Genomic DNA, 288,358 nt, shown 5'->3' with positions numbered 1-288,358 from the left:
GGTGGATATTTGGATATCCTGGTTGGGGTCCTGGGAAGAGGAAGGAATTTAAGAGACAGATTTGGAAATTTATTCTCAGGGGGGATTCAGGAGGCCTCAAGCGTAATGTAAATCGAGTTGAAAGTGAAAGGGGATGGCCAAAGAAGAGGAAAGGAGTTGAAGTTCTTTCCTACTTAAAAACCTCTCTCCAGACATACACCTCCTTTACAGTGTGAAGCAAGAGCGCATTGGCTGTCAGGAAGGAAGCAGATACAGGGAGTCAGTCTGCACCCAGCCTCAAGGCAAGTACCAGGGCGTTCTTTATTCAGTGAAGGTGCTGCAACTGAGCACCACCACGCAAGGATTCCGAACCACCTGATGGCTGTGATGATGGACGATACTGAGCATGACTTCTTTCCTTCTCCCTCAACCCTGGCGGTAGGGTCATCACGTGGGATTAAAATTAAAAAAAAAATAAATAAAGTCCCTTTCATGACTTTAAAATGCTCAGGTGGGCCGGGCACGGTGGCTCACACCTGTAATCCCAGCAGTTTGGGAGGCTGAGGTGGGCAAATCACTTGAGCTCAGGAGTTCAAGACAGCCTGGACGACATGGTGAAACCCCTTCTCTACTAAAAATACAAAAATAGCTGAGCGTGGTGGCACACGTCTGTATTCCCAGCTACTCGGGAGGCTGAGGCAGGAGAATCGCTTGAACCGGGGAGGCGGAGGTTGTGGTGAGCAGAGATCACACCACTGCACTCCAGCCTGGGTAACAGAGCAAGACTGTCTCAAAATAAATAAATAAATAAATTAAATAAATAAATAAATAAATAAATAAAACGTTCAGGTGTATGTTTGTTCTACTTACGTATCTGTCCAACAAAGAAAATTAATAAAATTAAAGAACATATAGTAAAAATTATTCATAATCCCACCCCACAAAATAATTAACTACAACTAAAATTTTTATACGTGAATACATACATCTATTAGCATAGATATAATAGATGTACATCTATTATATCTACTCGTGAGTGCAAATAGATATAATAGATATACACTGTTAGAAAATTAGAAATGAGAATTACATGGAAAAATTTTTAAAGTCACCTAGATAGACTCCCGGAGACTTTTTTACACCTATGCTTGCATATCTTTTTTTTTTTTTGACCAGAAAATGGAATCATACCATACACAATGTTCAATAACTCTCCTTAAAAATATGCTATCATTAATCATTGTTATCACCATTATTAGAGTTATTAATTATTGAGACATATAATTTCAGGGAGTTATCATTACTCCCATTTTACAGCTAAAAAATTGAGGATGACAGGTGTTAAGTAAATTGCGATCTGGAGCAATTTTAACCAAGTCTTAGAGACTCCAAACCCATGCACTTAATCTATGTCAATAAATACTCATTTAGAATGTTGGTTTAAAATTAATTATTCAGTTAATTAAAGCTACAAATGCAAAAACTGCAGTTCAATTTAAAATATTAATCATGCTCTTATTCTTATACATCTAGAGAAATTTAATAATTGCTTATAAGGAGCTTGGATTAATTGTGGTCCCATTTACAAATTTAATTAAATGCTTTATTTCAAACTGAATTTTAAAATTTAATATAATAAATTTCTTTTTTATGCATTTCAATTATCTCATTAACAAAGAGATCCTTCCAGTGTCTTTAAGTAATACTTCAAATTTAATAAGTTAAATATAAATTGATGAGTCTTAAATGCCTTTAATTATTCCTCTATTGTTTATAAAATAAGTGAGATTTAAACATTAATAACAAGTTTAAACCAAACTCATTTACACATTGTAAGTTAGAATCTCAAATCTAGTATGCTAAATGCTATTAAACATTACCAATATCTAAAGAACCAAGCAGAAACAAATTCATTAGCACATAAATATTAATAGTGCTTGTTTAATTTACTTCTTCATCTTTAGACTTAATTTCAAGTGTCTTGACTCAAAACATTTATCCAGTTCCAGTTCATGTTTTAAAGGAGTAGCCTGTATTGAACTAATTCTTCTACCAGTAACAATGACAAATTCTGAACAAAACATAAAAAGACAACTGTGTGAAGGCACTGGAGGGCAGCTGAAGTTAGGAAGAGATGAGAATGAATATTATTCTTGAAGAAGGAAAGCTCACTGGGTGAGATCCACGTTTAAATCAGCTTGTCCCCTACTGCAGTGTCTGGAGAAATTGAGCTGAAGCAGAGAGTGGCACCTTTAGTAGGCTGGTGAGACAGACAGAAATCAGAGTTTGAGAAATGATCCGGAGGCATTGGAAATTGAGGGCGAGAATCCTAGAAAGGAGAAAGCCACAAAGGAAACATTCATAATGTTCACATAAGTTTTCCTCAAATCCTTGACTGATTCGTAAATTGTGTATCCACAGGACAAGACTCCAAGAAACCTAGGAAAAAGAAGGAGGCTAAAGAACTGAGATGAGATTTTAGCAGCTGTCTAGGAGATAAAATTTGGCATTTAAATCAAACGAAAATATTGGAATTAGGCTGAGTGTGGTGGCTCATGCCTGTAATCCTAGCACTTTTGGAGGCCGAGACAGGAGGATCACTTGAGGTCAGGAGTTCGAGACGAGCCTGGCCAATATGGTGAAACCCCAATTCTACTAAAAATACAAAAATTAGCTGGGCATAGTGATGCACACCTGTAATTCCAGCTACTCGGGAGGCTGAGGCAAGAGAATCGCTTGAACCTGGGAGGCAGGGGTTGCAGTGAGCTGAGATCATGCCACTGCACTCCAGCCTAGATAACAGAGCAAGACTCCATCTCAAAAATAAATAAATTTAAATTTAAATTTAAAATAAAATTTAAAAATAAAGGAATTGGATAAATATGTTGGGCTTTCCATTGAAATGTCAAAAGGACTGCACCTTACCACAGCTTAGGGATAAAGATCACATCCTGGAACCAAGGGCAAAATGAATATATCTACCCTGACAAAGCCTAAAACTAAGCCCCACAGGATCAAGTTGATTTGCCAGCAATTTAATCACTGCCATAACAAAATGTAATGCTCTTTGGAGGAAGATACCATAACCCAGAGTTTCCACAACAGATTATTCTAACCAATCGGCTGGGCACAGTGGCTCAAGCCTGTAATCCCAGCACTTTGGGAGGCCAAGGCAGGCGGATCACAAGGTCAGGAGATTGAGACCATCCTGGGTAACACGGTGAAACCCCATCTCTACTAAAAACACACACACAGAAAAATTAGCCGGGTATGGTGGTGGGCGCCTGTAGTCCCAGCTACTTGGGAGGCTGAGGCAGGAGAATGGTGTGAACCCGGGAGGTGGAGCTGGCAGTGAGCTGAGATCGTGCCACTGCACTCCAGCCTGGGCGACAGAGCAAGACTCTATCTCAAGAAAAAAAAAAAAAAAAAAAAACCAATACATAATTTTAAAAATTACTAGACATGCATAGAAGCAAAAAGTGTGACCTGTAATCAAGAGATCAGTAGAAGCAGACTTACGAATAACTCAGATGTTGAAATTAGCTGAGAAAGGCCTTAAAACAAATATTAATATATTCTTTTAACTTCCTGTTTTTAGAGACAGGGTCTCACTCTGTCACCCAGGCTGGAGTGCAGTGTCATGATCATAGCTCACTGCAGCCTCAAACTCCTGGGTGCAAGCAATTCTCTTGCTCCAGCCTCCTGAGTAGCTGGGTTTACAGATATAAGCCACCATGCCTGGCTCAGGTATAAATAGGGAATCTTAAATAGGGAATCTCAATAGAAAAATGGGAAAACATTTTTAAAACCCAAGTAGACATTCCAGAATTCTAGAAATTCTAGATGAATAACCTGAATCTAACCACAAAACCAAATTGACTGACATTCTGCAAAATACTTGCCCTGTAATTTTTTTAAAGAGTCAGAGATGTGAAAGTCAAGAAAACATGAGAAACTATTTTGTAATGCTCAGCATATAAATTCCATACATTTTTGTTAGATTTATACTCATCATCATCATCACCATAATACATTTTGCATAGCCATCAAAATATTTTCAAAATAAATATATAGAAAAGTACTTATGATATAATATTAATGTTTAAAAAGATTAAAAACTCAATGTATAGAATCCTAAGAGTTTTATTTTTAATATCTCTCTCATAAATGACACTGTATATATTGATGAGGAAAGCCCTTCTTTACACAGAAAGGGCATATTGTTTGACAGCTAACAAATGTAAAAATAATGATAGAAAGTTATAATTTTATTACAACTGAAAAAATAATTAATTCAGATAGGCTTATCTGTGGATGCTAAAGCCTTTGAATGAAAAGTTGGTTAGAAACTGAATATTCACATAGTTCACAAGTCTCACACAACACATCATTTGAGGATTAAAAGAGGAAAAAAATCACCTTTACCTTGGAGGAATTAGGTTGTCAAAAACCTTAACTTAATGATCAATCTTGTCATCCATCATGGTAAGACAACAAGACATCACATGCCTCCTAGTATGGTTTAATTTAAACAACAACTCTCGGCCAGCTATGGTGGCTCATGCCTGTAATGCCAGCACTGTGGGAGGCTGAGGCTGGCAGATCACTTGAGGCCAGGAGTTTGAGACCAGCCTGGGCAACATAATGGAACTCCATTCCTACTAAAAATACAAAAAATTAGCCGGGCGTGGTGGCACATGTCTGTAATCCCAGCTACACAGGAGGCCAAGGCAGGAGAATCACTTGAAGAGGTTGCAGTGAGCCGAGATTGTGCCACTGCACTCCCTTTAAAACATGTAACCATGTTACATTGGTCCTTGGTTATATCCTGGTTTCAATAAAGTAAATTTTAAGTATATTTTGGAGATAATTGGAAAATTTGGATACAGACTAGGTATTAGATGATATTAAAGAATTGTTATTGGCCTGTTGTGGTGGCTCATGCATGTAATCCCAACACTTTGGGAGCTGAAATGGGAAGACCACTTAAGCCCAAGAGTTTGAGACAAGCCTGGGCAAAATAGTGAGTCCCCATCTCTAGTAAAAATAAAGAAATTAGCCAGGCATGGTGGCATGCACCTGTAGTCCCAGCTACCCAGGAGGCTGAGGTTGGTGGATTGCTTGAGCCCAGGAGTTTGAGGCTGCAGTGAGCTATGATCATGCCACTATACTGCAGCCTGGGTGACAACGCAAGAACTAGTCTCAAAAAAAAAAAAGAAAAAAGAAAAAGAAAAACAAAGAAAAGAAAAATAATTATTGTTAATTTTGTTAGAGGTGACAATGTGTTGTGATTACATAGGAAAATGTACTTACTATTTGCAAATGCTGTAGGAATCTATTATTATTCTCAATTATGTAATCCCTCTTCCCTGGGTGAGGATTATATATCCTTCCATCCCCACTTCTCTTGCCCCGTGATTTGTAGCTTTCTTATAGAAGGAGTCTATTTCTTTACTCCGTTGACATCATGCTGGTCTTTGATGGGTAAAATGTAAGCAAAGGTGACAGTTTGCTGGTTCTGGCAGAAACTGGAAGTGGGACTGCAAGTTTCTGTCTGCTCTCTTATTCTTTTCCTTCTTCCATGAGAATGGTATGACCCAGATAGAGGTTGCTCCTTCAGCCTGTGTCCCAGGATGAAAAGACAAGTAGAGCAGACCCATAGCCCATCCAAAGGCTGGAGTATGACCAGCAGCTTACATGTAATGTGAAGGAAAGTAAATCTTTTTTTCCCGAAAGCTGCTGAGGTCTAGAGGTTATTTTTTTATAGCAGTGTAACTTAGTAAAAGCTGATTGATACAGATATATATTGAACTATTCTGGGATGAAATATTTTAAGTTGTTTAACAAAAATTCAAAGAAATATGAGATATAAAAAAGGACTAAATGAAAATTTTAGAATTAAAAAATGCAACAACTTGAATTTCTTAAAACTCAGTGGATGGCTTAATAAAATGGAGATGACAGAAGAAAAGACTCAGTGAACCTAAAGCTAGAAGGACAAAAATGATTAAACCCAATCAACAGGTTTAATGAACAGAGACTCAGGGACCTATAGCAGGAAAATAAAATATTAAATGTCACCTTATTAAGAACCAAAAGGAGAGGAAAAAGAAAGATGGAGCAGAAAAAATATTTTAAACACCATGGCTGCAAAGTTCTCAAATTTGGCAAAATATATAAACCTACAGATTCAGGAAGTCAAGCAAGATCCCAAATAGAATAAGCCCAGAGAAATTCACACCAAGACACATCATGCTCAAACTTCTGAAAACTAAAGACAAAGAAAAATCTCAAAAGCAGTGAGAGAGGGCTGGGCGTGGTAGCTCATGCCTGTAATCCCAGCACTTTGGGAGGCTGAGGCAGGCAGATCACAAAGTCAGGAGATCAAGACCATCCTGGCCAGCATGGTGAAACCCTGTCTCTACTAAAAATACAAACATTACTCGGGCGTGGTGGCGGATGCCGGTAATCCCAGCTACTCAGGAGGCTGAGGCAGGAGAATCACTTGAACCCAGGAGGTGGAAGTTGTAGTGAGCTGAGATCACGCCACTGCACTCCAGCCTGGGCAACAGAGAGAGACTCAGTCTCAAAAAAAAAAAAAAAAAAAAAAAAAAAACTGTCAACTCAGAATTTTATACCCATCAAAAATATCCTTCAATAAGGAAGGGGAAGTCAAGACATTCTCAGATAAAGGAAAGGTAACAGAATTTGATACTGGCAGACCTACACTAAAAGAATATCTAAAGAAAAGTCTTCAAGCAAAGAGGAAATGGCAAAAGAAGGAAACATGAAACATAAGGAATGAAGACAGGATGAGAAAAAGAATAGAATATGTAAATATAAACTATCCTGTTGGGTTTTCTAAATTATATTTGATGGTCAAAGCAAAAATTATAATACTGTGTGATATGGTTCTCAAAGTATGTGAGTAAATATTTAAGAGAATTATAAGGAGGAGGTAAAGGAACCTATAGGTTTTTACACTTTACTCAAAGTAGTAAAATGTTGATACCAGTGAACAGTGTTAAGTTATAAGTGAATAATACAATACCTAGAGTAACCACTGAAAAACCTATGAAACAGATACCTTCAAAAACACTATAGATAAATCAAATAGACCAAAAATTTTCAAGCAACATACAAGAAGACAGGAAAAGCAAAAAAGAGAAACAGAAAAACAGAAGGAATAAACAGAAAGCAAACAAAAAAATAAAATGGTAGTCTTGAGCCCTAATATATCAATAGTTTCATTAAGTGTAAATGATCTAAATACACCAATTAAAATTAAAAATTGGCAGAATGGATTTTTTAAAAGCATGACTCAACTGTATGCTATTTATAAAAGTAATGATATAGGTAAATTAAAAGTAAATGCATGAAAAAGATATACCATATAAATATCAATCAAAGCAGGAGTGGCAATGTTAACATCAAATCAAGTAGATTTAAGAATAAAGAATTTTACCGGAAGAAAAGAGGGCATTACCCAGTGATAAAGGAGTCTATCCACCAAGAAGACATAGCAATCCTAAATATTTATGCCCAAGAAAATGGAACTTCAAAATACACAAAGCAAAAATTGGCCAAACTAAAAGGAGAGATAAACTACAATTATACTAAAAGACATCAATACCCCATTCTTAACAATTGAGAGAACTATGAACAGAAACAGCAAGAATCCAGAACTAAACAACATCAATCAACAGGGTCTAATTAATGTTTATACAACATTCCAGTCACAACAGCCAAATACACATTCTAACAAGCTCATGGAACATTCACTAAGACATGCTACACTCTGGGTCATAAAACAAACCTCACGGTTGGGTGTGGTGGCTCATGCCTGTAATTCCAGCAGTTTGGGAGGCTGAGGCAGGTGGATCACTTAAGGTCAGGAGTTCAAGACCAGCCTGGCCAACATGGGGAAACTCTGTCTCTACTAAAAATACAAAAATTACCCAGGCATGGTGGCATGCCTGTAATCCCGATTACTCGGGAGGCTGAGGCAGGAGAACAGTTTGAACCCAGGAGGCAGAGGCTGCAGTGAGCCGAGATTGCACCATTGCACTCCAGCCTGGGGGACGAGTGAAACTCCGTCTCAAAAAACAAACAAACAAAAAAACAAACCTCAACAATTTTTTTAAAAAGTGAAATCATACAGAGTGTGTTGTTAACCACAGTGGAATCAAACTAATCAAAAATAGAAAGATAAGAGAAAATTTTCCAAACACCTGACATTAAATAACACACTTTAAAATAATACATAGGTCAAGGAGAAAGTCTTAAGGGCAATTTTTTAAATGCATTGAACATAAAAATAAAGCATATTAAAATGTGTGGGATGCAGCTTAAGCAGTGCTAAGAGGCAAATGTATAGAACTAAATGCTTATAATAGAAAAAGAAATGCTTTCAAATCAATAATCTAAGCTCTTAAGAAACTAGAAAAGGAAGAGAAAAATAAATGCAACATGAGCAGAAGGAATGAGAGAATAAAGACGAGCAGAAAAACATCAGAGAAAATCAGCGAAACAAAAGTCAGTTCTTTGAAAAGATCAATAGATTGACAAACATTTAGTAGACTGACAAAGAAAAAATGAGCAAAGACATAAATTACTAATATCAGGAATAAAACTACAGATTCTGTAGACACTGAAAGGATAATAAAGGAATATTATGAACAATTCTACACGCATAGATTCAATAATTTAGGTAAATTGTTAGTGAAGCCATTAATTAAATTCATTTAAAAAGACCACTACTAAAATTAATCCAATATGAAACAGGTAATTTAAAGATGCCTATAACCATTAAAGAGATTGAATTCATATTTTTTTAAGTCTGAACAATAAATCTCCAGGCCCAGATGGTTTCAGTGGATGAGAATGGATGACCAGCAAGAGAGAAATGATGCTAAATCATTTTATGCTGAACCTACTAAATGTTTAAAAAAGAATTAACGCCAATCCTATACAATCTTTTTTAGAAAATAGAAGAAGAAACGCTTCCCAACTCATTTTTATGAGGCCATTATAATCTTAATACCAAAATCAGTCAAAGAAAGCACAGAAAAAGTAAAACAGACCAATATGTCTTATGAACATAGAAGGAAAATCTTCAACAAAATGTTGGCAAATTGAATCTAGCAATATATAAACAAATAATAAACACAACCAGGAGTGTTTTATTCCAAGGATGTAAGGCTGATTTAATATTCAAAAATCAATTTGTATAATCCACCATATTAAGAAGACAAAGAAGAAAAGTCACACAGTCATCAGCCTTGACATATTGAAAAAAAGCATTTGACAAAACTCAACACCCATTCATGATAAAAACCAACTAAACAACAACAACAAAACCCCAAAACTCTTACCAAACTAACAACAAAGGGGAATTTTCTCAACTTAATAAAGAGGACCTACAAAAAACCTACAGATACCATTGTATTAAATGGTGAAAGACTGAATGCTTTTATCTTAAGATCAGAATCAAACAAAGATGTCCCCTCTCATCACTGTTATTCAACAACACTGGTAATCCTAGCCAGACCAATAAGGTAAGAAAACGAGATAAAAAGCATACAGATTGGAAAGGTAGAAATAAAACTGTCTCTATTAGCAAATTATATGATTGTCTATATGGAAAATACCAAGGAGTCTCAAAAAAAAAAAAAAAAGCTAACGTCTTAGAATTAATAAATGAATTAGGAAAGCTTTGGGCCAACACACAAAAATCACTCATATATACTAGCAACAAACATGTGAAAAACAAAATTTAAAACACAATAGCATTTTCGATCACTCAAAAAAAGAAATATATAGATGTAAGTCTAACAAAATATGTACAGGATATGTATACAAAAATTACAAAGCCTTTTTTTTTTTAACTTTCATGGCTTTGACACTTTTAAAGATTACAGGGCAGGTATTTTGTAGAATCCCAATTCATCTGGGTTTCTCTGGTGATTCCTCATAGATTCAGGTTATGCATTTTTGTCAGGAATATCACAAAAGTGGGTGCTGGTTTTTCTTGCTACATCCTCTTAGTTTTCAGGTTTCAATTTGTCTCATCGCTGACAATGTTCACTTTGATTGTTTGATTAAAGTGTTGTCTCCCAGGCTTTTCCACTATAAGGTTGCTCCTTTTGGTTTAAAAAAAAGTTACACACAGCAAAAATCACTCGGCACATAGTTCTATGAGTTTTGACAAATATATATAACAATGTAACCACCATTGTAGTCAAGATATAGAACAGTTCCATCACTCTAGAAAATGTTTTTCATGCTGCTCCTTTGTAGTAAAGCCCTCCCCCAACCCCTTACACCAAACAACCACTGATCTGTTCTCCATCCCTACAGTTTTGCCTTTTCCATAATGTCTTTGTGCTTTAGAGGATAAGGTCATATAAATGGAATCATACAGTGTATAGCTAAAGAATGTAAGTAGAATCACGCAATATGTAGCTAAAGCCACTCTATTGTCCCTCACAATTAATAAATATTTATGGGGAAATCATTTTAGAGTACGTAAATGTCTTGCTCCTCATGAAACTTTCTATTTGTTTACCTATTTATATCAGTATGGACTCATGGTCCATACTCATCCATCCTATTTAATTCAATGGTCATAATCTATTACTATTCACTATGTATTTTGATGCTTAAATTGTCCCTGATTTGGCTAGTACGAGTCCTTTCAAGCTGGTTTCTCTGTCCTTTTCACATATCCTCATCATTCTTTAGCACTTTCTGGCTTTCAGGCACAATAGTGTGTCCCAGGCTTCCCTTGGACTCTTCACTGTTGGGGGGCTCCTTCTCCCAGGCCCTTTCAGTAGACAGGGCAAGTGTCTATATAATACAATTATATGCATATGTATTATGTGTGTACACACAAAATATGTATGTATGCATATATGTGTATATGGTGTGTATATACATGCATACACACATACATATATTTCTATCTATATTTATTTCTATCTCTATCTATGTAAACTGAGAACTATTAGCTTACACCAATACCTTGAGTTCCAGTCCAGCATCTCAGGGCTCATTCTAGTTTAATCCCTTTCCAGGTTTGTGCTCTCTTCTCTGACAGTGAGAAACCTGGCTCCAATCATCCTTAATATGTCTAGCTATTCAGTATGGAACCAGTTTGACATCACTGCCACCCACTCCTCCCTCATGCAAAACTCATGTCCAGGTTCAACTCCTCCCCTCAGACCAGCCTCCTGTATGAACACCCTCCTCACTCTGCTCGGGCTCCAACACCCAATGCTGGGCTGGCCTTCGACATGGAGGCCCTCCTTTCCCCTGCTGAGGCTCTGAAACCCCACCCAAGGCCTCCCCAGCTCCCATGTGAATGCCGGTCCTCACCTGGCTCAGGCTCTGACACCCGTGACAGCTCTTGCCCCTCACCCTGGGTATCCTCTTCACCCTGCTTGGGATCCCCACGCCCAGATGGGCTCCCCCTTGTGAATGTGCTTCTCACCTGGCTCTGGTCTGGTTCTCACCCTCCCCTTGCTGCATGGACACCTTCCCACCCTGTGCTGGGCAGCTGTCTTCATGTTGTTCCAGCTCTGACACCCCAAACCGCCCCCGCATGGACACCCTCCTCACACTATCAGACAGAGAGATTAAAGCAGATCATCTTGTTCCGCCGATGCTGCTCTACATCCAGTTTGCCTAAGGCATCACCTGTTCAGGGGGCTCAAGTGAAGAGCCTGGGTTTTACGAGGGTCTTTCATCCATGATGAATTCTGAACTTCAATATTTGTCTCCTCATAAATATGAAACTGCCAAAATCGCTGCTTAGCTTTTTAGCCCCTTTGCACCTTTCTCTTCATGTTTATTTTATTTTATTTTATTTTATTTTGGAATCTTATAAGCTCAACTTTGGTGTCAGCAAATGCCTTAAAAGGAGATTATAAATAGAATTTCAGGCTCACTTCTTTGTAGTTTCCTTTATTCTGGGATCTTGACCCCTCAAATCCTAGCTGTCTAGGTAGCACTGAACTGCAATTTTTGTCTCCCCGGCCCAGTAAGCTTGCTGAAGGTTCTGGGCTGCTGCTTTCTATTCAGCTTCCACGGCCAGAACTGTGAATTTGCAAACACCCCAAGGGGAAAAGCTACTGAGAATGCATTTAGAAAACAACTCAATTCACTTCTCTTTGCTTCAGGATATTGGTCCTTCAAGTCCTAGCTATCCCGCTTCTTCTCTAGTGCTTTCAAACAGCTTTCATAAAATAGCTTTTTAAATCTAGTTTTCATAGTGGTTCTCAGTAGGAGAGAAAATATGGTACCAACTACTCTGTCACACCTAGAAGCAGAAATCTACATTTGAGTTTTGTTTTTGTGTTTTTTGCTGAAAGTTTCTTTGAGTTGGGAAGTCAATAGGTTCACTGCCTGGTTTCCCGAGTAGGATTAGAGTGTATGTAGACAACCATCCTTCTAGAATAATTGTCTATTTTGGTGCTAGAAGAAATTAGGTATATTTTGTTCCTCTCTAAAAGGGGCTAACGTGAAACCAGCCATCTTTATAGGGTTATCTGTACCTTGAATGACTCGGATATGAACAGAAACTGTTTCTCTTAGTAGAAGCCCATTTCTTCCTTTTATCAAGTCTATATTATAAAACAAAGAAACTTTAAGCAAAGGTTACAAAAATTGGAGCGTATTTAAAATTTTTACATGTAATGAATGTGACCTTCTTTAAAATACAAAACAGGTACAACATTTTTATTTTATTATTTACTCTAAGATAATCATAGAATTATTAGAGTATTAATTTACACTACACTATCAGCACTGATGTCCAATAAAGTTTAAAGTTATAAGAACATCTTTCTCTTCCACTCATCAGTGTACCTTATGAAGTCAGATATCATCTCATTTGGATACAACATTCACATGTGATTCTCTGAAATGTGCATCCCTGACCATGACAGACCGTACCTGGGAGAATTGTTCCAAAGAAACAAGAGTTAGAAGAAAACCCTGATTATGGACTTGCCCCTAGGCCTAAAGTTTGGAGGAAAATAATTAAGGTATAAAAAAATTTCTAGCTTTAAAGGTGTATCACTGGGTTGTCTTCACACTAGAATGCATGTAGGTAACTAATTTAACAGACATGTGTCACTGTGAGATATCCCAACTGTTGCAGGGCCCTGTGGCCCAGTGGGGAGGGTATGCATTCTGGGTAGGACCAGGGTCTACATCCCAGCCCCACCTACCATTCACTAATTGTGTGACCTCACAGAGGTTGTTTAATGTATGTGAGTTTGTTTCCCCAAAAGTTAAGATAAATTATAATATTAATAATATCCAACTTACAGGCAGGGCATGGTGGCTTATACCTGTAATCCCAGCACTTTGGGAGGTCAAGGTGGGTGGATTGCTTGAGCCCAGGAGTTGGAGACCAGCCTGGGAAATATAGCGAAACCCCATCTCTACTAAATATATAAAAATTAGCCAGGAGTGTGGTGCATGCCTGTAGTCCCAGCTACTTACTTGGGAGGCTAAGGTGGGAGGATGGCTTGAGCCCAGGAGGCGGAGGCTGCTGTGAGCTGAGATCACACCACTGCACTCCAGCCTGGGCGACAGAGTGAGACTCTGTCTCAAAAAAAAGAAAAATCCAACTTACAGAGTTGCGAGAATTAAATGAGACAATGGTGCATGAAAGCACCTGGCAAATAGTATTTCCTCTTTTAGTGACTATTTTCAAAGATGGTTTAAGATGTGGTTAGTGATTACTAAAACTATGTGAACACAACAGCTGGAGTGTCACTTTTACATACAGAATACTTTCCACATAGAGAATATTTTTCCACAATAGCTGGCAATTAATTTCATTCATTAGTGTAGTTGGGTGAGAATGGCTGTATGTAACATACATATATTAAAAGTGTTCATGAACATGAAATAATAAAGATCTAGAAGAATCTGTAGGATTATCCTGGTTGGATCTCTTTGTCTCATAGATAAGGAAACCAGGCCCAGGGGGCGAAAGGCATTTCCCTGGGTATCCTCCTCGGTTATTGGCAGAGTCAAGACTGGTTTGTGGGGGTCCAGACTCTTCACTCCCCTCTCCTCCCATGTGTCCACACGGATCATGTTTATTTGGAAGCCTACATTCATAACTGGCACTTTTTCTCTTCTGTCTCATTGTAATGGCCAAAGCACGTCACGTGGCCAGCCCAGATTCGAGGCTGGGGAAGTGGACTCTACCTCCCAATAGGAGGACCTGCAAAGCCACATTGCAACAGATATGGCTATAGGACAGGGTGAAGACTCTAGAATATTTTTGCAATTAATCTACCACAAATGGCCAATGTCTTCCACAACCTGATATTTTCTCCAGGGAAAGTAGCAGTGGGCCCCATACACACTTTTTCAAGTGCAAGTATTATGTTTGTCTTTTGGCATTCTAGACATCTCCTCCCTAAACTCTGGGGAAGCCTTGGAAAGGTCTGTAAGTATCTGCTGAGTGCCTATTGTGAGCTCAGCACCAGTGTGAGGCTGAGGAGAGTACAGAGGCACGAAGCTGTAGGAATCAGTAAGCTGTCCCTGCAGGCTCGCAAGCGAGATAAGATACACATGGGAACAATCAGGAGACGTGAATGGCAGTGAACCACAAGTGACCCCAACATGGGCAGAGGAAGATGAGAGCAGCCTGCCAACAGTCAGGACAGCAGAGGCGCCTTGAAGGCAATGAAATGTACACTAGGCAGGGAAAGAGGACTTAAGTAGCCAGGTGGAGTTTGGGGAGAATGTCTTAGCTGAGGGAAATTGCATGAGCCTGGGTTGCTGCGGGGAGGTAGATGGCATTCAAGGTGGAAAGATGAGGTTAGTCCAGATAATAGAAACATTCCATTCAGGATGGCTGGGACACAATGAGGTGGCTGGGGCTACACCTGGTCTTCGAGGCAGGGGCATGGAAAAGAAGGACAAATCTGGTGGTATCTGTGAGGCAGAGCTGGGGCAACTTCAGGAGCGGAGACAACAGAGAGAAGCCTTCTTTACCAACCCAGGTGGTTGGGTGAGAATGACTATATGTAACATACGTATATTAAAAGTGTTCATGAAAATGAAATAATAAAGATCTAGAAGAATCTGTAGGATTATCCTGGTTGGATCTCTTTGTCTCATAGATAAGGAAACCGGGCCCAGGGGGTGAAAGGCATTTCCCTGGATATCCTCCTCAGTTATTGGCAGAGCCAAGACTGGTTTGTGGGGGTCCAGACTCTTCACTCCCCTCTCCTCCCATGCGTCCACACAGATCATGTCTATTTGGAAGCCTACATTCAAAACTGGCAAAGAGTTTAGGTTAAGAAGGTCTGGGCAGTGGGAACCTAACGGGAAAATGCAAAGTCTGGTTTGAAGGAAGGATAGACAGGATTTGGAACTTTTATGTCCCTAGCATTCAGACCCTAGTGGCAAACTGTATTATAAGGTAATTCAGTGTTTCATGATTCTGACATATACATACAAAGCTTGAAGGTTCTCTTTTCTTTTCACTGTTATCTCCACTCTCTTATCCTAAATGCAAAAATATTAGTTGCTTGCTAGGTAAATAGAATTTTTCAGCTTATTTTTCCATTCTTGAAAATATTCCAGAACAAATGCAAATCAAAAGTACGTATTTGGAAAGTTCACCTTTGAAAATGTTGTACTTAATACTGCTCACCTGCAACACCTAAAGCCACTTCTATTAGGCCCAGTATTTTTATTTCAGACTGGAACTGTCCCACATGTAAGCCACTACTGAGTACTTGAAATGTGGCCAGTCCCAATTGAGATTTGCTGAAAGCGTAATATGTACACTGGATTTCAAAGACTTAGTACAATAAAAGAATATAAAATATCTCTTTAATCATTTTATACTGATTAGTTATTGAAATGATAGTATTTTGGATATATTGAGTAAAATATAAATATTAAAATTAATTTTACCTATTTTCTTTTTACTTGTTTTAATGTGACTACTAGAAAACGTAAAATTATATATGGGCTGACATTTGTGGCTCACATTATATTTCTGTTGGACAGTGATATTTTAAAAGCACATTATGAGCTGGGCGTGGTAGCTCACACCTGTAATCCCAGCACTTTGGGAGGCCGAGGCAAGTGGATCACTTGAGGTCAGGAGTTCGAGACCAGCCTGGCCAACATGGCGAAACCCCATCTCTACTAAAAATACAAAAATTAGCCGGTTGTGGTGATGCATGCCTGTAATCCCAGCTACTCGGGAGGCTGAGGCAGGAGAATTGCTTGAACCCAGGAAGCAGAGGTTGCAGTGAGCTGAGATTGCGCCACTGCACTCCAGTCTGGGTGACTGAGACTATGTCTCAAAAAAAAAAAAAAAGCACATTATGTCTAGAAATATTATGTTATGGAGATGCCCATGTTGCAATTAATGACATTAACAGGTAGAAAGGTTTCTCATGCCCAATTAAATAAAAAATTGTTCCATACATTTCTATTTTCTTCCAGGCTGAATCTGTGATTTAGTGATAAATCATACAAATATCTTGGAGCACATGTTATATTATCTGCTTTCAAGGATAGCCATTTATATGATTATGGTTTCTTTTCCCATGGGGGGGAATATGAAAGAAAATTGCAATAAAAATTTCCATTTATTAAAATGTTTTAATAAATATTTTAGATTATCGCTAATACATGATAAATTAATATGCCTGCATCATTTTTGCATTCATTTATAAAATCTGAGTACAGCTAGCAGTAGGCCCTCACTGAACAGGTGTGTTTTGTTGTTGCAATTGTTTAATTAGGGTCCCTCAAGTGTTTTTCATCTACAGCAGTCCCCTTGCTACTGCTACTGCTTCTTTTCATGATATTGGCTTTTTGAAGATTTCAGGTCAATTGCCTTGTTAAATATTCTGCATGGTATTCCTTAAATTGTCCCACTATTCCCTGAATTCCTGAAAGGTAGAGACCCAGTCTAGAGGAGCTTGCTTACACTCAGGCCACACATTTTAGTAAAAATGCTTTGTAGGTGATGTTGTATGCTTAATATTACATCATGTTAGGAAGCATACATATCAAGTTTTTCTATGATTCATGATGTTGAGTTTGATTACTTGCTTAAGGTGGTAATTGCCAGATTTCTTCATTGCAAATGTATGTTTCCATTTGCAGTTAACGAATAATCTGCATGATTCAAATAATCATGTGAATATTTGGTTCCCTAGTGATTGTTCACCTAATGGCTGTAGCATCCATTGCCAATCCCAGCAATTGGGATGGGATTGCCATCCAAACCAAGCTGGAACCAAAATTATTTCATTAGAAGTTGTAAAATGGTGACTTTAAAATTCTATCATTCCTTTTACATCTATTAGCTACTAGCACTTTTCCATAAAGAATTGCCTTTTTCTCTCTATTACCATGAATTCATGAATTGTTTTTTGTTTTGTTTCGTTTTTTGTTTTTTTGTTTTTTGAGACGGAGTCTTGCTCTTTCGCCCAGGCCGGAGTGCAGTGGCGCTGTCTTGGCTCACTGCAAGCTCCACCTCCCGGGTTCATGCCATTCTCCTGCCTCAGCCTCCCGAGTAGCTGGGACTACAGGCGCCAGCCACTGCGCCCGGCTAATTTTTTGTATTTTTAGTAGAGACGGGGTTTCACCGTGTTAGCCAAGATGGTCTCGATCTCCTGACCTCGTGATCCGCCCGCCTCGGCCTCCCAAAGTGCTGGGATTACAGGCGTGAGCCACCGCGCCCGGCCTCATGAATTGTTACTTGCGGTATTTACAAATAATTATGGTCATTATTCATTTTGATGCTCAAATTTTCCCAAATTTGACCAGTGTCATTTAGACATGCTTGCCATTCTTTGAGCACTTCCTTGCTTTCTTGTACAGTGAAATATCCCAGGCTCACCTCGTATTTCCTCTGCCCCATATTGGGCCCACTTTAGTGAAGAAAGCTATTTAGAAGCCAAGATCTGGGCACAAGGTGTGCTTGGTGCTACTTGGGTCTCTCAATGAACATTTTTTCATTGTGATATAATTCACATATAAAATTCATCCTAACATGTACAATTCAAAATGCAAATCAAAACTGCAATGAGATATCATTTTATACTCATTAGGATGGCTATTATAAACAACAGCACTAGAAAATTAGTGTTGATGAGGATGTGGAGAAATTGGAACCCTTGTGCACCGTTGGTGGGAAAGTAAAATGGTATACACGCTATGGAAAACAGTGTGGCAGTTCCCTAAAACATTAAAAATAAAATCACCATATGATCCAGCAATGCCACTTCTGGGTACATATCCAAAAGAACTGAAAGCAAAGACTTGAACAGATATTTGTACATCGATGTTCATAGCAGCATTATTCACAATAGTCAAAAGGTGAAAGCCCAGGAGATCAAGACCATCCTGGCTAACACGGTGAAACCCCGTCTCTACTAAAAATACAAAAAATTAGCCGGGCATGGTGGTGGGCGCCTGTAGTCCCAGCTACTCGGGAGACAGGCGGGAGAATGGCATGAACCAGGGAGGCGGAGCTTTCAGAGAGCCGAGATCACGCCACTGCACTCCAGCCTAGGCGACAGAGCGAGACTCCATCTCAAAAAGAAAAAAAAAAAGGGTGAAAGCAACCCAAGTATCCATGATGGATGAATGGCTAAACGAAGTGTGGCATAAGTGTATAATGGAATATTATTCAGCCTTAAAAAGGAAGGAAATTCTAACACATGCCACAACATGAATGAACCTTGTAGACATTATGCTAAGTGAAATAAGCAAGTCACGAAAGGGTAAATACTGTATGAATCCACTCATATGAGGTGCCTAGAATAATAAATTCATACAGAAAGTAGAATGGTGGTTGCCAGGGAATGCAGGTGGAGGGAGATAGGGAGTTATTGTTTAATGGGCACAAAGTTTCAGTTTGGGAAGATGAAAAGCTTCTGCAGGTGGCTGGTTATGATGTTTGCATAACAATGTGAATGTACTTAACACCACTGAACTGTACACTTGAAATGGTTAATATTTTAATGGTTAATGTTAAGTTTTAATTATGTATATTTTACCACAATTTTTAAAATGTTGTTCAGTTCACAGAGTTGTATAACCATCATCATTATCTAATTTGAGAACATTTTTATCCCCCCGCCCCCACAAGAAACCCAAGCCCATTAGCAACCACTCCCTGTTACCTCCCACCCCGAGCCCTAGGCAACCACAAATCTTTCTGTCTCTGCAGATTTGCCTATTCTTGACATTTCATATAAATGAAATAAAATAGGTGGCTCTGTGTCTTTCTCTTAGCATAATGCTTTCAAGGGTCATCTATGTCATTGCATGTATCAGTACTTCATATTTTTCCATGGCCAAATAGTATTTAATTGTCTAGATATACCACATTTTGTTTGTTAATTCATTAGTTGGTGGATATGCGGGTTAGTTCCCATGTTTGAACTATTATGCATAACGCTGCTGTGAACATTTGTGTACAGATTTTTGTGTGAACACGTTTACAATCTTTTTGTAAACATGAAAATGGATATACCTAGGAATAGAATCGCTGGGTTATAATGATAACTCTAGGTTTAACTTTTTGAGGAACTGCCAAGTCGTTTTCCACAGTGGCTGCATATTTTACGTTCCCTCCAATATATGAGGGTTTCAAGTGAAAACTTTCGAATGCTGTTCTTTTCTAAACTTCTAAAAGATTTGTATAACTTGCTTTAAATAATACAGCTTCTGTCTTGTATTGTTTTGCAAACGTATAATAAAATATACTGGGAATGACATACACATTTAAAAAAAACTATTTTACTTATAAACTATGTATAGTCCAAGCTCTGCTATCTATAATCCAGATCCTTTTCCTACTCAACCTGTGGCCTTCTGACTCCCTGGCTGACTGACAGGTAGGGTGGGATGATTTCCAGCTTGACCTGGCGTGTTGTTTGGGATAGACAGGCAGCGCTCAGCATCCTTCCCGCCCCTCCTCCGCAATGCAGAGCAACGGGAACTACACTTCCCAGTATGCCCCCTTCCAGCTGGAGTTTGCCTTGGGAGGAACTTGAGGGACATTTGGAAGGGAGAAGGGAAGGGGATCTGTTATTCTCTTGAGGGGGTGACAGCCAGATGCTGAACAGATGTGAGAGTCGCTGAGGCGCCCCAGCGAGCTCTCAGGAGCCGCCCGCGTCAGGCTGACACCTTCATCTCCGCTGCCACCGTCGCAGCAGCTGCTCCCAAGCCGCTCTCTGGACCTGCCAGCCGCCCTGTGAGCCTAGCGCGGTGTGCACGGAGCCCACCACAGCCGCAGCGCAGAGCCGCCTGTCCTCCTGAGCAGCCCCTGAAACACACACACGTGTGTGTGTGTATGTGTGTGGGGGGTAGAGGGGGTGTGGAGGCAGTTTTTAAATACAATGAAGGAGAACAAAACTGAAGCGTGTCTTAGAGGCCAACTGTGCCGGGAAGTTTCTATTTCCGAACTGAACGAGTTCAGCCTTGCTATCCTTAAGTTATCGTGAGCACACACACACACACACACACAAAAGCATTAAAAAAAGAAAAACGTGGTATTAAAAACCCCTTGTAAACACCATTTAATGGTAGAATAATAATCCATCAAACGGATGTCTCATAATTTAAGAATTAGTCCCTTAATGTTGGCATTTAGACTATTTTTCTTGTTTTGATTTATGAATAATCCTGAAAACAGTGTTTTTATTATTTCTTTTAGATGGATTCCAAAATGTGGTTATTTCTGGTTCAAAATATATAATCATATTAAAGATTATCACTACACATCCCTAGATTGGCTTTCAGAAATCTAACAATTACACCCCTCCATGTATTGAACATACATTCATCTGGCCACGCCACAGCTGCCATCGAATGCTATCATTTAACAATAATTTTGCTACTTTGATAGATTTAATTTGGGTGTAAAAATTCAGGTTTACTTTTTATTCACCTGCTGATTAGCCCTCTGTGTTCTCCCTCCTCTGTTCTTCCTTAACTCCTTTCCCTTTTTCTTCTTGTCTTTTTTCTTTCCCTCCTGCCATTCCTTCTTTCCTACCTTCCTCCCTCCCTTCTTTCCATCCTTTTTTCCTTTCTAGAATTTACATCCTTTAGTTACAAATCTGTTGAATGTCCTTATGTTTTTGTAGATTCCCCCAACTTCCTGTTGCATTTAATTGCTTCCATTTCATTATGTATTGGGGTATTCTCATGCAGCAAAAATTTACTTGTTTAGAGTTCCTAACATTACTTTTAACCGTTGAAAGTTTCTTTGCAACTCAGAAAGCAGATAAATGTTAACCCCTGTTTTCTATTATTTGACAATTTAAAATTTATGGCTTGATTTTATACATTACCTCTTTGACTTATCTAAGCAGTTTTTGTACATATTAAAAGAAGATCTAACTTAAGTTTTCCCCAAAATAACTAGTTGCTGGAGTGCAATTTGGACAAATCCTACAATCTTCATGTAATTATATTTTTAGATGCTCAGTGTGGCTCTTTTTAATAACTAAGACATACTGGTTGAAATAGTTCAAAACCTCGGAAATACATAATGTGGGAATCCTGTTCCCTAGAGATAACCACTGCTGAGGATTTAGTACGTTTTAAAGTTTTTAGCTTTTTAAATTGAGATATAGTTAGCTTTTTAAATTGAGATATAGTTTAAATCAATATGCATAGATTTTAAATGTACAATTTGATTAGTTCTGTCAAATATATACCACCACCCAATCAAGATATAAAACATGGCCAGGCACGGTGGTTCACGCCTGTAATCCCAGCACTTTGGGAGGCCGAGGTGGGTGGCTCACTTGAGGTCAGGAGTTTGAGACCAGCCTGGTCAACATGGTGAAACCCCATCTCTACTAAAAACATGAAAATTAGCTAGGTGTGGTGGCGGGAGCCTGTAATCCCAGCTACTGAGGAGGCTGAGGCAGGAGAATCGCTTGAACCTGGGAGGCATAGGTTGCAGTGAGCTTAGATCACGCCACTTCACTCCAGCCAGGGCAACAGAGAAAGACTCTGTCAAAAAAAAAAAAAAAAAAAAAAAAAAAAGATATAAAATATTTCTGCACCCAGAAATTTTCCCACAATGCTTTTCAGTCAATCTCCATTCCCCCAAAGCAACAACTATTCTATTCTAATTTCAATCACTGTAGTTTAGCTTTGACTGTCCTTGAATTTCATATCAATGGAATCATAAGTATAAACTCACCTGTGTCTGACTTCTTTCATGCAACATAACACTTTTGAGATTCATCCATGTTGTTCTGTGTGTTAGCAGCTCATTCCTATTTATTGCTGAATAGTATTCGCATTGTATTGACAAACCACAATTTATCCATTTGCTTATTAATGGACATTTGGGTTCTTTCTAGTTTGGGGGTATGTTGAATAAAACTGCTAAGAACACACAGGTCCTTTTGTGGATGTGTCTAGAAGCAAAAGTTTGTTACACCTAAGTTAGGTGTAACTTTAACTTTATGAGAAACAGACACACAATTTTCCAAAGTGGGACAGGTGCTCCCTTTCCTCACAAACACTTGGTATTATTTTGTGTGTGTGTGTGTGTGTGTGTGATGATAATAGTTAACAAAATTTTGGCATAATCACATATTTAGAGAAAGTTGCAAGAACAAAACAAAGAACTTTTTTTTCTGAACATTTTAGAATAAATTGCCAACCTGATGCTCCATTCCCCCTAATTCTTTAGTGTGCATTTTATACTAACAAAGACATTCTCCTACTTAACCACTTACAACCATCAAATTAGGAAATTATTGGTGCATACAACCATCTAATTCTCAGACCCTATTCAAGCTTTTCTAAAATTTAAATTTTATTTTATTTTATTTGTAGAGACAGGATCTCGGCATGTTGCCGAGGCTGGCCTCAAACTTCTGGGCTCAAGTGATCCTCTTGCCTCAGCCTCCCAAAGTGCTGGGATTACAGGCATGAGTCACCGTGCTCAGCCTCAAACTTTAACAATTATCCCAATAATATTCTTTCTAGTAAAAGGATGATTCAAAAATTATATGCTGCATTTAGTTGTCAAATTTCTTTAGTCTCCACCAAGCTGGAACTGTTCTCAGGTTGCCTTGACTTTCATGACCTTGCTACTTTGGAAGTTTACAGGCCAATCGCATTGTAGAACAGCCCCAAATTTGGGTTTATCTAAAAATTTCACTTCTAGACATGTCCACAAAATTTGGGTTTATCTAATGTTTCTTCATAATTACATTCAGATTATGCAGCTTTGGCAAGGTTATCATAGAAGGCACATCACTTTCATTTGCCCCTTTACTGATGATGTTCACTGATCACTGAATAAGGTGGTGTTTGCAAGTCTTCTCCGCTAAAAAATTACTGTTTTCCCCTTGTAAGTAATACTTCTGCAGAGGTACTCTCAGATTAGTTAACAAGTTGCTTCCCAGACAGATTTTTAATTTGTTCATTTATTAATTTATATCTGCATAAACTTGTGGTTTCCTATATTCTTCGGTGGGTCATAATCTATCATTTATTTTAATACTCAAATGGTACTAAATTTGGCTCTCCAAACTGGCTTTTGTGTCCTTTTGACACACATGTTCTTATCATTCTTGGAACAACCTATTCCTCTCTGGAACAAAAATATCCAGAGTCCCCTATATTTTTTCTGTCCATCCCTGGAATCAGCCATTTCTCCAAGGAAGCCTAGTTTCTTTTAGTGAAAAATTGTATCTAGAAACCAAAATTTAGGTACTTGTCATGTTACTGCTTCCAGGGCCTCTCTCAGAACAGAGCTGGAGAATATATGGATGGATACACACACATACAGACACACAAACATATACATTTACAACTGTATTTATTTCTGTACCTATGTTTATTGAAAACCATGAGTGTACACCAATATTTTTTCTTCTTTTATTTTTATTTTTAGTAGAGACAGGGTTTTGCCATGTTGCCCAGGCTGGTCTCGAATTCCTGAGCTCAAGCGATCCGCCCACCTCAGCCTCCCAAAATGCTGGGATTACAGGCATGAGCCACCATGCCCAGCCTATGCCAATACTTCTAAATCCAATCCCCCTTTCTGCATCCAATAGCCCCTTTCTCTGACATGTGCTGTCCTTATTATATTCACTTATTTGGTCAATGTGCTAAGTGCATCCAATCTTCCATGTTCATTGCCATCCCCTCCCCAGCGTGGTAACCTCTTCATCACGTTCACTCTCTGACACTCCATTCTAGGTCATCCCTCTGCCAGTGTGCCCTCTTCACCTCACCTCTTGAAGTCTTCACCTTATAATCTTCTTTGAGCCTCCCTCCAGTAGATGCCCTCCTGACTCCACTTAGGCTCTGACTCCCCATGCTGGGCCACCTTCACAGTAACACCTCTCTTACCCGGCTGAGACTCTAACTCCCCAGGTTGGGCTACCTCCTCTATGGACTCTGCTCTCCTAGCTCAGGCTGTGATATCCAACACTGGGCTGCCCCTATCTGGATATTTGTCTCACCCTGGGGCTCCTATTCCAATATGCCATGCTGAACTGTCCCTGGACATGACCACCTCTCTCTCTCTCTCTGCTGGAGCTCTGAATTCCTCCATGCCAGGCTTCCTCCTACATGATTAGCCTTCTCCCCCTACCTGGGCTCTGACCATGCCAGGACTTCCCACTGTGGGGATGCTTTACTCACCCTTCTCAGGCTCTGATATACTGTTCTAACCCATTGCAGCTGCCTCCCCCTACCCTCACCAAATCCCCATCACGTGGCATGTTCTTACTAGACATTTATACATCTTCCTTTGTCAAAAGTCTGATTGGGTTTTTGCCCACTTATAAAGTTGTTTTTCTTGTTTATTGGTTTGTAGGGGTTCATCTATTCTGGATCCAAGTCCTTTTTCAATAAATACATTGAGAATGTTTTCAACCACACTGTGGCCTGCCTTTTATTTTCTTAATGGTATTGAGCAGGAATTTTTACTTTTTACAAAGTCCAATGTATACGTTTTTAATTTTATGGCTAGTGCGCTTTTTTGTGTGTCCTGTCTGAAACACTTACCTACCCTAAATTCAGAAATGTATTCCCCTATTTAAAAAAAAATTGTGTATGCTATGAGACAGAGGTCAAGGTTATTTTTTCCTACAGATTTCCAGTTTTCCAACACCATTTATTGAAAAATATATTCATTTCCTGATGAATGACCTTGGGTCTTTTGTCAAAAATCAATTACCAGCTGAACATGGTGGCTCACACCTGTATTCCCAGCATGTTGGGAGGCCAAGGGGAAAGGATTGCTTGAGATCAGGAGTTCAAGACCAGCCTGAGCAACATAGTGAGACTCTGTCTCTACAAAAATTTAAAAATTAGCCAGGTGTGGTGGTGTGCACTTGTAGTCCTAGCTACTCAGGAGGCTGAGGTGGGATGATCACTTGAGCCCATGAGATAGAGGCTGCAGTGAGCTAAAATTGTGCCACTGCACTACAGCCTGAGAGAGAGCAAGGCCCTATCTCTAAAAAATAAACAAGTAAATAAATTACCATATATTGGAGATTCATTTCTGGACTCTCTATTCTGTTCCATTGATCTGTAGTCTATCAATACACCAATATCCCATGGTACTTGGTTACTATAACATTTATAATCAGGTGGTATAAGCTCTCCAACTCTGTTCTTCTTTTTCAAGATTGTTTTTCCTAGGTCTTTGAATTTTCTATACCTAACTATGTGTGTTGAAAACCATGAATCTACACCAATTCTTTATTTTTATTTTTAGTAAAGACAGGGTTTCCCAGCCTATTGCCCAGACTGGTCTGGAACTCCTGGGCTCAAGCAATCTGCCCGCCTTGGGCCCCCAAAGTGCTGGGATTACAGGTGTGAACCACCGCGCCCAGTCTATGCCAATACTTCTCATTCCAATCCAATGCCATATAAATATAAATTTCACACTCATCTTCATTTGCTACAAAAAAAAGGGCTGCTTGGTATTTTGATCAGGATTATGTTGAATCTATATATCAAATTGGGGAAAATTGTTACCCTAATAATACTAAATTTCTATTCTATGAACATTATATATTGCCATTCATTTAGGTATTTGCTAAATTTTCTTACAATGTTTTATAGTTTGGAGTATAAATGTCTTGAAGATATTTTATCAAATGTATTCCCAAATATTTTATATTTTTGAATACTATCTAAGTGGCATTTTTAAAGTTTATATTTCAATTGTTTGTTGGTAGCAGATAAAAATACAGTTGACTGTATATTGACTTTGTATTACACAATATTCTTAAATTCACTTTTCAGTTTTAGTATTTTTTCATAGATTTTTAAAGATTTTAAATGTAAATAATCATGACTGCCATAAAGACAGTCTTGCTTCATTCTTTTTCAATCTGCACACCTATTTCTTTTTCCTGTCTTATCACACTGGCTAGGATTTTCAATATAATGTCAAACAGAAGTGGTGATAATGCATATTCTTACCTTTTCCTCATTTTAGGGAGGTATCATTCTGGCTCTGTCACCCATGCTGCAGTACAGTGGCACAATCTCAGCTCACTGCAGTCTCTACCTCCTGGTCTCAAGCAATCCTCCCACCTCAGCCTCCCACCACTTGGCTAATTTTTTGAACTTTTTGTAGAGACAGGGTCTCACTATGTTGCCCAAGATGGTATATTTTATTTTCTACCTATGTTATAAACCCTGCAAATATATTATGATTGTTGTTTTAATAGTGAATGGTCTGCCAGGCATGGTGGCTCACACCAGTAATCCCAGCATTTTGGGATGCTGAGGCAGATAAATCACCTGAGGTCGGGAGTTCGAGACCAGCCTGGCCAACATGGTGAAAACCCGTCTCTACTAAAAACACAAAAATTAGCCCGGCATGGTGGCAGCTGCCTATAATCCCAGCTACTAGGGAGGCTGAGGCAGGAGAACTGCTTGAACCCAGCAGGTGGAGGTTACAGTGAACCAAGATCACACTACTGTACTCCAGCCTGGGTGGCAGAGCGAGACTCCATCTCAAAAAAAAAAAAGGGTGAATGGCCTTCTTTCATATTTACTGGGCATGATGACATGGGATGATTTTCTCTGACCTGATAAATTACTTTAGGATTTTTCTCATGTTAGTCTACTAGGTGTGCAACTTCACAGTTCTTATTTGTCTGAGGACATTTTTTTCACTTTCATATTTGAAGTATTTTTTGGTGGAGGGTAACAGAATTCTAGGTTGACAGGGTTTTTGTTTAGCTTTGTATTTCTTTCAGCATTTTAAAGATGTTATTGTCTTCTGCTGTCCATAGGTTTTTGTTAAGAGATCAGTTATCTTTATTGTTGTTCCCCAAGAGAAATTATATCATTTTTTTCTCTGGCTGCCTTTTTTTTTTTTAAGAGTCTCGCTCTATTGCCCAGGCTGGAGTGCAGTGGCACGATTTCTGCTCACTGCAACCTCTGCCTTTCGGTTCAAGTGATTCTCCTGCCTCAGCCTCCTGAGTAGCTGGGATTACAGGCGCACACCACCACGATTGGCTAATTTTTGTATTTTTAGTCGAGACGGGGTTTCACCATGTTGGCCGGGCTGGTCTCGAACTCCTGACTTCAGGTGATCCACCCGTTTTGTCCTCCCAAAGTGCTGGGATTACGGGCGTGAGCCACCATGCCTGGCCCTGGGCTGCTTTTAAGATTTTCTTTTTGGACCAGGTGTGGTGGCTCATGCCTGTAATCCCAGCACTTTGGGAGGCCGAAGAGGACGGGTCACTTGAGGTCTGGAGTTGGAGACCAGCCTGGCCAACATGGTGAAATCCCATCTCTACTAAGAATACAAAAATTAGCTGGGTGTGGTGGCGCATGCATGTAGTCCCAGCCACTCAAGCGGCTGAAGAACAAGAATCATTTGAACCCAGGAGGTGGAGGTTGCAGTGAGCTAAGATAGTGCCACTGCACTCCAGCCTGGGCAACAGAGCAAGACTTTGTCTCAAAAAAAAGAGATTTTCTTTTTATCTTAAGTTTTCAGAAGTTTTATTGTGCTTTGCTTAGGTGTGCTTTTATTATCCTGCTTGAAGCTTTTTGTGAAGCTTTTTGAATCTGTGAACTTTATCATTTATTAGATTAGGAAAATTCTCAGCCATTATTTTTTCAAGGTTACTTATGTTCTTTCTGTTTCTCTTCTCTTTCTAAATGCTAATTGCACATACATTAGACCTTTTGCCTATGCCCCACATCTCTCTGTTATTTTTTATCCCCATTATGTTTTTTTCCTTCTGTGTTCCATTTGAATATTTTCTGTGACTATTTTTGAATCTAGCCTGGTGCTGTAACCATTCAAATAGTTCTTAATTTCAGACATTTCAACTTGCATTTCTAAAATGTCCATTTGATTCATATTCATAGATTCAAATGATCGGTTAAAGTACTTTTTCATCCATGTTATCCATCTTTCCAATTTTTTAAAACATACTCATGATCATTATTTTGAAATCCTTGTCCACTAACTCTTGTATCTGAATCATCTCTGGGTCTGCTTCTTTTACTATTTTATCTCCTGATTGGTTGTTTCTTCCTTTTTCTTTTTTTGTTGCATGTTCAGTGACTTTTTTTTGTATGCTGTATATAGTGATTAATACAGTGGATGGGCTCTAGATTATATTCTTCTGAATGTTGAATCTTGTTCTAGCAGCAAGTGTCTATTTAAATTTAGCCCTCACATGACATAATTGACACATCTTTTATCTGAGAATTATAAAATTTGATCATGATCATATTGTAGCCTCTCAAAGTGCTCTAGAAATTGTCAGTGGTTTACATGAAGTGGCCATGGGTGTCCAGAGAACCCTGAAACTGTATCAAATTTGTACATATTTCCAAACATTTTTATTTTATTTATTTTCAAGATATGCAGCAAGTTTAATACCTGAAGGTTAACAGAAATGGCAACAGGACACAGATGCAATGCTACAGTAAAATGGGGCTGGGGGTAGAAGGGGGCAGAGGGACACTGGATATCATCACGCCAACCAGTGAATGACTCCTCTGGTGCCCTGAGGTCATGAGACACTTGACCGTGTCACAAAGTATGGAGTAAACTAACAACTCTGAAAGACAAGTAGCTGGCAGCATTGCTGAGATTAGACTAGGGGCCAGGGCCTGGAGCTTTGTCACAGAGTGTTGATGCTCAAGGATGCCTGGGCTCAAGAGTGTTTTGGTCAGCATTTTAACATGAGGAGAAGGGCTTCTTCAGGACATACTCCCTTCTCTTAACATGAGGTGAAGAAACCCATCCCATTCTGGGTAATGGGGCCCCATAATACCTTGGTCTTTTGATATACACTACACACCACTGTGCCCCCCCAGCCAGCTTCAATCTGTCTGCTAAGCACCCACTTTGCAAATGGATCTCAGAGAGAAGAAATCCAGAGGAGGTGGGAGGAGCACCGTGGTGGGATTTGAGGAACAGGAGTTGGCCAAAGGAGCAGATGTGTCCCATGTCGGGTCCCTCCTAGGCATGGTAAAGACTGCTATTGCTCAGAAGCACCTTTTCCCCAGGTTTGAAGGCTGGTATCCCAAGGTAGGGGCAGCTGGCACAGTGGAAACTATTGTCCAGATAGCAGTTTCCACAAGCTGACTTGGGTTGGGAGCTCATCTGCTCCCTTGACTTCTCTTTTTCCATTTCTTCGGCAAGGCCACGGGTGCAGCTCTGGCAGGTCTTCCTCTTTTTCCCTTCCCCACAAGGAGCAGCCTGCAGGGAAGTCGGATCTGGCTTCTTCAAATCTTCTGGATCCAGCAGCTCCTCTGAGTCAATGAGATCCATGCTGTCATCCTCCATATCATTGGCTGAGAGGGTCCACAGCTTGGCAGCAGCAGGGTACCCAGCAGGCTTCACTGAAGGAGATGACTTCTTGGTGATGGAAAGCTTAAGCTGACTAGAAGAACTCACTTCAAAGTTGTTTTTTGTTTTTTTTTTTTTGCTTGTGATCTGAACAAAGAGCAGGCTGTCACTTTCATGACCCAGGTGTTCTTGAACAGACTGTACCTCCTCAGGGCTTAAGGGCTCCCATGGCAGCTCTTTCACTTCCACAAGACCAGAAGCAGTCAGGGCTGAACACAGCTTGCTGTCTTCGCTTTGCTGTTGTTATCTACAGCTGGATCTACTGGTTCTTTCAGAAAAAGACATCCAGTAGGCCGAAGGATCCGGGCGATTTCAGCCAAAATCTCAGCACTCAGTAGAGTGGTGCTTCCCAGGACTAAACCCGACAAAATAATGTCAAAGCTGGATTATTTGTGGGCAGACTGCAACAGCTGGTTGTTTTCCACAGACACGCGGCCCTCATTGCCAGTTAACACTTGAAGCTTATCCACCAGATCTTTCAGAGCCTGCACTGGGGATGACTTATCCCAGACCACTGCCACAAACTGGCCAGCAGAGATCCCAAAATCTGCCATTCCTGCAGTGCAGTGCTGATGGACCTAAAAACTGCCGCCTGGGCTCGCTCCCAGCTTCTCCTCAGCCGTCGACCCCACACAAACATTTTCAAAATGAAAAGGCACTCTCGTGTTCTCCTCCCTCTGTGCACTTTGCTTTGGTGTGTGACAAGGCATCTAAAGATGTTTCTGTTTTTTTTTTGTTTTTTTTTGGTAAGGTGGTGTTAACTATATGGTTATTGGCTAGAAATTCTAAGTTATCAATTGTGTGTGTGTGTGTGTGTGTGTGTGTGTGTGTATACATATATTTGTAAAAAGAACAAAACAAACGAGACGAACTCGGATGCTCCTTGCTTGGCATCGAGGCTGTGGAGAAGATGCCTTTTGGAGGGGCGATAGCTCAGGACCTGCACTGTGAGGCTGGGCCTGTTGACTCTGCAGTGGCATCCATTTAGCTTCAGGTTGTCTTGTTTCTGTATATAATGACAGCATTCTGCTGCCATCTTAGCCGTGGACAAAGGGGGATCAGCTGGCATGAGAAGTTTTTTTGTTTCGTTTTGTTTTGTTTTAGTTAAGTGGGGTAGTTTTTCAACTGTTTGTTTTTAAACAAACTGTAGAACTCTTCATTGTCAGCAAAGCGAAGTGCCACTGTATCAATGAAAGTTCAAGAACCTTCTGTACTTAAACACAATTTGCTATTTTGTTATTTTTTGCTTAGAATGTTGAAATGTTTTTGAAGTTAAATAAACAGTATTACATTTAAAAAATAGATAAATAATAAATGAATAAATGTAGCCCTCACTCCTACTGTGTAACACTGGTCATTCATGGTCCATAATCCTAGGATGTGGGCTTTCTAGAGTCTCCATGAATACCTAGACATCCACGAAGGTTTACACATTCTACATTAGAATGAGCCTAACCTCCTGCATATCCACATTATTGTGCAGCCTCTGAAATCTCTGTTCAGCTCTCAGCCTCCCAAAAACTATTATCTGCTAGACATTCTGAAGTCTTGCCCTGCAAATACAGATCTTAACAGTGGGCTGAATAGCTGAGGGAAATTTTAATGCGATTTTTGAGGGCTCCTTTTCTGTAGCTCCTGCCTCTAAGTGACCTTGCCCTCCAAACCCAGCTGTGTTAGAAGGCCTGAGCTCCGATCTTTGTTTCTTCTGCCCAGAGACACTGCCGCTCTCTCTTTGGGCTCCATCTCTCTGTGCTGGGATGAATGTGAGGTTGGCCACGTGCTTCCCTTTTCTGAAGGATAATAATCCAGTGACGCATGTTGTCATTTTACGTAATGTGTCTAGCTTCTATTGTTGTTTACATCAGAAAGGTGAGTCCAGTACCAGCTACTCAATCGTGACTAGAACTGGATGTCAAGAAATTTATTTTTTAAAAGGAATAAATTTAAAAAACCATTATGTTTTTCCCATCTCTAGTTGTAGTGCACGGCTACACATAAAAAGCCTCTTACCACATGCTCTAAAATTCAGATTACAAATTGTATTTTCCTGGCCAGTGCTAAGAGCCAAGAAAAGTTCTATATTTTTATAGGGTTCTGTCTTTTATTTTCATACCTTCCATAAAACACTTAATAACAGCTGGGCACGGTGGCTCACACTGGTAATCTCAGCATTTTGGGAGGCCGAGGTGGGTGGATCATCTGAGGTTAAAAGTTCGAGACCAGCCTGACCAACATGGTGAAACTCCGTCTCTACTAAAAAATGCAAAAAAATGGCCGGGCGTGGTGGCTCACGTCTGTAATTCTAGCACTTTGGGAGGCCAAGGCAGGTGGATCACCTGAGGTCAGGAGTTTGAGACCAGCCTGGCCAACATGGCAAAACCCCATCTCTACTAAAAAATACAAAAATTAGCCAGGTGTGGTGGCGGGCACCTGTAATCCCAGCTACTCAGGAGGCTGAGGCAGGAGAATCGCTTGAACCCAGGAGGCGGAGGTTGCAATGAGCCGAGATCGTGCCATTGCACTCCAGCCTGGGCGACAAGAGCAAAACTCCGTCTCAAAAAAACAAAAAACAAAAAAAACCCAAAAACGATTAATAACAAGATAGAATATATTTGACCTAATCTTTGTGGACTTTTCTATTATTCATATAAGTAGAATAAAACTTTAAAATTTACATATTGATTATTTTTTTTGAGACATTTGGCTCTTGTCGCCCAGGCTGGAGTGCAGTGGCGTGATCTCAGCTCACTGCAACCTCCAACTCCAGGGTTCAAGCGATTCTCCTGCCTCAGCCTCCCGAGTAGCTGGGATTACAGGTGTGCACCACCATGCCCAGCTAATTTTTATATTTTTAGTCGAGACAGTGTTTCACCATGTTGGCCAGGCTGGTCTTGAACTCCTGACCTCAGGTGATCTGCCTGCCTCAGCCTCCCAAGTGCTGGGACTACAGGCGTGAGCCATGGTGCTCGGCCAATATTGATTTTCCTAATAATAGAACACTATAGAAATAAATATTTCTTAGGTCAAAGACAGAACATGGAGGTACAAGTGCTCTGATTTCCTTCAAAAGTGAAATAAGAGGGAAATAGATGAGTTTTGTCACCCCATTTTTTCTCGCTTTTTGATGAATACAAAATCTAAAGGAATAAAAGCTGTGCCCAAGTACCTTCACTAAAAATGGCTTGTACACAAAATTAGATCAGAGTTAGGAAGATCTGTAATTGCTATTTCTCCTACACATTGTCTTTTAAGACAATTCAATTCCTGGTTAGCCACCTAAAATAAAAGACAATTCCTGGGTAGGAGCCTAAAATACAATGTTTATAGTAGAAAAGCTTCTGTGTTATGATCATGGAAACTGGAATTTAGTTTTGTTTCCCTCATTTTGGAAAGAATAAAGAAGTTACTTAGCAATCTCTGTTTCCCCAATACCCTACTGTTATTTACTTGACATTGAAGACTAAAGTTATTTAAACGTTTCAAAGATACTTTTTAAAGTCTGGAGTTCACTATGTCTAAAGTATTGATTAAGTCATTAAATATATATTCAACATTTAATGTTCAAATAATGGAGGGGTAATAAAAATGAATCAAACATTTTTCTTATCTTTAAGGATTTATTGTAATTTTGTGGGAGAGGTAAATAAGCACAGCATGTGGAAGAAAGCAGCCACTTGCTATACTTTGCCATGTTATGCAAGTTCAAGGAGAGGAAAGCTCTTGTTTGTGTGGGTAAAATGGATCATCAAAGGTTTCAAAGGAGGCAATGATATCAAATGTGGTCTTAAATTTTGGGTAGAATTTTGCGTGGTGGGGAAAAAAGGATAGACTGTACAGGTGCAAGAACTGCATAGTCAAAGATAGAAAAGAAAAAGGAATAACAGAAGGTCTAATTTGCCTGGAAATTAGAGATAACACTGGAAGGTAGTATGAGGCCTTCTTTGGGGAGTTTTAATGCCAGGTGGGGGAAAGCAGGCCACAGGGAACCAGAGAGGCTGTTGTTGACCGGAGGAGCACTGGAACTGGAACTCAGAAACATTCATCTGGCCACAAAACCACATCAAGACCTCAGGGCCAGTGCTGATCTAGACAAGAGTTTCCAACTACTCAATCTTGAACAAGGTAGTGAATTCTCATAAAATTAAATTCAATGTAGAGGAGTGTCCTATATTCTAAAGCTGAGTCCTCCCTACATTGCCATTTTAAAAATAGTCTATAGAACAATAAAAGATAAGTTTTTTAAAGAATGTCTTTATCTGGCAAAATTAAAAGTTGGGAATTCTATGTTGGTCCTAAACCCTTTTTTGAAATGTTATTGGTGAGAAAACCCAAAGCCTGGGAACTCTTAGCACACGGTGCCAATTTAGACATGAGAAAGGGTGGGGCGAGCTTGCTTGGATAGAGTGGTGAAAAAGTGGGGCTGATAGGAGGAAAGGTAGTTGGAAACTTAGAGGACGAGTTAACCATTTGGTTATGGGAGTCAACAGAGGACAGTTCCAAGGGTACCATTAATCAAAACAGGAGAGCCAGAAGGATAAAGGTAGTTTGGTGGAGGCAGAGTAGGCAGAGGCTGGCAAGGAAGAGATTCGTTTTGGAAATGTCATGTGGTTTGTTCCTGTAAGATACCTGTTTGGAAATGTCCAATGAGCAATTAAAATGTCAGTCTGCAGCTTGAGAGGGGAGGACTACTTATTGATGAAACAACAGGCATTTATTTTATACTTACTATGAGCCACCCACTAAGTTTGGGGGAAAGAGACATATTTGCATGTTATTCCATAGACTCCCTTGCACTGATCTTTTCTTCATTAAGTACTTGTTAATATAATCCTTTTATCTGTTTTATGGTGCTTTGAACATGTAAGCCAAGATACAATGGAAATACAATATTCACATTTACAATTGGTCTATAAATGAATAGAAAACTAAGACTGAAAAAAACCTTTATTATTGTATTAGTTACTAGCATAGGCTACAGTAACAAACGGATACAAGCATATAATGGCACAGCCCCATAAAAGTTTCTTAGTCACAATTTCTCTCTTGGTGGGCAAGTAAATAGGTTGCTGAAATGACTCTTAAGAGACATTTCAGCCTGAGAGGGGGTCCACCTCATAAACACAAGGCTTCCACTGCATCTCAGTCAGTATGCAGTGGCACTTTCAAGCCTTTAAGTGGCAGCATCACTTCCACTTATAATCAACAAGCTAGAACCCAGTCACATGGCCCCAACTAACTGCAAGGGCCATCTAGGAAACATAGTCAAGCTTTGTGTTCAAGGAGAAGAGGAAATGGATTTTGCTGAACAATGCGCAGACTGCCATAATTTTCATTAAATCATCTGAGAAAAAAAGCTAACTTATAGGAAATAAAACACTGGGTCATGAAGAACACTTAGTGTACCAATGAACAGAATCTTTAGCACTGCTTCTCTGGAAAGAAGTAATTGGCACTTATAAGGAACTTCTATTCATGTAACAGTTAAACCATGTTTTATTAGAAACAAAACAGCTGAATTCCAATATTGTTCAGAGTCCTTGCAAGGGTATCATTTGTTTTTTCTAGCTGAATAGTAATCTAAGCTAACTGACCTGAAATGATGGGAAAGAAAACAATATTCCAGTATTGATATGTTTTCTACAAGCACATCATTGATAACCTTCCTCTTTGTTCCCAGGAATATAGGCCTCTTCAATGTGTTTGTGGTTTTTGCATTCGTTTCACCATCAGCATTTTTTCTTCACAATTGTCCTTCAACGACTGCATCCGGTTATGAACTCTTAGCCTGTGACCACCTGCCTACTTCCAGATTTTGACTAAATTCTCAAACCCTTCATGCCAGTTCTTAACTTGAGCCTGAACTGTGCTCAGAGTAGCAGACAGAAACCCATTAGCAGTAATCCATCACTGCTCAAGATCTTTTATCATTTGATATCTAGAGATATCTGCATTTATTTATGAAATATGTCGATTATCCCTTAGAACTAAATTCCTTGTAATTTAAATCAAATATCTCTACTAGGGACATTTCCTTTCCAAATCTTAAGATTATCACCAGTTCTGCTGCGGTAGAGTCTTTTTTTTTTTTTTTTTTTTTTTTTGAGACGGAGTCTAACTCTGTCACCCACGCTGGAGTGCAGTGGCACCATCTTGGCTAGTTGCAACCTCCACTTCCCAGGTTCAAGCGATACTCCTGCCTCAGCCTCCCAAGTAGATGGGATTACAGGCGTGTGCCACCACACTGAGCTAACTTTTGTATTTTTAGTAGAGTTGGGGTTTCACCATGTTGGCCAGGCTGGTCTTGAACTCCTGACCTCAACTGATCTGCCCACCTCGGTCTCAAAAAGTGCTGGGATTACAGGTGTGAGCCACGGTGCCCAGCCGAGGAAGTCTTATTGACATCAGCAGTGATACATTGTTTCTTCTGGCTTCAAATTTGGAAAGGGAAGCATTTGAAAAGAAACTGGGATTTCAGATATTAGCTCTGCTTTACATTGATCCTAAATAGGTGGTACGGTCTCTTGCTGGTAAGTAGTAGGGAGGAAGAGGGGAGATACTATGGGAGTAACATGGATCATCAGGAAACCTTCACAGCATTATTTTGTTAGAACATGTTCATGGATTTTTGGTTTTGGTCACCTAGCACCAGAACACTTAGTTTAGGCAGAGTCCTAAAATAGGCAGGAGGCAGGGTCACACATCCCACTGTGGAAGCTAAAGGAGGAAGATAATCTTTTTTCTCTGACAGCTGGGGCATCTGCAAATGTTCTTGCCAAGGGCTTTGAACCTCGAGGGAGTGACACAAAAAGGCAGGATGCTGAGATCATTGTAGGTATGGTGGGATTCACAGCCCATAGCAGAGATGACTTCTGAGGTGTGAGGTCCTCTGAAGACTTTACCTAGGGCAGGGACCATCTTGGCTGTGCTCCAAATTGCCAGCTTCCCTGGCTTCTTCTTTCCTGGACCTTGTTCTTTGGTTCTGTGACAGACTTATAAAAATTGCCTTTTTCTTGTGTTGGTCAAGGTAAATTTCTGTTATCTTCACCAAAAATTCTGACTAGCATAAACATTCCACATATCATCTACACCTATAATTTCCATTAAAATACCTGTTTCATTGCAAAAATTATCAATGGAAAACTTTTTAAATATAGACAAATAAAAGACCCCAAAATCAAAAACCACTATGACCTCATCACCCATGCAAAACCATTGTAATCAAAGTTTTTAAACATTTTTTGGTACATACTCTCCCAGACTTTTTTCCTGGGCATATGAATCTTTTCCGTTTTTTTCTTTTTCATTTTCCCTCTTCCCCTTTCTTTTCTTTCTTTCGCTATTATAAAAATGCTATGATACAATGATCAACATGTCTGTTATACATCTTTGCACACTTGTATCCTGAGTTTGTCTGCTCTTCTGCCTTATCTATAGAATTACTTCTCAACATGAACACAGACATGAGTTGGCCTAGCCTAGTGAAAAATGTTTGTCACACTTACTTGACTTGCCCTCCAATATATATGTAGAAGTGGTAATTCTCATATACAAGAAGGCATATACAATAATTTCACGTACATTATTGAGTTATAAGACCAATGCAAGGCTGGGCACCACGGCTCATATCTGTAATCCCAGCACTTTGGAAGGCCCAGGCAGGTGGATCGCTTGAGCCCAGGAGCTTGAGACTAGCCTGGCCAACATGGTGAGACCTCATCTCTATAAAAATTTTAAAATTAGCCAGGTGTGGTGGTGCATGCCTGTGGCCCCAGTTACTTGGGAGGCTGAGGCAGGAGGACTGCTTGAGCCCAAGAGGTCAAGGCTGCAGTGAGCCATGATCGCATCACTGCACTCCAGCCTGGGTGGCAGTGAGACCCTGTCTCAAAAAGAAAGGAAAAAAAAAAAAAAAAAAAGACCAATGCAGCAGAGTAAAACATGTTCCTCCACTGGGTAAAAGTCCTCTAACACCTATCATGGCTATCTCATTTCATCATGTACAAATGAATTCAAAGTTTTTATATTATAGTTGCTAGGATCCAGAACTTCCAAAGAAAGTTTAGGGTATACATATACTCGCCTGAAAGAACCCAATATTTCAACTAGAAATACGTTAAAAATTTACTAATTTCTCAGAATGCATTAAATTGATCTCTAATTCAAGAGGCGCTGTAGAAAATTTTTTACAAATAGATCATTACTTAGAGGTACAAATAATAATTGCCATTACAAAGCAGAGAATCTAAGAGGATTTAATTATTGTATACATAATTTTACTATGTATACGAAAGTTATAAATGCCATTTGCAAATGGTAAAAACATTAAAAGTTCTTAAAAAGTCTGATCTCTACCTCATATCTTAATAGATTTTAGTATTCTTTTCTTCATAGAGGTAAACCTCAACTCTAGATGGATTAAAACAAATTAGTGGAATCTAAATTAATTGCATTTCTATTTTTCAACCAAAATTGCCTTATGTCACTTTGTTCTATAGCTCCTCATTCCATTATTTGTCTTTAAGGCATTTATTTTTTTCCTTCACAGCCATATTTTAATACTAAAAGTAAGAGCTTACAGCTCTGGTTTTCTTCCTGATGAATGGTAAACAAACTTCCCTCATTGCTACTTCAAAACTGTCTTTAATAAATATATTTAAGAAACCGATTCACAAAATTTCTAGAGACTTCCAAACAAGTGTGCAAGTGATTTTTTTTTTTTTTTTTTGAGATGGAGTTTCACTCTTGTTGCCCAGGCTGGAGTGCAATGGCGCGATTTTGGCACATGGCAACCTCTGCCTCCCGGGTTCAAGTAAGTCTCCCGCCTCTGCCTCCTGAGTAGCTGGGATTATAGGCACGTGCCACCAAGCCCGGCTTTTTGTGTGTGTGTGTATTTTTAGTAGAGATGGCATTTCACCATGTTGGCCAGGCTGGTCTCGAACTCCTGACTTCAGGTGATCCACCCGCCTTGGCCTCCCAAAGTGCTGGGATTACAGGCGTGAGCCACCATACCTGGCTTTTTTTTTTTTTTTTTTTTTTTTTTTGAGACGGAGTCTCGCTCTGTCGCCCAGGCTGCAGTGCAATGAAGTGATCTCTGCTCACTGCAAGCTCCGCCTTCCGGGTTGACGCCATTCTCCTGCCTCAGCCTCCCGAGTAGCTGGGACTACAGGCGTGCGCCACCTCACCCGGCTAATTTTTTGTATTTTTAATACAGACGGGGTTTCACCGTGTTAGCCAGGATGGTCTCGATCTCCTGACCACGTGATCCGCCCACCTCGGCCTCCCAAAGTGCTGGGATTACAGGCATGAGCCACCGCGCCCGGCCTTTTTTTTTTTTTTTTTTTTTTAATGAGACAGTATCTGGCTATGTTGCCCAGGCTGGAGTGCCGAGGCGTGATCTCTACTCACTGCAATCTCCACCTCCCGGGCTCAAGGGATCCTCCCACCTCAGCCTCTATTGTAGCTGGGACCACAGGTGCACGCCACCATGCCAGGCTAATTTTTTTTTTTTTTCATTTTTGGTAAAGATGGGGTTTCACCATGTTGCCCAGGCTGGTCTCGAACTCCTGAGCTCAAGCTATCTGCCTGCAGCTTCCCAAAGTGTTGGGATTACAGGCGTGAGCCACTGCACCTGAGCCTTTTTTTCCTTTTTAAAAGAAACCAACCATCTTTAAGCGGTTTTTAAGATTTTTACTGTTTTTCGTTTTTAGAGAAACAGGTCTTGCTATGTTGTCCAAGCTGTTCTTGAACTCTTGGGCTCAAGTGATCCTTTCACTTCAGCCTCCCAAGTAGCTGGGCCTACAGGGGAACATCACCATGCCTGGCTTATTAATTTCACTTTAAAAGTCACATATATGACAGTTTTCATCCAACAGGGCTTTTTCTCCCTGACCAATCCATTAATAAGGTAACTATCCAATCATTAAAAAAATTTTTTTTTCTAAATTATCCAATACTTTATTAAGCAAAATAAAATAATATTTAACTTTTTAGATCCCAGGCTTCAACATTATTTGCTATTCAATAAAAATAAATAAAATGTAGTGGTTTTCACATGTTACCACAGATTTCAAAAGAATAATCTACATTCCTAAAAACTATTTACATATACAAACAAAAAAGAACATAATTAAGCTGGAGTTTTTCCATGTCATTGTCTTTGGGGTCCAAGCAGCAGAACCATGATGTAGGTAAGAGAGTACTATGGCCGATTGCCAGTGATGTGATTCAAGCTCAAAAACAAAAAGTTGAGCTGCGGGTATATTAGCTTGACTCATAAAAAGGATGCTAACCAAAGGGTCTCCATCTTTAGAGACCAAACAAGGGCAAATGTGCTATTGGTGCAAAAGTAATTGTGGTTTTGCCTTTTTTTAAAAAAAATGGTAATTACTTTTGCACCAACCTAATAAAATGGCAATAGTAACGATATGGTTATTTGTAAAACAGTACTCTCCTACACATTTCAAAAGAGCCTAAGGACACTCATTGTTCATGTCTTTGAGAACAAAATAGGCTGCTCATTTATTTGGAATGGTTCTTGATGGAGGATATTCTGGAAGGCGGGAAGATCTTTCCTTCCTGGGCCATCTATCTCTCTAGGGGGTTAAACTTTGAATTGTATCTCATTTATTCTTCTCAGTGTGACTCAAACCTAGTTTCAGAGGTTAGAGACTCTACATCTTTCAAACACAATTCCTGTTGTAGAATTACTCAGTAGATAGGAACTCTTACCTGTTCCCAACTCCGTTTCAAAATTCAGCGAAGATTCCTTGATATGGGATTTCTTTCTATATTTTCTGAAATGCAGTGCCACTTAGAACACTTATTTACTACTATAATATACAATAAAATGTAATTTAAAAAACAACTTTGTAAAATAAGGTATGTAAGAGCAGTGGTTTTTTTTATATTTGGTCATGTTGTGTGGGGCAAATACAGCTCAGCTTTGGCTTTGCTATATTCCTTTTTTAATAATAAAACAAAATCATATGAAAATTTTCTTACAAATAGATGTATTTGTAAAAGCAAAAGAAAATTTATTTCAAGTATGTAAGGAAAGCGGAAATTACTCAATTGGTTATACATATACTTTTGGATATTTCAATTTCTGTAACGACTGACATCCAGTGAAGCCTTCTTTCAATTTTCTAACATTAATACAAAAGTCATCAAAATGTATAAATGTAAGATGCTTCTAAAAACAACTGTCACATTTAACGTTTTGATTTAGTAATCAGGCCATGACTTTTTCGATTCTAATTTGTTCCTGTACTTTCTCTTTAATGGGGGAGGGGGTGGGCTTCCAAGTCTTCCTCTTGAGTCTTTGTACAATAAAGTGAGCTATTTGCTTCTATTTAGCAAAGCTGGATGGGGCATATCTCTGCATTGATTGGTTGGTTTTTAAGGGATTACTCCTCTGGAAAGACACTGTCTCATATTGCATTGCTAGCAGCGTGGTCTTAACTGTGGTTAAACTTTTAAATTGAAGATGAACATTTACCATCAAAGAGAACACAAACTTCAGGACTCCTATGTTACACAGATCATACACACCATATTGACCTGTTTTGAGAAGAGTTCTGTTTGAATACAATCCTAAACACCATATCCAGAAATAACAACTGTCTCAATGGCATAAATAGGAAATTTGGGGTTCCTCATGTATTACAAAGAAGCCAATAAAACTTAGAATAAATTCCAACTATACAAATAGGCTTCAATAAGATTAACAAAATCTGAGGATGACAGGCAAGTCAACAAGTTAAATAAATTATACTATTTATACCCAGATAAAATAAAACAATGACTTCTAACTTTTATGTTGCATTTCCCACCTACTCAGAGTAAACATCAGACTTCAAATTCCATTTATCATTTTATCTGAAAGAATTTACTGAGTAAAATCCTTAGTTGCAGGGCTTTACACTTGCAATCCATCAGGTTGCAATATTAAAGTTACTACAGCTTCTTCCCCAGTGTAAGCATTCTGTATGTGTTTTATTTACATTGTCACTTTTTATTTCCTCCTCAACTTCATATGCCTAAGAATGAAACTGTATTGCTATTATGCAACAGTATTTTAACTTTGCAACATACATACTGGCTTATCTCTCCTTTGAACTCCTGTTCCTGAAAAATAAACACATGTATCCAGAAAAACTACCTTGAGGTGTGTGGGGAAGAGTGCAGACATGTAGAAACAAACACTAAAATACAGTCGTGTGGAACGGTAAGGATGTATCTGTCCTTGTTGACAACAATCCCCGTGGTTTATTAACAGCCACAGGCAGCCAACTTAGTGCCGTAAGTCGGTAACCCAGTGGGCATCAGGGCTTTAAGGTCTCTTAAAACTTAATGTGATTCAAAAATACCCAAGGCAAACACGCCGAAAAACCTGGAGAAAGTGCTCCAGTTAGAGCCTCCTTGGCAACCCAAACCGAACCAAATGACTCAGGTGGACGATTAGAATAAACCGTGCGCCGTTCTCTTTCACTAGGTCTATAAAGCCCATAAATTATGTTTGGTCCAGAAAACCAGGAGTTATGAGCACCTTCCTTTTCCACCTTTTAATATTCTACATATCCAGCAACAGTTCTTAATCCATGGTCTTCATTCATTTGTTGCCTAAACAAGATCTTGGGTGTCTCTTGGTGATCACTTCTTCCAAGCTGACCTAATATGACAGCAAAGTGAAAAGCCTCTTCGTGGGAAGGGTCGCGACCGCGCGGTAAGTCATCCAAAAGTGGAAGCATCTTGCTTTTACTGACTTATGCATACGAGGGTGGCGATGGTGGCGGCCTGACAGGGACGAGGCCGGAGGGGAAGGGGCGCGCGGGCTGGGCAGCCGCGGCGGGGGTGACGGGGGCAGCCACGCTCCCCAGCGCGAGCCGCCGGACCCGGGACCCGACGAGCCCCTCCCGGCATTGCACCCTGACCCCTCTCCTCCTTCCAGGCCTTTCATCTGCCCTCCCGCTGGGCAGCCCGCGGTCCCCGGACCTCAAGCCGCCCGCCTCCTTCCGCAACCCCGTCGCGCCGCCCCGCGAAGCCCTCGGCCGGGCGGGGACCCCGACCCGACCCCTCCGGCCGCGCCCCTCCCCCTCGCAGAACGCACCTGCGGCCCCGCCCCCGGCCGAACGCTGAGGCGGCGGCTGGCTGGCAAGGCCGGGCGGCTCGGCCCTCGAGGCACAGTCACCTTCCCTTCCCCCGCCATTCCGCCCACCCCCCTCACTCAGCCACAGAGCAGCCGCCGCGCTCCTCAGCCGCCCCGAAATCTAAAGGGGTCCGTCTCCGGCACCACAACCAAATGGCCGAGCCTCCCTGGCCGGCTGCGCAGCCCACCCATTGGTCCCTTCCCCCCCCCGCCGCCACTGCCATTGGCTGTTGCCCGGAGACCCTCGGCGGCGATTGGCTCGGGCCGCTGCCGCTCGTCCGTGGGGCCGCAGATCCCGCCTCCACGGCGATCAGGTTAGTGTGCGCCGCGGGTGCTGGGGGCTCGAGAACCGAGCGGAGCTGGTTGAGCCTTCAAAGTCCTAAAACGCGCGGCCGTGGGTTCGGGGTTTATTGATTGAATTCCGCCGGCGCGGGAGCCTCTGCAGAGAGAGAGCGCGAGAGATGGAGATGGGCAGACGGATTCATTTAGAGCTGCGGAACAGGACGCCCTCTGATGTGAGCATTTGCCAAAAATATCTCTGTCGGTCCATTCTCCTACTTTGTGTGTGTGTGTGTGTGTGCGCGCGCTGGGGGGAGGCACTTTTTTTGGGGGGGGGCGCCCGGGAGGTGCGGGTTTGGGGGTCGGACTGCAAGCGAATTGGCAAGGCTGGGGGGTTGCAATGCCATCCGAGCATGTTCCGGCCGCCGCCGCCGCTGCCCTTGGTGTGTGACTACCTGTGCGTGTGCTCCCGCGTGTGCGAGTGTGGGTGCGAGAGTGTGCGTGCGAGTGTGCACCCATCGGGGGCCGGCGGGCGCACGCGTTTGGGTCGGAGAGAATAAGGCGAAATCACCCTCGGAGATCGCTGCTCCCGTGACTCCGTCTGGGGGGAAGATTAACGAGGGAGGAGGAGGAGAGGGGCTGCCTCCTGGATTTAACAACAAAAAAAGGGGGTTTTACATTTTATAAATGTATCCCCCCTTCCGCCCCCCTCCCGCGCCTCCCCCCTCCCTTTCTCTCGCTCGCTCGCACACACAATAAGTTTGGGGCTTCGCGAGTCCGGTTTAGTTTCTGATAAATGTGGGCCGAGGCCCCCGGGGAGAGCGCGTGGGGAGGGGGCTGCAGCGGAGTTGGGAATGGCTGGAGTTTAAAGTGCGTCTTCATTTCTTTGCAGTGATGAGGCGAGAGACGGGGGAGCCATATTTGTAACTTTGTAGTGTTCGTGAACGCGCCCTTTCTCTCCCTCCCTCCCTTTCTCTGCCTCCCTTCCTCTCCTCCTCTTTCTCCCTCACTCTTTCCACCCCACCTTCGGGCCAGATGCTGATGTTTCTTCCTTTCCTTCCGAAGGGAGGATAAATTAGAAGGAGGGGGAGGGATTTTCAAACGTGCTAAGGCACAGATAATCCCCGCGTCTCCCTGCCTCCAGCGATCGCTGGTGCAAGTTGCCCAAAGGCTACGTCCCGGTGCCCCCTCGCCCCAGCTCCTTCCGGCTTCCCCAAGATGCCAGCCTTTGGGCCCTGGTGCCCCCCAGCTCGAACCCCCGGCCCGTCTTTCTCAGTGCTGGGCTCGTCGGCAGCCATTCGGCGCCTGCTTAATAAATGGGCACGGGAAACTTTGTCAGGACGCGAGCTGCCCGGAGCTGGCGCCCGTGGTGGGTACTGGCTGGGTCCACGTTTATGCGGGCATGGCAAACACGCAGCTCTAGGATGGGAGTTTGCCCGCTAGCCGCCGTTATTGATTGGGCAGCGGCGGGAGCACGGCCGGAGGAAACTTACACGGGTGGGAATCGCGAGGCTCGAGCGAAAGCTTACCCCTGAGGAGGGGGAAGGTGAGGGTGGGTGACTCGAACGCTGGTTTTTATTTCTGCCTCCCTCTCGCTTTCAAACCTGAGTGTTTTCGGCGAGTTGGCGGCTCTGGGGCGGAGACTCCGGCCAGCTCCCCTCTTGGCCCCTTGGGGGGACCGGGGACGCGCTGGCGGGAGGACACCCCCAGTCTCGGTGGCCCGAGCTCCATGAGTTGGGAGTTTGGGCAGCACCGTGCGCTGGCCTGTCGCCCCTCTAGCCCGTTAAACCCGAATCCCGGCGAAGGCAGGCCTCGCTTCCTCTTTTCCCTAGTTCCTCCCCCAAACCTGAGTGAGACTTTTGAAAACAAGATCCTTTTTGTCTACCCCCTCCCCGCCTTAACGCAGCTGTGGACTGGAGACGTGCGAGTGCCTTATGGCGCGCAGGGCGGGGAGGGGGCGGCCGCGGGAGAGGAGGGGGCGCCGCCGGTGGAGGCCGGAGTTTCCGCGCACTATTTGCGGGCGGTTTGCCTCTCTCCGGCCGCTTTCGTCCCGGCCGGGACCCGGCGCCTAGCGTTTGGGGGCTGGGTGTGGTGATGGGGGAGGGGGCCGGGGCCGCGGTCTTCCCGCGTACTTTCCGGAAGCCCCCTGCGCGGAGGGGGAAGGGCGCCAAGCGCGGGGCCGGGGTCGCCGCGGGTGGGTGCGGGGGCGCGGCTGGCCTGGCGAACCCGACCGACGCTGCCGGCCCCCCGGGAGCAAGCAGGAAAGCGGGTCGAACCGGCTCTTTAAACTTCCCCGAGTGTGTGTGTTGGGGAGGGGAGCGCACCGCGCCGTACTGGGAGCGATTTCTCACGCTTCGCCCCCTCGCCTCCCAGCCTCGCGGCCCACACGCCTGCCCCCTGCCTGGAGGCGGGGTGGGGCGCGGGTGGCGGAGGAGGGGGCACTTTCTGCACATTTGCGGGGGAGGGGGAGAAAGCTAGCGAAAGAGGGACAAAAGGGTTGGGGGAGGAGGAACTGTATTTTTTTAAACGTTCTTAAGACAAATGGCTCCCGGAGCGCGCCCCCTGCGCCCCTCCCCGCCGCGCTGCCCCTGGGCCCCCCACACACCCACCTTCGGCACCTCTCCCAACTGGGCTCCGGGAGCTGGTGGCCATGCCGCGACGCCGAAATAGGACGAGCAGCCATGTTTCCCGGGGCTCGCGCCGCACGCCCCGCCCCTCCTCCCCGGCGCGGGGCGCGGGGCTCGGAATGCGGGTTCCGGGCTCCATGTGGCGCGGGGCGCTGGCAGGCGGGCGGCGGGGGTGCAGTACGCGCGGGGCCGGCCTTGTGGCTTTCTAGGCTGGTTTTGAGTTCCAGGTGTTTTATTTATTTATTTTTATTTATTTATTTTTTTTAACGGCTAGGCCCACCCGGGGCTGAGCCCGAAGGGCGCCGAGGCGTTACTGGGGGGCAGGAGCCGCCGCCAGGGCCCTGCGCGCCTGTGGCACGACTGCCGGGCGCCGGGCTGCCATTTTGTCACCGTGGCTGTTGTCGCTGTGGGGGGCGGGGGGAGCGGAGTCTTGCGCCATCACCCCGACGGCCTCCCGCGCGGAGGAGGCAGGGGGAGCTGGCTTTGGGGACCCCCAGTTGTGCTGTGAGCCCCGATGGGGGTTTCCGCCCCGCGCCAACGGCCTGAGGCTGTGCTGGAGCGTCACGGCGGCCGCGGCGCCGGGAGGACGACGATCCTCTGTGCAAATGCCCCCCCACGCGCTCCCTGCCTCCCCCGCCCTCCTCTCCGGGGTTTCGCCGTTCCTCCTGCAGGCGCTCAGACGTAGTTAAATGTGGCCTTAAGGACTAACCGATCGCTCTGATGTTTGCTCTTTCGGCGGAAGTGATAGAGTAAGGGGAACATTAAACATGAGGTTCTTTTGGCGGGGGTGAGGGGTGTCGCGCACGCGACTCTAGTGGCCCTGACTGAAGCCAAGGACAGCAGCCTGTTCCCCGGGAGGGAAGAGTTGTCGATCCGTTGGGGAAACGCCCTCCCGGGCTGGGCTCTCCGGGAAGGTAGGTCGAGCTCCGTGTTTCAGGTGGATGTTGCAGCGCCCTGCAGGCTAGGGGAACCCTCCTCCTCGGTCTAAACCTGCTCCTTCCCCCTTTTATTTTTGCCTGGGAGAAGGCAGCTACAATAGTAATGAGATCCTAAAGCGAAAGAGAGGGATGAAGGTTTGCTTTTGAAAAAAGTAAACCTCCTTTCTCTGGATGTTGACTTAGGAGCCAGGCAATTCGTCGCGTCGGGTCCTCCGATGCTGGCATCTCTGAGAATTTTAAAAAGCCGATATAGGTGCTGGTTAAGCACCTCACGAGCTGAACTCTGGTATCTGTGCAGAAACAAACTTTCATGGCAGTGTCCAGCAGAGGCTGCCTTGGAAGCCAGCTTTTACTTTGACCTTTGGAATACATCGCATGATGTTTTCCAGGCTGACTTACTGCCTAATTGGGTTCAAGTAGCATGATATTAACTACAGTTTATGCAAGCCAACCAGGAACTCGCAGGCAGAAAATTGAGCCTGAGTTCCCCTATGGTCATAGTTGAGTTCTGCTGCTGATAGTAGTTTCGAGTCTGAGGGGCTCCATGATGAAGATGGGCTTAGGAATTACACAGACCTGGGTTTGAATTCCTCCTGCCACAAGGAGGTAGGATACGTTTACCTGCCCTTGTGACCTTGGGCTGGTGAGCTTAACCTACCTTTTTGAAGCTTTGTTTCTTCACCTGTAAAACGGAATAATCCTGTTTAATCAGTAAATGATGACAAAACTGGTTTGATATGGCCCTCAGTATATGCCGTCTATATGACAGTGTTAGTCTCGGAGACATATCAGGGTGCTTCCAGGCATTACTTTGAGCTCCTCCATGGTTTAGGATAATAACAATATTAGCTAATGCTTACATAGCAACCACGCTGTGTCTGGCACATTTCTTAAGTGGATTACATGTATCAACTAATTTAGTCCCCACAACAGCACTATGAGGTAGGTATTATTATTATCATCGTCATTGTGCATATGGAAATTGAGGCATACAGGGGTTATCATGTGACCAGTGAGTGGCAGAACCAGGATTCAAACTCAGCCAGTCTGCATACTCAACCTCTACACTCTACTGCCTCCTTTGAAACACCCTTTTTTTCTTAAGATACTGTAAGGAAGAGCTTTTTCTTCCCCACCTTTGGAGTGGTGCCACCGTAGAAGGAGAATGAGTTTTCTATTATTGAAGATGCTGAAATGAAGAGTGGATAGCATCCTGGTTGGAGATATTAGAGGGCCAGGAAGTTCAGGACCAGGGGCTGTGGATTATCATTTTATGAAGCCTTGCACTGAGTTTGCTTTAGCACATCACAGTGGGTTAGGTTGAAGTGGATCTGGCCTTTAAGGTGCTGGGGGACACATTTTGAGTAAGGAGAAGACAAGCAGGAGCTGCTCAGGCAGTCTGCATCTGCAGCCAAAAAAACTCAACATAACTGGCATGTCTTTAGTATCTGGGACATAGTATGCTCATAGCACCTCATGGATCATCTCACTTAATCATCCCAGCAACTCTTTAAGAGTAGGCCAAGCAGTGCAATGCCACCCCTGTTGTGAGGATGAATCATCTGATTTTTGGAGAGGTTGAGCAACTGGTAGGTGGCACAGCCGGGTTCTCGCACTGCAAAACCACAGGCCCCTTCGGTGGACAGAGATTCCGAGGATTGGATAGTTCATTGGGTCCATGGCCCATTACCAGAATCACGTGAGAGGCATGTAAAATGCAGATTCCTGGGCTCCACCCCAATCACAGGAGTACCACAGCAATCACCAAACTATAACTGAGCTCCCAATTTTTGTACAGTCATGAGCTAAGAATTATTTGTACATATAAACGTTGCAGTCAATTTGATGGTATGGAACACTCTTTGAATCCCAATGACTTGAAATGTTATTCCCCCAAAAAATAAGAAATCCACTTGTCTCGTTAGCAGATCTCGTTACAAAAAAAAAAATTGTACTCAATATATTCTGAACTTTATCAATAAAAGAATTGTGGAAATGTGTTAGATTTTTCTCTTGTTATAAAAGTCCCTATGTAGTGTTCTTAATTTTGGCTCTTGATAAAGTTTACTATCTGCCCCCTTTGCAGAAGAGGTTTGCTGAAAAGGTGGTTCAGTAGATTGGAGGGTGGGCCCCTGGGATCTAGTGTTTTGCTTTGTTTAAGCAAATGGCAAGCCATATATTTGGATGGTACTCTCAGGGTCTTTTTAAGTCCTTTTATGTGTTCTGTGCCCTGTAAGTAATTGGTGCCTAGTGGAAATCAGCCTCAACCCAGGAACCTCCATAGGAAGAGAAATTATCCTTGTTACTGGTTTAGTATGAAGCACTTCTCGTCTAGAGTTCTGTATAGCCAGCTGAAATTCTTCGTTGTGTACTCAGAACATGTCAAAGCCTTCTGTGTATCTTGTAGTTGAATGGTCACTCTTAGGTTCTAGATGTCATCTCAGAGATAGAAAGAGCTTTGGATTGCAACGGTTAGAGCTTTGAGGCTTGAACCAAAGGTGGGGCAGCTGTGCACCCAGTGGCTGACATCAGCCTTTCAGAGCCCAGATCTTTGAAAATGACAGATAATCCTGGAATCTCTAGTTTTTGGCCTGCTGCTTTTCTACCATGCGTGTTTCCTGGGGAATGAACCAGCAGCATAGTGGCTTTGAGTTTCAGAAGTTTTTCCCTCTAGCGTCTTGTGCCTGAGCTAATGAACGGAAGGAATGGTTATAAAATTGGCCAGGTCAAGGGGAGGAGGAGATAAATTCAAGGGGACAAATCCTAGTCCCCATAACAGCAGCCTGTGTTATGACAGCACACCACAGCCCCAATTCCCTCTCCTGCTGCTGCTGCACCACCAGCCTCTCAAGGTGGCTTACTCTAGACTTACAGAGTTGGCCATCTTTCTTTTTTTTTCTTTCCCCATAGCAGTATGAGACTTGTTTCCTTTTTTATTTATTTATTTTATAATTTTTGTAGAGACGAGGTTTTGCCATGTTGCCCAGGCTGGTCTCAAACTCCTGGACTCAAGTGATCTGCCCACCTTGGCATCCCAAAGCGCTGGGATTACAGGTGTGAGCCAGCGTGCCTGGCCCCCTTCTTCAATACCATTGGAAAGACATCTGCTTGAGCTTTCAGAGCTGTCCATCCCAGAGCTTGGGTCCAAATTAATTACATCACATTGAAATAAAAAACTTCCTGGAGGCTGGGTGCAGTGGCTCACGCCTGTAATCCCAGCACTTTGGGAGGCCGAGGCGGGTGGATCACCAGGTCAGGAGATCAAGACCATCCTGGCTAACACGGTGAAACCCCGTCTCTAGTAAAAATACAAAAAATTAGCCGGGCATGGTGGCGGGTGCCTGTGGTCCCAGCTATTCCGGAGGCTGAGGCAGGAGAATGCCGTGAACCCGGGAGGCGGAACTTGCAGTGAGCAGAGATCGCGCCACTGCACTCCGGCCTGGGGGACAGAGCGAGACTCTGTCTCAAAAAAAAAAAAAAAAAAAACAACTTCCTGGAAATTGTGTAGGATACTCTTCAGACATCTCATGCCTTCGCTATTTTGGTGCAGTCACTTAGGAAAGGAGCAGGGAGCTTGTTGGTGATTGGGCCCTGGCCCAGTGAACGTGGCCCAATTGTCTGGCCTGAATTCTAACTTAGTTTAAGAGGAGGCTCATAGCTCTGGTGTCTAGAGAGGCATTCCTTTAGAAATGTTTGCCACCAGCATCCCTCCTCTTTGTTTTGGCAGTCCATCCCTTGCTCTAGCTAGTTCTCTGGTCTCCTAGGAACTACCCTCTCCCAGTCCCCCAGCACCACTGCCTTCAAGTAGAGAAACATGGACCTGACTCTGAATCTTCTATAGCTTTGAAATAGAATTATACAACAAATGATAAATACCCAACAATGATGTTTTCATTAAAGAGATGGAGTCTGGCAGGGACAGAGATTTGTGAAGGCATCTGTTATTCAGAACTTCTCATTTAATAAAATTTGTTGAAACTAGATGAGCAAAGCACCATGGCCGTGAGCCACCTTCTCAGACATGGAAGCAGCCTCCTTGTCTAGAACTAGTTGTCCTGATGATATACAGACTCTAAGGAAGATAAAAGTCCCTTTATTCTACCACACCAAGCCCTGTCCTGGGCCTGCTGGGCCACACCCTGCAACCCAGTGCTTTCCCTCAGATTTATTTTGTTTTAGCTCCACAGCTGCCCCCTGAATTCATTCAGCTACTGTTTCCTTTACCAAAACTTGCTCCAGGCAGCACATCTAAAAGATCAGCTTACTTACTACTCCACTGTTATTTACTCTAATGTGGATTAAAGTCAGCACTGTTTTTCCCAGAGGTATTTACATTTGGAGATTCTGGTTTGGTGAGGAAATTACCAGAGAACTATTAAAGACTTGGATGCTCTTCTCGGCTTTGCTATTAAGTAAGTTGGACAAGTTGTTTGGCTTCTTTGAGCCTCTGTTTTCTCCATTCTAAAATTCTAAAATGGGAGTGTTGAATTAGATCAGTGGCTTTTGAACTTTCTGCTCCTAGTAGTGAGAAATACATTTTACACCACTCCCTGGTATGTACATGCATTCCTGTGTTTTGTGAAAAACCGACACCATGCTCCTCCCTTACTACATGTAAAACACTTTTATTCATTAAAAAAAAAACTGACTGGCTTGGACCTACAAATTAGTTTCATTATTTGTTAATGTTTGAAAGCCATTAAAAGATGAATATTAAGGTTTCTTTATACTCAATACTTGTAGTTTTGTTTGGGGGAATGAGAGGATGCCCTTGGTAACTTTGTGAGGCCTCTCCACTGAGGGTCAATCATGACTTCTGTTTTAAACCAGCCCATCCCATCTTCTCCAGCTGCTCTCCTTATGTCTTGCTTTTCTCCCCTCCAACCTTCTCAGCATAAGGACTCAATCCTAGGCTCCTACCCCAGACAGGTGCCTTCCAACGTTCCTGGTGCCAGTGGCCCCCCATCAGCCATGTTCCCCCAGCCCCTTCTCCACACTCTTGTCACCCAGGGCCCCATCCTTCAGTGCATTGCACACTTTGCATGCTGGGTCAGGGAAGATTGTGGAGAGAGGACAGTGCACCTGGTTTCCCCCACATAGACTGCGTGGGGTTATGTCCTGCCTCCGCCACTTCCAACTGTGGCACTTGGGCACGCCCCTCTCAGGGCACCTTCCCTTTTTGTCTCTGCAAAATGAGGTTGTAATAGTGCCTGCCACACTGTCTGGCACACAGTAAGCTCTCAAGAAATGTTAGCTGTTGTTGCCGTTAGAACACCATAGCTAGAATACCATACCTGGCATTCACTTAAAAAAAAAAAAAAAAAACCAACTTAGGGCCAGGCGCAGTGGCTCACGCCTGTACTTCCAGCACTTTGGGAGGCCAAGACAGGCAGATCACCTGAGGCCAGGAGTTCAAGAACAGGCTGGCCTTGTCTCTACTAAAAATACAAAAAAAAAAAAAAAATCAGCCGGGTGTGGTGGCAGGTGCCTGTAATTCCAGCTACTCTGGAGGCTGAGGCAGGAGAATCGCTTGAACCTGGGAGACGGAGGTTGCAGTGTGAGCTGATACCGTGCCACTGCATTCCAGCCTGGGCAACAAGAGCGAAACTCGGTCTCAAAAAAACCCAACTTACATTATCCGCAGACACATTACATACAAAAGTAACCATTTTCTTTCCATGGGAAAAGAGGTTTAGAAGCTAGAGATTCAAAGTTACCAGGAGTTACTTTTTCCCACTAGGAATTCACTACAGTCCTGACATTGGACTCTAGGTAGTTTCTACTGAGGGTAAGTGACTCGTCCCTCTTCTGGGCAACTCTTTTTCTTACTGCCCTCAGCAGCAATTTCAGGCCTCCACCCCTTCCCTCCCAGCCAGGACGTCCTCTTCACAGAAAATGGAAACCTCCTGGTTTCTTAAGTAGTTGTGAGGCTGAACCTGCCTTAATCCCTCCCAGTTCAGTGGTCTTCTTGTCTTGTCCACCCCTCCCTCAGTTCCCTTGTTCCTCCTGGGCACCTAGCCACTCCTGTCCTTTGGATTCTTCTCCAGCTGGGGATGCTTCTCCCATCTTAAAGCAAAGACTCTAATTGATCCCGTGTTGCGCTGTAGTTACTGCCCATCCCACTCTTCTCCCTACTCCCTAAACTTTCTGAATTGTCTATCTTCTCCATCCTGTCACCTCTCTTACTCCACCACGTGAAGTCTGGTTTGCTTCCTAAATAGTGCCAAGAATCCCAACAGCCTTCATTTCTTATCTTGCATGATGTCTCAGTGGCGGGATTCAGCATTCTTTTTTTTTTTTTTTTTTTTCCAGACAGAGTCTCACTCTGTGGCCCATGTTGGAGTGCGCAGTGGCTTGATCTCAGCTCACTGCAACCTCGACCTCCTGGGTTCAAGCGATTCTCGTGCCTCAGCCTCCCGACTAGCTGGGATTACAGGTGCCCACCACCACGCCCGGATAACTTTTTTATTTTTAGTAGAGAAGGGGTTTCACCATGTTGGCTAGGCTGGTCTCGAACTCCTGACCTCAAGTGATCTGCCTGCCTCGGCCTCCCAAAGTGCTGGGATTACAGGCATGAGCCACTGCGCCCGGCTGGGATTCAGCATTCTTGACTTTATGATAGATGCTCTCCCTTTCTCTGGTATATCTTCTACGGCTCTAGTCACTCCTCAGTTTCTGGTGTCCTGTTGCTCTCCTGTTTAGCCATGAAGTATTGACTTAGTCAAACTTGGGTGCTGGGCATTCTTATCCTGTATTCTCTCCAGTTGGAAATTTGTCCTTCCTCACTGACAGCTGCAGGTACTGCGTGCTGCTCTCTGAGGTTTGAAGTTTACTGCTTGAGTAAGCTCGAGACCCACCTGATGTCTCCACCTGGGTGCTCCAAAAGTGCCCTACTCTTAAGTCCAAAGGGAACCCATGTCCTCTGTCCCTTGCCCACCACTGCCCACACACACACACTCATGATCCTCTTTCCATCCATCATCATCACAAGTCTTGTCTGTTTAAAACATGCTCTGTTGCTTGCCACTGATCTCCCTGTATCATAGTCTAGTCTTCTTGAAGCCATGCTGTGACCTTCAACTAGAATGATCTTATCAAAACACACATGTAATGTCACCCCATACTTAAAATTCACCATTGTTCCTAGGATAAAGTCCCAAATCTTTAATAAGACCAACCAGGTGCTGCATGGTCTGGCCACTTCCCGTCATCTGTTCCCTTGCCCCACTCTCTCTGGGCCTCCCTGGCTGCCTCTCATTCCTGCAAACCTGTACCACACTGAGATTGCCACTGTATCCAGTTAGCATCTAGTCATCTTTACCATCTCCAGCCTCCTCCATCAGGTTTAGATCTAGTTCTTTTGCCAGAAAACTCTTACAGAACTTTTCCCTCAGAGTGCTTCAGTTTGTAACTACATATTCCAGATTATGAGTGTTTAATTAGCATCTCTGTCCCCTTGCCTAATGGGTGCACTGCACGATTTGAGGGACTTGCTTTTGCTCATCATTGTGGTCTTCAGAGCTGCACACTGTGCCTGGCACATGGTAAGCATTCTAGAAGTACTGATGGAGTGAAGGATCTGTGGTACTTACACCTTCTTGTCACTTTCATCACCTACCGGTTGGTACATCAAGCACGAAGCCACTGAAACGAAGCGCACACCTTCACACCCGCACCCCCACGCCCGCTGGTGTGAGTTTCTGATGGAGTTGCTCTGGGTGGGTGATGCACACTTCTTAGGTCGCTGGTCATCACGTTTTTCTCATTATCACATCCCTTATCAGTAAACAATTTGAACCTGAGCCCCAGTATGTCTACCTTGCAGTTACGGATTATTCACACACACTACCTATAAATATGGACATTATAAAATGTAACGCCAAAAATATAAGTTAAAAAGGATACATTTAAAAATCTAAAAAGTCCTGAAATTCTTGCATCCCAGTGGATTGTCTTGGGCAGTCCACATAAGAGACTACTGTTCTAATTAATTGCTCGTTTTATATTAAATTCAGTTACTAAAGTTCACTCTGTAAAAGAAATGCTCATACCTTCCTAGACACTGCTTGTTAAGATCTCTCCAGCTCTAGTGTGTGATGAGTAGGGGTAGGGGACATTCACAGTCTCCCTTTAATACAATAAGCTAGCTTGCCTGAGATCCTTGGTGAATCAAGGCTCCACTGCCGTGTGTCAGCTTGGTGCTCTTTGTTTAGGCTGTGTGGACAGATCCACCAAAGTCCCCTCCAGTCACCCCTGGGGTCCCACAGAGGTAAACCCCCGGGTTCTCTCTGCCCATGTCCTGAGAGGCCAGGAAGTAGCTACGATAAGGATTCCATCAGCTATAGACTCAGGGTGGGTGGGAAGGTGGCTTTCTCCTAGTTATCTTGGAGTGGGGAACAAGTAAGAGGCAGGATGTGTGGGCTGGAAGGGCAGAGACAGAGGTGCACAGTGAAGCTTGAAAGAGAGAGGCCCGCAGAGTGTGTTTGCTGAGAGATTTCAGCAAAGTTGTGCTGGGACTCTGCAGCCAGCAGTGCCCAGTGCTGGGTTTCTGGATTCTGCTGCCTCCTGTAGAATTCGTGAGAACTATGTGTGTATGCATGTGCGTGTGCAGGGGGTGATAGGGTGGAGGCAAGGGCCTGTCATTCTCAATTTAGAGGAATTACTTTCAGATTTCTTCAGGGACCATGCATCTGGAGGAGGGACTCATCTTCACTCTATGTAACCAACTGTCACCTTAGCCATTGGCTTCATGGGCAGGCCTAAGTGGTGTAACTGAATGGACGGGTGAGGGGAGTCCACTGATATGGCCTGTGTGACCAGCATCGGGAATGAGACAAGGAGTTGTATAAATGCTATGTAAGTATTTTTGTAGCAAATTTAATTTCTTGAATCCAGTCCTTGCATCCTGGGCTGGGTAGGAGAGAAGAGAGTGGTTATAGTGGATGGTGGTGCCTGGCTCCTGTGGTGGAGCTGGGGTGATGGAGCATAGCACATACACTGCAGGGAAGAAGGTGTGTGGTTAGTAAAGCCGATTTCAACCCCAGCTGTGGATCAGAACTGCCAGGGGAGCATCTGAAGCAATACCCAGGCTCTGCCTGAACTGAATCAGTCTCTGAGGGTGGTGCCCCAGTCCATGTATTTTTAGAAAGCTCTAAAGGGGACTCTAAAGCACAGTTGGGAACCACCCCATGGAGCAGGGTGCAGAGCTTCACAGCAGGTAGGAAGAAGTAACTAAGTGGAAACTAGAGGAAAATGGAGCAGAGAAACCAGGAAATAGGAAAGAAGGATGCAGGATTTAATCTGCTGGGGTTCAGGGATCCGCTCCTTGACCTGCCCCCGACATCCCCACCACCATGGGATTGTTCACACAACCACGTTCTGCTCATCACACTTGGAATTTTTCATTTACGTGTATCTCAGGATGCTGCTCCTGGGAGTGTCAAGTGGGCATTACTGATCAAGACTGGACTCGGCCCATCCTTCATGTCCAGCTCTTGAGAGGCCGTGGACCTTTTGTAAAAGGGCGGGGGCCCAGGCGCAGACCCAGGCAATCAGGTACAGTGGGCAGTAGTGCTTGAGAACTGCTGAGCCTGAGGATGTTGGCAGGTCACCTCACTGAGCCTCAGTTGCCACATCTGTGAAATGGTGAATAACCTGCTTCCCAGAGCTTGTTGTTAGCACGGAAAGAAATATCATTTATGCCAGGTATGTGTTGTAGACGGACCCTGAAGGTTAGATTCTACCCGTCAGGGCTTGAATGAGCTGTTTGGTCAGCGGTGGGGGTGGGGTGGAGTCAGCCCCTCTCCAGAAGGTGCTTGCTGGGGTGGGAGCAAGTCTGAGAAGAGCTGTCTCGGCCTGCCCCAGGAGGAGGCCTCACCTGGAGCTGTGAAGCAGAGGGGAGGGGCAGGGAGGCTCTGGGCAAAGGAGAGACTCCCCCCAGTTTTTTGTGGAGGTGGGGCGGAGGAATACCAGCCAAGCTGCAGGCATCCCCTGCCCCCGGGCCTCTTCTGGGGTGGGGGCTTTCGCCCTGGCTCACCTTTTCTGTAGCAGTTGTTCTGTGACCCTAGCCTTCTTGCCTTTAAACTCCCCTTCTGGCTGCAGAAGTCTGGGCCAGCCTCTCCCAGTCCTTTATCTTTCATTCATACAGCTCCTGAGAGGTCCCCTTTTCTGGGAAGCCCTCCTCAACTCACTGGAAGAAAGGGAGCAAATTGTGTCCACCTAGGTGACATAAAGGTAAAAGTCCTGGGGACTTCCAGGGCACGCAGCAGCGTTCGCCTCTCAGCCAAGTCCAATAGCACTCACTTAGGTGTGCATCTGTGGCTTTCTCTCTGTCCGGTCAGTGCTCCTTTATATGTCCATACCCCCTGCCAGAGGGCAGCATTGAGGGTATACAGAGCCCAGTGTGACTCTCCTGCAGCTGGGGACATAGAAGAGCTCTGTGACGATGGCAGATGTGGTTCTCCAGCCTCTTGCCTGGCTGCCAGTGGGAGTAGCCTGTCTGTTCTGGCACAGGGGGCTGTTCCATATGGAGGGCCAGAAACTGGCCTTCACAGCCACCCAGGCATTCCTTCCACTTCTGCACGTCTTCCTTTCCCCATGAAGATTTGGGTGTACCCTGGTTGTGGCCTCTGAAGACTGGGCAGGCCTGTACTTTGTGAAGCTTTCAGCTGTCTCTGGTAGGCCTGATGAAGCCTATCTGCAGAGGTTGGCCTGAAGCCATAATGAGCAGTTCTGTTCTTTTTAGCCCTTGTCTAGTTTATGGCTCTGTTGCAGACATGCCTTTCTGTGTCTTGGTTAAAAGTACTGGTGTGTCTTTGCATTTAGGTGTGGTCCGTGAGTCTGGGAAAGCTTCTCCTAGAAGAGAGCCCTCCAGGGTTGCTCTTTGGGGTGGGAGTAGTGGGAGCGGAAATGGAATGCTGACTGCCCTCTTAAAGCCAGAAGGGTACTTCATTCAGGGCAGGCAGTTGGCATGTGTAGGCACTCAGGAGTCTTCCTTCAGTTTCAGCGGCCGGTGTTCATCATCAGGAGTGGCAGGGTTGGATATGGGAGTGAGAATGTGCCTCTGAGATTGACCAGTGGCCATAGACTCCAGCAAGATGTGGATCTTGGTCTGAGAGGCACCCACCGTACCAGAAACCAGACTTGTATCGACCAATGGCTTATTAGCCCCAGGAGGCTTATTACTGCCACAAATATCCCTGATGGTGAGCAGCACTTGGCCACTACTGTCTGATGTTAACCAGAGTTATGGGGGTGGTTTCTACAAATACACAATACTGTGGAGGGGTTATGTGGCTTACCCAGAGGTGCCCAGATAGCAAATGAAGGTGTAAGATTGGAATCCCTGTCTTTCTGGTTGACCCTTGGCTTGGCTGATCATTCATTCATTCATTCCACACACATTGATGAATGCCGACTCTGTACTGGGTTCTGTTCTAGGAACTAGACAGACACATCACCTATGCTGCTCTTGTGGGGCTTCTGTTCCGCTGGGGGAGACAGTCAGTAGTAAGCCTTCAAGCAAAGGCATGGCTGCTGGTGTGATGAGTGCCATGAAGACCCATAAGGCTGTGTTAAAGGAGATGGGTGGTCCAGGAAGGCCTCTCTGAGGAGGTGGCATTTGAGCACTCAAGTGCCTTACACTGGACTTCTGACCCCATGAGCTGGAACTTAGGATATCTGATCTAGAAGTACCTCTAGAAGTCCTCTTCCCAATAAACAAGCTAAGGCCCAGTGAGCTTAAGGTGTGAATTCATGGGGTGATTCATGGGAAAGATGAAATTAAACCCAAGAAGGACAAGTATAATAGCCGGCCACTGCTCTGCTCACACCAGCCTTGGGCTCTAGCCCTCTGCCTTTTCATCCCAGAATGTGTTTTACTATCTTCAAGACTCAGCCCTTTGAAAGATTTAGACTTCCAAATTGCATTTATTAACAATAATAAATTTATTTTCTCATGGCTGGGTGTGGGGAGGGGGTAGAAATTTTAAACACATTTGTGACGGTTGATCAGCTCTCCAGGTAAGGCAACGGCTGACTGCCTGGAGCTGGTGTTTTTCCTGCCTAGGCGGAGACACCGCCCAATTTTGTACCACCAGCTGCTGTCAATGTCAGAGTGGAATTTCCATTGGTGTTTCTGAAATAGCAGTGTTTCTTGGAGGACCCCCATTTGTACTTTCTGGATTCCATCTGGACCTGGTTTAGGGGGTTAGATGCTTTTGAATGGGGGCTGGAGAGACCCTACTGATGCCTCTGACCAGAGATGGTGAGGCAGGACTCACAGGGCCCCCAGGGTTTATTTTAGGGAGACAGAAGCCCACAGTTAAATCAGAGGTCACAAATACAGCAGCAGACCCCACCTCTCCCAAGGACCAGACTGAGCTATAATTGGCCAATAATTTCATCTAAAAGCAGGAATCCTACATCAATTTGAAAGGAGCTTCTGGCTGAAGTAAGACTTTATTAATTAGCCTGTTAGGAAAATAGTTTCCCAGTATTATGAAGACTGGATAATTTCATGCCCACTGTTTTTCTTGAAGCTTCTCAAAGGAAGACACAGCCGCGTGCAGTGGCTCACGCCTACAATCTCAGCACGTTGGGAGGTCGAGGCAGGTGGATCACGAGGCCAGGAGATCGAGACCATCCTGGCCAACATGGTGAAACCCCATCTCTACAAAAATACAAAAATTAATTGGGCGTGGTGGTGGGCGCCTGTAATCCCAGCTACTCAGGAGGCTGAGGCAGGAGAATCAGAGGTTGCAGTGAACCAAGATTGTGCCACTACACTCCAGCCTGGCCACAGAGCGAGACTCACAAAACAAGGGAAGACACTAGATTTTCATTTTTGTACTAAATAGAAAAAGTAGTATCTTTTTTAAAATGTGTTTTGTTTGTTTTTAACTGTTTGTTCATGCCAATGTGCCAGGCACCATATTTATTCTTTAATCTATACAGAAATGCTGCTGGATGAATGGAATTATGCTCACTCTGCCAATGAGGGAACCAAGGCTCAGAAAGGTTAAGTAACCAACCTAAGGTCAGGTAGTACTGAGGAGCTGTGCTTGGATACAAAACCAGGTCATCCAACCTGGAATCTTAGCTTTGACCCCCAACCTTCTCCCGGCAACTTTGATGATAATATGGAAATACCTTAGACTCTTGACTTGACTTTACTTTCTCTTCTCTGTTATAAAATCTGCTACATTTCTTTTCCTGGGAAAGCGAAATAGATTATGCCAAAAGTTCTGATTTTTAAAAATGTTTTATTGTGGGCCGGGCGCAGTGGCTCACGCCTGTAATCCCAGGACTTTGGGAGGCCGAGGTGGGTGGATCATGAGGTCAGGAGATCAAGACCATCCTGGCCAACACGGTGAAACCCCATGTCTACTAAAAATATAAAAATTAACTGGGCTTGGTGGTGCACGCCTGTAATCCCAGCTACTCAGGAGGCTGAGGCAGGAGAATCCCTTGAACCTGGGAGGCGGAGGTTGTAGTGAGCCGAGGTTGTGCCACTGCACTCCAGCCTGGCAACAGAGCAAGACTCCGTCTCAAAAAAAAAAAAAAAAAAAAAGTTTGATTGTGAAATAGAGCACATAAAAGCAAACAATATGTGTGAGATTTAATGATTTTTGTCCTATCTTTTTTCTATTTATTATTTAATACTTTCAGGGATATCCTAGTAAAAGCGACTTTCCATGTGCCTGCCTGTGCCTTTCTGTGCCAGGGTCTTAAGAAATGTGTGTGGGTTTCCTCTGTGGCTCTGACACTCCATCAAACACCAGGGCTTGTGCACGCAGGTGAGAAGCATACCCAGGTGCCTCAGAGATATTGAAGAGGGTCTGGAATGCGGGAGAAAGGCAAATGGCTTTCCAATAAAAGTAGGCTAAGACATAATTAGGGGCTTAGGTGCTGCTTTAAAAAATAAGTAGCAGTGTATTCCAGACTCCTCTAAGAAAAGAGAATTGCTCATTGTGGAACAGGCATGGCAATGCAGTGCCTTTGCCTGGAACACCTTGCTGCTGCCATCACTAAGACCCATTCTGGGACAAGAGGAGGCTTACCCCTTATTGAGTATCTGCCATGAGCTTTGTGTGGTCCTTGCTTGCTAGGTACTTGGCAAACATTATCTTTTTGACCTTTTAAAACATCCCTGAGGTGTAGGTATGGCCACCCATTTCCTGACAGAGATTGGCCTACAAAGATCAGATGGCTTCCAGGGCACACTGATCGGCCCTTGTGTGTTGGAATGTTCCCTTCTGTTTGTCCCTTCCAGGCTGGACACTTTGGGAGCAGAAGTCAAAGACACCTTTATCATTGTACCCTTAGCACCTGGTGTAGTGCCTGGGATTTAGTAGTTCTGAGGAGCGTGTATTGAATGAATGGAGGTTAAGTAACTTAGACATTAGATAGTAGGACTCTGGGCTGGGCACAATGGCTCACGTCTGTAATCCCAGCACTTTGGGAGGCCAAGGTCGGTGGATCACCTGAGGTCAGGAGTTCGAGACCAGCCTGACCAACATGGTGAAACCCCGTCTCTACCAAAAATATAAAAAATTAGCCGGGCATGATGGCACATACCTGTAATCCCAGCTACTTGGGAGGCTGAGGCAGGAGAATCACTTGAACCTGGGAGGTGGAAGTTGCGCTGAGCCGAGATGGCATCACTGGCCTCCAGCCTGGGCGACAAGAACAAAATTCCGTCTCAAATAAATAAATAAGATAATAGGACTCTGAGGCTGTATGACTGCCACCCTGTAGGTCAGAAATGGGATCTGATTCCAGCTCTTATCCGTAAGCTAGGTGAATGCAAACTGACATGCCCAAGCTTATTGATATTGCAAAATTATTTATTATGCAAAAGATTGGAAGCAACCCAGATACTCATCAATAAGAGACTGGTTAAGAAAAATGATGACACACTATGTAGTTGCAAAGAAGAAACGAAGAGGGTTTTTATGTACTCTATTACACAAACTCCATGAAAAAAAGGCAAGGCAATGATTAGTATAATATGCTAGGTTTTTAATAAAAGAGAGAAGAAATAAGATTCTGAATTTGCTTGTATGTGTGTGAACGTTCTAGAGAGATGCTTAGCAGGTGGTATAGTTGACTGGGCAGACAGAGGATAAGATAGGAGGGAGAGTTAACTGTATATCTTATATATTTTGGTTTTAAAACCATGAGAATGAATGTGTTAGTCAAAAAATTGAAAAGGAAAAAAAAAAGAGGTGACCTTGAACCAGCGAGTCCACTGACCTGTGTGTTAGCCTCCCTATCCGTATGGTGAGGCAGTTGGACCAGATTGAGACTCCTTAGTCTGAAGTGGAATGTTGTGAATATTGTATTTCTCAGGCTTTCATGGACTTTTCCAGGAGATCCTGACCTTGTGCTAGGGTAATCTGCAGTCCCTTCTGTTGGTGGCCTGGCCTGGCCCTCTCAGGATGTTTGAGAAAGGTTGGGGGCACAGAGAGCGAGGAGCCTTCCCCAGAGGAGTCAGGCCTTGTTCCTGTCCCCATTCCTCAGAGTTTATCCTCTGAGCACACACCTCTGGTGTGACTCAGTTGGTTCTTCCTCCAAAGTGAAGGATTACAGTGAAGAGAGACTGTTCTGGAGCATTCTGGCAAAGTGCTACAGTTTAATAGGAAGGAAACAAATGGCAGAACATTTTCCGGGTTATTTTTAATGCTTTTCAGTTCTGCAAACATTTATTGAAAGCTAAGTGCAAGGCAGTGTGGGGGAATCAGTTGCATAATACCTCACCTCTGCTTTCTGGGGTGCAAAGTCTTGGGTAAGAAACATGCTTATAAAATTAATCATAGTAACCTCTAGGACAGCCTGGCTTACCCATGATCTCATTGGGTCCCATGGAGACAGGTGGGATTGGTAGGGACTCGTCCCATTTTACAGGTGAAGAAACTGAGTCTCAGTGAAGTCTTGTCCAAAGCCACACAGTTTGTAAGCAGTAAAGCCTGAAACCAAACCAGATTTTCCGACTACTTCTCATGTGTCCAAACCCCCATAATCAAAACATTCTCCCATAGGAGATGTCCAGGGTGTAGATTAGGCCCATTTCTACCTGGAAACATGGGGCAAGCACAGTCCTGATTAAAGCTTCTTCTCCTTCACTTTTTTCCTTTGCTTTTTTTTTTTTTTTCTTCTTCTTCTTCTTCCTTTAAGGCAGAGCAAGGTAACTCTTAGGCTTATGGCCAGATCTCAGGTCTTAACTACTTTCCTGTGGTCTAAGCAATTCTTCTTGCATTGCCTGTGAAACCCACTATCCTACCACCAGTTGCATGTGGAATGTCCCCTGTGGGTAAAGGTGTGTAACCTACAGCAGCTTTCTCTCCACCCCAATCTCATGCTGCCACCTCCTTTCCTTCCCTTCCACAAATTCTCTCATACCCACCTGGCTTCCTAGCTGTTCTCCAATAAGGCCAAGCATGCCACCCACTCAGGATCTTTGCCCTGGCTGTTCCTTCTTTCTGTCTGGAAGGCCCTTCCTAGTTGTTGACTTGGCCTTACGTCTCTGCTGAAAGCTCACTTTGGATAGGCCTTCCTGGTTACCCTCTCTAAAGTAGTGTCCCTTGTCACTATTGCTTTTCTGTCCTTTTCTTTTCTTTTTTTTTTTTTTTTGAGACGGAGTCTCGCTGTGTCGCCCAGGCTGGAGCGCAGTGGCGGGATCTCGGCTCACTGCAAGCTCCGCCTCCCTGGTTCACGCCATTCTCCTGCCTCAGCCTCCGGAGTAGCTGGGACTACAGGTGCCCGCCACCACACCTGGCTAATTTTTTGTATTTTTAGTAGAGTCGGGGTTTCACCATGTTAGCCAGAATGGTCTTGATCTCCTGACCTCATGATCCCCCAGCCTCGGCCTCCCAAAGTGCTGGGATTACAGGCGTGAGCCACCGCGCCTGGTGCCTTTCTGTCCTTTTTTTTTTCTTTGCAGCATTCATACACATTATATACATGTGTATACATTTATTGGTTTATTCTTTGGCTCCCCTGCTAGAATGTAGATCTGTGAGACAGGCACCTAGTTTTGTTTACCACGGTATCTTTAACACCTAGCATAGTACCTGGCATGGCATGTAGTAAATACTCTGTACGGACTGTTGAATGATTGTATCGGGCCTGCATCCTAAAGCAAGTAATGCTTAAGAAGAAAGAATCAAATCATAGCATTTTAAGAGGGGAAAAGACTCAGAGCTCTCTTTGCAGGGCTTTATCATACAGTATTATTAATTCATCTAATAAGCATCCAGCACTCTTTATGTATGAAGCTCTTTGCCCACGGTCACTTACAGCCTTGTGATTCATACAGGGACAGGAAGCTCCCAAGTTTTCAGAGCAGCCCATTATTTTGTGAGACAGCCATAATGATCTAGAGGCCTTCTTACAAAGTACACTGGGGAGAAAGCTGTCTCGTTATGATTCCTGCACTCTGATCTTAGTTCTTGAACCACTGGAAAACACAATAAACATACATGACATTCCTTCAAATAAGTGGAGAGAGATAGTGATCATGGTCTCCCCTACCCTCAAGCCTAAACATCACTAGTTCCTTCAATTGTTCTTCTAGTATCCCAGTTTTCAGATGCCTTCCTACCCTGGTTGCCTTCCTCAAATTTGTTCTTTAAATTTTGGAATTTCAGGTCTAGTCCTGTCAGTGCAGAGTGTTTTAGGACCCTGACCAAGGAGCCCTGGTCCATCCCACGTGTTCCTATCAGCACAGCCTTCGATGGCTCATCTGTGTTGGCTGCCATGGTAGAAGCCTCCTTCATGAGCCTCTGATGAAGACTAAAATCATTAAGTTCCTTTTTACATTGTCTCGAGTAATGTGGACCCTCCCTGACTCTCTTCATAGTTTTTTGGTTTGGGGTTTGTTTTTGTTTTTTAGCATTTTGAGATTAAAGCAGCCATAGACTTGTGAACAACAATGAACTCAACCTGCACTCTTTTTAAAAAACAACAAGTGTAGGTAAAGTTCTACCACCAAACCCAGATGAAGAGGATGGAACTCTGGAAGTTCAGCAATACCTGCCAAGCCTCCAACTCCTTTCTTCCCTTGTCGTGTCTTTCTCTGTCTGTGTCTGTCTCTCCCTCTCCCCTTCCTTCCAGCAGCCTCTCAGTTCCCCATAGTTTCCTTGCTTTCCCTCATTCCATTTCTTTTATTAATCCTCCTTCCAATTAGAAATATGGAGTTAACATATACTGCTAGCATTTCTTGCACTTCCATCACTAATATTTTTTGCCATACATGTGTAATTCACAGATTTAAGGAAGCTGCACATTTCACACTTGTCTAAGGGAGAAATAACTAATGTTAAATTGCTTCTTATGTGTAGCCCCTGGCTAATTTGTTTTGTGGCCTTGGATAGAAAAAACTTTCAGCCCCAGCCTTAGGTTCTTCTGCATGATTGGTTCCCATTTCTGCCCAAATCAGCGATTTCCCATTAGTGGTTGGACAACAGGGCTTCAGTGCCGAGGCGGCGTTTGCTCTGCTTCTGTCATTGCTGATGCTGCTGTCATTTTGCATAGAGGTGGCAGGGAAGGAGGCCAAGGTCGAGGTTTCTTCTGTGAGGCCATTTAGCTTTCCCTGCCTCTTCTCCACTTGCAGCTCTGCCTGGATGTGTGGAAGGTGGTGGTGGGGAGAGCAGGGGCTGAGCTCAGGTCTGGGCTCTTCCTAACAGCTAATTTTATTTTCCACCTTTCTTTCCTCTTGCTTCAAGGAGGATGGAGAGTCCTGTGACTTTGAGGGTGTGGGCCCTAAGTTTGGAGTCTTGAGAGAATGGCCTAAGGTTCGATTCTACAGTGGGGTAACTGTGTAGCCTTGGGTGAGTCACAGAGTTAGTTTCCACCCAGCTTCGTCAATTGATAGGGAAGTTGGATTAGATACAGTGGTTCCCCAAAAGTGGCATTGATGGGGTCCTTTAGTTCTTTGAAGCATTTTTTAAAAGCTATCTGAAAATGGGGCAGACGCTTACACCACGGCTGTGGGATGCGTCCTGGCCTCTGAGTCTGATTGGCATGTTTTCTTAGATGGGTTATGCTGGGGGCTGGAATAGGCAGAAACTTTGAATTGCCAGCTCCTGGGTCTCTGAATAGTAACACTGAAGAAATGAATTAACTTCTATTTTGCTGACAGTTCCTCCACTCGGGGTCCATCCCGGACTCCAAGGCAGAAACCCTGGGCTGCTCCCTGAATACTCCAGTGGGATTTCCTAAGCAGACAGCTCCCGCAGTCCACAAGCGGTCCCAGCCAAGCTGGGCTTCAATCTCCCAATCTGATTTCAGCAGCCAGAATTAACCGTATCTGTCAGCTGGGACAGATGATTTTTCTAAGAGTGGTTTTAGTGGGGAGCTTTGCCTCAGAAAGTGAATAAAGGGTTAGCCTTCTGTAATCTAGATGATTCTCCAGAGCCATTCCCCACCCACACCCCACCCCTCCCCTAGCCTGTTTGGCCATTCAGCAAGCATTTACTGAAAGCCAGCCCCTCTGGGGAGGGCACCAGGGTGACACTGAGACCTCAGACCTTAGCAAGGCTGTGTTGGGGGAGAGATAGGAAGAAGAATGACTGGCCTTCAGCAGCATTCAGGGCCCTGGTGGACAGGGGCAGGTTGCCTGGGAGGGCCAGAAGGGGTAAAATTTCCATTGTCTATGAGGGGAGAAGCACTTTGTAAACTGTAACATGCAACACCAAGTGATGTCATTATTTTTGCTGCACATCAGGGAGGCTAGCAGAGGGCTGAGATGGGAGGAAGCACAGGGGTTTTGCCAGGGAGCACTGATGGGTGGGGGCCTGGGAATCGTACTCGGGATTTGCACTTGATCCCTGTGGCCATTAAAAGCTTTTGGACAGGGGAGTAATGAGACATGATGTGATGTGATCAAAGCAGCGTTTTAGGAAGATTGAGCAGGATTTACCCTCTTTGCTCTCTAGGCCTTGGTCTTCATTCTCTGTGGCTTTTCTGTTGCATGGGTGCAGTGCTGTGGTTCTGTAATAAGATCACCAAGAACGGCTGTGGTTTGTGTTTTGAATCACCGAATTGTCAGCTCATGGATCTGAGTAGTGATTGGTGATCCTGGTCTCTCCTCTCCTCCCACCCCAGGCATCTTGGAGGCCACTCAATGACCTGTGAGAGGATAGACATCAGATGGGACAATGCTGGACTCCCACATTCAGAACCCAGCACCCGGAGCCTCTGGGGGGTGTTTTTATATCCTGATGTGTGGTTTTTAAAAACTTGTTGTAATTAATTTTACAAATTGATATAGTTGTACTTATTTTGGGGGTGCTGATATGTTTTAAGAGATTAGATGATTGAGTTTCCCATTTCACTTATTACCCAGGGTAACTGCCCCATGTCCCAGATTTCCTTCCTGGCATCCCTCAGTGATGAATCCTGGGCCCCTTGACCCATGAAATTGGCCACGTTCTTTCCGGAACAGTGACTGAGTTTGAATGTGGGGTGGGCACTCAGGCTCAAAGTGTATGTACCGAGAGAATTTTGAAACTAGAGGGACCTTATTTCTGCACTCAGGCTCTATTGTCCAGTGTATGGACTAGAGGACTAGGAGAAGCCCAGAGAGTGGTAGTGACTTCCCAAAGGGCACACAGCAAGTTAGCGGCAAGGCGGACCAAAGCCCAGGTCATCAGAGTTCCTGACAAGCATTCTGTGCACTACACCTTGGTGCATCTTGGCCCCCTTTCCTTCTCTTCCCTGGTTACTGTTCACACACCACCTGCTGGGACTCTGCTTCCAGTGCCTACCTCTTCAGTCCTCCAGCACCTACCTCTTCAGTCTTCCAGCATCCACTGAAGGTAGGAGGGGAACAACCATTTAGAAGAGTCGAGTCTGCGGCTGGGTGCGGTGGCTCATGCCTGTAATCCCAACACTTTGGGAGGTGGAGACAGGTGGATCACATGAGGTCAGGAGTTCAAGACCAGCCTGGCCAACATGGTGAAACCCCGTCTCTACTGAACATACAAAATTAGCCAGGTGTGATGGTGGGCGCCTGTAATCCCAGCACTTTGGGAGGCGGAGGCAGGTGGATCACATGAGGTCAGGAGTTGAAGACCAGCCTGACCAACATGGTGAAACCCTGTCTCTCCTGAAAATACAAAATCAGCCAGACGTGGTGGTGGGCGCCTGTAATTCCAGCTACTTGAGAAGCTGAGGCAAGAGAATCGCTTGAATCTGGGTGGCAGAGGTTGCAGTGAGCCGAGATCACGCCACTGCACTCCAGCTTAGGTGACAAGAACGAAACTGTCTCAAAATAAAAAGAGTTGAGTCTGTAAGATTTTCACTGGGTCGTGTACCCTGCCAGTTCTAAAACCTTCATCTCCCCTTTTCCACACTGCAGCTCCCATCCCCCAGCAAAGCTAGACCCAAAACCCCTCCTTCCCTTCTTCAGACCCCAAAATAGTTCCTGCTCCTCTGTGAACACTTTTAAGAGCTATACATGCTCTTAAACCAGACAGGCCTGGGCTAGAGGCTGGTCAGTCAGGGAAGGCTTCCTGCGGGAGGTAGAACTGACAGGTCCTTGATGTGGAGTCTATACCAGCTGGAAGGTAGGAAGGAGGTTTAAGGGGGAGGAAGCAAAGGAACAATATCAGGGAGGGGCCCAGCTAGGATTCACCAGCTAAACAGGCCCATTTGGCAAGCCCAAAACTCAGGTCCTGCAGCCACGCCAGCCTGCGGAGTACTGCCCTGAGTCTGTGTTTCTGGCTGGAGGAACATCTGCGGTGGAACCAGCTCCTCTGCTTTGGTGAAGCAGAAACCCAAGTCCCTCTCACACCCGCGGGAGGAGACAGAGGAAGCCGGTTCCAGGCGGTGCAGGAGCAAGTCACAGGGTTTATGTTAATGCGGGCCCTCCCCGCGCCGGCGGCTTAGCCTATGAGCCGGGGCCCTGGCAGACAGCTTAATTACCGCTGCAGCGCGCCTCAGCTTGTGTTCCTTGGCTCCCTAAAATAATAAGGATGGCGTCACCGACTTCCCCGGGCCATGTGCTCCCCGCCTGCCTTCAGAGCTCTATTGTAGGAAACAAACAACAAAAAAAAAATCAGAGACGTGGATGCTTTTTTCTTGGGGAGATTTTTTGTTTGTTTTAAAGTAATAGGGGACTCTGCCCCTAGTTAAGGTTTTAAAAGATCTTCTAGAGGTGTGGAGATCTGGGTCTACTACTGTTGAGGCTGCAGAATAGCCTCCTGTTAGCAGAAACTTGAAAGCTACACGAGTGATCTGTTAATTCCATGGTCTTCCACTGGGGATGTGAGTTCTGATGCCTGGTGGTGGTGTGTGCTGCAGGGAAACGAATCGCCCAGCTCACAGTGACTCTGGCCCCAACTTTGGACCTTGCTTCTTCCTCTGAAAAAAGAGAACTGACCTACACCAGAGTTTTGCAGACTGTAGGTCACGTTACACATATTTTGTTCTAAGTAACATAAGAAAGTAATTGCAGGTGTTAAGTTTTGTTTTCAGTTGTGTATGCCTATACACACATAAAAACGTGTGTACTGAGCCACGGTGTAAAATGTAGAAAGCCACTGGCCTAGGAGATCCCTAAGGCCCTTCTAGCTTTCAAAATGTCCAACTTTTCTGCCAGAGCTTTCACTTTTCCCCAACATGGAACCTGACTGATTTCTGCAGGTTTTGCCACACTGGCTGTTCAGCAAAACCATCGATTTTATGGTTAAAACAACAAAATCACAAGCATCTATCATCCCAGTCTAAAACCTTGGTGTCTCAGACAGTTTGGCCTTCTAGCTGAAATGGGATCTGCAACAGGGGATGGCCCATTTAAAAGCTGACCTATTTAAAACCCACGAGCACCAAAAAACACAGGGTCAATTTGATATGAGTCTTCTCTTGTGTGCAAAGACTGGAACCTGAAAACCAAATTGGTCAGGGACTGACAAGGTTGAAACCAAAGCTACAAATATTTATTGAATTCTTGCTCCGTGAAGGAAAAGAAAATCAAGGGTGGTCAGGGTTAGTGTGAAAAACAAAACAAGGTGTGGATGTAAAAATCCAAAGGGGTTGGTTTTAAGCACACCGTTCCTGGTTCCCCAACAGGTTAAGAGGCCTCGTATTTACTATAAGGAAGCCGTACAGACAGCTTAGTTGACTCAAATCTGCTAACCTGCCCTTCGTTTCCATTCTTGTGCCTTGACTGTACACAACAGTAAAGATAGCCGTGGAAAAAGGGGAAGGCAAGTGGCTTTTTCGAAGCTGGGGATGCTCCAAGTACATTCTTATTTAATCCAACCCTAGGTGATGGACATTATAGTCACTAAAGGAAACGGAAGCTCAGAAAGGTAAGCTGGGCTAAAAAGAAGAAAAATTGAACTTGAGCCAGTTCTCTTGGACTCGAGAGCCTGCCTTCTGTCCACCTTTCCATGTTGCCTCAGGAAGTACTAGAAAAAGAAGGAGCAGTTCTTACTCTAAGCTTCCTTCTCTCTGGTCCTGTCCTTCAAAGGGCTCTGTTTCAGGCCCAAACTGTCCACTTTAATCAGGGCCAGCTTCACAGGCATGTGACCCGTGCAGCACGCACTTGGTTTAGTGCGCTGCTGTCACTGTCTTGGAATTCTTAATAATTTTTAAGCAAGGGGCTCTGTGTTTTTCATTTTATGCTGGGCCCTGTAAGCCAGTCCTGGCTTTTGATATAGTGTATCTCCTCTGTTGGTCCTTCTGGGTCCCCCTCATCTGCCTTTAGCATGCCTGTTCTATCTGGTAGAGGCATTTGAAGAATGCACCCTGGCCCAGCCCCAGTCCTGCTACCTGGCACACTGGACTGGAGTTGTTTACTGGTGGCTGTCTCCTCCCAGCCGGCCACCACACCTCTTGCTGGCAAGGACCCCGACCTTGGCTTACTGTTTCTTCCGTGTCCCCTCAGCCAACAGTGTCGCAGGTGTGCCCCATGTGGAGAGGGCTGGAGACCTGCATGCAGAGCACTGGGTCATTCAGGTCAGGGGGAGTGTGCACAGCTGACCTGCCTCTCAGGGGCTTATGCTTGTTGTGGGCACAAGAAAGACTCCAAAAAACCACTGGTGTTTATAAAAGATAGGGTTCATTCAACATTTATTCGTCATACTGTTGAATACGTTTCATGACAGTTTGACTCACCTCTATATTCCCAGCACCTAATGTTATACCTGGCGCAATAAACAGGACATTTGTTAAGCAGTTGCTCTGGTCTCCGCTCCCTGGTAGGCTGATTACGGAGGACAGTCCCTGACCTCTAGGAGGATCGGATGCTTAATACACGATTAAATGATTCATGCAGCAGCTGCCCTTGGTGCCCCAGGATGCACAGAGCTGGGTTGGAGAAGGCTTCCTGGGGAGGGGAACTGGATTTGTAGGGTAAGAGTGAGAGATGGAGGGTGCTGAGGTTGGATAAAGAGGAGGGAGCTCCAAGAATGGAGAACCTTGGAGGTCATGTGTAGGAACTTGAACTTTTCCCAAGGCAGTGAGAAGCCAGGAATGTTTTCCAGGCTGGAGTTTACTCTTTATAGGTTAAACAGATCTCATCATCCCCTTTCTACAGAGGCAGAAGCCTGAGGCCTGGGGGAGAGAGCTGAGATCATGGAGCCAGTTGGGTGGAGCCCTCTAGGTCGAGGCCTGTTCCCAGTAATCCAGGCTGCCTCTTGACCACTTCCATCCTCACAGTCATAGAGACCTGGTCTGGAGGCAAAAGCAGGCTTGAAGTGACTTGAGGTGACAGTGACCAGTGCTGCAACGTTGGGAACAGAGGGGAAAGGCCAAATTTGAGAGATCTGTAAAGACAAGATTTCAGTTTTAAGCAACAAATTGTTCCTTAGAGTAATAACGTATTTGTGTTTATCATGGAATTTTCAGGTCCCATTGGTGAAAAATGACTGACAGGTCTTTGCTTTGGGGACAAGTTTTTCAGGAAGTACAGGACCCCCAGCAATCTGACATCTTGGGAACCTTCATTGCCTCCTCACTGACCTCTCTTATGAATATGAGGGCTCCTTTTAGGTATTCACTTGAGGAATGAAGCGTTGGGTCCTGTGTAGGTTTCTCTTTGGGGTGTTGGAAAAGCTTCTGATACAAGCAGAGTAATTTCAGTTCCACTAGGTAGAGTAACCACATTTGGATATTTTTAAATGGTCAGTGGAATTGGGAAAAAGTCTGCAAAAGTACAAATTTTCAGTTTAATTTTAACTTTGCGCTTCACTCACACCCAGGACTTGGCAGGGGAAGTGGGCCTTGATTTTTTTTTTTCTTTTTAAAGCAGAACACACCCTGGGTGGAAAAGGGATGTTCTCTTCACATGGAAGGGTTAGAACCAAGTACAGAGGAAATGGGTTGGTATTGTAGCAAGAGTTCAGGGGTGGGTCTAGGCTTTGAAACTGGAGCACTAGGAAAGTGTGGCCCTCATGGAGGCAGGCAGGGAAGGGGATGGGATGTCTTTCACAGGCAGCTGTTGGGCTGACATTTTTGTTTTGTCCTGTTTGGTGCATTTCAGATACTTCACAGCTCACCTGCTGCTCTCACTGGGACCCCTCTTCATCTCATGACGAAGCAGTGGGTCTTTCCCCCATGTGGTTTGGGCTTTTTGGTGGTATCAGCAACCTCAGGTCTAAGCCCTGTCCCCTCCTTCCCCTCTGTGATCTCACCCTGCGCGGTGCTGAAACCAACCAGGGAGGAAATGCAGAAACAGTGGGGATTCTGAAGACACCACCTTTAAAACGATGGGGATTTCCCAAGGGAGTGGAAGCAACCTCTTGCTATTTGGGGAAGAGCAGGGTCCCAGGCCCCTCTCTGTATCCTTGCCCCCTCCTGCAGCGTCATCTGAGCCAGGGCAGGGTTAGGCTCTGTGCTTTGGTTGCTAAGGATGTGTAACCAGAGCAGAGACCTCTAGGGGTGGTGCCCACCTGGCTGGTGGAACAGTTAGAAGAGGAGCTGAAAAGAAACAGTTACAGCTGTAGGGGCGGGAAGGTGTGATCCCTTTCCTCACCCGTCGTAAGAGTCATGGCCAACACTTATAACAAAAGAAAGGCTAACAAAAGAAAAGGGTAACAAATTTATTTAATCAAAGTTGTAAGTGACATGAGAACCTTCAGAGAAGAAGAACCAAAGACCCAGGGAAACTGCCTATTTTTATACTTAGGTTTGATGAAGAATAGACAGCCATGAAGAAATGGGACTGGACAAAGGGGTGTAGGCTGAGAGGGAACCCAGCAAGGCCTGTCTGTTCAGATTCTTTGTGGCCTCTCTGTGTAGCATTCCTTCCTCCTAGATATGGGTCAGGACCTCTCTGGAATGAGGGTCTTCAAGGGAGAAGGGACAGGAGAGAGTAACCTTTCTCGGCTTTGCTTTGGGAGAGAGGAATTCTAGTTTCTGTGACCCGCCTTGGGGAAGAGAAGTTCTGGATTCTGTGACTTCTGGGGAGAGAGGGTGAGAGACAGGAGGGCAAGAGAAATTCACAGAGCTTGCTTCTGAGGCCTTCCAATCTCCTTTAGTTCGAAGTACCCAGCACGCCAAAGCCCCTTACATTTGGGTATTGTGTTCTGAGCCCCAACACAGCCAAGAACTTGTAGAATTGACTTGGGGGTCTGGAGAGAGTCCCAAGAAGCCATCAGGGGCCCCTCCTCATCTTGTGGCTAACACTAGCCACCTGAGTGCAGTAGACACCCACCCTCCTGTGACCTTCTTTTTGGGATTTTAGGATAAGCAGTTCGGACGTGCCTTTAAAACGGAGAGAACACACCCCAAGGAGTGGTTATGGGGATTAAACGGGACTGTGTGTGAAGCACCTAGAGTGTGCCTAGCGAGTGCTTGAGAAAGATATGACGATTATTTTTAATCAAAGCATTAATAGTGGTTGCTTGAGTATTGTCCTCCAGAGGAGCAGCCACCAGTTTTGGTGTTGTGGTAGGAGCCAGGGAGTGGCCTCGTCAGGGCTCCGAAACCTATGTCTATCTGTAGCATTCCTAGGCAGCCTACCCCAGCAGCAGCCCCTTGGGCTGTGGGCAGGGGTGGCAGGCAGCACTGTTCCTCTCCAGGAAGGAGGCCGACTTCCTGGACGAATTCCCTGGGCTCCCCAGCACTGCTCTCTGAGGCCCTCCTCTCCTCGGCCAACGGCAGTAAGGAGAAGCCATTGACCCGTCTAGAAAAACCGCATGTCTGCAGTCTTTGAGGGTAGACTGGAATCTCTTCTCATATTTGCCTTGCTTTGGTGGAGCTTCAAGAATTCCCAGACCTTCCAAGGAAACCAATTACTAAAGAAGACTGTGGGCCATGTGACTCCAGTGTTTACTGCAAACGAAGGAGATGGCTCCCCTCCCCCAATACAGTTACTCTCCCTCCATCTGCACTGGTCCCCTAAGGCCTGGCTTCCTGGCTCTACGCTGCTTTCCTGCCCTAGGGCAGAAGGCCTCACAGGATTTATTCCCAGGCACTCTTGCCATGACCTTGAGAAGGTGGCTTGACCTGGACATCTGGATCTCAGGGACTGAGGGGGTGGGAAAGGACTGAGCCTCCCCCTCCCAGACCCAACAGGAAGGTGGGCTTTGGTGACCATTTCCTAGGCTGAGAGCTCCTTAGCTCCAGGAGAGGGCTGCGCTCCCTGGCTCTCCCGCTCTGTGGGCTGTGCTAGATGAAACCCACAAATTGCTGCTGTCCCGGGCGGAGCGGCATGCCTCCACCCACCAGTGAAGAATGAAGGCAGGGCAGTTGCAGGGCCCTGCAGGACTCTGAGATCCAGATGTGTACCCCAGTGCTCCCCTGCTCTGCCCACTGGCAAGAGGGGGCTGAGGAGGGGCATAGCAGGCCTCATGTGGACTCTGTTTCCACCTCCTTTCCCCCATATCTCTACTTGGCCCAGAGATGCCTGAGTAAGAGGGGCACCTAGTCATTCTGGGCCCAGAAAGAAGAAGCTAGGCATGTTGGCCTGCTCAAAGGAGCAGGAGCAGCCCTGGACAGGGACAGGTTAGAAAGCCTGGCTGCTTATCCAAGAGAAGAAAAGGCCCTGAGGGGCAGGAGCAACCCTTTGAACAATGCTGGACTGCTGTTGAGAAGGACAGGCTTGTGCCATGTGACCCATTGGTGAGAAATCAGGGCCTGTGCATGGAAGTTCCAGGGAGGGAGGCAACAAATCCAGTTGACATTGGTAAGTGTTTCCTGGCACCTGCAGGGAGCTTGGGCTGCTGTGTCCTGGGCTGAAGGGACTCTTTGAGATACCAGGTGCAGGCAGGGATCACATTTAAGGTGTCTTCCAGTCCAGAGAGGCCACGTTTCCCAGAAGCTGGCTGCTCTGGGACAGGAAGGAGAACTCTGGGCCAGCTGCCTGGAGGGCCACACGCCGGGTCTCCTTTGCTTACTCCCAGGGTCATTTCATGCCTGCGACCTGGTTACTCTTCCTCGGCCTGTCTTTCTACCTTCTTCATTAGAACCTGCAGTTTCACCTTCAGCTAAGTCTACCTCTTAACAACCCTGTGAGAGGGTGGCTTTTTATTCGTTCTACCTCATTAGAAATAAAGGATTTAGGACCCAAATTGTGGGTAAGGGAGCTGAGTGGGGAAAAAGACAGGGCCACAGAGGTGCCTCCAAGCACAGACTTTGAGACAGATCTCAGCATTTCATTATGGGCCCATCCTAAGTTTGTGGGTTTCCATTCTCCTTCCACGTCTATGCTGGACCGTGAAGAGCAAAGTCTAGAGCTGTGCTATCCAATATAGTAGTTACCTGTGTCTGTTTACACTTAAATTAATTGAAATTAAATAGAATTAAAAGCTCTATTCCTTAGTCTCACTGGCCGCACTCCGTGGCCACATGTGACTAGTGGCCCCTGTCTTGGACAGTACAGACTGTTTCCGTCCTTGAAGGAAGTTCTGTTGGACAGTGCTGGGCTAGAGGTGGGAGAGCTGGAGGAGCCCCTGGTCTGCTGCGCCTGCCTCAGGACAGGCCACATGGGTACTGCCATGTGAATGCCAGCTACAGCGGCAGGCTCTGCTGTGATGGCAGGAGTGGGTGAAAGCAACTGGGCATGTGGGGGTCTCGTGGGGGCGTTGGGGTGGCGGGGCAAGGCCCAGAAGTCCCTAACAACGCTGTGGCTGGTGCATGTGGGTTTTGGGAGAATGCGAGAGCAGGGTTGGAATGAGACCACCAACCTTGCAGAGGCAGCAGGGCTTACTGGGTTTGTCTTCTGCGGTACAGCCAAGGCCCCTGTCTGGAGTGGCCCCCTGGTTCTGCAGCTCGGCTCACCACAGGCCTCCTCTCACCCAGATGTTGAAAAGGCAGAAAAGTCAGGGTGGGCAAATCCATCCTGTGGTCGTTGGCAGCACAGTGATCCGGAAAGCTAGAAGAAGTGACGGAGTGACTGACTGCTTCCTGCGTCTGTCTCCCTGTCCTCTGAGGAGTCCTCTAACACCCTCCCCCTGCTTCAGCCCCATTCCTCAGCCCCGCTCACACGGTCGGGCCTTCTTTCAGGTGAAAGAACTTGTCCTGGACAACAGTCGGTCGAATGAAGGCAAACTCGAAGGCCTCACAGATGAATTTGAAGAACTGGAATTCTTAAGTACAATCAACGTAGGCCTCACCTCAATCGCAAACTTACCAAAGTTAAACAAACTTAAGAAGGTAAATAGAGTGGAGTCTGTGTGTGCTGGGAGGCGGGGGTGGGGAGTGGGAAGGGTTATTACCTATGTTTAGAAAGAGTAATTGAAGGGAAAGCCAGGTGCTTGCACCAACATGCCAGACAATTCCCTGAGACTGCTTTCCCTTCTTGCCCGTCTGGGGAAAGCCCGGCAGCTCTGAGCCGGCAGCCTTCATTTTAAAAGCTGTTTCTGCTTTTTCTTTCCCTGCCTTATTTAGCTTGAACTAAGCGATAACAGAGTCTCAGGGGGCCTGGAAGTATTGGCAGAAAAGTGTCCGAACCTCACGCATCTAAATTTAAGTGGCAACAAAATTAAAGACCTCAGCACAATAGAGCCACTGGTAAGTCATTCGGACCCTCCCCTCCCTGCAGGGGTAGGAGGTGGGAGGAATTGGCATCAGCAAATACTACTTTTGCATTTGTCCTTTTCCCACTTAATTTTTTGACTCTCATGATGTGCTATGAGATAGAATTGAGCTATTGTTTCTGCTGAGTCCATAGAGAAACTGAGGCCCAGAGAAGTTAAATACCTTGACCAAGGTCACAGACAGAATGGGCAGCTATTGTACGGGTAGCGTAGAACCCTAGTTTCAATTTCTGGTCTCCTGCTTTTCCACTCAGTTTCTGCTCAGCTTTGGAAACCTGAGCTGTAATGTCTTCAGGTTCAGGGCATGACTTGTTGCCCCTTTTTGGGAAGGGAGGAGCGATCCAAGAATTAAACTGGCCCTGGAAGTGGACTCCAGTTTTCTCCTTGGGTCGCTGGCCCCTGAACTGTGAGAGATGAGTCAGTCCTGACATAGAACCCTGGAATGACTGAGAGCCGTGTGGTGTGAGAGCCTCGTGCAGGCAGGCCTTCCTCAACGTGGTGTGGAGAAGAGTGACCCCTGGTCACCAGTCCTTGGTGCGATAGTGAACAGGCTCTCAGGGGCCTGGGTAGCATTTCTGGCTCTTCTGCTCATCCTTGTAGAGATAGACATCCCCTAAGCTTCACTGATTTACCAGCCAGAAAGGGGCAGGTCATGTTCAGAACAACGCTTTCTATAATTACCAGGATCTGATTCGCTGTATTCCTTTGACTTTAAGGAAATCAACTGTAAGATGTGTCACTGAAAACAACTCTTTTGGAATAGGAAATACTACCACATGAAGTAAATACACCTGTTGTGAATATACATATAAGAGTCACCTCATAAGGCCGGGCGTGGTATCTCACACCTTTAATCCCAGCACTTTGAGAGGGCAAGGCAGGTGGATCACCTGAGGTCAGGAGTTTGAGACCAGCCTGGCCAACATGGTGACACCCCATCTGTACTAAAAATACAAAAATTAGCCCGGCGTGGTGGCACACGCCTGTAGTCCCAGCCACTCGGGAGGCCGAGGCAGGAGAATCTCTTGAACCTGGAAGGCAGAGGTTGCAGTGAGCTGAGATCGCGTCACTGCACTCCAGCCTGGGTGACAGAGCGAGACTCTGTCTCCAAAAAAAAAAAAAAAAAAAGCAGCAGCAGCATCTCAGGCATCTTAGAATCGGGGAAAGGCCAGGAGGACAATTGGCCACGTTTGCCAAATTTCCCTTCTGGGTTTATAGGGGAGGTTGGGTATCCCTCAGATTGGGCTGGAGTTTTCAGGGTTTCTGTCCCAAAAGGCACTCCTTGCTCTCCATGGATGCTCACGGGACTTGCTGGTGGCCAATGTGGCAGAAGAGGACACTGGCATTTCTTTTCCAAGCTCTTTACCTGTCCATCGATGGCATTGGGGCCAACTAGTAGAATGTGCTTCCCACAGAACTTCTTTTCAGGCCTTCCACTGGTCTCCTAGGAAAAAGCCAAACTATTTTGATCTGTCTGGAAGTCTTGATTTTATAATGTCATTACAAAAGGAAAAAGTCTTTGAAGTTCTGTATATGGGTGAGGTATGGGGATTGAGTATATAAAATCCTTGTAAAACATTGTGATTCGGTCACCATTAGGGGTCAGGCACTCAGGCACGTCCATGTTTACACTCTCCACTGCCCCCTGCCCAGATCACACGTGTCTCAGTGCTTTCTCCGCCTCTGCTTGTCAGTGTGTGTTGCCTTACCTTCCTGGGGTGGGAAGCTGCTTTTGGTAGCAGGTGCTGGGCTTGCCCACACAGACCACTGTCAAGACTTCCTCCCTGCCCTTGGCTTCTGCTGAGAATGACCCAGGTCTCAACTGCAAGGTCATAGAGAGAGCAACCTAGCTCCTGACATTGACTCCAAGGAGCAATGGTTTCACTCCCTTGTTAGACCTGGCCCCCTTTGGAATGGGGACTCAGCCTGGGATGGGATTTTTTTGTACCTGGTGCCTCAAAGGTGGGTGAGGTGGGAAGTCAAAGTGTAGCTCAGTTACTTGCAAGCAGTATGACCCTTCACTTCCTGGGCCTCAGTTTCCTCTACCATCAAACAGGGATAACATTGGCTAGAACCCGTCTGGTGTAAAGTTTTGACAGAGCACATCGTGTCAAATACCATGGACAGAATTGGGGTCCTCCATTGCTTTTTCTCTTGTCCTTTTTTGACAGGCAATATTCAAAGAGTAAGAGCACAGGTCTGAAGTTGGGCTGCCTGATGAATTACCAAATCCTGTGCCCTCCATTTCCACATATGTGAAATTAACTAATAATTATTTCTACCTTACAGGGGTTGTGAGATAAAGTGACTCAGTACATGAAGTGCCATGTTAACCGCCCTTATCATCATCATTATCAGATGCAGAAGGAGTTAGTTTGTTAGTTCAAGTTGACTTTTGGTTTCCCTCTGGCTCCTTAGTCTCAGGGAGAGGCAGTAAACCTCTTGGCTCATGCACCAAGAAAGCCCCAGGCTAATTTCAAGTCAATCACTGTTAAGACAGAAGCTGTAATTGCAGAATAAAAGTGTTAACATTGGATAAGGCTTCAAAGATCCTCCAGTCCAACCCCCTATTTTCCAGATGGAGATGCTGAGGCCCACAAACTGCAGGTGATATGTCTGGGCAAACACTGTGGCTAAGCAGAGCCAAATCCAAGCTTCCTTATCACCTGGAAGTCATGGTCTGCCCATGCTATCTCATGGCATCCTTGCCTGTTTGCTAGGGCTGTTCCTCCACCTTCCTCCCACAAATCACTTACTGTTGGCTTCATTTTTCCGCTTGCAGAAAAAGTTAGAAAACCTCAAGAGCTTAGACCTTTTCAATTGCGAGGTAACCAACCTGAACGACTACCGAGAAAATGTGTTCAAGCTCCTCCCGCAACTCACATATCTCGACGGCTATGACCGGGACGACAAGGAGGCCCCTGACTCGGATGCTGAGGGCTACGTGGAGGGCCTGGATGATGAGGAAGAGGATGAGGATGGTGGGTGACAGGGTGCGGCCCAGGGCTGCAGGGGCCCAGCTGAGGCCTTGGGGCTCGTCCTTGGCTTTGCAGAGGTGGGTGGGCTGGGTGTTGGGAGGCCCCCACCCAGCTACTGAAGGCTGGCCGGCTGTCTGGTAGCTACCACCTTCCAAAGCTATGGAGGGGAGTGGGGCTGTCTGCTTTGTTTTCCATAGTCCCTAATCTGTCTCATTGGTTGACTTCCCTAAAAGAACAAAGCATGAGTCCCATGCTCATGGAAATATCCTGAGATTCTCCAACTGCATAATAACTCCTTTAAAACCATCCAACTGAATGCCCACTTCAATTTTTGTCCCTTTTCCAAAGCCCCCAGGGAGTGGGATTCTACAGGCTTTCTGTAGTGTGACCCGCACTTAGACACTCTCCCAGGGAGGGAGGGAGGGGATAGAGAGAGAAGAGGGTGTGGCCTGAGGACCCCTCTTTCCCATCTAGGTATTCAGTAGTGGAGAGGAGGTCCAGAGCTAGAGGGGTTGTGGGGCCCCCTGGTGGTTGCAGCCTACAGCCCCACACCTAGGGGCACAGGCTCAGGTGCTCAGGAGCCCCAGGTGCTCAGAAGTGGAGGACTGCAGGCCACTTGTTGGGTTCCCTGGCAGTGTGGTGTGCAGTCGAGGCCTACAAGAAGGAAGGAGGGAAAAGAAGGGAGTCCTGTTCCCTCCCCTTCTCCCTTGCCACCAGCACAGTGCAGCTTTCCCATGCATCTTCGTGGCCAGATAAAGTTGAGAATGGAGACACTTGCCTGATTAATTAATTCAGATACAGGATTTTGGTTTTCTTTGTTCAATTGGGAGTGTTTTGCAAGATACTCAGAGACCATGTTTGCCTTGGTGGGGATCTTGTGATATGGCAGAAAGGAGCCAAAACTGGCAGTCCCGGGACCAGGTCCCCTAGGCCCAGCTCAACTAGTGACTCGATGCGTGACCTTGAACAAGTCAGTTCTCTCTGTGCCTCAGATCTCTCACCTTTAACCTGAGGAGTTTGATTTGACCTTGCCGCTTTCCCGGGCCCCGGAACCTGTTGCTGTGCTCTGACAATTTCCTGGTGGTCTCGGTGTGAGAGGCCTCCAGAAGGGGCCTTTCACATGCATAACACTTGTGAGGGGGGCTTATCTTTGGCACAACTTCAGGATGTGTTTAATTATGTCAGCACTGTTTTCATGAGAGTTAGTGTGTTCCATCTTTGGACTTAGGTGGGTGTGGGAGGGTCATGAGCCCCACACTGAAGACGCTACAGGGACCTGTGCTGTTGGGGGGGCGGAGCCAGCTCACCACTAGTTCTGTTTCCGTTCCCCATTTCAATTGCACAGAGGAGGAGTATGATGAAGATGCTCAGGTAGTGGAAGACGAGGAGGACGAGGATGAGGAGGAGGAAGGTGAAGAGGAGGACGTGAGTGGAGAGGAGGAGGTAAGGAGGCTGGGCTGGGCAGGGCCACCGTCTGCCCCTTTGAGGCAGTCCCACTGACTGCCTCTGTGATCAGTCTTGGCAGCCCCGGAGCCCTGGTTAGGAAAGTCGCTCCCCCATGGGTAGTGAAGTGAGTCCATTTCAGAGCCTTTCGCTGGGCTGTTTCTGGGGAGACAAGACTTGCAGTAAGCTCTGGGGAGGCTGGATTAGAAGAGGGGAAGAGGATTTTAGAGGCAGGGACTGAACCTGCTGGGGTAAGCCTGGCCGTTGTTTCTATGTAAAGAAGTACAGAATGCATGGCCCCATTTTCTGCTTTTTGCTTTCATATGCTAATTAAGATAATTCATTGAGCACTTAAACTGTGCTAGGGAAAACCAAAGTCTGCCTTGAACTGATAGGTAGCAGAATAACACTGCTGGATCCCAAATCAGAGAGTGACACTATGGAAATAGAGCACCAGGAGTTGGCCATTTTCCTAAAGAGATTGGCTGGTTCCCAGTTTTTTAACAAGATCTGTGAGGGGGTGAGTCCCAGCTCTACCACTCGCAAGCTGTGTGTCCCCAGACAATTTACCTGACCTTTCTGAGCCTATTTCTTCATCTGTAAAATAGGGATCATGATAGCTTTCTCACAGGGTTGTTAAGAGGATAAAGTGAAGTGTAAGTAAAATGCTTAAGGACAGTGTCTGACAAGGGGTAAGTGTCTGACTGCTTATTGTAGGCGTTCACACCCTCCTCCAGGTTCCTGGCACTGTGTTGGGTTTTGTGTTTGTGTGTTCTGAGTCTCTCTGTAGCAGAGTCATTTTCTATGACTTGCTCAGAATTCTAAAGCAACTCTTGCTAATTGCAAAAGTTAGAACTAGAGAGTTTTAAAGTGACAATAGCATGGACAAGGCGCCTGTGTCCCCTCCCAACTCCCCCCGCAGTTTCCTGTCTCCCTCAATGGAGGATGCAGACACATCCGCTTGCCACATGGACTCACTCAGATAGTGTCTTCCAGTTCCAGCCAGCCGGCCCAGGCTTGAGAGACACAGGCCAATGACAATAGAATCGCGGAGGCCAGGCGCGGTGGCTCACGCCTGTAATCCTAGCACTTTGGGAGGCCGAGGCGGGCGGATCACTTGAGGTCAGGAGATCAAGACCAGCCTAGGCAACATGGCGAGACTCCATCTCTACTAAAAATATAAAAATTAGCCAGGCATGTTGACGGATGCCTATAATTCCAGCTACATAGGAGGCTGGGGCACGAGAATCGCTTGAACCTGGGAGGCGGAGGTTGCAGTGAGCCGAGATGGCACCGCTGCATTCCAGCCTGGGCAATAGAGCGAGACTCAGTCAAAAAAAAAAAAAAAAAAAAAAAAGCTGGCCAGATGAGCTTGGTTTCTGTTTAGTTGTGCTGCTGGCTTTGTCTTCTCCCTAGGTCTAGACTCTTAGGCTCATCTCTAAAGAATATTGTATTTTAAAAATAAAGTCTTAGTAAAACAGGTTCCCCTAGAACAGGGCAGTAAGTTGTATTGGCTAATAGCTGTTTCATCTTCCTCTTCCTGTCACAGGAGTGCTGCATGTGAGGTTTGGGGGGGGTGGGGATGGGGGGAGGGTTGTGGGTTTTGTTTTTTGTTTTTTGTTTTTTAAATAATCTCACTGACCATCTGCATATTTCCAGCTTTCAGTAAAGCAGAGCTTATACATGCAAAAAAAACCAGAACCTTAGCAAACAGACTGATGAGGGAACTCTTTGGTGACATTTTAAAAGAATGTTTCCCTTGACAAAAAAGAAATCTGTCACCAAGTTCTTTTAAACTTCAGGAACCAGGTTTAACAAGCAGAGATTCAACTTGCATATACTTTCAGGAGCAGAGGAAAGCAAGGGCCCTGTGTTGAGAAAGAAAGTCATACATCTTGCTGAATCTCAAGCCGGTTGGGAATGATGTCCTCAGGGGGTCTTGAATTTATCTTCCCCAACCCTTCCAGGTGGTCCAAGTTTGCAAGCTAGGGAAGGGGCTGGGTCAGGTGACGTTGGACTTGCCCACAGAATCTAGATTTGCTGAAACTGGGGTCTTCTCTTGAAGCCAAAACTAGATTGAGGACAGATGCAAGAAAGGATGGCCTACTTTGCACGTCAGGGAGTCTGCTCGGGAACTTGTTCTCCTCAGAGAACGTGCAGACTGGAAAGCTGCCTGCCTTACAGGGACTTCAGATCAGAGTTCTTAACCTGGGTCCTGGAATCCATAACCCCCTGAAACTGCTTGCAAATATTATAAATGATACGGACATTTTCTGGAGAAGGAGTTCAAAGCTTTCTGCAGATTTCCCAATGGGTCCTTGGTCTGAAATAAATTAAGAACCTCTGCTTTACATTCCTCCCGAGATGTCAAGTCTTGGTGGGGGCTCTGAGAGGCTGGGGGTGACCCCGGCCTTTTTGTGCTCTGTGTGGCTTCCTCAGCATATCCCAAGGCGGGGCATTTCTAATGTTCTGGTGTCTGTCCTTTCTCCTAGGAGGATGAAGAAGGTTATAACGATGGAGAGGTAGATGACGAGGAAGATGAAGAAGAGCTTGGTGGTATGACAGCCTTTTTACTCTCAGCTGGTAGCAGCCTGGCCCTTTCACTTTGGCCTTAGATTGCTTAGACTCAGAGGCCCCTGGCAGTGGGCAGGACACTCCTGTCAGAGGCCTCAGGTTCCCCTTCCAGCTGTGCAGATGTCTTGCCTCGGTTTCCAAGGATGGCACAGCTTGCTAGTCGTGGGTCCCCTGACTTCTCACTGGGTGGGTTGAGTTAAAGAGGTGGGATTAATAACTAATCTAAATGCCACTTTCTTACTTTTCCAGAAGAAGAAAGGGGTCAGAAGCGAAAACGAGAACCTGAAGATGAGGGAGAAGATGATGACTAAGTGGAATAACCTATTTTGAAAAATTCCTATTGTGATTTGACTGTTTTTACCCATATCCCCTCTCCCCCCTCCAATCCTGCCCCCTGAAACTTATTTTTTTCTGATTGTAACGTTGCTGTGGGAACGAGAGGGGAAAAGTGTACTGGGGGTTGCGGGGGGAGGGATGGCGGGTGGGGGTGGAATAAAATACTATTTTTACTGCCACTCTTTATTTTTTCCCCCTACTTTTTCTTTGTGTCTGGTTTTTGTCCCTGTAAATGCGATAGCTAAGTACACACTAAGTGAGCATTTGTTCCTGACTCTCAAAGAGGATGGTTTGGAGTTCTCTTACGTTTCCTGGTATTTCCCAAGTCTCTTGGGTTGGTTGGAAAGCTGTGGCTGGTCTCAGTTTGGTTACTCAATGCCCAGGAGGGGCTGAGCACCAGCCATATCTTTTGCTTTGGTTCACATGATACCTGCTTTTCTCGGGCCTGCTAGAGGCATCCAACGCCCTGGTTTGTAAGTAGCAACCTAAAGGCGTATTTTGGCACTGGTCTGGGGACATTCCCCATCTCTCATCCCTTTTCCCCTTTCACAGATGGTGGTGGGCTTCGCTCTACAAAGAGGACTCTGATGTTACTCTTGAGCTTATGAGCCAGAGAGCTGAAAACAGCAGGCTTGTTGTGTTAAGTTACAAGGAAAATGGATTTGGTAATTAAAATTAGAAGAAACACACCTTCAAACTTCAACTTCTTTAAAAGAAAAAAAACTGTCCTATCTTGTTCTGTAAAATATTAGAACGCTTTGTTTTACAAAAAATGATGAGAGAATTCTTCCACATGTACTTCTGTGCTTAGAACATTTTTACAGACCTAAGCGCTGGAGACGTTGCTGCATGTCGGCTGGGTTTTTTTTTTTCATACACCCGAGCACGGAAAAACTAACGCAAAATTGTATTTTCTTACCTAGTGGAAATCTGAAATGACTGCAAATTCCTAGTGAATGTACAGGTTTGCTTTCGTGTCCCTCTTCTGGTTGCTTTAGAAGTGACGTGTAATTTCTGAACCCATGTTTCATCTGTATAAAAGAACATCTGCACCAGTTTTTCTCCTGCCCCTCAGAAGAGCCAAACTTTGAGTTTTATGTCTGTTTGTCATTGATAAATTTCAATAAATCTTTTTATACAATTTTTTTGGGGATGGCTTCTTTGAGTCCAACAGGCCATTGATCTTTTCAAGATGCATTCCAGATGAACTGCTAGGTGAGGGGGAAGCTTCATTTTTGTTACCTGATAGAATAGCTTTTCTTATGAGATATATATAATGTGATACTATGTTTGGATATTTTTGGTCTTAAAGCAAGACTCAGTGGTGTATCTTCATTAAAAGCTTCCTTTAAAAAAGTTACAGAGTTACTAAAAAAACAAGTACCCAAACAATCAAGTTGGGCCAACCTTGGAACCTTGTTTTGAATATTTCATTGTTTTGTTTGTCGTATTGTAAAAAGAATGTATGGTTGAAAACTCAGGAATGTTTATAAAACAAATTATTTCGCAAACCCAGAGGTTTACATATGGTGTTTTATTTTGTTACTTTACTTAACAGTATTATAATCATTTCCCTGTTTCTTTAATTTTCAAAAGCATGTATCTTAAATGGCTACATAGTAGTCCATCAACTATATTCTGATTTACTTAATTCTAACCAAATGGTTAGATGTTTTCGTTATGTCCAGCTTACCCCTGTAGTGGACATTGTTATATTACTACTTATTCATACTTTTTGTGGAGTTCTTAGTACAAACTCTTAGAAGTAGTAGAGTCATTGGACCAAAAGCTAAAAACATTTATGAGGCTCATGTACAAGGTTCCATGTTTTCCAGAAGAGTTCAGCCAATTTACTGTGGTTGTTTGTTTATACACGTACACATATATTCATTCTTTTTTTTTTTTTTTTTTTTTTTTGAGACGGAGTCTCGCTCTGTTCTTATGTATTCATTCTTTACAGCCTTGAACCCACAACAAGTCCTAGTTCCTTACAATGTCTTATAGTTGTTGTGTGATTCCAGCAGTGTAAAATGTTTCCAGAAGAGCCCGTGACCCACCTCACCCTCTGGGTGGTACCCTGGCACCTACTGCCCTTTGGAGCAAGCTGCCTGTGGTTCCAAGCATGGGATGGAGAAGTGACCTCCTCTGGCCCAAGTGCTGTGCTAAGCACCTGGGCTGTGAGAATGAACTAGGCAGGCATGTTCTTGTGCCTCTCAGAGTGAAAGAACATGGGAGTGGGGTGAAACTGAGAGATGCTGTGGTCTGGCCTCAGATTTTCTGGCCCTGACTTCCCTCCATGGGGTCTTTAAGGATCAGGTGACTAACAGATACAGTAATAAATACTATAGGCCAGGCACGGTGGGTCATGCCTATAATCCCAGCACTTTGGGAGGCCAAGGCGGATGCATTGCTTGAGTCCAGGAGATCGCTTGAGACCAGCATAGGCAACATAGTGAGATCCCGTCTCTACAAAAAATACAGAAATTAGCCAGGCGTGGTGGTGCACGCCTGTAGTCCCAGCTACTCGGGAGGCTGAGGCAGGAAAATCACTTGAGCAAGGGAAGTCGAGGCTGCAGTGGGTCATGATCACCCCACTGCACTCCAGCCTGGATGACAGGCTGAGGACTTGTCTCACAAAGAAAGAACTACAAAATGGAAGGAAAAATGGAAGGTGGTGAATGGGTTGATGTTAATGGGCCTCAGGGAGGAGAACCCTTTCTGTATTAATCATGCCAAGCATTCACGTCAACCCTTGAGGAAGATCATATGTCCATTTAACAGATAAGGAAAACAGGTCAAGTAACTTGGAAGTGGAATCAGCATGAAACCCAGGCCCATCTGGGGCTATTTTCATTGATGGAACTTAGTGGCACAGAAAGCTCAGACAAAGGAGAGGAGAGAGGGGCAGGGCTGGCTTTTCCTGAGCTCTTGCTATGGGCTAGGCCCTTTCCTTCAAATGCAGCGTCTCATTAATCTTACCGAATCATCACAGCACCTTATGTAGATGCTATTACCCTTGCTACACAGGTGGCTTAGAGGGTAATGCCCAAGGCCATACAGCCAGGAAGAAGAGCACCATCAGGAATTAACCAGGTGTGCGATTCCAGAGCCAGCCCTCTTGCCCGTACCATAAGTGCCTCCCACATCCTGACTCCTGCTCCCCAGATCAGACCACTTGTGTGAGTGAGGCGTGTTGCAGTAGTTCCTCACCCTGACCATCATGGCTTCAGTGAGGGAAGTCTCACCACTCAGTGTGCTAGTCAATGCCACAGGACAGACCCTTGAGAGGGAAGAATTTTTTCTAAGTCACCCCATGCAACCCTCTTATTTGACCAAAGAGGAAATCAAAGCCCAGAGAAGGCAAGTGACGTGCCCAAGGTGGCCCTGCAAGGGAGTGACAGCCAAGCCTAGAACCCAGGACTCCCATCCCTGGGCTTCTGCACCATCTCACCCACAGCTGTACTGTTTGGGTGGGGGGAGGCCAGCTGCAGCGAGAAGACACACAGTGCAGTGTGTCTTCCAGGAAGAAAACAGCCGAGCCTTGAGTGAACAGGATATAGTGAGTGTCATGGCCATGTATGTGTTCTATGTGGCTTTGGAATGCATCATAGGTTCTTGATATTCACAGTGGATTTGGCTCCCTGACATTGTCCTGTCTGACATTGATCACCACTGAACGGCTGCACATTTCCTGGTGCAGACCAGTGCCTGGAGAGGACAGTAATGACAATGCTTCTTGATTATGAGCTACTCTGTGTCATGTGCTTTCCATCCATTGCCTCCTCTAATCTTCATAGATTTCACAGAGGAAACCGAGGCTCAGAAATGAGAAAACTAGCCCAGCTAGTAAGTGAAGGGCCTCAAAACGACATCATTCTGACTCCAGAGACCTTGTTCTTAGCCACTGTGTTCAAAGTACCAGGCAAATGAGGGAAGGGGGGTTGAGCAATTCAGTTTGTCTCATTTGCTGACTTGCAAAGGCTGTTTTTATCCTGGTTTAGAAACTCATTGTTCATGGTTGGAAGAATTCCCACAGTGGGTCTCTAATAAGCAGCTTTGGACAACAGCAGCTCTAAGTCCCTGGTCCAGCCCTTGGACAGGCCCCTGGGACAGGCTGGCCCAAGGGTGAGCAGGCCAAGGAGGGGGCTGGAGATGGTTGCACAGATGAGGGTAGGTCAAAGGCTGGGTCATCTGACTGAGGCCCTCAAGCCTGGCCGTGGTCGCACTAGCAGAGGAGAGATTGCCAGAAGCTCCGGAGTCACTGAGGCATCTGGAGTCTGCTGGCTGACTGTGAACTGGAGAGCTGACGCAAGGAACGTCCGTGGGGCTGCCTGCCAACCATCCGTTTTTCTTGGCCTAGCAACAACTCCAAGGGACCATTGGAAGGACTCACATGGATATGGACCATTCTCCATTCCTGAAGTTCAGATGGGCTGGCCCCCATCCCTCTGGGTCTTAGGTAAGCAAGTTATTTTGTCCTGGCCAGTCAGCCTAGTCCAAATCCTAACCACAGTGACTGGTACAAGGAAGGACCTGAAACCCAAATTGGTCAAATGAGGCTTGCTCCCTGGAATCTAGAAAACAAGAATCTTCCCATGGGAGGTGCTGGGCTAGAGGATGGAGGCCTGGAGTTGAGGAGGCATAGCCCTTGGATAGAGCCATGACAGAGAACCAGCGAACCTCCAGGTGATCTGCTCTCATCCTGGGAGTCCCAATGAGTGCAATGAAGTGAGGACTTCAGCAGATACTTAGAACTTACTGTTTGCCAGGGACTACACATTATTTTTCTTGTGTTTCATCATAACCCTATTCTGTAATCATCATTATCCACATTTCAAAGATTGAACCCATCTAAATACTCAATATTGGCTGCTTAGTGCCAGACACAACAGTAAATGCTTTATAAAACTCAACCTAGTGTTTCCCAAATTTCCCTGATAATCTCTGGGGCCTGTCAGACTGCCAGGCCTCATCCCTGGGAATTCTAGTTCAGTAGCCCTGGACTAGGGCCCAGGAATTTGTGATTTTAACAATGCCCAGAGGATTCTCATCATGAGGGAAGTTTGGGAAATGCTGCATTAAACTCAATAGCCACAGCTAATATGGCCATACTCATTTAAAACTGAGAAAAGTGAGGTTCAAAGAGGTTAACTGACCTGCCCAACATCACACAGGTGGCAAGCAGAATTCAAATGTGGATCCACATATCTTTTACACCTCTTGTAGAAAGGGGATGATAATAGCTACCTGTGTATCTCACAGGCTGTGAGATGATGGAAAGATGGTGTGTTAGTCTGTTCTTATCTCACTCTAAAGAAATGCCTGGCCGGGTATGGTGGCTCACGGCTGTAATCGCAATACTTTGGGAGGCTGAGGCAGGCAGATCTCTTGAGCCCAGGAGTTAGAGACCAGCCTAGGCAACATGGTGAGACTCTGTCTCTACAAAGAATACAAAAATTAGCTAGGTGTGATGATGTGCACCTGTAGTCCTGGCTACTCGGGAGGCTGAGGTGGGAGGATCATTTGAGCCTAGGAGGTCATGACTGCAGTGAGCTATGATTGCACCACTGCACTCCAGCCTGGGCGACAGAGCAAGCAAGATTCCATCTCAAAAAAAGAAAAGAAAAGAAGTACCTGAGGCTGGGTTATTTATAAAGAGTTTTAATTGGCTCATGGTTCTGCAGGCTGTACAGGAAGTGTGGTCCTGGTATCTGCTTGGCTTCTGGTGAGTCCTCAGGGAACTTTGACTCATGGTGGAGGCGAAACAGGAACAGGCCCGTCACATGGCAAGTAAAGGAGCAAGAGAGAGAAGGGGGAGGTGCTGTGCTCTTCTAAACAACCAGATCTCTGAGTGAACTCAGAGCAAGAACTCACTCATTACCATGGGGATGGCACTAAGCCACTCATGAGGGATCTGCCCCATCCAAACACCTCCCATCAGGCCCCACCGCTAACAATGGGGATCACATTTCAACATGAGATTTGGAGGGGACACATATCCAAACCATACCAGATGGGAAAGAGCAGTGGAAAGTGAAAATTTCTATATATATTTTTTAAGTATGGTAAAGAATCCCAGGCAACCCAAATATTTTTTGTAACAAGGAGAAAACAAAATTTTCAATGGCCCTTGGTAATTAAGACAAGCTTCTTGGAAGTTTTCCTCCCTTCCCTTTAAAAATTTAGATTAGCAAAATCCACTCTGTTGTTTTTTGTTTGTTTGTTTATAAATGTAAGGGGTACAAGTGCAGTTTTGTTCCATGGATGTATTACATAGTGGTGAAGTCTGGGCCTTTAGTGTAACCATCACCTGAATAATATACATTGTATCCATTAAATAATTTCTTTGTTTCAACCACCACAGTCATGATACATTCCATGGACTATCTTGGTTATAAAAAGCAATGGATTTGCCCTCTGGGAGTATCCTAAATCTTGCCGATGGCCTTCTGCAGGTGTTACACATTTTGGTGAGGCGCTCAGGAGTCAGGAGACCTGGATTCTCATCCTAGCTCTGAAACTAACTAGCTGGGTAGTCGCCAAGTCACCTCTGTGTCCTATAAAAACAGTGATGCAGACTAAATGACTTTGACAGTCTTAGTCGATAGTTTGTTGTATTATTTCCCTCATTGCCCTGGGGCCTATAGTTACATCTATTTTGAACACAAAATAAAGCATTCCCCTGCCAAAACTCTGCAGTGGCAGTAGGAAGGGTCAATGTGGGAGAAATAGTGGCCTCTCTAGTGAGGCAGGAGTGTTTTGATAGAGAATTTGCAAAACGACTTTCTGAGGTCTCAAAGTGTAGACCGATAGCCTGGTCTATACACACCTACAATTGCCTGGGTAATCCAACTGGCTCAATAAGGAAATACAGATAAAACTAATCTGTATTGAGAGCCCTTTATGTGCCCAGAGCTTGACACATATGATCTCATTTAATTCTCACAGCAGAATTCTACTTGAAGTAGCTATTAATGATTTCCACTTTCCAGATGAAGAAACGGATGTTCAGAGACATTATGTTAAGTTGCTCAAGGTCACACAGCCAGGAAGGCACCAAATGGTATTAGAACCCATAGCTTCCTGGTCTAAAGCATGGAGCTGTTTCCTCAATTTTTAGGTCTTGTGCAGCCTACAACGAACTGCAGCAAGATTCATCTCACCCAAATCTTGGCTTGATTAATTTCACACCTTTTCTCAAGCATCCAGCTCTCAGGCCCAGCACGCTCCTCCCACTCATCTCTGCAGTTCTCCAGACTTCCAAGCCTGTGACAAAACCAGTCTCTCCATAGTCCCTGGGAACAGATGTCTTGCAACAAAAATGTTTTGAACCTCAGGAACAAGGATAATGGATCTCTACTTCTGGAGAGAGGGACACTAGATGTTGTGAAAGATCAGTAGCAGCTCCTTTCAATGCCTGAAAAATAGGAAGAGGCAGCACAGTTGGTGGTACCATCATAGGCTAGAGCTAGGAAGCCTGTGTGACCTTGGACTAACCACCTCTCTCTACTCTCCACCTCCCAGAATGTCAGGAGATACAGGGCATCCATGCATGCTGATAGGAATGATCCAGTAGAGAGGGAGGCATCGACGATAGAGGAGAGAGGGGGAGAATCTTGGAGAAAATCAGAGGCATGGGTTCTAGTACATAAATAGAAGTTTGGCCTTTGGAAAAGGACAGGACGCTTCATCCTTCATAACAGGAGAGCAGGAGAAAGGCTATAGATACAGGTAGGTGGGCAGATTCAGTGGAGGGAAGATGTGAGAGTTCATGTTGGCTTTTGAAGGAAATGTGAGGCAAGGTCATCAGTGGGAGATGGGGGCACAGAGGGGCAGAATGGAAGTGGGAAGTTTGAGGGAGACAGGAGGCATGAGAGTTGTTTTGGGGGTGGGAAAACAACTACACCAGGAGGCATGGGAGGGCTAAATGCCCACTTATTTGAGACCAGTGAGCATGACTTTAAGGGGAGGCCCATCACCATGGCTCAGCAGCTTGAGTGCAGGCACCAAGGAGGCAGACAGTTGCGTTAACTAGCCAGATGATTCTGATGAGTAAAGCACAGGCCATGGAGGATAGGGCATTTAGAAGGCTGTAAGGATGGACCATGAGTTCTAAGCTGGCTAGGGAGGGAAGTGAGTCAGCATTGATAGTGAGAAGGTGGGGAAGGTCAACAGATGGAGATGTGCGAGGGCTGAAGCGTTGCTGGGGTTAGTGAGAAGGTCAAGGATGTGACTCTGGGAGCAGGTGTCTCATAGCATACAGGAGCCGACTTTCACTGGAGATGAGGAGGTTGCAGAACTGAGAAGCCAAGGTATTGGAAGGTTAATCCTTGAGATTGTTGACATTGCTGAGAATGATAATGGGAATAGTAATAGAAAAAAAAATAATGAATCAAAGCTAGTCCTCACTCATGCAGAAGCCAAATGCAGCAACGAAGAGGCACTCATGCCTCTTTGAAGGAGGAGGGAGGAGCCATGGAAGCAGTAATGTGGAACAAAGAACAATGCCCCAGTTCCAGGCTCTGGGGCCCAGGAAGGAGGGGCAGCCATCCTTCTGGCTTCCTCATGAGAAGTCTGCAGGGGGAGTGGAGTTATCAGGCAGGGAGCAAAAGAGGAGGTTCATGAACTGCTTATCAATGGACCACACATGGTCCCAGCAGGTTGAGGACGTGAAAAGGGTAGAAAATAGCCCTTGTTTTTCCTGCTATAACGTTCATGTATTTTCTTAATTAATTTTTAGAGACAGGGTCTTGCTCTGTTGCCCAGTCTGTAGTGCAGTGGAGTGATCTTAGCTCACTGCAGCCTCTACCATCTGGGCAAAAATGATTCTCCCACCTCAGCCTCTTGAGTAACTGCCTGGCTGATTTTTTTTATTTTTTATTTTTTATTTTTTATTTTTGTAGAAACAGTGTCTTACTAGGTTACTCAGGCTGAGCTCAAGCAATACTCCCACCACAGCTTCCCAAAGTGCTGGTAAAGTGCTGGGATTGCAGGCATGAGCCACTGTGTCCAGCCACAGAGCACTTGCAGTGCAGCTAGAGACTAAGGAATGGAGCTTTTTTTTTTTTTTTTTTTTTTTTTTTGAGATGGAGTCTCACTCTGTCGCACAGGGTGGAATGCAATGGTGCGATCTTGGCTCACTGCAACCTCCACTTCCTGGGTTCAAGCGATTCTCCTGCCTCAGCCTCCCAAATAGCTGGGATTACAGGTGCATGCCACCATGCCCAGCTAATTTTTGTATTTTTAGTGGAGAAGGGGTTTCACCACATTGGCCAGGCTGGTCTCAAACTTCTGACCTCAAGTGATCCATCCGCCTTGGTCTCCTAAAGTGCTGGGATTACCAGTGTGAGCCACTGCACCTGGCCTAGTAATGAAGCTTTTAATTATATTTAATTAATTTAAGTGGAAAGAGACACAGGTGGTTATCATATTGGACAACACAGCTCTAGGCTTTGCTCTTCAGGGTCCTGAGCATATACATGGAAGGAAGTATTTTTAAGCTGCTGGTGCGGCAGGGCTAGGGCAGGCTACAGAGCCAGATTTTTCTGTTCCAGTGCTTATGGATGTCCACAGAGATGCTGGCTGTCTTGGGTTGTGCTTGTCTTCTCTGAGTCTTTGGAGATTGCTGGCCTCTCCTTTTGAGGGCTGCCCAACTTCCTGCAGCCCCACACCCTCACTTCTCTGTTCTAACCAGGAACAGATGGCAGTCACTGCCTGTTGCCTCCAATCCACCCACCCTCTCAGACCAGTTCTGGCAAGAAGTTCACTGACTGAGCATCCATTTTCCAGATACATAAGTCAGGTGTCCCCTGTCACCTCTGGCCAGTGTTCCAAACTTCATTGTTAGAATTCAGATGGCAGGGGGAAATCAGGAACACCACTGTACCATCCAAGCCCCATCCAGACCATACAACAGGTGTTTTGGACAACTGCAACAAAGGTTCCTCTATCACCTAAATATGATGGCAGCTCCAGGGCCGCAGGCATTCAGTTCACTCTGCTGTTCTCTGCATGACCCAGGCAAAAATGAGCTGCCTAAGCTGGTTGGTCACCAACACTAGGAAGCCCCCTGATTGGTCAGGTTCTGGCTTGGACACCAACCCTTGCTTCAATCATCTGGTGAGGGGGCTCCTGCTTTAATTTATAGGCCCTCTCAACTGTGCTGAAAGAACTGCCTGGGCCCACTTTCCCAGAAGAGGCTGTGGGCGTGCTCACCACTTGGAGCTCCACGGATTGTCTAAGTCTGGCTGCCCACACTTCAGCACTCTAGATCCCCCTGTGGGCCTCAGTCACAGAACCTGTCTTTGCTGGCTTCCTTGAACCCTATTCATATTCTACAGGTGCCTACCTGACTTGACTTAGCTGACTTGACTTGCTGGCTTCCTTGAACCCTATTCATATTCTACAGGTGCCTAACTGACTTGACTTGACCTCCATCGTTTTGGTTCCTGGCACAGTCCTTATTACTCCTTATCAGCTCGAAGCTGTTGCCATTCAATTCCTTAGCAGGCAAAGCGGGGCAGAAATATGGAGTTTTTGCAGTGAGGGGTCTTAAACAAGAGGATAAACCCATGGTTCTGTTGACATTGTGGAGTCAAACTTCTCGACAGATTGGTTTTTAGGAAATGGACCACACTCCAGAAAATAGTAAATGAGAGCAGATATATAAAGATATATAGAGAGAGTTTTTTTTCTTTTTTTTCTTTTTTTTTGAGATGGAATCTCACTCTGTCACCAGGCTGGAGTGCAGTGGCACGATCTCAGCTCACTGCAACTTCCGTCTCCTAGGTTCAAGCGATTCTCCTGCCTCAGCCTCCCAAGTAGCTGGGATTACAGGCACTTGCCACCACGCCTGGCCTTTTTTTTTTTTTTTTTTTTTTTTTGTATTTTTAGTAGAGACGGGGTTTTACCACATTGGCCAGGCTGGTCTCAAACCCCTACCCTCAGGTGATTCACCCACCTCGGCCTCCCAAAGTGCTAGATTACAGTCATGCGCCACTTCTCACCTGGCCAAGAGCAGATATTGACCACCATGCCAACCACTGGAGTAGGTATTGGGTGGGGCTACAAAGTTTAAGGAGGCTTGTTTTCTGCTCTGTTTCAAGACAGCAGACTGAAGCACGATTTGGAGTTGAGGTGTCCCTTGAGATTTTATAGTGACAGACAAAATTTTGCCAAATTTGATCAGCAGCCACCAAAAATGAGAATTCTTAAAACTGTCTCAGAATGGAAAGAGGCTTCTGACACTTAAAAATGCAGTTTCTAGCTTTCTAGGAGGAAAAAGGTACAGTAGGGGATGTTATAATATTTATTGAAAAGAAGAGAAAACAATTACTGTGCATACAAATGGGGATAGTATGTAAAGTTTATTGTCATCTGAAAAGTTAACATGCTCTAGATTCAATAAGAAAAAAAAAATTTTTAAATGAGCAAATTATTTGAACAGACCACAAAAGAAGAGCTCCTACAAGCATGGGAATGGGGACTAATTGGAAAGAGGCACAAAGGAACTGCCTGGGGGGGGGGGGATGGAATTATTCTATCTCTTTACTGGAGTGTGGATTACACATGTGTATACATTTGTCAAAATTCATAGGCACGTGAAAAAGTGCCCAACATCATGAATCATCAGGGAAATGCAAATAAAACCCACAATGAGTTATCACTCACCCACTAAAGCAGTGAAAATTAAGGAGACTGACAACACCAAAAGTTGGTGAGGATGTGGAGCAATCAGAGCGCTATGTATTAGCTGGTGGGCGTGGAAAATGGTACAACCTCTTAGGGAAACATTCTGGCAATTTTTAATTTTATAATTGTATATATACCTTCCAACCCAGCAATTTTTTTTCTTTTTCTTATTTTGTTTTGTTTTTGTTTTTGAGACAGGCCTCATTGGGTCACCCGGGTTGGAGTGCAGTGGCATGATCTCAGCTCACTGCAATCTTTGCATGCCCCCCCACCAATTCCCCCCTGACCCCTGGGGGCTCAAGCGATCCTCTCACCTCAGCCTCCCAAGCAGCTGGGACCACCACAGGTGTGCACTACCACACCCAGCTATTATTTCTTTGTATTTTTAGTAGAGACAGGGTCTCGCTATATTGCCTAGGCTAGTCTTAAACACCTGGACTCAAGTGATCCACCTGCCTTGATCTCCCAAAGTGCTGGGATTACAGGTGTGAGCCACTGCGCCCAGCCAGACCCAGCCATTCTATGCCATGATATTTACCCAACAAAAGTAAAATACATTCACAAAAAGACTTGTACAGGAAAGTTTATAGCAACTTTGTTTGTAATAGCCCCAAACCGGAAACAACTCAAATGTCCAAAAACATGAATTAAAAAAAATTGGGGCATATCTATACAACAGAATAGTACCCAACGATAAAAATCAGTGAATTACTGACAAGCACCACCCAGAAGAATCTCAGAAACATTATGCTGAGCAAAACCAAGCCAGACATAAAAGTGTACATCCCATATCCATTTATATGAAATTTAATAACAAGCCTCTGCCAGCATGGAAATGGGGACTGATTGAAAAGAGGCATGAGGGAACTGCCTGAAGATGGAATTATTCTCTTAATTTGAGTGCGGATTACACGTGTGTATGCATTTGTCAAAATTTGGCTAGGTGCAGTGGCTTATGCCTATAATCCCAGCACTTTGGGAGGCCAAGATGGGTGGATCACCTGAGGTCAGGAGTTTGAGACGAGCCTGGCCAACATGGTGAAACCTCGTCTCTATTAAAAATACAAAAAATTAGCCGGGCCTGGTGGCACGTGCCTGTAGTCCCAGCTACTCGGGAGGCAGAGGCAGGAGAATTGCTTGAACCCGGCAGGCAGAGGCTGCTGTGAGCTGAGATCACGCCACTGCACTCCAGCCTGGGCGACAGAGTGAGACTCCATCTCAAAAAAAAAAAAGGGTTTTTGTGCTAACCCCTATCGACTCCAGTGATGATGGCACTAGGCTCTAGAGGCCAAAGAAAAGACCCACAGCCACCAAATGTGACACGGAGTTTTACTGGGGGCTTACCTGTAGGAGAGAGAGTGCAGTCGTGGTGGCCAGGCAGAAGAAATGCAACTGCTTGCAAAAGGCATGCAGTTGATATAGCATTTCCACTTAGCACCCTAACAACCTTCACCTGGCAACCTTCATTCAGCTCAGAACTCAGAGACTCAATCTCCCATATGGGCTGTCTTCCGCAGGGTGGGACTGGGGCTCAGATGTTCCTCATAGACAAGGAACAAATCTCCAGGTTGGCCACTCCCAGATTCCCTAGTTCACATTCAGGTGTGTCTGCCATACAGGGTCATTTTCAGGGTAACCCTAAGTTATTGCTATCAGGTGCATTTACCATACACATATAATATTTGTGCATTTCACTGTGTGTACACTACAAAAATAAAAAAACATAGAGAACTTTTATTAATGATATGCATGTTGAGGCATTTAGAGATGAAGTGCACTGATTTCTGCACTTTGACGTGCATAAAAAATAAGATTAATTGATGTATATATGGTAAAGTAAATACAGCAAAATGTTCATTATAGAATCTAGGTAGTAAATATATTTTCAGGCTTTCAGTATATATGAAAAATTTCATGGCGAAATAATGGTGTGAAGATAATATGCAAAACGAAGTTATAGAATTAAGATTATGGCCAATTTTTAAAAATCACTGAAAACATTAGTTTTGTGTCTTTATATTTAATTAAAACACATTAACATAATACTTGTATTACGAGAGAAAAAAAAAGCTCATTATAGAAATTCTGAGGCCAGGCGCAGTGGCTCACGCCTGTAATCCCAGCATTTCGTGAGGCCGAGGTGGGCAGATCACTTGAGGTCAGGAGTTTGAGACCAGCCTGGCCAACATGATGAAACCCTGTCCCTTCTAAAAATACAAAAATAAGCCGGGTGTGGTCGCACAGGCATGTATGTCCCAGCTACTAGGGAGGCTGAGACACAAGAAGCACTTGAGCTGGGGAGGTGGGGGTTGCAGTGAGCCGAGATCGCACCACTGCACTGCATTCTGGGTGACAGAGTGAGATTCTATCTCAAAAAAAAAAAAAGAAAGAAAAAGAAAATTTAAAATATGCAGAGTAGAAATAACATTTTAAAAATCTGTACTCTTACAACCCCTGGAAAATCACTTACAACATGTTAGTATATTTCTTTTTTTTACTTAACGTATCTTGAAAAATTTCCACTGTCATTAAATGTTCTTCAAAAAAACGATTCTTAGATGGTAATATATTCCATTGCATGTATGTACTATATATAAATTGTTTAATCACTCCCTATTGTTAGATGTTGGCTTATTTCCAAGTTTTTCTATTCCAAACAAAGCTAGGGTGAACATCACTCTGCATACATCTTTGACCACATTTTGATTTTTCTTTAGGTTAGATTCCTTAAATTTGGCTTACTGGGTCAGAGGCTAGGAACATTTTTAATGTTTAATACTAACAAATCGTTTTCCAGAAAGGTTATACCAAGTTACATACCCTATGTAGTTTACGAGAGTGTTCGTTTCCTGCAACTTTGATATCTTTGGGTATTTTTTTAAATTCAGTTTTAAGTTTTTTGCCAATCTATAGGGGAAAAATTGTATTGTGTTATCATTGTAATTTGTATTTCTTTGAATCCTATTAAATTTAAACATTTCTTTTTTCCAAATTCTTACTAGTGATTTGTATTTCTTCTCTAAATTATCTGTTTACATCCTTTATCTATCATGTGGGGGAGGCTGTTACTACTTTTATATTGATTTGTTGAAGCTTTTTGTAAAATAAGTGTATTAATCTCATGCCTTATGTGTTTGCTACAGCTATTTCTCAGCTTATTGCTTACCTTTTCCATTAAACTTTTGATTTTGAAATAGTTATAGATTCACATGTAGTTGTGAGAAATAATACAGAGAGATTCTGCACACCCTTTACCCAGTTTCCCCCAATGGTAAGATCTTGCAAAATTATAGTACAGCCTGGGTGAGGTGGCTCGTACCTGTAATCCCAGCACTTTGGGAGACCGAGGTGGGTGGATCACCTGAGGTCAGGAGTTCAAGACCAGCCTGGCCAATATGGCGAAACCCTGTTTCTACTAAAAATACAAAAAATTAGCCAGGCATGGTGGTGGGTGCCTGTAATCCCAGCTACTTGGGAGGCTGAGGCAGGAGAATCGCTTGAACCTGGGAGGCAGAGGCTGCAGTGAGCTGAGATCGCGCCACTGCACTCCAACCTGGGTGACAAGGGTGAAACTCTGTTTAAAAAAAAAAGATTATAGTACAATATCACAATCAGAATATTGACATTGATAGAGTCAAGATATAGAACATTTCCATCACCACAAAGATTCCCCATATTGTCCTTTTCATAGCCACACCTACTTCCTTCCAGCCCCTAATCCTTCCTTAACTCCTGGCAACCACTAATCTGTCTTCCACTTGCATCATTTTGCCATTTCAGGAATTTTATATAAATGAAATCAACGTTATGTAAACTTTTGGGATTATCTGTTTTCACTCAGCAGAATTCTCTGGAGGTTCATTCCAGCCACTGCATGGATCAGTAGCTTGTTCCTTTTTATTTCTGAGTAGTATTCCATGATTTCGATGTACTATAGTTTAACCACTCACCCATTGAAGGACATCTGGGTTGTTTCCAGTTTGGGGTATTATGAATAAAGCTGCTATAAACATTCATGTACAAGTTTCCATGTAAACATGTTTTCATTTCTGTGGGATAAATACACAGGAGTGCAGTTGCTGGACTATATGGTAGTTGCATGTTTAGTTTTCAAAACGGCTGCCAAACTCTGTTCCAGAGTGCCAATGCCATTTTACATTTCCACCAGAATACATGAGTCATCCAGTTTCTCTACATCCTTGCCAGTATAGGATGTTGTCACTATTTTAATTGTTAAATTAATTAATTAATTAAATAAAGAGATAAGGTCTTGCTTTGTCACCTAGGCTGAGGTGCAGTGAAACAATCATAGCTCACTTGAGCCTCAAACTCCTGGGCTCAAGTGATCCTCCCACCTCAGCCTCCCAAGTAGCTAGAACTACAGGCACATGCTACCATGTCCAACAAAAAACTTTTTTTCTTTTTCTAGAGACAGGGTCTCACTATGTTGCCCAGACTGGTCTTGAACTCCTAGCCTCAAGCAATTCTCCTGCCTCAGCCTCCCAAAGTATTGGGATTACAGGCATGGGCCACTGTCGCAGACACTATTTTTATTTTAGAACTTCTTTTTCTTTTTCTTTTCTTTTTTTTTTTTTGAGATGGAGTCTCGCTCTGTTGCCCAGGCTAGAGTGCAGTGGCACGATTTTGGCTCATCTCTGCCTCCTGGGTTCAAGCGATTCTCCTGCCTCAGGCTCCTGAGTAGCTGGGATTACAGGCGCTCACCACCACACCCAGCTAATTTATTTTAGAACTTCTGATAGATGTGTGTAACAGCTCATGGTAGATTTAATTTGCATTTCCCTAATGATTAATTTTGAACACCTTTTCATGTACATATTTACTATCAGTATATCATCTTTAATGAAATATATCTTTATGTCATTTGTCCATTTTCTTTCTTCCTTTTGTTTTTCGAGACAGTCTTGCTCTGTCACCCAGGCTGGAGTACCATGGCACAATCTCGGCTCACTGCAACCTTTGCTTCCCAGGCTCAAGCAATCCTCCCACCTGAGCTTCGCCAGTAGCTGGGACTACAGTCTCACGACACCACATCCTACTCCTTTTTGGATTTTTTGTAGAGATAGGGTTTCATCATGTTGCCCAGGCCAGTCTTGAACTCCTGAGCTCAAGTGATCCACCCAACTCGGCCTCCCAAAGTGCTGGGATTACAGACATGAGTCACCATGCTTGGCCCCATTTGTTGACTTTCTAATTGGATTCTTTTTCTTTTAACTGTTGAGTTTTAAGAGTTCTTTATGTATACTAGATTGTCCTTTATTGAATTTGGGGTTTGCAAATATTTTCTCCCAGTCTGCCGCCTGTCTTTTCATCCTCTTGACATGGTCTTTTGCAGAGCAAAAAGTTTAATTTTGATGAAATCTAGTTTTTCAATTTTTCCTTTTATGAACGATTATTTTGGTGCCAAGTCTAACAACTCTTTGCTTAGCTGTAAATCCAGAAGATTTTATCCTATGTTTTCATTTCCAAAGGTTTTATAGTTTTACATTTTATATTTAAGTTCACAATCCATTTCGAATTAATTTTTGTATAAAGTGTGAGGTTTCAGTTGAGGTTCTTTTTTTTTTTTTTTTTTTTAGCGATAGATGTCCGGTTTCTCCAGCACCATATTTTGAAAAGCCTCTTTTTTCTCCATTGATTTGCTTCTGCGTCTTTGTCAAAAATCAAGTGAGCACGTATGTGTGAGTCTGTTCTGGGTTTTCAACTCTATTCTATTAATCTGTATGTCTATCACTGAACCAACAGCAGACACTCTTGATTACTGTAGCTATATAATGTCTTGAAATAGGATAGACTGATTGTTCTTACTTTATTCTTATTTTTCATAACTGTTTTTAGTTATTGTAGTTCCTCTGCCTTTCCATATAAATGTTAGAGGAATCTTATCTATGTCTGCAAAAAATCTTCCTGGGATTTTGGCAGAAATTGCATTAAGCTTATATATCAACTTAGATACATCCTAGCTATATTGTCTCCTAATCCATTAACACAGTACATCTCCCCATTTATTTATATCTTTGATTTCTTTGATTAGTGCTTTGTGGCTTTCAGCACACCCATTCTGTACATGTTTTATTAGATTTATACCTAAGCATTTCATTTTTTGAGTGATTATGGTATTTTATTTTTAATCTTGATGTCCACATGTTTATTACCAGTATATAAAATTACAATTGACTATTCTATCTTGATCTGGTATCACGCGACTTTGCTAAACTCACTTATTCTAAAAGTTTTGGTAGATTCCTTGGAGTTTTCCATATACACAATCATATCATCTGCAATTAGGGGCTGTTTTATTTCTTTCTCCTAATCTTTATGTCTTTAATTTCCTTTCCTTGCCTTAACACTCCGTCTGGAATTTCCTGTACTATCTTGAATAAGAGTGGTGAAAGCAAACATCCTTGCTTTGTTCCTAAAATTTGGGGGCAAGCATTCAGTCTTTCTTCAGTGAGTATAATGTTAGCTGTAGGTTTTTGGTACTCCTATTTTCCTATTTTTCTAAGAGTCTTTATCAGGAATGGGTATTGAATTGATTTTTAAGTGTTGAACCGGTCTTGCATCCTGGAAATAAATCCGACTTTTTTACGATGTATGATTCTTTTTATTTTTAATTTTTATTTTTTTCTTTCTTTCTTTCTTTCTTTTTTTTTTGAGACAGAGTCTTGTTCTGTCACTCAGGCTAGAATGCAGTGGCATGATCTCTGCTCACTGCAACCTCCACTTCCCAGGTTCAAGCAATTCTCCTGCCTCAGCCTCCCAAGTCGCTGGGATTACAGGCATCCGCCACCATGCCTGGCCAATTTTTGTATTTTTAGTAGAGACAAGGTTTCAGCATGTTGAACAGGCTGGTCTCGAACTCCTGACCTTAGGTGATCTGCCCGCCTCGGGCTCCCAAAGTGCTGGGATTACAGGCTTGAGTCACTGTGCCCGGCCTGATTCTTTTTATATAGTGCTGAATTTATTTGCTAATATTTTGTTAAGGATTTTTGCATCTATATTCATAGTGAATATTGGTTTGTCATTCTCTTTGTTGTATTATTTTTAATCTGATTTTGGTATCAGGGTAATACTAGATTCATAAAATAAATTGGGAACCATTCTCACTTTTGTTTTATGAAAGACTTTGTTTAGAATTGGTGTTAGTTCTTTAAATATTTGGTAGAATTCTCCAGTAAAACCATCTGGGCCTGAAGATTTCTTTCTTGTGAGTTAAGTTATGAATCCAATTTCCTTAATAGATAAAGGTCTAATCAAGTTATTTCATATTAGGTGAGTTGTGGCAATTTGTGTTTTTTGAGAAATTGATCTTTTTCATCTAGTTTGTCAAATTTATGTGTGTAGAGTTGTTCATAGTATTCCTTTATTTTCCTTTTGATCTCTGCAGGGTCTGTGGCAATATCCCCAATTCCATTCCCGATATTGGTAATTTATAATTAATGTCTTCTCTCATTTTTTTCTGTACATCTTGCTAGAGTTTTGTCAACTTAATTGATCTTTTCAAAGAACTAATTCTTTGTTTCATCAATTTACCTCTATTTTCTGTTTTTAATTTTATTTATTTCTCCTCTTGTCTTTATTATTTCCTTCCTTCTTGCTTTGAGTGTATTTTGCTCTTTTTCTGGGTTCTTGAGGTGAGAGCTTAGACTGTTGGTTTGGGGCTTTCCCTCTTTTCTTTAATATTTATTTATTTTCTTTTTTTTAGAGATGTAGGGGGCGGTGGGGGGGGGGGTCTCACCATGTTGCCCAGGCTGGTCTCGAACTCCTGGGCTCAGGCAATCCTCCTGCCTCGGCCTCAAAGTGCTGAGATCACAGGTGTGAGGCACCATAGCTGGCCTTTTTTTTTTTTTTTGGAATATTTATGTATTTTTCTTTCTTATAGAGATGGGATCTCACCCTCTTTTCTAGTGTATGTATTTAGTGCTAAAATTTTCCTCTCAGCACTACTTTGTCTTCCACAAATTTTCTTTCTTTCTTTTTCTTTCCTTCCTTCCTTCCCTCCCTCCCTCTTTCTTTCCTTTTCTTTCTCTCTCTCTCTTTTCTTTTCTTTTCCTTTCTCTTTCTTTCTTTCTCTCTCTCTCTCCTTCCTTCCTTTCTTGCTTTCTTTTGCTTTCTTTCCTTTGCTTTCTTTCTTTCTCTCTCTTTCTTTATCTTTCTTTCTTTCTTTCTTTCTCTTTCTTTCTTTCTTTCAGACAGGGTCTCAGTTTGTCACCCAGGCTGGAGTGCAGTGGTGTGATCTCGGCTCACTGCAGCCTCACTTCCTGGGCTCAAGCAATCCTCCCGCCTTAGCCTCCCAGGTAGCTGGGACTACAGGCACATGCCACCACACCTGGCTAATTTTTGTATTTTTAGTCAAGACAGGGTTTCATTGTGTTGCCCAGGCTGGTCTTGAACTCCTGGACTCAAGCAACATGCCTGCCCCGACCTCCCAAAGTGCTGGGATTACAGGTGTGAGACACCACGCTGGGCCACAATTTTTCCTATGCTTTATTTTCATTTTCATTCAGCTCTATGTATTTTTTTAAATTTCTCTTGAGACTTTTTTTTTACTCAGGGATTAATAATGTGTTGTTTTGTTTATAATTGTTTGAAATTTTTACTCTCTTTTTTTTTATCAATATCTAGTTGGATTCCATTGTGTTCAAATAATAAACTTTTTATGGTTTTATTCTTAAATTTGTTGTCATCTTTCTGTCAGCCTCATCTGGCAGATTTATATATGAGGTACTATAATGGGATTTAAGCCTTGAAATCATGGCATTTGTGATCAGGATTAATGAAAATTTTTTATCTCTTACCCCTTGCTACTTTAAAACGATAAAATAAAATACTTCTAAGGCTTAAAAGGTAAATATCAAAATATTGAAAGAACAAATGGGTACAGAAACCTCATCAGCTGAATATCAAGGACCACTTCTCTCATATCATTGGTATATTAATTTGAAGCAAAGTTAAAATTCTTTTTTTTGGGGAGGGGGTGGTGGGGATGGAGTCTCAGTCTGTCACCCAGGCTGGAGTGCAGTGGCGCGATCTCGGCTTACTGTAAGCTCCGCCTCCCGGGTTCACGCCATTCTCCTGCCTCAGCTTCCCCAGCAGCTGGGACTACAGGTGCCCGCCACCACGCCTGGCTAATTTTTTGTATTTTTAGTAAAGACAGGGTTTCACCACATTAGCCAGGATGGTCTTGATCTCCTGACCTTGTGAGCCGCCCGCCTTGGCCTCCCAAAGTGCTGGGATTACAGGCATGAGCCAACGCGCCCGGCCGCAAAGTTAAAATTCTTGTTCCCTTTTGTTTTAAATAGGTAATACATTTACATGGCTCAAAACCCAGATAATATTAAAAAGGTGTATAACAAAACATTTCATTCCCACCCCATCCCCCAATTCCTCTGTTCCCACCCCTACCTTTCCGTACAAGTGACACACCTGCATCACTTTCTTTTTATTCCAAGATCCTTTTACAAATATAAATATATTATTATAACTTCTCTTCCCCCCCACTTTTTTTTCCACACAAAAAGTAGCATAAAGAACATTTAGAAGGTGAACTCTGAAGCCAGACTGACAATGTCAAAACTGCAGATCTTCCACTCACTAGCTGTGTATCTTTACGCAAGTTTCGTAACCTCTCAGTGTCTCAATTTCTTCATCCGTATTGTGAGAATAATAGTGGCATCTCTCTCATATGGCTATTTGAGAATTAAATGAGCTAATATATATATGAAGCATTTATGACAGGGCCTGGCACATGGGGATCCTTCTGTCTGTGTTACTGTTATCATAGGGAGGTGTGGTTTCATGAATCTAAGAGCGTGGGCTCTGGAGCAAGACTGCCCAAGGCCAAATTCATTTTCTTACCTGTAAAATGTAGATTATAATAGTACTTACCTGGCTGGGCACGGTGGCTCACACCTGTAATCCTAGCACTGAGGCAGGTGGATCACCTGAGGTCAGGAGTTTGAGATCAGCCTGGCCAACATGGTGAATCCCTGTCTCTACTAAAAATACAAAAATTTGTTGGGCATGGTGGCATATGCCTGTAATCTCCACTACTCAGGAAGCTGAGGCAGGAGAATCGCTTGAACCTTGGAGGCAGAGGTTGCGGTGAGCCGGGATCATGCCATTGCACTCCAGCCTGGGCAACAAGAGCGAAACTCTGTCTCAAATAGTGATAATAATAATAATAGTACTTACCTTCATAGAGTTGTCGTGGGATTGAACTGATCATATATATATATGTATATAAAAGGACAGTGCCTTGCACACGGTAAGCACTATTGTATTTCATCAGATCCAAGATGCCATGGATTATAAGACACATCATTATTTTATGCACTAAGAAAGAAAAACCATTACAATTAAATTATGACCTGCCTTTGACTATAACACATCCTCGTTTCAAGTATGTTACAAAGTAAAAAAAAATGCACATCTTAGAATTGATGAAATATGGGATATAAGTATTAGCTACTCCACTCTTATATTTACTTAAAAATATATCTTGGATATTGCTCTGTATTGGTACAAAGAGAGCTTCTCCTTTTTTTTTTTTTAAATGGCTATATAGTAATCCATTGTGTGGATGAGCCATAAATTATTTAACCAGTGTCCTGTTAGTTTCCAGTCTGTTGCTGTTACAAACAATACCACAACGAATAACTTTGTAGACATGTCATTTTGCAAGTCTGCTGGTGTATCTGCAAGATAAAGTCCCAGAATTGTCACTGCTGGGTCAAAGAGTAAACATCTTTGAAATTTTGGCAGGTACACTAAGCTCAAGTTTTAACTTGCAAGGCCACTTCAAACTAAAGAAATCATGGATCAAGAATGTTTGGGCCAGGCACGGTGGCTCACACCTGTAATCCCAGCACTTTGGGAGGCCGAGGCAGACGGCAACCAGAGGTCAGGAGTTCAAGACCAGCCTGACCAACATGGTGAAACTCCATCTCTACTAAAAATACAAAATTAGCCAGGCATGGTGGTGCGCCACCTGTAGTCCCAGCTACCTGGGAGGCTGAGGCTGGAGAATCACTTGAACCTGGGAGGCAGAGGTTGCAGTGAGCAGAGATCGCACCACTGCACTCCAGCCCAGGTTACAGAGAGAGACTCCATCTCAAAAAGAAAAAAAAAAAAAAGGATGTTTGAAAAGGATGGGCCTGATGAGAAGAATCCCACCCGAAGAACTCCATTGCTTCTGGGGAAGAGAGACTGTTCTCAAGAAAGGAGGAGAATCACTGAAAAATGAAGGATTGATCTTTGGAGAAAGTTGTTTGAAATCATATAAAGGGAATTTTCAAGGAATCAGTTTCCTACCAGGAAAACTGAGAAGAGAGAGGATAAAGCTTCATCTTCCAATAAAGAACTTCTGTGCTGCTGAAGTTGTCAGCAGGAAGTGTCTATTTCAGTACACCTGACCCTCTAAGGACAAAGTTGTTGCACCTTCTAGTTTCAAACTCTGGATAAAGTTTCTATCTGAGGAATCCTAATTTTCCAAGCTTCTTTTCCTTTTTATCATCCTTTCCCTAATTTCTGAGGTATTCAGCCTGCCTTCCTCCTTCACCTTAGCATATTATTGCTCCCATTCTTTTGCTGAGTTTTCTGGAGTATGGGCCATTTGGAAATCTTTCTTAGGAAAAAGATTCTTGGTTCTGCCTTCTTTCTCGTTTATCTTAAAATGTGATGTTTGTTGTGTCTTGGGGACCCTGTTTTATCATCCTATTACTCACCTTCCCATTTATTACTTTTCCCAGATGTCTTACTGGTGCCTGGGAGGGGTTTCCTGAGCTGATATGGTTCCTGAGCCTAACTCAATTTGTCCAGAGGCCAAAGGAATCTGCAGTCTCTGGCCATCGTTGGAGTCCCTAAGTTTTAAGCCATATCCAGGGCTTTACAGCAAAAAGTGATCGAATTTATCATCTTCTTTCAGCCCTTTTCTGGCAGTGCTCATCCTCGCTGGTAGATATTTACTACTGGTGCTTGGTGGTTGTGCTTCTTTTCCTTTTTCCTCTCCTTTTCTTTATTTTCCTAAACCAAAACACTGTCTTTTTATTTTTGTAGAGACAGGGTCTTGCTATGGTGCCCAGGGTAGTCTCAAACTCCTGGCCTCAAGCGATCCTCCTGCCTTGGCCTCCCAAAATGCTGAGATTACAGGTATGAGCCACTGCACCTGGCCGACATTGTCTTGATTTTCTTCTGCTTTATAGAACTATTCGAACCATTTATTCTTTAAAAAAAAAAAAATTCTGCTTTCTTTTAATATAAATATTTTTCTTTTTTGAGATGGGATCTCACCATGTTGCCCAGGCTGGTCTTGAACTCCTGAGCTCAAGCAATCTGCCGGCCTCGGTCTCCCAATGTGCTGGGATTACAGGTGTGAGCCACCCACGTGGCCGAAAACATCTATTCTTTTCAGCTGCTCTTCTCTCACAATGAAAGAGGGGCAAACATGGATCTTGGAAGAAGCCTGTATTCTGGTTTTGTGTCATCTCAAGAAGATACTTGTAGTTGGGGCGTCTCATTGGGCACTCCTCAGGGCTTGCCACCTCCCCAGCGGGTGGGACATCCTGCCCTGTCTTCTTTCTCCTTTCTCCACAGCCCTGGCATACTGCTGCAAAGCTCCGCAACGCCTTTGCTCAGGAAACTCCCCGTGCAGGTTCTCATCAAGGATGTCTGCCTCCCCTGCTACAAACAGGAACGAAAACACGACTTCCTGGATTGCATCTTTACATAAATATGTAATTTCCCAGTAACATCACTTCCTGGAGTCCAGCTTCTCGTCGGTCTCGGGAACCTACAATTTCCCTACTCAGTTTTGTCCTTGTCACCTACAGGTTATTTGGAAGTCATCTTGTGGCTTTAGTCCCTGATTATTGCTTCCTCTGTTGTTTCACCTCTGATAGCCTCTTGATGGGGCCACGAGAATGAATCATTAAGACTACTGCAGCCGGGTGCGGTGCCTCACTCCTGTAATCCCAGCACTTTGGGAGGCTGAGGCGGGTGGATCATTTGAGGTCAGGAGTTTGAGACCAGCCTGGCCAACATGGTGAAACCCGTCTCTACTAAAAATACAAAAATTAGCCGGGCGTAGTGGTGGGCCCTTGTAATCCCAGCTACTCAGGAGGCTGAGGCAGGAGAATCTCTTGAACCTGGGAGGTGGAGGTTGCAGTGAGCCAAGATTGCACCACTGCACTCCAGCCTGGGCAACAGAGCAAGACTCCGTCTCAAAAAAAAAAAAAACAAAAAAGAGAAAAAAACCCCAAAACTACCGCAAAGCAGCTTTTTACCCCAACAAAATGTTTTCAGCTTAGTCCTGTTGAAGGGCAATCAGCCTTCCATCCTGTTCTTTAGTGATATATCATCTCTCTCTTTCTCTCTCCTGCTTCCCCAAGCCTATATTTAGAAAATGCATAAAACACAGATTAGAGAATACCTGTGCATCTACCAGCCAGCTTAAGAAATAAAGCCTGACCAATACAATTGAAGCCTCTTTATAATTCACAATCACAATCACTCACACTTTCCTCCCAGATAACACTATTCTTATGGTTCATGCATTTTTTTCTTATTTAATTTTAATAGTGTATGTTATAGATAACTTATATTTATTATTTTTATTTTCTTATATTTATTTATTTTTTTTTATTTTTAATTTTTTTGAGATGGAGTCTCGCTCTGTTCCCCAGGCTGGAGTGCAGTGGCGCAATCTCTGCTCACTGCAAGCTCTGCCTCCCGGGTTCATGCCATTCTCCTGCCTCAGCTTCCCGAGTAGCTGGGACTACAGGCGCCCGCCACCACGCCTGGCTAATTTTTTGTATTTTTAGTAGAGATGGGATTTCACTGTGTTAGCCAAGATGGTCTCGATCTTATGACCTCGTGATCTGCCTGCCTCAGCCTCCCAAAGTGCTGGGATTACAGGTGTGAGCCACCATGCCCGGCCAGATAACTCATATATTATTTATAAAGAATAAGTAGCACAGTGAACTATAACCCAGGTCAACATTTAGAGCATTACCAAGAACTATTTCCCTTTGAGTTCCCCTTCTGTTCCTTTCTCCTACCCCCCTCTAACTATCCTAAATATTTGAGTTTTTTCTTTGTTTTTAAAATACATAGTTCTTATATGTATGCTAAATGGTATGTTGTTTAATGTTGCTTGGTTTTGAGCTCTATAAAAATTCTATCCTGGAATTGTTTGAACCCGGGAGGCAGAGGTGGCAGTGAGCCGAGATGGCGCCACTGCACTCCAGTCTGGACGACAGAGAGAGACTCCGTCTCCAAAAAAAAAAAAAAATTCTATCCTGCACTCTTTCACCCTTCAACATTATGATTCTTCCAAGAAGTTGCATGTAGCTGTACATTATTTATTTTCACTGCCGTAATTTATCTATTCTCTGGTCGATGAACATTTAAGTTGCTTCCGTGTTTTTTAAAATTAGAAACATTGCTTCAATGAACAATCTTGTACGTGCTTCCTGGTGCATATGTGCAAGAGTTTTGGCAGGTCATACAATGAGGAATGGGTCTACAATGGCAGTTCTCAAACTTTGACGCCTAGGCGCGGTGGCTCACGGCTGTAATCCCAGCACTTTGGGAGGCTGAGGCGGGCGGACCACTAGCCTGGGCGACAGAGTGAGGCTCCATCTCAAAAAAAAACAAACAAAAAAAACCCACAAAACTTTTCTGTCTATCAGAATCACCTGGAAGGCCAATAGGGAATACAAAGAGCTCACTGAAGTGGCCCAGAACCTGGGCCTATTTCTGTTTTTAACCAATTTTCATAGGCGATTCTGAATCACACCAAAGTACAAGAACCACTGCCTAGAGTTTGGAAATGTTGGCCTTTACATGAAAACGACTAATTATTTTGTAAGTGATTGTACCAATTTATACTCCCACCAGCAGTGCATTAAAGTAACTGCTCAGTCACATTTTTTTTTTTTTTCTTTTTTTCGAGATGGAGTTTTGCTCTTGTTGCCCAGGCTGGAGTGCAACGGCGCGATCTCAGCTCACTGCAACCTCTGCCCCAGGCTGGAGTGCAATGGCGCGATCTCAGCTCACTGCAACCTCTGCCTCTCGGGTTCAAGTGGTTCCCCTGCCTCAGCCTCCCAAGTAGCTGGGATTACAGGCGCCCACCACCATGTCTGGCTAATTTTTTGTATTTTTAGTAGAGACGGAGTTTCACCATGTTGACCATGGCTGGTCTCGAACTCCTGACCTCAGGCGATCCACCTCGGCCTCCCAAAGTGCTGGGATTACAGGCGTGAGCCAACGGGCCTGGCCAGTATTGATTCTTAATTTCTTTTTCTAATTATTTGCGGCATTTTAAAAAGTACTGGCTGGGTGTGGTGGCTCACGCCTATAATCTCAGCACTTTGGGAGGCCCGAGGTGGGTGGATCACTTGAGCCCAGTGGTTCCAGACTAGCCTGGCCAACATGGTGAAACCCCATCTCTACTAAAAATACAAAAATTAGCTGGGCATGGTGGTGTGCACCTATAATCCCAGCTACTGGGGAGGCTGAGGCAGGAGAATTGCTTGAACCTGAAAGGCGGAGGTTGCAGTGAGCTGAGATCTTGGCATTGCACTCCAGCCTGGGCGACAGTGAGACTCTGTCTCAAAGAAAAAGAAAAAGACAAAGAAAAAGTGGGGAGGGGCGTCTCAAAGAAAAAGAAAAAGAAAAAGAGGGGAGGAGAGGGGAGGGGAGGAGAGGAGAGGGGAGAGGAGGAGAGGGGAGGGGAGGGGAGGAAGAACAAATGATATCTCTATAGATTGACCTTGTATTCTGTAATTTTGCTAAGCTCAGTAACTCTAGTAGCTTTTTAATACATTCACTTAGATTTTCTTCCTATGTTTACTATTATCTGCAAATAAGACAGCATTGCTTCTTTTTCTTTCCTTTTTCCTTTCTTTTTTTTTCTAACACAGAGAAGGGTAACCACAGCCATCAACAAATTGTTTTATACTTCAGAATTGCCTAAAGAGGCTGGGTGTGGTGGCTCACACCTATAATCCCAGCACTTTGGGAGGCTGAGGCAAGGGGATCCCTTGAGGCCAGGACTTTGAGACCAGCCTGGGCAACATAGTGAGGCGCTGTCTCTAGAAAAAAATTTAAAAATTAGCCAGGCGTGGTGGCATGAGCCTGTAGTCCCAGCTACTCAGAAGGTTGAGGTGGGAGGATTGCTTGTGCCCAGGAGTTTGAGTCTGTAGCGAGCTAAGATCCCACCACTGCACTCCAGCCAGGGTGACTGAATGAGACCCTGCCTCTAAAAAAAATAAAAACTCAAAACACAAAGAAATGACAAATATTTGAAGTGATGGATATCCAACCACTGTAACTTGATTACTACATATTGTATACACCCCAAAATAAGTACAATTACCATGCATCGATTAAAAAAAAAACTTCTCATTTCATGGTCTTAGTATAGAAAACTCCTAGAAATTCTTTTATTTTCTTTTTAAGACAGGGTCTCGCTCTGTTGCCCAGTCTAGAGTGCAGTGGTACAAACTTAGCTCACTGCAACCTCCTGGGTTTGAGTGATTCTCGGGCCTCAGCCCCCTGAGGAGCTGGGATTACAGGCATGTGGCACCACGCCCAGCTAATTTTTGTATTTTTAGTAGAGATGGGGTTTTGCCATGTTGGCCAGGCTGGTCTCGAACTCCTGGCCTCATGTGCTCTGCCTGCCTTGGCCTCCCAAGGTGCTGGGATTACAGGTGTGAACCACCATGCCCAACCCCTAAAATTTATTTAGGTGAAAAAGCACTTTCCTGTGACTGAGGGGTGGATTCAGCACATTCCACCATAACCATGAAGGGTAAACACAATCCAGATTGTATACGATTAGGAGAGTGCACAGCTTATCTTTTTTGTTCTTTTATTCATTCATTTCTTTTTTTAACTGTCCTTTTCCTGAAGAGCTTTCTGATCCCTAACAGCTTTGGGCACCAGCTTCCCATAGCAGTGTTTCTCACTAGAAGCAAACTTTGCTATATCAAAGTGGACCCATTGGAAGCATAGCTGCAACCATTGTCCACAATCTTATGGAAAAAATTCACAATTTCTTTCTTTTTTTTTTTTTGTTTGAGATGGAGTCTCGCTTTGTTGCCCAGGCTGAAGTGCAGTGGTGCGATCTCAGCTCACTGTAGGCTCCGCGTCCTGGGTTCACGCCATTCTCCTGCCTCAGCCTCCCGAGTAGCTGAGACTACAGGCGCCCACCACCACGCCCGGCTAATTTTTTGTATTTTTAGTAGAGACGGGGTTTCACTGTGTTAGCCAGGATGGTCTCGATCTCCTGACCTCGTGATCTGCCCGTCTCAGCCTCCCAAAGTGCTGGGATTACAGGCGTGAGCCACCGCGCCCAGCCAAAATTCACAATTTCTGGCACATACGCACTAACTCTGGTTAAAACATCCAGAGAGAGGACGTTCAGAGTTTCCATGTATTTGTGGACCTTCCCATCCCAGAACTTGGGCAGTTTGGAGAAAATGAAATTGTCAGTCACCTGACTCCAGAATGTGGAATCCAGCAACTCAGAAAGCAAATCCTTGGCCTCTTCCAACAATCCTTGCACACAGCTGTTGACTTCCTCTCCAGCAAGTCTGCACTACACAGCTTTCTCAGGCGGTTCTGTGGCAAGCTTCACTGTGTGCTGAATTCATTACAGCATCTGCTTTTTATCAGGATCTGTGGTCTCATTGAATTTTACTGAAAATGGCTTCAGGGCAGTGTGAACATTCCCTAGCAGCTGTGCCACCTGGGACTTCTTCTCCCTATACTCCTCAACAAGTAGTTCTTATCACCAATGTCCCTGATGTTCATGCAATAAAGGACATCACATTTGAAGTCATCCTTCAACACTCTTCTCAAGATAACGAAAGAGATGTAGGACCTGGCGTGCCCTGTGTGACATGCATCTTAGATGGTTGGCCTGGACCATGTCACCTTTCTCCCACCTATAGGTACAAATGTGTCCTTGCTCCCAGTGAGGCTGTTGCAAAGGTGAAGCTTACATGGCTTGGCTGGGCCCAGTAGGAAAGGACCACGGAGGCTGTACTCTCTGGCCTCTACCCTGCTCCCCAGAGGAAACGGCCATGGCTGGGAATCCCAGGCCCGTAGCCACGGCGACAGATACTTCCCCTTCTTCTTTTTCAATCTGCTTACCTTTTATTTCTTTTTCTTGATTTATTACACAGGCTAGGACCTCCAGTACAATTCTGAATAGAAGTTGTGAGAATGGCTATCTTTACCCTTGTTCCCAATCTTAGAAGAAAGTATTCACCTTTCACCCTTAGGTATGATAAGAGGTGTAGTTACTTTTTAGATGCCTTTTATCTGGGTGAGGAAGTTCCCTTCTACACCTAGTGTGATAAGAGTTTTAAATGTGAATGAGGTTGAATTGTTAATATATATTTTTGGGGGGTTTTTTGCTTGCTTGTTTGAGACAGGGTCTTGCTCTGTCACTCAGGTTGGAGTACAGTGGTGCCTTCACAGCTCACTGCAGCCTTGATCTCTGGGGCTTATGCAATCCTCCCACCTCAGCCTCTTGAATAGCTGAGACTACAGTGCACACAACCACACCTGGCTGATTTATTTTTTCAGTAGAGATGAGGCCTCCCTTTATTGCCCAGGCTGGTCACAAACTCCTGAGCTCAGGCAATCCTCCTGCCTGAAGTGCTGGGATTACAGTTATGAGCCACCTGGCCTGGCTGAGTGTTGAGTTGTGTCACATAATATTTCTGTTTTTTTTTTTTGTTTTTTTTTTTTGAGACACAGTCTTGCTCTGTCGCCCAGGCTGGAATGCAGTGGCGTGATCTCGGCTAACTGCAACTTATACCTCCCAGGTTCAAGCAATTCTCCTGCCTCAGCCTCCCGAGTAGCTGGGATTACAGGCACCTGCCACCATGCCCAGCTAATTTTTTGTATTTTTAGTAGAGACGGGGTTTCACCGTGTTGGCCAGGGTGGTCTTGAAGTCCTGACCTCGTGATTTGCCCACCTTGGCCTCTCAAAGTTGTGGGATTACAGGCGTGAGCCACGGCACCCCGCCTGTTTTTTTGTTGTTGTTGTTTGTTTGTTTTTAGACAGATCCTCATTCTGTCACCCGCCCAGGCTAGAGTACAGTGGCGCAATCTCGGTTCACTGCAGCTTCCGCCTCCCAGGTTCATGCGATTCTCCTGCATCAGCCTCCTGAGTAGCTGGGATTACAGGCGTGCACCACCACATCCAGCTAATTTTTTTTTTTTTTGGTACTTTTAGTAGAGATGGGGTTTCGCCATGTTGGCCAGGCTGGTCTCAAACTCCTGACCTCAAGTGATCCACCTGCCTCGGCCTTCCAAAGTGCTGGGATTACAGGCATGAGCCACGATGCCCAGCCTTACATGATTTTTCTATATCTATTGAGATGCTTATATGGGTTTTATCATCTGTTTTATCAAATTACCCTTGAATTCCTGGAATAAAGCCCACTTGATCATGATGTATTATCCTTTTTATATATCACTGAATTCAATTTGTTAAAATTTTGTCTAGAATTTTTTTCCATCTATGTCCATGAAGTATATTAGTATGTAATTTTATTTTCTTGTAATGCCTTTGTTTAGTTTAAGTATCAGGGTATACTAGACTTAGAAAATGTCTTAAGAAGTGTTACTTTTTCCCCAATTTAAAGAAAGTTTATAGATTTTTTTTTCTTAAATGTTTTCTAGAATTCACCAGTGAAGCCAAATGTTCTGGTGTGTTCTTTGAGGAAAGATTTTAAATTAAAAATTTAATGTTTCAAGTAAATATGGGACTGTTTTTATTTCTTTTACAGTAAGACTTGTACTCTGTGTCTTTCAAGGAATTTGCCCATTTCATCTAAGTTTTAGAATATGTGGGCATAAGTTGTTTATAATAGTCCCTTATTATCCTTCTCACAGCTGAAGTATCTGTGGTAATGTCCCCTTTTTAATTTCCCTTTCATTGTTAATTTGAGTCTTTTTTTCTTGATCAGTTGAGCTAGTTTATCAATTTTATTCATCTTTTCAAAGGTCCAATTTTAAGGCCAGGGGTGGTGGCTCATGCCTGTAATCCCAGCACTTTGGGAGGCTGAGGCAAGCAGATCACCTGAGGTCAGGAGTTTGAGACCAGCCTGGCCAACATGGGGGAACCCCATTTCTACTAAAAATACAAAAATTAGCTGGGTGTGGTGGCACATGCCTGTAACCCCAGTTACTCAGGAGACTGAGGCAGGAGAATCGCTTGAACCTAGGAGGTAGAGGTTGCAGTGAGCCGAGATCACGCCACTGCACTCCAGCCTGGGCGACAGAGCAAGACTCTGTCTCAAAAAAAAAAAAAAAAAAAAAAAAAAATCCAGTTTTAGCTGGGCACAATGGCTCATGCCTGTAATCCTAGCACTTTGGGAGGCTGAGGTGGCAGGGTCACTTCCAGGCCAGGAGTTCAAGACCAGCCTGGGCAACATAAGTGAGACCCTGTTTCTATAACAACAAAAAACACTTAGCCAGGTGGGTGGCACATGCTTGTATTCCCAGCTACTGAGGGGATAGAGGGGCTGAGGTGGGAGAATCACTTGAACCAGGGAGTTTGAGGCTGCAGTGAGCCATGATCATGCCACTGCACTCCAGTCTGGGCAACAAAGCAAAAAAAAAAAACAAGACCCTGTCTCAAAAAAAAAAAAAAAAAGTTGGGCTCAGTGGCTCATGCCTGTAATCCCAACACTTTGGGAGGCCGAGGCAGGTGGATCACGAGGTCAGGAGATCGAGACCATCCTGGCTAACACAGTGAAACTCCGTCTGTACTAAAAATACAAAAAAAAAAAATGTTGTTCCAGGCGTGGTGGCGGGCACCTGTAGTCTCAGCTACTAGGGAGGCTGAGGCAGGAGAATGGCATCAACCCAGAAGGCAGAGCTTGCAGGGAGCCGAGATCACGCCACTGCACTCCAGTCTGGGCAACAGAGGGAGGCTCCCTCTCAAAAAAAAAAAAAAAAAAAAAAAAAACATCAAAATCAAGTTTTGTACCAAATTGATTAATATTCTCCATTCTTTTTTTTTTTTTTTTGGATACAGGGTCTGTCGTTACCCAGGCTGAAAGTGCAGTAGCACCAGTCTCTCCTGGGCTCAAGCCATCCTCCCACCTCAGCCTCCCAGGTAGCTGGGATTACAGGTATGCACCACCATGACTGGCTAATTTTTGTATTCTTTGTAGAGGCAGGGGATTCGCCATGTTGCCCAGGCTGGTCTCAAACTCCTGGGCTCAAGCAATCTGCCTGCCTTGGCCTCTCAAAGCACTAGGATTACAGGCAAGAGCCACTGCACCTGCCCTCTTTGTCCATTTTCTATTTCATTAATTCTACTCTTTATGATTTCCTTCCCATTTACTTTGGGTGTATTTTGCTCTTTTTTTCTAGCTTCTTAATATAGAGGCTTATAACGCTGCTTTTAGGCACTGCTTATCCACTGTAACCAATTAAAGCTATACATTACTCTAATTTATTAGCACCGTTTTAGATGTGTCTTATAAACTTTTGCTTATTGTGTTTTTATTTTCATCCAGTAATAAATATTTTCTATTTTTCGGTTTTTCAGTGCAATTTCTTTCTTTCTTTCTCTTTCTTTCTTTCTTTTCTTTCTTTCTTTCTTTCTCTCTCTCTCTCTTTCTTTCTTTTTTTTTTTTTTTGATGGAGTCTCACTCTGTTATCCAGCCTGGAGTACAGTGACGCCATGTTGGCTCACTGCAACCTCCACCTCCCGGATTCAAGTGATTCTCCTGCCTCAGTCTCCTGAGTAGCTGGGATTACAGGCATGTACCACCACGCCGGCTAATTATTGTGTTTTTAGTAGAGACGGTTTCCCTATGTTGATCAGGCTGGCCTCGAACTCCTGACCTCAGGTGATCCACCCATCTTGGCCTCCCAAAGTGCTGGGATTACAGGCGTGAGCCACCGCGCCCAGCCATCAGTGCAATTTCTTCTTTAACTCTTGGGTTACATGGAAGTATACTGTTTAATTTCTCAATATTTAGGGATTATCTAGATATTTTTCTTTTTCCTCTTTAATAAATAAATAAATAAATTAATTAATTAATTAATTAATTATTTTTCCAAGACAGAGTCTTGCTCTGTCACCCAGGGTGAGTGCAGTGGCGTGATCTCGGCTCACTGCAACCTCTGCCTCCTGGGTTCACGTAATTCTCCTACCTCAGCCTCCCGAGTAGCTGGGATTATGGGCATGCACCACCACACCCAGATAATTTTTGTATTCTTAGTAGAGATGGGGTTTCACCATGTTGGCCAGGCTGGTCTCAAACTCTTGACCTTGTGATCCACCCGGCTTGGCCTCCCAAAGTGCTGGGATTACAGGCATGAGCCACCGCACCTGGCCCTCCTCTTTATTTCTGTCATGCTCAGAGAATATATTTTGTACGATTTCATTCCTTATAAGTTTATCGAGATTGTATATGGCTTAGAATATGGTCTACATTTGTGAATGTTCTATGTACCCTTGAACAAGATATGTATTCTGCCAGTGCTGGGTATAGTGTTTTATAACTATATATTAGGTTAAGTTATTTAATAGTATTGTTTAAATCTTTTATATACTTATTGGTTTTCTATCTCCTTGTTCTGTCAATTAATAAGAGATAAGTGTTGAAATCTACAGCTGAAATTGTAGATTTGTCTATTTTGTCTTTCAGTCTGTCAGTTCTTTTTTCATGTACTTTGAAGCTCTATTACTTGGTGTATGCATGTTTAGTTATGTCTTCTTGATGAAATGGCCCATTTCTCATCATAAAATATCACTATTTCTGCTTATAATCCTTTCTCCTAAAGTTCACTTTGCACAAATTGATACATCCATTTCAGCTTTTTTCATGATTAGTGTTTGCTTCATATATATTTTTTCTATTCTTTTACTCTTAACCTACCTATGCATTATATTTAGAGCTTATTCAGGTAGATTTTTATACAATCTGACATTTCTGCCTTTTAATTGGAGAGTTTAGGCCACTTTTATTTAATGTAACTATAAATATGGTTGTATTTAAATACACCATTTTGCTATTTGTTTTCTATTTGTCCCTACTATTCTTTGTCCCTTTTTCCTTTTTTTGACTTCCTTTTTAATTCATAAAATACTTTAATGATTTTATTTTATCCCTGCTTTTGGCTTATTAGCCCTATCTATATTTTACTTTTGAATGATTGCTCTAGAGTTTACCATATACATCTTTAAATTATCACAGTCTAACTCCAAATAATGGTATCAAACTTTACATAGGCCAGGTGTAGTGGCTCACACCTGTAATTCCACACTTTGGAAGGCCGAGGCAGGCGGATCACTTGAGGTCAGGATTTTGAGACTAGCCTGGTCAACATGGCGAAACCCAATCTCTACTGAAAATACAAAAACTAGCTGGGCGTGGTGGTGCACGCCTGTAATCCCAGCTCCTTGGGAGGCTGAGACACGAGAATCACTTGAACCCAGGAGGTGGAAGTTGCAGTGAGCCGAGATTGTGCCACTGCGTTCCAGCCTAGGCGACAGAGTGAGACTCTGTCTCAGAAAAAAAAAAAAAAAAGAAATAAACAAACAAAAAGAAAACTTCACGTAGTTAACAAGAACCATGAAGGTTCTGAGGTAATACTGTACTTGCAAGCATACAAATTAGCCTGCCACAATTTGATGCTAGTAGAAGACTCAAGATTTTTTTTGTCTGCCTCTATTGATGGTATAAAAAGTAAAGAAAAAAAAAAGAAAGACTCTGAACTTGTGCATCCTGGGTCAAAGACAAAGAACCTTACAACTCATACCATAGTAGTCAGTGGATGCTATGCATACAGTGAATTTGCATTCCAGCCAATGAACCCTGGGCTTAGGAAACCCCAATCTTTTATAAGGGCCTGCAAACATATCTGCTCAACCTTTGCCCTTGAGGGACAAATGCAAGTGGCTTTATTATTTTCCTCGGAATGTTGTTCTTCCTAGTGTTTTTACATTTCTCAACCAATTCGTCTGCTTTGAATGTTGTGTGTATGTGCAAACGCATACTCTCAGCGGACAAAACTGAAGTGTAATACCTCTGGTGGGCTAAGGTCACATTTCTCAGGCTCCTTGTGAAGAATTTAGGACACAGCTGATAGATGCCAGCCACACCAAACTGGCCTCTGTGGTAGGCCTGAGAACATTTGCTTCATTTCTCAGTTCAGCTGTTTGTTGCTGTAAGGCCTTGGCCACACTTTGAATATTCCCTAGACCTTGATTTTCCTGGAAGTCAGCTGGGCATAATAAATAATGCCTGTATTTTCTCAGCATCTTTTTATCACTTGAAATTTTAAAGAAGTTTTTGTACTTATTGAAGGGCTCTTTTAGACTTATTTAGACAGATTTTCTTTTATCCTATGTCTCTCTTGTGTGCACATAAACAACAAATATAGGCAAAATAAATTGGTTATGACACTCCTAAGACTTCTCCACAATTAGATTCTGGCTCTTCTGCATCACCATGGCTCAGCATCATTGATGTCTGTGGTTTTTGACACAAGATTGTACTCAGTGTTAGCAAGAGGTTGAAGAGGCAGCATTTCATTTTTTTTTTTTTTTAAGACTGAGTCTCGCTCTGTTGCCCAGGCTGGAGCACAGTGGCGTGATTTGGCTTCCTGCAACCTCTGCCTCCCAGGTTCAAGCGATTCTCCCCCCTCAGCCTCCCGAGTAGCTGGGATTACAGGCGTGTGCCACTACACCTGGCTAATTTTTTTTTTTTTGTATTTTTAGTGGAGATGGGGTTTCACCATGTTGGCCAGGCTGGTCTTGAACTCCTGACCTCAGGTGATCTGCTCACTTCAACCTCCCAAAGTGCTGGGATTGCAGACTTGAGCCACTGTGCCCGGCCAGCATTTCTTAATAGGATGCTTCATTTTTGCTTTTGGAATTTTCTTCCTAACCAGTAACAGTGATTTTGCAAGTGCAAGCAATAGAAGTATCTCAGGACTGCTGCATGGTTGAATGATTCGAAGATGTTAAAGTGGGAAAAATCAGGGCTTTTGAATTGGAAAATATAGTATGGAATGTATTTTTCCTCATGTGGTGTGATGATCAATAAATAACCTGCCTTCTGTTTCTTCATAGCCCTTTGTGATATAGGTCCTTTTTATCATCTCTGTATTTTTTGGGTTTGAAACTAAATCTCAGAAAGCTAAAGAAACCTGTGCAAGCCGCTGGAGGAAGGGTTAGTACCCAGCTGTGTCTGACTCAAAGCCATCCCTTTTCTATTTCCCTTCCTATGCCTCCATTCTGACTTTTTTTTTTTTTTTTTTTTGAGCTGGAGTTTCGCTCTTGTTGCCCAGGCTGGAGTGCAATGTGCAATGGCGCAATCTCGGCTCACTGCAACTTCCACCTCCTGGGTTCAAATGATTCTCTCATCTCAGCCTCCTGAGTAGCTAGGATTACAGGTGCCCACTACCATGCCTGGCTAATTTTTGTATTTTTAGTAGAGACTGGGTTTCACCATGTTGGCCAGGCTGGCCTCGAACTCCTGACTTCAGGTGATCCACCTGCCTCGGCCTCCCAAAGTGCTGGGATTACAGGCATGAGCCACCGTGCCTGGCCATTTCTGACTTTTAAAAACTTTTTATTTTGCCTTTGGGGATTAGTAGGTCTTGGACACTCCGTTTCTCCAAGCCATACTAGCTTGGGGAACAGAATATAATTACATCATAAAGAGCATGAATAAAACAGTGTTTCTCTGACTCAGCCTCTTCCATGGAATTGTAGGAATCTTAGAGCCTCTCAAATCCCTCCCAAACAGCTTAGGGAATCCCCAAGGGGTCTGACATGTGATTCCCAATTAGTCCACCTGACCCTTCCTCAGTCGGTTTCTGTCCCTCACTTGTCCTGTGGGCCTAAAGCCAGCGGTCACATATTCCCTGGGGAGGGCCTTCATCCTGTGCCCTCATAGGGTCAAAACCATCTCTACACACGAGGGGCTCTCCTGCTGCTCCTCACCCTCAGGGCTGGGTCCTTGGAACAGCCTTGTAGGGTGTATGTCTCTTCTGAGAGAAGCTTTTCTGACCTTCATGGAAAATGACTCTCCCTCCTTTAGTCTTTCTGTCTCTGGCCTAGCCCCCACCCCCACTCCAAACCCACCAGACATGCTTAGAGGTAGAGCAATTTATAGCTGAGGTAGTTTAGGACTAAGCTCTTGGTCAAGGGACCCCCCCAAAGACAGGCCCTATCTCCCTGTATTAGTTTTATTTATTTATTTATTTATTTAAAATAGAGATTGGGGTCTCACCATGTTGCCCAGGCTGGTCTCGAACTCCTGGGCTCAAGCAATCCTCCTGCCTCAGCCTCCCAATATGTTGGTATTCCAGGCATGAGCCACCGTATTAGTTTTCTATGGCTGTAGTAACAAGTTACCACAAATATAGTTTCATAAAACAACACCCAGTTATTATCTAACAGCTCTATGGGGCAGCTCTATGGGTCAATAAACTCTGTTGCCAGGGGAACTTGGGGGTCCTGCTGTCTGACACCAGGAATTAAAGTGGAGAGTAAAAATTCTGGAGAATTTAATTTTGAAAATATTCTTTTTCTTTTTCTTTTTCTTTTCTTTTCTTTTCTTTTTTTTTTTTTTTTTTTTTTTGAGACAGAGTCTCGCTCTGTCACCCAGGCTGGAGTGCAGTGGCATGATCTCGACTCACTGAAACATGTACCTCCCAGGTTCAACCTGTACCTAGGGAAGCTAGGCTGGGTTTTCTGTTTAGGGTTCTCATAAGGCTGAAACCAAAGTGTCAGCAGGACTAGGCTTTTTCCAAGCTCATTCGGGTTGGTAGAACTCAGTTTCTTGTGGTTGTAGGACTGAGGATCCTGTTTCCTCCCTGGTGGTCAGCTGGGGGTATCTTTACTCCTAGAGGCTGCCTTCATTCTTTCTCACAGTTTTCATGTCCCCACCCATCCCAGCAATAGTGAGTTGAGTACCCCTCATGCTCTGAATCTCTGGTTTCCTCCTCCTCCTCCTCCACCTCCTTTTTCTTCTTCTTCTTCTTCTTTTTTTTTTTTTTTTTGTTGAGATGGAGTCTCACTCTGTTACCCAGGCTGGAGTGCAGTGGCACTATATTAGCTCACTTCAATCTCTGCCTCCTGGGTTCAGGCGATTCTCCTGCTTCAACTCAGCCTCCTGAGTAGCTGAAACTACAGGCATGTGCCACTACGCCTGGCTAATTTTTGTATTTTTGGTAGAGACGGGGTTTTGCCATGTTGGGCAGGCTGGTCTCAAACTCCTGGCCTCAAGTGATCCACCTACCTTGGCCTCCCAAAGTGCTGGGATTATAGATGTGAGCCACCTCACCCACCCGCTGACTTGAGTCTCTGATTCCAGCTACACAAAGTTCTCTGCTTTTAAGGGCTCATGTGATCTGATTGACCCCAGATTGACCCCACCTGAGCAAAGCAGGACATGGCTCTATTTTAAGGTTCAAAACCTCAATTATATCCACAAAGACCCTTTTTGCCGTGTAACAGATAAATTCACAGGTTTCAGGGATAAGTGCATGGGCATTGTTGGGGGCCTGCCACACCCCCCCCACCAGCTAGTTTGTAATCTCCATGAGAAGTTGGGGTGCCAGCACAGCCCTGGCACTGTGGGTGCCTAATAAACTCTGTTGCCAGGGGAACGTGGGGGTCCTGCTGTCTGACACCAGGAATTAAAGTGGAGAGTAAAAAATCTGGAGAATTTAATTTTGAAAATATTCTTTTTCTTTTTCTTTTCTTTCTTTTTTTTTTTTTTTTTTTTTTTTTTGAGACAGAGTCTCGCTCTGTCGCCTAGGCTGGAGTGCAGTGGCATGATCTCGACTCACTGCAACCTGTACCTCCCAGGTTCAAGCGATTCTCCTGCCTCAGCCTCCCAAGTAGCTGAGATTACAGGTGACCACCACCACACCTGGCTAATTTTTGTATTTTTAGTAGAGGTGGGGTTTTACCATGTTGACCAAGCTGGTCTCAAACTCCTGACCTCAGGTGATCTGCCCACATTGGACTCCCAAAGTGCTGGGATTATAAGCGTGAACCACTGCGCCTGGCCCTGAAAATATTCTTTACTCAGAAATTGATAGAGGAAAGTACATTACCACCTTGTGGGAGGTAAATGCCTTCAAGTCTTCGGCTCTTGCAGGTGGTAGTCCTCAGAGCGTGGTTCTCTTGGGTGTGAGGAAGGCTTTTGGTGCTGTGTGCTGGTGTTGGGGAAGAGGGGCAAGATGGCGCAACAGCCTGGGCAGAATGAGTGTGCTCAGGTCCAGGAAGCTGGATTGACAGATGCAGGCTTTTCTCAGGTGGGCTTTCAGCCAGTGCTTTGGGAAATCTTAGAGACAGAGGCTATGTGGCTGAAAATAAATCCACACACATCTGGTCAGGTCTACTTTGTGCAGGGGTCTACTACATTCAGGACCTCACCAAACCTCAGAGAAACCCCTCTAGGTGGGCTATAGCGGCTTCATTTTACAGACGAGGAAACTCAGGCTCAGAAGTTGAATGATATGTTCAAAGTTACACACTGAGGCACAGAGGCAGGACCGGAGACTGTTCTTCAGTCTCGTAGTTCAATGCTCTTTCTGTTTTTGTAGTTGCCTCCTGGGTTGGAGGTAGGAAGCCATGGTTTGTCCCTAATGTATTAGGTGATGGTGGAAGCTCCTCTACTTGTTATTCAAGTCCTAGCCTACCTCTTTCCTCAGTCTATACTAATCTCTTGTTTCTTCTGAATTCCTACGACATTCATTTATTCATTCATTCTGAACTCAGTACATACTTACTGAGTGCCTATGACCTACTAGGCACTGTGCCAGATGCTGGATACAATGGAGAACAGGACAGACATGGTCCATCTCTCAATGGCTTACAGAGCTGCCTTCACTGTTGGGGAATACAGATGATTATATCAGTAACAATGGTGAAATGTGATGAGTGTTGGGATGGGGAAACCGAGGATGCTATGGGATTACTGAGGTGTAGGTTCTGACCTATTCTAGTGATGTAAAGGATGTTTCTTGGGAGGTGGCATTGAACCTGAGACCTGAAAGATAAGACGAAATTTGCCAGACCAAGAGAGTAGGCAGGTGATCCATGCAGAAGGAATGTGCTGTACGAAGACCAGGAGGCAAGACAGTCCCTGGACATAGCTCAGGAAATCAGAAAAGCAAACCGAAACAAAAAGTAGGTCTGTCTGGGATGTTTTTTGACATCAACCAATTCCCCGACACCAGCTGGGTACCTAGCAATTCAATTCAATTCTGATACTAACTACCCAGAATTAGTGTGGACCCCACAGCTTAAAGGCTCAGTTGCATAAGACTGCCCCCACTTCAGACGCCAGTCCCAAGTCTCAGACCACCTGTACTTCTGACCAACTGGCTGTAAATCAGGGCTTCCCATGAACCCCTCTTCAGGTTTGTTAATTTGCTAGAATGGCTTGCAGAACTCAGAAAGGCACTTTACTTACAGTTTTAAGTAAGTGTTTGTTATAAAGGATATCCTAAAGCATACAAATGAACAGCCAGATGAGAAGGTACATAGGCCAGGTCTGCAAGGGTCCTGAGTGCAGGAGCTTCTGGCCCTTGGTAGTTGGGGTGCATTCACCAACTCAGAAGCTCTCAGAAACTTTCTGTTCAAAAGTTATATAGAGGCCGGGAGAGGTGGTTCACACCTGTAATCCCAGCACTTTGGGAGGCCGAGGCAAGCAGATCACTTGAGGTCAGTAGTTCAAGACCAGCCTGGCCAACATGGCAAAACCTTGTGTCTACTAAAAATACAAAAATTAGCCAGGCATGATGGCGGACGCCCATAATCCCAGCTACTTAAGAGGCTGAGGCATTAGAAACTCTTGAGCCCAGGAGGTGGATGTTGCAGTGAGCTGAGATCGTGCCACTGTACTCCAGCCTGGGTGACAGAGCGAGACTTCATCTCAAAAAAATAAAAAGGTGTATAGAGCAGTGGCTCATGCTTGTAATCCCAGCACTTTATGAGGCCAAGGTGGGAGGTTCACTTGAGGCAAGGAGTTCAAGACCAACCTGGGCAACACAGTGAGACCCTATCTCTATAAAAAAATAAAGGTAGGCCGGGTGCAGTGGCTCACGCCTGTAATCCCAGCATTTTGGGAGGCTGAGGTGGTTTGATTACCTAAGGTAGGGAGTTCGAGACCAGCCTGACCAACATGGAGAAAAATACAAAAAATTAGCTGGGCATGGTGGCGGGTGACCGTAATCCCAGCTACTTGGGAGGTGGAGGCAGGAGAATCACTTGAATCCCAGAGGTGGAGGTTGTGGTGAGCTGAGATCATGCCATTGCACTCCAGCCTGGGCAACAAGAGCGAAACTCCATCACAAAAATAAATAAATAAATAAATAAATAAATAAATAAATAAATAAATAAAAGTAAAAATATTAGCCGAGTGTGGTGGCACATAACTGTAGTTCCAGGTACTCAGGAGGCTGAGGTGGGAGGATCTCTTGAGTCCCAGAGTTCAACGAGGCTAAGAGTGAGCTATGATCATGCCACTGCACTACAGCCTGGGTGACAGAGTGAGGCCCTGTCTCTAAAAAAAATTAAGGCTGGGCGTGGTGGCTCACACCTGTAATCACAGCACTTTGGGAGGTCCAGGTGTGCAGTTCACTTAAAGTTAGGCGTTCAAGACCAGCCTGGCTAACACAGTGAAACCCTGTCTCTAGTAAAAATTCAAAAATTAGCCGGGTGTGGTGGTGCGTGCCTGTAATCCCAGCTATTACAGAAGCTGATGTGGGAGAATTGCTTGAACCCAGGAGGCGGAGGTTGCAGTGAACCAAGGTTACACCACTGCACTCCAGCCTGGGCAACAGAGTGAGACTCTGTCTCAAAAAAAAAATAGATAAATAAAATAAAAATAGTATCAAAAGTTTCATATAGCTCTATCTCCAGTCCCCCCTCCCCAACTTCGAGGTCAATGGGTGGGGCTGAAAGTTTCCATCCTCTTTTTTTTTTCTTGTATGTTATTCCAATGAAAAGTTTCCATCCTCTTTTACAGGGTCATACTCTGTTGCCAGGCTGGACGATCACAGCTCACTGCAGCCTTGACCTCCTGGGCTCAAGCTATCTTCTCATCTCTCAGCCTCCCAAATAGCTAGGACTACAGGTGTGCACCAGCACGCCCGATTAATTTTTGTATTCTTTTTTTTTTTGAGATGAGTCTCCCCCCGTCACCCAGGCTGGAGTGCAGTGGCATGATCTCGGCACACTGCAAGCTCCACTTCCCGGGTTCATGCCATTCTCCTGCCTCAGCCTCCTGAGTAGCTGGGACTACAGGCGCCCGCCACCTTGCCCGGCTAATTTTTTGTATTTTTAGTAGAGACGGGGTTTCACCATGTTAGCCAGGATGGTCTCGAACTCCTGACCTCATGATCTGCCTGCCTCAGCCTCCCAAAGTGCTGGGATTACAGGCGTGAGCCACCACATGCAGCCTAATTTTTGTATTCTTCTGCAGAGATGGGTTTTCGCCATGTTGCACAGACTTGTCTCGAACCGCTGGGCTCAAGTGATCTGTCCACCTCAGCCTCCCAAAGTGTTAGGATTACAGGTGTGAGCCACTGCACCTAGCCAAGTTTCCATCCTCTTATTACTTGGTCTTTCTGGTGCCAGTCCCATCCTGAGACGCTACCCTAACTCACCTCATTAGCATAAACTCAAGTATGATGGAAAGGGGCTCCTAATAAATTACAAAAGATATTCCTATCTTTCAGGAAATTCCCAGCATTTTAGGAGCTCTGAGCCGAGAACCAGAAACAAAGGCCAAGTCTTTATTTTATTATTACCACAGTCTATAAGGAGCAGAGAGTTTCAGGCAGCAAATGGCAAGAGATGAGGTCTCAGAGATTAGAGGACCAGGCCAAAACAGAAAGAAGTTAAAAAATCTCAAAAAAAAAAAAATTCTACTTTCCATTAGGGTAATGGGGAACCACCAAGGATTTAAGTAGGGGAGTGACTGTGATTTGATTTGCATATCATAACGATCACTTTTGTGTCTTTGTGATGAAAGGGGCTGGGTGCAGTGTCTCATGTCTGTAATCCCAACATTTTGGGAGGCCGAGACAGATGGATCATTTGAGGTCAGGAGTTTGAGACTAGCCTGGCCAACATGGTGAAACCCTGTCTTTACTAAAAATACAAAAATTAGCCAGGCATGGTGCTAGGCGTCTGTAATCCCAGCTAGTTGGGAGGCTGAGGCAGGAGAATTGCTTGAACCGGGGAGACAGAGGTTGCAGTGAGCCAGGATCGCGCCACTGCACTCTAGCCTGGGTGACAAAGCGAGGTCTCAAAAAAAAAAAAAAAAAAAAAAGAACTAATTAAAGGGACAAAGCTGGAGCCTGAGAGGCTGGCCAGGAAACTGTTGTGGTAATCTGGGTGGAGACAATGATGGCCTTGGAGATGGTCATGAAGATGGAAAGAAATGGGTGGGGCTGTGAGAAGGTAGAACTGGTCTACCTTTGATTTTGGATGCCCTGTGAGCTCTATCACTCTTCCAGCAATGACTTGTGCTCTACCTTAAGACATTTGTTTTTATATTTATTTCTACTTCTTTAATGCTGTTGTCTTTTCATGGATTTCTATCTTGTCTCTCCAGCATTCCTTGAGATCAGAGATTGAATCTCATGCCCAATCCACATTTAGTTGTTTGATTCTTTGGGCCTTAGCTTCCTCATTGCTAACTTGGGGAATCCACGCCTTTCCTGCTTTGTAGGGTTATTTTGAAGATCCAGTATCTGATGAGATAAGGTGGTGAAGAAGCTTTAAATAGCATGCAGTTGCAATTGATTATTGTCATAAAGAAATTACCTGTTTGCATTAGGTAAGCACTACCCAGAGTGTAGTCTGGTCAGAATGCAGTCAGAAAAGAGAAGACGCTGAGGTACCCTCTCTTGTCTGGTTGATTATTAAGTTATGACTGAAGTTCAACCAATAATAGCCAAATAATATTGACTTTAGCCAGAGAGAAGCCTGGAGAAAATGTTTACCCTCATAATAGACAAAAATTGGAAGCCAATGGTTTCAGGTATCTACTGATGTAATTCTAACACCTCAACTCCACATGAAATTGGTTTGAACCCCATCCCACAATCTAGGGGAAACCCCATGCCTTCTGCAAGATTTCTGTGAATTCCCTGGGCTTAGGTTCCTCAGTGTCATCTCTGGCTCTAAATTTCTTCTTTGCTGTCTTGTGGCCAAACCTCTATCCCAGAATTGCCCCAAAAGTTGAACATAGCCCTTTCTTTCTTGATGCCTGCCTACCCTGCTTCCATGGGGCAGCTTGTGTCATAGACATTTATTGGAGATTTGGGGAATGGATTACATTGGAGAGAAGAGTTGGATTGCAAAACGGCAGTCCAGAAAATTTAAAATATAGACTTATATCTTTCTAAGAGCTTCCCCAGTTTCCCACCTACTAGGGCTTTAGTTTCTAACCACATTGCTTAGCTTTCTTTTTTCCTCCCTCCTTTGTTCTTCCTTATCCTCAAATTCCTGTTCATTTCTTAGGCAGAGCTATTTGGCTATCTTTGTTTTTTCCTCCCAACTCATGTCTTCAGGGCCTCACCTTTTACCCCCAAGGGGCCTATCAAGGTATTTCCCCAAACAAAGACACTTCCTTCCCTAAAAGGAACTCTGGTACCAGCTGATAAAATAATAACTTTTCTTTGCTACTGCAATGACAAGGTTGCCAAAGTGTGCCTATTCTTTGGGAGCTCCAACATTAACTGGGCCTTCTGGCCAATGGGAAAGGTAACCAGTTGGCAGTCCTTGTGACTTAGGATGCACCCAAGATCTCATTGAATTTAATGCTTGCAAGTTTGGGAGGAAGGCTGGGAAGTTCTGATTAACCCATTTTATGATGGGCAAAAGTGGGGTTTAGAATTAGTTTAGCAACAACTGGATGAATGAGCTTCTGAGCAAGAACTTCAACCCAAATCTCAGCTCATTCCATTCTGTCTTTCTTGGTAGTCTTTATGAAAATGGAAAATGTCCCTTGTTTGTTAGTCAAGTCAGCTGTTTGGACAATGAACTTGGTGCCCTGGTGCAGAAGGTCAAAAGTGACATGAGCTATGTGGCAGATAGGTTGTACTAAGTGCTGGGGGAAAAGATAAGCTGTCAGTAGATGCTTTTCTGTGTTGAGACAGAACTATTATCTCTGTGTTGAGACAGAACTATTATCTCAAGATAATCATCTTGAGGCTGTTAGGCAGGGCTCTTGCTAAGGAGGAATCCAGCAGTACTGCTTTGGGAGCCACTTCTTAGGGCCCCTCTGCCATGCCTTTCCCTCATGCTTTTCCCTCTCCCCTCCCCTACACCCTTTCCTCTTTTAAGGTCCAGTTCCCATGGCCGACTGTCCTCTGGGAAGCCATCCCTGGCAGCCACACATGGGTTAAATCCTCTCTCCTGGAAATCCTGTAGGCAATTACTCTCTGCTTTGCACCATTATCAAGTTCTAGACCAGTGGCTTTCAAAGTTTGTTGATTGCAACCCATAGTGAGAAACATATTTTATTTTGAATCTCTGTATATATAACACACCACTTTCCTTCCCTTTCTCTTACACACACACACACACACACACACACAAAGAGAGAGAGAGAAATATTGTGTGTGCACTATTAAAAAATGTTTCAAATTTCATCTGGTCATTCTGATGCTTTAAAACCTTCTGAGGTTTTCCACTGCATAAAAAGTACATTCCAAGTAAATAGCCTGAGTATAAGGCCCTTTGCTGACTGTCCTCTCGCCAGCCTTCTTGTTGGCTTCAGAAACTCAAAGCCCTTTGGGATTCTCCCCACATGCCAGCTGCCTCCTTTCTCTCACTTTGCACATGCTCTTCCTCTGACTGCAGTGCCGTTCTCCCTCTTCTCAGTTAGAAAACTGCTTTCACTTTAGGAACTCAGATGACCTGTCACCACGAGTTCTGTCCTCTGTCTTCTGCATCTTGATTGCTCTGATCTAGTACTCAACACACTGAATTGTAATTACTGATTTACATGTCTGCATCCTTCCCTAAACCAAGCCCCCAAGTCCAGTGATTTGTATATCTCAGTTGGTTTTGTATCACTGGCACCTACTGTAGTGTCATTGTCCAGCAGATGTTCATTGAGAATTAGCAAAAGGACACTGTTCTCCAGTTCCATATTATCATTAATTAAAATTCTTCCATTCCATATGGTCTTAATACCTCTGGCCATTTATATATACGTGGTGGTGCAGGGAGTGGGAGAGGGTAGATTTTGGAAGTAGTCACAGTTGATTCTATAGTTCCTGGTGTACCTCCTCCCACTCAGCCAGTAGTTTTCATTGCTAGAGGGAGGATCAGGATTCTGATAGCTGGAATACACAAATAAATAAATAGTCAGTGCCCAGCTTTTGAGTTTTTAAACAGATTTGCAAAAATTCATGGCTGAGACAGTAAAGTCTTAAAAGCCAAGGCTTTTATTTTTATCTAATTTTTTTTGAGACAGGGTCTTGGTCCTGCTGTGTCGCTTAGGCTGGAATGCAGTGGCACAATCACGGTCCACTGCAGTCTCCACCTCCTGGGCTCAAGGGATCCTCCAGCCTCAGCCTTCTGAGTAGTTGGGACAACAGGCATGCACCAGCACACTTGGCTAATTTTTTATGTTTTTGTAGATATGGGAGTCTTGCTATGTTGCCCAGCCTAGTTTCGATCTCCTGGGCTTAAGCAATCCTCCTGCCTCGGCTTCCCAGTGTTGGGATTACAGGTGTGAGCCACCGTGCCTGGCCAGGGCTTTTGATTTGAAGAGAAGAAAGGGCTCAATGCCAGAGAAAGCAGGTCATAAGGTTTATGCCACAAGCGGTAGATTGGGAAGAAAACGGGTGAAGAGACAGTGTACCTCGCCCTATGCAAGTTTAGGGATTGGGGCCACCTGGAGTGGAGTGGGAGGAGATCAGTGGGTGGGACCAGACCAGGAGGGATCAGGTAGGTAGGGCAGAGTCAGCAACAAGAGGATCAGGGAAAGGCTGAGCATCTGCTGCCACAGTGGCCTGTGCTGGGATCCCTATGAGGCATGCCTCGCATTGTGGGGCTGTGTGGTGGTGGCTGGGCCTTCTGGTCAGGACTCCACCTGTCAAGCGTCCAATGGAAGTGACACCTGGCCAGCCCTGTCTGCTCACCCCATCCAACTGCCCTCCAAAGGGGCAGTGGTGATGTGGGAGGAAAAGCCCTAGCACCCATACCTGGTGAACTGAACAGAATAAGCTTGAGGTTTCATCCCGAGGGACACAGTCGTGGCAAATCCTAAACCTTTACATACGTTTAAAATGTCTTTAAAATTAAAGAATATCTTCTTCTCTTATCCTGTTACCCTGAGATAATCACTGCTAATTATCTCAGTCCTTCCAGACATTTCCTTCTGCATTGAATATGAATTTTAATTATAAACCAGACTGGAACCTCTCTGAGACCAAGAACTACATCTTATTCTAGCACCTAGGACAATACCCGATGCAGAAAAGGCATTTGATAAATATTTGATAAAATAATTTTGAATGAAAACTGTCTCAAAATTCCAGTAGGCAAAGAAAAATAAGCTGTTTTCATTATTTCATTATTATAAATGACTTTCAGAGAGCTATGTGAATTTCAGGCCGGTGGGGGATAAGTTAGAATGGGAGACGGCTGGTGGGTGGGGGATTTAGAATCACTTGAATCACACTGCTAAGAAGTTCTAGGGCCTGCCAGGTCTTTCAGTGATTAAAAAAGCCCAACAAGCTTTCTCTTTTCTTTCTTCCTCTCTCCTTCCTTTCTTCCAATAGAGATGAGGTCTCACTATGTTGACCAGGCTGGTCTGGAACTCCTGGCCTCAAGCAATCCTCCCACCTTGGCTTCCCAAAGTGCTGGGATTACTGGGATTATAGGCATGAGCCACCTCGCCCGGCATCCAACACGCTTTCTAAGACCAGCCCTTCCTCTCTCAGGTAGCCAAAGGAACATTCGTTAAGAAAGGTGTGGCCAGCACTGCTGTTGTTGGTTTACAAGGGGATTAGAGAACACGATCCCTATCTTTGGGGAGTGCCCCATTAGACAGCAGGGGGTGGGTCATCCCTGTCCCAGCTCTGGTTCCATTTCTGAGTTCTCCTCACCTGCCTCTTCCTCCCTCTTCCCTGTTGCCTCCCTATCCCCTCCTCCCACCCACCCCTGGGATCAAGGTCAGTTCCTTATCTCAGCAAACTCTCTTAATTCTGCCATAACTACTGCCCCAGGCTGGGCCACTCCTATCTCCTACCTGGACAACCCACCAGCCCCCACCGTTTCCCGGCTTGTGTTGCCCTCCAATCCCTTCCCTTGAAGTAGCCAGAGGGAGGTGTCCACTCCTGATTCAAGCCCTTCCTTAGCGCCTCATGGCCTGGGGTGGAGTCCAGCCTTCCAGGGCAAAAATTCAGGGCTTCCTGGGTCTGGCCTTGGCGTCTTCCTCTGTGTCCTGGGCTGCTCCCGTGCTTGGGAAGCAGAGACCCTGGACGACTGGTCCTGTTTGTCTCATCAGGAGCTTCCTGGAGGCTGCGTGGGCTGGAGCAGTGAGCCCCAGGCTGGGCTGGGCTGGACTTAGCCGAGTGCAGATGTCTGGCCTGGATACCTGGTCCCTCCACCCCTAGTTTTTTGCCCCCCTTCACTTTCCAGCTCTTCCTTCTACCACCCCCTCAGCCCAAGCCTCATTAAACGCAGACTCTCCAGGCAGAAAGGGCCCCATCCCTGTCACTATTCCTGTAGGGAAACTGCTCAAGGTCACAGAGCAGGTCAGAGGCTGCCTGGGTGGGGTGAGAACACCCAGACCAAGCCTCTTTCCTGTGCTTCAAGGAAGACTAGGCAGGGTCTCCACAGCCCCGTAGGGAGGAAGGTGAGGTGCGTGCCCTCCTCTGGCTGTGCCTTGGAAACAGTTGGTCCCTGGGCCGCCCTCCTTCAAGCCTCCCTTCTCCACTTGGGGTGCTTTGATTCCTGGCTGTTGTGTGCGCCTGCTTTGCCATGAGGCCTCAGTGCCTATGGTTGGATCATTAATTCTGGAGTGAGTGGGAGGTGCAAAAGGGACCCAGTTTAGAAAAAATGGGCTTGATAGGAAGGTCAGAATCTGCCACCTGCTGGCTGGATTCAAGTTTCTACAAACTCCTGGTCTTTGAATCTTGCTGTCATCACTGTGACCTTGCTCAGTGTCCCTACCTCCCTCCTCTCATTCGAGGCCCACCGTCTTTCATTGTTCCCGTGTCCCCTTCGCTGGATCCATTCTCCCGATTCATACCAGCATCCCAATCCCAGGGGGATTTGCACATGGAGATGGTTCTGGCAAGGGCAATGCTTAACCCAAAGAAACTATGTGCTAATGGGGGGATTCTGGGCAGTGTGACAAGCCAGATGCAAGGGAGGGGCTCTGGGACAGGAGCTTGCTAGGACTACTCTCACCCGATCTCTAGACACTCACCTTCTTTCTCTGAGTAAGGCTGACCCATTTGTGCTTGTTACTGAATTAAAATTCCAAGGAAAGACAGGCTGCAGGTTGTTCCCAAATAGGAAACACACATACACAGAGAATGAGGAGCCTCTGCCAACATCCCAGGCAGGCCTCTTCCCCTCCCTGCACCATAGCCCTACAGTCCCTGTGCAGGCTGACCAGGGGGAGGAGAAGGATCTGGTAATGTTTCCTGTGGCCGAGGTAAGTGCCTCTGCTCCAGGCAGCCCCCATCACGGCAGCCCTTCCAAGCAGGAAGGCTGGGGGGGCGGGGGCCGGGAGGTGGGGGTGTTTTCAACATGAAGTCATTTCCCACAGTGAAGAAGCAGCCACGTTCTGCACGGTCCACTGGCAGTCTGGGATGTTTGCCCAGCACCAGGAGAGAGTCTAAAAATGCCCAAGCCCATCTTGGGATCTCAGGAGGCTGGCTGGAAGACAACCCAGGAGTCGTCCAATCCCAGAACAAACTGCCCACTCCACACTGAACCCAGCCTAGGATAAAGCTCATCCCAGCCTCCAAGGGCTCCAGGTCCTGCTGGATGATATGATGCCTATACATAGACCACTGGCTGGAGCCCCTCAAGAGCAGGGCTTGTTCCTTCTCATGTCATGGTTCCCAGCACCTGGTCCTAAATAGATGCAGCTACTTGGTATGTGTTAAACTGAGTTGAAAATTCGATTAGGTGTCAGGGGTAGGGTAAAGAGTTGTAGGCACGCGCAGGAGGATACTCTTGCTGATGGTAAAGGCATTAGGGACATCTCCGTAGAAGAGAAGGGTCTGAAGTTTAGCTTAAGGTATCCTTACTTGGAGAAAAGAAGGGAGCAGACACCTGGTAGGGAGCATGGCAGTGGGGACAGGTTCAAAGAGCCATGAATGGCACTCTCCTACATCATTATGATAATTAAACAATGTGTTGGGCTACGCAGTGTAATTCACAGTGTGTAATGGGCAGAGGGGCCAGCGTAACAGACTAGTCATGGAATATATAACATATGAAGAAATTAAGGATACACAGCCAGCCAATGGGGAATTGATGAGTTATTCAACAAATGCAGTTGGGAAAATGGGCTAGCGGGGAGACAGAAAGCAAGTTCGAGCCCGACCTTAGACAGTGTACCATAATAAGTAATGATAAACAGCCGCCCCGTTGGGCTCAGAATTGGAGATTAGGTGGGACAGAGGTACATATGAGACAGATAACCTTATCCATTCACCTGTTCCCTGAGACTCAGCAAAAGTGATTTTCTGTACCCAAGTCCTGTAGGAAGTCATTCTTTGCTTCCTTTTTCCCAATAAATTTCTTCATTTTTTTAATCACTCGTGCTAGACAATGGGTGGTCTTGGGGATTTGTCCCATCCTCTCAACTGCTAGTGTAACGAAACCTAGGATGACACACCAGGAAGGGACCCTAGAAATTGTCCCATCCCCTCATTTTATAGATGGAGAAAATGGGGCCCAGGGAGAAAAAAAGCCTTACTCAATGTTGCACAACTAGTCGAGGGCAGGGCCAGGCCTGGACCACCCCTTCCCGGTGTCCTGCCCACTGTTCCTCTGCAGCCCTTTATCCTTTCCTCCTCACCCCTTTTCTAAGGCCCACACTGCTTTCTTCTGCCTCTTCTGAGTTTCCTGTGGTGTACACACTGCCGGGTGCCTGTTCACTTTGCAGCCTGACAACTCTTATTTAAGACAACCTTGGACTACTGAGAGACTGAGGATATCTAGCATCCCTGGTCTCAGAATGGGCCCCGGCCACGCTCGCAGAACAGACTCTGCCCAGCTCTGAGTCTGGCTGGGGACTGGGAACACAGACCTTCTCTGGCTCTGGCTCATAAGACCCAGTCCCTGTGTATTTCCCCCACTACACTGGCTGAATGACCTTGAACATGTCACCACTCTGGGCCTGACTGCTTTTCTTGAAAACAGGAATAATCGGACCTACCAATTAGAGCTGCTATGAAGATCAAATGAGTCAAGTGTGTGGAATCCTGCCTGATAAACTTCAAGGCACCGTTCCAATGTAGAGCGTTGGTCTCACCCAGACCCCAACACGGGGCAGCATCTATTGAATAGCGGTAGAACAGTGGTTCTTAACCGGGAGGTGATTCTGACACCCCAGGGGACATTGGGCAATATCTGGGGACATTTTTGGTTGTCCCAATTGGATGAGGGTTGCTATGGCATCTGATTGGTGGAGCCAGGGATACTGCTAAATATCTTACAATGTACAGGGCAGCCCCCACAGCAAAGAATTATTCGCCCCAAATGTCAATAGTGCTGAGATAAATGAAGGTGTGAAATTATATCTGTAGGTACAGACGTGGGTTGTCATTCCAGAAAGGCAAAGGAGCTGTGGGTGGGGAGCTGACCATCAAGGTACCATGGTGACCAAGAACAGGAACCACTGGGGTTAAATGAGATGGCTATGCCCAGGTTTGATAAGTTGAAAACATTTTATTTCAATTCTATCCTTGGGAGGCAGCATAAATAATCACAGAAGACCACAAAGGTCAATGGGGAAGAAAAAAAAAGCTCCAGAAATGTGGGAGGAGGAGATGAGTGCTGACACTGTCTAGCTGTGGGGTACGGGGTGAGGAGGCCCTACTGTAGCTGGCTGGGAGGATGGAGGTTCGTAGAGGAAAGGCCCAGCTCACCTGGAGGGGCTTGGGTAGCCCTGGCCTCTGTGGATGGGATTTTCCGTAGGGCGGCCATGGGAAAAGCAGGTATGGAGTATAATGCATCTAGTAGATCCTAGCTAATGAAAGAAAAGAGTGGACACCTATTTCTTGATTTCCAGATCTCACCCCAAACTGTGACTCTTCTGAGAACAGTGTTTATAAACTCTTTGTGCGTAGTGGGAAATGAAAGGAGGAAAAAAGAAGGAATAAAAGAAAATGTGTACAAGATCAAATGAAATGTGGCGTCTCAGAGTTGCGTGACCTTGGGCCACTTCTCTCGGTTTCCTCATCTGCAGAAGGGAGTAGATGTGAGGCTCAATGAGATCCTATGTGTCAAAGGACTGCAGAAACTTTAAAGTGCTATACGGATGCGAGTGGCTGTGGTCATTCCACGTGCATAAGGCTGAAAGTGGCTGAGATAGCGGTGCTGAGACACACGCAGAGCATCCCTAGAAGCCATCAGACCCTGGTCTGCCTTCCCCAGGGCCAAGCTCCACCCTTCTCAGCCTCAGCTTCCAGGAGGACGAGGCCTCATCTCAGATGGAGTCCCCTGGGGAGGGTGGTGGTGACAGCTGAGGGTGGGGACCTGAAGGATCTAGGGGCACAGAGCGTGAGGGGCCTCAACTGGGCAGTGTGGCACATCGGCACTACTGGTGCTGGGTAGACGGTAGCAGTGGCTTCCAGTTCTCATTCTCCATAGAGACTTGGGCACTGGTGAAGCCCACAAAGGGATTGGCATCTTGATGCAGCGGGAAAGGCCCTGGCCTTGGGGTCTGAACACCCAGGGTCTTGGTCGTGGGCCCATTGTTGACCTGCTGGGTGACTTTATAAGTCATTTCCCCATTGCAACCCTCAGTTCTGTCATTTGTCAAATGGGGACACTAATCCCTACCCTGCCTGGCTCACAAATTGAATGGGAAAAGGGTGTGCAAGAGCTTTGAAGAGAATCATGGGGAAGGCAAGGGGTCATTATGGCCTTGGAGAGCAATCCTCTGAATTCCCTGAAGACAAGAGGGTGGGAAGGGAAGAGACAGAAAGGAGCCGGGCCGCTTGCTGTCCTCGTCGGGTGAGGCAGGCTTCCAGGGCTGCTGAGGGAAGAGGGGGTGGGACGAAAGAGGGATCACTGCAGCCTGCAGTCCAGCACTTACATTGTGGTACCTTCAGTGATGCTGAGAGCTCCAGGCGGGAGGGCTGAGATGTCCTGGCAGCCCCCTTCACAGGGGAAAAGTCCAAGTTCTAAGTCTAGCTGGGATCCCGCTTCCCCCCTTGCTTCCTGGTCCACTGAGATGGAGCCCCTGCCAACCCCAGGGAGTCTGTAGTCTTCACCCAGCTGAGGGGAAGCCTGGCTCCTGGGGTGGCAGGGAAAGGGGCTGCCGGAGGGGGGTCTCCAGAAGCTGGGGACTTTTATTAGCATGAGGTCAGGAGGTTAGAGGTTGGCTTCCAGTTCTCGAGGTGGTAGGCGGGGGTCCTCAGGCTGGCCCCCACTCCTGTCCTGGCTCTGTCTCTGGGGTCACTGGTAAGGGAGAAGTTAAGGGATGAGTAGAAACGACGGAGAGATCGGCTTAGAAAACAGCCCAGCTGGGGAGCTAACAGTTCTTGGGGCTGTTGCGCAAGTTTTTCAGTTCCAGCTGGAGCTGCCGAATGCGGATGTCCTTCTGGGCCAGCTCCTCTTTCAACCGTCGAATCTCATCCTGCTGCCGGAAGAACATTCGAAGGAGCTGGGGTGGAGGAAGAGAGGGGGCCAAGGAGGGCCCAGGAGAGAGCAGGTGAGACAAGGATTTCCCAGGTGAGTCTCCAGCTGCCTGCCGCCCGTGCCCTCACATTCCCCCAGGCCTCCCACTGCTTGATACATTTATTCTCCCCAGGTGCATTTATTGCACCTCTCCCATCTCTAGCTCAGTCCATGGCTCTTACTTTCCCTTGTGAGGTAGGCAACAAAACCTGCGTCATTAATTGATTCAGGATCACTGAAAAAGGAGTGACCAAACAGTCCAGTTTTCCAAATATCCCAAGCTTGTCCCTTTTTGGGTCCTAACTTAATGCTTTTCTTTACCATTGTATTAATAGTTGTATTATTACATCTATAATAATACATAATAATAGATGTATAATAATACATAATAGATGTATTATTACATGTATTACATATATTATTACATTATTATTGCTAATTTATGTATTTATTTATTTTTGAGACAAAGTCTCGCTTTGTCGCCCAGGCTGTAGTGCGGTGGCATGATTTCGGCTCACTGCAACCTCTGTCTCCTGGGTTCAAACAATTCTCCTGCCTCAGCCTCCCGAGTAGCTGGGATTACAGGCATGTGCCACCATGCCTGGATAATTTTTGTATTTTTAGTAGAGACTGGGTTTCACCATGTTGGCCAGGCTGGTCTCGAACTCCTGACCTCAAGAGATCCACCCACCTCAGCCTCCCAAAGTGCTGGGATTACAGGTGTAAGCTACCATGCCCGGCTTGTGTTGATAATTTAGAACTTTCTAAAATGCTTTGTATCCTTCTCTTCTTAAGGAGGCTCAGGATACAGAATGGAATCTAGCTTTTTCCCTACTGATGAGGAACTATGACAAGAATACCAAAGTTTGCACTGGTCAGGGATTCATGTACAGCTATCCTGGCAGATCTTCACCCCAATGACTCTCTAGCTTAACCCGCCTCCATTTCTCCTGTAAAGCATATTGACAGATGTCCACAAAACGCCGAGCCCTGGAAGGCAGCAGGTGCCTTGAGGCTCCTGCACACCTGAGTTGAATGTTACCCACAGTCAATTGTGTTTGGTCTCAAACTTTCTGGTGTGAATTACATTTGTTATTGTAATTGCATAATTTAATGAAATATAATATAAATTGATGAAATGAGCACAAAAAGAGAGTTGTTGTTTCTATAAAAACTTAATTAAATGCTTTAGAAAATCTTGATAAAGGTGATGCTAAAAAAACTGTGGCCGAATTGGGTGTGGAAGATCTAGCCCTAAAAGACTGGAGAATATTCTATATCTTGGCTGATGGTGGCTGCGTGACTGTGTGTGTTTGTCAAAACTCTTAAACCGACACACTACAGAGGATGAATTTTACCATAGGCAAATTATACCTCAATGTCTCAAAAAAAGATGAGAGAAAACATTGTAAAAACTAGGACTTTGCTTTCAGATGAACTTTAAATTATTTTTCTACCTAAAAGAAATGGAAACTGGAAATGGGAGTTAAGGTGTGATTTGTGTGAAAGACATGGCAGATTCCAACCAGGGAGGGCCTCCTTGAAGAAAAGGTCCTGGTCCTGCATCAAAATATGCTAAATGAATGTATATGTTTTATTTTTATTATTTATTTATTTGTTTGTTTTTGAGACAGAGTCTTGCTCTGTCACCCAGACTGGAGTGCAGTGGCGCGATCTTGGCTCACTGCAACCTCCGCTTCCCGGGTTCAAGGTATTCTTCTGCTTCAGCCTCTGGAGTAGCTGGGATTACAGGTGTGTGCCATCACGCCCGGCTAATTTTTGTATTTTTAGTAGAGACGGGGTTTCACCATGTTGGCCAGACTGGTCTTGAACTCCCGGCCTCAAGTGATCCACCCTCCTCAGCCTCCCAAGGTGCTGGGATTACAGGTGTGAGCCACCACCCCGGCCTACTTTTATTTTTTAGGGATAGAGTCTTGCCATGTTGCCCAGGCTGGACTCAAACTCCTGGGCTCAAGCGATCTTCCCACCTGAGCCTCCTGAGTAGCTGGGACTAGAGGGGTGCCACTGCACCTCGCATGTTTTATGTTTAAAACAAACATAAATGGTTTAAAGAAGGTATCGGCCGGGCACGGTGGCTCACGCCTGTAATCCAGTACTTTAGGAGGCCGAGGTGGGTGGATCACGAGGTCAGGAGTTCAAGATCAGCCTGGCCAAGATGGTGAAACCCCATCTCTACTAAAAATATAAAAATTAGCCAGGTGTGGTGGCAGGTGCCTGTAATCCCAGCTACTCGGGAGGCTGAAGCAAAGAATTGCTTGAACCCGGGAGGTGGAGGTTGCAGTGAGCCGAGATCATGCCACTGCACTCCAGCCTGGGAGACAAAGTGAGACTCCATCTCAAAACAAAACAAAACAAAACAACAACAACAAAAAAACCAAATGTATCTATTGGCTGGGCGCCGTGGCTCACACTTGTAAGCCCAACACTTTGGGAGGCTGAGGCAGGTGGATCACCTGAGGTCAGGAGTTCAAGACCAGCCTGGCCAACATGGTGAAACCCTGTCTCTACTAAAAATGCAAAAATTAGCCAGGCATGGTGGTAGGTACCTGTAGTCCCAGCTACTTGGGAGGCTAAGGCAGGAGAATTGCTTGAACCCGGGAGGTGGAGGTTGCAGTGAGTCAAGATTGTGCCATTGTACCCCAGCCTGGGTGACAGAGCAAGACTCTGTCTAAAAAAAAAAAAAAAAAAAAAAAAAAAGAATGTATGTATCATTTTTATGATTCTCTCCTTTTGTTTTTGTTTTTTTGAGACAGAGTTTCACTCTTGTTGCCCAGGCTGGAGTGCAATGGTGCAATATCCGCTCACTGCAACCTCCACCTCCTGGGTTCAAGTGATTCTCCTGCCTCAGCCTCCCGAGTAGCTGGGATTACAGGCGTGCGCCACCACACCTGGCTAATTTTGTATTTTTAGTAGAGACAGGGTTTCACCATGTTGGTCAGGCTGGTCTTGAACTCTTAACCTCAGGCAATCCGCCCGCCTCAGCCACCCAAAGTGCTGGGATTATAGGCGTGAGCCACCATGCCCAGCCATGATTGCCTCCTTTAACTAACTTAAAAAAATATTTTTTGTTAACTAACAAACCACCAGTCCCAGTTACATCTGTTGAGAGGGATGACATGCTATTTGCCTTTGCACTAAATGACTCTACACAGTCTTGTGTCTTCCAAGTTCTCAAAATTTCTTTGCATTGTTTTTTGGTCCACTTTTGTCAAAAAAACCGCTTTAGTGAGGTGTAATTCACACACCATAAAAGTCACTCATTTTAAGCTTACAATTCAGCGATTTTTAGTAAAGTTCCTGAGTTGTACAATTGTAGGACTTTTCCCTTGCATCAAGCTGTCAGTTGTTTCCTCACACTTAGATCAATGTGTCCACCTTTGACAGCCCCACTTTCTAATTGGCTGCTTCCGAACTGCTGTGATGATTAAAACTGTGGATAAAGGCAGAGTCAGCAGGCTTTGAGAAAGCTTCTTCCCAGCGAGGAAGATGCACAACTTTGGTGTAGATTGTGGCATCTGTTTTGTCTGCTCTGAGACCCTTTAAGCTTTTCCTCCAGGTTCTCAGTTCTGATTCCATAGGCAAGTCTACAGCAAAATATTGCTTGATTTAACGACTATTCAACCCTGCCTTCTCCAGACCCAGTGCCAGAACTGAGCTCAGGCCCTTGTTATTGCCCTCCTGGGCTATCACAATGACCCCTGTGTCTCTATCTTCAAAGAGTAGAGTTCTTTTAAAAACAAGAAAATAGCTGGGCGCAGTGTCTTATGACTGTAATCCCAGCACATTGGGAGGCGAAAGTGGGAGGACTGTTTGAGCCCAGGAGTTTAAGACCAGCCTGTGCAATATAGTAAGACCCTGTCTCTACAAAAATGTTTAAAAACAAATTAGTTGGGTATGGTGGTACACGCCGCTAGTTCCAGCTACTCAGAAGTCTAAGGTGGGATTATTGCTTGAGCCTCGGAGATTGAGGTTATAGTGAGCTATGATCGTGCCACAGCACTGCAGTCTGGGAGACAGGGCAGGACTCTGTCTCTAAAACATAAATAAGTAAATACAAGAAAACACTTAAAAATTTTTTAAATGAAAAATGTTATATATCTATATTAATAGAAAGTATAGCACCATGAACCCTCAAGTACCCATCACTCAGCTTTAGTCTCTGCCTCCTGGGTTCAAGTGATTCTCCTGCCTCAGCCACTTGAGCAGCTGGGATTACAGGTGCGCACCACCACGCCTGGCTAATTTTTGTATTTTTAGTAGAGACAGGGTTTCACCATGTTGACCAGGCTGGTCTCAAACTCCTGACCTCAGGTGATCCACCTGCCTTGGCCTCTCAACGTGCTGGGATTACAGGCATGAGCTACGGCGCCCAGCCCGTATGACCATTCTTACTTCGCCTCTACTGCCACCCACCTCCACTGCACCACTTTCCTCAGGGGTTATTTTAAAGCAAATCCCATTTATCACATCATTTCATCTAGCCCTGAATATCCCTCTACAATGGCATACAAGCATATTTTATGGCAATTATCAAGTTACCTGCCAATCTCCCCCTTAAGACTGTGAGGTCCCAGAGGTCAAGAAGGGTCTTATTTTTATTAATAATAGTGATAGCGGGCCAGGTGTGGTGGCTCACATCTGTAATCCCAGCACGTTGGGAGGCCGAGGCAGGTGGATCACCTAAGGTCAGGAGTTCAAGACCAGCCTGGCAAACATGGTGAAACCCTGTCTCTACCAAAAATACAAAAATTAGCTGGGTGTGGTGGTGCACACCTGTAATCCCAGCTACTTGGGAGGCTAGGGCAGGACAATTGCTTGAACCTGCATAGGTTGCAGTGAGCTGAGATTGTGCCACTGAGCTCCAGGCTGGGCAACAGAGTGGGACTCTGTCTCAAAACAAAAAATAGTGATAGCATAAGTTGGTGGTATAGACTGTCTAGTTTAAGATGGCTCCCATTTTATCCCCTCTCCTCAAGCATGGGCTGGCCCTAATAGCTTGCTTCAAATGAACAGAATAGGGCAGAAGTGGTGGGATACCATTTCCAAGATTAGGTGACAGAAAGACTGTAGCTTCCATCTTGGGTGCCCTCTCTTGCTCTTCTGCTCACATACCCTGTTGTGAGCTGCCTTATGGAGGAGTCCACATGGCAGGGACCTGAGGGAAGCTCTGGCCAACAGCCCAAGGAGAAACTGAGGCCCTCACTCCAATAGCCCCTGAGGACATGAGTCCTAGCAGCAACCACATGAGTGAACTTGGAAGTTGAGCCTTCAGATGTGATTCCAGCCCCAGTGGACAGTGTAACTGTACCCTCATGAGAGACCTTCAGCCACGGGCATGCAAAGAAACTGTGAGCTAATAAGCATTTGTGGGTTTAGGCCATTAAGTTCTAGGGTAATTTGTTACACAGCAGTAGATAGCTAATACAGGTGACCTTTTTCTCTGAGCACTTAATATGAGCCAGGAAGAGTGCTAGACACTTATGAATTATCTCTTTAATGCTCACAGCTTTCCATATCCCTATTTTACCACAAGGAAATGGACTTATAAAGGTCAGTAGACTTGCTCAGTCACAGCCAGGAAATGGCAGAGCCAGGATTCAAATGCAGGTGGGGTCATGCAGCCATCTCCATTTCAGTTGTATCAGGCCTTATGTCTGGCACACAGTAGGCATCCTGTGAATCCCAGCTGAGCTAAACCATGTTGGCATCAGGGAATGGGGGTGTGGGCTGGAAGGAAATACCGCTGGGGGACATGGACAAGGCCCAGCCGAGCTGCCCCAAAAGAGCTTGCTCCCATTCCAAGTGGTACAGAGAGCACCTTCATAAACACCCAGTCTCTTCCACAAAGACTGGAAGCGTCAGACTCCAGCACTGCTGCAACGCCAGCGAGGGAGGCAGGGCTGTGATACACGAGGCCGGGCTTGCCCCTGTTAGTCAGGAATTTATAACTCCTGGAACTCCAAATGACAGCAACGTTCTGAAACGGGTTCATGAGGAGATGCATAACTGTGGGTTAGTGAATTTGAGGTGTGGGGGTGGTGTGGGGAACCGATATCTCCAGACATCCCAGCTTCTATTTATTGGGGTCAGAAGCATCAGAAGCCAATATCAGGCTACTTATGGCATTTGTCACAGAAAGAAAAATGTCTCAGAATGGAACTGGCTTAAAGGCCTGAAGCCCATAATTGAAATGTAAAGGTCTTGCTCTTCCAGGGCCTGTGGAGGTAATAACTTACATTCCTTACCTCATTCTCTGTCCTGGGTGGGACATTTTCTAATAAATCTATTCCGTTGACCACAACACTCTTCTTTTCTTTGATGGGAGCCTTAAATACCATTTTTGAGGACTTCTTATAGCCTTCTTTCAAAGACATCAGCACGGGATCTAAAGAAGGCAAGGGAAATGCTCTCACTGACGATCCCATGGACTGTCAGGTGATGGTCCAGCAGGCTGGGTGGGAGGGAAGTTCAAACAGGGGGACAGACAGGGAGAACTGAGGTGAGCTGCGCTGAAGGCAAAGGCTGCAGCCGCCTGTGCTCTGTGGAGCCCCCCGCTGTGGTACCTCGGTTGATGCCTCCCAGCCATTCATCCGGGGTCAGTGCTGGCTCCGTGCCTGGTGTCATTGGGTAAATGTCTTCCTGGTAGGAATCTGACTACAGTGGGAGGAGCAGAAGAGAGGACACATGGGGGGCTGCTGGGAAAGCCCCTACTCTTCAGTCAGACTCTTCTTACTGATCTCCAATCACGCTACCTGCTCTCCTGCCTCTATGCCTTTGCACTGTGTCTCCCTCCTGGAACTACCTGACTGCACTCATGAGCAAACCCAACTGTCCCCATCTGAGAATGCCCCTCACCCCAAATTAGGTTTGAAGACCCCAGTCCACAGCACATCTCTCACCTGGGTTTCTCCAGGGTCATGGTCAGTGGTGAGCAGGCTAAGAGGCGATGCAGGCCCCCCTCCAGGAGCCCAGCCCAGCCCCACTTACCCTCCGGGGCACGATCATGGAGATGGGCTCAATCAGGCCCTTGAGAGTCACCAGCTTGTAGAAGCGGAACACCTCGCAGGCTGACACATCCAGCCCGTGCTTGGGCATGACCCCTGTAACAGGCACACATGTGGCTCCATGGGGTCCCAGAAACTGCGTCTCAGTGACATCACCCCATGATGTTCTGGGCCAGGGGAAAGGCTGAGGAATGTACTTAGGTTTGGAGGCAAAGGCCCATGCAGAGGGCAGGGGGTAGACCGGGGCGCCTTCAATCAGTCTCTGTCTCTGGGTGGTCACTTCTCAAGCTCCTTGGGCCAGACCTGCCTCACCACAGTGCGTGCTTTAGAATTGGACCCTTTAGAATTGGAAGAAACTGCAGAAACATTTGAATCTAGCCCACTCCTTTTCTAGATGAGGGTCCAGAGAGGGTCAGAGGGCAAGGGGTTACCCAAGGTCACAGAGCACAGCAGGGGCAGGGCCACAGAGCCCATTACCCTCTGAAATGAACAGTCATCCCTAAGCCTCCTGTGTCTCCAGTCCTGAGAGAGAAAGGAGGGAGAGGCCATTCCCCATACACCCTAGAGGTCTGGACGCAGCCTAAGATTGCTGTTCTGTTCTATGTCTCCTAGAACCAACAATGTGTGCACATGTTTCCTGTGTGGGTTCACTTACCACATGTCCCTAACAGCTGCCTCTGCTGAACATCTATCATGGGGACGAGGGGCAGTGTGGTGCTAGGAGCACAGCTCTATCTAGGGGTGGACCAACGGGGTTTGAATCCTGACTCTGCCCCCTTTCCATCTAGGAGTCCTTTGGCAAGTCACAACTCTCTGAGCTTCCAGTTCCTTGGCTGGTTCGAGGAGGACAACAGTGGCCCTACCTGAGGTGATCAGCAGAATATGTTCCAAGATACTCATTAACTGCCTGGCACCGTGACGAGCACAGACCACATTCATTTCTTTCCCTGTATTGTGAATATGAGTTAAGGCTCTGCCTCTCCTCCTCTGGGCTGGAAGCCTGCTCTTTCAACATAAAGGAATTCCAGGAGCTGCAGGTAAGGGGTGAAATGGTTTCCCAAATGGGATTAAGAGCCAGCAGATTCGGTCTGAGTTCTTCTTCTGCTACTTAGCAGAGAAGACCTGCCTCAGGTGAGTTGCTTAACTTTTCTGAGTCTACAAGAAGTGCCTACATCACAGCAAATGCTCAATAGTGGTCACAGGTGAGGAGGATGAGGATGAGGATGAAGTGAGTCATTCTGAGTCCTTCCTGCTTCTTTCCTCTCCACCCCTCCATATCCGATACCTTAGCAAGTCCTGCTGACATTACTTTCTAAACATCTGGATTCATCCTGTTCTCCCCGTCTTCCTTCTCCCCACCTATTATTCTCTCTTGCCTAAAAGTCTGCAACTTCTTCCTAACTGGTTTCCCTGTCTTCCTCCTGCCCCTCCCAAATCCATTCTCTCTACTGAAGCCAGAGAAATCTTTTTTTTTTTTTTTTTTTTTTGACAGAGTCTGGCTCTGTTGCCCAGGTTGGAGTGCAGTGGTGTGATCTTAGCTCACCGCAACCTCTGCCTCCCAGGTTCAAGCGATTCTCCTGCCTTAGCCTCCCAAGTAGCTGGGATTACAGGGGTGTATCACCACACCCAGGTACTTTTTGTATTTTTGGTGACAGGGTTTAGAGACAGGGTTTCACCATATTGGCCAGACTGGTCTCGAACTCCTGACCTCAGGTGATCCACCTGTCTCGGCCTCCCAAACTGCTAGGATTACAGGCTTGAGCCACCACACCTGGCTGCCAGAGCAATCTTAACTAACATTTCGGATCCCATCATGTTGTCTCATGTCCCACTCAAGAAAAAGAACCCTCCCCATAATGATTTCCTCATCAAATGCAAACTCCTTTCCCAGGCTAATGCATCCCATGGATTCAGCCCCTGCCCCCCTCTCCGACAGTCTCCTAACATCCTCCCCCCATCTCCTGCTACATCACAGAGTCTACACCACGCTCAGCCACACTGACCTCCCTTCTGCTCCTAGAACATGCCAGGCTCATTCTGGCCACAGAGCCTTTGCACTAACCATTCCCCCTGCTGGGGCTGCTCTTTCTCCTTCCCATCTTTCAGAGCTCAACTTAAAATATCATCATCACAGAGAGGCCTTCCCTGACCACCGGGGTGAAGTAGCCCCCAGTCACTTTCTGTTCTAGCACACCATTTGACTCTCTGCCTAGAACTCATTCCCATCCAATATTTTTCTTATTGTTTATTGCCTGTCTCCTGCTCAGTGGAATGTGATCTCCATGAGAGTAAGGCCATGTTCTGTTTTATTTGCCACTGGACTTCGTGCAGGGTCTGGTACACAGCTGGAGGTCAATAACTGTTTGTTGAACAACTATGTGAAGGAGCAGGAGGAGTCAAGTGCTCTGCCAGGTACCTTGCACATATGGTCTCTAAGCCTTACATTAGCCATTCAAGGAAGGTTTGATTATCCGCATTTTACAGATGAGGAAACTGAGACTTAGAGGGATTAAGTGCACAGCTGAGCCAGAATGTAAACCCAGGTCTGACTCCAAAGTCCAGGCTGATTTTTATACTATTTGATGCAGGAGTGACAGTGAAGGAGGTGGGGATGACAGAGTTGGGGAAGAGTAAAGTTGATGGAATGGTGATTAGGACTTCGGACATCTTTTGGTTTCCATTTTGCTGTTGGTCACTGGAGTGGGCTCTCAGGCCCTTTCAGCCCCGATGTTCCTGAAGCTGGCCCTCAGGCCCTGTCCATAATACCAGACCCACAGGGAAAGCAAGCTAGACTCAAGCTCCAAAGAGGATCACCCGCAGAGGTGGGAACGGGAGGTCCCTGAAAATAGGTGTTTCATTGGGCGATTTGGACCCGAAATATAGAATTGCTGAATCATATGCATTACCAGGTTAGTTGAAAGGAAGGAAAATTGGTTGTAAGACTTTTAGTGGTGGGAGAATGTGGGGTCTCACTCACTACACCCTGTCAATCCCAGAGCCCTCTCTGGGTTTCTGCCTGAGAGCCTAGGGAGCTTGGGGCGGCAGTCACGGGAACACCTGGAACTTCTTCCTGCCCTATCAGGCAGACAGAGCTGCTGCTGGGATCTGGGAGTCACGGCTTCCTAGAGGCTCAGGAAGGGACTTGTGCCTAGACCCCACTCTGACCTCTAGTTACTGGACCACTTCCCACCATCATCATAGCCACTGTGGGCTTCAGGCTCCCCATCTGCGATCAGGAGTGCAGACGCAGAGCACATGCTGGCAAGCTGCTGCTGATGGTGGATGTGAGCACAATGGGGTGACAGAGCCGGTCCAGTGGGCAGTGACAGCTGCAGCAGGGCCAGCTCTTGCAGATTCTGTTCCAACTTGCCCATGTGCTATGGCCTTCTGAGTCTGATTTTCCATTTAAGGGAGGGGGTGACCCATGGGCCAGATGTCCTCCCGTGCCATGAGCACACCAGCTGTGGCAGCCTCGGGGCCCCTTACCTAGGCCTTTCTGCGGGGCTGGGGAGCGGAACTCCATGAGGTAACTCAGGTAGGGCTTCTCAGTGCTGATCTCGTAGTACCGGATGTTTCCATCACCCTGGGGTCAGGAGAGATGGAGTTGAGGAAGGTGGCAGGTAGGCAGGGCAGAGCAGGGCCTGGTCCCAGGAGCCAGCTGAAGACAGCTCTCCCCTGTGCCTCATGGGCAGTTAAAAAAACCAAGGAAACCTGGCTTCTAGGCTCCTAGTGGGTGCACCATAGGGGACTCACTGCGGGTGGAGAGGTGGAGGTGGATGGGCTGATGTGAGTGTGTGTGTGTAGACAGCCTTTCTGACAAACAAGGCTGTATTCACCAAGGATCTCCTGGCGGGTATCTCAAATTCCATCATTCATCACTGACTACACTGCAGGCTCTGATCTTTATTCCAATGTAAAAGCCCGCTCCAGCTCACCTTTGAAGGAATTCTTGGTAGCAGACACTTGAGTAAGAATGGGTGTCAGACTTGAGGGCAGGTGTGGATGGGAAAGGTGAGGCCCAGGAACTTGGAAGGTTAGGCTGGCTACTCTCCAGGGGGTGGGGCAGGTGCAGGGGTGCATTGAGGGTAGGGCTCTCCCACAGGCTGCCCCGGGCCCTCCCCCACCTCCTACTACCTTTCCAGCCAGGTAGAGCATGTGGGTGTCAGCATCATAGAAGGGGAACAGGAGGCCAGAGAGCCCATCAATTTCCTCTTCGATCAGGGGCATGGAGAGGTCCTCCTGAGGGAGAAGAGCTGGTCTCAGCCTCTCTGCAGGCAGGATGGCATGCCCCTCCCCAAATCCCAGGAAGGCCTCTTAGGATGGCAACTACTTTATGTTAAGACCTCCCCTAGATGTTAAAAAGCCCGTCCTATGGGTGGTGGCAAGACTGACTTTCTTGTCACGAAAAGCAGCCAGGGGCAGTGGAAAGGGTCTTACAAACAGGAGGCAAGGGACTTGTTCTCATTGTCCCCAAACCTGCTACTTGCTATGTGTCCCCAGGTAAGTCTCTCGATCTCTCTGGAGCTCAGCCCCCACTCTGGAAAAAGAGGGTGAACATCTTGCAGGTGTGGCCGACATTGTTCCTTGAAGCCTCTGTACCCAAGCTCGGCCTCTGGGGGTCTCTGTCTGATTTCTCCACTGGGAATGCTATGAGAAGCTGGTGTGCGGGCCCAGGCTCCTGACTTTCTGAGGAAGTGACCTCCGAGGCAATGATGCTTCCTTTAGCCCAAACCCAGCAGGCCTCCCCGTGGCTGACCTGGTCCCAGAGGGCAATCTGTCTTGTATTCCACCTGGAGACCCCTGTCGTGAGGAGCCGCTTCATGTTCCCCAGGAACACCACCCGGTTCACTCTGTGGTTTTTGCAGTTGGCCTCCTAGTAGGAACAGAGGGAGGTGGTGAGCCAGGGTCCCCAACATGTGGGTTCTGCAGTGGCATGAATGGTGGTCCCGAAAAGATACACCCATGTCCTCAGCCCTGGCCCCTGCAATTATTTCCTTATTTGGAAAAGGGTCCTTGCAGATGTGGTTAAGCTAAGGATTTGGAGATGAGATTACCCTGGATTATCCAGGTGGATCCTGGATGCCATCACGAGTGTCCTTGTGGGAGAGAGGTAAGATTACAGAGACACACAGGGGAGAAGGTGTGTGACCCTGGAGGCAGAGACTGGAGTGATGTGGCCACCAGCCACGGGAGCCGGCAACCCCCAGAAGAGGCAAGGAATGGGTTTTCTCCTAGAGCATCTGTAGGGAGTACAGTCCTGCTGACACCTTGATGTGGGACATCTGGCCTCTGGAATGGTGAGAGAATACATTTCTGTTGTTTTCAGCCACCTAGTTTGTGGGCATTTGTTACAGCAGCCACGGGACACTGTTCTAAGCACTGTGCAGCATTGGCTCCACAGATGCCTTCTCTGCCATTTCCCAGAGAATGTGGGGAACAGGGAGCGAGAGGGGAGCCAACGTCCACCAAGTCCAGTTGGGGGCTACACCGCTTCAGGAGCTCTCACCAGGGGCATTGCTTTTCATCCCCATAACAATATCTATCGGAAGAAATCATTATCCCCATTTTGAGGGTGAGGAAACTGAGGCTCAGGAGGACAAGAGACTCATGCCCATCACTGCTTCACAGCTTGCCTCATCAGGGAGTGCCTCCTTAACTGAGCTGTCTTGGGCCTCCTTTCCTGCCCACTGGCTCGTGACACTTGATTTCCTCCTAACACACAACAGTCCTCGGCATCAGGTAAGTTGGCAGCAAGTCAGAAAAGAGGCCAATGGGGCAGTGCACATATTCAGGCTGGCGTCACACACTCTGAACTCTAGTTCTAGCTCCGCCAAAAAAGTGTAGCCCAAGAGAAGACCTTCACCTTCCCTGGGCTCATGGCCCCATTTGGGAATTTGAGGTGGGGGTTCTCTGTTCATAAACATTCTTTCTGTTTGGCATGGGCTCTGGGTTTGAATCCTAGCTCCTCCTGGAACTGTGAGATTCAAGTCTCCCAACTTCGCTAAGGTTCAGTGTTCTCATGTATCAAATGAGAGGAGTAACAGCACCCAGCTGAGAGGGTTGTCCTGAGGATTAAATGAGATGATGTGCAGAGCCCCGGGCACAGTGCAGGCCACACAGTGAGCTCTTAGCAGATGTCAGTTAACACTAATCATGCTAAGCAACTCTCATTATTCTTATTTGTAGTGGTACAGGTTGAGTAGCCCTTATCTGAAATGCTTGGGCCCAGAAGTGTTTCAGATTTTGGATTGTTTCAGATGTCAGAATATTCGCATTATACCTACTAGTTGAGCTTCCCACATCCCCAAATCCAAAATCTGAAATGTTCCAACGAGCATTTCCTTTGGGTGTTATGTCAGTGCTCAAAAAGTTTTGGATTTGGAGTCTTTTGGATTTTGGATTTTTGGATTTGGGATACTCAACCTATAGTACTAGAAAACTTTCTGGTCTTATAATATTGGACTATTCCAAGGTAAACACACCCAGATCAAGCATTAATCCCTTCTTGTGTAGAAGGCAAACCTCAGATATCATCCATATTTTCCATTCCATCTCTCCCCATGACCAGCACACAGCAGGTGCTCAAAAAATGGTAATTGCTTACTTCCAAATGGCACTTAACCCCTTCCTCAAACCCAAGACCCAGGAGATTCAAAGACCAAAAGTGGAGCTAAGTTCACCATCAACCTTGGCACCCTAGCCATTTCCCTCAGGCTCATCCTGTCAAGTGGCTGGTCAGTGAGTCCAGTGTCTCCTCCTCCTGTGCCTGTGATGGACTTGGTTAACACCTGGGGATGTATGCACTGAAGGGTGTCACCAGTTCAGCCCCCAGAGCAAGCCAGAAGAATCCTGTCTGGAGGTAGGGGGTGCAGTGGGGACAGGAAAGGGTATGAGGTCCCTCCCCACCCAGAACAAGGCAGGGTTCCTATGAGCTGAGAAGGGCCCAGGAGAGAGAAAGGTTGTTCAACAGAGGTGCAGTGAGATGCACTGGAGAAGGGGGCTGGCACAGCCTTTTTTTTCCAGGCCTGCTGAAAGCTGAGCCCCAGCCCTCAATACCTTCCCCTTCAATCTCAAAAAATGTAGGGTTCCACCTGCAGAACACGGCCAGAGCGGGGCTCAATCACACGCAGCTTCTTGTCCTTGCACGTGGTGGTGAGCAGGCTGCCGTCCGTGTTGAAGGACATGCAGAGGATCACATCCGTGTGGCAGTCAATCATCTTCACCGGCTCACCCACATCCAGGTTCCAGATGAGGACCTGCGAGGGCAGATGCATGGGAGGCAGGGTCAGTGGCTGCTAGGGTCCTGGGGTGTTTGTCCCCAGTCCACACTTGACTGCCCTGGGAGAAGCGCCCCATGCAGGGCCTGGGGTGTGCTGGGGTGCAGGAGGAGGTCATTGAGTTCTATATGGAAAGGCTGATACATCCCTGGCACACAAATCCATCAATATCCTTGGTCAGATCCCAGCACCAGCCTGGGCTCAGTTTATGGAAGAGCAAGAAGGATACATGTTCCTTGTCAGTCCCATGTGGTCAGCCCACCTTTTTTTGAGGATGTGCCTGGGGCTCGGGGCTGAGGCTCCACTTTTTGCCCTCCAGCAGCTTTGGTTACCCCTTTTGCCACCTCTTGGTTAAGAAGTGGCCAGGCAAAGGGTGTGGGCATGGAAGGGGCATTCTCCTCCAATCAACCACCAGAGAAGGCAGAAAAGATGCCTCCGGCCTCTGTGGACCCCAGGAATGACAGGGTGCACAGGAGTTGCTCAGTTGCGTGTAGTGAATGAATGAATGAATGAATAAGCAAATGAACAGATGAGGCCATATTGGTTGCTTAGGAAGCAACAGTGCTTCCTATGGGTACCCAAAAGGCCCCTTTCTCTTCCCCAATCCCTCTCCACCCAGCTGCCTGCCCACTGCATACCTTGTAGTCGTAGCCAGCGCTGAACAGGATGTTGTTGGTGGTGGGGTGCCACTCGACCAGCCCCACACGCCGGCTGTGCCCGTGCAGCTCCAGGAGCGCCTCCGTCATGTTCCGCTTCAGCCCGCCCTCGGGGATCTCCCAGATCCGCACCTGCAGAGGGAGATGAGGGTCCAGGCTGGGTGGACACGGCCAAGAAGTCCCTTGATGAGAGGTGCCCCTTTCCTCGGACACCAGGCTTTCTGAGATCTGCCTGATGAGCCACCTCCTGGCTTGAGGCGATGGGCAAAGCTCGACTGAGGCCTGCTGGGAGGTCTCAGGGTGTGGCTGGAGAGGAAGGAGACCATCTCTCTGCCTGTGGGAGGTTTTCTCTGCAGACCTAAGAACTGTTATTACTGGCATGTTGCTACTGCTGTGGCCTAGCCCGGATAAGAAGAACATGCATGAGCCCCTTTTAGCAAATGTTGTGTTAAAAAGCCTATCCTTGCTTCACATGCCACATCCTTCTAGGAGACTCTGCCTTCCTGCTACTCTGCTCAGCCCCACTTTGGCTGTTTGGACCACAGGGCCTTATCCCCCACTGTGTCCCCCACCCAGGATGGACCCCTGGGCAGGGGGAACTGCATCTGGGAGGCTGAGGGGCCCCAGGTCTCTCCTGAGAGATGGTGGACTTGAAGGCAGAGACTGATCAGATGTTGGGGCCTGAGCTGGAAGGATGGGCAGAGCCTGGATAGAGCTGCTATTTTCAGTCTTGTGGATACTGATAAAGAAGCAGAAAAAGATGATCTGCAGAGAGGAGGATGGGACATGCAGAGAGAAGCAGAGAGGAGACCACGTGGCCCCAGACAGGGAGAGACTGAGCAGTTTCTCTGCAGTCTTGGAATCACCCCCCTAATTATTTACATCAGCCCTGGTGGGCTTCTGTCACTCAAAGCAAACCTCCTCTGCATAGCTTCAACTATTTAATCAATAAGGTAGGTGGTAGGTGGGGGGAACATCCCTGCCCTGTTTCACCTACTGGTAGAATGAAAAGACACAATGGTATAACAGTTTATAAACTGCAAAGTGCTCTAAAGGCCTAAGGAATTATAATTGTTATTATTATCATTAATATTATTCATTACAGTCTAACTGGTTGGAAAGAGCACATGTGACTATAATTTAGGACACTTTAAAAAAACAAAAAAAGAAAAAGAATCTTTCAGCCTGAGCAACACAGCGAGACCGTGTCTCTACCAAAGAAACAAAAATTAGCCGGGTGTAGTGGCGCACGCCTATAGTCCCAGCTACTCGGGAGGCTGAGATGGGAGGATCGCTTGAGGCCAGGCGCGGAGGTTACAGTGTGCTGAGATCCACTGCACTACTGCCTGGGCAACACAGCAAGACTCTGTCTAAAAAAAAAAAAAAAAACACGAAAAAAAAATCTTTTCGAAAATCTGAACTCCACCCTTGCTAGTAAGGAGAAAAACAGGAAAAACAGCTTTGAGATACCATTTATAATCTGCTAAAATAGCCAACCAAAAAAAAAAAATAAAAAGAGCCAGTGTTGGCAAGGTAATACTAGAAGTTATAGATTGAATGGATGTTGGTAGTATTATAAATCAGAGTAACTCTTTTGGAAGCAATTTGGCAATCTTTAGTAGGAGCCATAAAGACGTTTATATTATACTCTTTGACCCAGTAACTTCACTCTTAAAATACAATATAAGCAAAAATCTCCATGCATGAAGATGTTCACTGCAACATCATTTATATGGAAAATGTAGAAGCAGTGTAAGTGATCAACATTAAAGGAAAAATTTAATACATTATATCAATATGTAATACTAGTCAATTGATTATAATTCCAAAGGCTATGAATAAATGCAGAAAGCATGTTAAAGAAAGCCAAGTCCAGGTGAGGTGGCTCATGCCTGCAATCCCAGCACTTTGGGAAGCCAAGGCAGGAGGATCACTTGAGCCCAGGAGTTCAAGACCAGACTGGGTAACATAGTGAGACTCCGCCTCTACAAAAAATTGAAAAAATTAGCCAGGTGTTGTGGCATGCACCTGTAGTCCCAACTATTCAGGAGGTTGAGGTGGGAGGATCCCTTAAGCCCAGGAGTTCAAGGCTGCAGTGAGCTATGAATGCACCACTGCACTCTATCCTGGGCAACAGAGCGAGACTCTGTCTCAGAAAAATAAAAAAAAAGGAAGAAAGCCAAAGGCAGGGCCAGGCACGGTGGCTCACGCCTGTAATCCCAGCACTTTGGGAGGCCGAGGTGGGCGGATCACGAGGTCAGGAGATCGAGACCATCCTGGCTAACACGGAGAAACCCATCTCTACTAAAAAAATACAAAAAAATTAGCCAGGCGTAGTGGCAGGCACCTGTAGTCCCAGCCACTTGGGCTGCTGAGGCAGGAGAATGGTGTGAGCCTGGGAGGCGGAGCTTGCAGTGAGCTGAGATCGCGTCACTGCACTCCAGCCTGGGCGACAGAGCAAGACTCCATCTCAAAAAAAAAAAAAAAAAAGAAGAAGAAAAGAAAGCCAAAGGCAGACCAGAGGTCCTGGGAGCAAGGCTAGGAACTGGGGTGCCCCTCAGGGAATTCCTTGGACAAATTTTCCTTCTTGGTGCCTCCTCCTCATATTATAAGAATGAGCATTTCCCTCATGTATGTTCCCCCCACAGAGCCAGCTCCTGTGGCTGTTGACTGGGAGGTTTCAGGGTAAGAAAGACAAGTTCTGTCAAGGGTTTGGGGTCACCCTTGGGTGCACCATTCTCAGTTTCAGTAAATCCATTTCAAAAGCCCACTTGCGAAAAACTTTATAATTTGGGGAGAGTTTGAAATATTTTCCCATCCCCATTGTTATCCCCTTTGGTGGCTCCAACCCTCTAGTAAAGTCCAAGACTCCCATACAGTCCTGTGAGATGGTGGGAGGGGGGGAACTGGGGGAGGGAGTGATGTATAGGGGGCCCAGAATACCCCACTGTTCTTTCCTCAACAACCCCTGCACCAGGGCGTTCAGGGATGAAGACTGGTCTGGAAGTGACTGAGAGGGTGCAGGGGGAACAAGCTGGCGAGTACGTAACTCAGTAGTCACCAGTAAAACACATTCCTTCTGTCCCCAAATGTACTGTAGAAAGGTGACCCTGAAGCTGGGAGACTAATGCTTGGGCTAGACACCCACCTATCGCAGACACAGACACATAGACACACACACTTCTTTCTTTTTACCCAGAAGGGATACTATTACACATGTTCTTTTTCAACTTGCTTTTCTCACATAACAGATCCTGGGCATCTTTCCACACCACTCCATGAATATCTACCTTATCTTTTTAAGTGGCCAGAGACGCATCTGTTGTGTGCCCATTCCATGATGAATATAATCGACCTCTATTAATTGACATCTAAGTTCTGTTCACTTTTTTCCATGATTACAATTTATTCTATGACAAACATGCTCGTAATCCAAGTTTGTGCAGTGGTGTGGATATTCTTGTAGGAAAATGGCTAGAAGTGTTTCATATTTTTTATAGTTACTGTAAAATTGTCCCCAAAAACTGTCCTAGTTTTTAACCCACAGAGTCTGAGACTGCTTCATTATGCCTCTAAAACTATACCTTTAAAAAACTGGATTTTTACCCATCTGATAGGTCAAAAATGCCACCTGTTGTTTGGATTTGTGTTCCTTCCATTCTTAGAAATACCGAGGACAGGCGTGGTAGCTCACGTCTGTAATCCTAGCACTTTAAGAAGCCTAGGCAGCAGCTGGGCGTGGTGGCGCACGCCTGTAATCCCAGCTACTCAGGAGGCTGAGGCAGGAGAATCGCTGGAACCTGGGAGGTGGAGCTTGCAGTGAGCCGAGATTGTGCCACTGCACTCCAGCCTGGGCGACAGAGCGAGTCTCCGTCTCAAAAATAAGAAGCCTAGGTGGGAGGATTGCTTGAGCCCAGGAGTTCAAGACCAACCTGGGCAACACAGTGAGACCCCCATCTTTACAAAAAAGGAAAAAATTAGCTGGATATGGTAGCATGCTCCTGTAGTCCCAGGTACTGGGAAGGCTAAGGCAGGGGAAGATCGCTTGAGCCCAGGAAGACGAGGCTGCAGTGAGCTATGATCACGCCACTACACTTTAGCGTGGGTGACAGAGTGAGACCCTGTCTCTAAAAAAAAAGAAAAAAAAATACCAGGCATCTTTTCTCATGTCTACTGGCTACCCTTGTCTGCACTTGAGTAGGAAGCTCTAAAGCTTTCAGACTCAAAGGGAAGAGATATTTGGGGGCAGAGGATTCTGTCTGGGGATGTCTCATACTGTATCTTGGTGCATAAGCATTGACCGAAGTAGAATAGTTGCCCCTGGCCATCAAGAAAGATCTTTGAAGCCAAAAGTTGAGACTCATTAACTCCACTAACACCTCCCGAGGGCCTCCTATGAGCCAGTGGGGTGTGGTGTTGAACTTGCCCATGCCTGCTCTTGAGTAGCACTAAGTGGTGCATGCAGACGGAGAGCCTGTGGGGGCACAGAGCTGTTGGAAAGCTTGAACCCAGCTGTTAGGGGGACCAGGGTGGGAGGGCCTGGGAGGAGCAGTGTTGGAAGAGAGGATGTTGAACTAAGTTTAAAAAGACAAGTTGGGATGTTGGAAGGGGTGAGGAGGCAGAAAAATGCCCAGTGTGTGTGGGGTCAGGCGCCAGCAGGTAGGGAACCTGCACGGGGGTCAGCCTGGCTCATGTGGAGCAGGCTGGCTGGTGGAGAGGAGGCCAGAGGTCATGTGTGTCATATCTCGTCACTGAGGCTTGAAGAAGCCCTGCTTGGGCCCAGAGTCTCAGAAGAAAACTCTTTCCCAGGACACCCTAATTCCTGAACAACCCAGTAACTGAGGCATCTCTGGGTTACACCTATGCCAGGGTAAGGTAGAGTCACATGGGGGGCTGTGGAGTGAGCCCCAGCCCAGGTTCCAGTCTCACGTACTAGCTGAGTGACTGTGAACAAGCCAGTTAACCTGTCTTGAGGCTCAGGCTCCTCATCCAGAAAATAGAGACTGTACCTGTTAGAGGTGTGTGGGTTCAAGTAAACTGGGTGCAGAGCTCTTGGAAGTGTGAAGCCTTCTAGATACATGAGCTGACATGCTGAGGTGACAGCTCTGCCTAGGAGCCTAGGGGCTAAGCCCAGGGATGGGGGGTCAGGGTAACTGGTGTCTGTGCCCAGGCACCAGCCCCTTAACTCGATTCAAGTCTCATGGCTACAGATGGAAACCAAGAGAGCTGTTTTCACCAAGAACTGTTGGATGTAGGGTCTCAGGCAGGGCTTGAGGGACTCAGATGAGTAAATATCCCACAGAGAGGGAGAGAGGTGCCTTGCTTTATCCCCATTTGATACCAGCCACTTCCCTCCCTGGGTCCTGGTTTTCTCATCTGCACATTTACTTTCTTTTTTTTTTCTTTTTTTTTGAGATGGAGTTTCACCTTTCGCCCAGGCTGGAGTGAAGTGATGTGATCTCAGCTTACTGAAACCTCCATCCCCTGGGTTCAAGGGATTTTCTTGCCTCAGCCTCCCAAGTAACTGGGATTATAGGCGCCCACCATCACGCCCAGCTAATTTTTGTATTTTTAGTAGAGATGAGGTTTCGCCATGTTGGCCAGGCTGGTCTCGAACTCCTGACCTCAAGTGAGATCCACTGTACCTGGCCTTCATCTGCACATTTAGATAGTATTAGTTAATCTTCCAAACTTTTCTGCTTTGACATTGAATACATTACTGGGAGAAGGAGACGGGCTCTGCTTGACCCATGGCTATAGCAAACAGTTGGCACCACATGCTACAGAGCTCAGAGGAGGAGCTGGAGTTCACAGTGGGCCTGAGTAGCTGGGAAAGGAATTCCAATCCCTTAGTATTCGAGGGATTTGTTGAAAACAGAGTGGATAAGGCATGGGAGGAGCCCTGTGGATCTGCTCAGAGGTTGCTCTGGGAGGTTACTTCAATTCAACAGGAAACTCAGTAGCATTTGCCAAACCGGATTTCTGGAAGGAAAGGGTGGGGAGAAGTGGCAAAACTACTCTCTCCAGCAAGCCTGCCTTGCTGGGGACTGTCCCCTTTACAGGTCCCTGGGTCAGAGCCTTGTTTAATTCAGTGATGTTCAACCCAACAGAACATACCCAGCTCCCCTCTGTGTGCCAAACAGATTAGATACGGGGGAACGGTTCTTAGTCTCAAGTAGCTGTCAGTCTTGTTGGGGAGGCAGCAGACACTGCAGACAAGGCAAAGGCAAGGCAGCTGATAAGGACAGTTAATAAAGCTACAAAACCAACTGTCCCTGCACATGGGAGAGGGAGCAGCTGGCCAACAAGCAAGAAGCTTTGTGGTCTGACAGCTCTGTTAGAATGCAGGCTCTGACCTTATTGGCTGTGAGATTTTCCCCAAGTTTCTTAGCCTCTCCGAACATCTGTCTTCATACCTGTAAGGATAATTATACCCATACAGCAGAGCTGCTATAAATACTAAGTAAAGATAAAATGTATACACTACCAAGCAGATGACCAAAGAATAACACTTAAGGATGCTTACCTAATATTAATTAGGGATCATACCCACGTTTTATAGTGGTCAAACTTTAGATGTAATTGGGTTATAGTTTTCTTTTTTTTTTCAGACACGGTCTGGCTCTCTCACCCAGGCTGGAGTGCAGTGGTGCAATCTTGGCTCACTGCAGCCTCCACCTCCCAGGATCAAGCCATCCTCCCACCTCAGCCTCCCAAGTAGCTGAAACTACAGATGCGCACCACCATGACCAGCTAATATTTGTATTTGTGTGTGTGTGTGTGTGTGTGTGTGTGTGTGTGTGTGTGTAGAGACAGGGTTTTGCCATATTGCCCAGGTTGGTCTCGAACTCCTGAGCTCAAGTGATCTGCCCACCTCTGCCTTGCAAAGTGCTGGGATTACAGGCATGAGCCACCGAGCCTGGCCAAGTTATATTTTTCATGTGCACTTTGTTGCCCGCTGTGTAGTCAATACATATGATATGAAGTTTGTCTCCATTTTATGGAATGCAGCATAAACTTCATCTTTAAAACGCGTACATGATTATGGAGGTGTCTGGTTGGATCTCTGCTTTCTGACATGTTGAGGGTCATGACTGCTAGTGACTTAGGGCTAGGGCTGTTAGCTCCTCTGATGACACTGTTCGTAAGGGGCAGAATTCTCCATTTAAGGGACCTGCTGCTTATTACACAGCTACAGCAAGCAGACAGTACCCACTGTCTGTATATATGGTATAGAAGTTCACAGGAGGAGTTGGAGTTCACCATGGGCCTAAGCAGCTAGGAGAAGATCTGATATCTAACCCCTTAGTAGCTACTTCAAAAAACTAACAAATCTGTTTTGGGGTAGCGTGGGGAAGAACAGGACAGTATAAGATATGGTTTCTGGGCTGGGCGAGGTGGCTCACACCTGTAATCCCAGCACTTTGGGAGGCCCAGGCGGGCAGTTCACTTGAGGTCAGGAGATCAAGACCAGCCTGGCCAACATGGTGAAACCCTGTCTTTACTAAAAATACAAAAATTAACTGGGCGTGGTAGCGCGTGCCTGTAATCCCAGCTACTCGGGAAGCTGAGGCAGGAGGATCACTTGAACCAGGGAGTCGGAGGTTGCAGTGAGCTGAGATCGCGCCACTGCATGACAGCCTGGTGACAGAGCAAGACTCCGTCTCAAAAAAAAAAAAAAAAAAGAAAAAAAGAAAGATATGGTTTCTGGGCTGGGCACAATGGCTCACTCCTGTAATCCCAGCACTTTGGGATGTGAGGCGGGTGGATCACTTGAGTCCAGGAGTTCGAGACCAGCCTGGCCAACATGGTGAAACCCCGTCTCTACTAAAAATACAAAAATTAGCTGGGAGTGGTGGCATGGGCCTGTAGTCCCAGCTACTTGGGAGGCTGAGGCATGAGAATCACTTGAACTCAGGAAGCAGAGGTTGCAGTGAGCCAAGATTGTGTCACAGCACTCCAGCCTGGGTGCCAAAGTGAGACTCTGTCTCAAAAAAAAAAAAAAAAAAAAAAAAAGAAAAAGAAAAAGATATGGTTTCTGCCCTCGAGAAGCCTCCAATTTAGCTGTATACAGTACACAATCATTGGCCCCAAGATTTCCATCTAACCAATTCACAGAGATGGTGCCTGGGTCCAAGAGCACAGTAACTGTGATGTCTCCTGCAGTGAAGAGAAAAGCTGAAGGTGTTTGCTTAGGGGCCAGGAGGCTCCTGGAGCTCTCTCCTCCGCGTTTCTTGTCAATCATTCTGTTCATTCTAAAAATTGAGTTTATCATCATTCATCTAAACAAGAGGTAGAATCTCAACATCTACCTTGATTCTGACATCTTCTGAGCACCGGACTCACTGTTTGCCAATATGGGAAACGAATCCCACCAAACCCAGGGAGGTAGGAAGGGCGAACTGAGGACCCAGAAGGAAGCATTGTTGAGCATCTACTGCTGTGAGTCCTGGGAGGGGGTTGCTAGAGGATGCATGAAGTGGTCGTTGTGGCGCTGGATGCATGAAAGAATAAGTGCTACCTATTATTATTATGACTACTAATGACTGTCCTTGCACAGATAAGGAAATGAGGCCCACAGAGGTGAGAAAACTTGCCCAGGTGTCACAGCTAGGAAAGGAGGAGCTGGGATTCAAACTCAGAATTAGAATCAGGCAGACTACCCTCCTCCTCTCTTCCACACTCCTGCCCGTGCCCGTACCTGATTTTTCCTTCTTCCCTGGGCTGGACCCAACCCCCTGAGGAGGACATGATCTGTCCTTCCGCTTATCATGTTGGCCAGGCTGGTCTCAAGCTGCTGACCTCAGGTGATCCACCCACCTCAGCCTCCCAAAGTGTTGGGATTACAGGCGTGAGCTACCGTGCCCGGCCTGGGCAAGTTATTTAAACTCTTGGGCCCTCACTTAAGGAAAAGAAAGTAACAGTTAATGTCTATGGAGTTCTTAGGGGACACAAAACACTTTTATATTCATCTAGTTCTCAGAGCCCGAGGTGATCCCTATTTTACAGTAGGGCCACTGGTACTCAGAGGTAAAGAAACTAGTCCTAGGCCGGGTGCAGTGGCTCAGGCCTGTAATCCCAGCACTTTGGGAGGCCGAGGCGGGCAGATCACGAGGTCAGGAGATTGAGATCGTCCTGGCTAACACGGTGAAACCCCGTCTCTACTAAAAATACAAAAAAAAAAAAAAAAAATTAGCCGGGCGTGGTTGCAGGCGCCTGTAGTCCCAGCTTCTCAGGAGGCTGAGGCAGGAGAATGGCCTGAACCCGGGAGGTGAAGCTTGCAGTGAGCGGAGATCGCACCACTGCACTCCAGACTGGGCGACAGAGCGAGCCTCCGTCTCTCAAAAAAAAAAAAAAAAAAGAAAAGAAAAAAAAGAAACTAGTCCTAGATCGCAGAGCCTGGAAGTGGCAGAGCCAGGATTTGAACCTAGGCCTAGGGACTCCTGAGCCTGGCTGCTTAGCCAGGGAGCCATACTGCTGCTTTCTCTGTGGCTGCTAAATCATTAGTGAAGACCCACTCAGCGCACTGGCCCCTCAGGGCTACCTTCCTTCTACCTCTACAAAAGTGCATCACTCCCTTCCAGCTCCAAGAGGTATTGGTTCCGGAGCTCGGGAGGTGGGGGCGTGCAGGAGGCAGGGTGGTGGGTGGCTTCCAGCAGGGCTGACATCCTGTCCATCCCGCCCCCAGCTCCTCAGGGAGGGGCATCACCTACAGGGTGAGGAGAGCAGACACAGGATGGAAGAGCTTGAATAAAAGGCAAAGGAAAGATGTGGAGCTCGGCCCACCAGCAAGAGGCGCCTGCCTCTTCTCCCTCCTTCCTCTCTCCTGGGATGGCTCTCTCCCTCTCCTTGAGATGACAGAAACCTCTCTCTCTCCGCGGCTGCTGGCCCCCGGAAAAGGGCTGGGAGCACGAGGCTTGGAAACCGATAGCGCCCTTCCCTGCCGCCTGCCAGCCGCCCTCCCTAGCTGCGGCAGAAGCTATAAAAAGCATAGCCTTCAACAATAGGTGACATCACCCAGCAGCGGAAAGAACTGGATTCTGCCAGATGCCAGGGAGAGTTATGGCCCCCAGCCCTCCCTCGGGCCCAAAGCCCCTGGGGAAGGGCCTGGGTATGTTCTGCTGGATCCCTGGCGGGATGGAGGATAGACTCCAGAGGACCTCCCCCTGCTCAGGGAGGGGAAACGGATCCTGGGGGACGGGGATTGATTTCACTGGAGGTTGCAGGGCTGGGGGATATGGGGAAGGAGCTGGGGAAATCAGGGCTCGTGAAATCCCACCAGTGTCCTCTGAATGTTTTGAGAGACAAGTAGAGGGAAGTGGAGGGCTGGGGGTGAAACAGGCAGGCACTACCAGGGGAACTGGTCCAGACCTGCTGTGAAGAGCTTCCCTCTGGGCCCCTGTGGCCTGGCGCCGTCCCCAGCCCTGTATGTAGCACAGTGCCTGGCACACACAGCAGCTTTGGCGACTGACCTCCCAAGCCTGGGTCTGGATGTCGTGTCTGGTGAGCAGCAAGTTGACCATTCCAGCTGGAATGGGTGGAGGGAGGGCCTCGGTGGCCGATGCCTCAGGTGCTTTGAAGGAGGCAGGGAGGCCGTGGGAAGGGCCCTGGCAGCAGTGCTGACCTCCTGTCCACCCCCTGGAAGCTGCAAACTCCATTTCCTTTATGCCCCACCCCCTCCCAGGCTGCAGCGGGGGATGCCTCTCCTGTGCTTTCCCCCAGCACCCAGGTTGGACCCTGAGGAGAGCAGACGCTGTGATGTAAATGTTGAGCGTGATGAATCTGAACTGTCAGCCCAGCCCACCATGGCCCTGAGCCTCAGTTTCCTCCCTTGTAGAACCAGGGCCACTGGTGAGGGGCTGAGAGTGCAGACTGGGAGTCAGGGGACCTTCCTAGGACAAAGGCTCCCTGTGTGACCTTGGGCAAGGCACCTCCCTTAGGGTCCCAGAGCGCGTCCTCCAGGAGAGGTTGGGATCCAGCCTCAGGAACCTGTTGGTTCCACTGCCAAGATCCCTAGCTCCAAGGCGGGGAGGGGTGGACACCCGGGTAAGATGCGGTTCAGGGCTGTACTTCTGGGGCAGCTGGCCTGGCAGCTGGAGCGAGAGCTTAGTTCCTCTCTGATCCAGAGACTTAATCTCCTTGTCTCTGGATCAGCAGCCCGGGCCAGCCCCTCCCTTCCTGTGCCCCAAGCCCGTGTCCCTTCCCTTCACTCCTCCAGCCACACCCCTCCGCTCTTCCCTTCTCTCCACTGATCTACCTGTATCCAGCCAGCTCGGGCCCCATGTCCTCCATAAAGCTGTCTGTGACCCCCTCCATCCACACAGGTCCCCTTGGTTCCCTGGAGCGTGTAGTGTCTCCCATGCACCACACTCGGTGGGGTCCACTGATGCTCAGATGACTTGAGAAGCACAAGTCTCGCTGCAAAGTTGGGCTGCTCACCCTGAACCCTAAGCCTTCTCTCCTTGGGTCCAACTGCCCTTCACAGCTGCCCTTCCTGCCCGCTCCTCTCACTGACCACCACCCCAGGGCTCCAGTCACACCAGATGACTCTCCCTTTTCTAAGCGCACTGTATATGCATTCTCTCCAGGCCAAGCACACCGGATATACTGGGTCTCTTCCTGGGACTCCTTCTCTAACCCTTTTTCTGTCTGTCAATGTCCTGCTTCTCCAAAGTCCAGCTAACTACCTCTTCTCCTCTCTGCACCTTGGTCAAAACTAATCTCTCTCTCTCTTCTCTGTGTGCATAGCCCTTTGCTTGACCTTGGTGGATGCAATGACCTCATTCTGCACCACGTTTTGGTGGGTGGGGTGGGCCCTGCCCCTCTGCGCCTCTACTAGGGGTGTTTCCAGAGCAAGAGTGAGATGAGCAGGCATCGATGAAGGGACAGGCATACTACTGGGCATAGGCTAACCTTCATCCTCATCACAACAGCCAAAGGGAGGTATCTTACTGTTTCAGAGACGAGCAAAACCGAGGCTCAGAGAGGCCAAGTAACACTCCATTGGCCACCCAGATGGTAAATGGTGAAGCTGAGATTCCAGCCCAGGTCTACCAGATCCCTCTTTGGACCCCAGCAGCCAGGGTGGTGCAAGGCATACCGTGGTCTCTCAGTCAGTGCGTGCAAAACTGAACAGAGTCTCTTGGCTCATGTGGCCGGGGATGCAGCCTTATGTTTTTCTTGGACACAAACCATGGATGTCTTGTTTACAGGCTGGGGTCCTGGAGCATGAGGCACATATCAGGTTAAATAAGACGCCGAGCTAGGACTGGTCAGATCCTTCTCACCATGAGCCAGGCAGGAGAAATTGAGACCTGAGGAGGAACCTGGGTGGCCAGTGATTCCAGGAGCCCTGGTCTAATTTGTCCCCCCTACATCAAGACGGGCACTGCTCATCTGTTATCCTAGCTGGGTCCCTGGGTAAGACATGAGCCACTGGGAGACAGCATTGGCTGTCTGTGATGAGGAAGCTTGGCAGAGCATGGGCTTTGCAGCAAGCAGGCCAGGTAAAATCCCTGCTCCTCTACTTCCTGGCTTGTGACCTACCTACCAACCCTCAGTTTGGGGGTGGCAGTGCCTGTCTCACGGAGTGGCTCTAAGAGCTAAATGTATGTGAAAGGCCCATCCCAGAGTGGGTAGAGGAGCAGCCCTGAGTTCCAGGGGCTACTACCTGCTGGCTGGTGACACCAGCTGGGGTCAGCCCTTCCCGCCACTCTCCCAGCACCTCAGCAGGCAGGGACGGAGCCAGCTGTGGTCACCGCATTCCTTCTTGGGCTCCCTGAACCCAGGAGAGAAGGATGGGCAGCACCTCCACCTGCCCTCTCTCCCACCGACCCCAGGCCTCTTGTGCTGGCCACTGGGCTCTCCAGCCTCCACCAGCTCCTGTGCCTCTTTCCCAGCCCAGGAAGCAACCGGTGAACTCTCTGTGTCCCCCAGCTCCAGCACCTGTGCCCTTCCTTCTGCAGCCCTGGCCTGCCTATGTCCTGACCCCTGACCACTGTCCCTAATTTGGTTCTGGGGCTGCTGAAGCCTGATGGACCATCTTCACTACAGGCTCTTGCTCTCTCTGCTCCCAAGGGCACTGCCTTCACTGCTGCCACTCTCAGGAGCCCTCTGTGATGGACTATGGGCTGGTCAAGTGCACTCCACCCTTCCAGTCACCTCCTCACCACTCTCCCATGTACTAGGTACTGTGCCAGCTGACCTCACCCCCAGCGTATGAACTGATGGAGGCTATTTACTGTGAATCTTTCTTTCTTTGGATAACTGATTAGATGGACTATATTAATTTACTTGTTCATGTGTTTATCTTTCATTCATCCATCTACCCACCTGTCATATAGTCATCTATTTACTTATCCATTCTTTCATTCATTCATCTATCCATCATCAATTTTACTCATTCGTCTCTCTATCCATCAATGTAGTCATACACCCAACAATCCATCCATCCTTCCATCCATCCATCCATCCATCATCCATCCATCCATCCATCCAACAATCCATCCATCCATCCATCCATCCATCCATCCATCCATCCATCCAACAATCCAACAATCCATCCATCCATCCATCCATCCATCCATCCAACAATCCAACAATCCATCCATCCATCCATCCATCCATCCATCCATCCATCCAACAATCCATCCATCCATCTATCCATCCAACAATCCACCCATCCATCCATCCACAATCCATCCATCCATCCATGCATCCATCGATCCCATCCAACACCTACTAAGCATTTATTAGGTACCAGGCCCTGTGCTGGATGCATGGGGTGCAGAACCAAATAGGCTGTGGTCTCTGCTCCCAGGAGCTCACAGTCCAGTCTGGGAAGACAGGGAGACATGAGCTCTGAAGTTCCTACCCATTCCAACATTCCTGAAAATCTGACCGGTACCCAGGCTCTGCCAGTGAGCACCAGGTAGATGCTTGTGGCCTGACTAAAAGGCTGGGATTTTCCTTTGCCTGGGAACACCAGGGGCTTAGGCTGATCCTCCTTCATCTGGGAACACCAGGCCCTCCTCACCAGCTCAGCTGAGGCTCTGAAATCTCCTCTTTCTTCCAAGCTGGTGTACTGATGCTGCTCAGGGACAGTGTGGAACACATTATGGGACCCTCCCTCTGGAAGGCCACTGCCAGTGCCCTCTGACCCTACCTCCACTGGTGAAAGTTGGTAGAGTCTGAGGAAGGAGTGGCCAGAACACAGTTTCAAATTTCACTTTCCCTGGATTCTTTTTTTTTTTTTTTTTTTTGAGGCAGAGTCTTGCTCTGTCACCCAGCCTGGAGTGCATGGACTGCAGTGGCACGATCTCAGCTCACTGCAACCTCCGCCTTCCAGGTTCAAGTGATTCTCCTGCCTCAGCCTTCCGAATAGCTGGGATTACAGGGGTGCGCCACCACGCCTGGCTAATTTTTGTCTTTTTAGTAGAGATGGGGTTTCACCATGTTGGCCAAGCTGGTCTCGAACTCCTGACCTCAAATGATCCACCTGCCTCAGCCTCCCGAAGTGCTGGGATTACAGGCATGTGCCACCATGCTCGAACTCTTTTTTTTTTTTTTTGAGACAGTGGCTCATTCTGTCACCCAAACTGGAGTGCAGTGGCACAATCACAGCTCACTGCAGCCTTGACCTTCCAGGCTCAAGTGATCCTCCCACCTCACCCTCCCTAGTAGCTGGGACTACAGGTGTGCACCACCACACCCACCTAGTTTTTTTTTTTTAATTCAATTTTTTGTAGAGACGGGGGTCTCACTGTGTTGCCCAGGCTGTGTCAAACTCCTGGCCTCAAGTGATCCTCCTGCCTTGGCCTCCCAAAGCACTAGGATTACAGGCGTGAACCCACTGTGCCCAAGCCACTTACCCTGGATTCTTTATCCCCCTCTCTAAATTGTCTCTTTCCCCCTTTCCCTCCTATCTCTATTTCTCCTATCTGTTCTCTCCCTGTTCTCTCTGTCTCCTCCCTGATCTCTCTTACTTATCTCCCTTCTCCTGTTTCTTCTCTCTTCTCATTGAATGGTGGGACACATGGAGTTCAAATTTTGGGTCACCTGTATGGGTCCTTGGAAAAATCAGGACACTTCTCTCAGCTAAGTCTCCTTTCCTAGAAACCACGACTCAGAGAGGACAAACCAGATGGTACATTTACCCTGCCCAGCCTGCAAAGAACAGGCGCTCTTTTCCTCATGCCCATCCAGTTCCTTCCTTTTCTCCCTCCCTCCTTGTTCATATTCTTTCCCTTGCCCTTCTTTAGAGAGCATAGACAAATGCTGAATCACACGCTTAATTTTTAAATTCTAATTCTCACCTACAAAAGCAACACCTCCAAGCTCAATCACACTGAAAACACAGATCTCTGGAATCCAGCAGGGATTTGCTGCCTTGGTTCTTTCCTAGCTCCCATCCCCCCCACATCGTGGGGCTTGCTGGAAAGATGACAAAGAGAAGGGAAGAAGGGCAAAGGGTGGAGGAGGGGAGGGTAGGAAGAGAGGCCTCCAAAGGAAGCAGGGAGGGGCCTGAGCCCACCCTCCTCCGGGAGCACCCCTCTGCTCACCGACGTGTCCTCCGAGCACGAGGCAATGATGTTGTCGATGAAGGGGTTCCATTTGATATCCAGCACATTGCCTTGGTGGCCACAGACCTTGGGGTAGTTGGGTTCAATCCTGCCTGTCTGCAGAGGAGAAAGAGAGAGAGAAGGAGATTAGTTTGATGGCCCTGGGGTGGCCTTGAATGGAGCACCTTTTTTCTGGGCCTCTCAACTGGACTGGAAGGTCCTTGAGGAATCACCTGTGTTTTATTTTCGTCTTTGGGCCCTGCTGGGCCAAGTCAGGCTGGGCCACATTGCTCTGCGGCTGTGTCCTCCCCAAGACTGAATGGTTCAGGGAGGCCACACAGCCATGGTGGGACAGGCTGCTGCTCGTTCATATACACCTCTGCAAATGAGGAAAAGGTGCCCCTGCATCAAGTAAAAGTGTTTAAAGTTAAGCTGTTACTACCCACTGGAATGACCAGCCTGATGGGCAGCAGCCCTGGTGGCACACACACAGGCCCACGATCTGCCTCGTTCACGCACGCTCAGATGCTGGGTGTACCTACTCTCCCTGGGGCCCACACTCCCTGCTTCCCCCAGGGCACAGTCAGTTTTGGATCAGGAGGAGGCTCTTTCCTGCTGCTCTGGGAGTCAGCAGAGAGGCCTGAATCTCTGGGTCCACCTATATACTCTTACACGAGCCATTCTCTCTACGATATGAATGAGCGTCCTTCTGCAGTGTACATCTTGAACACCGGTACACAGTGCCCTGTGGTTGAAAGCATAGTCTTCGGAGTCACACAGGCCTGTGTTTGAATTACAGCTCTGCTGATTTTTCGCAGTGAAAGTTGTGGCCTTAGGAAAGTTAATGAACTTCTCTGAGCCTCGGTTTCCCCTCTCTAAAATGAGAATAGCAATGTCTACTTTTTAGCATTGTTGTGAAGATTATGTGAGCTAATATGCTTAGCAAAGCACTTAGTGAAGAGAATATCAGTAAATGCTCAATATATGACAGCACTTATTATTGTACAGCTTAGATGACACCTCCTCCAGAAAGTCTTCCCTGATCCCTTAGTGGGTGAAGATCTCTTCCTCTGTGCTCTCACAGCATTCTGTGCTTCCCTCCATTATAACACAACCAAGCCGGGTGCGGTGGCTCACACCTGTAATCCCAGCACTTTGGGAGGCCAAGGCGGGCAGATCACCTGACGTCAGGAGTTTGAGACCAGCCTGGCCAACATGGAGAAACCCCGTCTCTATTAAAAATACAAAAATTAAGCAGGCATGGTGACACACGCCTGTAATCCCAGCTACTCGGGAGGCTGAGACAGGAGAATCGCTTGAACCCAGGAGGCGGAGGTTGCGGTGAGCCAAGATTGTGCCGCTGCACTCCAGACTGGGTGACAGAGCAAGACTCTGTCTCAAAACAAACAAACAAACAAACAAATCACAACCAGATCTGATTTGCAGTTTGTTTCTGTTTGGCTGTGAGCAACTGAGGACAGAGTCTGTGTCATCCTTGTCTCTGAATCTCCAGCCCCTTACAGGTCTGGTACCCAGTAGGTGCTCAGTCCATGACTTCCTGGGAGGGGGTGAGTCCACAAAAGGATGGAACAAGGGGCGTGGATGGGTGTGGAAGAGCTGTTCCATGTTTAGCGGCTACAAAGGTGGCAGAGAAGGGAGGGGGAATAGGCAGAAGCTATGCTTCCATCTCTCAGGTCTTTTTCATGCTACTTTTTTGGGGAGTTTGGAGGAAAGGAGGCAAGGAAGTTTCTCCAGTTACGGCCCATCTGCTAACAGTGGGTAGGTGGTCAGAAAAGAGGGAAGTCTAGGAGGTTATACCGCTGTCTCCTTCAGATTCCTCATCAGAATAATAAGGAGGAGGAGAACCAATTTCTGCCAAGCCCTTGCTACTGCACATGCCTGGCACTTCCCAGTGAGATGAAGAAGAGTTATTTCAGAGTATGTGTCCTGCTGTGACCTCTTCCCCACCACTTCCTGCCTGCATCTCTATCGGCTCATTTCCAGATCGTTTGATCTTTTGCAACAGAGCCATGGCAGGATGGGTAGAGGAAAAAACAGGACTGGAGAAAATGGTAGTGGTATGGAAGATGCAGAATGAGGCAGAGAAAGAGAGGGGGAAAAAAGCCTCAGAGGCTGGACCCAGGAGAATTTCACTGATGTTGTATGTTGTGGGAAAATTAGAGGATAGAGAAAAAGGATTTGGAGAGCGTTGATATCAGTTACAAATGGGCTTCCTTTCAATATTCTATGAAAGATGCAGTTAGGTTTGGAATATATTTTAAATTACTTTTGGGCTGTTAGAATATAATTTTTTAGGCCAGGCACGGTGGATCATGCCTGTAATCCCAGTACTTTGAGAGGCTGAGACGGGTGGATCACCTGAGGTCAGGAGTCTGAGACCAGTCTGGCCAACATGGAGAAACCCCGTCTCTACTAAAAATACAAAAATTAGCCAGGCATGGTGGTGGGCACCTGTAATCCCAGCTACTTGGGAGGCTGAGCCATGAGAATCACTTGAACCTAGGAGGCAAGGGTTGCAGGGAGCTGATATCACACCACTGCACTCCAGTCTGGGCGACAGAGTGAGACTCTGTCTTCAAAAAAACAAAAAAAAAAAAAGGAAAGTTTTAAAATTTTAATGTTAATTTTTTTTTATTTATTTGCTTTTGAGACAGAGTCTCACTCTGTCGCCCAGGCTGGAGTGCAGTGGTGTGATCTTGGCTCACTGCAACCTCCGCCTCCTGGGTTCAAGCGATTCTCCTGTCTCAGCCTCCTGAGTAGCTGGGACTACACGTGTCAGCCATCATGCCCAGCTAATTTTTATATTTTTAGTAGAGATGGGGTTTCCCTGTGTTGGCTGGGCTGGTTTTGAACTCCTGACCTCAGGTGATCCGCCTGCTTTGGCGTTCCAAAGCCGTGTGCCATTGCGCCCAGCTGAATATGATTTTTAAAAAATGAGACTCTAAGCAGAGGCGGGTCACATGTGACTCAGATTTGTTGGGGTTACGCACGTTATCTTTAACTCTGGAAACAACCCTGTTAATTAGGTATGAGGAAATTAAGGCCCAGAGAGGTTAAGCTACTTGCCCAAGGTCAAGCAGCTGAAAGCAAAGCCGGGATTTCCACACAGGTGTGATTCTCAAAAGCGAGTGTTCTTGAACCCTACTGGTCATCGTTAGCCAGCTCCCCTCCTGCAGCTCAGACTTTTCATGGGCAGACAGGCCCTGCATCATCTGCTTCCACAGCTCACTTACTCTCTGACAGAGTCATTCCTTCCATCTGATCGCAAAAGCTGCTTTGGAGTGTTCCCTGAGCAGAGCTGTGTGCATTAAGTGTTTGGCACCCAGCCCAGCCCAGGCAAATCTGAGAGGCACCAAACCAGTCAATAGGTGGCCATCAGATAACAGGAGCTTCTAGCCAGCAGCCCACGGGCGATACACTGGAGGGGCAGGTTAGGCAACATCACCGGAACCTATTCAGAACAGAGAGGAGCCTATTTAGAAGAAGGTGTGGTCAGAGCCCTGCACTCGGGAAGGAGACAAGTCTTTCTAGAGACTGATGAGCTCCATTGCTTAAAAAAAAAGCTTGAAAACCACTTTTCTTTTCTTTTCTTTTCTTTTTTTTTTTTTTTTGAGACGGAGTCTCGCTGTCTCCCAGGCTGGAGTGCAGTGGCGCGATCTCGGCTCACTGCAGGCTCCGCCCCCCGGGGTTCACGCCATTCTCCTGCCTCAGCCTCCCGAGTAGCTGGGACCACAGGCGCCCGCCACCTTGCCCGGCTAATTTTTTGTATTTTTAGTAGAGACGGGGTTTCACCGTGTTAGCCAGGATGGTCTCGATCTCCTGACCTCGTGATCCACCCGCCTTGGCCTCCCAAAGTGCTGGGATTACAGGCGTGAGCCACCGCACCTGGCCGAAAACCAGTTTTCTATAGAGACATCAAACAAATTTAAAAATGCAATTATTAACTCCAAGAAAACATGTTGTCTGAGAAAGCTAATGTAGGCTAGGCACAGTGGCTCACACCTGTAATCCCAGCACTTTGGGAGGCCAAGGCAGGTGGATCGTTTAAGCCCAGGAGTTCGAGACCAGCCTGGGAAACATGGCAAAATTCCACCTTTACAAAAAATATACCAAAAAAATTAGCTGGCCATAGTGGCACACACCTAGAGTCCCAGCTACTTGGGAGGCTGAGGTGGGAGGATTGCTTGAGCCCAGGAGGCCTAGGCTGCAATAAATCATGATCATGCCACTCTCTTCCAGCCTGGATGACCAAGTGAGACCCTGTCTCAAAAAAAAAAAAAAAAAAGAAAAAAAGAAAAAAAGAAAGCTAACGTGATCACATTGCTTAATGCTTTATGTACAATATTTACATGATTGTAATAATGTAAAACCTGAATATTTATATCTTAAGCAAGAATTGTGCTATGCTGTACTGGGAAGACAGAGGTGAGGAAAGTGTGTATGTGTGTGTAGTAAGAAGGGAGACAGAGCTGGAAAAAAGCTAGAGCCTCATTTTCCATAATAGGGAGCCAGTAGGCCATGTCTAATATTTGAAAATCAAGATGCAGTGGTAAAGGCATGTAATTAAGAAATATGGGGGTAAGTGCAAAAAGAAACAGCTAAAACCAGAGTAGGAAATGCAGTGGTGTCACAAGACGGGACAGGGATTGTGGCTCTAGGCAGTGGTGGGCTGTAGATGCTTAACAACTGGGTCTCCAGAGAAAAAAAGGCCCTGATTCATAGCGTTTGCCAATTTTGGTGGTGTAAATATTCCCACGATCACTGATTTCAGGCTACTGCCACCAAAGACAGAGATGGAAGAGGCTCTCGGCACACTATTATAGAATATTTCCACTATGCAAATGTAATAGTCACAGATAACCTCAAGAACACAGATAATAGTGAAATAATTGGGAAGTAATACATTTTTAATATTTAGTACTTCTGCTTTTACTATAACTTAATTGCAAGTTTATTCAATGTAATTTATAATAATGGCTCTGTTTAACAACCAGCTTGCAAAACTCCTAAATTCCTAAAAATTTTACCAGTAGGCTCTCACGAGCCAGCACAAGCCAACCCCAGCACACATCACTTTGCAGTGCTACAGGCTGTAGAGTATTATTAGACCTTCTGACCTCTGCACATTTATTACTTTAACAAACATAAAAATTAAAGAACAAACAAAATGCCTCTGCCAAATGTTCTAAAGGAAGCTGATTGTAAATTTTTTAAAAATGTCAGCAATCTTCTCCCCAAGTCCCACATATGCCTCTGTTGTACAAGTTACTGTTTCTGTATAGGGGGTGTGACCGGAGACCAAACTTGGTTCTGTCTGTCGCTAAAGCCTGGCTCCTAACTGCTACACAATACTGTTTTCTCATGCTTCATACTAATACACTAATACACTAACACCAACACTAACACATGGCTATTGATAATATAATAGCATATTAATATAAACACATTTATATTGATTTACAAATATAATCAAATTTAATCCTCATAACAAGCCCATTTTACAATTAAGAAAACAGAGATTTAGTGAGCTTCTATGGAGTCAAGATTTTTCAATGTTCCATGACTGTACAATGACTGTTTAGATGGTCGGCTCACAGAATTGTCCCAGGGGTAGGGTTCTCAGAGGTCCAGGGCTCTAACCTGCCATCTGGTTAGAGAACCTCAGAGAACTTCAGTCTCAACAGAGCTGGGGCAGAGACCTTGCTGCCTGGGGTGGAGGGTGGAGGAAGAGACCTATTCTTTGGAGTCTATAACCCTTAGGGAGATCTTCACCCTGTTCTTGTGGGCATTATCCTGGAGGGCTCACAGAACAAGTCCAGCCCTTCTTTGCTGGGACAGAACTTCAATGTCAAATGTTGAATCGCAGCTGTTGTGTACCCTGAGTCTTCCCAAGGAAGAGCTCGGGGCTGGGGATCAGGTTGTATCTCAAATACACCCTGTGTGCCAATGCCAACAGACAGAGTTATTGGCAGATAGGGTGTCTTTGAGATACAACCTGATCCCCAGCCCCAGGAGAGGGGCATGGACGCCCTGCTCCAGGATGAGTGGGAGTGTGAAGTAGGGCAACTTCTCCGGAGATCCATTTGACAGAACCTCTCCAACACTTTTAAAAGGTTCATGACCTTTGACCAATAATTCTGCTTCAGGAATTTACCCCAGGGAAATCAACAGAGAAGCACACTGAAACAGTCACTGCCATGTTATTTATCATAGGGACAGCAATGGGGACATTGTCAAAATAAATTACAGTACACCCATATAATGGAATATTCTGAGGTCATTTAAGATCATATATTCAAAGAATATTTAGTGGCATGAGCATTGCTAAAGATCTACGCTTAGTAAAACAGAATCAAGTTCTATACAGTTTGAGTATCCCATATCCAAAGTGCTCGGGACCAGAAGTATTTCAGATTTTGATTTTTTTTTCCGGATTTTGAAATATTTGCATTTTACTTACTGGTTGAGCATCCCAGATCTGAAAATCCAAAATCTAAAGTGCTTCAAAGAGCATTTACTTTGAGCATCATGTTGGTGATCAACAAGTTTCAGATTTTGGAGCATTTTGGATTTTGGGTTTTTGGATTTAGAATGCTCAACCTGCATATAAAAGGATCCCTATGTAAAAAAACCATTCTACAAGAAAATACATCAGAATGCTAATAGTGACAACATCTGAATAGTTGGATATTACTAGCAGCTTCCAATTCTAACAAACATATAAAATGGTTATTAAAAAACAGATATTATTACAAAAAACACACCTCCCATAGCCTTGATTGAAAAATATTCCTCTCTGGTTTCAAGCAAACAGTTCTTAAAGAAATAATATGCAGTCTGGTGCCTACCAGATTTGCATGTTTCAAAAGCTTTTGTGCAACATAAATGTATTTGTTCATACAGGTTTCTCTACACCCTTGTTACCACATGGATGGTCTGGAGGGTGCTATGGCTTGAACATGTTCCCCAGAGTTCATGTGTTGGAAACTTAGTCTCCAATGCTACAGTGTTGGGAAGTGGTTATAAGAGGTGATTAGGTCCTGAGGGCTGTGCCCTCATGCATGGATTAATGTCTTTATCTTGGGAGTGGGTTAGTTATTGTGAGTGGGTTTGTTATAAAAGTGAGTTTGGTCTTCTCTTGCTCTATTTCTCTTGCCCTCCACCTTCTGCCATGGGATGTCACAGCAGGAAGGCCGTTGCCAGATGCCTGCATCGTGCTCTTTGACTTCCCAGCTTCCAGAACCGTAAGCCAAATAAATTTCTGTTTATTGTAAATGTGCCCAGCAACATAAAACAGAATAAGACCAGGGAAAATACATCTTTGAAATTAAATAAAATTATATAGTTAATTGAAAGTGCATTTCAGTGTGTGTGTGTGGCATGCACTCAGGCAGCCATGGCCGGGCCCTCCCTTGGAAAGGCTGGCGGCCTGGTGAGTCCACGGGTGTGGCTCACCCAGCAGGCTGTCCAGGGGAGCAGTGGGTGCTCTCAACCCCTGTCCAGGATTTATCTGAACCCAGTGAACTGACTGGGGATGAGACAGTTTCAAACCAACCTGCATTGCAGCTTCAGCTTCCTAGATTCTCCCATCACTGCAGAGCTGAATTTTGTACATGGAAGCAAAATGTTTTCTTACCTAGAGAATCAGCTTAGCGAGGCAGAAAGAACAGACTGAGCAGGAGGTAGGATTTCCACACCCGGTTCCGGCACTCACTGGCCCAGTGACCTTGAACATAACCCCTGGCCTCTCTGGGCTTCCCAGATTCCCAGACCCTGGTCTGATACCCTTGCTGCTTTTTCATGGCTCCCCTTTTTACTTTATGAAGCAAGACACACCTGCAACCACAGAGTGCCATGCTTCCAGTGTACCAGCACAGAACACAGGAATCCATGTTGAGTCCACATGAGAAAGATGTGAGATGGCAATGCCAGAACAACCATGAAGAAGACAATAGTGATAACCAAAGACTATTTGATGAGTGAGTGCAAAGTGCTAGGCCTTGTGTTAAGCAATTTTTTCATTTTCTTTTTTTTTTTTTTGAGACGGAGTTTCGCTCTTGTTGCGCAGGCTGGGGTGCAATGGTGCGATCTTGGCTCACGGTGACCTCCGCCGCCTGGGTTCAAGCGATTCTTCTGCCTCAGCCTCCCAAGTAGCTGGGATTATAGGTATGTGCCACTGTGCCCAGCTAATTTTTGTATTTTTAGTAGAGACGGGGTTTCACCATGTCGATCAGGCTGGTCTTGAACTCCTGACCTCAGGTGATCCACCCGCCTCAACCTCCCAAAGTGCTGGGATTACAGGCGTGAGCCACTGTACCTGGCCGTGTTAAGCAATTTATATACATTTAAAAATTTAATCCTTGTAACAACCCTATAAGGTTTTATTAAATCCTTATAACCCTCTGGTAACAGTTCATTTTATGGATGAGACACTGAGCTCTGGGAGGCGACTTGCCCAAGGTGACTTGTCTGGGAAGTGAGGAGCTATCATCTGCACTTGGCTGTCTGCCTCTAAGGCATCTCTGCTATGCTGGCTTCTGTTTCAGGATGTAGATGAGACACCAAGTAAATCAGGGAGGAAAGTCATTAGAAATCAGTGTATGAAGCCAGGCGTGGTGGCTCACTCCTGTAATCCCAGCACTTTGGGAGGCCGAGGCAGGCAGATCACCTGAGGTCAGGAGTTCGAGACCAGCCTGGCCAACATGACAGAACCCCATCTCTACTAAAACTACAAAATTAGCCAGGCGTGGTGGCACATGCCTATAATCCCAGCTACTCGGGAGGCTGAGGCAGGAGAATCACTTGACTCGGGAGGTGAAGGTTGCAATGAGCCAAGGTTGTGCCATTGCACTCCAGCCTGGGCAATAGGAGTAAAACTCCGTCTCAGAAAAAAAAAAAAAAAAACAGAAGTAGGAGCTCAACATTTCTAGTGCGGTTCCCACAAGGGGTCGGCGGCAGCTCAGTTGTGAAGCCCCTTAGATTTGTTCTTGGAGACCCTCCCTTCCTACTGTTTTTCTCAGCCTGTCTCTCTCCTCCGCCTAGAGCTTGCCAAACTTGGCTACATTTTAGAATCACCTGGGAGTTTAAATAATCCCAATGCCCAGTGAGCAATATCAACTTATCAGTTAAATTATCAATAAAATACAGTGCTTAATTAATCAATCAAACAATTAAATATCAATTTAATCCCAATATCTGAGAGGCAGGAGCCAGGCATTGGTATTTTTAACAGGTTTCTCAAATTGATTTCAATGAGCAGCAAAGATTGGGAACCACTACCCTAGAGGCTCCATAGCCTGCTGGGGCCTGGGCCTCCTGCCTCCTGGAGCACCTGAAATACTTGTGCATTCTAAGAGTCAGCAGCTGAAGGTTGGTCTTGTCTCATGTTGGGGAGGGTGAGCAATTAAAAACATTATCAGCTGGGCACGGTGGCTCACGCCTGTAATCCCAGCACTTTGGGAGGCCAAGGTGGGCAGATCACCTGACCTCAGGAGTGTGAGACCAGCCTGGGCAACATGGCAAAATCCCATCTTTACTAAAAAATACAAAAATTAGCTGGATGTGGTGACACGTGCCTGTAATCCCAGCTACTTGGGAGGCTGAGGCATGAGAATGGCTTGAACCCAGGAGGAGGAGGTTGAAGTGAGCGGAGATTGCACCCCTGCACTCCAGCCTGGGCAACAAAGTAAGACTGTCTCCCGAAACAAAATTAAGAACATTATCATGCACATTTAATACAGGCTTATTTGTAGAAACCACAGGTAAAGCAAATAGGAAGACAGACGTCACATTAGGTGATGAGCATGTAAAGGAGAACCCAGGGCAGTGGATCATGCTGAACCCAGCAGATGGGTGATTTACTGCTGGAATCCCAAGCCTCAGTATGAAAGATGTTTTTTCATGGGCCACCCCTATCATCACTTTCCCTCACTGTGTGCTGCCCCATGCATTCCAGACCATCTGATTAGGTTGCTTATAGTCTTCCTGGCTCTCTCTTCTGTGACTGGAAGTTGATATTAAAAGAGAGAGAGCCATTATAAAACAGGTATTGTAGTCCTTCTCCCCCAGAGTCCTGGGCAGAGATCGGGCTCCCTGTGTCCCAGGCTCCTGGGCCTGAAGGAGGCTTTGCCCCCAACTCACATTTGCACAACCCTCAGCACTTGCACAGACATTATCTTAATTAGTGTTACCCAGATAAACTAAATAAGGGCACTTGCCCCTGGTCACACCACTTGGCAGTGACAGAACCAGAATGAGTTTATGCAGGTTCAGAGCCCTGCATATGCAGGGGCGGGAGGGGGTCTCATGTTCCTAAACATGGATGTCCTTCATCCAAAGTGCTGCCTGCTCCACTGCAGGGTGTTCCCTATTTTCCAGTGACTGTCCGCAACATACACATGTATATGCTTGCATGTGCAAGTGAACACACACACACATATGTGCGTGCCATACAAGCTCCTCTCCTGTGGTCCTTTCTGCCCTGGCCTCTGGCTGTGTTCTTTCTCTCCCTCCATCCCAATCAAGACTTACTTGTCTCATGTCCCCTATTTCAGGACCCTGCTTGCTTTGGCCAATTAATCAAGTAAACAAAAGCCTTCCAAAGAGGACTGGGGGACATTGGGTTAGTCCATTTCTCCTTGCGGGTCATCTATGTACATATTGACAGGAGCCTTTTAGAGAAAGCTGCTTGGCCCAAAAGTGTAATCTCCTGGGGTTTTCAGACTCTCAGGCAGACTTCTAGGACATCTATTTTGAGTCAAGGGCTTTATTCACTCTAGAGCTGGCAGGATTTCTGAAGTGGGCCCACTGGTTTATCTCCTTCCCTGTAATGTCTGCTCTTTTCAGTTCTCTCTCTAATCCACCTTACACACTGTTGCCTAATTTTCCTAGGATGCAGCTCTGATGAAATAACTCCCCAGCTCCAAAATCTTCAATGGGTCCCTACTATCTAGACCTTATAAGCCAAACTCCTTATCCAGGCATCAGAGCTGTTGTCATCCCAGCATAGTCCTGCCTTGACACTCTCCCTCAGTCTACTGCCCATGCCATGCCCATGGTTATACACCTCCACCTCCAATGCTCCTTCCTCACTGAGGGACCTTTGGTTCCTGGTTCATCCCTGCCACCAGGCTGTGAGCACCATGATGACAGTGGTCTTGACCAAGGCCACACTCTCTTGCCGAGAGGTAGAACATGCTCTGCAGGGAGGGAGGTGAGGCAGGTGTGTCCTGAGATGGTGACATCCCTGCTTCCCAGCATTCGAGGCCTTAAATGTGATGGGTAGAGATACTGCAGAGGGAAGGTGAGGCTCCCAATATCCAGTCCCACCATGATGTCTCAATATCCTACAGTGGGGGGAGGGGGTGGTGCACAAAAACTGTAACTGTTGGAAATGTGAGCAGTGGCAAAAAAAGTTACATGACAGCATCTATGCAAATTGTGGAAAAAGCACATTTCTGGTTTAGGCAGAAAATCAAAAGAAAAGGACAGTGCTTGCACCATCTCGAGGCTGTCATCACTAGCATTGGCTTTCTCCTCCCCCGCCACAGAGCCATGCTCTCCAAGCAGGTGGGAGTGCTGGGGACGCGGGGTCTGGACCAACAAGGGAGTCAGCTCTGGGGTCTTCAGTATCTTCCCATGGCTGGACCCCAAACAGGCCTTCGTCCTTCAGGCTCCCCACCAGAGGCCTTCCTGAACATCAGGAACCCCTCCCTAGAGGAATCTACCCCAACTGGGGGTGGCCTAGAGAGAGATATAGGCATGGGGGACCCTGGGCAGGTGGAGCTCCGTCAAGGTCAGGAGCAGGTTCCTAAGTCTGCCCTTCGCTTTTTGGCCCAGAGGCCTGGGTTTCTGCCATACCAGGGGCCTCTCAATAGAGGAGCCACCAGAACTTCTCCTGTGTGCAGGGGCTGCTGCCAAAATTATAAAAACCCCTCCTTCTGTTTGCCATTTGGCCCAAGGAACGAGGAGGGAAAAGAGGACTCTCCCACCAGGTGCCCTTCCTGTAACACCCCAATTCCACACACCTCTCCTGTAGTGTGAAAGGAAACTCATTTTGAGTTGTGATTTTTGCCCAGCCCACCTGGGATTTGGGGAGCATTACTAAAGCACTGCTACAGCAGAAGGGCAGCACTCTGGGATTCAGGGGACCTGGGTTTTCATCTCAGCTCTGCTGCACACTGGCTGAGTGGCCTGAATCTCTGTCTCTCTAGGTCTCAGTCTCTCCCTCCGAAAAGTGAGATATTTTTGGGGGGCAGGGATAATAAACATGGTATCCTTGCCCCTCCTGGGGTTTCTCTATCTATAACAGGCATTACCAATCGCTCACTGAGTCCTGCCTGAGCCCAGCAGTCCTCAGCACAGCATCTAGGGAGTCCCTACCAGTCGATCAGAGAATGTCAATCTGGGGCCACGTGATCTCTTAGAGCCCCGACAGCTGTAAACATCCTGAGCCCCTTGCTAAGCCTCTGAGACTCCCTGTACCTCTCTGTAGTCAGAGAGGATTCCCAGAGGCCTCTGATGGGTTAATCCCCACAAATGCCTTTACATCTGCTCCTTCCTCTCCAGGTGCACCCTGCCCATAGCCTTCCTGAGGCACTCCAGTCTTCTAATTGGTCTCCACGGTGCTGGTCTCTTCTCGAACCCCAGAGCAAGATCGGCTTTCTATAATTATTACTTTCCTTGTGCAACTCTTCCAGAATCTTCCATGGCATACGTAACTATCTGCAGGATTTTTTGGCAGTTGGGCATCCAAGCCCCCTTCCTGATTTGGAGGACTCTCCCTCTGTGGGCTGTCCTGGTGGGATGCAGTGCCCCACCATGAAAGCTGAAGCAGGGGCTCCTCCTACCCAGGATCCTCTGCTATCCAGGGACGGGGCATGGGACTGGGTTTGGCCAATCAGACTCCTACCCAGGGTGGGCTGGGACTGGGCCCTCGGGAGCTGTCTTGGTGCTGATCTGGTTCCAAGTCTGGCTCTCCACTGTCCCAGCTCTAGCCCTTTAAATCTATGAAGGCCCTAAACCCTTTCTGCATAAGAGGACTGGGGTTGGGGGTGATTTCTGTTGCTAGCAACCGATAACAACATCTGTGTTATCTCTGCTCCTCAACAATGTCTCCGCTTTTCAGAGACAGAAACTGAGACCTAGAGACAGAGATTTGGGCCACTCAGCCAGTATGCAGCAGGAATCCTGACTTAGTCAGCTCCCCTTTCTCCGTCTTATCAGATCTGACTTACCTGCCTGGCCCTCGAGGGGCACGCACACCCTGTTCCCACCCCCACCTGCCCTCTAACCTTATTCTTTGGTTTGCTCAACCCTACAGGGGTCACACTTCTCAAGTGTGACAGACCCAATTTTAAATGTGATGTCTCAGGTCCTATGAAAATAGTGATTATCTCCCCCAATCCCAATATTTGGATGACCACCTTTTCCCAGACTTCTTCTCTGACAGAAACACAGAACTTCTCTGCCAGATCATGTGTGTCCTAACCCTTGGTTTGGGAAAATATGGCCCCCAAATCAAGGTGCTCCTCACTGGCCCCCTCCCTGCATTCCTTGTGACATGGTCCTTAGAAAGGCCTGCTCCTCTGGGCTTCTGCACCCCTCAAGAGACGCCCCAACTCCTGCTCCCACTGAGACGATTTAGTGCACTTCACATCTTGTGGTCTTCCTTTACCCTCAGCTTTTCTTTCCAAAAAAACATTTTTTTTTGAGATGGAGGGAGGTCTTGCTCTCTCGCCCAGGCTAGAGTGCAATGGCACGATCTCAGCTCACTGCAACCTCCTCCCTCTGGGTTCAAGCGATTCTCCTGCCTCAGGTTCCCGAGTAGCTGGGATTACAGGCACCTGACATCATGCCCAGCTAATTTTTGTATTTTTGTAGAGACAGGGTTTCACCATGTTGGCCAGGCTGGTCTAGGACTCTTGACCTCAGGTGATCTGCCTACCTCAGCCTCCCAAAGTGCTGGTATTACAGGCGCGAGCCACCGCGCCCAGCCCCTTTTCCCTAAGCTTTTCTAAGCCCTTCTTCCCACAGCATTTGTGATCATGCTGGCTGTCATTTACTGAGGGCTTCCCATGGGTCAGACCTGAAGCCAAGTGTTATTTCAATTTTTTAGCGCAATAACCTTACGAAGTACAGGTCATTGTGTCCATTTTGCAGATGAGGAAACTGAAGCTTAGTGAGATTAACTAACACAGCAGCAAAGCCAGGACGCAACCCTTAGTCTTTCTGACCTTCAAATTAGAATGTAAGCTCCATGCAGAGTGGTGCTCTGTCTTGTTCTCTGCTATAACCCCAGTGTCTGGAATCGTGCTGGACACAAATGGTAAGCTCTCATCAAATTGTGTTGAATTAATGATGCCATAGACGGTGGACCTAATCAGGATCCCCTGTACAGTTGCGTGGACTGTACACTGCACAACTCAAGGGGGTACCATTTACATGGTGCAGAGCCTTCTGTTGTGCTCTGGGCCTAACCATGACACTGCCCTGCTTCTCCATTTAGCATTGTCTTGTATTGTTTGCTTTATTTCACGGGTGTTTGTTGCCCTCCCAAGAGATTATCCACACTTTCATCTTAAATGAGATAATCATGGAGGGTTTCCAGCAGAGTGTGAGACATGAATGAAACCTCAGTGGTACAGACATGCTTGTTACACCCTCCGGTCTCAAACACAATGCCAGTCTATATTCAGGATCAAATGACTCCCCAAGCCACATGCTGCCAGCTGCAAAGATACTGTTGTCATTGAAGTGGGAGTGAGTCACATGGTACCATCCACATGCTCCCAGGCTGGGCCACTCTGCCTTGCCTCTTAGGGATAGCCACCGAGAGAACCGCCATCCACCAAGAGCGTGCACACTCTGCGGGGGCCCAGTGCCCACCATCTTCCCTGCCCAGACACCATAGAGACTCAGCCCTGGGCCATCACTGTCCCCATGGAAGTCATGGAATCTGTGGGCCGGGCAGGGGACCTCTGGCTCAGAACTTCAGCCTTGCTCCATCAGGGATATGTAAGGGGCCAGAAAAGGAGATGCACCACCTCCGAGGTAATGACCCTGGGAATCTATGGCCTTGAAAATGTCCTTTACATTGTAAGTGAACAGCCCCACGCTGAGATGACCAGTCCCTCCCCATCCCAAGCTTTCTCTCTGCTGCATCTGTGGAGGTTGGTTGATCCTCAGGGGCTGGGGTAGTGGGAGAAGGAACATATTGCACTCCAAACCCCTAGAAGTCAGGTCTACTTTGGCTCAGCTCATGCTAATGACTGACTGAGCAAGTTCCTTCCTCCCAGGGCTTCAGTTTCCTCATGAGCCAATAAATACAAACTCACTGGGCACGGTGCCTGGCACCACAGAAGCACTCGATAAATGGTAGTTATTATTATCATCTGCAAAATGCAGGTTAGCTTCCTCCCTCTGCCTCTGTGCTCTGCACAGCCCCTGGGACCAGACCCTCCTTTGTACTGTGTTTAATGGCTGTCATGGCTGTCACCCTCACCAAGGGTGAGCTTTCCATGGGTGGGGTATGTGTCTAACCCATCTTTGTACAGGCCTAGCATGGCCAGCCGCCCTGGTGCATGTGCTCAGAAAGTGTCTGCACAGTGGACCTGAACCATCAGGGCCCTTCCAGCTCTGCCAGTCTGGGGTTATATGTTGAATCTCCACCCAGCTCACCAAACACAGACAAGAACCCTCCCTGGGCCTGGAGCTGGCGACCTAGAGATGAATAAGATGGGATGATTCCCTTGGATGTCACTTCCACCACATTCTGTCTGTTTTAGTCACTACTGTATCCCAACACCCAGCACGGTGCCAGGCCCATAGTAGAGTCTCAATAAATATCTACTGAACTCATCCACGAGTGAGAAGCAGGTGATATTTCTGGGATGGCCCTCACTCTGCCTGACCAGCTCGGAGGGCCAGGGCAGGGACTGGTTCCTACTGTCAAGCAAAGTTGGGCTGCTGGAGGGGGCAGGGAGGTGAACACACCCTGAGTACAGCGGTCCCCTGGCCTCTAGCCAGATCCACTATCTGTCTAGTAACCTGGGGCTACATTTTCTACTCTAGTTCTTCCCTATCTGAGCACTGGAGGACCGGCAATGAAGGCTGGAGTTTGGGTGTGTGGTGCCTGAGTTTGGGGCTCCCAGGGGACATGGTGTGGGCAGCTCTTCTGAGCCTGGTGCTGGCTATGCCACCTGCTGATCCCTGGACACGCTCAGCTGCTTTCTTTTGTTTTCTTTTTTCTTTTTTGAAGTGGAGTCTCGCTCTTTTGCCCAGGCTGCAGTACAGTGGCACAATCTCAGCTCACTGCAACCTCTGTCTCCTGGGTTCAAATGATTCTCCTGCCTCAGTCCACTGAGTAGCTGGGATAACAGGCACCCACCACCACGCCTGGCTAATTTTTGTATTTTTAGTAGAGATGGGGTTTCACCATGTTGGCCAGGCTGGTCTTGAACTCCTGACCTCAGGTGATCCGCCCACCTCGGCCTCCCAAAGTGTTGGGATTACAGGCGTGAACCACCGCCTGCTGTCTTTTCTCTGTTATTGCCCGACAAGCCTGGGGCACCCTTCTAGGGGCTCAGTGTGAGGGAGGGGAGAAAGGGCTCACACTGACACAGAAATTGGGGAATTCCTCCTCCTCCCCCTGCTCTTACTATGGAGTGCTAGGCTGTTCTGCCTGACTCCTTCTCTGACAACAGGACCTGGGTCTGCTGTCCTCCCAGACTCAGTGGGAAAGGTCCTAACCCCGCCAGTGTTGTAGGAACAGCCAGCGGCCAGTGGCACGGGTGCTGTACAAGTCATCCGGGGGGAAAGTCAAGTGCATGTTAGGCCTTTGTCAGGAAGCAACAGACCTTGCAGGGGAAAGGAGAGCTCCTGTTAATTATGGAGGGGCAAGGCAGCCTCCTGGGCCAGGGGGCTGGGCCCCACCAGGCCTCCGAGAGGCAGGAGATTTTCATGAAATAACAGGAAACCCTCAACCCAGCCAACGTTCATGTTTTTCCATGGCTGCAGAGAGCCTGTGGCTGGCTGAACCAGGGGATCAGGACCTGTTCTTGACACAGTAGAGGGGACTTGGCCACCCAGCTATGGTGAAGGAGAGGGTGAAGGCAGGAACAGACATATCAGGAGAGGGGAGGCAGGAGACGCACAGAATGGGGCTGGGCAGTGGGTGAGGAACCCTCCAACCTGGTAGGGTTGTTTTATCTGCAGAATGGACAGGGGCTGGCACAGGGTGGACAATTTCCCAACACGAAGTCACCAAGGCCTATGACAAAGACAGCTATTTTCTTCCTGCCCGTGGAGGTTTTGAAGGTCCGCTCCCAGATAACCTTTGCCTCTCCAAGCAAATCCCTGAAAACCCCTGGAGCACAGCCTCAGCATCCCCCCGCCACCATCTGGCCTTTCCCAGAAAAGCTGCCTCCCAGCTGCCCAAGGAAATGCTTTCTCTGTGGCAGAGAGGGGCTCTTGTCCTTAGCCATTGCATGACAGAGGGAGGGTCTCAGCTCCACCCTCTGCTGTGTGGCCTTTAGCCAGCCCTATCCCTGTCTGGGCCTCATTTGTATCATCTGTACAATGGGGCTTTGTGCGGGGTGACCTTTGAGGTTCTGGAATTTTCTTATTTGCAGTCTCTGCTCAGGCCCAGTGGGAATGACCAGCAGTGCACCCTGCAAATACAGTGATGGGGGTTGGGGTTCAATTGGGAGCTTTGCAGGAAGGGCAGAGGAGCAAGCTTTGGGGAGGAAGAGGGAGCACTGACAGATGGCTTGGAGGAGAGGGAGGGTGTGCCTCCGGGGCTCCAGGCCTGGCGGGGAGCACAGTCCCAAAAGTGCTGCTAAAAACAGGTCTTGGACTGGGCACCGTGGCTCATGCCTGTAATCCCAGCATTTTGGGAGGCTGAAGTGGGAGGATCACTTGAACACAGGAGTTCAAGACCAGCCTGGGCAGCACAGTGAAACCTGTCCCTGCAAAAAAAGAAAAAAATTAGCCAGGCATGGTGGTGCGCACCTCTGGTCCCAGCTACTTGGGGAGGCTGATGTGGGAGGGTCAATTGATCCAGGAAGTAGAGACTGCAGTGAGTCGTGATGGTGCCACTGTACTCCACCCTGGGTGACAGAGCATGACTCTGTCTTAAAAAAATAATAATCCAGAAGAAACAAAAAACACAGATCTCGGGCCACCTCTAGACCTCCTGAGTCAGGTCAAGGCCTCTGGGAACAAGCATTTTAAACACTCTCCTCAGGTGGCTGCGGTGTGCGCATGCTAGCACAGAGGTGACAGCAGGACTTGGGAAACACGGCTGAGACCCGCACTCCAGCTTGAGAGTCTCATGGACTCTAGTTCAAGTCCTGCCTCTGCAGCTTTCTGAGAATAGCAGCCCCATGTCACAGGGGAACAGGGACAGTGTATGGAGGTGTCTGGCATTTGATGGGTTTAGGCAGTGGTGGTTATCCTTGCAGACCCCTTACCCTCTGGCACCTCAGTCCTGACAGCTGAGGAAGGTGACCTGAAGCTAGATTGGCCCCCGGAAATTAAAGGCTAAGGTGGGCCAGGAGGCAGAAGTCCTGCTTCAATTCAGAATCCTTTGGAGGGTTTGTGCAGCTCCTCATGACTCCTATGTCCCTCACCCACAGATGCGGACGCTAGCAGTCATGTTAGCACCACAGGTGTGGGCCACTGCCAGCACACACACGCTAAACTGATTGGATCATAATGGGCATCTAATTCAAGCTGAGCCAATCAGATATCCTTATCTGCCCACACTGTGCCCTTGCACACACAAACACACGGCTGATTGGGCCAGGATGAGCGTCTAACTCAAGCTGAGCCTATCAGATTCCCTGACCACTGTATTTAAATTAAGCCACCCCTCCACCTTCCCACACCCCTGTCCCCTTCCCTAATCAATTTCTCCTCCTAGCATTATTCTATTCTATTCTATATTCTATTCCATTTCTGTTCTATTATTATACTATATTATACCCTATAATCCACTTTATTATCTGTCTCCTCCGCGAGCGTGTAGGCCCCATGAAGGCTGGGGTTTTTGTCTGTTTTGTTCACTGCTGGGTCCCCAGTGCTTCCCACAGTGCCGGGTACAGAGAAGGTGCTCAGTAAAAATTTGTTAAGTGAATAAATTCTCTCTTCCAGGAGGTGGAATTGCAGCTAACGTTTACAGAGAACCTACAATGTGTTAATGTTTTCTAAGCACTTTAAATATGTACTAACTTATGATCTCCATGACCTTGGTTTTACAAAAATAGATCTATAAACATCTTATTTGAGTCTCACTACCTCTGTGGAGGAGTTATTATTTCCCTAACTTCAGAGATGAGACAACAGAGGCTCAGAAGTTTTCATGGTCTTGCTCAAGGTCACGCAGCAACTAAGTGGCAAAGCTCAAACTAGAATTTACAACTTCACTTCCTACCTCCTCAAGTCCCCATTTCTTTCCAGACACAGGATACCCCTCCTCTGCCTAGAAGATGCTATTCCTGCCCTCAGAGGCTTTACTTTCCCTGGGAAGGTGAGCTAGAGGAAGAGACAGCTCCAAAGGCCCAAGCAGAGGCTGAACTGACCGAGGAAAGGGAACTGACACCGCTTGTTTCCTGTCCTCAAAGTTACTGTGAAATCCTCATGAATGACTGACAGCAAAATGGGAGGCAGCTGCCGCAAGGGGAATTCCAGAGCATGCTGAAGCGGGGTACAAACATTCCAATTCATGCTGGACTAGAAGTATTTTCGCCATCATGGCTGCCTTCTTCAGATTACCTTCTGCTCTATTTCCCAATTTAAGTGTGGCTCACGGAGCTGAGAACAATACTGTACTTCCAGCCTGTGGTCTGACCAGTACAAAAGGAAGGGGGAAGAGTTCCTCTTTCTTCTTGCCTGAGTCTTTTTGCCTTATAAAAGAATCTCTGACTCTCTAGCTGACTGATACCTGAAGTTCTACTATTAGGGATTCATTCCTTTCGTGCTCCACCTCGCTGCTCTCAAAATAAAATAAAAATACCCCTAAAGAGAGTGTAGTGGGAGATAATATTGGTCACTGCTGACTCATTCTGAATAAGCTTTGAGAACATTCCTGAAGGCAGGTCTGAGGGAAAAGAGCATGAGGGCACCGGTGGAAAGGCTGGAGGGAGAAAGAGGGAATAAGGTAGTTGGGATCAGGGCAAACTCTTACTCCAACCCTGCCTGGTGAGGTCATGGAGCACTGCTGAGTTTGATGTTCTTCGCGTGTGCTCCACGGAGAAGCCACTGCCCACGAGCCTTTCTCTGGCGGTCAGGGCCCCTACTCTTCCACCCCACCGCCAGTGCAAGTGCAGTTTGGGGAGGGCACTTGCTTGAGGTCACCCAGTGAGTAAGAGGGTGATGGCTGTGCCAGGCCACACCCAGGTTTGCAGACACCCAGGCCAGTGCCCCATCCCGCCTGTCAGTTCTGGAGACCTTGCTCACAGGAAGGGGCAGCAGGGTCACCTGAAGACCCAGGGCACACAATCACCTGGGGCATTCGCTGGCTTCACTCCCGAGTTACAGACACTGGCGGGCATTCTGATGGCCTCGTCTGTCTTCCGGGCACATGTGTGCAGAGAATATATACTACCCACCGTCCCGAAGGCCCCAGCAGGGAGCTCTCAGACCCCAAAGGGTTGCTTCTTCTCTGGAAAGCCTCGCCTAGCCAGAGGGCAGCATCGTGGCCAAGCAGGAAAGCTGTGCTACCAGCATTCCACCAGCAGAGGGCGGTGGCTGCGCTACTCTCAGCCACATCCAAGCTCTTAGACTGTGTGGGAGGGAACTGAGCCGACCAGGACCCGAGACACACACGCAGCCTCTCTCCCGCTCCCAGTCAACCCCAGCTCACAACTGTGCTCATCACTTAGAAAATTCTTCATAATGAGATGAAAATCCGCCTCCTTCTAACTTTTGCCATAAGCTCCTACTGCTGCTTCTGGGTCCACCGAAAAAGTCAACCCTTCTTTTATTTGTCAGCTCTTGGGAACTGGAGTCCCTTTCCTAGTTGGTCACCCACGGTGCTGTGGGTCTTAGCGGGACACTGTCCTTTTTTTTTTTTTTTTTTTTTTTTAGACGGAGTCTCGCTCTATTGCCCAGGCTGGAGTGCAGTGGCGCCATCTCGGCTCACTGCAAACTCTGCCTCCCCCGTTCAGGTGATTCTCCTGCCTCAGCCTCCTGAGTAGCTGGGATTACAGGCGCATGCCACCACGCCTGGCTAATTTTTGTATTTTTAGTAGAAACGGGGTTTCACCATGTTGGCCAGCTGGTCTCGAACTCCTGACCTTAAGTGATTCGCCTGCCTTGGCCTCCTAAAGGGCTGGGATTACAGGCATGTGCCACGGAGCCCGGCCAAGACACTTTCCTTTTTTAAGAAAATTTTATTTTATTGAGACAGTGTCTCACTCTGTGTGCCCAGGCCAGAGTACAGTGGCATGATCATAGTTTACTGCAGCCTTGACTGTCCAGTCTCAAGCAATTCTCCTACCTCAGCCTCCCAAGTAGCCGGGACTCAGGCATGCTTGGCTAATTTTTTATTTTTTTCATTTGTAGAGACAGGGTTGCCCAGGCTGGTTTGGAACTCCTGGGCTCAAGCAATCCTCCCACCTCAGCCTTCCAAAATGCTGGTATCATAGACGTGAGCCATTGTGCCCGACCTCCTCTTTCTTTCTCATCTTTAAGAGATTGATGGATGCCAATCAATTCTGAGGCTCCTTCCAACTCTGACATTCCAAATGACACCCCTTTCAGTTACTGCTGAAGGGCAGAAGAGGGCAGACTCTGCACTTCCACCACCCACCTACCGGCTTAGGTTTCCAGCACTCACAGTGGCCCCCATTCACCACCCCTGTAAGCTACAACTTGTTTGTAGACCCTTTCCCTGGGGGTGTGGGTTCTCCTGCCTGCTATGTCCTCACATCCACCTGCACCTGATCTCATCTTCAACCCATACCCCACACCCTGGTACCCCCCATTAGGCGCATCTGATCCAAACTGTGATGTGAGGGGCTGCTCTAAGGTCGCCGAGCTCACATTATGTGGCTCTCACATCCCACCTGCAGTCCCTGGCCACTTGGTGGGGGTGGGGAGGGGCAGGCTCATGGGGTGGCAGGTCCCTGCCTCATAACCTAAGGGGCCTGGTTTGCTGCCTGATGTATCTCCTCCCTCTCCACCTCTCCCTAGGCCACTCCATCCCAGAACAGGATTCTTCCTGGTTCTAGAGGCACCATTTCTTCACTTCCAAAGCTGGGCCACTGTATCACTTGCAGTCTCTTTTGAGAGTCAGATGAATTCACTGTCCTCAGACATTTCTGTTTTAACTTCAAAAATGATATGTATTATACTTGGCTCACGTCTGTAATCCCAGCACTTTGGAAGGCTGAGATAAGAGAATTGCTAGAGTCCAGGAGTTCAAGATCAGCCTGGGCAACATAGTGAGACCCCATCTGTACACACACAAAAATTAGCCAGGCATGGTGGTGCACATCTATGTCCCGGCTGTTATACAAACATTCTATGTACTTGGCTCATGCCTGTAATCCCAGCACTTTGGGAGGCTGAGGTGGGAGGATCACTTGATTCCAGGAGACTGAGGCTGCAGTGAGCTATGATTGTACCACTGCACCCCAGCCTGGGCGACAGAGTGAGATTCTGTCTCAAAAAATTTTTAAAAACCAGAAAATTATGCATACTCAAAGAAGATGACTTGAAAAACACCAAAAAAGTACACACACACACACACACACACACACACACACACACACACACACACAACCTCCCGATTACCAAGTTGCTCAGGGATAGTTGCTGTTACTTTAGATATAAATCTTTCCCATGCTGCACTCAGCAAACAAGTGGAGTGGGATCTTTTCACCCCGGTTCACTATTCCTGTGGGCCCCATCATGCTCTCAAGGGCTTCCAAAAAAGCTGGGCACAGTCAGAACTTTGGGAGCTTATGGATAGCCCCTGACTGCCCCTTAGAACACACCTTTCCCTGTTAAGCACTTTAACCCTGGGATGGTCCCCTGTAATCTCACCTCCTAGTATACATGCCTTGTGTAGTCCCCTCCCATATTGCACCAGGGTTGGTCTGTGTTACTAATAGAATGTGGCCAGGGTTACACAAGATTCCAGTTTCTGCCTGGGCTCTCTTGCTCTCACCTGGATCACCACTCAGAGGAGGCCAGCTGCCATGAGTGAGAACACTTAGCCTATGGAGAGACCAGGTGGTGAAGGACTGAGGTCTCTGGCCAACAGCCTGCAAGGAAGTGAGGCCTCCTGCCAATAGCTACAAGAATGAGCTTGGAAGCGTATGTTCCCCAATCGAGCCTTCAGATGACTGCAGCCCTGGCCGACAGCTTTAATGCAACCAAATGAGACGCTGAACCAGAACTACCCAGCCACATTCTGGGGTAATTTGTTATGCAACAATAGAAAACTAACACAGCTATATTTTCTATTTGTTGTGAGGGAGGCAGAACAGGCATTATCATCTCAGATTTTGATATGGGAAACTGAGGCAGGTAAGCCATGTGGGTGAGGCTTTGGCTCATAAGTGGGTCTACAGCCAACAGGGATGTTGAGCCAATTTTCCTCGGTCTCAAACTGTGGGCACAGTCCCTGACATTCCAGAAGATTCCTCTTCACTTTTTAAGAAAGTAGGAAAAAAAAAAAAAAAACAGAAAAATTGGGAAATACAGATGAAGAATAATTCCTATTATGTCGTGGTGAGTATCAGCTCCATTTTATGCCCAGCTGGAGAGAGTGGTTGTGGTTCCTCTTCCTGTGCCATTGAACATTCTTGAACAGCATGATTTTCATGGCTGCGTTGTATTTCACAGTGTGGCTGTACTACAATACATTATGCAATTCCCTACTTTTGGATCCATAACTGCTTTATAATTTCCAATACTCTAAAAAGGCTGAGGCAAACATTGTAGCTGAATTCTTTCACACGTGAGTTTTTAAAAAGATAAATTATTGTAAGTGAAAATGCTAGGTAATAGATCTGCACTTTAAAAAAATGCTTTTGTTATGAATTTTAAGATGCCTTTCACAATGGTTGTACTAATTTACACTCCCGTCAGCAACTCAAGAGAATGGCCATTTCCCTATAACCCTGACAACACCCAATATTATAATATTTTTATCTGCTTATCTTCAGATGAAAAATATCTCATTGTTTTCCTTTGCAAGTCTTTGATGCCTTGTAAGGTTGCTTATATCTTCATTTGCTTAGCAGATATTTGCATTTATTTGCTTGTGAATCTTCTGATTCTATGAGGCCCTCAATTATTTCCTAATGGTGTATTGGTGTTTATCTTTTTCTTAATAATTTATAAGAGCTCTTTGTATATCAAAGATATTAATTCTGTGTATTAGTTCCTTATCACATTCATTGCCCCTTTTCACTTCTGATCCATCTACAGAAACTAATGATTCTAAATATTGTTGCTGGCTGGGCGCGATGGCTCATGCCTGTAATCCCAGCACTTTGAGAGGCTGAGGCAGGAGGATCACTTGAGCCCAGGAGTTCAAGAGATCAGCCTAGACAACACAGTGAAACCCTGTCTCTACCAAAAAAAATAAAAAAATTAACCAGGCTTAGTGGTGCACACCTGAAGTCCCAGCTACTTGGGAGGATGAGGTGGTAGGATAGCTTAAACCCAGCGGGTGGAGGTTGCAGTGAGCTAATATCACGCCACTGCACTCCAGCCTGGGCAACAAAGCCAGATCCTGTCTCAAAACAAAACAAACCACTAAGTACTTCTGCTTTGCCATCTTGATTCTGATCCAGACCTCTACTAGTTGGTTATCTATACATAATTTTTCAAAAATTTTTAAATGTTTCTTTCTTTTTTTCCCCCACTTTTTTTTTCTGAGACAGAGTCTTGCTCTGTCACCCAGGCTAGAGTGCAGTGGCATGATCTTGGCTCACTGCAACCTCTGTATCCTAGGTTCAAGCAATTCTCTTGCCTCAGCCTCCTGAGTAGCTGGGATTACAGGCGTGCGCCATCATGCCTGGCTAATTTTTGTATTTTTAGTAGAGATAGGGTTTCACCATGTTGGCCAGGCTGGTCTCGAAGTCCTGACCTCAAGTGATCCACCCACCTTGGCCTCCTGAAGTGCTGGGATTATAGTCATGAGCCACCACACCCAGCCTTATTTATTTTTTCTTATTTGGTTTATTTCTCCAAGAAAAATATATTTATTTTATTAGCAGGAAACTGTCAGGGGTTTCTTTGTTGAGCCCAAAACCCACCCTTGGATTGATATTTTTAGAAAGTTGAATTTTTTTTTCCTGAAACTCACAGCTAACTCAGAGCCAGCATTGCCCATTGAGCTCAATGAAAGTGAGGCCAAAAGTCAAGGTCAGTCCCGAGAATAGATTGCTCTTCCTGGCTGTCCTAGCCCTGGCCCACTCATGCATTCACGCAAAGCATACTGCAATTTCAGTCAGAGAACACATCCCACTCACCAGGCTGGAAAACTGACCACACTCTTCACAGCCACTTCCCACCTTTGCCCTGGCCAGCAAGATTCCCTGTTCCCTTTAGGGAATCTGCCCAACTGCAGAGGTGCCAAGATGCCCGTGTGGATTTCACACACCCAGTTGTGTCCTGAGAGATAAAGGCTCCAAGTCGCCTTCACCTCAGCACAGTGAACAGGCCATGGTCTGGGCGTGAACAGGGCTCCCTGCTTCTCAACGCCGAGTCCTGTCTCCGGCTTGCTTGCTTGCTTTCTTCCTTTCTTTCTTTTCTTTTCTTCCTTTCTTTTCTTTTTCTTTCTTCTTTCCTTTCTCTTTCCTTCCTTCCCTCCTTCCTTCCTTCCTTCATTCTTTCCTTCCTTCCTTCTTTCTCTCTCTCTCTCTCTCTCTCTCTTTCTTTCTGTTGGAGGAGTGCAGTGGTGCGGTCTTGGCTCACCGCAACCTCTGCCTCCCAGGTTCAAGCAATTCTGCTGCTTCAGCCTCCCGAGTAGTTGGGATTACAGGCACATGCCACCACGCCCAGCTAATTTTGTATTTTTAGTAGAGATGGGGTTTCTCCACGTTGGTCAGGCTAGTCTCGAACTCCTGACCTCAGGTGATCTACCCACCTCGGCCTCCCAAAGTGCTGGGATTACAGGTGTGAGCCACCGCGCTCGGCCTGTCTTTGGCTTTCTATGGGGTGTGTTGTTATCATATTTCTTTGTTTAGCTCAAGTGAGAGCTAACCTTGAGCTTGAAACCCTCCAATGGCTTCCCACAGCATCTAGAAGAAAATCCAAACTGGCGTGGTCTCCAAGGTTCTGGGTAGCCCAGCCCCTGACTACCATTGGCTTCCCACCCTGGGGCTCCCCACCCTGGGCCTCAGCACATGCTATTCTCTCTTTCTAGGGCACTACTCTTCCGCATGCTCTTTACTTGACCGGCTCCTTCCCATTCAAGTTTGCAGAGAGGTCCTTCGGACTGTCTTACCTAACATATCCATCACAAGTCTCTACGGCATCACTGTGTTGGATTTCTTCACAGCACCCATCACTGTCTGATGTAATCTTAACGACTGTTTGCGCCCTTGTTCATTGTTTGTCTCCTGACTGGCTCACACAACTCCTGAGAACAGGGACCTTGTCTGTGTTGTCTGCATGATCCAGAAGGTTCTTGGATCCCCTGTAGCGCCCCCCCTCCCCAGCCCTGGGCCATGCCTGCAGGTTGCAAGTGTGAACACGTTGTGGGGCAGATGACCTAGGCCCTCTCACTGACCGAGGCTCACTGTGTGTCAGGCACGGTGCTAAACTCTTAGCCAGCATCACTCTATTTTATTCCAGTTCCATCACTTCCCAGCTGTGTGACTTTGTATAAGCTATACCTGTTTCCTCATCTGCAAGGTTGCTGAGTATTCAGTGGCACCAGGCGTCTCAAGAGCTTAGAACAGTCCCTGGCCTGTTGTACGTGTTCAACAGGTGTGGGTGATTACTGTCATCATGACAACCCTGCCAGGTGGGATTTATTATCTCTCGTTTATAAATAAGAAATCCAAGGCTTTCGGGAGTAATAACTCATCTAGAAAATGGCTGGGTCAGGACTCCAGGTCCCGAAGCCCATGGTCTTCACTGCCCCATATTCTATTTCCAGAGATGGAAGTAACTGGTCTGAAGTCTCTTTCCTTTCCAGCACTCCCTCCACTAAAACATAGAACTAGCTCTTTCTGCATTCCTCCACATCCCCCCGCCCATCTTCAGTGCACTCTCCCATCTACCTCCGGTAGATCACCTGAGGTCAGGAGTTCGAGACTAGCCTGACCAACGTGGAGAAACCCCATCTCTACTAAAAATACAAAATTAGCTGGGGAACTAATTTCCCAAAACAGATGGGGAAACTGAGGCTGAGGAGGGGGAGGTAGTGATTAGAGAGGCCCAGTGCAAACCTGGCTTATCCACAGGGCCTCACCCGTCCCACTCCTCACGGAGGGTTTTAAATCCAAAGCTTTGCCGTCAGGCAGATGTGGGGCTTTGGCCAAGACTCATCAGCACCCTGGGCCTCAAAAGATTTCTCTGTCCGAAAAGATCCCTGTCCAGTATTTGGGCTGAACTCTGGCTGTTGGGAATGGAAAAACGAATGGGTGTGTTTCCCAGCCTCAAGGAGCCCATCGCCTAGAAGCAGGAACAGGTGTGAAAACAGACCACGATACCCCTGCCTCAAACATGGCAGGGACATGGCAGGAAGCGGAGAGTCTGTTGGCGGAGCAGAGGAAGAAGCTGGATGGCTCCAGGCGGCTTCCTGGAGGCAGTGCCCTGAGCTGTGCAGAGAGGAGCGTGAAGAAGGGCAGGCAGGTGGGAGAGACCGGGGCTGGCTCAAGGTCTGGTGAGGGCAGGTGAGGGCAGGTGAGTCAGGAAGGGGCAGAGTGGGCCAAGCCATGGAGCCAGGGTGGGGCAGAACTTCATCCAGAAAGGGAGGCCTTAGGGGTTTTTAGAGTAGGGGTTGGGGAGCATGAGAGTGAAGGGAGATCAGGATCGGGGAGCCTGGGGAGAGGGAAGCCTAGGGCCTGTTTGTCGAGGGTCTTCTTTGCTCCTCACCTGTGCTGCAGCTGAGCCACAGATCCTCTCACTGCCCAGGAAAGAGCCCAGAGCCAAATCTCACCCAAGGGCATGCGGCAGGTTTCTGGCAATGCCTAGATTTGGGCTGGTCTACGGCCATACCACCCTGAACATGCTGATCTCACTGAACCCAAATCTGCCTGACTACAAAACTGTGTATTTTTATCATTTCTGGGGACTCAATGCAGTGATTGCAATAGTGTAGATAAGAAAGGACAACATCAAGGCCCTGTCCAGCACATGGGTTTAGAGAGGCACAAAACTCCCTTGGCCCCTTCCCTGCCCATCCCCCAACACAACACCCCAACCCCCAGTGCCCACAGCCCTGCTTTCTCCACCCCAGCTCTCCAGGAAGAGCCCATTCAGGGGAGGAGGGAAGCACCTGCTCAGGCCACTTCTCTTTCTTTGTCTGGGGCTCTGCCAGGAGGAGCCAGCGGGGAAGGAGTAGTAGACAGAAAGAAAGAGAAAGGAAATTCCCGCCAGCTGTCAGGAAAGAATGGTGTCCTGGAAGGCCACTCACCCACTCCCTGGGTCCTGTGGAGTTCAGAACACTGGGGACTGGGGGAGGCCTTCATCCTTTGCCTCCTCTCATCTGAGAATCCCCTACCCACCTTATGTCCTAAATCTGGGCTCTTCCCTACTTCTGACACCTCGTGACACCTTGGAAAGGGAAGTAGCTGCCTGGGGCCTCACTTTCAGTATTTGCATATCTGAGCATCATCTGATGACTTGCCATGTGCCAGGTTTTATGTCCGCTACCCAGAATGTTCCCAAAGAATTATCTGTTTGAGCCTCTTCTCTACCTCAAACAAATAGGACACTGAGCTTTGAGATGTACAGCAAGCTGTTAATACCATTAATCTAGGTGGTGTTCACTGCTAAATGATTTAAACTTTGCAGTATGTTTGAAAGTTTAATAATAAAATGCTGGGGGGAAAATCTTTATTTCTCAACCCAAAATATGTAATAGGTAAATACCTGATGCATTGCCATCAAAGTTAGGAACAAGAGGTTGCTATGATTTAACATTTTCCTGCAGGACCTGCCAATGCAATTAGAAAAAGAAAGATATACCAGAGGTATAAAAGTTATAAATGAAGAGGAGAATTATCACTACTTGCAAATGATGAAATAGTATCCCTAGAAACCTCAAGAGAAACCACTGAAAATTAGTATAAGCTATTTGTGAATTTAGTAACATGGCAAAATATTAACATACAGAAACTTATGGCTTTCTAGTATACAATCATCAATTAGCAAATATAATTTTAAAAGGATATACAATACAATAAAAAAGGTAAATACGTGTAACAAGAAATGAATAAGAGCTATGTGAAGAAACTTTTAATACACCACAAAAGGACACAAAGGACTAGAAAAAGTAAACTATGATCATGGATATTTAGACTCAACATCATAAGGTTGACATTCTCTTTAATTTATCAATTTAACATAATCCCAATAAAATATCAATATTTCCTATCTATATAAGCAGATCCTAAAATTATATATTAAAATATATAAGCTAGAAGAGCCAACTACGTTTGAGAAAAGACCACAATGAGTGGTGACTATCCCTGTTGATATTAAAACATATTATGAAGTCTTAGTAACACAGCATTGTGGTACTGGTACATGAATAACAAGACTATTAAGTAGAAAATAATGGACAGTCTGTAAAATAAACCCAAATACATTCAGAAATGTAGAATGCAGCAAAGCCTGAATCTCAAATCAGTAGGGGAAAGAATGGATTACTCATTACCTGGAATTATTTCAACTGGATAGATACCTGGGGGAAAAAAAGTTAATCTATACCTCATTCTTTACACCAAGATAAGTTCAAAATGCACCAAAGATTTAAATATAAGAATGAAATTCTAAAAGTAGTGAAAGGCCTAGTAAAAAGGTTACTTCTTTATAATCTCAGAGAAAGCCTTTCTAACTATGGCCCAAGATCCAGAAGCCATAAAAGAAAAGACTGGTAAACTTAAATACTTGAAATGTAAACAAATAAATCTGCACTGCAAAAAGTACCATTTGAAACGTATACTTGCAACTCATATTCCAAAAGGCTCATTTCCCTAACATATAAAGGACTTCTTCCATCAATAAGAAATTAATCAAAGACCCTATAAAAAATAGGTGAAGAATATGGACAGACAATTCACACAAAAAGGAAATGCAAATAGATTGTAAGCATACGAAGATATTTTCAACCTCATTTTTAATAAAAATGTTAATTGAAACTACTCTGACAAAGTTTCCCACTCATCAGCTTGGCAAAAAATTAAAACATATGATAACACTCAGGTTTTTTTGTTTTTTGTTTTTTGTTTTGAGACGGAGTCTCGCTCTGTCCCTCAGGCTGGAGTACAGTGGCACAATCTTGGCTCACTGCAAGATCTGCCTCCCGGGTTCACGCCATTCTCCTGCCTCAGCCTCCCAAGTAGCTGGAACTACAGGTGCCCGCCACCATGGCTGGCTAATTTTTTGTATTTTTAGTAGAGATGGAGTTTCACTGTGTTAGCCAGGATGGGCTCGATCTCCTGACCTCGTGATCCGCCTGTCTTGGCCTCCCAAAGTGCTGGGATTACAAGCGTGAGCCACCACACCCCGCCAATAACTCTCAGTTTTTAAGAGGTTAAATGAACAGGCACACTTACACTTTGCTGGTTCAAATATAAATTATTGCAATCTCAACAGAAAGCAATTTTGTCAACATTTCAGAAGCACACACCTTTCCCCCAACTCTGAAACTTTTAACCAAGATATACTTGTATCCAAAAAAAAAAAATTACAGAGATCTTAGCTGTAAGGCTCATTGAATTTTTGCACATGTACATTCATAAACCCACCACCATGATCAAAATGTAGAATACTTCTGTCATCCAGTTTTCCAAAGTGGCTGTAACACTGTACACTCCCAGCAGTGTAGTATGAGAGTTCCAGCTGCTCCTCATCCTCATCAACACTTGATATTATCAGCTTTCTAAATTTTGGCCTTTCTGGTGGATGTACAGTAGTAACTCATGGTTTTAATTTTCATCTTCCTGGTGAGTAATGATGAACAAAGCATATAAACAATTCACACAAAAATAAATGCAAGTAGGTCTTAACACATAAAGAGATTTCAACTTCTGTCTTAATAAAAATGCTAATTGAAACTACTCTGAGAAAGTAGTACCTTTTCACAGGCCTATTGGCTATTTGGATATCCACTTTCATGCAATGCTTATTCAAGTCTTGTCCACTTTCTTTTCTCATTTTTAAATCCAGTCACATATTATGAATACTAATCCCTTGTCAGATATATGCAATGCAAATATTGCTCCTCTGTCTGTGGCTTGCCTTTTCACTTTGTTAATGAATCTTTTGATGAGCAAAAGTTTTTAATTTTGATTAAGTTCAATTTATTGATTGTTTTATAGCTGTTGCTTTCTGTGTCCTGTTAAGAAAACTGCCTACTACAATGTCAGGAGGAAATTCTTCCGCGTGTGTGTGCGCGTGTATGTGTGTGTGTTTCCTGGAAGAAAGCACGTACCTCTTCAACTATCCATTTAAATTCTAGGGATTTATTCTACAGACATACCTGCATGCACATGAAACAAAGCGTGTCCACAGTTATTCTCTACAGCACTGTCTATGATAGTGAAACTTAAGAAACAATGGAAATACTTATCAATAGGCAAAATGTGGCTGGACAAATGATGACCATCCAAACAATGGAATACTGTGTAGCTATAAAAATGAGCAAGGAAACTCTTTCTATATTTGATGTGGAAAGATCTCCAAGATATATAATTATATGTAAAAAAGCAAGATGTAGAGAGAACAATGTAGGTAGTTGGTGATCTTCGTGTAAAAAAGATTGACCTCTGAACAACACAGGTTTGAATTGTTTGGGTCCATTTATCCACAGATTTTTTTTCAATAAATTGGAATTCTTTTTGAGTTTAGCGACAATTTGAAAAAGCTCACGATAAACCAGGTAGCCTAGAAATATTTTTAAAAATTTAAGAAAAAGTCCTGTGTTAGCCTGTTTAGAAAAAAAAATTAAGAAAAAGGTATGTCATAAATGCATAGAATATCTGTAGATACTAGTCTATCTTATCATTTACTGGCATAAAATATATACAAATCTATTATAAGAAGCTGAAATTTATCAAAACATACACACACTTTCAGATCATACATGGTGTCATTCGCAGTTGAGAGAAATGTAAACAAATGTTAATGACACAGTATTAAGTCATAACTGCACCAAATTGTGGCATCTACTGTACTACTGTAATAATTTTGTAGCCTGCTCTTGTTGCTATTGCAGGAAGCTCAAGTGTTGCAAGTATCTGCTTAAAGTGCATGTGAGGCTAATCATCTCCATGTGTATGATTCAATTCATCTCTCCAATAAATTGCATATGGCAATACAAAGTGATCTCTTGAGGTTCTTGATGTATTTTTCGTCATGTTTAGTGCAATAGTGTAAACCTTGAATGACAACTGCAGACCTCATTTCAAGATAAATGAATCCAGCTTAAGGACTATTGTAAAAAAATAAAAGGAAATTCATGAAGTTATTCCTGAGTTATGCCAGCAGGCATGAAAACCCTGCACTTTTCAAAATACCTTATCTCATTGTGAAAATACAGCTTTTATGTGGGTGCAGGATTACTATAAGAAAGGTATAACCTATAGATTCTAATATGATTCCGGAAAAGGTGAAATCATTATATGAAAACAAAGCAAAAGGAAGTTGAACGATCTAAAGTCAGATAATTTAACATCAGCAAAGGGTGGTTTGATCATTTTGAAAGAAAATTGGCTCAAAAAATGTCATGATAACAGGAAAAGCAGCTTCTGCCAACCAGGAAGCAGCAGATGAGTTCCTAGAAGCCATTAAGAAAATCACTGAAGAGAAAGGACATCTGCCTAAACAGATTTTTATTAATTAATTAATTAATTTATTTATTTATTTATTTATTGAGACAGGGTCTTACTCTGTCACCCAGGCTGGAGTGCAATGGCATGATCTCAGCTCACTGAAACCTCCACCACTTGGGTTCAAGTGATTCTCCTGCTTCAGCCTCCTGAGTACCTGGGATTACAGGTGCACGCCATCACACCTGGCTAATTTTTGTATTTTTAGTAGAGATGGGGTTTTGCCATGCTGGCTAGGCTGGTCTTGAACTCCTGACTTCAAGAGATCCACTTGCCTTGGCCTCCCAAAGTGCTAGGATTACAGGTGTGAGCTACCACGCCAGGCCCTGAACAGGTTTTTAATGCAGACGAAAGTGCCCTGTTCTGGAAAAATATGCCACTAAGAACACTTGTTAGTGAGGAAAAGAAACAAGCATCAGGATTTAAGGCAGAAAGGGGTAGGCTAACTCTACTGTTTTGTGCAAATGTAGTCAGGTTTATGATCAGGACTACCCTTATCTGTAAAGGTGCTAACTCCCAAGTCTTGAAGGGAAAAGATTAACACCAGCTGGTAGTCTTTGTACAAGAAGGCCTGGATAACCAGAACACTTTTTCTGGATTGGTTGAATGTTTTGTCCCTGAAAAACTGCCTTTTAAAGTTCTTTTGATATTGGACAATATCCCTGGCCACCCAGAACCCCATGAGTTCAACTTGCTCCTAAACACAATGTTTCTAATTCAGCCTCTAGATCAGGAAATCATAAGAACTCCTAAGACTTATTACACATGGTACTGACCAGATGCGGTGGCTCACGCCTGTAATCCCAGCACTTTGGGAGGCCGAGGTGGGTGGATCACTTGAGGACAGGAGTTCGAGACCAGCCTGGCCAACATGGTGAAACCCCGTCTCTACTAAAAATACAAAAATTAGCTGGGCATGGTGGCGGGCACCTGTAATCCCAGCTACTGGGGAGGTTGAGGCAGGAGAATCACTTGAACCCAGGAGATGGAGGTTGCAGTGAGCTGAGATCACTCCAGTGCACTCCAGCCTGGGCGACAGCAAAACTCTGTCTCAAAAAACAGAAAAAAAAAAAAAGACTCATTACACATTACACATGGTACTGTATGGAAAAGATTGTCAACACTAAGAAAGAGAACCTCTATAGAGAGAACAACATGAAAATCTGGAAGGATTACATAGTTGAAGATACCATCATTGTTACAGGAAAAGCTGTGAAAGCCATCAAGCCTGAGGCAATAAATTCCCACTGGAGAAAACGGTGTCCAGATGTTGTGCATGACCTCACCGGATTTACCACAGAGCCATTCAAGGAAATAATGAAAGAGATTGTGGATATGTAAAAAAGGTGTGTAGGAGTGAAGGGTTCAAAATATGAATCTTGGCTGGGTGCAGTGGCTCATACCTGTAATCCCAACACTTTGGGAAGCCAAGATGGGTGGATTGCTTGAACCTAGGAGTTCAAGACCAGCCTGGACAACATGGTGAAACCCCATCTCTACAAAAAATAAAAAAATTAGCCAGGCGTGGTGGTGCACACCTGAAGTCCCAGCTACTTGGGAGGCTGAGGTGAGAGCATCACTTGAGCCCAGGACGTTGAGGCTACAGTGAGCCATGATCATGCCACTGCACTCCAGCCAGGGCAACAGAGCAAGAGCCTGCCAAAAAAAAGATATGAATCTTGAAGAAGCTCAAGAGCTAACAGACATCACACTAGAGGAATGAACAGAAGACAACTTGATGGAGATGAGTGCTTCTGAAGCAATGCCAGACAATGAGGAAGAAGACATAGAAGAAGCAGCACCAGCAAACAAATGACATTAGACAATCTGGCAGAAGGGTCCAATTATTCAAGACTGCTCTTGAGTTCTTTTATGACATGAACCCTCCCATGATACAGGCACATGGTCAAAGGAGAATTGGTACCATATAGAAACATTTTTAGAGAAATGAAAAAGCCAGACAGAAATTACGATATATTTCTGTAAAGTTACACTGAGGGTGCCTGCCTGCCTCTCTTGTCTTCCCTTCCACCTCCACCACCACTTCCACCTCTGACAGCAATGCCAACCCCTCTTCTTCCTCCTCCCCTTCAGCCTACTCAGCATGAAGATGAGGATAGACTTTTTTTGTTTTTTGAAACACAGTCTCGCTCTGTCACCCAGGCCTTGGCTCACTGCAACCTCCACCTCCCGGGTTCGAGTGATTCTCCTGCCTCAGCCTTCTGAGTAGCTGAGACTACAGGCGTGCACCACCACACCTGGCTAATTTTTGTATTTTTAGTAGAGACGGGGTTTCGCCATGTTGGTCAGGCTGGTCTTGAACACTTGACTTCAGGTGATCTGTCCGCCTTGGCCTCCCAAAGTGCTGGGATTACAGGAATGAGCCACCATGTCTGGCCGAGGATAGACTTTTATAATGATTCACTTCCACTTAATGAATAGTAAATATATTTTCTCTTCCTTATGGTTTTCTTTTTAAAAATTTAATTAAAAAAATTTTTTTTAGAGAGGGGCTCTTACTGTGTTGCCTGGGCTGGTCTCGAACTCTTGGCCTCAAGTGATCTTCCTGCCTGGGCCTCCCAATGTGCTGGGATTACAGGCACGAGCCACTGTGTCCAGTCAGTCTCCTTAATAACATTTTCTCTAGCTGACTTATTGTGAGAATTTAGTATATACACCTATAACATGTAAGATATGTGTTAATTGACTGTTTATGTTATTGGTAAGGCTTCTGGTCAGCAGAGTTAAGTTTTGGGGGAGTTGAAAGTTATATGTGGATTTTCAATGGTGCAGGGGTCAGCGCCCTTATCCCTCACACTCTTCCAGGTTTAAGTATGTACATATAAATAATTTTGGGAAAGACACTCCAGTAACTGCTAACAGCAATTCCCTCCTACTGGAGGAACTGAGTGACTGGAAGCTAGGAATGAGAGGCAGACCGTCCACTGCAGGTCCTTTGCTTCTGAAGTTTAAACTGTCCAACTGCACGAAGGTTTTGCCTAAATATAAGTACTTATTTATAAATAGATAAGTTATTCTAAGTGGGTAGAGTTGTATGCATGTGGATATTGGTGGGCGAGGGCAATCCAGAGGGAGGAACAGCCGGGGCAAAGGCGTGTAGGAGAGAAAGCTGGCTGCAAAGCCGCCTGTGCCTGGGGACAGTGACAGCACTTCACAAACACTGCACAGGGGCTCATCAGGCCTCCATGTTGCATTCTGATCAGCGGGAGCATTTCACAGTCCCAGGTATAAGCTCTCTTTGGACAGGCCCATGGCACTGAGTCAGCACTGAGCTGGGGTACTTTATCTACTCTGTTTCATTTACACCTTGTTCCAATCCCAAAGAGTAGGTCTTAGGAATGATGTCTACTGGACAAAGAAGAATGAAGCTCAGAGAGGTTAAGTAACTTGCCCAAGGTCACAGAGCCATTAAGCAGCTCGGGTGGACCTAGGGCTGTGTATCACTTCCTTTCCAGAATTCTATAGATCAGGGTGGGAAAAAGTGGGGAGTGGGTGGAAAGAGTTAAGCACCCAAGAGTGAGCAACCAGGCTCTTCCCTGCATTTTCTTGGCCAGCCCCTCCCGCTTCTACCCAGGTTGTTATCCGGCCTAGGCCCCAACCACAACCCCCACTGGCCCCCCGCTGGCCAAAGGCAGGAAGGAGGCACAGATGGCAGGCGGGGACGAGGCCCCCAGCCAGGCTCACCCAGCTGTCGCTTTGGAGAGCACCATGCATCTCGCCCTCCTCCTCCTCCATTGAACAATTGGGAGCTGGCCAGCCTGGCCCCAGCTGTTCCCTCTCCCTGGTCCAGGGCTCCTACCGCCCCAAGCTTCTGGGGTTTTTGTCTCCAGGGGAGGAGAAGCACAGAGCTTCAGAATGTCAGAGCTGGCAAGACCTTGGAGGACAACGGGCCCAACATCTCATTTTACAGATGGGGAAACTGAGGCCTAGAAAGGCAAAGGAACTCACCCAAGGTTACAAAGAACCAGGCAGAGAAGCTAGGTTTCCTAACTGCCAGTGAAGCTTAGGCGTTTGGGGAGCCCCACAGGAGTGAAGGATGCTCAGGTCTATTGCATTGCTCCCTCCCCACCAACTTTCAGCCACAGCAGTTCTGCCTGTCCTGATTTTATACAATAATATTTCCCTCTGATTTTATTTCCAAGGTCTTTAATCTGAGTGGGGCCACAGACCCTGTTAGGAGGTTTGTGAGCCTGGGTAGGAGAAAACTTACATCTATATTTTCACTAGCCTCTAACTGAAACCTCAAATTTCCTTTGTGTATAAATGTAGGCAGCAAACCCCAATAGGATTACTTGAACCTATAATGTGTTCATCAACAGGTATCACAGATATTTTCAGATAACTTCTGCTACTATTAACTCAAAATATGTATGCACATCATGACTTTGAAATTAGAGTCTTTACTGTGTCCTACACTCAATCATGGGGCGTAATGCATTGATAGAAAAGCACTTATTACAGCACAATTCTGGTATACATTTTGATAACTGTATTTCCTTTTTTTTTTTTTTTTTTGAGATAGGATCTCATTTTGTCACCCAAGCTAGAGTGCAGTGGCATGAGCACAGCTCACTGCAGCCTCAACCTCCCCGGGTTCAAGTGATGCTCCAACCTCAGCCTCCCGAGTATCTGGGACTACTAGCATACGCCACCACACCTGGCTAATTTTTTTGTATTTCGTAGAGATGGTGTCTTGCTATGTTGCCCAGGTTGGTCCCAAGCTCCTGCACTCAAGCAATCCTTCCACCTTGGCCTCCCAAAGTGCTGGGATTACAGGTGTGAGCCACTGTACCTGGCCTGTGTTTCAATATAATTGGCTTCTTTTGTAATCCTATTTTGTATACTTAAAAACTTTATTCTGTGAAGGGGTCTATGGGTTTTTCTAGACTGCCAAAAGGATCTATCTCTGACTCCCCCAAAAGTTCATCTGTTTTATTTGAATAAAATTATTCAGTGTTAAAAACTAAAGTTTGCAAACTTTTGTACTCCAGCTGTGACCTCATAACATTAAGGCAGAATTCTCATGAGATAAATGAGCAAACTGGGGATCGGGGGTACTGGACCCTAGGTGGGGAGGGTGCATCAGAGCCCAGCAAGCCAGGATCACACCAGCAGACTTGCACTGAAAGGTCTGCCCTGAGCCAGGCACCTTCCAGGCTTTATGTAACACCTCACTGAATCCTCAGAACAGCCTCGGGGTTAGGACTAGCATGTCTCTCATTCTACAGTGAAGGAAACTGAGGCACAGATCAGTTAGATAACTTGCCCAAAGAACATGGCTGGCAAATGGTAGAGTCAGGGTTGAAAGCTAGGCCAGCTGATGCAGACCCTGCACCCCTAATCACTGGGCACACTGCCCCCCTGTCTAGGTAGATGGAAGCCTCTCACGGGAAGTCTCTAAGGTGTTGCTGTTGTCTGGGTGCTTCTCTTGGTGGGGGAAGGAGGAGTGGGAAATGGGATGGTTCTGAAGCATTTGCTGCCAGGATCAATCATCTGACACATGGGGCACTAACTAGCTGTGCAACCTTGACCAAGTGTCTTGCCCTCTCTGGGCCTCAGTGTCTCCATCTATAAATTGCAGAGTTTTAAGCACTACCCCTCCATACCTTCCACCTCTCATGCTCACCTGACGACCCACTTGGAAACTCAGGCACAAGTTGCTTAGCAACTGAAATCAAGGTCTTGGCTGAGTGGAATGGAAAGGGGGGAGACAAGAAGTGCTATGTGATGCTGATGTCACAGAGCTGTCTCTTGACACGTGAGGCTGTGAATGCTGGGACCAACCCTTCTTCCTCCCACACCCCTCCATCAAGTCAAGAGCCTTGGGATGGGAGTGGGTTGGTGGGGGGAGGGGGGGCGAGGTGGAGGGGGAGGGGTGGGCGGCAGTCAGGGACATGAGGAAGGCCATCTGGAAATGGAAACTGCCCTAAGGACTAAACCAGGCCTGAAGTTTCTCAGGCAGGGCAAACAGGCAAGCCATTGTTCTGGAAGCTGCCAGGAGAAAGGCCAGTGTTAGGAGCCTTGGCCAAGGCCTCTGGGCCCCAACTGCCCCCAGGGAGATGCTCTGTTTCAAGCCAGGCAACCTTAGTTCCACTCCCCACACCCCTCCTGCACCCTAAATCATTTTTGTTCCTTGAAGTGCTGAGAGTCACTGACACATGAGGGTGCTTCCAAAGCTACAGGCTCAGATGAGACACAACAGCAAGTCTCTACCTGGCCTCCTGTTGAGGGGCTTGGGGATGGTCGCCCTTTGTGGACAGATCTCCTGCAGACTGGAATTCCACTATTACCAACACATTCCTTTGGGTCTCAAGAGTTTGGTCTCCTTAAATCTCACCCTAACCTTAACCAAATGCAAATTCCCTTAGTAAAGGAAAGCCATTGTTATCATCGACACCTTAGGAGATGTGAGTGTGGACTCTTGAGAAGTGGCTGAGGGCAAGGATTCTGGGGAAGGGGGCCAGAGGGTGTCCAGGCATGTCATGCAACCTTGGATAAGACACTTCTCCTTTTTGGGATCAGGACTTGTCGTGGGAACAACAAGGTGCTTGGAATCTATGATCCCTGGGGTCCCCTCTGACTCTGGCATTGTGTCAATGTAAGACTGGGATTGGGGCACTGGGGAGGAGGGCCGGCGAGAGGCATGGACTGTGAGGACTGTGTGGCTTCAGCCTGGCTCAGAGCACAGAGCTCATGCTCATTCAATGGGGCTGTGCCTCCATCTGAGCCAGCTAGACTCCAAGGAGCCTCCGTCTCAATTCCAGCACCGTTTTCTCCCACCAACCTGGATCTTTTAATAATAGAAGAAATATAGCTCAGATTTGTTGAGCACTTGCTGTACGCCAGGCACTGTGGTAAAACCTTTACATGCCTTCCCTCATTAAACCCTGGCAGGCAGTCCAACTCCAGATAAACAGGCAGGCTGGCTTCAGAGGGGCACCACCAGGCTCCATGGCAGCCCTGGACCCTCCCTAGAATCCCCCACCTCCAGGCACCCAGCCTGGCATGGCCACCTCAGTCATGCCTCCCTGGAGACCCTGCACCACCATCCCTGTACCCCTTTAGGCACAAATGACTTGCCTATGGGTACCTTCCCCTCGAGGTAGCTCACTGCTAGGCATACTCAGGGACTGTGCCAGACAACAGTAGCAGAAAGGCCAAAGAAAAGGCTCACACTTGCTGGCCACAGGCTCCAAATCCCACCAAAGCTAACAGGCTATTGCTAGGATGGGGTGGCCTGGAGATGGGTAACAGTCCTTGGCATCACCATGGCTCCCGTTCACTAGCACGTACTATGGGCCAGGCTACGTGCTAAGCGCTTTTTACAGCACCTTATTTAATCATCACAGCACCCTGAGAAACATGCACTATTATTATTTCACAAACAGGGAAACTGAGAAACAGATGTTAGATGCCTAGGGTTTCACAGCTAAGGGGTGGAGCTACAACTTCCAAAGGTATGGGAGGCTCCAGGCCCTAGAAGGAAAATGGGTAGCAGATCAAGCAGACTGGCAGATGCTTCAGAGGCCAGGGCAATGCCTCTGGGCAGAGTTAGGGCCCATGGCTTGACTTCACAGAGTCCTAGTGAACCAGCTACTATAATTTCCAGCCTCCCTGGCTCTGCAAGGAATGAGAGGAATGGAGCCAGGAAGACAGCTCAGCTGTAGACCCAGGCCCAAGGGAGAGGGATGGATTCTTTGACCTCCCATGATGCCCACTAGCCAGGCTGCATCTCTGGCCCCCTGGACTCCAAATCCAGAGAACGCCCATCCCATAACCTTGTAATAAAATAAGAGAGCGACACTTCCATTTCTGCAGAAGGGCTCGCCTTCACTTTCCTCAAAAATCAGCAGCCATTCTTCCAAAAAAGGAAAAACACAAAGCAAGCTGTCAATCTCGAGCCTCAGACAAATGAAATAAAGTTGCGACTTTTCTCTTTGAGAGCACAATTCTCCTCCCTTTTCCAAAGTCACTTACTGTACATTCAGGCTGTCATGGGCTTTGAGATGCAAATTGCACCAAGCGGAAGGCAGCTTGAAGAACAAAGAACGATTGAGGAAAGATCTGAAAAATGGATTTGGAAAAGGCTCTCCGAATTCCCTTGGAGAGGCGGAGACCTCACTGCAGAGCAGTGATGAAGATTCAGGCATTTTTTTTTTTTTTTCCTGGGGGAGTGAAGGTTTGAGGAGCTCAGTGCTGATTGTGGGGGAGTGATGGGGTGTTACAGAAATCTGGAATGGGAACGAAGGCTTTGGGTAAGCAAACAAAATATTATTTTATTACAGTCCTCAGTACTGAGCTGGGCACCTTTCCTCCTGACCCTTCTTTTAATATTAGGCCTCAGACATGCTGTGAGCTATGGAGCTAAATGATCCACCAACTTCTAGATTCAGCTCCAGAGTTAAGACCAGCTGGGCCATGCAATATCGTTCTAAGGGCTTTCAGGGGAGGATGCAGCCCCTTTCAGTCTGGGCAGCCCCTGTACGGTGCTGCATTCTCCCTAGGATCTGGTGGGGATGGGCTGCCAGGATCAGCAAAGAAGAGACCCCATCTCAGAGTAGATGGGCACCTGCCTCTGTGATTTGGCCATAGGTCAGCCCAATGGCCCCTTGGCTGAGGATCTACTGTGAGCCAGCCCCTGTGCAAACCAGACAAGTTTCCCACCGTTGGGGGCTCTCGGTCCAAGAGAGGTAGCCAATTGGACTACAAACTCCAGGTGGTCAAGACTTGGTCTTGTTTACTGCTTCCTTTTCGGTCCAGGAACTCTGACTGAAACCTAGCAGGCATTCAATACCCATCTGTTAGATGAATGGGTGGGTCGGTGGGCCAATTTTGCCTCCTGACCGCTGGAGTGATGCTATCTTGTCTGGACCGCTGCTCCAGGACCCCACCGCTGCCTCTCCTTGCCAACTAGAATTGTTGCTTCATTCCTTCAGAGAGTAAGCTTCCCCAAGATCTGCTGCACTTGTATGGAGTTTGGAAACATCTACTCTCTCGGCTTCCAAAAGAGATGGACACATGGGGTGTCAGCTCATCAGAGAGGTGTAATAAAGTGTTGGTTGAATTAATGTTCAAGGAAATCCCCTAAGACATCCAAATGGCAGTAATAGTAATACAAGGCACATTTATAGAAATGCTTCCCTCTAATCCTCTGTAAGGTGGGCAGGCACATGACTGGGAGAGCCCTGGGCTAAATTCTGACTCTGCTACTTGTGGGCTGTGCAGTCTTAAAGGAGTTACTTGACTTTTCTGAGCCTCTGTTTCTTTATCTGTAAAACGAGGAGAATAAGTATACTTTCATCATAGAACTTGAGGTGAGATTCAAACAGAGCAGGTATGTTAGATCCTCAAAAGCTCCTCAGGCCACACTACTGTGATGGGGAAGGAGAATGCACCATCCCAGCCCCAGAGAGCCGGTGTACAGCTGGGACTGAGAATGGCTGGGTTATAGGGAGAACCCAGACTCTTGATATCTAGGCCGGGTTTCTTCTCTTTCTGCCAGGTGCCAGTTGGGGTAGCAGGTAGCTCTGTTTCTAGCCCTGTTCTTCCTGTGGCCTGGATCTGGAGGTGGCAGGCAGTCCGGGTGAAGTGCAGCAGGAAAGGGGTGGTGCCCCTGGGGAGGCCCCAGTGGTTAATCAGGCTGCTGGGCACAGTGCCTGCTCTCTGGAATATTCATAAGGCCCCTCCAGCTGTGCCAGGCAATCAGGGTGCTGATTGCTCCCCCATCTGCAGCTTAACATTCCACTCCAGAGAGCTGGCAGCTGAATGTTAACTAGGGGAAAAAACAGGCACTGGCCTTCACAATGGCAGCCTGAATAAGAGACCTGGGGAAGACAGAGCCACTCCTTCGAGATCTGCCAGCCAGAACTTATCTGTTTACCAGCATCATGGGTGGTGGAAAGAATCATGGATTCAGAAATAAGTGAGCTGGCTTGGGGTCCATACTGTATGCCCGGCTGTGCCGTCTCAGCTTCCCCAAGTGTGAGGTGGGGATGGCTGTACCCACCTGCTGAGAGGATCAATGAACATAGAGTTTGCTGGAACTTGAGAGTGCTGTACAAAGGCAAAGCATCTTCGCGGTTGTTGTTTGTAGTTGTTGTAGACACGGCTTCCTACTCTGCGAAGAATTTTTAATCATAAATATGGAAATCTCAAGCAAGCTGGCTTTGAAGGAAATGGAGCAAGGAGTGAAAAGCTCTGTGGAAGGTTCTGAGCCTCCCTCAGGAGGTGTGGCCTCGGGGCAGGGATTTGGGGATCCTGGGCAGGTGCTATTCTCTTCTGGTCCAAATCTCTTAGAAAAGCAAGCAAGGAATGAGAGGATATGCTGGATAGTGGAGGGAAAAAACTTAGAGAAGAACTGAGACAATTCTCTGCGGCCTGCTGTTTGCTCAAGACAAAAATCTGGAGCCATTCAGCGCAGGGACAAGACTGTCCCACCATGAATTAATAGCTTATAACTAACGCTCAGAATGATGATTTGCAGTCACCAAGAAATGGCCCAAATCTTTTCTGTGTTTGTATTGAATACAGGAAACCGTTTTCAGGGAAATTTCTATCAAACGGAGGGGGTGAAAACTGGAGCTAAAATAATCTGACCCTTTTCCTTCCTAGAAAATCGGCTAGTGTGGAACAACATCTTCACCGCTGCCAGATCAACGAAGGGTTCCGCATTGGGCCTGACTGCCTCCCTCTCCCCGCACCCCCTGCACCAACCTAGAGGCTGTCCCACGCCTGCAGGCCCAGCCCTGACCACAGGGGGCGGTAGAGGGACGGCCATGGCTTGGGCGGCAGGGGAAGCCGGCGCTGGCTCCAATACCTAAGTCATCCCGCTTTGGAGGCGGGACCCTGCGTCCCATAGCCCCCAGACTCGGGGTCCTGCCTCAAACTACTTGAGCCTCGCAGATCAAGGAGCTGCCTCACCCTCCCACGGAGTCAGTAACCCACCCCATCCCTCGCCATGCCTTCACTACGGGTCCTGCAGTTCTGTTTGAACTTTCAACCGCGAGCCCATATTCAGGTGTTACTCTGGGAGGGCTACATTTGCAACATACATAAGGGAGTGCTGATGTTCAAGGCAGATGAAGACATTCATCTGACCAGAGGGCAGCAGGCAAACTTAGCGGATGGGGCCCCTCGTCTTTACCCAGTGCACACCCTGCACTGAGCCCCTCTCCGGCCTGTAGGGCCTCTGAAACTTCAGGGGCTCCCTCTTCACATCAGCGAATTGCCTTTATTTTTTCGAAAGTACAAAACGTTAAGTACTGATTGTAAGAAATTTAGATCATATAGCTAAGGGAAAAAAGAAAATTAAAGAGCACTCATGGTCCCAATACTTGGGAGATAACAACTTTTGACATTTGATGTATATTTTTTCAGTCGCTTCCAGATAGGTAAATAGATTGTTTTTGTTTTTGAGACGGAATCTCACTCTGTCGCCAAGCTGGAGTGCAGTTGCGCGATTTCGGCTCACTACAACCTCCGGCTCCCAGGTTTAAGCGATTCTCCTGCCTCAGCCTCCCAAGTAGCTGGGATTACAGGCACGCACCATCACGCCCAGCCAAGTTTTGTATTTTTAGTGGAGACGGGGGTTTCACCATGTTGGCCAGGAATGTCTCCATTTTTTTTTTTTTTTTTTTTTTTTAGACAGAGTTTCGCTCTTGTTGCCCAGGCTGGAGAGCAGTGGCGCGATCTCAGCTCACCGCAACCTCCGCCTCCAATTCTCCTGCCTCAGCTTCCTGCGTAGCTGGGATTACAGGCACCTGCCATCATGCCCCGCTAATTTTGTATTTTTAGTAGAGACGGGGTTTCTCCATGTTGGTCAGGCTGGTCTTGAACTCCTGACCTCGGGTGATCAGCCCGCCTCGGCCTCCCAAAGTGCTGGGATTACAGGGGATAGATATTTTTAATGTGATTAATCGTATATTGCATTTCTTCACGTAACAGTGTATCATATAAATAGTTTTCTCTTGTTAAATATTACTTTGCATCACTGGTCCTCAGTGTATGGTCTGGGGACCTCTGGAGATCCCCGAGACCATTTAATGCAGTCCATTGGGTCAAAAGTATTTTCCCAATAATAAGACATTGTCTGCCACTTCAATCTCATTCTCTCTCTTGAGTGTATAGTGGGGTTTTCCAAAGGCTGCATAATGTGTGATATGCAAAGCCAGCCAGCTGTCTTCTAATAAGCCAGACATATATTAAAGAGATTTGCAAAAGTGTAAAATGATGCCATTCTTCTCATTAACTTTTTTGTCTTAAAAAAAGTTATTTTTAATAAAAATATGTTTTTCAGGAGAACATGAAATAGACTTATCATTATGCAAGTTAATAAATACATAGTTTAAAATTCCTTCATTTTTATTTTGAATATGCTAAATATTGACAGATATAACCCATATAAACAAAAGTTCTTTGGGATCCTCAATAATCAAGAGTGGAAAGTGATCCTGAGACTGAACGCTGGAGAACGAGACTGCTCTACAGCATCATTTTAATGACTGCATAGTGTCCCTTTGTGTGGCTCTTCCCTAATTTGTTTACCCCATTTCCTTAATGATGGACCTGCAGGTTGTTTCCAACCTTTCACTATCATAAAATTGCTACACAATCACTCAGTACTCATGTAAAGTGAAAACTTCTTGAAATGAGAGAAAACAACAGAAATCAATTGGTAGTGTGAGTGGTCACAATAAGTCCATGATTAATCAAGTTAAATAAAATATATTACAGCACGTGAACAAATAAAGTTGAAAAAAGATATATATCAAATACACCTGATATGTATATATATAGCATATTTCTATATATAGACATACTCTGTAAAGAACATGTTCTTTTCTGCTGTCCATGAAGTGTTTACAAAGTGTGATCATATTCTAGACCAGTGCTACTGACAGTGTAAAACATTTTGTTACCATTACAGAAATTGAGAGGAAGCGTTTAGAAACGTTTAAGCAATTTGACAGAGAAACTTTATTTTTATTGAATATAATTTAAAAATTGAGGCTTGTAAAAATAATCGAGTACTAAAAAATGCTGCACACATATTTTTTAAATACACTTGAGAATATTTCTGTAGGATGAATTCCTAGAGTGGAATTGCTAGGTCAGTAGACATGCATCTTTAAATATTAGTAGAAATTGCCAACTTGCCTCATTTACATCTTACGAAGAGTGTATTTGAGCACCTGCTCTCTCACACCTTTGGCAATACTGATGATTATTACTCTTTTAAATCTTTTCCAATTAGTAAGTTAAAATATATATTTTGCCTTCTGTGAATTGCTTATTCGTATCTTTTGCCTTTCTTCCTTTCTCTCTCTCTCTCTCTCTCTTTCTTTCTTTCTGTTTTTTGAGACGGAGTCTCGCTCTGTGGCCCAGGCTGGAGTGCACTGGCGCAATCTTGGCTCACTGCAAGCTCCGCCTCCTGGGTTCACACCGTTCTCCCACCTCAGCCTCCCAAGTAGCTGAGACTACAGGTGCCCGCCACCAGACCTGGCTAATTTTGTTTTTGTATTTTTAGTAGAGACAGGGTTTCACCATGTTAGCCAGGATGGTCTTGATCTCCTGACCTTGTGATCCACCCGCCTCTGCCTCCCAAAGTGCTGGGATTACAGGCGTGAGCCACTGCACCCGGCCTTTTGTTTCTTTCTTTCTTTTTTTTTTTTTTTTTTTTTTTTAAGCTGGAATCTTGTTCTGTCGCCCAGGCTGGAGTGCAGTAGCGCAATCTCGCCCACTGCAACCTCCGCCTCCCGGGTTCAAGCAATTCTCCTGTCTCAGCCTCCCAAGTAGCTGGGACTACAGGCGCATGCCATCATGCCCAGCTAATTTTTGTATTTTTAGTAGAGGCGGGGTTTCACCATATTGGTCAGGCTGGTTTCAAACTCCTAAACTCAGGTGATCCACCCACCTCGGCCTCCCAAAGTGCTGGGATTACAGGCGTGAGCCACCATGTCCAGACTCTTTTTTTTTTTTTCTTTTTTTTTTGAGAGACAGGATCTTTCTCCGTTGCCCAGGCTAGAGTGCAGGGGAGTGATCATAGCTCACTGCAGCCTCCAATTCCTGGGTTCAAGCAATGCTCCCACCTCAGCCTCCCAAGTAGCTGGGACTTCAGGGCAAGCCACCATGCTCGGCTAATTTTTTTCTTTTCTTTTTTTTTAATTTGTAGAAACAGGGTCTCAGGGCCTCACTATGTTGCCCAGACTGGTCTCAAACTCCTGGGGTTAAGTGATCTTCCCGCCTTGGCCTCCCAAAGTGTTGGGATTACAGGCGTGAGCCACGGCACCTGGCCGCAGTCCCTTCTTTCTTTCTTTTTTTTTTTTTTTTTGAGATGGAGTTTCGATCTTGTTGCCCAGGCTGGAGTGCAATGGCACAATCTCAGCTCACCACAACCCCCGCCTCCCAGGTTCAAGCGATTCTCCTGCCTCAGCCTCCAGAGCAGCTGGAATTACAGGCATGTGCCACCATGCCTGGCTAATTTTGTATTTTTAGTAGAGACGGAGTTTCTCCATGTTGGTCAGGCTAGCCTCAAACTCTCGACCTCAGGTGATCTGCCTGCCTTGGCCTCCCAAAGTGCTAGGATTACAGACGTGAGCCACCGTGCCCGGTCGGGTTCTTTTTCTTGTTAATTTTTCTGGAACTCTTTATATATTCTTCACAGGAATATTTTGTCTATTATATATTGCAAATATTGTAGTCAAGTATGTGGCTTGAGTTTTCATTTTGTTTAGGTGCCTCATTGTAGTACAGAAACTATCTTTTAAAAATTTATTCTAACCTATTCATTTCCTTTATGATTTGGGGGATCCCTGGCTTTCTTAGGAAGCCTTTCTTCATCGCATGATTTTAAACATGCACTCCATTTTCCTCTAATACACTTGTAGCTTTTCTTATTTTAAATGTTTAGATCTTTAATGCATCTGGAATTAATTTTTGTCATGATGTGAGGTATTGCTTGTTGACCCTTGTGAGCCTAAAGTGGAGCATGGCAGGGTGCCGGCGATAGGTTTGAGCCTCAGTAAGAACCAGCCCACATGTTCCTGGGGACCTGCAGGCCTGGATGGATGGAGCTGAGTGCGTGCCTGAGGCAACAGTGATCGGAGGCCATCTGATTCAGAAGGGAAGGGAAGCTGCATTTGAGGATCCTTCTGAATGTGTTAGAGCTGCTGTGAGCCTTTGCCAAGTTGACCAGCATAGTGGATAACTTTCCCAAAAAAGTAACCAAACATCCTTAACATGTTGTGTGGTTCACTAGGAGCTTCACATCTATTATCTCACTTAAGGCCAACATGACAGATGTAGGCAGAGGAGGATTTCTGATCCTGCTTTTACCATTACAGGAAAATAAGGGTCAGAGAGGTGAAGTGACATGCACACGGTCCCAAGTCTGGCAAGGGCAGAACCCAGACCTCCCGCCATCAAGTGCATGCTCCTTGGACCTCTCTGTGCATCAGGCTCTGTCCTCAGTGTCCCTGCAGCTGCCCCTCTGATGGAGAGGAAGATCTGGTCTAAGCCTTTTCCAAATCTGTGCTCCCCCACTGTGGGTAGGAGAGACTGGAAAAATCCATCCTCCACCACCAGCTGACAGTGAATTTTGAGAACCAAGGCTTCCTTCCACATGCACCTCTTCCTCCCCCTGAGCGATTTGGCGGAGGGTGGGAGTGGGGATGAGTCAGGCTGGGAAGGGGGAACTCAGCCATAAACAAGTGGGACTGACAGCAAGCACTTTCCCTGAAGCGCGTGACCTCCCACGGGCCTCTGGGGACTCCGCCTGAATGGCTATGGCTTAAAAATTTCATGATCTAGGTTTTGCAGATTTAATCTGTTATATTCACGTAAGCAGCTGCAGAAAGGGGAAAATCTTTAGATAGGAGGTGGGGGATGGGGAAGCAGGTAAATTATTTCCAGTCTCTCAGTAGAGAGCAATTAAAAAAAAAATGAGTGGGCCAGGTGCAGTGGCTCATGCCTGTAATCCCAGCACTTTGGGAGGCCAAGGTGGGCAGATCACCTGAGGTCAGGATTTCGAGACCAGCCTGACCAACATGGTGAAACCCCATCTCTACTAAAAATACAAAAATTAGCTGGGCGTGGTGGCACGTGCCTGCAATCCCAGCTTCTCGGGAGGCTGAGGCAGGAGAATCGCTTGAACCTGGGAGGCAGAGGTTGCAGTGAGCCGAGATCGCGCCATTGAACTTCAGCCTGGACGACAGAGCAAGACTCCATCTCAAAAAAAAAAAAAATTGTATAATTTTTGCAGATGCTCAATGTATACTACCTATGGCTGGGTCTTCATCCCTTCCGGCTCCAAACCAAGAGGACACTCAGGACACAGAGTGGTAGAGCTAGACTTGGTCTTGGAGATCAGAGTGTTCCACTCCCTCAGGGAATGGAACCTTGTGTACACCAAGGGAGTGGCTTGTCCAAGTGCATACCTTTAGGCAAGCTCTGGAAAGAGATCTCAGGTCTCCTGGATCCAGGTCCTGCACTTGTTCTGTTGAATCTCAGGAAAACCCTAAAGAAGGCATAGCCACTAGATGCTTGATGAGGAAGTAAAAGGTGGGAACTCAGAGAGAAGTAGGGTCAACAGGCCTAAGAGAGACCAAGGAGGGCTCCTCTCTGCCCTGGAGCTGCAGCTGGAGTGAAGGTAGGGGCCACCTACCTGCTCCAGGGGGATGACGAGGAAGGAGCCGCCCCCTGCGCTCTCGGTGACGATGGCCAGGAAGCGGGTGTTGACGGCACAGAAGTGGTTGTCGTGCACATTCTTGGTGATGGGGATCCCATCGAAGCAGTGCTCCCGGTTGGCCACCTTCCCGTAGACATTCCGGAACTTGGAGCTACGGTATTGCGGACGCCAGGACATCTGTGAGGGGCCAGGAGAGACAAGGGTCAGGCTGGGCCCTGTGCCATGAAGGGCCTCGGCTGGGCTCTTGGGGGAGGGAAGCTGCGGCTCAGAGGTGCAGCAGGTGAGCAGGCCCTGGGTCCCCTGTCAGGAAGAGATGGAAAGGAAGAAGCATCCAAGAATTCAGGGCACACTCATATGCCCAGCCCGTTCTAGTGGGTTTCATCTTTTAATAAAGTCTTACAAAAACAAAGATTGGCATAGGAGCTTTTGGTACACATGCCCACCCCACTTTCTAGAAAGGTTGTAGGGTCCTTTTACTACCCAGGAACCTATCATGTGATAGAGCAAAGCAAGAACACATACAGACTCCCTCCTGAGTATCTGGAACTGTGCTCGGTTCAGCATGGGAGATGCGGACAGCAGAGGCCAGTGTTTACCAAGATTGAGGACAGGGCCCACAGCAGGAGTGGGGTGGGGAGATGTCTCTCCACGTGCAAGAAGGCAACCCCCCATCCACTGTCATCCCCTCGGATTCTCTAGTGTTTCTAATCCACAGGTACACCCTCAGAAATCTCTGAGTCCTGGATATTATCATCATATCATCAGGCACAGAGAGGTTAAGTGACTTGTCCAAGGCTACACAGCTAAGTAGGGCCGTGAACATAGGTCTCCTGACTGGAAATCCAAGACTCCTCCTATGCCAGATTACCCTTTGGAGCAAGGTTTCTCAGCATGTGGCCCACAGATCACCTGTATCAAAGTCATCTGGGGTTGGGGAAGTCTCTGATCTTCCTATGTCATTTATAAGAAATGCTGATTACTGGGTCCCAATCTAGACCTACTGAATCCAATATTTTGAGGATGGAACCCAGGAATCAGTACTTTTCCATCACAACTGGAGAGTCTCATGTGATGACAAAGCACATGATTAAAGCAATCTGGATTGCTGAGTCACTACATGAGGCGTTGCTGTCTTGGAACACTTACAGAATCCATAGCGGACTTTGCACGAGTGACAAACTTTTGTTATAAGCCGCTAAGATTTTGGAGTTAATTTGTTATTACAGCATATCCTAGCCTGTTGTAACTGATATACTTTGTAGTTGGTTTTTTTTGTTGTTGGTTTTTCTTTTTGTTTGTTTGTTTTTGAGACGAGGCTGTCACCCAGGCTGGAGTGCAATGGTGTGATCTCGGCTCACTGGAACCTCCGTCTCCCAGGTTCAAGTGATTCTCCCACCTCAGCCTCCTGAGTAGCTGGGATTACAGGGGCCTACCACCACACCCAGCTAATTTTTGCATTTTTAGTAGAGACAGATTTCACCATGTTGGCCAGGCTGGTCTTGAACTCCTGACCTCAGGTGATCCATCTGACTCGGCCTCCCAAAGCGCTGGGATTACAGGTGTGAGCCACCGTGCCGCCTGGCCTGCATTTGATTTAAATCAAGCCATGAGCTAAGTCACAAACTCCTCTTTATTGAAGGAAGAAGTTCAGAATCCAGAAGGAGAATCCCAGGGAAGATTCCTCACCTTCAAGCAAATTCTCTTCCACCAGCTCTCTGGGCCCCAACCCCTGCCTCTCCACGGCCTCTTCTCCACTTCCCAAGGTTGCCCTCCATCCCACAGGGCCAGTCTCCCTGCTCTCCGCTCCTCCCTACTTCCCTGCCTTTGCCCATGCTGTGTCCCTGTCCCACTTGCCGTCTCTCTCTGCTGAGTTCTGCTCCAGACTGTCTGGATAAAGTCATGCTGGAGAGGCAGGAGCACTGGATGGGAGGCTGGTGGGTCACTGCCCTTTCCCCTCCCCAGGCTGACTGTGTGACCTCAGGCAAGGCCTTCCCCTCTCCTCCCCAGGCTGTGTGACCTCAGGCCAGCCTCTCCCCTCCCCTCCCCAAGCTGACTATGTGACTGCAGGCAAGGCTCTCCCTTCCCCAAGCACTGGCTCCTCATCAGGACACCAACTATTCCCAAAGTGGGGTCCCAGGTGGTCCTTTACATGGTTACAGAGATGAAGTTAATTTTAGCCAGTCATGTGTTTATTTTAAATTGCTTTAGAAAAAATATAACTTGCATGCCAAATCCATGATTTCACAGATACTACTGCTAATGTGGCTAAGTTTTAAAAAGTGAATCAATTCAAAGAAAAATACAGTATGAAAAATACAGTATGGGTGGTTGGTGGACCTGGCAAAAGTTTAATCTGAAGTGAGAACACCAGGTATTTCTCTGTCTTTTCCATGCAGAACATTCTCGATGCCACAGTTTCCACAGACGAGAAAGGAGGTGTTGAGCTTGGTCACTCCAACCTCCTGTTCCTTGCTGTGCAATTCTAGCCTGGAATGTCTTCTCTGTGCAGCCAACCCTCAGCCTTTAAGGCCCGACTCACTCTGATCTACACAGTCCACAGTGACCTTCTCAGAATCCGCAGACAGCCGGCGCCTCTCCCTGGGCTCCTAGTCAAGAGCTTGCCCTAGCCTCTCCCATCCTGGGGGTGGGGCACTGCTCTGTGATGGCAGGAAGTGATACCAGGGTCTTCTGAAAGACTGAAGACTAGTTTGCACTTTTCCCAGGCAGCCTAGGTGAGTCGTGGAGGCCATGGGGAGACCTGCTGGGTAACTGGCCTCGTGGCAGGCCCAGCCCATCCATGAAGGGAGCCCAGCCTAGTGGGGAGACAGATGACACAGTTCAGCATCCACCAGAACCTGAGGCTCAGGGAGCCAAAGGGATGGCAAGTTCTGTCTCCAACCCCAGCACAGCCCGTGGCTGGGGACCGGGGATGGTCTGCACAAGGCCTGTTTCTAGACTGAGTGCCCAGTTCTCTGCTCTTCCCAGTGCAGACGTCACCGCAGGCTCTCCCTGGGGTACAAGGGGAAGGGTCACAAGAACCGGACTGGAAGCCACGCACACCTAGATTCAAATCCCAACCCTGCTGTGTGACTTGGGCAAATCACTTAACCTCTCTATGCCACCTCCATCTACTCCCATATTAAAGAGGATAGCAGGCATGGTGGCAGGCACCTGTAATCCCAGCCAGTCGGGAGGCTGAAGCAGGAGAATTGCTTGAACCCAGATGGGAGAGGTTGCAGTGAGCCAAGATCGCGCCATTGCACTCCAGCCTGGGCAACAGAATGAGACCCTGTCTCAAAAAAAAAAAAAAAAAAAAAAAAAAAAGAGGCTAGGCCGGGTGAGGTGAGTCACTCTTGTAATCCCAGCATCTTGGGAGGCTGAGGCAGACAGATCGCTTGAACCCAGGCATTGGAGACACTAGCCTGAGCAACATGGCAGAACCCTGTCTCTACACCAAAAACACAGAAAGTTAGCCAGGCATAGTGGTACACGCCTATAGTCTCAGCTACTTGGGAGGCTGAGGTGGGAGGATGGCTTGAGCCTGGGAGGTGGAGGTTGCAGTGAGCTGAGTCGCACCACAGCACTACCACCTGGGCGACAGTGCCGAACCCTGCCTCAAAAAAATAAATAAAAAATAAAGGTGGCTAATCATCCCCATCACCTCCAAGGGCTTGGGAGGAGCCAATGCCAAGCTGCCTGTCATATGCCCAGCACAGGACATGCTGACCTGATAGGCTCTCCTGAGCCCACCCGGCAAAGTCCACACTTACCCCAGGTTCCCCAGGTGGAGCGCTCAGCGGCCCGCAGTTTCTGTGCCTGTTTTCCCATCTGACGTCACCTCTTCCTCGTCCACCCTCCCCCTTCTCCTTTTCCGTGCTCCTTCTGCTTCCTCCCACTCTCTGCCCTTCTTTCCTCTCTCCCCCAAATCCCCAGCTCCCCAGTCCTCAGGGTGTAGACACAGGAAGGAGGCATCTGTGGTGAAGGCTCTGGTGGGCACACTTGTGGTCTCTTGAGTGACTCCTTACCCATCTCCTGTTGCCCCCACAGCCCAGCTAGCACTTCTGAGCTGGATGCTGCATCCTGGGAGACCACAGCGCTCAGGCTCGGGGTGAGCAGGCATGTTCTCCCACTCAGCGTGTTCCCCGGGGATGGGCCTGGGCAGGCCCTAGAATGAGGCAGGCCTGCTTCCTGGAAAGAATGGAGAGTGTCTGTCTCTCAGCAAGCCTGGGCTGGCCTCTCCACAGTGGCTGGTAGGCTGGGACTGGATCTCCATGGAGATTCTCTCTCCTGGGCCTTTGAAAGGGCCAGGGGAAGGGAGGTCAGGGGCTGCTGTTGATCAATGGCTCCACATCCCTGGGCGTGGAGCTCCACTCCACGTGAACCTATGCGTAAGTCTTCACACAGAACCCTGAGCTGGGAGTCTGCAGTCCTGGCTCCGCTCCCCATTCAGACTCCTACTGACCTTGGGAAAGACACTTTGCTGCTCCAAGCACCAGTTGCTCCTCCTCCTCTACCCCAGCCCTTCTCTTTCTTTCTACTTCTGTGGAATTACAGGAAAAGAACTTGCAAAAATCATGACTCCTGCCTCCTCATTACTTCAGCATGCATTTCCTACAAAGGACGGCAATTTCCTTAGCACATCACCGTCATTGCGTCTGAGAAAACTGACCATTCCTCAGTACCGTGTAATGCCCAGCCCGTGTTTAAATTTCCCCCCGATGCCTTTTACAGCTATTTTAGTTTCTGACCTAGGATTCAGTGAAACCTAGGTTCATGTGTTGCATTTGGTTGTGATCTCTCTTTTGCCTTCTTTAACCTAGAATACTCCTACCACCTTTTTTTTTTTTTTTTAAATAGCATTGCCTTTTGGAAGATACCAGGTCAGTTGTCAGTCATCTTATAAAACATTCCAATGATTTGTCTCATGATGCTTCAGGGCAATGCCAAAGTTGTTCCTGTATCCCTTGTAAACTTTAAGAGTTAGGTCTAAGGCCTTGATTTGATTCAGGTTACTATGTCTCCATTATCAGTTACTTGGCTTTGGTAAAGCATGCGAAAGGACAGGAGAGGGCAGGGGGAATGTGTGAGCACACATCTGGTCTGGCTGTTGGCAGTGAGGAGGCCACCTGACCAGTGCCAAGGGTTTGTTCTGGAAGGTGATGGACAGAGACTGGAAGGCCAGGCCAGGCACGAGTACACACTGTGGGCCAAAGCTGGGTGTCTGCAGAAGGACCTGCATTACTAAGGAGCTGACCTCACTGTGAGGTCAGATGCATGGGTGTGCAGGCAGGGAACAGAAAAGACTCCTCCCTACTCTGCCAGAGAGAGGAGGCCTTGCCGAGGCTGTAACCGGGGGAGGTGCCCAGACCTCAAAGGGAAATCGGTGCGGGCGGCCAAGAGGTGACCTGAAAATCTGGCCCTTTGCCTTTACCCTTAAAGCCCTGCCCAGATCCTGGTAGATTCCCCCTGACTGATTCTAGTGAGAGCAGAACACACTCTCTTTGAATCTTTTAGGACCAATGAGCACAAGGCGCAAGACTGGGACATATTGGTTTTGAGATTGGTTTTCAAGATTGGTTTTGAACTCTGTAAAAGAAAGGACTTTCTTAATGGTTAGAGCTGCCTAACTTGGAAAGAGAAGCTACCTTGATAGGTAGTGAGCTTCCCATCCCTGGGGGGGTTCAAGATTTAGGTGGATGACCTCCGATTAAGGACGATGTGGAACAGTGAATGGAATTAGATCGCCTTCCAGCCCTGAGATAATAGAGTTCCTCTACTTTATTAAAGACATCATGTTGGAACAGAGAGGAGTTTTGGGGTCTACCACCTTGGTTCTGCCACCCTGGCTGGGGGCCTTCCTCTTTTATATTCCCCTACCCCAGTTGGGTTGCTGTGACCCTGAATGACAACAGCTCTTACATGGCAATAGCCGCCTCCTTTTAGGGTGTCCCACAGAGCTGATTAATGCTTTTGGCACTTATTTCAAGCTTTAGATATGCATGTTTTCTTTCTCCAGTTAGTGGTTTGTAAGTTACCAGATCATCCAACTCCTTCTGGCCCCTGCACAGCCCCGCCCCACTCCATGCTGGGTTCAGGGCTCCCTTATAGCTGAGCCTCATAGTGACTCTGGCTGAATCATCTCTCAGTATGGTAGGGGGGCAAGAGCCAAGGTCAAGCATAAGGAGGTGCCTCCTTCAGGAACCTCACCCCAAGGCTGTGACTTCAGCCTGCTGAGGTTTTGCATTTTATTTTCAGGCTGATGTGCTGCCCTGACCACAGGATGAGGGTCTGGTCCTTACCCTCCCTCATGAGCCCTTCCTCTACCATGTTCTTCCTTCTGGTCATGCAGCCCTGACTCCATTAGGCTCCTCATCACCAGAATACCAACACCTCTGAACCCAGTACTGCTGTCAGGCTGAGGCCTAGTGAGTCCCTTGCTGTTGACAGCACAGAATCAGCAAGGGGCCAGTGCCTGCAGAACCACCCTGAAAAGCCCACCCGCAGTCATGATCCTCTCCAGACATCACCTCTGTCAGCCCCACTGCTGTCCAGCGGGCAGAACTAGGCAGGTGCTACAATCCCATTTACAACATAGAGTGTCTGTGTGGCTCATGGAGGAGTTAAAAGAGACTTGTCCAAAGTCACAAGCAATCAAAATGGTGTAGCCAAGACTTCAGCCAAGAACTTCTGACTCTTAGTCTACTGCTCTTTCCAATACAATACACGTCTTCTCCTCCTTCAGCCTCTCCACCTCAACTCTTACCCCTCCCCAGTAGCTCCATAAATACAGGGCCCTACACAAAAGTGTAAAGAAACTGTAGCAGGAAGAGTTTTAGGAGTCAGAAAGAATCCAGTGGTTTCTATCTTGGCTCTGCTACTTGTTAGTTGTACGACTTTGGACTACCTACTCAACCTGTCTGAATATCAGTTTCCTTAACTGTAAAATGAGAATAATGTCATCCAGCTCACTGGATACGATGAAGTGACCAAACACAAATTGCTTGGCAAAGTGTCTGGCCCAGGATGGGTGCTTGCTCAACACTAGCTCTACCCTCTCTCCTTCTCCTGTGAGGGAGTCTCTGACTTCAAATAATCAAATGTTTACTTGGGGAGGTCAGGCTTTGCCAGGAGGAGGAGGACAGGGCGGGCTGGGCTGGGCTGAGGGTCAGGAGGAGGGAGGGAGAGGTTCTGGATTCCAGATGTGCACAGCTGCTGGGCCTGCTCCCTGGCAGCCTCTCCCTGGGCCCAGGGCCATCCTGGTCTCCCTCCCAGATGGGGAGGGCCCGGAAGGAAAAAGTATTCATTTTGCAGCTGAATGGCCCTTATAGCCTCTCAAGAAATGTAGGATGGCTTTTTCTCCCCTCTGAGATAATCACTATGTACACTCCACATGGAAGCAAATTGTATCCTGTCCTCGGATCTCAAAAATGATTTATTGTGGCCAGCGGGTGCATTTTCTAGATGATGACATGAGCAAAATTTGGTTTTTAAGTGGAACACAAAAATGTAAGAGAGCAGTTTTTTTAGTTTCTGACTCAGGTGAGGGGGCAATGTGGCTACATTCACATCAAAGGGCTGGGAGGAAGCCCCCTGGGAAAGAGCTGTGTAATGTGGGGAGCCCAGGAGAACTCTCAGATCTGCCCTGGTAGCTCCCATGGGGCAGCCCATCAGGATATGTGGCAGAGCCACTCCTGGGTCATGTGCTGTCGGAGAAAGACTGGCGCTTTCCATCTAGTTTGGTCTCTAGCTATGTGACCTGGGACAAGCCGCCTTCCTTCTCCAGGCTCAGTGTCCTCTTCTGTGATATGTGGGTATCAACTGACCTGGGTCCTGGAATCTGTATGATGATGGAACATGAGAACACAAGAGAAAATAGTATGGCACTGTCATGAAGGAAAGACACCGTTATCAACTGCTCCATCTCATCCAAAGCATTCTGGGTCGTGAGCGAGAGCTGATCATCTGTTCCCCCTCCACCCGGGAAAGCTGGACACACAGGAGGAACACAGCACATGTTTCCATACTGGAGGAGCAGAGGGAACCAGCCTACAGTCCCGAGGGGCTCGCCAGCCTGGGCAGTAATTCCCAGTGGACTCCAGGCTTCAGTGTCCTCCTTTGTAAAATGAGAAAGCCAAACAGACAATGGGAGGTGCATGAACTGTGCCATTTCTCTCAGCATAGCGTCTCTCAGACCCCTGCCCTGACCATTTCCAAACTTGGTTATGCATCAGAATCATGTGAGGAGTGTGTCGTGAAGGCATGTATCTGTGGAACCAACATTTGGGAGTATCTGCTCTTGCCTGTGCACCTTAGAGTAGGCTAAAACTGCACTGTCCTGTATGGTAGCTACTAGCCACATGCAGCTGCTTAAATTCAGATTAATTAAAATTAAATTGAAAACTCCTCCTCAGTTAGACTAACCACATATCAAGTGCTCAATAGGCACATGTGGCTAGTGGCTACCATATGGGACAGCAGACATTACAGAGCATTTCCATCACTGCAGTGTGTTGCATTGGACAGCACTGGGAGAAAAGACATCAATTAGCTCCTAAAAGTCATCAATTAGCTACTAAAAGTCCTAAATCCTGGAAGAAAAGAATCAATCCAAACCTCCACACCTGGAAGTTCCTGGGTGGGGTGTACAGGGACTTAGGAAGGCCGTGATTTGGAGTCACTCCACTGTCTTTCTCTGCATCTCTGACAAACATGGAATTCTTGGGTTCCAGGACAGTTCTCCTACCAACTCACAGGGCCCCTTGGGCAAGCCCCTCATTCTTCTCACCCAGGAAATTGGAATTCCTCCTCGCCACTCAGCTCTGTCCTGCCTCCCTCATGCTATCAGGGAGTGGATCTAAGCCAAGTGGGAACAGGCAGGGCTGGGATGGCGCCTTCTCAACAGTCTCTAGAGGGGAGGATACGCAGCATGCATCCACCACCCAATGCAAGCCCAGCCAGAGACACGGTCTATTCTATACCAGGCCTCTGCCCTGAATCCCTGCAGCCTTTCCTGCTCTGGTGAACAAGGCCGGACATGTAAGGAGAAGCCTGTAGCCTCCTCTGCCTCATTCTCTTCAAGACAGCTTCCTACCTCCCCCAGGATGGTCACTGGGAAGTCTTCTGAGGCCCCCAGATTCCATGCTGTGCTCCCCTTGCTCCTGGCTCATCACGCTAACAACAACAGCCAACGTGTGTTTAGTGCTTACGATGAGCTAAGCATTCTACATTCATTATATCCTGCAGTCCTTAAGATAACCCTGAGAAATAGGTACAATTATTATTCCCATTTCCAGATGCGTCTGGGTTTGTCCAGGTCACTGAAGTGGAGGAGCTGGGATCTGATTCAGAGCTGTCACCGAGGTCTCTCCTTCACTTGTCTGCTCCTCAATTATCCTGGCTGCTGTTGAGGGCAGGGACTGCACCTCATTCCTCCTTATTTTTCCAGGCTTACCACTGGGCTTAACATCATCTTGATAAATATACGAGTGAGGGAAGGAATAGGAGGGCAGGGACAAGGAAGAGCAACCCAACTCTTTGCCTCAAGGCCTACAAGAGTCCCGTTGGAGCTCCAGATCACAAACCTTGTCCATCCCCCTATTTGCAGGACCAGATCCCACAATATTCACTCTGCACAGAGAGCCAGGAAAAGGAAATGTCTGCCTCCTCTGGGCCCAACTTTTCCTCCATGTGGTCCTGACACAAAAAGGCTTTCAAGGAACCGTATCCTGCCAGAGCAGAAAAGGACTCACAGGTCCACTAAATCCAGCCTCTCATTTCATAGACCCAGAGAGGAGGAGTGACTTGTCTCTGGATGACTGGTCCACACTGCAAGCTTCCTGCCCTGGGGGTGGTAGAATCTGGTGCTGCCACCCCTCCCCTGCAGGCAGATCCCATGGGAGTCTGTCTGGGCAGGCGGTGGCAGAATAGCACCCACTCAGGGAAGCATTCATGCTCCACTGGGGTTCTGAGTTCTGTGTTTCTCTGGCCAGGCAGAGAGGGGCGGTGGAGCTCAAAACACAGGCCCAACAGATGGTTTCTATTTGCAGCCACTGAGGCTGGTCTGTGCCAGACTCCTGACCTATTTTGAGGAACTGAGGGCCCTGCTGGCTCAGAGATGGCCTCCAACTTGCACCCCCTTAGCCCAAAGTCTGGCAGGGGATCAAATGGGTGGTTCAAGACCAGTGGGGAGAGGAGTGAAAGTGGAAAACCTTTGAAAATGAGGCCAGGGTGGATGGTCTGCAAGCTCGAGCTCTGGGGAACAGATCCTTGGAGTGTGAGCCCCAGGTCATCTGCCTCAGAATCACCTGAAGTGTTTGTGGAAATGCAGGCTCCCGGGCCCCACTTCCAGCCTGCAGAATCACACACTGTGGGAATGAGCTAGGAAATGTGCATTTTAACCAAGCCCACCAGGTGCTTCCTGTTTGGGATCTTTGCTGTTCAATGGACTGCCTGTGGACCAATAGCACTGGCATTACCTGGGAGCTGGTTAGAAATGGAGAATCCCAGGCCCCACCCTTGACTCAAATCAGAATCTATGGTTGAACACGGTGGTGGTCCAGGTGGTTCACGTAGATGATTCAGTTGGGTATCACTCTCCAGCTCAGTGCTTCTCAAACTTGCAGGTGCATCACAATTACCCGGTGGGCTTGTGAAAACACAGATTGCTGAGGCCCACAGTTTCTGATTCAGGAAGTCTAGGGTGGGGCCCGAGAATCTGCATCCCTAACACGTTGCCAGGTGATGCTGAAGCTATTGGTCCCGGAACCAGACTTTGGTCCCTAAGTGGCACTGCAAGGAGCACTAGGCCCTCTGAAGCTTCAGCTCTGTGACTTTGCATCTGTCCGTTTACCTCCCAGTTCCTCCATCAGAAAAATGGATATAATTCATATTTTTCCTAGGATAGTTATGAGGATCCAGTGAAATACTACTGTGTGTGAACATGCTTTGCTAACCGTGACTGCTCAACAAAGATTATTTTATCAATCAATCTGCACCCAAAGTGCTTTGGGTTTGCCCCTGACAACCACCCTGCCAGCCAGCAAGTGAGTAAAAGAGCTGGGCCTAATGCATCCCTCGAGGGCTTTCTTCTGCATTTCTAGACTGTCATGCACAAGATCGTGCAAACACCAAGTGCTCAATAAGGGCTGGTGGAGTTAAACCCAGGACTTCTGGTTTTCAGCCCTATTCTCTGTCCACAGCAGGTCCTACTTCTCACACCCTCCTTCATGGCCTCTGGCTTCTTGGTAGGTGAGGCTGAGCAACTTTTTTAAAAGGCTGTTTCATAGTCAAGGCCAAAGGCTGAGCTGGGGAGATGCCAGGCATAGCTGCCACTGCTGAGGCTCCCTGCCTGTGACATGCCCTGATCAACTCTCAGGATAACCGGGATCCCGTGTTCAGAGTGCCTGGCCTGGCCCCTGGCCCACAGACCAAGACGTTGCTCCCTGTCACCTGGCAATGCAAAAAAAGATGGACTGATAAACTGTCCCCAGGGGAATGTGGTAACTGGTGATGGGCCTTCCCCTTCCCAAGAGATAATCTATCTACATTACACCCAGGGGATGGCATGGAAGAGAAGGACGATCTGCTGGCTCCGTTGTAGTATCTCTGTTAGAGTAAAAGGAAGCCCATCTCTCAGTGCCCCAAATGAGAAAGGAGAAGTTGAAGTTCTTTATATTGCTGCTAATCATTTTGGGTATAAAAAAGGGTAGTAAATCAACTTGCCCATAAAGAAATAGATACCAGGCCTCATGCACAGAGCTTACTTGGAGATAAATTCTTTGCACTGTCCACCCTGTGCTGTCCCCAAGGAGTGTGTGTGTGTGTGTGTGTGTGTGTGTGTGTGTGTTGGAGTAACCATTTCCTCTTGGACTTTGGAAACAATTCAAGGGGCCTCACCAGCTGAGGGTCTAGAAACTAGAGCAGAAACTTTTTTTAAATTAAACTTAATGGTACTGAGGAAATCAATGGGTTTTTGTTTGAAAACATCCGTGATAACTGTCTCATGATGTTCTCCACCTCTCACTCCCTGCCTTGTAAAAAGAATCCAGTAGTTAATTTAGGACCCAGCAAGGAAAGAGGAGTCTTGTTGGGATCTGTGGCCAACAGTTCCCCTACAATGCCCTCTGTTCCACCAATTCACAAGGGAGGCCGCCTCATTCTAGGTGGTCGTGTAGCATTCTGCATGACTGTCCAGCACACAGCTCTGCTCCATAGAAGTGACCCACACTCAATGGTGACAGCTAAACCAACCAGCTCCTCCTCTTGAAGGGTTTAAATGTGGGCTACATTGCACCACTAGTTGGTGGCAGAGGCAGAAGCCATAAGCGGAGGGAAGAGAGATGGAGAAGAGGTCAGAGAGGAATGTAAAGGGGATCACTGTAATTTTAAAAATAATGTTAGTGCACTGTTCTGCATTTACTAGGTGTAACCTTCCTGCTCTCCCCTAACTCACATCCATTTATTGGCCGGGCGTGGTGGCTCACGCCTGTAATCCCAGCACTTTGGGGGACCAAAGCGGGCAGATCACTTGAGGTCAGGAGTTTGAGACCAGCCTGACCAACGTGGCAAAACCCCATCTCTACTAAAAATACAAAAAATTAGCCAAGCGTGCTAGCGTGCACCTATAGTCCCAGCTACTCAGGAGGCTGAGGTACGAGAATCACTTAAACCAGGGAGGTGGAGGATGCAGTGAGCCAAGATAGCACCACTGCACTCCAGCCTGGATGACAGAGCAAGACTCTGTCTCCAAAAAAACACAAAAATTAAAAAATAAACAAATGACATCCATTATCCAGGGAGAGTTCGGACTGTTAAAGCAGGACTCAAAAAAATTCACATTCCAACATCCAAGATAGGATTCTGCAGCCACAAAATATCTTAAGAGCCAGAATTGTTGAGAGAGGACGTTTCTCAACTTCTGTCTCTCCGTGTTAGCAAATCAAGAGTCCTGTCTGGCTGACTCCATCACAACTCTACTGGACCGAGCTGAATGCGTTTTATCACTGCTACCTACCAGGTGGGGCTCCTGGATGACACCAGACAAGCTTCAGAGGAAACAAACTTGTATCTTCTTTGCACATCCAAGTTGTCAGGGCTGCCAGCTAAGACCATGAAGGCTGTACCCTGCACAGATGGGCCGTGTGGATGAATAGCGCCCAAGGAGTTATGCCACATGGGGGCCACGGGTGCAGGAGGCACTCACATCACCATCCCAGAGACCCTGCTGCAGCAGTCAAGATAACGGGAATCTGAGTACCTTCTAGCTCCGAAATTCCAGGCATCTGAGAGGCCTGGGAGCCTGGGAGGCCTGGCTGCTAGTCACCCTCTAGCCCTGCCTCCCTCATTACTAAAGGTCAACAGAATCTGTTGCTAGCAACCAAGAGAGAGCCCGCTCCAGCGATGCTGAGGGATGGCATGTGGCCCTCCCTGGTGGCCATCCGGGGCCATTCCAGCAGCCTATTTACACTGACTGCCAGGAGCATCTCCTCCTGGCAGCTCAGGAGGGGCTGTCTTTGTGCAGGTGTCAGCACCTTCTCTGGTGTAGCTGCTGATGTCAAGAGGTAAACGAATTGGCCCCACGGGGTCTCTGACCATCCCATCCCCAGGGACCTACCCTCCCCTGAACACCTGCAGCATTTCCTGGCTGCCACCCTGCCCCCTGGCACCTGGTGTGTACTTCAGGGTTGGTTGGTTCTCTTTACATGTGTTGAGATTAACTTCTCCCGGAGGCTGTAAGCTGGGCCCTGGTGTCAGCTCTGAGAGCTGGAATGCACAGGAAGTCTAAAGGTTGCCGACTTCCTGGCTGAGATTCTGGAAGGAGAGAGGACACTGTTCCAAAGTGGGCCAAACAGAGGATGGCTTCACAGACAGACACAGGTTTAAATCCTAGCGCCACCACTTACTAGGTATCTACTGGACAAGTTCATTAACTTTTTGGAGCTTGTGTTCTCATCTGTAAAATGTTACAAAATATATAACAAGCCCTAGACAAGTTCATAAACTTTTTGGAGCTCGAGTTCTCATCTATAAAAATGGGGGCAACACTGCCTCCTTCTCAGGACAGTCTCCACCCTCTTGGTCTTCCTCACAATGCCCTATACATGGAGACCATCCATAACCCACTGACAGGCAAGTGGCTGGCCTTTGGGGGACATGGGGAGTCAAGCACCACTGCATAACCCGGCCATCCAGGTGTTCCCTGGGAGCACTGAGACAAGCTCCTGGAGAAGGGAGGCAGGCAGATCTGCTGACTGGACTCGTACCTGCCATTCCCAGCACCCCCCACCCCCAACCGCCCTGCACCACCACAGGAACACCCCTCACCCTTGGGAGAGGGTCCAAGACCAAGTTCTGGCCAGTGAGACCTAGGACGAAGTCCACTAGGGGGCTTCTGAGAAGGATTTTTGTCTCAGTAAGAGGAGAGAGACATAAGAAAAGTTCTTTCTTGGCATACTGGCACACACACGGCTTCCTGCCTTTGCTTGCATTTGAGGATGTAAATCCTGGCGCTCTGGCACCCATTTTGTGGCCAAGAGGTAACAAGCCTACAACCAAAAGGCCAAAATGATGAGAAGACAGACCACAAGGACAGAAGAGGCCTGGGTCCTTGATGGCACTGTGGAGCCACCGACCAAACCTAGGACCACCTTCCCCCGCAACTCTTGTTTGAAAAACCATGAAAATCCTATAGCTTGAGTCAGTCTTGGTTGGCTTTCTTTGTTACTCGCAGCCTAAAGCATTCCAACTGACGGAAATAAAGAAAAAAAGGAACAGGGTAGTAGACCTCTGAGTCTTGAACACTGCCTGTGACCTGTCCCCATGAGGTCTCTCTGACCCCACAGCAAAGAACTTTGCTATTTTAAGGAGGCCCAGAGACCACAGAGCCCCACCCAAGCCTAGCAGGCCTGCCCCTGCCAGGAACAAAGAAAACCATTTCATTTCGAGGTTTTCTCTCATCCCTCAGCACAGTTCCTTGGGGTGTGCTGATGCAGCTGCCTGTGCCTGCCATGCAGTTGCCGGAAAAGTTGCATAGCTCAGGGGATGATAACAATGACCACTTGGGTCGAGGGAGCGATAATCAAGTTCATACTGCCCGTTGCACACGACCACCCCACACAGCATCCCCTGGGTCCAGCAACACTGCTGAGCCTTGAAAGGAGATGTTTTCCCTCTTTTTCTTTCTTTATTCCACTGAATGCTGTCACTGCTACAGAAACCACGAGGAAAAGGGGTGGAGAGGAAAACGAGGTAATGGATGCAGAACATCTGGCACGGTGCCTGGTGGGCACTGAGCAAACACCAGCACCCTCCCTTTTCCCTTCCAACAAAATGGCAATGCTGGGTGACAGAACATGGCATCAGGCAACTCCTCCAGGGCAGGGTGCCTCTGGCAGGGGCATTACCTATCCTTTTGGATTCCTGGTTTTTAAAGGACTCTTTCTACTGGGGTGCTTTTCCTTCAAGGTGTCCACTTAGACATAGTGCGTGTGTATGCACACAACACACACACACACACACACACACACACACACACACACACACACACACACACGCTGGTTTAAGAGCCCAAGCTCCTGACTCCACAGCGAGTTGGGTCCCAGTCATGAGGTCAGGGTTCTCAATTAGCTTCTGCCTCAGCCTCATCCAAGTCCTCCTGATCTGACCCCTACTGAGGCTGCTCGTGTCACTGACCCTCCTGCTGGTCCCCTGACCATTTCACAAGGACATTCAGAAGGCCTGGGAGCTGCTCAGTGCATAGCCTTTCCCTGCATATCGTTTCATCCCCAGAATCTGGGCTCTTTGTTTGGGCCCTCCTGGTTTCTGTGAAAGTCAAAGCTTTGGTTGCCTGAGTACCAAACCACTGGCATAGTCTGGCCTCTGTAAATCTGCCTCTGGGGATAAAGTCCCTCTCCTCACCTCTTCCACTGCGTCAGGACCACTCCAGTCCACAGGGCACTTTTGTGAGAATAGAGAAAGGCGCCTCTTCCTCCAACAGAATCAGCTCCAGGCTCAGTGAGTGGAATGTGGACTGGATTTCAGCCCCCACTTACCCCCTGCCAGGTGCTTTTGTGCAGGGCACAACTCTGACAACCACACACAGCAGACCTGCAATGGAGCCTTTCCAATTATTCTCCTGAACTTCTGATCTAAATGCTTTTCTCAGACATTGACTCATTCAGAACTACTCCAGAATTTCCAATGTGGAGCAGCCCCACTGAGGGGGCAACAACTTTGCAAAACTGCAAGATACATTCAGCACTCCCCAGCATGATCCCATGGCTCCCCCAGCAGACCTTGCTGGTCTCACCTTCCTGGCTCTCCTCTGCTAACTCCAAATAAAGTTACAGCATCTCTGCTGTCCAATTACAATTCATTTCTCCCTGCCCCATCTGGAGGCAAATGGCACATGTGTCCCAGGAGACCCAGTGGTCCCTCCCTCCCACATTCTCATCCTGCCCTTTCCCCAGCTTGCCTTATCTTCCACATCACGTGGGAAACTGAGGGCATCCCTCTCAGCAGAAAGCCTCTTGTACCCAGCAATGCTTAGCCTCAGGGAATGAATGGAGAGGCTGGGTGAGTCCATGTAGACTCCGGGGGAGGCAGGATAAGCCCTGGAAAAAGGCCTTTCTCTATTGCTCTGTCACAAGCAAGTGGATCTACCTTTTGGGGCCCCGTTTGTCCATCAACGGTGGTGATAATAATGGTGCCTCCTCATGGAGCTGATATGGGGATTAAAAGAAAATACATGTACAGTGACTGTAACATTACTTTGCTCATACCATGGGCTTAATACATGTAGCTATTGTAAAGTCCCTTGACTCACCTGTTTCTATTCCCTTGTTACAAAATGGATAAAGAGATATGTTACATATTTTAATGTATTTCACACTTAGTGTTGTACTTGCTACATTGTCAGGTACTATTCAAAGCACTTTGCAAATATTGCCTTCCTTAGTCTTCATCGCAACCCAGTGAGGCAGGCGCTATTATCTTCCCCATATCACAGGGGATGAAACTAAGGCACAGGCATTCAGTAACTTGCTCAAGGTCACCCAGGCAAGAAGGGACAGAGAAAGGATTCAAACCCAGGCCTTCCACTCCATAGGGTGTGTGCTTAACTGGGCTATGGGGTTTCTCTGTGACTACTGTGAGAATTAAATGAGGTCATGCCTGCAAAGTGCTTGGCACGTAGAAGGCACTGGAGATCTGGTCATTATGGTAATGTGCCATTATTGTTGAATATTTATCATTGTTATTACTAATATATGCAAAGCCCCACCCAAATTATGCTGGCCCTTCCCCTTTTCTTCTTCTCTCCAGCACTGATGTTGCTGGTTTGGGTGGTGGTGGGGTTGGAGGAGGTCTCTTTATGGAAGGCTGTGTTTCCAGTTTGGGGGCAGGGAGGGAAGATTTCAGGTACAGAAGTAAGAGTGAGTAAACTCCCTCAGCACAGAGCCTCATCGAACTTCTACACCAGAAGCTCAGTAAGTTATGTTAGCTATGATACAGGGAGGCGTGGAGATGAGGATACACCAGGGTGTGCGGGGCAGGAAGGGGGCTGTACCCGTAAGCCTGAGGGTCTATGGCAGGAGTAAGCAGACAGAGGGAGATGAGGCTACCCCTGCAAGATTCAGCTCAGCAAATAACTGAGTCACCTAATACAATCATAGAGGGTCAGGGCAGAAGCCATTTCGGGCTTACATCTCCCCGTCCCATCCTGCAGATGAAGACCACATTTGTCACAGTGCCTCTCACCCAACCGTGATGCAGAGTCTCCTCTCCCACAAGCTCCTTATGCTATAGCCAGGCTCTCCTTATTGTCCCAGGCATGTGGTTACCTCCACCTCCCCAACCCCAAGAGAGTCCAAAGAGATGCCCGCCCTCTTCTCTCTGCATCCTGGAATTTTACTCATCTCTCTCCCAACACACACCTTCCCTGACCACCCCCCACCAACACACTCTTTCTTCCTGGGGACCCACCTGCACTTGAAGGTCCATAAACCACTCTCAGGCACTGAGGGCAAGTTGCCCTGCCCTGGTGCATTGCTTTTCCTGTGTTCGGGTCTAACTCCAAACTCCCTGATGGTTGGGATGATGTCTTAGTCATTTCTGAATCCCTCATACGAGACCAGCACAAAATCATACAATAATGAATACACAGACATAAAGTAAAACAAATAAACAAGTAAAAATGAAATTTTATAAGTAATACGTTTAGAAGCAGCTTATAGGAATTAACTAATTTAGTCCTCATTATCCTCATGAATCTGACATTATTGTGCCCATTTTGCAGGCATAGAAACAGAGGCAGAAAAAAGGTAAGTACCTTGCTAAGGATCCCCACTTGGCAGTGGTGGGACTGGGAGCTGAACCCAGGAGTCTTGCTACACATCCTGTGCTCAGAGCTACCCTTTGCACTCTCATTGGCCATTGATGAGTGACTCAGTGATGACACCTGGCCTCTGCCTACTCTTCAAACTCATGACTTCTCCAGGGAAACTGACAGAGAGAGGTGCCTGGGGGCTGGGGCCCCAGCCTCTGACCAGACCTCTTGGCCTCTCTGGAGCAGCGGTTCTCAGCCCTTGCTGCTTAACTTCACCTGTGGAGACGTTTTCTCATAAGTACTGACACCTGGGTCTCTCCCCAGCCAACGAAATGGACTTGATGATGGGGCCTGAGCCTCTGTATTCTTGAGCTCCCCACAGTGAGAATGAAAAGCCACTGCTCTAGAAGCAGTGATTCCCGGGAAGACTCTGAGTCTCTTGCTTCCTCCTCCCCTCACTCAAAGGCTGGGAGTCCCGCATCTGTGTCAGCCAAGCCCCTGGCTTCTCCCTTCTGTTCACATCACTTGTCCTCAAAGGGCCCAGGGGAGAACACCTGTCTGAATCTCTAGCACTCAGGACCACATAAGCCACAGGACGTGAGACAGGACTCAATCAAGCCAGCAGCTAGCAGCCAGCACGGTAATTAAGCATGTTCTAAATTAGTTGCCAACATTTTTTAAAAGTCAGGATCTTTAAGAAAAACCTAGACTTCTTTGATTTTTCAAAAATCAAAAATCAGAAACTACTATGCACCCACATTCCCACTGTAGCCCCTTCAGGAGGGGAGGGGGATGCTCCAATTACACTCAAGCCCCCTCCTGCGTTATGGTTCTCATCTGAGCCCTGTAAGCACTGGAACTGTGTGCCCTCACAGCAGCATGCAGTAGGAACATTTTTTAAAAATTGCTGAAGAGTGAGTCTTTTTGACTTTTGAAGCAGCCCGTGCAGAAAGATTTACATATGAATCAAACAAATTGCATTTCTTGCTAGACAGCATTTCTGGATGAAAGCTAGAAACAATTAAATTACCCCAGGAAGAAAAGCTGTGGCACATCCACAGGATGGAACACAAACTCAGCAATAAAAGGAGCAAACTACTGATACCCACAACACCGCGGATGACTCTCAAATACAGTAAAGCTGGGCCGGGTGTGGTGGCTCATGCCTGTAATCCCAGCACTTTGGGAGGCCAAGGGGGGCAGATTGCTTGAGCTCAGGAGTTTGAGACCAGCCTGGGCAACATGGTGAAACCCTGTCTCTACAAAAATACAAAAGTTAGCTGGGTGTGGTGGTGTGCACCTGTAGTCCTAGCTACTTGGGGTGCTGAGGTGGGAGGATTGCTTGAGCCCAGGAGTTGGAAGCTGCAGTGAGCCGTGTTCATACCACTGTACTCTAGCCTGGGCGACAAAGCGAGACCCTGTCTCAAAAAAACCCAAAACACGAAACAACAAAAAAGAAAAAAACCTGTAAGTGGAGTGCACAAGCAGGCTCAAAGGCTGCATACCCAATGATTCCATTGATATAATATTCTAGAAAAAAACAACTTCTACAGATGGAACACGGATGAATGCTGGCAAGGCCTGGGGGTGGGAGGAGGGCCTGACCACAAAGGGGCAGGAGGGAATTTCAGGAGGCAGTGGAGATGTTCTGTATCATGATAGTGATGGTGGTTACACGATTGTTTGCATTTGTGAAAGGCATAGAAGTGGACACTAAAAAAGATGTTTTTTTAATGCATGTAAATTATACCTCGAAGAACCTGAGTTAAAAAAAAATTAGCTCAAGACACGTTTGTCCCCATCCTAGATACAGAAAGTTGCATAAAATAAACTGTGGAAAAGCTTCAAGTTTAGAGATTCCTAAACCCTGCGTGGCACCTGAGAAGACTGGGTCCCTTCAGCATACAGCGGCATGCTCGGACCACCCATTGCAAGGAGGCTCAGGAACAGCCGAGTGTGGTGCAGAGGAAGGGACCCTGGGCATACAGTCACTTGTCCTGCAGTGTCCTTGACTCTGGGCAGGAGTGGTCTTCGACCACTAGCACTGGAGTTAAAAACAGAGACATGGCTGGGTGCAGTGGCTCATGCCCGTAATCTCAGCACTTTGGGAGGCCAAGGTGGGTGTATCATGAGGTCAGGAGTTCGAGACCAGCCTGGCCAACATGGCAAAACCCTATCTTTACTGAAAATACAAAAATTTGCTGGGCGTGGTGGCAGGCACCTGTAATCCCAGCTACTCAGGAGGCTGAGGTAGGAGAATCAGGAGATGGAGGTTGCAGTGAGCCGAGATCATGCCATTGCACTCCAGCCTGGGTGACAGAGCGAGACTCTATCTCAAAGAAAATAAAAAGAAAAGAAAAGAAAAAAAAACAGAGATGCCCAGCCCCACCCCAGATCTAGTGAATTATAATCTCTGGGCATGGACCCCAGGAACTCTTGGGTCTGATGTTTAAAAAGCCCCCAAGGTGATTTGAATGCACAACTAATACATCATATATTAGTTTTAGGCCCAAGGGACGGTAGTTCCTAATATCAGTTCCAGGCTGGAGGAAACACTGTGAACAGTACCTTTCACAGACTCATGTGGTGCTGATCACGATTGTTATTTGTGTTGGTAGTCGTGCTCACTGTTGATTCTAATATCATTTTTGTTGTTGTCATTGGTTTTAGAGACATGGTCTCACTGCTGCCCAGGCTGGAGTACAGTAGTGATCATAGCTTACTGCAGCCTCAAACTCCCTGGGCACAAGTGATCCTCCTGCCTCAGCCTCCCGAGCAGCTGGGACTGCAGTTTCACACCACTGCAAGTCTTGTGCCATGGCTGATTCTAATAGCTGACATTGGTAGAGTGGTGCCTCTAGTTGACAGAGCACCCGGACATGGATTACCTGACTTAAGCTCGGCAGCTGGCTTTATTTTTTATCCTCATTTATGGGATGAGGAGACAGAATTACAGGTTAGGTCACCTGCTCAAGACAGCAGGACCCGCCACCCCAGTCCTTTAAGTCTGTCTCAAGTCTCTTTCCATCACCCAGTCTCTAGGGCTGAAAATCCTCCTTCTTGTTGGAGGTTGAGCTGAGGAGGGCTGGGCAGAGAGCAGGAGGAATTAGAAAGGGCATCTTCCCAACACAGCAGTCAAGGAGTCTGTGCGACCCATGCTCAGCTGCAGAGAGAAGCTGCTGTAATCCGTGGTGTCGACAATGGAGGGGCTGGGGCTGCTCAAACACACCCGCCTCCAACCTCATGCTTTGCAAGTGGCACAAACGGGGATTACCCAGCAGCCGTGATCCAGCATGCGGTAATCCTCACCCAGCCCTGCCTGCCCTCCCACCCGCTGCTGCTGCTCCTGGGAGCAACAGGCTCCTGGATGCTGGGATGGAGACGCCCAACAGGATTTCTGGAGCAAAGGAACCTGAAGCTGCCCTTGGCTTATCCCACCAGGAGTCAACCCCACTGCCCTGAGATGACTCCTGGTCCTCCAGCCTCTGTTTACATGCAGGGCGGGAGAGGCTGACCTCACTCACTTCTGGCTCTTTGGGATGGGATGGGGTGGGGTGGGGGTGAGGAGGTGGTGTAAACACAGCTGTGGGTGGGGCAGACTGGCGGTCACTCACGTCAGGCTTCCACATGCATGGACACTGCCAGGGCTCCCACATGACCTTCCAATGGTGGTGCAAAGCACCCAGGGTCTGCATCCAGCAGCTTCAGTCAAGGCCCCTGCTCTATTGCTCTGGCAAGTCTCAATGACTTGATTCAAGAGGCAGCACGGGCCTGGGCTTAAAAGAGCCAGGCCGGTTCCTCGCTGTGTGACCCTAAGCAAACAATATCACTTCTCTGCTTCCTCATCTTTTTTTAATTTAAATTTTATTTTCTTTTAATTGAGACAGAGTCTCACTTTGTTGTCCAGGCTGGAGTGCAGTAGCGTGATCTCGGCTCACTGCAACCTCTGCCTCCCAGGTTCAAGTGATTCTCCTGCCTCAGTCTCCAGAGTAGCTGAGATTACAGGTGCCCACCACCACACCCAGCTATGCTTCTCATCTTTAAAAGAGGGGCGATATTAATAGGGTTTACCTCCTAGGGCTGACATGAAGATTAGATTCCCTAAAGTATACAAAGCACCAGACACTTGCTAAGTATCTATAAATATCAGCCATCACCATCACCACCACCATCCTGTTTCCCAGTCTGTTCAATGAGAATCATTCTAATCTCTTCTGCCTACCTCACAGGGGTGTTGTGAGTTAAGGTCAACAAAACTGTAAACTCTGAGAGGACAGAGCCTGTGTCTGCCTTGGTCCTCTGCTGCATCCCCAGGATTCATGATAGTATCTGGTAGTAAGGGTGCTCAGCAAATATCTATGAATGAATGAATGGGGTGTGGGGGTGAATCTTGTGACTCTGAAGGTGCTCCATAGGGCTGAGCTGCTTCTGTTTCTGATGAGTAGTCGGTGAGGTCCAACGATAGGATTTGCTGTGTTGGGAGGTGGTGAGTTCACCATTGCTGAAGGCAATTAAAGAAACTGGAGGTCACTTAGCACAGATGTCAAGGATGGGACTCATATAGCAGGTTCAGGTCGAACTGAATGACACTGGAGAATCCTTTCCAACTCAGAGTGAATTATAGGCTAGCTCACCCCATACCAAATCCCCATGGCCTTCAACAGCATCAGGCATGTCTTCCCCAGTCAGCTCACGCTCAAGGTAATGTACAACCAACCCTCACATCCTCACACTGCAGTCACACAGTCCACCCAGCTGGGCAGTCTCAAAACACGCTCATGCCCCCACACACTCCATTTTCACATGCAGTCACTCACCCAGCAGCATTGCCACAATTGTCGTGAATGTACCGAGCACCCACTACAAACCCGGCTATGGGTTAAGTCCTTCTCCAACTTCGTCTCATTTAATTCTCACTCCTAAGCAAAAGAGATTATCCCCATTTTAAAGACGGAAAACCAAGACTCAGAAGGTCAAATAGTGGCTCACATTTATAATCCCAGCACTTTGGATCGGGAGATCACTTAGGGGTGGGAGGATCACTTGAGCCCAGGAGTTTGATACCAGCCTGGCCAACATAGTGAGAACCTATCTCTACAAATAATAAGAAAATCAGAAAAATTAGCCAGGCATGGTGGCATGTGCCTATAGTCCCAACTCCTTGGGAGGCTGAGGTGGGAGGATCACTTGAACCTGGGAGGTCAAAGCTGTAGTGACCCATGATTGCACCACTGCCCTCCAGCCTAGGAGACCCTGTCTTAAAAAAAAAAAAAAAAAAGTGAAACTTGCCCAACGTCACGTGACTGTCAAGGAGCTGAACTGAGCTTTGAACCCAGGTCTGTATTATCCCAAAGCTTGTCCTCTTAAGTCACATTGCCTCCCTAACACAAACCAACAACCAAACCAAAGCAAGGCCAATCTCTTCTCACAAGGCTCTGGTAACCAACCCATCTGGAAAGGCAGAGTTATGAAGACAGAGCCACAGTTCATTCCCATCCCAGGTGCACATGTGCTGGTCTCCAGTTCAGGCCAGTGTGGAACCCTGGGCAGGTCCCCTTTCAGGAATGCCTCCTCCTCATCTCCTCCTGCCAAACCCTATTCAATAGTACGAGTACAGTTCAAATGTCTCCAGCGCTGCGAAGCCTCTCTGGTCCCTGAGAAAGAACTCAGCACTCCCTGCATCGTGCTTGCTCCAGGTCTCCATGCTGGCATGCACTGCATTGTTCTCCGGCTAACTGTTTATGTGTCTGCTTCCCCTAGCAGACTGAGTCCCATGGGGCTGGAGGCAGTGTCTGATTTGTCTGTGCCTCCATTCCAGCCATGAGCACAGGTCCTGGCACCTCCAAGATGCTCAATTGCTCATTAAACGCTGTGGCTAAATTGCTTATGGCCTGGAGGGTCTCTACACCTGCACTGGCAGGGTTTATGGTGGTCACACAGTTGAGAATATTCACTGCTGATCTCATCCGTCCACTCCAAGCTGAGTAACACACCCGTTAATCAGCAGGCGAGGAGAACATCTGTGGCTCCTTCAGAAAGTAATAGCTTCCCGGAAGCGGAGCAGCATATAATAGGCCCTGTACCGTTCGCTGTGCTCCCAAGTGGAGCTCGGCCAGCAGACTGCCTTGCATTTACCCCAGCAGACTTTCTACCCTTTGTTGGGGGATTTCATCAGAGAAACTGGCTCCCCGCCCAACCCTGCCTGACACGCACAGTGGGAAGGCCTGGAAACCTTCTAGCCCTGGTCCTGCCTCCGCTGGCTGAGTGAGTGGCTAAGTGACGGCAGGCACACTCCCTCTCTGGGCCTCAGTTTGTTTATCTGCAAAACAAATAAATAATCACCCTACTATAGCTGCTTGATAAGACTCAGATTAAAAAAAGGAATGAGAGAATAAAACAGAGAAGGCACTTTGGAAATATAAAACTGATTCAAAAGCAAGATGTGGGACCAGGTGTTCCCTAAACGCAGACTTTTGAATGAGGTTGGAAGGGGAAGACGCTCTTTACTCCTGTGGCTTAAAATAACTTATCAGATTCATGGACAAGTGTTCTGTCCTTTCTGGGCCTCAGTTTAGTCATTTGTCAAACAAGAGGTTGAATGGAATCAGTGTTTTCCAAACTTCATAATTTGTGTATCACTGCCAACATGTTCTTGCCATTTCTACAAATCACCCGAACCATATTTATTTAAAATTTTTCTTTAAATTGGCTCTTTCTAACATTTAAATATCTGTACAAACATCATTCTAAGCAAGTTAAGCCATGACATCACAGTTTGATGTCCTAGCTACCATTTTTCCTAAAACACATTAAATAAATATACGACAATTAGGCCGGGCATGGTGGCTCACACCTGTAATCCCAGCACTTTGGGAGGCCAAGGCGGGCGGATCATCTGAGGTCAAGAGTTCGAGACCAGCCTGGCCAACATGGTGAAACCCCGTCTCTACTAAAAATATAAAAATTAGCCAGGTGTTGTGGCGTGCGCCTGTAATCCCAGCTACTCAGGAGGCTGAGGCAGGAGAGTTGCTTGAACCCGGGAGGCAAAGGCTGCAGTGAGTCAAGACTGTGCCACTGTACTCCAGCCTGGGAGACAGAGTGAGACTCTGTCTCAAAATAAAAAATAAAAAAAATATGACTCCACTTTCATCTTCTATAAAATGAGAGTGACGATGCCAGCATTGTCCACCCAAAAAGGAGAGAACACAGCAAGGAAAGACCTAGAGTTTATCTGGTCCTACTATTCACACTGAGTTTGCTGAGAATGAACACGTGCACACACACACACGCATGCACACACTCATATATATGTACATGTACACACTCATATATATGTACATGTACACACTCATATATATGTACATGTACATATATGTATGGGTACACATATGTATGTGTACATATATATATGGGTACACATATGTATGTGTACATATATATACACACACACACATTTACACCCAGCATTCACAATTACACCCAACCATGTTTATTCAGGTCCCGCTGGGACTATCTTGTGTACTGCTGGTAGTCTATGTCCATTTTTGAGAAGCAGAGGGAGAGAGAGCCATCTGGAACATTTCCAGCTCCAACAGTCCAAGGTTTACATCCATGTGATGCACGCACCTGGCACCAGCGCCATGACAGAAGCCCCAGGGGATGATAAGACAGTCCAGCCCTCTAAGACCTTTCAATCTTGCACACACAAAAAATGCTCTCCAATTGCTTCAGTGGGTTTTATTTGTATTTTATTTAAATCCTGCTCTAAGGCAGCACACTAAAATGCATACATTGCAGCAGGATGAAAATCTAAGTGATAAAATTCAGGCTAAAGGAAAGTGAGGGTAGGTGATCTAAGGCAAGGCAAAATGAATATATAAAAGGCTAATAGCTCTTGAATGCTCCCTGGAAGAGTAACACAGATTGGGGTCTGGGCTTCCTAGCAGTCAAAGTAAAAAGGAAAACATGATTCATCCTCCTTTCATTCCTATCAGTATGTGATATGTGAGCAATATCCTCAACTGCATCCCAAAGATAAATATGATGTAATTGTATCTGGGGTTGCTGACCTGACTAGGGAGATGCTGTTACCATCTTCTGACAAGTATCCCTGCCTCTCCTTGAGCCCATCTTCTATGCTGATGCCATTGTGATCCTCTCCTAGATAAATTTTTGATCACGTCACTTCCCTTTCTCAAGATCGCAAAATGTTTTCCTCTTCCCTACAGAATGAAATTTTAAATTTTCAGGCTTGTATTCGAACATCCCCTTGAACTAGCTCAAAGTATTTTTAGGGGCACATGTCTAGGAACCTCATATTTAGATCACAATGTAACTGCCTGAATTCAAATCCTGGCTCTACCACTTAGTAGCCATGTGACCTTGGGCAAGTTACATAACTTCTCTGAGTCCCATTTTCCTCTTTTGCAACATGAAGAGATAAAAAGTCCCTGCCTTGTGCTCGCCTCGGCAGCAAATATACTAAAAAGTCCCTGTCCTATAGGATTATTGAGAACCAAGTGTGATAACCCAGGAAGAGCACTGCTCATGTGCCAGGCACATCAGTGCTATCTCCTCAGCTGCGCACTCACGCCTCCCAGCCTTTGATCACACTGTTGCTTCCATCTGGCTGCCTTTCCCCTTTTCCTGTTTACTCAAATCTTTTCAAACATCTGGACTCAGCTCAAGTGCCACTTGAACTGGGAGCCTTCTGTGATTTTCCCAAATTAATTCATTTTTTGCTCCTTTTCCATAGCACATGATTTACATGTAATACAACATGTGTAATATATGCAACGCTCAACCCATGTTTCTCACACTGGAGGGTCACCTCCTACTAGTAGGTTATGAAATCAAAGTGGTAGGCTGCTACCAGTATTTTAAAAAAATGAAGCAGAGTAGAAAAGACTAGAAAATAGAGTGCATATCATGACCTTTGGTTTTGTTTTGTATATATAACATGTATTTGTGTGTGTGTGTGTGTGTATGCATGTGTGTGTATTGGGTCACAACAAAATGATTTTTCTCACTAGCAACTATAGCAAAAAAGTCTGAAAGCCACAGCACTAACTGGGTTCCTGGAGGGCAGGGACTGACTCTGTTCAACTCTGTCCCCAGCACTTAGTAGGAAGCTTGGGACATAGTAGACGCTCAATAAATATTTACTGAAGTGAATTGAAAAATCTAGTAATCCAGAATGGCATGTTACTAGGGCATTCCAGTAGCCTAAGATTCAAATGCAAACCCCCACATTCAGCCACAATCTCTAAGGGCCCCATTCAGGCACAGGGCTCACCCACTGGGATGACAACCACCCACTGGGGATTTCAAGTTGAGGTTGTTAGAAGTGAGTGGAAGAGCATAGTATGGCTTAGTCCCTGCTTACCCAGGACTCCCTCTTAAGACTCCACTTTCATCTTCTATAAAATGAGAGTGATGATGCCAGCATTGCCCACCCAACAGGGACAGAACATAGCAAGGAAAGACCTAGAGTTTATCTGGTCCTACTATTCACACTGAGTTTGCTGAGAATGAACATGTGCATACACACACACACCCAACCACACATATATAGTCACAGACACACACATACACACACGCACACTACCCTTCATTTTATAGGTGGGAATGTGGAGGTCCAGTATGGGCAAGTGACCTGCTCAAGGTCACACAGCTGGTGAGTAGCACAGCTGGGACTAGAACCAAGTCCTTTGGTTCCCAGACTACCAGTGAAGGGAGGACAAAGGATACATTAAACAGAAAAGTGCTTGAAAAACACAGAAGAGTGAAAAGTGGTGTGAGCCTAGCTCCAAGATCTGCAGAGACAAGAGGCCACAGGCCACAGTGGCTGATGCACCTGTCTCCTCCTCATTGCCTCTGGCTTCCCACCCATCCCCAGCCCCCACTCCCCACAGCCACCAGTGTCAGGATATGACTCGTCCTGCTCCCTGGAGCCCAAGAAAGCCAATGTTGTTGGAAAGCACGGGCTTGAAGGCTGACAGACCTGGCTCTGTCTCAGTCCCAGCAACACCTGGACCATTTTTTTGACCCCTCAGAGCCCTGCTTCCTCATCTGGTAACCAGGGTTACTACTCTCCATATACCTGGTTCTTGGGAAAATTCAATGAGACAAGGCAAGTTAAATACCTAATGTTTGTAAACTTTAGTTCCTTCCTTTCCCTTCTTCCTTTGAAACCCTTTGTTTCATCCTCAGGCATGCCTTCCAAATAAAACAAAACTCCAATTCTGCAAGGCTTCTCAGATCCATGCAGTTGGAATTAATCTGGCTGTCTGTGTTTGGTTCCAGAACCAAATCCAGTTTGGCACACTGTGCCATCCCTCTGCGCACACCTGTCTGTCTCCCCCATGAGACCATGTGCACCCAAGAGGCAAGACCCAGCTCTTGGGGCCCTTGGTAACGCTAGCCCTCGCCCATGGGAGATCTCGCAGATGACATGGGATTGCCTGCTTGCGCTGGGGCCCACGTGCTGACACAGCCGTACTCACCGCCTGTCAGAATCATTCGACCGCGGCCTAGAAGACTTGCACAATGGCCCACGGCACCCAGCAGGCGGTTTGAATCTGGATCCAGGGCAGCTGCCTGCTTTTAAGGGAGTGGAGCATGGCAGTAAAGCCAGCAGGCCGGGCAGCAAGAGACCTTGGTGGGGGCTGGGTGACCTTGAGCAAGACCTTCCCCTTCTGTTGGAGTCATAGTAAAGTTCCAAAATCTATAAATAAGACTAAAAATAATGCTAAGTACTTTTCTGAGAAGAAACTAGGATGACCAGAGAGCTTTTTAAAGCTATACATTTCCTGCCCAAGATTCTTAACCCTTTTTCCCCCGAATAAGTGCATCTGAGGTGATGGGGAAGAGGCAGGGGTATTATTTTGAGAAGGCTCCAGTGATAATTCTGATTAGCCATATCCCCGACAGCAACCCAATTATGCCCATCATTATACTGTTTACTACAAAAGCACAGGCCATAGAGTCAGTCCTTGGGCAATTACTCAACCAGTCTGAGCTGGGTTCTTCCATCACAGAACGGAGAAAAGGCTTCATGTTGGACAGGGTTGCTGGGAGGAGGGAGCGAGCCACTGCATGTAAACCACCCAGCAGGTCTGGCCCACAGTAGGTGTTCTATAAACGGCAGCCTCCTCCACCCTGCTCATCTGGGCGAAGTTTATGTCTCTATCAAGCAGTAAGCATCTAGGAAGGACGGCTATGGTCTTCTTTCTTGTCTCAGTCCTTTCGGGCTTCTGTAGCAAAATACCATAAACTGAGTGGCTTATGAACAACAGAAATTTATTTCTCATGGCTCTGGAGGCTGGGAAGTCCAAGACCAGGGCACTGGCAGATTTGGTGTCTGGTGATGGCCCACTTTCTGATTCACTGATGGGCCTTCTAGCTGCATCCTCACATAGTGGAAGACACAAGGGCCTCTCAGGGGTCTCTTTTATAAGTGAACTAATCCCATTCATGAGGCCTTAATCTTCATGATTTATCATAAAGGTGACTGGTTAATAACCAATCACCCCAAGGGCTCCACCTCTTAATAACTTTAGGGGTTAAGATTTCAACATGGATTTTGGAAGAACACAAACATTTTTCAACCGTAGCACTTCTGCTTCTCATCTAAGCCTAAGCCACAGCCAATGGCTCAGGAATGGAAACATCACAAATATTTGAAAACCCTTTTGCATCTCACAAACATCCACTGTGTGATTGCCCTACACCAGGCCCCCCGGGTTACACAGAGAGGAGCAAGACCTGGCTGCACCCCTCAAGAGTCCTGGTCCAGGGAAAATGACTGATTCTCTGTCCACTTTGATTAGGAAGGATGACATTAGTCTTGTCTCATGGGTGCCCTAGGGAACTACTAACGAATTGGGGTCACGGTTAGTCAGAGAGACCCAGTTAATGACCAAGCAGTGCATCCTGAGCCGGCCTAGGAGCCCTGGGAGGTGGAGGATCATTTCTCTGGCTGCCCTGAACCTGAACTAAGCCATTACTCCTGCTTCAGCCAGGAAAGCCTGCTGTGGCACCCACAATGCCCTCACCTCTCTCCTCTCAGAGGCAGCATTGAGATGCCCAGCTCCTGTACACAGCATCCCCACCATCCCACCCTCTCACATCCCAGTGCCTGGTAAACAGGACTCTGTGGGGAGCAAGCCCCCACCCCACCCGACTTCCACACACAGGAGCTTTGTCCCAGCTGCTGCTGCATAATACATGGGCGCAGGCCCGGACCAGCCTCGGGACCATCTTGGACAACAGGCCCGTCACTAAGAGGCTGTGAGGGGCACAGTCAGGACACAAAGCGCTCCAGTCAGAGCTGAGAGGAGCGGATAAAGGGCCCGCTGCAGCCCTGGAACCAGCCCCTCCCCCAGCACACAAAGCAGGAACGGAAAGGAAGCCGCTTCCCCAGAGGGCTCCTGGGAGTCCTGAAATCCTCCCAGGCACTTTCCAGCACAGCCTCCAGACACATCCTTGACCGTGAGGGCTCCGGGGCTTTCCTCTCATGACCCTCTAAAGTCATTCAGGAGCTCTCCTTGTCTTAGTCCCCATGTCTTTTCTTTAAAATAGTTTCTCCAACAAGTTACTGACTTGGCAGGGTCTGGTATGCTCCTTTGTGTCTTAATGGTGGTTTCTAATCTTGGCTGGCCCGGAGGCTCCTCATCTACCCAAACTCATGCATTAGAGGGAAAACAATAAAGAAGAATAAGAGAGGGACATTACGAATCACCTCCCAGGTACTTCGTAAAAGAAGCTATGCACAATTTTATGTGATAATACGGCACCTTCCTTTCGCAAGATATTTAAATAGAACAAATCCACTTGCAACTATCTCTATAGAAGCAGAATTGGCGACTTACATGTAACTCATTTAACAATAAAGATCTGGATGATTTGTTTCTGAACCACCCTGATAACACATTAAGATGTGTTCACAGGTTCTCCCTGGCACAGAGACATATATTCTAGGGACCACTCCCAGAGATTCTGATTTGGGAGGTCTGTGTGAGAACCCAAGAATCTGCATTTTAACAAGCACCCAAGAGATTCCAATGCAGGTGGTCCACTGATGACACCTTTAAGGCACGGTGATGATTGAAAAATTATGGGCTTCAAATATACAGATAGGTACCACACACTGGTGGCTAACTGAACAACCCACAACAAACTAAATCTATAATAAGGAAGCTAAACTCACAGCAATTTATAATTGAAAAGCAAAAATAGCAGCAGTTGGACATTGGAGCTAAGTCAAGATGACAATGAGAACAAAGTGTTCTTACTAAGACTTTCAGGAGTTTCAGCCATCTATACAGGTATACACAGTAGGAGCTTTGCCAAGGACTGCAAAGATGCCAGACCTCTTAGTAGAATATTGATTTCAAGGCCCTGAAAAACTCTTAGGGATGTGCTAATTTAGGTTTACAAATGCAACGGTTTGATAACCCCTGTTTAATTCAGGAGGATATCTGTAAGCAGCTTCTGGTTGCATATTAAAATAAAAGTCTATGGCATTGTGCGTCATTGGTTCTTAACAAGCCAAGGAAGTGCTTGCAATTCCAAATCTGTTCTCAATCCTTCAGGGAGAACCTTGCCAGCCACCAGGGGACTGAAGACTGGTCCTTCAAGATTTGCCACATAGAGAGAAAGAAGGGAAGTTCTGAGAGGGTTGAAATGGGGAAGAAGTCAGGTTCAATCTATTTTGATGAACCCTAATTTGATAAGCCATTTTAATATGCCGCTTCTACCATCACACGGATTTTTGAAGCCCTGAAGCTCTGGGTTTGAAGATTTGTTTTTTGCAGAAATTGCTCATTTCCCGTTCTTCTATTCTGGATTCTGTTCTTCTATTCTCTCTCATAGTAATAGTCTCAGTTTTTATCAGGAAAAAAACTACATTTCCCAGGTGCCTTTGCAACCTAGTATGTGGTCATGCGATAAAGTGTTGGCCAACTGGATGTAAGCTGGATGTAAGACTAAAGGCTGCTTCCATTACATGCCTCTTCTGGACCTCTCCAGAAAGACAGAAAGCAGCAGGTTTCTCTGAAGGGCCATCAGGAGTTTTGGTGAAGTGAGACAGGGGAGTCCCATGTCATCCTGAACCTGGCTGTACTGATTCCCTGTGCAGTCCCATAGGAGTGAATGGCTCTGATGTCCTGGACCTGGGAAAGGAACTCCAGAAAGTTGTTCCAGGCCCTAAGGAAAAATGAGCCACAAGGAGCAAGGGAGCTGGGGTCAGTTACAAACCAGATACTGTCACCTTTCTCTCCCCAAATGCTGGGAACTCCCAAGCTACAGATTTGCAGAGCTGGTGGAATCCTAAAGATCTTCCTGCCCCATTCCCTCATTTGCAGAGGAGGAGACTGCGGCGTGAGGATCATGAGTTTCTTCATGTGAAGTCACGAGTTCATGGTCAGTTAGAGAGCAAGTTATCATCAGCAGACCAAGGTGTGAACTCAGATTGCCTGGCCCCATCCAGTTCAGTGCTCTTTCTAGACTTTGTGCTCCAACTGCTGAACAGCCCATCTCCCTGGAACTCAAGGGTGTGAAAAATCTTACCAAACAACCTCCTGTCAACCCAACAGCTCTCAGTTTTCCTGCTCTACCCCAGACCTCAGAGCACTCACTTCCACATCACCCATTCCAGTATTCCAGGACTCCTCTGCAGTGTTGGACATTTCTCATTCTCCTTTTCTCTGTCTCTTCTTTCTCTGCCCCTTCTCACGCACACCTCCTCTCATACATATATGCAGTCATTCACTACTGATTTGTCCTTACGATCATCATTTCAAAGCCTATACACAAAGAATGCCACAGAAAATAAGAGCTTAATAAGTATAGTGCCCATCTTTATCCTTCCATATTCACATATTTACTTTTAGACCTTTTCAATGTGTACATGCATCTGCATCCAGAGCTTCTAAGATCCTCATTTGTTTTGTCTCATTTTATCTATTCCTGAGAATCTACTCCGATAAACAATGAGCAGTGTGGACACATTTCATGTTCAGGGATGCTTCTTGAAAGTAGAAAGTTGAGGCCGGGTGCAGTGGCTCCTGCCTATAGCCTCCGCACTTTGGGCAGTGGAGGTGGGTGGATGGCTTGAGCCCAGGAGTTTGAGACCAGCCTGGGCAACATAGCAAGACCCAGTCTCTATGAAAAATACAAAAATTAGCCAGCATGGTGGTGCACACCTCTAGTCCCAGCTACTTGGGAGGCTGAGGTGGGAGGATCACTTGAGCCTGGGAGGTTGAGGCTGCAGTGAGCTGAGATCATGCCACTGCACACCAGCCTGGGTGACAGAGTAAGATCTTGTCTCAAAAAAAAAAGAAAAAAAGTGGAAAATTGGAACAACCTAAATGTCTAACATAAGAGGCTAATAAAAATATGTTTATATTCATAAAATAAACTATTATATAGGCATAAAAATCATACTTTGAAGCACATTCCATATCTTAATAAATCTAATTCAATCAATTGTAGAACTGACCATTATTTTACATCCATCTAGGAAAAAGATGTAGTAATTAACTATGACATGCTTTCAGTTGAAGATATATCCAAACAGAGATAAAAAAATTTGAAATATTATAATCAGTAAAATATGGTATAAATAATACAATGGGGAAACGCTCCTGATGCCATGTTGTAATATCAAAGGCAAAAGGTAGTAAATTGTCATATACAGTCATGGGGAAAAAAACAAACAAACAAGTGAAAGGAAAACACCCAATGCAAAGGGTGGTATCTTGGGAGGGTAGGGCAAAGTATGATTTCAAAATTTCATCTTTACACTTTTCTGATTTTTCAAATTTTCCAGAATGAACATGTATCATTTTTACAATCTGAAATAGACACTGTTATTTTTTAAAAATAAATACAAATGGATACAATGGAACAAGAGAATCATGGAGCGTGTTACTCCAGACTCTGCATTCTTCTTTTCCATCATCTCCAACATGCGTGTACATATAGAGAACTGGTTCCCACGAGTCATGCTCAGTGGCTCAGTGGTGGGGCGCATTTTCTCATGTTGATGAACTGAGGTTGGATTAGCTTAGCTGTTGTTCAGTACGTGAAATGTTTCCCAATTGTTTTGCTAACACAAACAAAGCTTTGTACAGGGTACTTCTTTCATTTTCTCCCTGGGATTCTTTCCTTGGCTGCGTCGAGGGTGTGGAATGGAAGGTGCTACCTGCCATCAGTTCTGGGTGTTAGTTCACATCTTTGTGAGTGGGAGTCAAGGGACAGTGAGGTGTCTAAGGTTCATTTCCACGCTGATGCTCTGTTTCTCTATGTGAATATTCTGGACTGGCCTGATGCCCTATTGGCCTCCCAAACCTGCCTCACAGAAACGGAAATTATTTGACTGGGCCTCAGAGTACCCTACTCTGCAAGGTGAGAAGCCATTTTAATAAGTGAAATCAACACATCAATGCCTTGGGAGTAACATATACTCAGGTATAGAAGCAGACATAGGATCTAGTCTGGGACTAGGTTTCTACAAATTTAAACGCACAGGATGCTGGAGGAGGGGCTTTGTGATGGAAGGATGGGAGAATAGGAGGGGAGAGAGGATGTATGAGGGAGGGGATGTGAGCGAAAGAGCAAGGGGTCTGTTGTTCCTGGAACAAGGGGGTCTGGAGATCAGGGAGGAAGACAAGCCTGGGGCCAGGCAGCAAGGGGTCTTAGATGTTAAATTGGGGGTATACAGGAAAAGGATGCATGCAGGGCCCAAGCCAGCCCCCAGCCCTTCACTAGGCCTTGAGGCAAGTGCAGCACTTCAGGGCAGGGAGTGGTTCAACCATTTGCTTTGTAAACGAGGCGCTAGAGAACCTGTCTCGTCCTATGAAGTCCTAGCTCCTCTTCTGGGCGCATCCATTGACATTTAGTGAGGGCTGCTGACACTGGAACCAGAGGGCTGCAGGGTCCCTGAGGATAAGGCCCATTTCCCCGAGATCTCTGCACCGTTCAATGCCTACTACCTAAGAGGAGCTCAGCGATATTCACCTAGTTAATTCTGAATAACACATGGAATTGTCACCGCATCCATTTTCTCTCTATGCCTGAGTTTCTGGCCAGGTTTTATCAAGAGAAGGAGGGTGGGTAGAGGGGAGAGGCTGGTTGCACAATTACAGGGTCCCCTGGGGATAGGCTAGCTGGCCAATGTGGATGATTCATGCGGATTCCAGGTCAAGCTAGTGTACTGAACCAGACCGCTTCGTGCTCCCCTACCCCAGCCCACCCTGCCTGCCATCACAGTCAGTGACGCGGCCCACAGGCTGCTGTACAGCCCTCCAGTCCCAGGGCATGGGCTGACCCCAGCTCACCCCTGGAGAGCCAGAGCAACGGCCTTCCATCAGTAGCTTTCATGCCTTTGGTTAAGTCACAGGATGTCCTGGAAGAAGAATGGCAGTGAGGGAGCAGTGGGGAGGGGACAGCGGGCTCAGGCCTGGCAGTGGAAGGAGCTGGGAGACCAGCAGCAAAGAGGAGATGAAAACCCCATTTACTCCCCCAACTCCAAAAGAGATGTGGATTCGGGAGGGAAGGCCCCTGCCCTGGAGCTCAGACATTTCCCTTCCTTTTCCTCTCCACCCAAGTCTGGGACAGAGGCTCAATTCCTCACACCTAGATGCTTGATGTGGACCACAAACTGATGCCCTGCCCCAAAGCCTGCACAGCCACAGCCCTCTTCTTAAATACAGGCCCTGCTGGGAGAAATAAGATGGTCACTAACAGCCTGGTGTGACTCAGTTCACCAGATCCTCTTCTCCTTTGCTAGATAACGCTCAGACAGGGAACAATGGGGCAGGACAAATTCTCTTGACAGCAAATGTGTCCCTTTCAGGTGACCATCCCCCCCAACACCACCACCACAATGCCCCATGCTCATGTTGCTCTTGTCACCTGCAATCCTTTTCCCTCTCCCTGCGTATCTGCCTAACCCAAATCCCAACCATCCCTGGAGGCCCAGTTCCAATGCTGCTCCTTCCTTCCTGGAACCCAGTGCACCGTGCAGGCAGCCGGGGGCCCTGGCCTCAGCATTTCTCCAGCCATGTGGCTTCTAATTCCAAGTTGATTTCCTCTCTGCTGCACCTTGAGGATAGGGTCTGAGTTTGAGCGTTCATTCTCTTTCTGTCTCTCTCTCTCTCTCTCTTCCTAGTACCCAGTGGGAGTTTTGGTAAACACTTGTTGAATGGATGGATGGAGGCTAAAATAGCAAACACAGTGGAAGGGAATGATGATGCTGAGGATGACAGTGCGGAATTTCAACTCCCCTCCTGGAGCCCCATAACTCTTCAAAGCCAGCTGTGGGAAGCCTGAGAAAGGGCATTCGGGAGTCTGGGCAGGGGAGGGGTGGAGAACAAAGCCATGAGGCTCCAACCATTCAGGATGCAGGAATGCTTGTTCATGGGGAGTTCCCTCCCTAGGAGAGGAGGAACTGGGAAGTAGAGGGGAGTATGTTCCCTGACCCACAGGTCTCTCATCATTCTCCAACAGATCCCTTCACTGCACAGAGCCAAGTCCTTGAAAAACAGAATGTCCCCCAATACACACACACGCACGCGTGCACACTCACACAGAGCAATACCAGGAAGTGGATGGGGGCTCCCTGGGGGAGAGGGCTGGGCTCCCAGCCAGTCAGTGGGTCAGCTTGGGCTGCCTGGCCTGGCCAGGGGAGTTGTCCTTCAGGCCGAAGTCCTCCAGGGGACCACAGTGTGGGGGAGGGAGAACTTGCCTTGCTGGCTTTTCTCCCAGGAGGCCTGGAAACTGTAACCACCAATGTTCGGGTCTGGGCTGGCCATGCGCAGCCAGCCACAGGAGTCCAAGCCCTGATCATGCCACCCTGGGCCCCTGCCTAGCTCTTCACAAAGGATGCCTGTGGGCCTGCAGTGGCCGTGCTCAGGCCCCCAGGTCTGGTTTGGGTTGCCTAAGTGCAAGGGAAGGAAACCTTGCCCCAGAGGTAGGTAGCAGGAAAGGTGGGATATGTTCTTTCACGTTGGTGGCATTTCACCAGTGTCAAAGGACATAGGCCTCTGCAAAGCTGTGGTCTGGCAGCTGCAGCTGAGCCCATGTAGACCCCCTCACTCCCATTCACTCCCAAGGCCCTGTTTCATGAGGTGCTATGCCCAAGGGCATGTGATTTTGACCAGAAGATGATAAAGGTCCTGGGGTCTTGTCACATGGCATCTGCTCCTGGAGTCCTGGTCTGACCTCTCTTAGAAAGGAGTGAAAAATGAGAGCTAAAAGGGCATTTTTTTTTTTTTTTTTTTTTGAGATAGGGTCTCACTCTGTCACCCAGGCTGGAGTGTAGTAACACAATCTTAGCTCACTGCAACCTCAAATTTCTGGGCTCAAGCAATCCTCCCACCTCAGCGTCCCAAGTAGCTGGGACCACAAGCACGCATCACTGCACCAGGCTGATTTTTAAATTTTTTGTAGAGATGGGTTCTCGCTATGTCGTCCAGGCTGGTCTCAAACTCCTGGCTTCAAGAGATCCTGCCACCTCGGTCTCCTGAAGTGTTGGGATCACAGGCATGAGCCACCGCGCCTGGCCCAAAGAAGCTCTTTATAAAAAAGACTTTGAGGCAGGTTCCATGTCCTCTCCAGTGGAATCTGGGTGTGGAAGTGACCCTATGTGACTTCTGAGGCTAGGTCATAAGGGATCATACATTCTTCCTTGTTTGTTGGAACACTTGCTCCTGGAGCCCCAAGTCATCATGTAAAATATCTGACTACTCTGAGGCAGCCATGCCATGAGGAAGCTCAAGCCATGCGGAGACACCATGTGTAGATGCTCCAGTCAACAGTCCCAGCCCAGTCCAGCCTTCAAGTCATCCCAGTCCAGGCACCAAACATGAGTGTGAAGACACTTCCAGATGATTCTCAGATGTCACCCTCATCATTTAGGTCTTCCTAGCAGAGACCCCAGACATGGTGGAACAGAGACAAACTATCCCCTCTGTGCCTGGCCCACAAAATCCTTGAGGCCCCTTGCTAACCCCTCCACCTACTTCAAAAGCCCAATATCTATCTCGAGCTTGGTGAGCCAGGGAGAAAACCAGGGGAGACTCAAGATGTTTGGAGAAGGCTCCTTCTTGTAGTGCCCTCCAGCTTTGGCTGTGAAGGCTCTGATCAGCTGGCTTGCCCCTTCCCTGGTTCTGAGTCAATCCACAGTCAATGGAGGATATATTGAGCACCTACAAAGTGCCTGCCCTGTGAAACAGCTCCAGGGGTCCCGTAATGTCTTCCATGTCCACCCCTCCATGCTCAAGAAACTCACCCTCTATCTGGGGCCATCAGAAGCTGACCAAAGATATCAGAGGAAACATAACTCCGTGTTCAGTTATGCTCTGGATTTTTCTGTGCCTGTCCCAGTTTCAAATACTCTGCCCCCACTCTACCCATGAGCTAGCAAAATATCCTCATCCTTTCAATGTTTCTGTATCCAAACTGTATTTTCTACACAGCCTCTTCCACTCAGAAGCAGCTCAAAAATTCTCTCAGGCCATGTGCCAGAATTTGGGGTATGGAAAATATTTACTTTAAGGAAAGCGCCTGACCAACAACTGTACCATTCAGTGTAGCAGGACGGTACTTACATGTGCTATAAGTCATGCTGCCCACATGTAAGGCCCTATGCTGGGGAACACAGGGACCATCAGTGCAGTCCTAGATTCACTGGAATTATCCAGGGAGCTTGGAATAAATGCTGATGCCCAACCACAGCCCAGAGGCCGTGATTCACTGGCCTGGAGGGATCTCCAGGTGATTCTAATATGTTTGCTTGGCTAAGCCCCACCACCCTAACTCCCTTTGCCTGAGGTCATTCATGCTCAGGGCTTTAAACACCATCTACAGGCTGATGGCTCCAAAATTCCCACTCCTGGTCTAGGCCTCTTTTTTGACCATTAGACCCTCCTTTTGGATTCTTGCAGTCACCTTTGACCTAACATGGTAGAGCTAAACTACTGGTCTTCTCCCCACCCCAATCTGCTTCTCTGCCACCATGACTTTCAGTAAATGAGGCTTCACCCACCCAGCTGCTCACCCTCAAAACCCAAGAGCCGGCCAGGCGCTGTGGCTCACTGCTATAATCCCAGCACTTTGGGAGGTCAAGGTGGGCGAATCACGAGGTCAGGAGTTTGAGACCTGCCTGACCAACATGGTGAAACCCCCGTCTCTACTAAAATACAAAAATTAGCTGAGTGTGGTGGCGGGTGCCTGTAATCACAGATACTCAGGAGGCCAAGGCAGGAGAATTGCTTGAACCCGGGAGGTGGAGGTTGCAGTGAGCTGAGATATTGCACCACTGCACTCCAGCCTGGGCAACACAGCGAGACTCCATCTCAAAAAAAAAAACAAAAAAAAAAACCAAGAGCCCTCTGTGACTCCTCCCAGCCCACTTCTAGGTCCTGTCCGTTCTCCCTTCACTTTCCAGTCTTGAAGCATCTGTACTTTCCAAACAATTTTTACACAGTTACAATCATGATATGCATAAAACTTTATGTCCCACCTTTTTCACTTAGCATGAATATTTTCCCACATTGCCATATCATTTTGGTATTATAATTTTTAACGGCTGCAGAATATTCCATTGAATCAATGCTTCCTAATTTACTCAGCCAGTCTCATACCATTAGGCCTTTATTTTGTTCCCAATGTTTCATTGTTATAAATAATGCCGTGATGAGCATCTTGATGCATAGAGTTTTTCCCCGCCTTTGGATTATTTCCTTTGGACAGGTTCCCAGAAGCGGGATTACTAGGTCACAGGATATGGACATTTTTATGGCTTGTGGTGTCTGTTGCCAAATTGCTCTCCAAATGGGTGATCCCACTTTACTTTATGTGTCTTTGATAATGGCTTATACAACTTTGGACGACACTGCCATAGGACCCAGGACAGTGCTAAGCAGCTGGGAGATTGAGGTTTTTCTTTTCAAAACTTCTTTTTTTTCTCCTTGAGACGGAGTCTCGCTCTGTTGCCCAGACTGGAGTGTAGTGGCATGATCTCAGCTCACCACAACCTCTGCCTCCCAGGTTCAAGCGATTCTCCTGCCTCAGTCTCCTGAGTAGCTGGGATTACAGGTGTGTGCCACCATGCCTGGCTAATTTTTGTGTTTTTAGTAGACACAGGGTTTCACTATGTTGGCCAGATTGGTCTTGAACTCCTGACCTCGTGATCAGCCCGCCTTGGCCTCCCAAAGTGCTGGAATTACAGGCGTGAGCCACCATGCCCAGCCTCAAAACTTCTTAACAGCTTGCTTAATTTTCTCCTAATTATTAAAGTAAAAAATGCACAATCTAGAAAGGCAAACAGAAAAGTATAACCATGTAAACAAAAGCACCCATAATCCCACCTTTCCATAGGTTCTCAGAAGGTGTGATTTCTGATTGTTGGAATGCTGGGATGAGGAATTGGGGCTGAATTTACACAGAAGGGAGGTTTTTCTTTTAAATCACAACTTATACATAGAGAGGACTCCAGCCTTTCCAGAGTGGTCCTCTGGGGAGGACACACACATATTCTAGCCATGCTGCTGAGATAAAGTCACCTTTTAAAAAAAAAACCACACCTTTTTAATTTCCTGGTATGAAATTCTGCTTAGGACTGGCAAGGCATTCTTAGGGCTATCCTCAGTGACGGCAATCTTTGCCCTTGTTAATAGGGTTCCTCTCCTCAGCCATAATCCCAAATCATTCCGGAACACACTTGTTCTGCTCATGGTAGGAAAGGCGGTTTGGGGGTGGGGGCTGACCATGAAGAATGGAACCAATTTCCTGATGGTAGAAGCTGCTACTGAGAGCTGCTCTCAGGAAGGTCCCAAAAACTCTGAGCAATGCTGGAGCCCTGGAGTATGCATCAAGGGAAGGGGGCGCCCAGAGTGACAATACTGACAAGGGAACGTGATAAGAACGACGAGGGGCGGCTCATGCCTGTGGAGTGCTGACTGTGTGCCGGGCTCTGTGCCAAGTGCTTTCTGTATATGAAATACACTCAGTGCTCACAACGCTTCTATGGGGTAAGAATTTGGACCCCAGCAGTCTTGACTCCACAGCCTGGGCTCTTATGCTGAACCTCCTGGTGTACATGTTCTAGTATGAGCCTCTGAAGGAGACCAGCTGCCCTTCTGAATTCTACAACATGGCACTCTTCCCCATGTTCTGTCCCTTGAGCTCCAAACTCAGATCCAGCATCCCCTACGTATTAGCCTGCTCAGGCTGCCATAACAGAATGCCACAGGCTGGGAGCTTAAACAACAGATATTTATTTCGTACAGTTCTGGAGGCTGTAAGTCCAACATCAAGGTCCAGCAGGGTTGGTTTCTGGTGAGGCCTCTCTTCCTGGTTTGCAGATGGCCGTCTTCTTGCTGTGTCCTCTGTGCACATGTGGAGAGAGAGTGAGCTCTCTGGTGTCTATTTTCTTATAAGGACACCAGTCCTACTGGGCCAGGGCTCTGCCTTTATGACCTCATTTACCCTGAATTATCTCTTTAAAGGCCCTGTCTCCAAACACACTGGGGCTTAGGGCTTCAACATATGAATTAGGGGGATACAATTCAGCCCACAGCACCATGTCACCCTAACTCTGCCCTAAACACATGGACTCCTTGACATCTGCTGATGACCTTGCACTGTTGCTGCAGTTTGTCCTCCACGAAGGCTCTTCTGTCTCAGGCCTCACACTAGTATGATTAGCAAGTGTGTTTTTTTAAGATAATAATTATTTGGAGGTTACAGGCCAACTTTCACTCCTCTGTGCATACCCTCCCATCCATCCACTCATTCATTCATTCAATTCATTTATTTGTTTGACAACACAGTCATCCAGCAACTAGTTTAGTAAGCACCTACTGCGACCACGTACTGTGTTAGCCCTGGGACTTCCATGGCATGTAAGACACAGTGGACAATTCTGCATCCTAATTCCAGCCAACCTACCCACTTCTCTCTCCATCTGTCTTACTCTCTCACCCCAGGCAACCAATGTCTCTCACCTCCTATCCTAACAGACCCTTGACAGACCCATCCTTGAGCAGGGGGCTCTTTGACACCTTCCTGCTCAGGGGAAACAGATGGTGTTAAGGCAGTGTGGAAGCTGTTTCTAGGCAAGGGATTGCAAAGCTGTGTGTCCACCCCCTGCCCCAAGAAAACAAAATTATATATATCCCAACCAGGGAAACACGTGTGCTTGCAAGATTCGTACAGGCAGTCCCTCTTTTCCCAGGAAACAGGCTTGCTTCCACGAGACATTTTTATTAGAAAACAGAGAGGAATTGCTTCTTAGTGTTCTCAGGAAGAAAGTGGGTGTTGCACATTGCACAGAACCTCCTTCACTGATGTAGAGAACTATGAAACTGGCAGTCACACCTCACATCTATCATCCCTACCTCAAGGGGGGCAATAAAAGGAAGGGAAACCCTAGAGCAGGCAGAGCTATGGGGGCTCCCACCAGCCAGGCTGATCAGAGCCCTGGGAACCGTGGAGGTTACAGCTGGATCCTGTTTAACATAGTACACGATAGGGAGAGGCGGTTAAAGACACAGCAAGAGCGCTTTTTGCTCATCTCTCTCTTAGTGACCTAAAATTTCCATATCAAAGTGAATTACAACATGTAGGTAAAACGTGTGTGTGTGTGTGTGTGTGTGTGTGTGTGTGTGTGTGTGAGATCAGCCCCTAATTTGGGCAGGACCAAATATCTCAATCATGGCAAAACCCTTCCTGTCTCTCAATTCTTCCCTTCCACAGCACCAAGAGTGTTTAAAAAAAATCATTTCTACTAATCAAAAAAATACACGTCAGAGTGGTCTTTTAAAACATAAACCTAGTGTCATTCCCCGGAATAAGGCCAGTCAACAGTTCCCCCCACTCCCACCTCAGGACCAAGTCCGTGGTCCTTGCGAATGGGATTATGATGGCTGCTGTGATTTGAATGTGTCTCCACCAGAACTCAGACGGTGCCAATGTGATGGTATTCGAGGCAGGTCCTTTCAGAGGTGATTAGGCCATGAGGGCTCCTCCCTGGTGAATGGGATTAAGGCATTTATTTAAAAAAAAAAAAAAGCCTTCCCATTGCGTTTGGCCTTCTGCCTTCTGCCTTCCGCCATGCTGGGACACAATGATCCTCCCCCTCTGGAGGATGCAGCTCTTGCCAAACAAAAGAACTTGCTGATGACTTGATCTTGGACTTCCCAGGCTCCAGAGCTATGAGAAATCAATTTCTGTTCTTTATAAATGGCTCAGGTGTTTTATTATAGCAGCACAGAGGGACTAAGACAATAGCCCTCCCAGGCCTGGGCCCTGCCCCAGCACCACTAAGCAAGCCCCAGCTGCACTCAACTTCTTTCTGCTCCTTAAAGCCCTCATTTCTTCTCCGGCCTTCGCACACACAGCCATTCCCTTGACCTCAGCCACGCTTCCCAGCTGTTCTCTTGACCAAATCCTCCTCTTCCTTCACATCTCTGCTTCCAGGCCACCCCTGGGGCAGGCCTTCTGATGCCCCGACACTGTGTGGCTGCTGCTCCTCCAGGCCCCCACAGGCACCCTCATCCTAGCCCTCCTCGCACTGCGTGCTCATGGCCGCAATCCCCACCTCACACCACTCTGGACTGTAAGCTCCGTGCAGGCTGAGGCCTCTGCCACACTTACTGTTTTATCCTCGGTGCCTACCAAAAGGCACAGCACCTGACAACGCTCAGAGGATGCTGGCTGAATGAGGCCCAGGGACGGGTGGAACACTCAACCTCCCAGTGCTGCCAACCCCATCCTGTCCCCGCCTGCCGCCCTGGAGCCCAGCGGCAGTATCTTAACCATCTCTACATCCCAGGGCCTGGCACAGAGCTTGGCACTCAAGCCAAGAAATGTTCAAGAAACGTTTGCTGCACTAAGGGGAGATGGTGTGGAGGAGCGAGGAGAGAATGCGGCTTTCTGGACAGCTTTTCCAATGGCTACCTCTACCTGTCAACCATTCACACACCCACAAAACCTTCCTGCCACCCCATCCCCGTCGAGGGAGGCACACACACCACAGGAGTGCCCCTGCCTTAAAGGCTGGCTAGGAGGTGTCCTCTCCCTTTTAATTAAAAGTCAGACAGGCAGCCTCCTCCCTACTCATTCCTCTCTCTCCGGTCATTTCTAGAAACCGAGAATCAGCAGGACAGCCGGGAAGGTGGTGTTGTGGTTGTGGGGAAATTGCTGGGTTTGCATCTCTCCCTCCTCACCTTCCTCCCACGCTTCTTGTCTCCCCGTGGGGGACCAGACTGAGGGGCAGGGCCAGGAAGCTGGAGGCTGGGCCAGGGCTGTCCCATTTACTGTTTTCATTTCCTCAAATGTCCTTTTCTTCTCCACATCTTCCCCAAAGGCCTGGTTTTAGGGCATCCCCTCTTCCTTAGATAGGGAAGGCAAAGTGTCTGCCCACTGGTCAGCACCCATGGTCATAGTGGGCAGAAGGGTATCTGAAGGCCCCAAAAGCCACATCCACAGAAAAGACCCCCCAGCCTGGGTCCGGGGGTGGGACGGAGTTCAGAAAGAGGCTGTTAACAAAGACCGCTTTGTCTTTCTGACTAAGTCCTACAGGTACCCAGGTCTAGGACCCCAGAGAGGAGGGCAGCGGTGGTTATGCATGCTGGAGGAGCTTGTCTGCTGGTGGGAAGGGAGCATAGTGTATACTCAGGGAAGTCCACTCCTTGGCAGATTGTGCTGAAAAATGTCCCTGGCTCACAAACCAAGCACAGTGGCAGAATGGGGCTGGGAAAGATGCAAACATTGAGGAAGGCTTCCTGGAGGAGGTGACACTGGAGCCAGGCCTCCGTGGAGGAGTGCAATTTTCACATTTTAGAAAGATTTGCAAAACAACAGCACTTAGGCTATTGGAATTTGATGTGCTGTGTGTGTGGTTTTTAGATGGAGGCTTGTTTGTTGAAGAAATCTTCAGCCAACAATAAGGCTGTGGGATCATCCATCTGCGAGTATCTTTTATCCCTGAAGCACTGAGACAGACTGGAGGCTACACACAGAAACTGTCTCTACTCCCTCTGCCAGCCCCAGGTCCCCTCTGGAGGGGGCCTACCCCAAGCAGCAGGGACAGCAGCAGCAGTCCACACCAAGGGGTGGGAGGGGCATGCCTCCTAGCCAGTCTCCAAGGACGCAGTTCATTATGATGCATCCTCGTTGCCATGGAGACCCCAGGCCCACAGAGCCTGGCTAATAGTCCCTGAATTCACTCAGGCCTCGAGCACAATTAGACAAGATTAATTTTTGAGTCACAGCATAATGAGACCCGGATGTCCGGAAAGCATGTGGCAGCCTCCCAGGGGAGGGGAGAGCCTGGGGAGGGCACACTACTGTCATGAGGTCACCAGGGCACTGCCTCTCTTGGGTGGAAGGTCTGAGGGGCAGTGGAGAGTGCATTCCCTCCTTTAGAATTTCTCAAGGGCAACCCAGATCTGTCTGGGCAGCGTGGGGGTGGGGCAATTGAAGAAAGGAAGAATAAGCTCCCTATATCCGTCTCAGACCCTTGTGGGGACAGAGTTGGGTGGCTTTATTCTGCTCCCTCTGATGAATTTGCCAACGAATGCATCTTATATGGCTAAAGCTATGATGCATGCACAGAATAGATTCTTATATCCATGCAAAAAATATAAATACATCATTCAAAAACCTGTAATTGAACATCTATAGGGCCAGGCACGGCAGGAGCACCCAATGGGATCTGTGGCGCGACACGCTCCCTCCCACTCAGGGCATGGGGCTTGCCCTCTGGCAGGAGAGACAAGACATGTTCAGATATAACTATCTCATCAGAGCAGTGAGAAGGATGGAGTTTGGAGCAAGGAGAGATCAGAGAAGGCTCTGTGGAGGAGGTCGCACTTTGGGCTTTGAAAGCAGGAATCAGACTTTTCAAGTAGAGAGGGAGCAGGAAAGCAGAGGTTGAGTTTGGGGGCAGCAAGCCGACCAGTGTCTGGTTTGGGCAGGGGCCAAGGAGGTAAATGGTGGCCAGAGAGTGAAGGCTTTGCATGCCCAGCCAAGTGGTTTGGGCAGGGCCGAGCCAAAGGATGGGGCAACGGGCTCTAGGAATACAGGCTGGTGGATCCCCTAACCCCTAGCCTCACTCTCCTAGTCCAGACCAGCTCCAGACCCAGCTTGGGCCTGTTCCCAGGACAGACTCACAGCACAGCTGCCCCAGCTCCCATCCCCACCAGCTTCCCGCAAGCAGAGTCACTCTTCCAGGCCTCAGGAGAGTCTGGACAGAACAGAAACTTTCTTTTGGCAGCGTGTCTATACAAACCCCCAGATTTCTAAACAAAGTCCAGTTAGCAGATTAGCTCCTTGGTGCCCAGCAAAGAGATGGGAAGGCACAGAGGAGAGCTAGGTTTGCGGTAGAATTAAAACTCCAAAGTGAGGAGCTGGGGAGATTACACTGCTGCAGAGGGGCGTTCAAGGCCAAGCGGGCTCCAGGGCAGGAATGGAGTCTGGAGACAGGCATGCTGGTGCTCACCAGGGACTGGCTTCTCTAGTCTAGGGTGTGAACTCCTTCTGGCTTCTCTCAGGTTGAGTCCTTTTTTAGAAAGCAGGCCTACTCTCTAGAGAAAATTGGACTGCTGCCCTTGGATCATTTTTTCCCCAGAAGGTTACTATTAGTGAAAATCACTGACCACGCAAAATAGAGAAGCAGAGACAGCAGAACTTCCCATTTATCTCCACCCCCTACCAACGCGCACGCTTACGTGCACACACACAGCAGTTCTAGGAGGGTTTAGCAATGCTAAAATCCTAAAACCCACATGGCCTGGGCCAGGAACCAGCTCAGTTCCCTGAGAGCCAGGACACCCCAATTCCAGCCAGACTGTCCGCCCTCTTCTCCAGGGGCTGCCTACAGAGCCCAGGGCACTGAGCTTCAGCCTCTGGGATCCGATTCTCTGAAACAGTGAAAATGCTCTCAGAGCCAAGTCTATGGAACAAGGTGGATGATCCAGGTGGTGGAGGGGGTCTGGATCTGAAGAAAAGGTGGAGAAATCAGCGCCACCTCTTTCTCCTGGGTTCTCCATCACTCTTGACTGTGTGGCCATGGTTCTCCACTGACTTCTAACTCATACCCACCCCCACAGACACATCAACTTCCAAAACGTCACCCTGCATCCTGCCCTCCTCTCAGTCCTCACTGGATCCCCCTGGTCAGCTCAGGCCTCTCGCCTGGACCACCACAGTGGCCCCCTAATGGGTCAGGTGCCTCCACACCAGCCAAGAGCAATGGGTCTAACTGTGCAGGCCACTGGGAGAGGGACAAGGATGGGAACCGCAGGCTGGACTTTTGCCCGAGGTTCCTCTCTGCCCTTGTTCACCACAGTAACCCTGGTGAAGCCTCTGAGCTCCATAGCAATGGAGGATTTTGTTTGTTTGGTCTTTTTTATTTTTTATTTATTTATTTATTTTTTTGATGGGGGGGAAACAGAAATTAGGGAGAAGTGATTGGCTAAATGCAATGCTTTTGAGAGGCCAAACAGCCAGGCAGTTAACAGCATGGGCCCTGGGGCACAATGGGGATGCAATAGAACCCTGGTTCCATTTCCGTTGTGTGACCTTGGGCATGCTGCTTAACCCCTTGGAGCCTCAGTTTCACAGAATGGGCATAACAGTAGAAGCCATCTCCCTGTGCTTCCTAGGTATTGAAAGGGTGATATGAGGTGCGTGTAAAACAAATAGGACTGCCCCTGGAACATGGTAAGCGCTGAATAAGCATTAGTGATTCTGTCCTACTCGTTAGTATTTTGTTGCTGGTGAATTAAAATCCCACAGCATCTCCCCTCCCTGTCACCCCAAAACCAGGCCAGCCTGGAAAAGATGTGCCAGCAACCAGGCGAGCAAAGCCACCTCTCTCTGTCATTTCTCCTTGACCCGAGAAGGCTGTGCCTCTTAATTGCTCTTTGGTTTTATGCAATTTGAAATGAGCAGGCCACCAATTCCCTGCAGGAAAAAAAAAAAAAGATATATATGCTTCTGCTCAAAATACTAATGAGGTTGGACTCGAGGTGAGGCTGGCAGGGGAGGGCGGTCCCTGAGGACTTCTGCGGAGCCCTGCTGGCCCTGCAGGAGGACAAGACCCAGTTTGGCGCACCCTCCAGAAGGCAGGCAGGAGGAGAGCCACTGGATGGGCTCCATGGGCCCCAGGTCAGGAGGCCAGAGTGGCTGGGGTGGCCTGTGGGAAGGGGCGTGGGGAGTGCTCTGCGTGATGCGCGGCCATTTCTCCCCGTGGGTTTGTGGATCTGGATCTTCTCCCAGGAGCTCCGGGAAGACTCTGCCTGCTGTGTTGTACCCCTCTCCTCCCACACCATCCCCAAGGCCTGAAGAGGCATCTTCCCTGTGCCTGCTGCCTCTGCCCTGGCTCCATCCTCATCACCTCAACATGGCTGCTGGGCTCCAAGCCTCCAGCCTTATCCTTCACCTATCTGTCCTCCCAGTCAGTCGAGAAGTATTAGTGAGCAGCTAGCACAGGCCAGCCTTATGGGAGCCAGAACCCACCTTCCCCTTCAATCTCCTTTCCCACCAGACCAGGCCTGCTCACTGTGCTTTCCGTGGCAGGCAGGCTCCTGCTGGAGCCTCAAAATTGCTTCTCTCTCAGCCAGAAAGATCCCCCTAGATCCCATGGGGCTCTATCCCCCCTTCATTCCACAGGGGATCCCCTTCTCACAACCCCCACCCCCTACCCCCCATGCCCCTGTATTTTCTTTAACAGCATTTCTACCACTGATGTCAGGATTGTGTTCTGTCCTGTCTCCCCATCCTCCTGGGCCTGTCCCTGAGGGCAGGGACTGTTCCCGTTTTATTCACCCACGTGGACTGTCCCATCACCTAGGGTCATGGGCACAGTGCATGCTTAATGAAGATTTATTGTTGTGGAATCTAATGACTTCGTCGCATCTCTTTACTACTAAAAGGCTCTTCATGGATGGACTGATACACATGGGCCCAGGAACAGCACTCCTGCACAACTCCCACCTCCCCGCAAGCCGCCCCCAAGCCCTCATCACCTTCCCAGCCCCCGACCCTCCACGCTCAAACCTCACTGGGCACCCTCGTGGCTCGGGAGCACCCCACGGCGTCGCTGCCCTGGCCTCTGCTCATGCTGCTCCTTCCCTCACCTAGGTTCAGAGCCACACTCCAACACCGCCTCCTCCCAGACGCCCGCTCCGTCTCACCAGGGTCCCTCGGCCTTTAGGACTCGCATTCAATGCTGAGCCAATGGCTTCATCCGTATTTGTTTGCCCGTCTGCCTCCCAGGCAGAATTCAACTTCCTTAAAGGCTGGGGAAATTGGTCCCCTCTGTGTGTCCACTGAGCCAGTACAGAGCCTGGCATGGAGCAGGTGCTTAATTGATGGTATTTTGTATTAAGATTTGGATTGGTCTAGTGATAATAACTGTTATTAACTTTACCACTCATGAGGTCCACCATGGGAAACAGGAAGACCAAGCCAGTCACAGAGCTGAGAACAGAACCCACCCCTGGGAGAAGCCCCTGAAGCCCTGCCCAAGGGGCTGAACTGAGGGAAGGGGGTCCCAGTCCCCTAAAGGAGGACAGCGGATATCTGAGCCCTGCTGCATGCTCAGGGCCTGGAGCCACAGGCTTCTATATCTGACGACAAGGCGTATCCCACTGTCATGGGGAAGTGCTGCCTTGCTTCTCTGGTGTCTGCAACTCCCAGGGATGTAAACTGGACATCCATGTCCCCCTTCCTGGGAGGAAATCCTGCCAGTGTTCTCAGGGACACAGGACAGCAGGGCTTAGCTGGAGGAGGAAAGAGGGAGGGGGCCCCTTTGTCCCAACCTGAGGCAGGGTAGGGTCCAGCTCAAGAGAGTACTCTCTCTGGCCTGACCCCACAAGTCACAGCTGAGGCTGCCACTTGGCTGGCCACTCAGCCAGTTCTCTGGCCTCGAATGCTGCAGAGTTGGGACTTTGCATGGTACAATGCTTCCTAAATCCACTTCACTGCACAACTCAACTGACTCTTAAAATACTATCAAGGGGCAGACAGAACTGGACTGATAGCTAGAACTGCACGGACAGCTAGAACTGGACTGATAGTTCACTCTTTTCAGAATTGGAAAAAAACAATCCAGAGAGGTTAACAACTTGCCTAAGGTCACACAGCATGATAGAGGCAAAGCCCAGAGTAGAACCAAGGCTGAGATTTCAATTGTTATTATTTGGATTCGCCAGGAAAGTGTGTGCTGAAAAGCTTTCCTGGGACTGGAGGCAAGAGGTTGAGAGGGCTTTCTGTCCTCTCCAGGAATCCCACCCCACTTCCTTCTGCAAGCACACAGGCTCTGTCTCACTTCAAACCCAAAGAAATTCCATCTCTGCTCATTGGCTCGCAGACATGGGAAGTGGCTCTTTCCCCACGGCTTCTGCCCTGGAGGATGAGTTCAATAAACAGAGCCCCTTTCTCATATTCCTGCATAAATATTTCAGGAGACAGAAACAAACAGAACTGCTTTTGATCTGCTGCTGGTTATTCAGAAATCGGGGCTCCTCTATTCCAAGCAGGGACCACCCTGCCCAAGGAATTAGTGTCCACCAGGCCATGGGAGATACAAGATAGCACCTTCCTGCCAGGGCTGCTCACCTGGGCTGGGGAACCTGGTGAGAGCTGGAGAGCACAGCTCAGCTTGTACCAAAAGCGCCTCCACCTACCCATCCACCCACAGCTTGCTGTTCCTAGAAATGGGAGGAAATGGTCTGTTCCATGTCTGCTATTCTTGGGGATGCTTCAGTCACTGCTGCCCCTGGACCATACTGCAGGGGACACCAGGTTCCTGCACAGACAGGCACCACCTATGGGGAAGAGGGTGCAGAGCCTTCCATGCCAGGTGGACCAGAGTTCTGGCTGCAAACCTCAGCGATTTAGAGGGCCAATCCCCTTTATGTCTCCCCCAAACACCCCTTTTGTTTATTCGTTCAGACATTTATGGAGCACATTATTCTTGGATCCAGAACATTCAACAGCTCCCCATTGCTGACAGGATTCTGACTTCAAACTATCATTTCCTGTGCCACCCAACCACATCTCTCTCTGCTCAAGTCATACTCCAGTTAGCCTAGTTCCTCCCTTTCCCCCAAATGAGCCCTTCCCCTTCTTAAATGCATTTGTCCTTTTGCCTTTTCTCCTCTTCTCTTCTCTTCTCTCGCCCTTCTCAGGTCAGGATGGCTCATGTGCCACCTCCTCCATGAAGCCTTCCTTGACCTTCCCACCCCACAATGGGACCTTTGCATGGTGCAATGCGTCCTACACCCACTTCGCCACCTCAGAGCAAACTCACTTCACAGCTCATCCGCTTCTGGAAATACTATCAAGGGGCAGACAAACTGGACTGATAGCTCTTTTCAGAGTTGCAAAAAAAAAAAAACAAACCCAGAGAGGGTCTTCTTCCCCTCCTCTCTGAGCTCCCTTGTAGCTTTCTAACACTGTTGCCCAGGAATTGCTCTTGTGACACTCTCATGTGTGAAGTCTTATTGTTCCAGCTCAGTCACAAGTGTCTAGAGAACGAGGCTCCAGATTGTGTTTCAGCAAGTGTCTAGGAGTAGGGCTACATCCAGACCTGGCTGCTAGAGAATGGAAGCTCAGCTTTTAAGAAATGTGAATGCCTGGATCCCACCTCTCAGAGATTCTGATTCTATTGTTCTGGGGGAAGGAGGACAGGGAGGACCAACTATTTCATTTGCAGGTCCCCTTTTTCAAAAGTTTTTAAGAATTTCAAGACAGTGACAACAGAACATTAAACCAAATGTTGAACAGGTCATACACCCATGGCTATGGTTTGAATGTCTCTGCCAAAACTCATGTTGAAGTTTAATTGCCAATGTAACAGTATTAAGAGATGGGGCCTTTAAGAGGGGATTAAGTCATGAGAGCTCTGCCCTCACAAATTAATTAATGTGATTATCCTGGGAGTGGGCTCCTGATAAAAGAATGAGTTTGGCCCAATTTCCTCTCTCTGTCTCACACACTCACTATGACGTGATGCCTCTGCCATGGGATGACCCTCATCAGATGCTGGTGCCATGCTCTTGGACTTCTTAGTCTCTAGAACCATGAGCCAAATAAACTTCTGTTCTTTATAAACTACCCAGTCTGTGGTATTCTGTTACAGAAGCAGAAAATGGACTAAAACATACATGAAGCTGGCCCTGGAAACAGGCATTTAAACCTCACCAGGTGATTTGCAGCCGGGGTTGAGAACCACCTCCATGGTCAATATCCCCATGAGCCCTGAAGGTTCTGTGCTTCTGAGCTCCCATGACAGTATACAGACCAGAATACTGTACATTCCGTACATACTGTACAGTACACAGACCAGCCTCTCCATCTCTGTATGCCTGGGCTGGCTGGAGCACAAACAAATATTTATAGAGTGAATGAATATATGAATAGATGCAGAGAGGTGGGACTTGAACCAGAAAGCTGGGAAGAATCTTTTTTCATTTATTTATTTTTAATTGAGATGTAAAATATATATAACATGCCTACAGTGCACAAATCTTAAGTGTTTGCCTTGACAGATTTTTATACATGTATGCATTCATGTAACCACCATCACTCCAGAAGTTTCTCTCATACCCTATCTCAGTTAATACTCTACCCCTATCCCCACCCCAGGTAACCACTAAAAACTGGATATAGAATTCCATCAGATGAGGGCTCTCCCAATGAAATAGACAGAACAAGCACAGGTGGGGTATATCCAAGAGACATGAAAGACGCTGACTCAGAAAATTCCCTTATGTGTGCTAAGGGCTGGAATTTACACCACATGTATGACAATGAACACAAAGGTTGAGACTTCCTCCAAGCAAGCAAGCTGGCAGGACTCAAACTCTAGTCCTTAACCTCCAAGTCTCATGAACTTGTCACAACTCTTGGCAGTCTGGAGTGGATGTGTGGTTGGAGGACACGGCGCAGAAGGAGACACACTGGCTGCAGAGTCTGGGGACACCGGGGAAGGGAAGAGGGTAAAACAGGGCCCAAGGCTGGGCAGCATCAGGGCATAAACTCCCATCCAGAAGCTCACTTCTGCACCCAGCCTCAAACCAGGTGAGGCAGTCCCCAACCAGAGGAGGAAGTGACCAACCCAAGATCACACAGCCAGGGAGGGTCAGGGCTAGGGTTTAGGCAGGAGCTCCTGAAATCCCATTCCAGTGCTCTTCTCGCCATGCTATAACCACGTTTTCCTAGAAGGAAACTTCTGGTCCTCTGCCCCCTCCTATGTTTTCAACCCTTAGATCGAACCATCTGGCAGCCCAGGCAGATGGGAAAGGCCCATACCATGGAGTGGTCCAGGCCAGGACTCCCATCTTAGGGTATGGGGTGGGGCATATGTGACACTCAGCTCCCAGGCACAGGGAGAGACCTTCAGGAGGTCTGGGCTAGGGGCTCAGAAACCCCTTCCCCGCCTCATTGCACATAGGCTTTGAGAATGTCCACTTACCTCTCTGCCTCTAGGGCAATGTGGGTAGGGGCAGACCACCTAAAGTGTGAATGGGATCACATCACTCCTTTGCTTAAAGCCCCTCTAGGACTCCCAGCAACACCACACAATGAAGCTCAAGCTTCTTGGCTTGGCATCCAAAGCTCCCCATGGCCCCTGCCTGCCTGTCCAGCCACATACAGCCCCTCCATTTCCAGCCCAGCAGCACCCAACTGGTTCTCTCCTAGAATAAGCCAAACATGTTTCCCCTTCCATTCCTTTGTTCACGCTGCCCGCTCAACCTGGAATGCCTTTCCTGCCTCTTCATCTGCCTCTGCCTACTCATGCTGGAAGACTGCGGGAAGATCTCTCCTTCCAGAGAGCTTCCTTGGCCTGCCCAGCCACGTCTCTCATAGTTTCACAGTTCTGTGCACGTGTCCCTGTCACTGCCGTTCCACGCCTCCACCCATCAGCCTCCCTTCCCCAACATCCCTGCAGCCATGTGTCCTTCTGAGTGGCCTGTGTCCCCCCACAGACCAGGATCCCCCTGGAGACAGAGACTGCTTTGGTTCATCCCTGCACCCTCAGTGCCGCTTAGGGCCTGGCACACAGGGCTCAGCAAATTTTTTTTTAATAAATCTCAGTCCTCGTTTTATTTGCACAAGGGTAGGGATGGGGAAGGCGGCCCTGCATAGGAGAACAGGGCAGCCAGGGTGGAGAGGAACACAGAATAAGCTTGGCTGTCCTCTCCTCTCCACACTCACTTCCCTGGCAAAACTGGCTCACTTACAGTAACCAGCTCTCCCTCCTGCCTCATTTGCCTCTCAGGAACCCCTCCTGCACCTACTCTAGTGTTTTCCTCCCAGCAGGCTCGGTACAGTCAATGACAACCACTTAGGGCATTATTACCCCCTCAGGGGGACTTGTATTTTTAAGAACACCTAAAAGACCCAAAGGAAGGGAATTCTATAGTGGGTTCTAAGCGAAGTGGTAGGGGAGGACCTTCTAAACCAGCGGCCCGGCAGCACCCTCGGCCATCCACTGCCAGGCCAGCTGGCCTGCAGCTCCTGCTTGTGCATGGGGCGGTGCAGCCAGCGGGTTATGGCCCAGTTTGCCCCTTCCTGCTGTGTGAAGCAGGGCAGGCCATCCTCTCGGAGGCTGTCTCCCCCTCTGAAAAGTGGGGGTAACAGCAGAGTTATGGGGGTACCTGAGAGAACAGAAGTGGAGGGCTGGGCATGGGGGGCCAGCCTCCGAAGAGCTTTGTTGTTCCATTGTTCCCAGGGCTCTTCAAAAAGCAAAGGCCCACTGAGTTTGTGGCTCCCAGGTTGCTCCTACACTCTGGTCCTGGGAGAGGGGGGCGGTGGTGCAGAGGGGCAGCTTTGTTTGTGGCTCCTGAGTACCCTCTCCCCTTCCCTCCACCCACTCTCCCTCCCTCTGAGCCAGAGTTCCAGGGAAATCTTGGCCAGGAGACTTCTCAAGCTGGTGATATGGTCTGGCCTGAGGAAAGCTCTTAGCAACCCAGGCTCCCAACTCAGCGGCCCTTCTCATGGTTTCAGAGAAACAAAGGAGGGAAAGATTGCTGGCAGCCCAGTGTGCCAGGACGGCCAGCTTCCAGGAGGGAGAGCCGGGGGTCACGGGCCACTGTGGAGGCCAGGGGGGCAGCCAGGCATATAGGGCATGCACTGCCAGGCCTGGGCAGCCGCAGCCTGATGGTTGAGCAGAAAGGGCTCCGAAGTTGCTCCCTCTGCCTCTGCCACTGCCAAACCAGGCCTCTGGTCAGGGCGCTCCTAGTTGGTCACTTGGGGAGCCAAGTCTCTCCAACCAGGTGCCTCCTCCCATCTAGGTTAAGTTCTCAAAGTCTCCTTTCTGGAACTTTCTCCCATTCCCCACTTTTGAATCAGTCCTTGGCCTGCCAACATCGGGCAACTACTAGAAGCCTAGAAAAAAACCCACAGAATTGGAAAACCCAACCTGAGCAGTAACTTGGGGGAGCCCCAGTTCCCACTCAGCCACATCTTTCCTATACCCCCTTGGGAAAACTTTCTAGGGCTTTAGTTTTCTCCTCTGCAAAATGGGGGTTTCTACTGTACATCTTTAAAGTCCCTTCTGGCTGTAGCGGTCCACAGATCCCTAACAGCAGAGATTTTGTCCAAGCAGCAACAGGGAATGTTTTAGGTTTGCTCCAAATCCTGCCAAATCTTCTATGTCTATACCTGGTATTCGAAAAATCCACAACACACTCTAACTGGCATGCATAGCCCTTTGATGAATGCTGTGAAAGCTACTAAAAAGAATCAGACCTAATCTCTAGCTTCAGCAAGCTCACAAGTTAGGGAGCCAAAGATCATGCTCATAAGATAATCAGCAAACAACAAGGCACATTAGGCCTTTACCTGCTGGCTGGTATACCAGGGATCACATGCTACAGGAACTCCAAGGATTGAGAAATTAATGTGGATCCGAACCCTGAAAAGGTCAGTTTAACAGAACAGCTCAAGCCCTGAAACAGCCTCAATCCATAATAACTTGAGTTTGTTCCCAGATCTTTTAATGAGTAAGGCAGGAAGGCAGACTCAGGGTCTCTAGAAGAAAGATTTGTGATGATAAAGTTATCAGTTGGCCACTCAGGTATGCAGAAATCCCCTTTCCCAGAATTCCAAATTTCTCGGAATCCCAAATTTCCCCATGCATTTCTGCAAGCTGGTCTTTCATCACCTGGAGGTCAGCAGGGCAGGCATAACCAGCAATTTCTTCAGGAGTTAAATAAAAATCCTCAGGAATTAAATCCCTTTGTCCCCTTCCACCAACACCTTTCTTTCCATCAGCCGTTCCACGTCCTGGATTCTACCAGATTCCAGATTATAAAACTGTTAGTTCTGAAATCAAACTCAAGGTGTTTAAATGATTTGCTGCAAATGCCTCAAGCTAGTAGAGGCTATTCCTTTCCATAAACCTAAAGGAAAAGCAGGTCTGAGCCCTGGGGGCATCGGGAGGTATCTGGAGCAAAGATCAAGGTCATTTGACAGTGGGAACCTGGTCTCTCTGCCCAGGGACCCAGGTAGGACTGTGCTCTGGGACCCACCTTCCCTCGCCTTCCACAGGGAGCTCTGATCTACAGAGAGCCGGGATAATACAGATCAAGGTTTGGATGCTTTATTTGGCTCACTTTTCAAATGAAAGCAGGACACCACATTTTTATAGCCAGATTATTTGTCCCAAGCATATTAAAAACAGCCAAAATAGACAGAACAGGAAGAGAGAAAAGCAACTTTTCATCTGCACCAAACTAGCCTGACAGAGTAAAAACAGATAGAGGCTGTTTGGAAGAGATGAACTTTTCTCTTCCACCCACAGAGTATGAATCAATTCTGAAATAAAGACTACAGCAGGGGAGAAGTGGGCTAGCTATTGGAAGGAACTGCCTAAATCTGAGGGCCTTGAAATACTGGTGAGGAAGAGGAAAGGAAGGGGCACAGATTAGACATCACAATAAACCATTTCCTGCCATGACATCTACAAAGCGCCTTATTTACATCTTTCCATGTTACTTAAATATTAGAGCACCCTACAGAGATAGACTACTAACTCCATTTTCACAGACGCTCAGAGACATCCAGGGACTAGCCCAAGGTCACACAGTAAGGAGCAGAGGCAAGAGCGAGGCCTGGGTCTTCTGCCTCCAGGTCCCATGCTCTGGACCACATATTTCCGGGTCATTCCCACCAGCCTGACAAAGTGGCAAGACAGAAGGCCTGCGAGGCAGGCTGAGTCCCTGACTGGCTGTGGGAACACTGTAAAAGTTACCTCCCTTCCTTCCCTGGACCTCCATTTCTGCAACCATAGAAAGGGGGATGATAATAGCACAGACTTCATAGGCTGTCATGAAGCTTAAATGAATTAATACATATAAAACATATTGTATATGCTTGGCATAAACTAAGTGCTCTGGAAGGGTTAGCCGCTTCTATTATTATTGTTATTGTTATTGTCTGTTGGTCCCTTGAAAGCAGGGGCCTAGCACCTGGTGAAAGGCTGAGAACTGACTACTATTAAATTGGTATTTCTTAAACGAATCTAAATTAAAATTAGGAATCATTGTGATATTCCTAAAAAGTGTAGAGTGCCGTACAGGCAGAGTGCTGGCCCAGATGACCTCAGACATCTCCGGAGTTAAATACTGATCATGGAGGCTTCCCAGCAATTAGCATGAGCACCTACCCAGGGTGAGCCTCCACACACCACCGCTCCGGGCAGCCAGAGCCTCCAAGGGGTGTTGACACTTATCTCATACAGGGGACAGTAAGTTTAAGCCTGTGGCATGAACACCATGTAAAACATCCACCTTCTCTGAGCTCGGACAGAGCAGACACCAAACTGCAGACGCTTAGGGGGTTTTGTTTGTTTGTTTGTTTTAGAGATGGGGTCTCACTACGTTGCCCAGGATGATCTCCTGCCTCAGCCTCCTGAGTAGCTGGGACTATTGGTGTGGACTTTTAACACTTTAGAAAAAAATGTGTGTGTGTGTGTGTGTGTGTGTACATATCTCCCTATAGTTTGACTTTAAAGACCAAGGCCCAATATAGATAATAAGAAAGATTTAAAGAACAAAAATGGTCATAATTGAGCCCACTAAAAATATAAGGTGGAAAATTTCCTGCCAGAGCAAAGTTTCCTTTTGGAAAAATAAATGACTTCTCCCTCCTGCCTGAGAGCCAGGAGGGCCTCTGGCCTCTTTACACAGCCCAAGGAGGCTCCGTGAGGCATCGGGGTAGGCAACTGAACTTGGCACTTCCACACCCCCTTGCCTGGGTCAGTTTTAGAAGCAGCCAGGGTCAGGCCACCCTCCCTATCACCAAGCAGCAGGCAGGGGGAAGGAAAGAGGCCAGAATCCGGAGGTCCAGGTCTGGACCAGCCTCATCCTGCCTCACTGGGCCACCTTTTACAGGTGACTTAGCTTCTCTGTGCCTGTGTCCTTATCTGTAAAGCAGGGATGATAACAGTAACCTATGCCATGATGTCACTCTGAGGATGAAATGAGTGGATACTTGTACCATGCTCTCATCAATGTCCAGCATGCAGGAAGTGATCAAGGTCCGTGGCTTTTGACTCCCGACGTTTGCCCATTCATCCCCGGCCTGTTGCTCCCTCCTCAGCTCCCCTCCTTTCACCTGCTACCTCCTACTCATCCTTCATGACTCAACTTAAAGTCACTTCCTGATCCCTCTGACTAGGTCAGGTCCCCTGCTATTCCCAGAGTTCCCTGTACTGCTCATTTCATAAGCCCCAGGACACTCATTAATTTTCTGTCTTCCTGAGAATAACAGCTAACACTACATGTCAGGCATATGGTAAGTGCTTCACATGGATCGGCTCACTTTATCTTAATAACAATCCTTAATAGTAAAGGATTGTTACTATTATCAATCCCAATGAATGGATGAGGAAACAGATGTTCAGAGAGGTGAGGCAACTTGCCCAAGAATACACAGCAAGTAAATGACAGACTGCCATGTGTTTGACTTCAAAGCCAGCATTCCTAGCCAGTGGAACCCCAAATCATCAGGGGCTAACTCGAGAAAAGGCTGCTTCGTAAGGGCTGCAGGCCTGGACCAGGGACCTGCGTTCTCTGAACCAAGTTAGCCTCATGGAAATGGAGAAGGCGGCTCTGCCTCTGTCATACTTTGTTCTGCCCTCGGCTGAATGCCCTACCCAAGCAGCCCAATCTGATGTCAAACACCATGTATAGGACACCCTCCTCCCCCAGCACCCTTCCCCGAATCATTTACATGACTCCTAGCTCCAGTAAAGACCACAGGCAAATCTAAGCAGGACACAACCATGGGCATCACCCTCAAGGCAACCAGCATTTGTCCTGCACATCCTCAGTGGCAGGGCCACAAACACAACAGACAATAGCCCACTGTGTTGTAGGTGGGGGGTTGGTGGGGAGTGGAAGCAGAGTACGATCATGCCCCAGGACCAAAGGCCTGGAAGTGAGATGAAAGTGTTCTCTGGAGTCAGACAGCCCAGGTACAAATCCCTGCTCCCCACCCATTCATTCAACCTGTGACCTTGAGCAGTTCACCTACTCTCACTAAGCCTCACTCTCCTCCTCTAGAAAATGGGATGGATAATAGAATCTACCCCATGGTTGTACAGAGTAAATGCGATCATGCGTGCCCAACGCCTGCTTAATAACTGTTATTATCATGATGATGGTGATTAATCTTCATGGGTTGTGGACCATTATGTGATCGGATTGAAAAGGTTCTGGCTCAAAGCCAGAAGATCTGGGCGTGCATCCCGCCTCTGACCCACATTAGCTCTGGGACCAGGGTGTGGTCATCTCTCCACTCAGACACTCTGTTTATCCGTCCCTAAATAGAGGGGACCGTCCCCACCATGACAGAGCTGATGGGATTCAGGGAAGTAACCCATGTATGTATTCTGTACGAAAGACAGCCTGAGCAAACCTGGGAGCCTCCCATCGCTACATTAATTAATTGGAAGGAGGTTGCCAGCCAGAAACCAATTACAAAGTCCCTCCAGGGGCCTCTGCGGGGGCAAAAAGGAGGGATGAGGAAGGGCGGTGGTGGCTTCTCCCCCATTCCCCACCCCCACCCCACTTGTGCCTCCTTAGCAGCTGGTCCCGCACTCCAGGCCCACAAAGGAGAGGCTCATTCTAAACAGCTACTTTTCATGTGGAAGCCACTGGATTTGCATCTGTCCTTCCCTGGCAAGGCCTGCCCCATGCCAGCTGCCCCAAGCTCCCCAGGCTGCAGGGTGCTCCAGGACCCTGGGCCTGAGCCTACAGGGCCTACAGGGGAAGGAATGGGAACCCAATGGGGCTGATCAGGAAAAGAGGAAAGGAGACAGGGCTGGGCGCAGAGAGAATCTGCACACGTTCTCATCTCCTGGACACCAGATAAGCTCTGTGGCCAGGCATATCCAAATCAGAGTCAGGGCTGCCCGGGTGCCAGGAGCCGAGACTCCACCAGCCCTGGCCCTGGCGGAGGCTGTGTCTGCTTCAGCTAGCTGGCCTGGGAGAGAAGTGGAAAAACTCACTCCATCCCTGAGCTGCCAGGACATTGGCCCAGCCAGCGCCCACACTCCCAACCAGCCAAACTCAAGTGTGTGCCAACCTCACAGGGCTGGCCAGTGTGGGGTGATTCTGGGAGCCCTGGAGAGCCTCACACCCTTCCCAGCTTCCTCTAAGAACTGCCATAGGTGTCAAGGTGGCAGTGCCTCGGGGGAGGGGAACACAGGGCCTCTGGGCACAGTCCAGAAGAAAGCACCTGACAGCGCTTTTCTGGAAAGTGAGCTTCATTGCCTAGAGGGAGAGATAGTAAGGAAGGAAAGAGCCTGCATTCATTAGGCACTTACAGTATGCAGGCAAGGCAAGAGGTCTCCTGGCTCGTGCCCACTGGACCTCGAGACTCTGAACTCAAGGCTTTGGCCTTTCCATGTCCTTCTCCTCTAAGGTCCTGGATCCCAGGGACTGTGGCTAATGCCACTGTTTTCCTAATGCCTCACACAGGGCCTGGCCCAGAGTAGGTGCTCAGAGGGTGCTGGCTAAATGAACGAATGACTGCTAGCCGCGCACCTCCCAGCATGAGAATGCTGGATATCTGGAAGAAGGCCGGGAAGGGAGAGGAGGCATAACGGGTGTGTGGGCAGAGCAGGCAGAGCCCTTGCCCACCCGCAAGTGGGCTCCCACCTGGGAGCTGGGTCTGTGCTGGTACCCCCGCTTCCTCTTCACCAAGGCTTCCTGAGGTGCTGGCTCTCTTACTTCCTCTCCCAGGGAGACCCAGACAGGAACGAGGTGCTGGGATGTAGAATGTCTGGAGGTTCAGGTATCTCCTGGGTACCTAGATTCTGCGTCAGGGAACTGGAGGCAGAGGGGCCTCATAATCCCCCTCGCCATCTGACTGTAGGTATAGCAAGGCTCCTATGGACTTTGCTCCCCTGCCCCACATCCTGTCCCTCCTCCCACTCCCGCAATGCTTTTTCCATCTAGGGCAGATGGTGTCCCACAGAGGGAAATCCAGGCACCAGCAGGACAGGAAGGGGCGATGCAGTGGGGTAAGTGGAGTGGGGCCAAAACATTTGTGCCTGCTCAGAATGCCCCAGGACCCCTTGCCAGGGCAGCCAGGTGGAAAGAGCACTGACCATGAGTCAGGACCGAGGTGCCAGCCCCTCCAGCCTCAAACTTACTGAATGACTTTGGGCAAGTCACAACTTCTGCTCCCAGCATCTCAGTTCCCTCATTTCTCAGGGGAAAGGGTTGGGTGATTTGCCCGCTCCAAAATTTTATTCTCCTATGGGTGATTCTGTAGGGGCCCTAGAGACACATGATCTTTGGAAAATGCAGGCCTGCTATTACCTGGGCAGGATAACATCATCCTCAGTCCTTTCACATTCAGCAGGAGCCACTGGCTCTTATCAGCAGGCTGTGCCCTGCTGGAGCTGGGGCAGGAGAGGGAAGGCTGCCTGCAGAAAGAGGGGCCAGGGCACAGTTGATCGTGCTGCCCACGGACCTACAATCTATCTGCTTAGCAGGGAGGAGCATGTTGGCATGAAAGGTCTTCTCTTTTCCCACACTCCCTCTCCTAAGGCCTTCTAAGATGCAGCAGGCAATTGTGCTGCTCAGGGTACTTTGCTCCTGGACCGCTGACCCCCCTGAGCCAGGCTCAGGAAGGTAAAAAGCATTCAGCTCACTAGCGTCTAACTTAACACAGCACACCTCAAAATAGGGGAGCCTGGTCACTATAAGCCACCTCCTCCCTTACCTGGAAGACCCACCTCTGGGTCACATCACAGCCAGCAGCCAGGAAATCACCCCAAAGGGCCTCTGAGCAGTACAAAGCGGGTTGCAAGGGCCTAGACTTCAGCTCACAGGTTTTCTTATAGCCCATTAACTTGTACTTTACACACGACTCTATTAATGTACCTTGTCCTCTGCTTTTCCAGTTGATAGCAATGTAGAAACAGATATTTAGAACTGGAGAAGCACTGCTAGTCTGGTATATGACTGAGATGGAACAGAACAAGAAAATTATACAAAGCAGTCAGAAGAACCTGAAGAATAAAATCAGCTGGAGCTACTTGTCTCAGGGAAAGCAGCCTTGGCTCCCTCGCCCCGAGCTGCCCTAGGAAGCACGTTGGACTGAGAGGAGGCAGCACCTTGACCTCCTGTGCATGCTCAGGGCCCTGCATCAGAGCCTTCCTTCCCTCCACTCTTTCTTCCCTTTTTCTGGCTTTCTTCTCTTTCTCATCCTATAAAGAAATTAAGGTAACTTACTAAATTACATACAATCAAATAAAGTTTAAAACATAGCCAGGAGAAATGCCACGGGGCTAGAAGTTCTCTGGGGCTCTGTGTTCCTAAGGCTAGTTAGGGCAGGAGTCCTTCAGAAACCACAGGGTTTGCCTGCAGCTTTAGCAGCTGTGCCTCATGGTTAAGGGGGCAAGGGGATGTATGAAAGAGAGGCAGAAAACGGAAAACAGGCTCACCTCCTCTACAGAAGTGCTACTGAGGATCTAGCAACTTGCCATCTGCTTTCCTCTTCTCCACTTGCCAGGCCTCTCTGAGCTCAGAGCTCCTGCAGTCCATACCTAACCCTGGCCCAGAGGACTCTGCCCTGAGGGGACCTGATACAAGGACTAAGGCATTCGTCCAAGGGGCAGGAAGTTGGGACCCAGCCATGACCCTCTGCCTGGAGAAGCAGCAGCAGAGAAGGCTAGAGCCCTAGACACTGCCCTGGGAGCTCACTCTCGAACCCATTTCCTCCCCTACCTACTGCTCCCAGTGTGTCAGCAGCGATCCTACCTCTCACACCCTCTTTAGGGTTCTCCTTCATATCTGTCTTGTAAACAGACCACCCCTCAGAGAACAAAGAGTCTCCCAATCTCCATCAGAGGTGACTTTCTTGCCAGAACTGAAGCTGCACCAAGGCTCAGCAGAAGAGGCCCTAGAGATCATTGGAACCAAGTCTTACATTTGACAAATAGAAAAACAGAGGCCCAAGGATGGAAGTGACTGGTCCAAGGTCACACAGCCTGTTGGTGGCTAATTTAGGACTAGGGGCCAGGCCTTCAGACTTCCAGAGCACGGTGGCTTTCCCTATGGTACTGGAAGAGCTACTACCAGCGGGCTTGTAGACAGCAAGGCAGTCCCCAGGGCCTTTCCTGCATCCCTCTTGCTCTCTGTTCCCCACAAGAACACGCTGGTCTGTGAAGGGCCAGCAAGGGGAGAGAAGATAGGGTTAAGGTGGGGATTTTATTTAATCCTCTGAGCTTGCTTAAGCCAAAGCCACATTGGTTAGAGCAGGAGGTGAGCGACATGGAGGGTTTGTTGGGGGCTGGGTATGGGGGTGGAGGAGTGTTGAATAGTTACTGGATACCAAGAAGCTAGGCCTGCCAGTGGGCTTAACAGGTAAGCACCCACTTTCATGGACTCCCTGTCCCATCCCTGCTTCAAGGTTCAGGTCTCCAAGCAGTGCTCCTCTACCATGGAAGTCCCCCAGTAGCCAGGATGCCCAACGATGCAGAGCAGTGCAAAGATCACTGGCCATAGATTGAGACAGACTTGAGGGCAAACCCCAGCTCTGCCACATACATGCTGTGTGACCTCAGGCAAGTCATTTCACCTCTCTGAGCCTCAGTTCCTTCCACTGTTAAAGAGAACTGAACACACCTTCCTTGCAGGCCTCCAGGGAAGGAAGGCTGCATGAGCTCGTGCACAAAAAGAGACACAGGGGAGGCGCTGAGTTAATCCTCAGCGCTATTATTAAAACCTCACACCCTTTCTCTCTCTAGCCGGGCCCATCCATTACTCCTCTGTCCCAGGCTGCTTGCATCTTTGACATTAATAACCTTAATATCCCTCCCAGCTGAATAGCATTTGCATCATTTCAAAACCCTAAGCATCTTACCCCAGGTGGGTCACAACAGCCCTGCCAGAAGTAGCCAGAGCTGAGGAAGCCCCTGCACCCTCAAGTTCATCTTCTCACAATGCTCCCAAGTCCCAGAACCAAGGCCAATGGCAAAGTTTGGAGTTGGGCCCAAGAATCCGCACAAACATTCAGTCTTGGGGCAGACCTCAGGAGGGCAAGGGTAGGCCCTGGCTTACCAGAAGGAGCCAAAACCACCCCACCTCCATCACTTGCACCCCAACCCTCCATCTGGCCCCACTGCTCTGACCACAAGCGGGCTGCCGGTCCCACTTTGGCCTCCAGCTCCCCAATTCTGGGACCCAGCTGGGCAGCTGGAAAGGGTGGAGTCTGGCCCTTGAATGGACGGCCAAGCCCGAGGCCACCGCCAGACTGTGAGCTCAGTACCCAGACAGATCTCTCTGAAGAGTGTGGGTTCACACCCTTGATTTTATTGGTTCTTTAACAGCCTGTCACGACCCAGGACCCATATTATCTCCCTCACAGCACACAAGAAGAAACTGAGGCCCAAAGTGGACCCCTCCCCGACCAAGGTCATCCAGGGGATTTGGGATAGAGCTGGGATTGAACTCAGGTCTCCCTGGTCCCTTGACCCTGGCACTTTCCACTGCCCCATCATCTTTCCTCTTAACTCTTTCCTCCCTACAACTAGGAAGCCCCTGAAGTCTCTCCAATAAACGTGGGCCCCTATGACAAGGCCCAACAATCATCCTCCAATATGGGGGCTGCCAAGATGCCCACCTTTGCTTCCCCTGTCACATTCCCTCCCCACATCTTCAAGCCAACCACCTGGACCTGCCCTGTCTCTGGTAGCGGCTCCCGGGACTGGGCAGCGCCTTCTGCACAGAGTGGCTTTGGAGTGGAGCCAGCGCTCCCGGCATGGGCGGCAGAGGCTGGCAGGTGGGGTGGGGTTTCCCCCCGCTGGCCTCCTCGGGGAGGCAGGCCCATCCCCACACCCACTGCTCAGCACCAGCCCCTGCCAGCGACGCTTCCCGCCGCGCACTCCCTGGAGGGACACCGCTAGCCGCCCAGCCCAGCTCTCCAGGGGTTAAAAATGCAGCATCCCAAACAAGGGTTAAAAATGCAGTCCCGGGGTTGGGCCGGGCGCGGAGGGATGTTGGCCAAACCGCCGGGGCTGCCAGAGCGGCATCCTCCCCCTGGCCTCCGCAGTCCTTGGGGGCCGGAGTGACTCGAGCGGATCCGGCAGCAAGAGAGGCGCGCGCCGCACCTTCCCGGCACCGGCGCCCCCTCCCCACACCCACACCCCCGCGCCCCCCGCAGCCTAGCCCGGGGGCTGCAGGCGCCCGCGGGTCCCGGGCGCGGCGGGCGAGCGGCGCTTACCTTTGTGACAGTCATGCAGAAACTCCGCGGCGGAGCGGGGGCGCGGGCGCGGCGTGCGGGGGCGGCGGCGGCGGCCCGGGGCGGCGGCGGGAAGGGGGTCCGGCAGCTCCCGGCTCGCTCCCCGCGCCCCGCCGGCGGCTCGGCCGAGCCTGGGGGCTGCGCTCCGGGCGGGCAGCGCGCAGGGACCGCTCGTCGGCGCTCGCCCGCCGCTCGTCGCTGATGTCAGCCCCGAATGTGCATTTATAATAGATGAGCCTCCTTCGCCGCAGGAAGGCGAGGCAGGAAGAAAGGGAGAGAGGGAGAGGGCCCGGGCTGGGGGGCGGGGGGAGGAAGAGGGGCCGGGAACTCGCTACAAAGGAGGAGGCGGAGGGAGGAGGAGGAGGAAGCGCAGCCCGCCAGCGGCCGTGCCCCGAGCCTCCCGCTCGATCGCCGGCCGCCGGGCACCGCTGCTCCCGGAGTCGGGACGGGCGCCCGGGTCCGCGGCCTTAACCCCTTCGGGCCTGCGGACGCCACGCGGCTGGGCGAGGCTGGCTCCCGGCACCTGCCTGCTGGGAGAACGGGCGGCGCCCCGGGCTCTCGGGTGCCCCGCTGGCCCGGGGACGCTGGTGAAGTCACAGGCTGGACGGCCGAGGCGCTGCGCGGGCAAAGAAGGCGGTCGGGTTCGCCCCCTGGAGGCTCGCAAAGTCGGCCCGTGGGCCGTGAGTGTGGCGCGGCGGGCTGGGAGGGGCGTGGCAGCCGCAAGCCCGGGAGCCCTGCCCGCACCCCCACCTCGCGCTGGCCCGGGGCACAGGGTGGCCAGACGGATTTGTGTAAGCACTCTTTCGAATCTAATTCCCGCCGCGATGACTTGCCCGAAGGCCACCTTAGTGAGTTTTGCAGAGGAGGAAACTGACGATCAGAGTGGGACGGACGTGGGAAGTGACTTAGACCACAGCACAGGACCTGCCTGCCCGAGCCGTTCCTCCCGCTCTTTCCACTCGGCCGCTAGCTCCCTAAGGAACCTCTTGTTATAGAAGCTGTCCTGCCCTAGGACTGTCTACACTACCACTGAGTGCCGCTCTACTCGTGGAGTGATAACACAGGTGCGTCCTGTGCGCTGATCCAATCCTGACTCGGGGCACAGTGTGTCCTGGAGCTGCTGCGGAGATTTGAGGGACAGTCACCTGAAGGTGACCTCACAAGTCTTGAGAAAGGAGTCTGCCTCCCAAGCACCTGAGCAGAACCGGTTTCCGCAGATACAGAACCGCGGAGAGGGTGGAGGGGAGGGGTTAGCAGAGGTGGAAGCAGAGGGGTTCTCCAAGCAGGACAGCCTGGCAAGCCCGGAAGTGCTGGCTTCCTGCTCCACCGTAATTACCGGTGCAATTCACCAGGACAGCGAAGGCAACGTCATATATGAGCACCTGCTCTGTGAAAGTGCTGGGGGAACAGAGAGGAGATGGGATGCCTGCCTTCCAGGAGACCAGTGTCTAGATTGGAGCAATAATAATAGAGTAACCAGCCTCCAGGAAGTGCTTTGTGGGTCATTGTGCAATTTTTTTTTTTTTTTTTTTTTTTTTTTTTTTTTGAGACCGGAGTAGTCTCACTCTGTCGCCCAGGCTGGAGTGCAGTGGCGCGATCTCAGCTCACTGCAACCTCCGCCTCCTGGATTCAAGCGATTCTTCTGCCTCAGCCCCCCGAGGATCTGGGACTACAGGAACGCGCTACCACGCCTGGCTAATTTTTTATGTTTATTAGAGACGGGGTTTCACCGTATTGGCCAGGCTGGTCTCGAACTCCTGACCTCGTGATCCATCCGTCTCGGCCTCCCAAAGTGCTGGGATTACAGGCATGAGCAACCTCCCCCGGCCCTGCCATTTTTAACCACATTTTCTTGGGAGCCCTAAATGCAACAGTGTGAGGAAAGAATTACCGTCCCCATTTTGCTGATGAGTAAACAGATTTAGAGAAGGGAAGGGAATTGCCCAAGAGCACACAGTGACAGAGCGAGGACTTGAATGAAAGTCTTCTTAAATCAAGCTCAGCATTGTGCTTTGAATCCGTGAACTCCAGGGTCCATTCCTACTTGCTGCCTTATTTGAGTTTCACAGGTGTCTTAGGACATAGCTAGGCAGCTATTCGTTCCCCAGGGGAGTTCCAGGGACTTACTAAATCTCTTGGGTAGCAGATGTGCTGCAGACCTCAGGCGTCTCCTCTGTGCCAAACCCTTCCTAAGGCATCTTCCCACGTTGCTTGCCTGCCAGGAATGCTCTCTTATTCTTCTGCACTAACTCAAACGCATCCCACCTCTCACGGCACCACCTCCTTGCCACCTCTCCTGACAACTCCAGCCCAATGGCTCTCCCTGTTGCATTTAGTTCTGAGTGTCTGGTCTCATTTTCATGAGCCTCTGAGCACAGAGGCATGCCTTCTCTCACTGTGTACCCCTGGGCACATAGTAGGAGCTTAGCAAATATTTAATGCCACCAAGAACAAATCAAGCAAAATATACCTTTAACCTGCAGCAGAGGAAATTTAAATTAGGCCCATGAAAGCATTTCCCACCAGCGAGCTGTCCAGCATTGGAAGAGTCAGATTCCCTGTCTCAGCTGTCTTGGGCAGGTCAGCCTCTAGCCAGAAGGATGGAGCTCAAGACCTTTCCAGGGCCCTTCCAGCCCTAGGACCCCATCGGAAACCTTTAAAGGGCAACTCAAGGACACCAGTCACCCTGCACCCATGGCTGTGACTTGTCTGTCCACTTTTATATCTTACAGAGATTTCAAATCCCAGATTGTCATCCTGAGCTCCCAGCATGCCTCTTGGCACCTTTCCCGCCATCCGCCGTTGTTGTGGGCTCTGAGAATGAGACAAGTACTTAATAGCAGCTTGAGCCAAATATAATTAGGAACATCAATCTGCTGCCCCCAACCCATGTGATGTTCTCCAAAGGCAGAAGGAAAATGTTTCTGATCCCTCCTGTGCTGCTGGCTCACCTCTTCTGTCACATCTCCCCAGGCAGAAGGGAGGTCTAGAAGAGCAAGGGCAAACTCAGACAATGCCACATCCCCTTGTGCCCAGTCACGGCCACTGCATGTAGGAGATACTGAGAAATACATGCATTTTCTTTCTTTCTTTCTTTCTTTCTTTCTTTCTTTCTTTCTTTCTTTCTTTTTTTTTTTTTTTTTTTGCGACGTAGTCTCACTCTGTCACCCAGGCTGAAGTGCAATGGCGTG

The 288,358-nt window shown here is 47.0% G+C and overlaps 2 protein-coding genes, 1 long non-coding RNA gene and 2 pseudogenes across 3 annotated transcripts; 1 reads left to right on the top strand and 4 right to left on the bottom strand.

Moving 5' to 3' along the window:
- Window positions 1–28,611: 28,611 nt before the first annotated feature.
- On the bottom strand, window positions 28,612–30,656 carry LOC748512 (anamorsin-like; annotated as a pseudogene).
- A 10,217-nt stretch (window positions 30,657–40,873) lies between these two features.
- On the bottom strand, window positions 40,874–43,059 carry LOC134808456 (uncharacterized). The gene is made up of 2 exons (XR_010151401.1): window positions 42,972–43,059; window positions 40,874–42,533 (listed from the first exon to the last, which is right to left on the bottom strand). It is a non-coding gene; the product is annotated as an uncharacterized LOC134808456 (long non-coding RNA).
- A 126-nt stretch (window positions 43,060–43,185) lies between these two features.
- Window positions 43,186–85,313, top strand: ANP32A (acidic nuclear phosphoprotein 32 family member A). Its single transcript, XM_003954520.6, has 7 exons — window positions 43,186–43,525; window positions 76,309–76,458; window positions 76,693–76,815; window positions 79,624–79,822; window positions 81,165–81,262; window positions 83,755–83,818; window positions 84,086–85,313. Exons 1-7 carry the CDS (start codon window positions 43,472–43,474, stop codon window positions 84,145–84,147), a joined length of 750 nt encoding a protein of 249 aa, XP_003954569.2. The 5' UTR covers window positions 43,186–43,471; the 3' UTR covers window positions 84,148–85,313.
- A 23,082-nt stretch (window positions 85,314–108,395) lies between these two features.
- LOC100612603 (cysteine--tRNA ligase, cytoplasmic-like) lies at window positions 108,396–130,408 on the bottom strand (annotated as a pseudogene).
- A 6,404-nt stretch (window positions 130,409–136,812) lies between these two features.
- CORO2B (coronin 2B) lies at window positions 136,813–285,435 on the bottom strand. Its single transcript, XM_009429434.5, has 12 exons — window positions 285,150–285,435; window positions 219,035–219,235; window positions 169,307–169,423; window positions 153,729–153,878; window positions 152,905–153,069; window positions 150,570–150,686; window positions 149,948–150,052; window positions 149,300–149,396; window positions 145,797–145,909; window positions 145,373–145,463; window positions 145,055–145,194; window positions 136,813–138,774 (listed from the first exon to the last, which is right to left on the bottom strand). The coding sequence occupies exons 1-12, from the start codon at window positions 285,162–285,164 to the stop codon at window positions 138,643–138,645; spliced, it is 1,443 nt and encodes a 480-aa protein (XP_009427709.2). The 5' UTR covers window positions 285,165–285,435; the 3' UTR covers window positions 136,813–138,642.
- Between the last annotated feature and the right edge of the window lie 2,923 nt (window positions 285,436–288,358).

This window comes from Pan troglodytes, chromosome 16 (assembly GCF_028858775.2).
Source record: "Pan troglodytes isolate AG18354 chromosome 16, NHGRI_mPanTro3-v2.0_pri, whole genome shotgun sequence".
Classification (NCBI taxonomy): domain Eukaryota; kingdom Metazoa; phylum Chordata; class Mammalia; order Primates; family Hominidae; genus Pan; species Pan troglodytes.
Note: the sequence above shows the minus strand (reverse complement) of the source record. Positions and strands in the feature narration are given on the sequence as shown.

Excerpts from the sequence above, each read along its gene's own strand:
- ANP32A (XM_003954520.6), top strand. The coding sequence starts at position 43,472 with ATGGAGATGGGCAGACGGATTCATTTAGAGCTGCGGAACAGGACGCCC. Across the intron at positions 43,526-76,308 it reads GGAACAGGACGCCCTCTGAT|GTGAAAGAACTTGTCCTGGA; the intron begins GTGAGCATTTGC and ends GCCTTCTTTCAG. Across the intron at positions 76,459-76,692 it reads AGTTAAACAAACTTAAGAAG|CTTGAACTAAGCGATAACAG; the intron begins GTAAATAGAGTG and ends TGCCTTATTTAG.
- CORO2B (XM_009429434.5), bottom strand. Across the intron at positions 169,424-219,034 it reads TCGTCATCCCCCTGGAGCAG|ACAGGCAGGATTGAACCCAA; the intron begins GTAGGTGGCCCC and ends TCTCCTCTGCAG. Across the intron at positions 150,687-152,904 it reads GCTCTGGCCGTGTTCTGCAG|GAGGCCAACTGCAAAAACCA; the intron begins GTGGAACCCTAC and ends TGTTCCTACTAG.